The following is a 281304-nucleotide window of genomic DNA, read 5'->3' on the forward strand; positions in this document are numbered from 1 at the left end:
ATTTATTAACTGAATTACTGAATTTACACACGAGCATTTTCTCATTCGAGAGGCTGTGAACAGCCGAATTACTGAGTATGTCTCGAGACAGATCTACCGCTCGGCGCCTCGCTATGGCCGACACTGAATATGTACCTGGATCACAGGAGTCTCGAAGACTTCAAGCGCCAGAGACGTCCGGCAGAACTTCTCGTGGTCGGGTGGAGGTCAGGGACGAAATGCTGGAGTCGATCAAATCACAAGTTAGTGAGCTTCAGCTGATGTCACAAAATACGGTGGCTGAGAACGCCAAGCTCAAATCTGATGTGAGCGAGCTTCAGTTGGAGTTAAACGATATGAAGAAGGAAGAGAAGATTCTGCGCAGGCAGGTGGAAATACTCACTGCTGAGGAGGCTCGATACGAGAGTCTGAGTAAGAAAAACCAAGCGGAGATTAAACAGCTGAACAGGACGGCCCAGACTGAGACCCAGAACCATCTGGCAGCAGTGCGGGAACTTGAATCTCTGACGGACAAGAAACAAGAAGAGATTCACGAGCTGAGGGCGGCTCTGCAGAGCCTTCAGAACAAAGAGAAGTTTCTGAACGAGGGGGTCAACGATCTCACTGCTGAGCGGGTCCAACTTAAAGGTCTGAATGAGACAAACCAGGCAGAGATTAAACAGCTGACGGCCACAGTGCGTGCTCTTAAGAGAAGTGAAGACGCTCTTAAGCAGCAGCATGTCAGCATGGCCAAGGAGTTTCACACTGAAAGATCTGATATGAAACAATCAATCTGTGAACTTAAGGAGCAGCTAGAGACGAGGCAGGAGGAGGAGGTGTTGGCTGGTGTTGAGAATTTCCGTCAGCAATGTAAACTTCTGGCTGAAAAGTGCGACAAGCTCACTGCTGAAAGGGACCAACTGAGATCTCTCAGGGAGGAGCTCCACACAGAGGTCGAACAGCTGAGGGTGTCTCTGCAGAGTCTTCAGAACAAAGAGAAGTTTCTGAATGAGGAGGTGGAAATACTCACTGCTGAGGAGGCCCGATATGAGAGTCTGAATAAGGAAAACCAGGCAGAGATTAAACAGCTGACGGCCACAGTGCGTGCTCTTAAGAAAAGTGAAGACTCTCTTAAGCAGCAGCATGTCAGCATGGCCAAGGAGCTGTCTCAACATGAGTCTCTGACAGAGAGACAGAAAGAAAAGAACAAAAACCTGAAAACAGCTCTGCAGAATCTTCAGTGCCGACTGAATGTGGCTGAGCAACAAATCTTTGATCAAGATGAGTTCATAACAAAGCAAGACTGTGAAATTGAGTACAATCATCAACTGCTAGAGGAGCTTCACACTGAAAGATCTGATATGAAACAATCAATCTGTGAACTTAAGGACCAGCTAGAGACGAGGCAGGAGGAGGAGGTGTTGGCTGGCGTTGAAAATTTCCGTCAGCAATGTTCACTTCTGGCTGAAAAGTGTGACAACCTCACTGCTGAAAGGGACCAACTGAGATCTCTCAGGGAGGAGCTCCACACAGAGGTTGAACAGCTGAGGGTGTCTCTGCAGAGTCTTCAGAACAAAGAGAAGTTTCTGAACAAGCAGGTGGAAATACTCACTGCTGAGGAGGCCCGATATGAGAGTCTGAATAAGAAAAACCAGGTGGAGATTAAACAGCTGAAAAGGACGGCCCAGACTGAGACCCAGAAACATCTGGCAGAAGTGCAGGAACTTGAATCTCTGACGGACAAGAAACAAGAAGAGATTCACGAGCTGAGGGTGGCTCTGCAGAGCCTTCAGAACAAAGAGAAGTTTCTGAATGAGGAGGTCAACGATCTCACTGCTGAGCGGGTCCAACTTAAAGGTCTGAATGAGACAAACCAGGCAGAGATTAAACAGCTGACGGCCACAGTGCGTGCTCTTAAGAAAAGTGAAGACTGTCTTAAGCAGCAGCATGTCAGCATGGCCAAGGAGCTTCACACTGAAAGATCTGATATGAAACAATCAATCTGTGAACTTAAAGACCAGCTAGAGACGAGGCAGGAGGAGGAGGTGTTGGCTGGCGTTGACAATTTCCGTCAGCAATGTTCACTTCTGGCTGAAAAGTGTGACAACCTCACGGCTGAAAGGGACCAACTGAGATCTCTCAGGGAGGATCTCCACACAGAGGTCGAACAGCTGAGGGTGTCTCTGCAGAGTCTTCAGAACAAAGAGAAGTTTCTGAACAAGGAGGTGGAAATACTCACTGCTGAGGAGGCCCGATATGAGAGTCTGAATAAGAAAAACCAGGCAGAGATTATACAGCTGAAAAGGACGGCTCAGACTGAGACACAGAACCATCTGGCAGAAGTGCGGGAACTGCAGCACCGTGAGAACTCTCTGAACGTGCAGAATGAGTACGTCACTGAGAAGATGACGTTGCTTGAATCTACCGTGGACGAAAAAGAGACAGAGAATGAAAATCTGAGGGCAGAAGTTCATCATCTGCAGGTACATCAGAAAATAACACGTGAGCTGAACCAGAGTCTGACTGATGAGGTGACCGACCTTAATTCTCTGACGGACAAAAAACAAGAAGAGATTCACGAGCTGAGGGCGGCTCTGCAGAGTCTTCAGAACAAAGAGAAGCTTCTGAATGAGGGGGTCAACGATCTCACTGCTGAGCGGGTCCAACTTAAAGGTCTGAATGAGACAAACCAGGCGGAGATTAAACAGCTGACGGCCACAGTGCGTGCTCTTAAGAAAAGTGAAGACTCTCTTAAGCAGCAGCATGTCAGCATGGCCAAGGAGCTGTCTCAACATGAGTCTCTGACAGAGAAACAGAAAGAAAAGAACAAAAACCTGAAAACAGCTCTGCAGGATCTTCAGTGCCGACTGAATGTGGCTGAGCAACACATCTTTGACAAAGATGAGCTCATAAAAAAGCAAGACTATGAAATTAAGTACAATCATCAACTGGTAGAGGAGCTTCACACCGAAAGATCTGATATGAAACAATCAATCTGTGAACTTAAGGACCAGCTAGAGACGAGGCAGGAGGAGGAGGTGTTGGCTGGCGTTGAGAATTTCCACCAGCAACGTTCACTTCTGGCTGAAAAGTGTGACAACCTCACGGCTGAAAGGGACCAACTGAGATCTCTCAGGGAGGAGCTCCACACAGAGGTTGAACAGCTGAGGGTGCTCATAAAAAAGCGAGACCGTGAAATTGAGTACAATCAGCAACTGGTGGAGAAGCTTCACACCGAAAGAACCGATATGAGACAATCGATCTGTGATCTTAAATACCAGCTAGAGACGAGGCGGGAGGAGGAGGTGTTGGCTGGTGTTGGGAATTTCCGTCAGCAACGTACACAAATGGCTGAAAGTACAGAAAAACCAGCTGCAGAGCCCCGAGCTGCTGAGGTCCAGACCAGGAGTTTGTGGCGCCGCTGTGCTAAAGGTCTACTGGACGTAGGTTTGGCTGTCGGCCTCAGCACTGCAGGAACACTTGCTTCTGTGGGTATCATGGCCCCCTCACTGGCCGACACCTTCAACATGTTCATGGACCCTCATCACCCGTACTGCAGCCTGGAGCCTGGAGCACCTTGTCCCACTTAAACAGGACCAACCAGCCAACCTGAACCAGGTCTGACTGGGTCTGCTGAGTGGAGTGACCATGTTCTCTGGGTTTTCTTACGGGTTTTCTCCGGGTGCTCCGGTTCACCCACTAGTATTCACTTTAAAAAAACAAACATCTGGAACAACTAAATAATCTCTCTTTGTTTTCATGACTGAATAAACAAACTTACCTGAAAAATACATATTTCTGAGTTTGTATTTCTCCTCCAAAACTACATAGTGCCCCTTTAACTTCGGGGCCCGATTTGTTAATATTCAGAGTTAAATGTCTTGTTGTCTACTACAGAAAGTATAATCTTATTTTAGAATGAATAGTCCGAGCATTATTTGATAATAATTACTGTGTCTCGTGGCAAACTACATTCTCAGCTAGGATTCCTCCAGTTTCTACCAAATATAACTGCTTTCTGCTGAACTTTAACAGACAACACAATCCCACACTGTTTTACTTTGTTTATATGTGGCGGACCCTGCCACCTTTCTAGCTTCAAACAGTATTCTGGGGACCTTATTTTCTTTATTCAGTTATGGAAAACAATAACTACATAGATATGGCTACAAGTGAGCTCTCCGAACTGCTCATGCAAATCCCAACGTCACTGTTGTGTCACACCCAGAGCACATCCTGTTTGATTGCAGACGAAAGTCAATAAAACAGAGCATGAAGGTGAAACGAAAGTGAATGCACATTTAAGGAAATTCCGCCCAAATCCTGAGCGCCTTTTTATAAAGCAGCGTGAACTCACAACTGCACTCCTGGAGGAACTGTCAGAGAGGTACGTGGACACACACTCTGTCTTCTCACGACAAAAAAGAAATTATCAGTGCTCGAGTATGAGGAGATGATGTTAGTCTGCTCTTAATGAAACCTTCAGTACAATATGTTGATGTGGCTCAACAGGGAGCTTCTTGTCAGATATAAAAGCAGATGTATTTTAATGTAAAGTGAACGCACATGTTGAGCTGTGTTTAATCAAAGAGAGGAACGGTACATTTCTCAGTACATTTACTCAAATACTGTACTTAAGTGCAATTTTGAGGTACTTCATTTTTTTTTTACTACTTCATTCTTCCACTCCAACACATTTTGGAGGCAAATATTGCACTTTGTACTCATTTATTTTGATAACTTTGAATATTTTAATTTTACTTTAGTTACTTTACAGGTAACATGCTGCATCAGAGCCGAAGTAATGCATTTTTAAATGTATTTATTTTATCGAGAATCTTATAAAATAAAGACTGATTAAAATTAATAATCTGTCAACCCCTAGTTTATAATTACTCTTACTTGTACTTTTGACACTTAAGTAGAGTAAATATTAGATACATAAAGACTTTTACTCAAGTACTTTTCATATAAGTGACTTTAGTCATATTTTAACATGATATCTTTACTTTTACTCAAGTACGACTTTTGGGTTTTTTATGATCTGACTGGAATCTGAACAGTAATAAACTTCTCTCCTGCAGCGATACTGACACCAACATGCAGTACCAGTGGGCTGAAGATGACTTTGACGTGCCCCCTGGCGTCGGTCGACTGGGCCTCTCTGCACCAATAGATGGTAAAAAGTACGTCATGTACCATGGCACCACCAGGCAGAACGCTCAAGCCATCCTGAAAACAGGTTTTCAGCAGTCTGCAGGTGGGATGCTCGGCCCCGGCGTCTACCTCAGCAGAGACCTGCAGAAAGCGAGCCGCTATCCCATTGATCACCCTGAGTCTGACAAGGCCGTCATTAAGGTTCTGGTCAGCGTGGGGAGAGTGATCGCCATCAATCGTCAATACCACCCTTATCAGAAGACCTGGCATGACTACGGCTACGACACCGCCTGGGTGCCACCCAACTGTGGGATGGTGAGGAGCGGTTTGGAGGAGGATTGTGTCTGGGATCCAAACCGAATCAAGATCACTAAAATCATCAACCCACTCCCAGTCCAACGGTTCTCTGGATTTGGAGCATATGGCTACAAGTGAGCTCTCCGAGCTGCTACCAATTTATTTTTGTATTTTCAAATGTATTTTTGTATATTTGGATTAAAGTAAATGACATTTAATTCAGTAACTGTGTCATTTTCAGAATAAATTGGTTGAATCTGAGCTTCGGTCTGGTTTTGTTGAAAGCATTAAATAGTAACACGTTAGTTGAGAGCAGCACTTGAAGAGGCAGCAATGCAGAGAACAGAGAAGCTACGTCACTGACGACTCATCATCTGTCACATTTTACCTTTTTGTAAATTTGCAGCAGAGAATCCGAGCAGAAACAACGAGGTTTATGTGTCATCGGTTAATGCAGTGGAGCTCGCAGAGGGAGAACTGTGTGTGATCAGCCATCTTGATTTTACATTTCTACTGTCGTCAAACAAATGTGTTCATTCATCCTCGATGTAAAGGTGTGGGAGGTAGAGGACATCCAAAAGCTTTCCTCACAGAGTTCACTGCAAGCTTAATGTACAGAGTCAGTGCTGACGACATCGTTTCATTAACCGTCTGTGTGGCTGTTGGAGTAAAGCTGGAGTTTGTAAGATTGAAGGGACCAGGAGGAGAAAGCTAAATGTTGAGTGTATCCCACTCGCTCCCCTTCAGAGCCACTCCTCCACAACATCAGCACATGAACTCGCAGCGACTGACTTCATCGACACCTGCTGCCCGTCGCTGTCGATCTCCAGCAGGAAGATGTGTTAGAGGCGACTTCTCTCTCTCTTAGCTTTTTAAAATCTACTAAATATATAATGAACACCTCTGTTAAATGCCACAATCATGTCAACACAAGCAAAATAGCAAATGTACCTCAGTCCAAAAAGGCTCAGTTACTCCTTTCTGCTGTAGGTGTGTGCTTCGAGCTAACGTTAGCCGCTAAAGGAATGTAGCCTATTGCTGCTGCCACGTCACGTCACCAAGTCGGAGCAAACATCAGGGATACATGTACTGATTTACTGGTAAAGTTTGTCAAATATAGCACAACGTATAAACTCAAGAAGACTGGTCAAAGCAAGGCGGTTTATTTAAGATCAGTCTTTCCCTGAGACCAAAATGTTCAGCTGCTGTTTAACACTTTTATCATTCAAGTGAAAGTATGAACGACATCTTTCTTCAGAGCAGAACAACTTGGAGTGGAGGTACGATCGTCATGTGTCCAATCTGTCCTCAGAGGGCTTGTTTGAGTGATGAGATGATTAAACTTGATTTATACTTGAGCAAAGATCAAGGCTGCTGGGGATGTCAGGTTTCTGCCTGAGGCAACTCAAGTCCAGCTTGAAACAAACTAGTTTCACAACATTTTGTCTGACTGTGTGAAAGCGAAAGTGTAGCTGTGGTAGAGATTAATCGTATGAAGGAATGTCTGTCCGGAGGTGCAGATGAGATGGGCCTTGAAGAAATTCAAGACTCCCCTGATTACACCGACTGAGAAACAGCCTTGACTGAGAGTTTCCCATATTGTGTCCCATCCTGCCAGGTGGTGTGATTCATGAGGACTTTCGGTGCCTTAAAGGAACAGGGAATTTTTCTGCTTCCTCACAGGCACCCAGCTGTACAAACAAACATCTGTGCCCTATTAAAGTAGGAGGGTCATACAGAAATCATACCCAAATAAGTACATCCTGTCTGAGTGTAACCGAAACTTATGAAACAGTGCAAGAAGTAAAACGAAACTGAACTCAGAGCTCATATTTATGGGATCTCTGCACAAAGCCCGAACGTCCCTCTAAAAAAGCAAAGTGAACTCACAGCCTGCACCATTAGAGGAGCCTGGAGAAAAGGTACGTGAACACACAGTTTCCCCTCAAAAGTCTGCACTTTTACACTTAACTTTGTCAATACTGCATGAATGAGAGGATGAAGTTAGATGCTTAAACAATCTCCCCTTTAAAGTTTTTGATTGTGTTAAATCACAGTGACGAGCTGCAGCAGGCCAGGACCTTATAGCTATTAGTTATACATGTTTATGAATGAAAGCAAACTCCACTACAATAAGAAAAACTATACATTTAATAGAAATAGAGCTGTAGACCAGCGTCTCACTACAGTTATAATGTCTTCATCTGTAGATTATGTCACAGACTTGAAGAGAAAAACACACAACAGGTGAAGAGCTGAACTTCTCCTGTGCACTCTCTTTTTTATTTCTCCCCCTTACAGCGACATTAAAGGTGCCATTTGTAGGAAACATCCTCGAATAATCACGTTTTGGGATTGTTAATGGCGTTAATGCCTCCTCGTTTAGATTTCCATTACAAAACACACCTGATTCATCTTTGGAGTCTTTCCTGTCTCCGTAAACAGAGTGAGTGATTTACACAAAAACAATGTTTCTTCATGCGGACTTGATGATATTAGTGAATTATGAATTATGATCAAAAGCTAAACTGATTTCACGTAGCACACTTATTTTGATTGATGATGTGTTATGTATTTATTTTGCAAAAATATTTTTAAAGACAATGGCTTTTTTTTCAATGCCGAACTGTCTTCCTGTACTGGTTGAATGAGACGCACCTCTTTTTATTACATTTCAGTGCTTTTTGTGTGGTTTATTAATTTTTTTTAATGAAAAATCAGCATTTTTGTCATTAGGTTCGATGTATACTCAGCAGTTTCTTCAATTGTGAGGACACTCAATCTTGCTCTGAGAGTGGTGAGGGAATCAACTCACTACAATCAGGTGTGTGTGTGGCACTGATTGCCGGCGATTAAGCCCAGGTGTGGGGAGCCTTCATATACCCTCAGTCTCCAGTGCCCTGTGCTGACTCATTGTCTCACCCTCAGAGGCAGTGAGAGGTTCTCCCTGTGGTCAGTGTGTTTTTCCTAGTGAATAAGTTGGTGCTTTAGAGGTTGCTGTGACTCCAGCCTTTGCCTTTCATTTAGAGTATTTCTGGGCCTCCTGGACAATTTTAGTTTTAGTCAGCTGCTTGGCAGTGGTGGTTTTGTTAATCATTTGTGGTGCATTGTTTTCTTAAGGAAGCCTGTAGTGGCTCTAGACAATTTCGTTGTTTTGTTTTTTCCCCCATTTCCAGCCTATCGCTACGGCGATTTTTGTGGTTATCCCCCTGGGATAGCTTAGAGACACCCCTGGGTCTGCACCTGTGTGCATTTTAGTGCTTTTTCTCATTTATATTAATTTTTTTTATGAAAAATTAGCATTTTTGTCATTAGGTTCCATGTTTAGTTAGCAGTTTTCTTCAATAGCTTCCAGGTCATGTAACACATCGACTCAAAATCAATGCCAAATTGTCCTCCTGTGCTGGTTGAATGAGACACACCTCTTTTTATTAGATTTCAGTGTTTTTTGTATGTTTTATTTATATTTTTTATGAAAAATTTGTATTTTTGTCATTAGGTTACATGTAGAGTCTCCATCTACACATCTGTGTGCATAGCTAGGCTAAACACATCAAGAACTTGAAATGGACCTTTGATACTGTAGCGTGTTGTCGAATCACTTCTGTATATTCTGGTTTCATTCCTGTATTGTCCATTTGCAATGATGTTTAGTGTCTTTGCATGTCATCCCTCTGAAGTCTTTCCACTAATAAACCTCTCTCCAACAGGGAAACCAACATGCCGTACCAGTGGGCTGAAGATGACTTTGATGTACCCTATGGAGTAGGTCAGCTGGGCCTCTCTGAGCCCGTCAGTGGTAGAAGGTACATCATGTACCATGGCACCACCAAGAAGGCTGCCCAGTCCATCATGTGGTCAGGTTTTCAGCAGTCTGCAGTCGGGATGCTCGGCCCCGGCGTCTACCTCAGCAGAGACCTGCAGAAAGCGAGCCGCTATCCCATTGATCACCCTGAGTCTGACAGGGCCGTCATCAAGGTTCTGGTCGACGTGGGGAAAGTGATCGCCATCAATCGTCAATACCACCCTTATCAGAAGACCTGGCATGACTACGGCTACGACACCGCCTGGGTGCCACCCAACTGTGGGATGGTGAAGAGCGGTTTGGAGGAGGATTGTGTCTGGGATCCAAACCGAATTGAGATCATCAGCATCATCAACCCACTCCCAGTCCAACCGTCCTCTGGATTTGGGTCATGGTTCTATGCACTTTTGTGCTTTATTGTATTCTTTTTTATTTTGATAAATTTGGGGAAAAACTAAATGACATTGCATTTTGTTTGAAGTGTCATTGTAACCTACAAAATAAATTGGTTATATTAAAGTTGCTCTCTGGTGATTTTTATTTGTTAACGCTAAAACTGTTTTCCGAGCTGCTTCCAATTTATTTTTTCCATAAGTGAATAAACAAGCTGTTCTCAGAGGAAAATAAGGGTTAAACTAAAACATATTAAGAATAAATGATAATACAAGCGATAAAAATAACCATTAAATGAGATTATCAAATATGACAACTGGAAATTTCCTTGAAAAAAATGTTAATAAAATAAAATAAATACATGATAATTATATAAATTATAAAGTTCAATGTTGATTAAACAGGATAAATAGTTATAATTTAAAAAACAAGCACATAAATATATCTTTATATTTTTGTTGTTGTTTTTTCGAATCTTTACAACGTCGGTGTGGAAAGTGAAGAAGACACAACGGCCACATTTACATTTACGGGAAATGCTGCAGGTTTCATCAAACCGCGGTTAAAGTCAGAGGAATTAAAACTGGTGCATGAGCCAAATGAAAACAAAAGAAAATATGGCAGGAATGTGGTTCTGGAGGGTGCTGCCAGGTACCACACCTGTTCCCTCTTTTATAAATGGTTTTGATTGTTTGCCCATTCGCTGTTACGCAACTCTTCTGTCACTTTACATCATGTGCAAAATTATAACTTATAATTTCTTGCAAGCACAAAGTGGTACTGTGCCCATAAAAGTGAAGATCTGGAAAGTCCCATTCTCACGTCTGCCTATAGGACGAACATCGCTGTGCTGCTGAGTGGCAGGATATATGTCAAATATATAAATCCGTCTGACTGTAAACGAAAGTGAAATGAAAGTCAAAGATGGATACACCTTTACTGAAAGGTCCTCCCAAATCCTGACGGTCCTTATAAAAAGCCAAGTGAACTCACTGCCTGCACTCTCAGAGGAACCTGGAGGAAGGTACGTGAACACACTTTATTCCCTAAAACACTTTATTACAAAAAAATACGATGAATATGAAGAGATGAGGCTACTTAGTCTGTCAGAGAGACAGGGGTTTATTTCAGAACATCTTAGCTATAGTAGGAACTTACATGTTTTGTTGATACTGGAAGTAAACTTTGTTTTAGTGCCGCACCAGCAGACTACAGAGCAGCTTCTGTCCTCAGGCTGAGACTCCTCAGTTCATCCGCAGCACTAAAATACAGTTTTATGACTTATCTAACCGGGATATGACAGCAGTTAAATAACACATCAGTGGAGGTCGTTAACAATCATTACTGTAATCACAAATCTTTTTAATGTAATGAGATATATATAAATAATGGTTTATTGATATTGATGATACAAATATCATCAATAATCCAAAAGATCCAAACCTGACCACCACACACTTCAGAGGAGGATGTTATGGAAATCTATGTCTACCAGTTAAAGACAAAAAGTTGACGTAGATTTAGCCTTTGTTTAAAAAATATTTATGTTTTCACAGGAAGGCAGAATTATGAGATAAAAAGCTGAAATTATGAGAAAATAATTTGACTTTTTACCCCAAAAATCTACTGTTTATCTCATGATTTTTACCTTTCACCTCATAATTATGACTTTTTAGCTGAATTTTTTTTTTATCTCATAATTTGACTTTTCAGAGAGGTACGTGGACACAAACTTTGTCTTCTCATGACAAAAAAGAAATTATCAATACTCGTGTATGAGGAGATGATGTTAGTCTGCTCTTAATTAAACCTTCAGTACAATATGTTCATGTGGCTCAACAGGGAGCTTCTTGTCTGATATAAAAGCAGACGTATTCTAATGTCCTAAATAAATGCACATGTTGAACCGTGTTTAATCAAAGAGAGAAACAGCACATTTCTCAGTACATTTACCCAAATACTGTACTTAACTTCAACTTCAACTTTATTTTTTTATGTAGCACCTTTCATGCATTAATGCAGCCCAAAGTGCTTCACGGAGCAAAATTAAAAATGATAAATTAAAACAGATAGACAACAATAATTCAATCAGTCAATGGGGTCTGTCGATAAAAAGCAGACAGATAAATAAATACAAGGGCATAGAAATAACAATAACTATGAAAGTGAAAAAAAAAAAGGGTAGTGTACAAATAAAAACAAATTTAAAAATAAATTAAGCATCAAGTACAAGCATGGAGCAAGAAATAAATATATATAAAGCTAAGAGTCAGGACATAAGAACTGAGTGACATTAAAAAAGATAACATAAAGAAAAACTGAATGACGAGGCACCCTAAGTAAAAGCCAGGCTAAAAAGATATGTCTTTAGATGTCGTCTAAAAATCTCCACAGAGGTGGAGTCCCTCAGATCCAGAGGCAGACTGTTCCAGAGACGAGGGCCATAGTGTCTGAAAGCTGACTCTCCATGTGTTTTCCCAGAAGTCTTTGGGACAACCAGGAGGCCAGCTGCTGAGGATCTGAGGAACCTGCTGGGTGCATGTCTATGACCATGTCTGAAAGATAAGATGGTGCCAGGCCATTTAGTGATTTAAAAACTAGTAAAATGATCTTAAAATCAATTCTAAGACTAATGGGCAACCAGTGCAGCGACTTTAAAATAGGCATTATGAGCTCTCTGTCTGGTCTTCGTCAGAACTCGGGCTGCCGCGTTGTGAACTAATTGTAGGCGGCCGATGGCTTTTTTAGGAAGAACAGACAAGAGAGCGTTACAATAGTCCAGCCTAGAGGTTATAAAAGCATGCATCAGTGTTTCTGTGTCAGCCTGCAAGAGAAATGCTCTGACCTTGGCAATGTTTCTCAAATGATAAAAAGATATTTTGGTGACATTTCTAATGTGTGTGTCAAATCTGAGATCAGAGTCTAGGACGATACCAAGGTTTTTCACCTGGTTCTTGGTGTGAAGGCCTAGTGACTTAAGGTGCACAGAAATTTGCTCTCTCTGGGCTTTTGTTCCAAATATTATGCACTTAAGTGCAATTTTGAGGAACTTAGTATTTCTATTTCTGCTAATTTATTCTTCCACTCCAACACATTTTGGAGGCAAATATTGTACTTTGTACTCCACTACATTTATTTTGATAACTTTAATTATTTCACTTGTACTTTAGTTACTTTACAGATAACATGCTGCATCAGACCCAAAGTAATGCATTTTTAAATTGTATTTATTTCATCGACTGATTCAAATAATCAGAAAAATGCTTAATATCTGACCTAATAATCGATAATCTGTCAACCCCTAGTTTACAGTGTATAATTACTCTTACTTGTACTTTTGACACTTAAGTAGAGTAAATATTAGATACATATAGACTTTTACTCAAGTACTTTTCATTTGGGTGACTTTAGTCGTATTTTAACATGAAATCTTTACTTTTACTCAAGTACGACTTTTGGGTTTATCATGTTTGACTGGAATCTGAACAGTAATAAACTTCTCTCCTGCAGCGATACTGACACCAACATGCAGTGCGAGTGGGCTGAAGATGACTTTGATGTGCCCCCTGGTGTTGGTCGACTGGGCCTCTCTGTGCCAAAAGATGGTAACAGGTACGTCATGTACCATGGCACCACCAGGCAGAACGCTCAATCCATCGAGGAAACAGGTTTTCAGCAGTCTGCAGACGGGATGCTCGGCCGCGGCGTCTACCTCAGCAGAGACCTGCAGAAAGCGAGCCGCTATCCCATTAAGCACCCTGAGTCTGACAGGGCCGTCCTTAAGGTTCTGGTCAACGTGGGGAAAGTGATCGCCATCAATCGTCAAAACCACCCTCAACGGACGACCTGGCATGACTACGGCTACGACACCGCCTGGGTGCCACCCAACTGTGGGATGGTGAGGAGCGGTTTGGAGGAGGATTGTGTCTGGGATCCAAAACGAATCAAGATCACTAAAATCATCAACCCAGTTCCAGTCCCAGTCCAACGGTCCTCTGGATGTGGAGCACATGGCTACAAGTGAGCTCTCCGAGCTGCTACCAATTTGTTTTTGTATTTTCAAATGTATTTTTGTATATTTGGATTAAAGTAAATGACATTTTATTTAGTAACTGTGTCATTATCAGAATAAATTGGTCATGTTGAATCTGAGCTTCTGTCCGGTTTTGTTGAAAGCATTAAATAGTAACACGTTAGTTAAAGGTGGGGTGTGTAAGTTATTTTAGGCGTCATTTGGTCAAAAATCAATAATAACCTTTCAGCATATTGTAATTCATAGTGTTATGACAGAACACTGGACCTCTGTGTCTCCTCTTTGCTCTGTTTTCAGGCTTTAAAAAATCAGTGCCGTGACGGCAGTGTTCAGCCAATCACAGTTCATTTTACAGAGCAAGCTGTTTTGGGCGTTCCTATTGGTTGCTCGACCAAAGTCGATGCGTGTTCACCTTCCATCGGTGGTGAAGGTGCAACGGCGGACGTCCCGGCAGGAAAAGCCGCTATCCCGGCATTACCAACAAAAGCGTACACGGCTCAGCAGCCAAAAAAAGGATGACCGATGTAGAGAAACGAGAGTCTAAGCAGGAGAGTGACAATAGACGGAATAAATCGCGTGTCAACATTGGACGAGCATATCCTATATATCCATATATAGTGATAGCATCGGGCTGAAGTTGGATTCTGAGCTTGCTGTTCTTCTCCTGGACAGTTGAGCCTCCAATGCAAGTTTTACGTAGCTGATAATCTAAATGTGTGGTAGTAATTGGCTGTGTAGTTGAAATGACCATGAATCTAATAAAGCAGGCGGTTTGTGGTCACAATTGACAAGTAATGTTGTGAGTTGATTAGCTGTAGCCAAAGGCTCACGACAGCTACAAGCAAGTCAGAGCCAAAGTCAACGTCAAATGTATTGTCAGTAGCGTTATATAAACACGACATACAGAGGACGTGTGCCGTGTAAATATGGATGTGACAGTTATTATTTATTTTCAGGTTGCGGTGAAAAGCAGGAAGTGTCTGAATAAAGTGGTTGTCTCCGATAGTCCGTGCATGTGGGGGTAATTGTTTACTTTAGCGTTAGGCGTTGTTTTATTATTCTTAGCATTCACACCTCTTTCCAGTGGTATACCAGTGTTGCTGTTGTCATTAGATTATGCTGTATTATGCAATCGCCAAAACCACCCTTATCAGAAGACCTGGCATGACCACGGCTACGACACCGCCTGGGTGCCACCCAACTGTGGGATGGTGAAGAGCGGTTTGGAGGAGGATTGTGTCTGGGATCCAAACCGAATCGAGATCATCAGCATCATCAACCCACTCCCAGTCCAACCGTCCTCTGGATTTGGGTCACGGTTCTGTGCATTTTTGTGCTTTATCGTACTCTTTTTTATTTTGATAAATTTGGGGAGAAACTAAATGACATTGCATTTTGTTTGAAGTGTCATTGTAACCTACAAAATAAATTGGAGGAATGTTAATATTTACCACATTAATGAGGTAATAACACAAACTCAGAAATATTTATTTTTTCCATAAGTGAATAAACAAGCTGTTCTCAGAGGAAAATAAGGGTTAAACTATAAAATATTAAGAATAAACCATAATACAAGCAATAAAAATAACCATTAAATGGGATTATCAAATATGACAACTGGAAATTTCCTTGAAAAAAATGTTAATAAAATAAAATAAATACATGATAATTATAGAAATTATAAAGTTCAATGTTGATTAAACAGGATAAATAGTTATAATTTAAAAAACAAGCACATAAATATATCTTTATATTTTTGTCGTTTTTTTTTATCTTTACAACGTCGGTGTTGAAAGTGAAGAAGACACAACGGCCACATTTACATTTACGGGAAATGCGGCAGGTTTCATCAAACCGCGGTTTAAGTCAGAGGAATGAAAACTGGTGCATGAGCCAAATGAAAACAAAAGAAAATATGGCAGGAATGTGGTTCTGGAGGGTGCTGCCAGGTACCACACCTGTTCCCTCTTTTATAAATGGTTTTGATTGTTTGCCCATTCGCTGTTACGCAACTCTTCTGTCACTTTACATCATGTGCAAAATTATAACTTACACTTACACTTACACTTACTTAGTGTGTCACATCCTATACCATCTTAGTTTAGTCTGTTAGCGAATTAACTCTAAATTGCAATGCATCTACACTCTTATCCTGAATTAGTTGACTTTAGTAGAAACCTGCGTGGAAACCCGACCACTTAAGTTTTTACACAAAGTGAAACTAAACAGGTCTCGTTGTACAAACTTAGACACGTAATTAAATGTAGTCATATGTAGTTTACCTGAGTAGGTTTTACTCAAAATCATTAGTTCACATAAATTATTTCTTTTTAGGAGTCTAAGTTGTATTAATTAACTATCTTAAGTTACATAAACACTACATAAAATACATTTGATATGAAAAAAAACTTTAATTTACATATTTTAACCATCAAGTTCCTATGAAAGTCTTTTGAAGAGTCAAAACAATCCTACAACATGAAACCAATTTTTCCATGTATTCACCGAATAGCAAGAATGTGATTGGGTCAATAATGACCTTTATCATGGTTAGCGATGTCTTTGTTATTGTACCAAAAAAGAGAGAACATGACTTATATTGAAATATATTAAAGACACACACCAAGTTTTAATCATATACGTTTTCTTCAAGCTATGAAAAAGAAAGGGCTCGGGAGAGTTTTTACTCTCATTTAACGATGCATCCAGGGAAGTCTGCTAATTTGCTTGTCATAGTTTCTTTGCATTGAATCCTTCTGAAGTCTGAACCTCTTTTCACACAGTGGCTCCTGCATCGACATGAACCAGCAGGTCCAGTGGTTGGAAGATGACTCTGATGTGCTCTCTGAGGCCTTCGACCGGATCCTCACTCCTAAAAAGACCGTCAAGACCCGGGCCACCACCAGTAAGAAGAAGAAGAAGTAAAAGTTGTGTACTTTAAAAATACTCCACTACAAGTGAAAGCTTGTCTAGCTGTGCTAAGCTAAGCTTGCCAGGTGTAAGGTTGAAATCAGTTATGTCACATTATCTTTGTCAATATATTTAATTTGAATGTTAGCAATCTTGTACCAAGAACCAAAGCATGCAAATAAAATCTATTGTTCCTCATCCGTCTCTTCTCATACTTCAGCCTCCTCACTAACAGTTCAGATCCTGCAGGGGCCAAAAACACGTGATTCACACAGCTTTTAAACTGCCTGAACACAACACAGAGCCTTAAGGGGGTTTACACTAATGTAAGCCTACTAATCAATTACATATGATCATTTCTGAATTGTCACATTATTGTGAAAAGAGCATGAAAGTGTAAATAGTGAATTATGTGTTGATTAAAGGAACAGTTCACCCGAATATGTAAAATCAGTCATTATCTCCTTCCACCATGCTGATGAAGTCAGGTGAAGTCTCGTATTTCTGGAGCTTCACAGCAAAACAGAGTTGCAGCATTCATCTAAACAACCGAAGCAGCTGGAGACAAAAAAACATCAAATAGCTCGTCCACTGTAATCCAAGTCTCAAGAAACCCTGAGATCCCAAACTGATCTGAAAATATGTTATTTACAACCTTTTTTTAAGCTGAAATCTTCAAGACTACAGATCAGGTGAAATGTAAAGAAACTTCCAGGTTCTCCAAAAAACAGGTAGCACCTGAGCCACATGACATCTTCACCATGGAGACCAGAAACAGGACAGAAGAACAGACACGTCCACACAATGAGACAAAACACAATTAACACAGACGGAGACAACGAGACAAAAGTCGAGTCTTCTGGAGGACAAAGATCCGGACCTGAGACGTCTGGAATGAGGCCTCTGAAAGAAGATGGAGAGAACAAAACCAGATATAAAGAGTGGAGGGAGAAGAGATCAGGTCTATTTTTAGATGTTCATTCAATTAGATTTCTGGCACTTCTCTGCAATATGCATGAAATCAGACTAATCTGGTGGAAAGTGTATTAACAGACGAGCAGAGCGAGATTCATAGGACTGCTGGAGCGTGCGTGTGTGTGTGTGTGTGTGTGTGTGTGTGTGTGTGTGTGTTTACTGCATGGATGAAGACGTCTAAGACCTCGTTATTTTCATCATCTTTCATTGTTGGCCTGTACCGTTGGTTTCACTGTTATTTGCTTTGTTTTACTTCCTGATAAACGTTTGTGTCTCTTACAAGGAATAATGTGGAGCCGTGGGCGAAGGACGTCCAGCGAGTAATAAATTGTCCCCAGCAATAATTTTGGTCGACAATTACAATCAGAAAATTATTTAAAAAATGCAATATAGCTTCACACAGTGCTGTGGGGCCTTATTTTCCTCTGAGAACAGCTTGTTTATTCACTTATGAGAAACAAATATTTCTGAGTTTGTATTATTACCTCATTAATGTCGTGAATATTAAAATTAAGAGTTTGAATTTCTTCTCCAAAAACTACAAAGTGTCTGAGTTTATTTTCAGAAACAGAACAAAACAGATTTAGAGACGAATGCACAAAAAGATGGACATAAAATATGGGTGAAAATAATAATAAAAAAAGAATAAACAATAATAAAAGTGATAAAAAATAAGGACTAAAATAAGATTATTGAATATGACAATTAAAAATGTCTTTAAAAAATGTCAATAAAATAGAATATAATAAAGTTTAATGTTGATAAAACAGGATAAACAGTTATGATAAACAAACAAGCACATAAATACATTTATGTGCTTGTTTATCGTTTAACGTCGGTGTTAAAAGTGAAAGTTTTTATGAGACACATTTACAGGAAACACTGCAGGTTTAATCATAAAACAGCTGAAGTCATTGGGATGAAACAAAGATGAAGATAAAGTAGGAATGTGGCTCTGCAGAGCGGTGCCAGGTACCAAACCTGTTACCTCAACTCACCTGCAGCTGGACATGATGTGCAAAATTATAACTACCACAGCGATGCATCTGTGTCCAACAGGTTAATTAAAAATGTATTTTAAAAATGTGAATAAGATAAACTAGAATATATCTTCAAACAGTGTTGTGGGGCCTCGTTTTCCTCTGAGAACATGGAAAAGATAAACATTTTGTATTATCACCTCATTAATACTGTGAGTTAAAATGTCTTCTCCAAAACAACATAGAAACATTTTTATTGTATAATTATATGTAAAGTACTTCAATCTGCATCTTCAGACAGATTGTATATAAGGTGCAGGTATATTACAGGTGATAACTGGTGCCCGGGGCCGTAGAGGTGCTGGCTCCTGGCTCCTGACTCTGACTCCTAATAACTCCTGGCTCCTGGCTCCTGACTCCTGGCTCCTGGCTCCTGGCTCCTGACTCCCGGCTCCTGACTCCTGGCTCCTGGCTCCTGGCTCCTGACTCCTCCCGGCTCCTGGCTCCTGACTCCTGGCTCCTGGCTCCTGGTTCCTGCTTCACAGCGACGTCATTTGCTCTAAAAGTCCAGATAAAACCTTCCTCTAAACTGTTGAGTCGTTGGCGGCCACATGAGGGCCTCTGTGTCCTCTCTGCTGCCTCCAAACCTCCAAACCTCCAAACCTCTCTCCTCATTTCAAGCCTTTGCCAAATTCCCTCCTCCCTCCCTCCTCCCTCCTCCTCCCTCCTCCCTCCTCCTCCTCCTCTCTGCCTGCCAGTAGCCCCTCTCAGGCCGTGTAGGGGAGCATTCATACCCCGCTGTCGGCGTTTAGCGGATGGGGCTCGCAGCTTGAGCCGGAGGGAGGAGGAGGAGAAAGATGAACCCGTGCGCCCGCAGGCTGGCCCGGCGCTCCAAGTCCGCCCTGCTGGTCGCCGCGCTGGCGGTTCTGCTGGTCCAGACTCTCATCGTGTGGAACTTCAGCAGCCTGGACTCCGCCGGCGGGGACGGAGGCGCCCGGAGCCGGGAGAAGAGAGAGGACCGAGCCGGGGGGCTCGACAAAGCCGACAGGGAGCACCCGAGGAGGGGGCTGCAGAAGAGGGGCGACCCGCCGCCGCCGCTCGGGAAGGCGGCGGTTCGGCACAAGCTGCAGGCGGTAGGTGTGCGTGATCTCAGCGATGCGTGAGTTTAGGGACATTTCCACACCTGTGCTTCCTCTGACGGCTGCAAAATGCGGGTTTGTGTCCGAGGAGAAGCCGCATGGTGGCCGCAGGGAAGATGCTGCTGAGTGGCCGCAGCTGCTCGCCTGTTGTTTTGGCATTTGCATCAACACAGTTGGCCGCTTTCGTCGCCTTGTGTGCAGAACTGGGTCGGTAGGCCAAACTTCATACCGAAATCTGCCAATTTAAGGTCTCGCCAATGGGCAATGTTGCGGATAAAACGATAATTGTCAGCTACTGTTCAGGTGACTATAAGCAAATCCAGTGTAGGAGCAGCATTTGAACTCAAAGCCAGAATAAATGTGTTTGTTTCACAGTTTTTCCTTAAAGCTATCAATCAGTGTGAACAGAGGAAAATACCCATGTGTGCTGAAGTAAGGGCCTATTTATTGATAATATCAATGCCGAATGTAAGGACGGCGCAGATATCGTCTAAAAATACCTTCATACTTGTTATTTCGTTTATGTCCGTTTGTGGGAAATCAAAAACATATATAATTGTGTGTTTTGTTAACGGAATTTGGTGACACGTTTCTCCACTCGATTGCCAACAGAGCGTTTCGCTTGCAGAGCGTCATTTTCGTTACTTTTAACATAAAAAGGTCAACATGTTTTTTATGAATCCCTCAGTCCTGCACCTTAACAGCCATTTCAGCTTTTCATATTAAGAAACATGAATAAGTAACTGTAAGAGATAAAGCTGATGAATGTGGCCCCGCTCCTGGATTTGTGATTTAGGGGTTTAATTAAATCTCTCACTGAAGCCTTAGGAAAATGATTAAAGCATTTTTTATTAGTGAAAGTCGCTCCCTTCTGATATGTGCTTGTAGAAAGATGGTGGGTATTTATATTTACAAGAAATAACCTGAAGTTGTTGGCCAACGCACAGCTGAAACTCTCTCTTCCATTCACTTCATTTGATTTCCAACCTCAGCTCAGTATGCGTCCACTATATCACCTGTCACAGTCTTTCACAGTCTGTGTGTGTGTGTGTGTGTGTGTGTGTGTGTGTGTGTGTGTGTGTGTGTGTGTGTGTGGCCCACAGTTTTGTCAATATAACATGTAATTGCTGTGATCCAGAGGAAATTCCAGTTTTTTTAAGCTCAAAAACAATGTTACGTGTGTGTGTTTGTGTGTTTCTTTACCTGGTGGGATCCAGGTGTTCTCATGTTGTTAAGACATGAATGTACTGTACATGATTCTCACTGTGTGTGTGTGTGTGTGTGTGTGTGTGTGTGTGTGTGTGTGTGTGTGTGTGTGTGAAAGAGAGAGAGAGAGAGAGAGAGAGAGAGACGTGGACTGTAGTGCAGGCATCCATTTTTACGTCCTTTCATTACAGTTAACCGGATACCCTGTGATCTTCCCTCTGTGTGTGTGTGTGTGTGTGTGTGTGAGTGTGTGTGTGTGTGTGTGTGTGAGTGGTGATAAGTCCTGACAGTTATTGGCTTTTAAAACAGTAGAGATACATGCCAGCACTTTTTATAGAAAAGGGAGTTGGTGGGTGAGGAGAGACGGAAGGAGAGAGATAAACTGAAACAAAGGCGGCGGTGGAGAAGGTCGATGTTGGAGCTGAACGAGTAATTAGAAAGATCTGAGGACGTGGCTGAGCGGGGAAATAACTAAAGTGTGTTAATTAGTGGAGCGAGGGTGTGTGAGGATTGTTCAAGAACAGATCGGATGTTGAATCAAACTGAGCCAATGTTTTGCTCCTGTAATCATCTTTTAGTTTGACTGTTTTTAAAGCATCCGGCCAGCAGCTCAGAGGCAGTTTTGGATTTTCTAGGAACTCTTTGTTTTTTGTTTTTTTTCCACTTTCTCTCCTTTTTCCTGCTCAGGCCTTTCATAAAGTGTCCAAAAGCTTTGGGAAAAGTGGTTTTATTTTTAGTCTGTGCTGAAACATTTTAATCTCAGCAAATGTTTTGAATCCGCTCACATCTTTCTGTCGGCTAATTACAGATAACTACTGGCCCTTTTCCACTGCTCAAAAATCCCACGAAAACCTGCTAAGATCTGCGTTTTATGTGCAATGGGAATGTGTACACTCGGCATTTACACCCGGGTCAGTTGACTCTGCAGGAGACACACGTTTTTATCACCTACACATTAAATTCTGACGTACTTCCTGCCGCGCAAAGTGATGACGTGAAATGTGACATCAGTGATGTACAACGTAACACTTCAGATAAAAATCACAGACGGGCTGCCTGCCTGCAGGAAGTGGGAATGGGGTCAATAGGTGATTTAAAAAGCCTGTATAGACCCCCTTCAATCAGATATTCTTTCCATATGAAACATCGGAAAATAGGACAAAATGTCAATCACAGCCCAACATCTTGACATCTTCAGCCCGGTTTGGACTGACCAACAAACCAAATCCCCAAAATATTCAATGTATGATTATTGAAGACAAAGTAAAGCAGCACATGAGAACCAGATTTTGTTTTCAAGGGTTGCAGATCAGGTAAAATATATGTACAGTATGTAATATATATTTTTCAACAGCTGTATACTAGTGGTGTGCATCTCTTCCCATCCGATGGGTTTCGATACACGTCCAGATACACCGGCTTCGATACGATTCAGGGACGATATATTTTTAATACGGGATGATTCGCTGCGATTTGCTGCTTCAGTGTTAATGCAAACCTTTTGTGAATATCTGTGAAGGTACCCTGTGTGTGTGTGTGTGTGTGTGTGTGTGTGTGTGTGTGTGTGTGTGTGTGTGTGTGGAGGGTGTGTGTGTGTGTGTGTGTGGAGGGTGTGTTTATTGACAGGAAGCAGCATCCTATTTCCAATAAAAGACTGGACATCATTGGAAGGAGCTCCATTAAACCTGCAACAGCCCCCACATACACATTGTGTGTGTGTGAGAGAGAGTAAGTGAGTGTGTGTGTGTGTGTGTGTGTGTGTGTGTGTGTGTGTGTGTGTGTGTGTGTGTGTGTGTGTGTGTGTGTGTGTGTGTGTTTAACTTCCTCAGCTTCCACAGTACATCAGATACATTAAAATACCAGCAGTGTTCAGCTCACCAGCAACCAGACTGCAGGAAGGGAGTGTTTACGTGTGTGTGTGTGTGTGTGTGTGTGTGTGTGTGCGCGCGTGTGTCTCTGTGTGTGTGTCTGTGTGTGCTTGTACGTGTGTGTCCATCATACCGTAGCACCATGTGTGCAGACTGTTGATGTCCAGTTGAGCGTGTTTACAGCAGTCGTGGATGGCGCCACAGTTGCACAACTCTCACATTCATCACACTTTCGAAGGGACACACACACACACAAACACACACACACACACAGTGCTGACCACATGTGTATCACAGCTGATTCACAGCCAGGTCAGATCAGATTAAAGGATTGGTTTGGATCGAGTTTCTCTGATGGGATTTATACTTTCTAATCTAGTTTAGATTGTTCAATAATCCCTAAATACTGTGTGTGTGTGTGTGTGTGTGTGTGTGTGTGTGTGTGTGTGTGTTTGTGTGTGTGTGTGTGTACTCTTGTACTTCTGTATCTGTGAGGACCAAATGTAGACACTGACAGTGAGAACAGTTGGTAAGGGTCGGGATTAATAATGGAGCTCAGAGTCTGAAAAATTCCTTTGAAAAACTCGACAGCGTCGCTCTCTCCAGGAATATTTCCTTATTTGTTCATTATCTCAGTATGTATGGATTTTTTTTTACTTCTTTACATTACTCACTTGTACAAACACTGCACAGGTTAAAAGCTGAGCCGCCACAGAGTCATCAGATCCTGATTGCTTCTGTGGCACTCGCTGTCTCTCAATAAGCTTTTAACGAGGAAGTAAAGTACATTGAATCACAGCTGAGCTGACAACTGTGCTCTCAGTCACCCGTGAAGGGCCGCTTAAAAGCCGCTGATTCCTTCTCTGACATTTCAGTGTACAGATTTGTTCGTATGTGAACTGAACAACTTGAGATGTGGGAGACTTTTACGCCCTAACAAGTGTAATTTACATTTTTTATGAGGTGCACTTGAACGCACAATGACGTCCCTGTTATTCCACAAGTATTGTCAATATGACAATACTCAGAATTTGATCCAGCTGTAAAGTATCATGAGCGTCGCAGTGCCTTCAGTCAGAGCTGCAGGGTGTAATGTCCCACGTCAGCACACATCATGCTGCCATGTTACCGTCTCTACTGGCGATTAGGCACAAAACACAAATGTTAAAACCAGAAAGCTGCTTTATGTGTTTCCTCCATTTTCTTTGAGATAATTCTCACTAAATCTGGCATAGATAGACTTAAATCCCTGCTGTAATCCCGGGTCATCCTGCAGGTCCGAGGTCCGACTGTAAAACCAGGTTCCTCAGCACCATTATAGTCCATTTAGCTTAGTTTCTGTCCATCTGGCTCTGTTTTTTCTTTGTCTCACCAGCTCTATTTTCAGCATTTTGTTTAGACACATAACTTCCATTCATTTCCTTCGGGAGATGACTGTTTTCTTCTGTGGCCCTTGTGATCCTCATTAGCTTCTCAGTTTGTGTTTTCTCACTTCGTCTTTGGATGAAAAAAAGAGAGAAAGGAGATAATGATCATCACAACAAGTCACGATTTTAAGGAAATGTCACTGAGCCTCACACCATGATTTTCCTCACGTCTGCCTTGACGTCAGCGTCTCTAAAAATCTATCTATATATCTATCTATATATATATATAGATAGATAGATATATAGATAGATATATATATTATATATATATGATTCACAGTTTCATAAACACAGGTATCATACGTAATATAAAGCAGCCTTTATCTCAAAGTCATTTTGAGTATATACTGTACTGTAATAAGGTTATTAACGGGCAACAGCAGTAAATTCCAGGCTGTGTGCTCCCACAGGTACACTGAGCACAACACACACACATACACTTGTGTTTGATAAATGCACAACTGGGGCCTCTCGATGCTGCACACAGCCTGCTGAAAGAGCTCTTTATTGCTTGATTCGAAGGCGTTTTCTCTCCCTTACACACACGTATATAAACACACGCTTATAACTGTTAATTATAAAGCACTTTGTAAGATTAAAAACCTTCTTGTTAATTCCTGAGAGTACACCCAATCCCAATTTGAAGCTGCTGTTTTGCAATATTTGTTTTTAAATGGATTATTTTCATCCAGGAAGACGACGAACATCTTACAAACACGTTTAAATGTTTCTACAAAGTTATATTAAGTTTATAGATCTACTCTGGGTCCTTTAAAGCCTTGTCATAGTGTTGTCACGATACTGGAGTTTCTGATACAATATCTTGAAAAATCTTGATATTCGATACTGTGTTTCGATATCATGTGGAAAAATTGAACATTGGGGGAATAACACTTCAGCTTTTTATTAAAAGATGAATATGACAAGGCTTGTTTACTGTGTGTTAAGAACAACAGCATCTAATGCCTTCTTCCATTAGCACTTTTGGCCGCTTCGACTCAAACCGAGCCGTGCTGATTTCCTTTTCCAGCATCGGTTTTGCTGCGCCGAGTTGAGCCGGGCCACGCCGGCGATGGTCCGCCCCCAACTTGTCAAAAGCAAACGCTTCGGGATTGTAGGACGGGTTGGCCGCTGTCCCAAAGTGTTTGACGAGTTGCGACTCAAAAAACATTTTTTCTTACGAATAGGTCCTTTAAATCTGATAATCTGCTGTAATCTCTATCTACTGTCAACCATTATGAGGCTTCAGAGAAACAAACCTGCAGTTAACTCTACAGGATGAGTGCAAATGAATTACTGTCATTACCCACAATCCCTCTGTCATTTACATTTTAGGCCGAAGCCTTCCAGCCGTCTCTCCCTCACCTCTCTGAAGACGTTGTGTTTAGTGTCGTCTTCTCTGCTGGAACTTCAGTTACTTTGAAATTAACCACAAACAGACTCAGAAGAGGAAATGTTGTTTAAAATGTTAAGATAAAGAATCCAACAGTATTATTCTCAGTCTCTTGTCTACTGCATTTTAATATCAAAAAACAAGTTTCAGTTCACCTCTCAACTAAACTTTCTACTATTTGTTGAAATGCCAAAAAAATAGTGTCTTCAATTCTTCAGATGTCTGTAACTTAAGATGCGTCATCACTGTCCATGTCAGGGCACATGAACAACATCATACAGAAACACGTAAACACATAACAAGAACATTACCGTGTGCCTCCAGGACCACATGTAGAATATTGTCACTCTGGAGTCGCATGTTACTCGTCCGCAGGCTTGTTGTTCTGACCCGTAATGCCACCGACATGACCTCACCACATGACATCACATTTCCCACAATGCCCTCAGCTAGACACTGGTCCTGTTACATTGTGCAGTAAAGACCTTACATAAAGGGCAAAACATTTTTTAACCAACATCTTCAAGTAACTTGGACACATTTCTTATCAACCTTTTACACCCATTATTTATTACATTTTGATTCACCTTTTAACGACTTTATGAACTTTAATGATTATGCACTCATGACTGAAACATAGACAATAAACACATCAGTGAAACTGTTATAAATATAAATATGATTAAAAAAACTAATTTGTCATGTAATTAATTCACTAAAACAACATAATTGTCACTCCCCTCTGAAGAAATAAGCTGTTCTCAGAGATCACTGTATACATATGGTAATTGTATAATAATAAGATTGCATGTTGGACTCCTCACGTTTCACAGTGGCCAGCAAACGTTAATGAAATCATCTTAAAACTGCCAAGATCCTCAGATTTACCCTCATCAGTGTGTGAACGTGGGCTCTGATCAACAGATGTCAGACCAACAGGTCTCTCTCTCTCTCTCTTTCTCTCTACTCTTTTAATGTCTCTCGCCCCGAGCGCCTGAGGGAACAGCCTCTCTTGTCTCTTTTCTGTCGCCTTTATCATGAAGCAGCAGGAGGTCTGAAGGCAGCGAACACGACTTCAATAAGAACCTGCTGAGGAGGAGAGAGGCTGAGAGCAAACCCAGTGTGTGTGTGTGTGTGTGTGTGTGTCTGTGTGTGTGTGTGTGTGTGTGTGTGTGTGTGTGAGTATAAAGAATGATGTCTTTGTAGGTAAGCGGTGGTATTTTAGCTGTGGTCGGTCTCCATGGAATGCACAGGCTTCTGGGAAAAAACGCAGGAGGATGTGTAAAGCAGAGCAACAGAAGAGCTCGAGGACGGTTTTACACTCGGGGTATTCTGAGGCGCTTTATTCAGCAGGAGAAGTGAATTACTAAGATGCTGTGTGTCAATAAGAGGCTGATAACTAACGATCGTTTGTCACTGTCAATCAGCATGTTGGTCTAGATTAATTGTGCGCTCTCGTTTTGTTAATGAGCAGAGAAAGATCTTCATTAACTGATTTTTTTTCTGCCTAAACAAACCAAATAAACAAACTCTTTGTTTTCATGACTGAATAAACAAACTGACCTTTAAAGGACAACACAGTTTCATACTGTTACTTCAAACTGTGTTCTGGGACGAGAACAGCTCGTTTATTCACTTATGGAGAAAATAAATATTTCTAAGTGTATTATTACCTCATTAATATTGTAAATATCAAAATTCTGAGTTTGAATTTCGTCTCCAAAACTACATTGTGTTCCTTTTAATGAATTAGTTGTTCGGCTCCAACCAACAGTCCAAAACAAAACAACAAAAGATCTTCAGTTTACTCTCATACAAGACTGAGAAAACTTAGTAAAACGTAGTGATAATTTGATTTGTTTGATTGTTAAATTGATACAATTTTTCCATCTTTACTTTTGGGGGCGGCTGTAGCTCAGGAGGTAGAGCGGGTCGTCCGGCAATCGGAAGGTTGCTGGCTCAAATCCCCGGCTCCCCCCAGCTGCATGTCGAAGTACAGTGTGGCTCATCAACATTGTCAGGAAAGGACTCCAAGTCACACTGACTCGAGTCCACATGTCTGGTTGATGAACAAAAAATGTATATGCAACAAGTTTTGATGCAGAAATGTGAAGAAGATCAGCTGGTTTTGTTGAAGTTGTATGATCGTAAAATGAATATTTTGGGTTTCAGTCTCAATGTTCAGATATCAGCCTGGGGGAGATGTGACGGGCATTTCTCACTAGTGTCTGGCACTTGCAGACAAATGATTTATTGATTAATAGAGAAAATTGGGTTAGGGTTAGATTTTACAGGAAACAAGCGGAGTGTGTGTGTGCAGGTTGTATTCTTGGTTTTCTCTGTACTTATATTCATTCTGACTCTACACACACTCAAACACACACATTCCTCCAAGCTGATATTACAGATGAGATAATGAAAGGTTGTCTGAGGAGCAGGTGGTAAGACCAGATATTACTGCCTTCCCACAGGCACTTTGATAGTGTGTGTGTGCGTGTGTGTGTGTGTGTGTCAGAAACACACTCTTTATCCCAGGAAAAGACAGATATAGGGCGATCTGTGGGATTAAAATACCCATTGAGGTCATGTGGCTTTGCAACCCAAACCCAAACACACACTCACACATTCTTATATATCACCACCTGACTCTGGGAGGTCAAGGCCAAGGCTACAGCTGCCTGTGTCTCAGGGGTCAGAGGTCACCTGAGCTCAGGAAGTCATTTCCTTTCACCCTTCAGTCTCTTCACCTCTCTGAGTTTTTCTTCCTAAAAAGAGAAAGTGAATTTACCTGCATGAGGACGTCAGGGACTGTGACACAAATGGTGCATTTCACAAATTAATATGAATATACAGAATAAAATAAGATGATTTTTTATGATGATAAATATCTCTTGTTTAATTTCATTGTAATTTTGAGGTACTTTACTCAAGTATTTACATTTTCTGCTACTTAATACTTCCTCTCCACTACATTTATCTGATAAATTTGATACTAGTTACTTTGCAGATTCAGATTACTTGGTGTTTATAGGCTATTAATTGCAACATGTTTCCAATCAGATATTGTTGTGGGCGGGACATTGTGTGAGACGATGCTGCATCAGAGCCAAAGTAACACATTTTTAAATTAGTTTACTTAATCAGGAATCTGACACAAAAATCACAGATACTGATAATCACTGTTGTGTAATCACTTGGAATGACCCCTTTCAAATTACATTTCATCATTTTCTTTTATGTAAAAGTGCTGATTCGGGGCACCGGTTAGCTCAGTTGGTAGATCATGCGTCCCATGTGCAGAGGTCTTGTCCTCGCTGCAGCAGCCGTGGGTTTGAGTCTGACCTGTGGCCCTTTGCTGCGTGTTTTCCCCCCTCTCTCTCATCCCGTTTCCTGTCACCTCTCTGAGCTGTCCTGGCAATAAATGCCAAAAAAATACTTCGACATTCGAACTCCTGTCCTGTTGTTTTCCTCTGCGAGCAGGTGGAGCTGCATTCCAAACTTTCAGCCTCAGCTCTTATTGTGAAAAACAGGGACAACACTATCATTCAGTCATAAAAAAAATAAAAGAGCTCTCATACACGTGCAGATATTATGCATGTTCTTACATGTAGGCAGTTTTCTTCAGGCTGGAGCTTAATCGTTTTCTCTGGAAGTGGTTAAAGAAAAATCAACATTTGATCTGTAATCTATTTCCATCCACCCGCCTCGCGGCTGCTGCTTCTCTCACTGTTCCACCCTTTTCCAATTAGGCTTGGGCAACAATCAAGATTTTACATAACAATATTTTCCCGCCCCAACTATCACGATACACACAGAATTAGTTGTATGAACAGCACGTGTAAAGAAAGGACTGAGAGGTTGATGTGCTGTTCACTTCTTTACTTCTCCCTCTGCAGCAACACATCCAACACTTTTAAATGACAAAATTAAATCAGAACTTCAGTAACAAGCATGAATTGCAAACATAACAGAAAAACCCACAATGTTAGCTGCAGCTAGTCTGTCACTGGTGCCCTTTCCTCTAAACTTTAAAGGGCCAGCCAGGTGAGAAATAACACTGTGGTAAATTAAATTAAAATACTGTCAGAGCAGATCCTCTCCAGTGAAGAATCAGACTATTTGATGCGGCAAAGCATGAGGTGCGTTGACATTCCCGCCCCTGTTGTCCTCTCTGTGTGAAGAGTTTAAGAAGTACTTTCAGGATTACAGGATGTCATGTCATTTGATTTTTTTCCTCTCCCTCTCAGGACGTGTACCACTCCCACCGGCCTAAAGAGAAACTTCGCCTGGACAGCAACAACAATGAGAACTCTGTCCCTAAAGACTTTGACACCATCGACAGCAACAGCAACCTGGGAGCTCGATCTCAACGCCAGCGGGTGCCAGTCGCAAACGCCAAACGCAAGCTGGATAAGGCCCAAGCACAGAGCATGCTGGGAAAATCTGCTAATGAGGTCCTCAAGTACCCTCCCGTCCAACCCAGACTGATGGGCCACAATCACAACCGCACCCACATCCGTAAACCTCACCCCCAGGTGCCGACCGTCTCAGCACCTGTCCAGGGGTCCAATCAGGATCCACCGTTCTACCAGGAGAGGAATGTGGCCACTCGGCTACCACCCGGTTTGGAGCCAAGGAAGGAGCAGCCGCAATGTGAGATCAGCGGGAAGGAAGCCATCTCTGCTCTGTCCAGAGCCAAGAGCCGCGAGTGTCGTCAGCAGATAGTGGAGGTCTACTGCAAACACAAAGAGAGAGCGCTGATGCCCGAGAAAGTGCCTCGTTACTGCCCCATAGAAGGTGAGCTCAACACACTCTGAGACTAAACTATACCGAGAAAATGAATGATAGGTTAGTGATGAATTCATGATAATGGATGGATTTGTTAGAGCGAAACTTAGAAATATTCGGTTTACTGTGATTTAAAGAGAAATGCAGCAGCTCCTCACATCAGAGAAACTAAAACCATTCTCTGAGGTTTTTTGCCAAAATTGTTGCAACATTGAAACATTGAAATTGAAAATGTCAAAGATGTCAGTTATGTCAGACAAAGTCACACTGACAAAAAAACGACAGTTTTAAGAATGCGCTAGAATGAATTTGGCGTTGCATATTTCCAAGTTAAAGTAACCTGTGGTTATGGGTGTAATCTGGGGTATGTGCACACATAATTATTGTACAGTTAGTTTAGAAGTATTAACCTATGATTTAAGGACTGATTCGTCCCTTCAAGTGAACATAGCCGGTGATTGAGCCAGTCAACAAATGAAAGGGTGACACTGAATGACAGAAAGCGAAGGAATCCGACAAATGGGCAGCTGCTTTGAAGTGGCAGGTTTGAGAAAGTCGAAAGTTCCACATTTACCCTCTGAGGAACATTTTTAACCCGGCACGTGCCAGAGCCACGACGAGACATCCAGTTTGATGCCAGGTCTATTTTCAGGGAGATGAAGCATGAATGGACACTGCGAGGCTGCTCGCCACGAGGATGATACTCACCCAGTGTAATTACACCCCAATTAAACAAGCAGTTTGTAGTCTTATTTTTGGAACGGCTGACTAATGATTTACTTGTAGTTGTGCTCTCGGATCCTCCCTGGGCCGTTTGAGGTTTAATTTATATGATTATAGGTTGCTTTGATGATACACTAGTCATTATATCTACAGACTGAAGCCGGGCTGAGCAGCACCAATGGATGATCTGGTCTGAGTTTGACTGACATGTGCTCAGTCTTCTGAAAAGAATAAGAGGGTGTTTCTGTGCTCATGCAGCCATAAGTGCACATCCCTCGTCGTGCACGACATCACTCCCCCCGCCTTCTTCCGTCTGCACAGCCGCATTCGACCAAGCCACCTGATTACAGTCATTTCTCCTCAAACTCTGATCCCAGCATGCCCCACAGCTGAGGAAGGGCACTAATTAGGCAAAGCAGGCCTCAACCCGCGCCATCTTTAGAGTGCGCGTGATGATGGAGAAGCATTAGGCTGTCAGAGGGTTTGTACATTCAAGAGGCAGATTCAGCTCAGCCAAACACAGATGCAGAAGATTTCCAGCAGAGACGGAAGTGAAGATCGGGGACCAGACTGGATTTGTCTTTCCAGACAAAATGAAGAACATTGTGTGCTGAGAGTTGTTTAATAGATCACAAACTGCAGCAGAGCCCGACCGATATATCCGCTGGCTGATGTATATGAATATTCATGTGATTTGCGTTTTGAGGTGTGATGTATGGATGCAGGTTATTTCTGAAACGTTGCTAAAACGCTCAGTTTCCAAAAATACCCATGTACATGTGGACTAGGATTTAAATACAGTTGGGAGGGAAGGCTAATAGGTGCCAGGTCAACAATCAAAATGGTGGGAAAAACACAAAGACAAGCGGAGAGGTGAGTATTTCAAAATATAACAGGAAATAGATGAGAAAAACTCAGACCATGACCAAAATACTACATTTTCAGTCATATAAAATGAAGAAAAGCAGCAAGCCCTCACACTTGAGATGCTGAAGAAGAGAATGTTGTCGAAAATGATTAGATTTTTAAATGGTTGCCGCTTAATTTTCTGTTCATCCACTAATCGGTAAATCGTTTCATCCCTTGTGCAGAAACAAATGAGTGCTATGACTAAATTCACCACCTGACAAGAACTTTATTTCCAGCAGGACGTGAAAGCAAAAGCACCTTCTGTATGTTTCATGAGTCCCTCTCTGCTCTGTCCAGGTAAGGCTAATGTGAACGTACAGTGGGAAGAGGACCCCTCAGAGGTTGCCCAGCTCGTGCCTGTACGGATCGCCTTCGTCTTGGTCGTCCACGGCCGAGCCTCGCGTCAGTTCCATCGTCTCTTCAAGGCCATTTACCACACCTCGCACTACTACTACATCCACGTAGACCAGGTGAGACCACTGACTCATTCTGCGTCAGTTATTATCTGGATTCATTGTTTAGGTGTTTCATTGTTTTTCTTGATTTAATTGCTGGTCTATAAAATATCAGAAAATTATAGAAAATGTCGACTAGTGTTTCTCAAAGACCAAGACGACGTCCTCAAATGTCTCGTTTTGTCCACAAACCAAAGATATTCAGTTTACTGTCATAGAGGAGGAAAGAAAGCAGAAAATACTGACATTTAACAAGCTGGAATCAGAGAAATTACACAAACAGAGTAATCGATCATCAAAATAGTTGGTGACTAATCTGATAGTTGACAACTGATTGATTAAGATAAGATTAATTGAACCCTCACCGGAGAAATTCACTAACCAATTAACAGATTGATAGTTGCAGCTCTAATTCAGACGTTTTTTAAGTGAGATTACAAATTAGGACGTCATCTTCCAGTGCCAGAGAAAAATAGTGACAGAAAATGAGTCAGAAAAATGGCAACAAACCGACACAGCTGTGCAGGTTACTTAACTCTAAAATGAGAAATGTCTTCTGCTTTGGCTAAGAGCTCCCGGGTCGACTGAAAATGACCTTCCTTCTTGTTGTCTTCCCCCCTCAGAGGTCCAACTACCTCCACAGAGAGGTCCTGTCTCTGGCTGGCCGGTATCCAAACATCCGGGTGACTCCCTGGCGGATGTCAACCATCTGGGGCGGGGCCAGCCTGCTGACTATGTACCTGCGCAGCATGGAGGACCTTCTCAAAATGGCCGACTGGTCCTGGGACTTCTTCATCAACCTCAGCGCTGCAGACTACCCCATCAGGTGAGGGACTGGGTCAGTTGCAGGAAACAGGAAGCAGAGGGGTCACCTCTTAGTCGTTAATTTTTAAGTTTTTTAAAGCTGGCGGTTTTGCAGTGTACTTGAAATAAACATTTTATTATGTCAGGACAATCTGAGGATGAGTTTTCACTCTATTTCAAGCTAACGAGGCCCAAAGATTAGATAGAAATGATCTCACTGAAACAGACTCTGGTTTGCTTGTAAATCCCTCCATTGTCCACTGTTTTGTCTCCCTGTAGAGAACAGTAGGAGATTTAACCATCATGTCAGGCTGCTGCCAAACACACAGCACATTGATCTGTTAAAGCACTGTGTCAGCTAACGACCACTAACCAGTGGCCTCGCAGACCTGCAGGCCGTGTTTGGTTTGTTTAAGGTCTTATGGATCAGGTTACATGGCCAGTAGACCTGAATAACATCGACTCTGAATGGATCGGGAGTCTGTAGCTTTGAAGCCCGTTAACGGCTGTCCTGCTGCTCGGGGATTTGAGGGGATCTGTGTTGTTAAAGAAAGAGCTTGGCTGTGATCGCTGGAGATATTGTGTGGTGATTTAGCTGCAGCAGTGAAGAAAGGAGGTAGCATGAAGAGATTTATGGACAATATAGTCACTCGTGTTTGGCTCAACCGGTGCAGAGCTGGTCGAGATGGTTGTGTCTTTTCCTGAAAGCCTGAGTGTTGGTGAACTCTTTGTTTCTAGAGTTCAGCAGCTTTATATGTGTGTTTTTGCCAAGAATCAGCCCCAGTGCCTGTATTTGGTCTATTTAAAACATTGCCTCCTTCCTCAGCCTCTTGTATTACTTCAGACGTATCTTAATTTTTCATGAGATTCATGAAATAAATACCTTTAACAATAAATGTTATTTTCTCCATTAAGAGGCAGAAAGACATCTCCAGTACTTCTGGATTTCCACCAGTGTTGAGCCCAGGTGTGTTAGTTAACTTGGTTGACACTTTGAGGAAAAGTCACTTTTTTTAGAATAAGAATTATTATTAATTTGAGCCGCGGATTATTTTCTCGATCATTCTGTCTGTAAAATTTCAGAAAAAAGTGTGAAATGCCCAGAATGCAAGTTGACCAACAATGCAAAACTTACTGATACTCAATTTACTGATAACAAGAGTGAAAGTGAAAACCAGAGAAAATATATGAGTTTCTTTTTTAATAAACAATGACTTAATAACACAGTTAATTATCAAAATAGTTCCAGTGAGAATGAACCACAGATATCCTATATACATACTTTGCTGTTTCTGTTGAGAGACGAGTGACAGACGAGAACAGGAGAGTCGACTCGGCTGCTGTCTCGGCCTCCAGAGTCTCACAAGTCAATTCGGCGACATTTGACTTTGTAGAGCGTGGAGCAACGAGCTCGTACTCTGACGTTAGGGTTAGCAGAAATGTTCTGGGGGGGTTTGCGACTACTTAAACAGATGAGCTCCATTTTTCACTCTCTATACCAGTTTTTTGCCTCTTCTTGGGTGCAGCCTACACAACGTCTCCTTCCTTCGAGTACTGATTTGGACATCTAATATCCACAGCAACGGGAGAAGCTTTGAAGCATTTGGTGCAGCCCTGGTGGTTTAAACAAATCCTCAGTTTAACCAAATGATCTAAACTAAATCACTCAACCAAACTCTCGGTTGTAAATGTCCATGTTTTACAGCTTCATCATGGTTTACCTTTGACCTTTTATACTTAATGTAAGTAGTTATGTACGGCACGGACATTTTAGGTGAGCTTCAGGTTTGCTTCCAATTAAGTAGTAAGTAAGTAATTGGGTTGAACTGGAATTTGTTTACAGAAGTCACAATTAAGGTGAATGCTAAAATGTTACTACGGTTTAATCTTGATTCCATCATTAACCCCAAAACACCTGAAAGCCAGAACTGATCAATTTCCCCAAAGTGAACAAAACACAAATCTTACAAGTGCTAACATTAAGAGGCTGACAGAAGTGTGCAGATATCAATGCATGAGAACACACACACACACACACACACACACACACACAGTCTCCTCTGTCCTCCATCGAAGTGACTGTCTGAACACCCTTCCAGCTAAAATCCATAGCACAGCTACAACATTAGCACAGCCATCAATAGCTGCTGTGACGTCATCAAGGCACATGGAGTGTGAGTCAATGGAACTGTGTGTGTGTGTGTGTGTGTGTGTGTGTGTGTGTGTGTGTGTGTGTGTGTGTGTGTGTGTGTGTGTGTGTGTGGCAGCAAGTGACTGTGTCTCTCTGAACTGTTAAAGGAAGGTCACATAAACTTTTGGGTACACGCTCCCTCTCATTCTAAGGTAGCAAAAACACAACAATTCTCGGTTTCAGGTGATTATACACTAATGAAAATATAATCGTGTATGTTATGATCCATTCCTGCCAATAAATCCTCCTAAATCCTTCACACTGCACCTTTAAGAGGTCCACTCTCAACCTCATGTTGTGTTCATGTTTCCTTTTCTGCTGTGTTTTTAAACTCCTCTGGAAATATCTAAATGTGTCGTCATCTGTGTTTGTCCGAACGGGGAAGAAAAACACATAAAACAGACTCACGCAATTCAAATTCCACGTAGTTGTTTTTGTTTTGTTTTTCAATCGCTGTTAGAGGGATTTCATTCCTTTAATGGATCCATGTCGAAGCAGGATGCAATCTAACATTTGAATGATGCGTCTAGTTCTTTTAAACAATGCATGACATTTTTCCATTTAAGGTAATTAAAGTGACTCCATGTAGCTGTTTGGGACAGCTGGACCGGTTTATTTGTCTTCCTCTTCCAGCTGAGAGAGAGCAGCTCAGCTCCAGTGTGTGGCCTGAAGCAGAGCACAGCGCGTTCACGCAGCCACGCCCTGCACATAGTGTGAGCTGCGAGCACACGGCTCGAGCCCGGTGTCGTCCTAATGAGTAGACAGGACAGACGGCAGACGGATCGCTTTGATTACATTTGATTACAGTTGTTAAGACGAGCCGCAGACGTGCATGTGTGTGTTTGTGGGCATGTTTGTGTTCAGTCACTCACACATGTTTAAATCTGACAGAGGCTGCTGTGCTTTCTACAGCTGGTCATATATCACACAAGATGTTTTCATCCAGGATTTCTTTTTGCAAGTTAGGATCTTTCCAAGTGTCACAGGTGCATTTAGACTTCGGATAACTAAAAGAATAGTTTGACAGTTTGAGACATCAGCTTTTTCCTGTTTTTGTTTTTGTTTTTTTGCAGAAAGTTAGATAAGAACATTGACACCATATGAAGACTTAAACAGCTGGCCTGGCTCCATTTAAAGGCAAAAATACCTCCTACCAGCACCTCTAATTAACATATTTTATCTCATTTGTTTAATCTGTGCAAAAACCAAAGTGTGCTGGGAGTCCTGTCATCACAGTAACTGCATCCAGCCGAGGAATAGTCCGGCCAATAACCATTTTAAGACTTCAGCATGTCTTACACACAGTGTTGTTAAAAAGACCCTAAAAGTCACAGTCGAGTCAAAGTAAAGATATGGTGTAAAAATATTACTTTGATAAAACTGAAAGTCACTAATAGGAATAGTATTTGAGTTAGTCTTAAAGTAAAGTATCTGATATTAAATGTATTTAAGTATCAAAAGTACAAATAAAGAAATATTATGCATATTTCCCTGTATGTTTATACTGTGTATTACGGGTCGACTGAGTATCGCCCTGGTCGATTATCAGATCAGATATTCAGCTTTTTTCTGATTATCAGAATCAGCGATTTTATCTACTGCCAATAACATAAATTCATTTTAAAATGTGAAACTACAGTTATTAAATAAAAATAGTGGACAAAGTACAATATTTGTGAAGTGAAGTGGAAATACAAAGTAGCAGAAATGGAAATACTCAGGTAGATTCACTTAATTACATCCCATCACTGGAACAGATGAACCAGACACTGGCTCTAGAGAGGCCAGTCACGTTTTTGGAGGTCTCAGCTGCCATCGCAGAGGAGAGTAAAGCGAGAGGCTATTTCATTGGTTGCACATTCACTGGACCTTTAAATTACATGCGTGTGTTGTCAACCAAAAGTATTAGATAAACTTAAATTCTGGCACGATGATGGTGCAAGATTAAAAGTTAAAGGATCGTCTGAATGTCTGCACAGAATTTAATTACAATCCAGGCTTTGGTTGCAGTTCAAATGTTGCAAAATGTAGCTTTTTATTCATATCCATATGTCCTGATCGTGGATGTCCATGATCAGAGACTGAGATATTTGAGTCTATTTTTACCACTCAGTCAGCGTGGTTAAAACAACAATATGACTTCCTATAGATCAGTAAAGTGACATATGAGTCTAATCAGAGTTTACAGTGTGATGTGAGGTGAGTTTCTGTGATGTCAGATCTGCAGCTGATTGATGAGGTGATGATTGACAGCTGCTGTCACTCCCTTCAGGACCAATGAACAGCTGGTGGCTTTCCTGTCCAAGTACCGCAGCATGAACTTCATCAAATCTCACGGCAGAGACAACGCACGGTAAGAGAGAGTCTCTTTATCTTCCTTTCATGTGATCATTTTTCCACTCCCATAAGTTTGAGTTTTAAGTTTTTAGTAGTAGTTTGCTGTTATTGCAGTATTGAAGTCTACAGGATTAGACCGCTTCAGTAACTGATCCGTGGCTGGATAGTGATCTTATAGAAATACAGTCCACCTGTCTCTCTCTCTACACCATGACAGTAAATTTGTCTCCAGATGGACATATTAAACTGATTCGTGTGCTGTGTGTCCTCTCAGTTTCATCCGTAAGCAGGGTCTGGATCGTCTCTTCTACGAGTGTGACACCCACATGTGGCGTCTCGGGGACCGCAAGATCCCAGAGGGCATTGCGGTGGACGGAGGCTCTGATTGGTTCCTGGTCAACCGGCCCTTTGTTGACTATGTGGTCAACTCCAAAGACGAGCTGGTCACCAGCATGAAGCGCTTCTACGCCTACACACTGCTGCCTGCTGAGGTAACACACACACACACACACTCAAGTAGCCCTTTAGACTGTCCAGCGTATTTCAGGAGTAATCTGTCAGTGTCGTCTGTCTCTGGACCGGCAATTATCTAGACTTTTGCAAGTCGACCAAACATGAGTTTCTCTGTTCACTTTCAAAAATCCGTATTTGGAATTCCTAACATGAAACTGATTTCTCAACTCAAGTGATTACCTCAGCTCAGAGGATGGTGGTGATGCATATGAAGCCAAATAACTTGTGCACTTGAGCAGTTTAGTTACAATAATCTACTGTTAGCATTTAGGTCATTCAATGCCACCTCACCCAGAAATCAGAGCTTTTTCCAGGTCATATCATGGATTTTCTAAAAATTTTCAAAATATGTTAAAAGGTAGGTTTTTCAGCTCTGGTGATAAATTAAGCAAGATCTGTGGCACTCAAGTTTTAATTCTGGACCAAATAGAGAGCCAAAGTCACGTCCCTGCCGGTGGACCTCATGGGACCTTTATTTCATAAAAGAAATTGTACATGAATTGTGCCATAAATTACACATATGATATTTATCGAATTAAAAGACTATTCTAACTACATTATATTTTACTTTATTTACGACAAAGTGAGAATTTATTGACTTGGAATAATATCCTTTAAGTAGACGAACATCATATGAGTGATTCACGACACAATTCAAGCGGGATCAATAAATTATTTGTCTCTCTTAATTCACTATCATAAAGTTTTATCTGAAATGGTCCCATGAGGGGAACCTGAACGTGGCGCAAATCCCTGGTGGACAGGGGGTCCGAACCCACCCTTCCTGTGAAAAACAGAGATTTGTCCCCCTCAATAACCTATATCAGTGAAAACATACAATTTGAAATGTTGTATCAACACGCATTAAAAACGCTTGTGCTAATTAAAGACACAGAACAAAGTGTTTTTAAGTTTTTAAACTTTAAACACTGTGAGGCACCCCCTCCATGTGCCTCACAGTGGTTTGGTCCACTGCCAATCAACCTGTAGCCCACACACCTTAGCTCTCAGTAGAAAGCTTGTGGAGCAGTTTCTGGGTGTCTGTGGTGCTGGCTGACCGTCGTAAGTAGCTACTTTAACTTAAAACAAAAGATGTTTTTTCTGTCTTGTCACAAAGTTTTAGGTTTAAGCACGGAAACCACTTGGTTTGGGTTAGAATAACAGTGTTCTGGTTTAAAATGGCTCCCTGTTTTGGTCCCTACAAACACTTCCGTTGACTGAGGTCTTGTCAAAAACAGCCATGTTTGTCGCCACCAACACGGCTGCAAATGGACCGACCCATCAACAATATCCATCCGATTATCCAGTGGGGTCAAGTTTACAAATGTTGAAAAGTATGTTAATGAATATGAATTGTGAACTCGTATGGCACGTTTTGTGGTAATGTAAAGACAGTACCTTGCTCATGACGTGTACGTGTTCTACCTTTGAATAAAACACATTTACAGCTATTACAGAATTCAAAACCTGATGTTGAGATTAGAAGATTAACGTGAATAAACTTCTGTCTTTCAGTCATTTTTCCACACTGTGCTGGAGAACAGCGCCCACTGTGAGACCATGGTGGACAACAACCTGAGGCTCACCAACTGGAACCGCAAACTGGGATGTAAATGCCAGTACAAGCACATCGTGGACTGGTGCGGCTGCTCACCCAACGACTTCAAGCCCTCTGATCTGCCACGCTTCCAGGTGAGAAACACTTTCCTCGGTGACTAGCAACGTCATGTTTGTCATATACTTCCACTTGGATGACTACATCACTTGGTTTACCAGCTTCAAAATTGCATCAAGTTGTGGGAAATTCTACCACCTGCCCTACTGACCCAGATAAAAAGCTGTGTTTTTAGTATGGTCTTTTCTTAGACCGTTATGTTCACCCAAAAATGTAAATCCAGTCATTATCTGCTGATGGAAAGCCAGAGGAAGTTTCATAGTCCACAAAACATTTCTGGAGCTTCACAGCAGCACAGTGTTGCAGCATTCTCCTAAACAGCTGAAGGAGCTGATGACTTGTTTTAAAATGTAAAAAAACAACTGAAAAAAGACCTGAAATGGCTCCATACAGCTCATCCAGTGTAATCCAAGTCTCCAGAAGCCCCAAATCCCAAATTGATTTCAAAAGATGATATTAACACCCTTGATGTGTGGTCAAGCTCGTGCACCCGCTTCAAATGGGACTGCACGCTAGCACTTTCAGCTTAGCAGCTACAGTAAAGATTTCAGCTTAAAAAGGGTGAATTGTTCCTTTTAATGTTCCTGGTAGCCATGATGAAGTCTGTCTTCTTGCAGCTAGCTCCTGGTTTCATCATCATATCATGTGTATAATTATTTCGTAGAAAGACGAAGATAACCTGCGCTGTATTTTTGACTTTTCCACCAAGACTGATGACACTGAATTTGTTCTCATTTTAACTTCTCAGTAGTCAGAAAGCGTTCTGCAGGTGATCATCTTTGTATATGTAATGGTATAAAATAGTAGAGCCCAGCTTTAGCCTTAAGATGCCAGTCATCATGTTAGTAATTCAGTCGCTCCATTCTGTCCACCCTTCCCGCTCAGAGCCTCGGTGGCCGGCGACCAGAATAGCTCCGTATTCACAAATTAGCAGTGCTGCTTTAACTTAGAACGGGCGGCGCTTGGCTCCCTGTAACGACAGACCTAAGGACAGCGTCTGTGGTCGAGCTACTGATGGTTTCTATAAGAAGAGCTGATCCTGGAAACAGCTGTACAGTCGAGGCAGTTGGTATTTTTAGAGCTTTGTAGCTGGTTGCCGCTGAGCTTTTTAAGGTTGTCATTATCATAATGCCAGGGTTTGCCAGTGAGAAAGAGGCTCCTGAATGTAAGGGTCAGGAACACACATGTACAGTACACACTTTATTTCTGTTCGTAAATTGGTTGAAACTCGTTGGTATCTTTTCACAAATTGGAGACCTGATTATAAGATTTATGTTTTTTTTCTCCACACAATGTTTGTTGATATTTTCCAAATGAAATTAACAGCTTGGGTATCAAAGCCTAGAATAATAATCAGTCGCTGCGCTCTGAGTCATGTCAAAATTTAATGCAGGAAAAGGGGAAAAACAACCTGATCAGTCACTCGATGCTCTTGTACATTACTTGAAGAAAGGGTCCCACATTTTTCAGCGAGTCCTTGATTATGCACCTAAATCTTCCAGTTTGCCAGAATTAAGTACTTCTATTATCTATAGCGTGTGCAAGGGGGGAGTTGGAGATTTCCAATTGAACAATATCAAGCGACATAGGCTGCACAATCTGCCTCCAGGGAGGAGAGGTTTACACTAACTAATGCAATCATAGGCTTTAGGTTCGCTCAATTTTCGGACATTTCATTGACCAAACATAAAATCTCATAATCGAAACAATTGAAGGATTAATCAATAATGAAAATGGGTATCAGTTAAAGCTCTATTGTAAGATTATAGCCAATACCCAAAAGAGACAAGTTAAAAAGCATCATGTACTAAATAAAGTCGCTCCAACAAGAAAGCAGCAGCTTTAATCATATATAGCTGACCTCCTTTAGAAAGAGCAGAGAGACATAAAGAACATACAGTAAAGGCTCTTTTATATAATTTCCTTGTGATCTGATGATGAGGGAAACAAAAATGGTTCCTGGCCCTGTAACTAGTGGTTTCTGCTGTTGTCTTTAGTCGTGTACAGACCCGGAATAACCCCGCAGATAAAACTGTCCTGCTGAGTAAAGAGCTCCGCTGCAGCCTGGGCAGTCCTCGTGGTTTTCATTATGTTGGAGGTTTCCCGGCTCACTGGTGCTGCCAATGCCCACCAAGACCTGGTTTGGTGAGGTCCCACCCTCCTGGTGACATCATAAACCACGCCTTTCCTTTCCATCAGACTGTGTGTGTGTTTGCAATTTGACTAACCCTTACTATGGTTTTCCAGAAGATGTAGGACAGAAGGTTCTCAGATATTATTTTTCATTATGTAAAGTGTCTGAGTTTTTTTTATGTAGATCTAGTGACAGTACAGTTTTGTTTATCCTCAGAAAAGAATAATGACGTTATATCATCATTCTTCACAAGAGCATTAAGTCACCGCAGTCATTACTCTAAGGGCTTTTTCACACCGGTGACGTGACGAATAAATGACACGAAAATACAAAATTCTTGCCTGTGAATATTTTGCATCAAAACTATTCACACTGGTACATTTATACCATAGATTTGTTGCTCTACTATGTTTTTATCACTTTAAAATGATAATTACCACAAACCAATCACGAGGGACTGACAGAAAATTTGCAGAGCTGGCGCCGTTTTCTTTGCGGTCACACCGATCGTCTCACCGACGGGTAGAGAGAAGTCACATTCACCGAGTTCATCTCAGCTGCCTGTCGGGGCCTACGATCCAGTCCATTAAGATATATTAATACATTAAAACACCAAAGTTATAAACAGACTAACCACCTGAGGCATACAAACAATTAACAGGTCTGCCATTCTCACACTTGATTGGTTGATGCCTTCATTCATGATATGAAAGCTCAGAAAAATCGACTTCATTCCTCGTTATATTTGCTGTGTGAAACTACTCATGACAAAAACATTTCCAAAAAATATATTGACATGCAAATGAATAAATAAATAAAACTGAAACAATACATTTGTTAAGAAAGCAAAACTATGCAACAAATTTGATTCAAATAATCATTTTATTCACTTTCTAATTAAAATTCCAAAGATTCTTTGGCTCCAGCTTTTGGCTAATTGGTCTCTTTCTCTAAGACTTTACATGACCTTTTGATAATTCTAGAAATATTTGCCTATATTAATGGCATTAGATATTTGTTGATACTATACTTAATGTTCAGGGGTTGTAATGATACACAACCCATGCTTTTGTTGACAACATCATTGGCCTCAGTCTGAATTGCACAGTTGGAAGTCGTACTATGACACAAACTGGTAGAACTGGCTAGACTAAAATCAAGACTTTAAAGTGTCATAACTGGATTCTGGAGATTTATTTCGTCTTGCATAAACTGTGACTCTGTGGTTTCACATCTGGACAAACAGAAATGAGTTCCACTACTGTCTGAATCAATGCTACCAGTGTTCCCACTCATGTCAATGTGTTGCAGGAGTTTATTTCAAAATCATAGGCCTTCTTGCTTGTATTTTGAACCAGTTAATCTTATTTTCTATTGTTTTTGTTGGTTTTATAACTTCATGGGTTACTCACTTATTGATTAGTTCTATATTTTGTTGTCTCGTCTCTTAACTTACTTTTTATTGAAGGTCAAAGTTAATCTCACTGTAATGAACCCTCCTCGTCTCCCTCTGTCTTTTCTGACCACAGCAAGCGTCCAGGCCCACCTTCTTTGCCAGGAAGTTTGAGGCCAGTGTCAGTCAGGAGATCATCAACCAGCTGGACTCCTACCTGTTTGGGACGTACGCCTCAGGCACCCCGGGCCTCCAGGCCTACTGGGAAAACATTTACGAGCAGGAGACAGACGGCCCCGCCAGCCTATCAGACTCCACGCTCACCCACTACCACGCCTTCACCCGTATGGGACTGTCCCGCGCTGCGAGCTCGCTGCAGGGACACCCCAATGACAACAGCTGCAGGTATGAACATCAGTACCAGATGTGGATTTATTGACAGCTGGATGTGGCATGATTTTTTTTCTTTAATATAGTTCCAGGGGCTTGTTAAGGAGCTCTTGTGGTTTTTAAAGGGCACCAGGAGTTAATACATAGGCTGTGACGGTTCTTGATGATGATCTTAGAGGTTCTTAAATGTTATAAAGGATTGCTTGGGTGTATTACAGGGGTTCTCGATAGGTTTCTGTAGGACCAAAAGGGCCCACTAACCCTTAAAATGATGTAGTGGGAGGGCCTTTGGGGATCATTTTGTCCTGGGCATGTGCAAGATTATCAGTTACCCTGGTTCCAGCAGTTTGTGTACGGCGTCCACAGGTGTGGAAGTTGCTTCCCAGTTAAGGCTGATTTATGCTCAACGTTGGATATGGATACAGACAGAGCCTCCTGTCCAAACTGTGTTCATTACCTCCGGTAGTCGTGGGGGGCAGTGTAGCCGATGGTTCCTTCGAGACTTGACCACAGGACAAGAGGAAGAAGTTTTAAAAGGGCAGAACTTTTATTGAGGAGAGGTTATGCGAGCTGGTGAGAAGCTTTAAACATCTGTATGTTACTTAACCTGGGCACAGAGACAAACAGTTACTACGTGACGTCATGGAGGTGATTGTGGTTGTATTGCTTAACATCCATGCCAACATGAAGGACGCAGTGATGGTCATATCGTTTAAAATGGACAAATCAATTTTCATATGCAAAGGGGGCATAAATGAGCCTATATAGTGCGTAAGACCTACATCTGATCGTTGGTTCATATATCACCACCTCTTCCCATGTGGCCCTTGTGACAGACCGGTGGTCTGAGATGTTATTCCTTATTGCAGAACCTGTTTGGTTCATTTCAAACAGACACTAGTGTGTTTGCCTGTTTAGTGTGGGTTGTTTAGTTTGGTTAAGAAGCTGCCAATCGAACTCTGGTGCGGACCAAACAACTAAACCAACACTGCAGAAAAGTGGGTCGTTGGTCTGGTTCCAGTGATTTGTTGTGCAGTTTGTTTGATGTGTGAAAGCAAAAGATTTAGTTATTGTAGATTTTAAAAGACAAGTCAGAAAGTGAGCGTTAGAAGTGCAGTGTTAGCTTGTGCCCTACTTTGTAAAACAGCAACATCAGCAAAATCAGATAAGATTCAGTAAAGTGCAGCTTATTTTTCTTACAGTTAGCAAAAAATTCCCACGTGGGTGCATGTAGTGTTGATGGTAACAGTCACCAAAACAATCAGTGAGTTACCTGATAGTCTTGACGTCATGTTTACAGCTTCTGGTTTAGTTGGTGTGAACAGGAAATTATGCAGCCCAAATTAAATGAACTGCGGGTGTGAGGACAAAAGTCTGTGCTAGATTTGGTTCTGGCTTTGTCAAAGGCGAATATACACGGGTATCAGTCACTCGTCCCGAGTGTATTTAGGTGATTTATATTTGGGTCAGTAAATTTGGGCCTTCTGCTCTTTGCTGGGAGAGAAACTGTGTGAGAGCAGTGAGGACGACTGGCAGATGAAATGTGTCTTTCCACTAAACTCACCACCAGTGTGTGTTTGTGAGTCCGAATTAAATATGAAGATAACGTTAGCTTGTCCTGGGGTACAATCGGGCTACAGTGTCTGCACAGACTGGGTTTTTCCAGCAGTGTGTGTGTGTGTGTGGGGTGGAGACCCACAGTAGGTACAAGGAGGTACTTGTTGGAGTTCGGGTGGGGATTGGTGGCTTGAATGGGTGGGGGCAGCTTTATGGGAAGTGTGTGTGCATGAAGGGGGGCTGACGGGGGAGTTAAAACAGGACTAGTCTGTTCCCTTCAACCTGTGATTTCAGTTAAGTAACATCTCAGACCACGTCCACCACGTCCACGCTAATCTGTTTACGTTTGAAAACACTGGCTGCATGTCAAACGTTGGTTTCTCCACACTTAAATCAAAGACGAGAAAACAATGAACTCTCTGACACTTTTTACAAAGAAACAAACAACTTCATGTTTTGATTTATTGCTGAATTCACAAGATGGCACCATGGAGGAAGAAGAATTAGTTTCTCCTTAACCCAGGCTCAGGGTAATTACTGGACTTTCAAACCTTCTATTAAACCAATTTACAATATAAGAAACCTCTACGTGTCTCTCTCAGGTACATGGCAATGGGCCACCCAGTGTCCGTCCACCTCTACTTCCTGTCAGACCAGTTCCAAGGCTACCTGGTGCGTCATGCAGCCACTAACCGAGCCTCCACCCAGCTGGAGAGCCTGGAGACATGGGTGACACCCAAAGACCACTTCACCCTGGTCAGCCCTCCCCACCCCACCAACAGGCTGCAGCACATCCAGGTCAGACACACGCACTCATAATAACTTGGCCAACATGGAGTTTACAGCGACATGTGTTTTGACCAGTAGCTCATATTATTTGTTCTGCATGTTTTAACTGTGAGACATTTCTTAATTCTGCACATTGTTTGCTTGCTTGTTCTACCAAGGCCTGTAATAACCAGAAACCTGATTATTCTATGAAAATGTTTTTTCAGACAAGACCAGAGTCGCATGAAATATTAAAAAAATATATATTTAACAGCTGTTCAAATATTCTTATACACTAGGCAGCCCATAGTGTAAAACCATACATCTCAGAATGGGGAGAAGTTTCACAACTACAACATTTTGGGCTAAAACAACTGTTAAACTTGTGATATAAAGAAATGTCATCAAGCTTATAAAAAGGCTTTATCATTAATGTCTATTAAAGCTATTAACTGTTGAATGAGGCCTAAAAATGGTACATAATCATCAGCATTTAAAAAGTGAAATTGTCCCAAATTGAGAAAATAAATTGCTGCTATACTGATAATTGTCTGCATATTAAATTAGTGCAAGGTTTGAGTCATGGTTATTGTGATGATGATCTTTATTTGTACAGCTCTTTGGGAGAATGCAAGTCACGACATCCTTCACAGAAAATCAAACAAAAATCCATTGAAATAAAGACACATGCCAATGTGATAAAATGACAGAAATGATAATGATCATACAAAGAAGTGGCAGAGCACAGAAAGACTGAAGACTGAGTGTAGAGATGAAAGTTTTTAGAAGGGATTCAGATGAAGTCATAACGAGGTACAGTTTTGAGCAGGACTGTTAGATTTGTTACTGGAGCCAGTCTGAAGTAAAAATGTAACTTTAGTAAAACCTTAAAATCATCCTCCATTCCTGTTCTTTCAGGTCGGGTCAGACTGGGATCCGAAGGAGCGTCTCTTCAGGAACTGGGGGGCTCTCGTGGGGCCCGAGGACGAGCCGGTGGCTGTGCAGCGCTGGAGCCGAGGCCAGAGCAACCTGACGGCCACCGTGGTGTGGGTCGACCCCACCAACGTCATCGCCGCCACTTACGACATCCTGGTGGACGCTTCCGCCGAGGTCACCCACTACCGACCGCCGCTCACCCTGCCGCTGAGGCCCGGCGTGTGGACGCTGAAGGTGCTGCACCACTGGAACCCGCTGGGTCAGACCAGCTTCATCGTGGCTCCGCTGGACTTCCACCGACAACAGCCTCTACAGCAAGGTGAGCGATACCAACACTGACACCACGTTTACAAACGCACAAGAAAAGTGATTATTGCAAGAAGGTACAGAAAAAAATTAAGCTGAGCGTTTTAATATTTCACGTAGAAGCTGAGATATGATCTGTTATTGCTGCTGTGGCTGCTGTACCCCAACTCTCTACCTACCTCTGTCTGTCTCGCTACCTCTCTGTCTCTCTCCACCTCCCTCTGTCTGTCTCGCTACCTCTCTGTCTCTCTCCACCTCCCTCTATCTCTCTCCCTACCTCTCTGTCTCTCTACCTACCTGTCTCTCTCGCTACCTGTCTCTCTCTACCTACCTACCTACCTACCTCCCTCTGTCTGTCTCGCTACCTCTCTGTCTCTCTCCACCTCCCTCTATCTCTCTCCCTACCTCTCTGTCTCTCTACCTACCTGTCTCTCTCTACCTACCTACCTACCTCTCTGTCTCCACCTCCCTCTGTCTCTCTCCCTACCTCTCTGTCTCTCTACCTACCTGTCTCTCTCTACCTACCTACCTACCTCTCTGTCTCCACCTCCCTCTATCTCTCTCCCTACCTCTCTCTGTCTCTCTCCCTACCTTTCTGTCTCTCTCCCTATCTGTCTCTCTCTACCTACCTCCCTCTGTCTCTCTCCACCTCTCTCTGTCTCTCTCCCTACCTTTCTCTCTCTACCTACCTACCTTTCTGTCTCTCTCCACCTCCCCCTGTCTCTCTCCCTACCTGTCTCTCTCCCTACCTGTCTCTCTCTCTCCCTACCTGTCTCTCTCTACCTACCTATCTGTCTCTCTCTACCTACCTACCTACCTACCTACCTATCTGTCTCTCTCTACCTACCTCCCTCTGTCTCTCTACCTACCTCTCTGTCTCTCTCCCTCCCTCCCTCCCTCTGTCTCTCTCCCTCCCTCCCCCTGTCTCTCTACCTACCTGTCTCTCTTTACCTACCTCTCTGTCTCTCTCCCTCCCCCCTCTCTGTCTCTCTCCACCTCCCTCTCTGTCTCTCTACCTACCTGTCTCTCTTTACCTACCTCTCTGTCTCTCTACCTCCCTCCCTCCATCTCTCTCCCTCCCCCCTTTCTGTCTCTCTCCACCTACCTGTCTCTCTCCCTACCTCCCTCTGTCTCTCTCCCTCCCTCCCTCTCTGTCTCTCTACCTACCTGTCTCTCTTTACCTACCTCTCTGTCTCTCTACCTCCCTCCCTCCATCTCTCTCCCTCCCCCCTCTCTGTCTCTCTCCACCTCCCTCTCTGTCTCTCTACCTACCTGTCTCTCTTTACCTACCTCTCTGTCTCTCTACCTCCCTCCCTCCATCTCTCTCCCTCCCCCCTTTCTGTCTCTCTCCACCTACCTGTCTCTCTCCCTACCTCCCTCTGTCTCTCTCCCTCCCTCCCTCTGTCTCCCTCCCTCTGTCTCTCTCCCTCCCTCCCTCTGTCTCTCTCCCTCCCTCCCTCTGTCTCTCTCCCTCCCTCCCTCCCTCTCTCCCTCCCTCCCTCCCTCTCTACCTACCTCCCTCTGTCTCTCTCCCTACCTCCCTCTGTCTCTCTCCCTCCCTCTCTCTGTCTCTCTACCTACCCCTCCATCCCTCCCTCAAAATTGTAATTTTGAGTTTGGACCTTCAGTATTTGGGATCAAGTAGCTCTTGAAAAATAAGGTGGACTGAATTGAGTCATTTCATTCATCTTTCAACATCTTTAAACCAACATTTAAGTGAATACACATCAGATCAGACGCTATTAAAGACATCAGGATCACTTATCTGACGGTCTGATTTACTCGAAGCATTGTTTGTGTAGTGACACGTGTAAAGTACTGCTTCCATGTTACTGCAGTTTTGGGCAAAGACTTGGTAAAATATCACATAATTGAGTGACTATGAAGCTTTAGAGACTCATGGAAACACCTGTTGAAATGATATTCAAGAGCTTTAGTTACTGTAGTGTCTGTGTCAATGGCAGATCCAATACTTAAATTACACACACACACACACACACACACACACACACACACACACACACACACACACACACACACACACACACACACACACACACACACACACACACACACACACACACACACACACACACACACAGGCCTCCTGCCACAGCTGTCAACACCATGCACACATATTTATAGTGTCAGTATCCAGCCACTCGCTCACGCACACACACAGGGTCACCTCTATCTGAATTAGCCTCCTCTGGGTTACCGTTTGATTTGTTTGACCTCCACAGGCCTGTGTGTGTGTGTGTGTGTGTGTGTGTGCACGTACGTACAGGGGATCTGCAGACCTCTAAGTAAAGCCTGGTTCATTAATAGACAGTGAGGTTTTATTGGCCAGACTCATAAAGTGAAGATGGCATGTGACGTGATGTGAAGGGAGTGTGTTTGTTGTTTTATCCGCTCTTGTCTCCATGCCTCTGACTGGGCCTGTATGCTAAAATACAACACGTTCACCTCTTTGAACAACCCAGAAGGTCGTTTAACAAAAGCATTGCTGATATTTGGAAGAACCTGAATATTGAATATTTTTTCAATTAGAGCCGAGAACGATGTTGGGAAATAATAAATTCACACATTTTTTATAATGAGCCCTCTTAAGTGGTTATCAAACATTTGTGACAAAGAGATGTAAAACGGGCAGGATATTTAAGTTTAATAATAAATGTATTGTCAAATGACACCAGTGCACTGAAATTTACTGAACATACTGAGAATTTAATAATTAAGTATCACATGCACCTTTTTCTGCATTTTGACATATGGCATATATTTTCTTTTTTTTAATTAACATAATCTGACCACAGCATGCAGAGTCACTTTGCACAGGAAGTTGGTCAATTAAGGGAACGTGGGATCTTACTCCTGAGTAGATAATGACTGAATTTTCATTTTTTTGGTGGACTGTTCCTTTAACAATACAATAGGTGTTTGCTTTTGATCCACAAGGTTTCATTTTGCTCCTCTATCTAGTATTCAAGTTTTTGTTAGAAGACCTTCTGTGTTTATTCTGTGTGCCCTCTGCACTGCGTTACTCCACGACTGAGTAATCTTAAAAGGCGCGATGTGTAAGAATTACCTGTCAGAAGTCACTCCAAACAAATGGTGGGCAGCCACTAATTGCTGTAAACTGTAGCTGCTGTTAGCTAGTTAGCTCAGTTAGCCACGCAGCTAGTAATCCAGAGAGATCTGGAAGCTTGGAGTTGTATTATGAGGCAGAACAGGCTGGGGCTAGCATGTTAACATCAGTTGACATTACTGCAACACAATACATATTCACATTGTGAATGTTTTAAACCAAAATTCTTGCATATTACACATTTTCAAGAAAGGAACTACAAATGTTATGTTTTTTTAATCAATTATCCTGCAGCTGTTTGCATCTTCAACAGTATGAGATGTCTGTCAGCCTGGGATGAGAACATCTTTAATGTTTCAGTCCAGTATTTCCTCAGACTGCACCACAAACATGGCCCTGCTGCCCCCTCCTCGCTGTGCAGTGGGCACAGTCTGTGGAAATATTGGATTTAAACTTTGGTTTCGCCTGGGGCAAAGATGTTCTCATGCTGGGCAGACAGTAAACTCTTGTGAGGTCATGAAAATACCATTGAAGAAGGTATTTGTTATCTTTGCCAGAGTGCAAGCTAAGAAAATAACATTTGTATTCCCCCCTCAGGTTTGTGTTGAGAAGTCTGTAACGTACGTGCCGAGGTCACAAATGAGGATAGATAACTGGATGCTTAACGTGAATTTTTTTATTGACTAATGTTGTCTAAAGGTGGCTTTCTAAATCTGTCCTTTCGGGCTTTTAAATTTGATCTTAAATTCTCCTTCTCTCCCACCCATCTTCCAGAGGACGCCCTGCGGCTGCACGGCGGCCCGGCCAGAAACTCCTACATGGAGCAGAGTTTCCACGGCCTGAACCCGGTGCTGCGGCTGCCGGTGAGCCTGGGCGCGGTGGAGGAGGCGGAGGCCAACGCTGGCCTGACGGGGGCACCGCTGCGTCGCTGGCTGGACCGGCTGCTGGAGGGCCACTGGTCAGCCGCAGACGTCTGCTCGATGGGACCCAGCGCCTGTCCCGTCATGCAGCGCTGCGGTCTCACCGTGTGGAGCTCAGCCAGCCCTGACCCCAAGTCTGAACTGACCCCGCCCAGAGAGGACGGGCGGATCAGGTAGCAGACGGCCGGACTGAGGGAGGACGAGTGGATGGAGATAAAGGAGAGGAGTAAATGAAGGAAGACAACGGGCTGATGTCCTGTTTGTTCTGATATTTATTTATTTTAATTTGTGCAACGTCAGAGTGAAAGGAAACGAATGGATCGAACTTCATAGGCAGCGACAGGAAGACGAGAAACGGACTTAAACGCTCAGTCCTCATTCAGTCTGCTGCTCTCACCGTTTTTCAGACTACAGAGGTGTGTGTGTGTGTGTTTGTGTGTGTGAGAAGAAATCTATACCTCTTGTTGTGAGTTTTCCCCTGAGTTTAAATATACAAGTGTTCTTTACCATGTTCAGATGGTTTAAACGGACATGGTTGCTCAATTTTAGGCTCATTATTGCAAAAAACTTTGTGATCAAAGAGCAGTTGGGACTCAAAAAACAAATATTTTTATTTTATTTCAGACCAATACCCCAATTTTTAAATTCAAGGTCTCTAATGATCCCAAAATCTTTTAATGCACATCTGCGTTGACATAGAAAATGAACACAGATTAAAAGTATCCTGCAAAATATTTAGTTACTTGGAAAAGATTTGTTTTCACTCTTTTATTAACTATCTCTTTATCTTATGATAAATCGAGGTTAGGATCGTGTTTCAGCCTACTTTTGTTTTTTTTCCTCGGATGCTTCATTGGCTGAAGGCTGAGAGGAACAACATAAAACTTGAACACAAAAGCCAATAAATAAAGTCATTATCACCACAATGCAATTTTGATTTCTTGAGGGTATACCATAAATAAATCTTGGGACAACAGGCCTGAAACTCTACAAAAAAGCACTAATTGTTTTGATTCTTCAGCGGTGATCCAGAGATAATGAGCCTCAAAAAACTCATGAGCAACCATTGACGTTCTCATACAGAGCCAGCTGCATGTCAAGGGGGAAATTCTGATCAACTGTTCCTTAAAAAACTAATTTTTGCACAAAATATATTTATTTAATTCCTTTAATTTAGATTCCACAATTTAAGTTAGTAAAAATGTACGTCGCATTCAGTCTGAGCGCCTTTCTGGTGTTCGTTCAGTCTGTTGGATGTTGTAACTAGATCAGAAAACACTGACAAACAGTGGTGGAGTACGTACGAAGATCCTTTACTTAAGTAGTAATACAACTAGCGCTGCAAAGATTAATTGATCACTCGTGAACTATTAAAATATTCACCTATTGTCAACTATTTTGATGGTCAATTAATGGTTTCAAGTCATTTTTAAGTCTGAATTCTGTGATGTCAGCTTGTTAAATGTGAATATTTTCTGGTTTCTTTCCTCCTCTCTGACAGTAAACTGAATATCTTTGGGTTGTGGATGAAACTAGACATTTGAGGATGTAATCACAGGCTTTGGAGAACACTAATCAACATTTTTCACAATTTTCTGACCTTGAAAGATCAAACAACTTATTGATTCATCTGAAATAAAATTAACTGTAAGTTGCAGCTCCTACACCACAAAAAAATACACCGAAATGTTAAAGAACAGAAATATTACAAAGCAAAAGTTAAAGTACTCATTTTGTAGAATTGCACTTTTCGGTGTGTAATATTTTACATATTATAATGAGTTATTATTGGATAGTTTAATGTATAGTTGGTTGAAGTGGAGCAAATATTTGTTATATCTTTAAAAATCCATCATATTTTAAAGTGCTACTGTATTTTATGTGAATTATGAATCTACAAACTAACTTTAGCTGTCAGAAGTAAAACGTGCAATATTTGTCGAACAAGTACTTTTAGATTTGTACTCGAGTAAAAGTATTCAGTTACTTTCCACCACCGACATTATTTTTATTATAAAATAACTTAGTGATTTCCCTCCTGACACTGACAGCTCTGTATTCTGAGTCTTTGTTTTCTTGCCGTGCCATGTCTGAATCCTTCAGACCGCCTGAGACTTGAAGTGTGAGATGTCCGCTATGCTGGAACTCAGAAGAGATTCACCTCCTCTGCTTTCATTTTATTTTTATTTTACACACATTTTTTATCTGATGTGACTGTGTCAAAGCGTACAACTGCGACGTACGCAAGTTATTTATTCAGAAGTTTATAGAAACATTTTTCTTTTTTTAGTCAGTGACTAATATTTGATATGCTGATATTTGGTGCAGTGGGTGACTTTTGTTTTTTGACAAAAACGTCTGCCTTTGTTTCTAAAAGGCCTTCAAGTGTTTGTCAGGACTGATGGTAAATGTTAGTCAGTTTTGGGGGGCTCTCAGCAGCATCCTCGCCCATTTGAAACTACTTCACAGATACGAGTTTGATCTGACCACAGTGCTAAAGTACAGCTACTGACTTTAAACTGGTGTTTAAAAGGAACAGTTCAATCAAAAACTGAAAATCATCAGTCATTATTTCCCCCCCCCACGCTGATGGAAAGTCAGGTGAAGTTTCATAGTCCACAAAACATTTCTGGAGCTTCACAGCAAAAACAGCGTCGCAGCATTCTGCTAAACAGCTGACGTAGTTGGGGACAGATTGATACCACTCTTTTTACTACAATTCATACATATTGATTAAACTGGATAAAAACATTAATAAGAGCCAGATAAGCCGCTTCCAGTCTTTATGCTAAGCTAACCATAGAGACATAAGAGGGGTGTAGATCCTATTATCTAACTCTCAGCAAGAAAGCAAATCAGCGTACTTCTCAAAATGTTGAAATATTACTTTTTAAGTAACTCCAGCCTACACAGATGTTGGACATATTTCTAAAATTGAATATTCAATTTTAGAATATGGATTTATTTCTACATCTTTGTAAAATTTAATTTAAAATCCAAATTGTGCGAGGTAATCTTAAATTAAAAGTCCTAATGGTGGTGCAGTCAGTTATATTATTCATTACTAGAAAATAATATTTAAATAAAACCGAGTGTGTTGTTACCATATGATGATATTATTGGGACCAAAACTGGAGACCGGTGGCGTTTTAACCATGAGGGTGAAGCTCAAGATGAACTGTCAGCACTTAAAGTAAAAACATGAACTGCACATCATATTTATTTGTGAAAAGATTGTAACTATTATATATAATTTGTTGTTTGGGACGGAGGCATGGGGCAGATGTTACCAGATGTTTGGGTTGTGGATCAGCACAGTTGGCAACTTATGGTCTCGTGGGGTTTAACTAATAACAACAGTGCACAGGACCAGAACATGCAGAGAGCATGAATATAACTGCGTTTAGATTTAGGATTAGGCATTAAGGATTATTCCCGTGCTGACCTGTCGTTTTATGCAACTTCACCTGACTTCCTCCTTTGCTGCTGTAATAAATATTATGGCCACTCCCACTTCCACCAGTTGACAAAAAAAAAAATTGATGGAAAAAAAAGGAATAATTATGCGGTAAAAATTATGAATTGATGTGACTAAATGTCGAAATTATGGGATAAAGTTGAAATTGAGCCAAAAAGTCAAAATTAAACAAATTCTTCGTCATAAAGTTTAAACATTGATTGTTACAGCTGCGGTCGCCCGAAGCTGTCGTAATTTGATCCATAATTATAGTAATTTTTATTTTTTATATGTCTGAGGTCATTTCAGTCTCAAAGGAAGTCCTGAACATTTAAAATCTTTAGGAAAATATTTTTTAAAAAGACGATAAATCCATTTTTTTTATTTTCTGTTTGTGCTCAATGTTGATTTGAAAATTACGAGCCATTTCATGTCCGATAGGTATTTTTCATATGACCATGAGTCGATGTAAATCAGTATTTTGTAAAATACTCAGATGATGTACAGTTTTTAAGTTAATGACATAGAAAGGTCCGATTCTTTGGACGCTGTGATGTGGCGGTACCACAGAAGTCGTGACCATTTTTAAGAGATTTTGATGGTGTGAAAATGTTTAGATGTTGATGATAGTCTTCAGATTCTGGAGGAAAATCCCAGCTGAGAGGTTTGTTCTTTTCATACTTTTTATTTTTGCCTGCTCGGTTTCTTTTATGTCCAACCTATTTCTTGTTTGGTTTGTTTTTCCAGTGCCATTTCTGTCTTTTTGGCTGTTTGTTTTGTTTTGTTTGTTGTTCTCTCTCTCTCTGGGAGTCGTGCTGTGCCTTAGCTGTACTCCTGTTGTAGGAAATCCTCTCTGAAAGCATCTAAAACTGTCTCAAATGTCCAAAAACCAAAAAAGAGAGAATTGTTGTGAATGCCTTATAAATGACCTTAGTGGTTTTGAAGTACAACTTTTGAAAATAAAAACAGAATTTCCCTTTACATTGTGCCTGTGTGATTTATTTCACCCTCATGTATTCGTGTACTCTTACAGTGTTTTTGTCACTTTTACTTAAGTAAAGGATCTGAGAACACAAATACTCACTAGAGCACCAAATGTGGATTAGTGCCTCTGAAAATAGTCCAACAAATGCACGTGAAAGACGCACAAACAGATTGTTGTTTATCTTTTCAGGCATTTGTTAAAAATAATAGTATATCAGATATAGATCGTCAGCAGCCTCGAAGTGCTCATGCTTTGTTAAATCTCGACTCGGGTCTTCCCTGCCTTATTAGAACTGAAAAGATCCAAAAATCTAATTTATTGTACTTTCACAAACGCTTCATATCAGCAGTGAAGAGCACCCACAGCCAGCGGTGATGGAATCATCAATACAGCTGATCGATGGCGCGCGGCTAAAAGGACACAGCTAATTATTATTTGTGTGGCAGCAGAGTTGCTGCTGTCAGCCAGCATGTGACAGCGACCTCAAATATCAACTTATCAAGTCTAACTGAGTCAAAATGTGTTGTGAGTTGTACCTAAAATATGTGCTGGTGCAGCAGTGCAACTAGCAAAAATGTCGTCAATTTGTGCCAAAATGCCTCGAGTTATTGAGTATTTCTATTTTCTGCTACTTTATACATTTTGGGGGAAACTATTGTACTTTTTACTCCACTTAGTTACTAGTTCCTTTGCAGATTACATGTTGCATCAGAGCCAAAGTTGCACATTTTTAAATTAATTTATCTTTTTTATTTTGTATTATTTGCACACAAGCCTGAAGAAAACTTTTTTTAATTTTTTTTTTTAGAGATAATGCAGGAAAGGATGTTTGCAGTAGTTTATAATTATAAAATTTGATGTTTCAGTGCACTGATGTCGTTTTAGACTAAGTTTATTGTGAAATATCGCTATTTCATTACATATCTTTGTTACAAGTGTTTGATAACCACATTTGAGAACTGTTTATTTACATTCAGCCAATATATCAATATCAGAATGTTTTTACATCCTAACATCGGCATTGGCTCCTGAAATCCAGCATCGGTCGGCTCTAGTAAATACTTTAGATCAGATCTCCGAGCTCTGACAGAGTACATCAAAAACATAATCTAACAATATTATTACTTCGCAATAACACATATTTTATAATCCTAACATAAGATTTATTGAAGGATGACTCAGAGTTCTGACTCTGAGGTCATAATCAGATGTTACTAATTATCCTCTATAAATGTTTGAAATACCTCAAGTTGTTTGTGTTTTTTTTACTGCACTGCAACATAATGGATTGTTACGGTGAAACTGCTAATTGTTAGAACATGAAGGTTTTGGTTGATTCATCTAGAAGTGAAGAAGACGTTTATCTATTGTCAAACTATTGTCTTAACACAAATAGAGGAACAAACCTTACCTGCTCCTGTTTTCATTCAGGATTTGGTGTTGAGGCTCTTCAGTCTCCTTCCAGCTGCTCCAACAACAAACTCTGAAAAAATTATGAGATTCATGTGATCAGTTAATCTTCATAAAAGTAATTTAAAAAGTCTTTAAAGCACAGTCCAGTCTAAGAATGAGATATTCACACTGTCTGAAACAAATATATTTGATATTGTTCCACTACACAAATACAGTACTTTTTACTCCACTACATTAATTTGATAAATTTGGTTACTAGTTACTTTGCAGATACATGTCACACATTTATTTTTAAACACATTTTTATAATCAGAAAACAAACACACTGATTTTAATAATCAGAAAAATGCTGAATATCAGATCTGATAATCGTCCAGGCCAATAATCCTTCGACTGTTACTATTACTTGTACTGTTTGATAATTAGGTACATTTATTGCCATCAATTTACTTTTGATACTTAAGTACATTCAATATCAAATACTTGTAGACCTTTTACTCAAATACTATTTATATGAGTTTCTTTTCTTTTTACCAAAGTAATATTCTAACAAACACAACACAACTTTTGAGTACTTAATGCAACACTGTGTCAAATATCAGTTCATCTCTTTGTTGCTGTATACTTTCACTCCACTACATTTTGGAGGCAAATATTGTAGTTTTTACTCCACTTAGTTACAAGTTACTTTGCAGACTACATGTTACATCAGAGCCAAAGTTTCACATTTTTATTTTTTTTATTTTAAGGATAAATAAAAACTAACAGATGTGTCAGGATGCAAGTCATTCAGAGATAAGCTCATTAAAGAGAAATCTGATGTTCTCATTGGGTTTATATTCACCTGTTAACAGTCAGAGCACTGCTGCCCCCTTGTGTTTATCATTATAGTTACATCACAACATTTAAAATGAGTTTTACTGGCTGGCAGTAACATTTACTTTGCTTGGGAGCTTAAAATCATAATAAAATTTATATTTCGGATAAATGGTGACTTGATTTAAAATAAAATATTATTTACTTTGCTGTAACTGAGACTCACCTGGTGCTGAACTCAGCTGAACTCCAGCATGGATGTGTGGCATCCTGCAGCACGTGTTGTTGAGCTGAGAATAAATGTCTCCTTTTCTTCATGTGGAATAAATTGCCTTGAATTTCTGTGGAGAAAACTTCAACCACGCGAGGTTTCTCTGTGGTACACCTTCCTCACAGCAAACATTCAGACTGGTGATTACAGGAGCAGAATCAGGTGTTTTCAAAATGGCTCCGTTCCATTTAGCTTAATAAGTCAGCTCAGTGCGCTCAGCATCAGAGCCCCGGAACACAAACAACTGAATGGAATGCAGCCTTCATTAGTGACAACTGTGAGACAAGTTTGTAGTTTTTCTATGTTCAGCTGACAGAGGTCACAAAACAGTTAAGTACTGTACTTAAATACAGTTCTGAGGTACTTTATTATTTCCATTCTCTGCTACTTTATACTTCCACTCCACTGCACTTTGGAGGCAAATACTGCACTTTTTACTCCTACGCGTAGTTACTACTTCGTTACTTTGCAGATTTCACGTTGCATCATAGCAAAATTTGCACATTTTCAAATCAACTTTTTTGTTATTATTTGGTATTATTGTTGTTTAATTTCCACACACATTAGATAAATTCAGTTAAATTAAAGAATATCAGATGTGTTAAGCATAAACAACGGGCCCACCCTCGATTACACAACCAAAAAACAGAAAAACTATAAAAAATAAACAGAACAACCAAATCAATGTTATCAGCAAACTGATAAAAATAAAATAAAAGATTCCGATGATCTGAAGAATCCTAATGTTGGATCTGATGATCAGTCAACCCACAGTATACAGTATATACATACATACATACATGTAAACACATGTAAAAATGTTATTTTACCAAATTTTAGCACTGTACTATACAATACTGTACAGACAAAATGACATTAAAAATCAATATATATGGCTTCATTATTATATAAAGTATTTATCGATTTAACTCGTTTAACCGTAAATTAAATAACAGTCAAAACTCTTATTGGTATAAATATTGTGTCTATGAAAAGCTTTTTACATTATTCTGTTTTTAATTATTCTGTAGCCTAAAAAACATTAAAAAGAAAAACTTTGCGGCCTTTAATAGTTGATAGAAGTAAACCAAGAAGAAAACAGACAACATGTGTAGGATTTTTTAAAATATTTATTTTAAGAAAATACTGACAGATGCTACGAACAGCTATGTACATGGAGTTTTCATCAGAGCGGGAGAAAAGTGGAGCCTGGCAGGTGATAAACTGACTGATGGACAGATGTGACATCACCGGCTCCTCCTCTCACTTCTTGGATAACTTCGCTTGTTTGTTTTTTGGTGGCGCCCACTTCAAACACATCGTGTCCACTGTGAAAGAGACGAGACAAACCGTGAGTGACAGAAGACAAACAGGAGTTTTTCAGGACGCCATCATGTTGCCTTGTTGCTAGGAGACAAGTCAAAATACACCGATTCCAGCTTGTTAAACGTGAATATTTTCTGGTTTCTTTCCTCCTGTATGACAGCAAAAAATGATATCTTTGGGTTGAGGACAAAACAAGACATTTAAAGATGTCATCTCTGGCTCTTGGAAACACTGATCACCTTTTTTTTTTATCATCTTCTGACATTTTATAAAACAATAATTGTTAGTTCCTCGAGCTACAGGAACATTTTTACAAGTCTGAGATTGAAACTGTTTAAAAAAAGAGTGAAACCTGAGTTCACTCCGTCATGTCTGTGTTGTGCAACAATAGTGTTGCTTTTGATGCGTTCACGGCATATTATTCAGACCGTATTCACGAGCAACTGATGGAAAAATTGTTTCTGTCAGCCTCCTCGTCATAATTTAGATTCCAAGATATTGTCATTTCTGCCAGTGATGACACTTGTTTCATAGAACTACATAATATTTAATAAAGCAGCTGCAAACAACCATTGCTGAAATCTAAATAAAATTAGAAAATGAAAACTAAAACAATCAATTGAACTTATTTAAAAAGGACATACATATAGTTTGTATCTGCCTTCACTTGTTAACAAACTGCTACAAATATCACAATAACAGAGCAAAAGAAGCTAAAATGGACTAATTAAATGGTGTGACTGCAAAGCTTGCAGTGGAGAGGGTGTGAACATTTTGGAATAAAGTGTGTACACTCAAACGTTTGAATAAGGGGAGGTTTTTCTGTTCTTCTCATTCTGCTGATATTGTGTGGATGCAGCGTTTTGCTACAAAAACATCCATCCTGTTCTAACAATAGTGACCCAAAAAGCTCCTGTGTGGAAGTGAGTGTGGGCGTCATGAATCTGTGAAACATGTTATGATTAGGGCTTCAAGTGAGGAATATTCTGCTTTTCAATTAAAATCTGCATTATTATCTTTTCCAAATAATCTAGTTGTTGTAGAATGTCATTTTTTTTTATTTATTTTTTTTTTTAAATGGCACTAACCCAATCTCACTACAATAATTGTTCACGCTATAAATAAGTCGATGTTTCCTGATTCAACCTCCTAAAAAAGTTAAATTCTTCCAAGTTAGACATAAAAACACAACAAAAGAATGTAATGAATGAAAGTTTGTGTGTAATAAAATGTCTAGACTTACCTGTGATTGGTGGTTTCTTGTACTGGGCGCTCTTCAGGTGCTCCTCCACCAGTTTCGGCGTCACACATATAACGTGCTGACCTTTCCAATATTTCACCATATTGAGCGACTGCAGCGTGCTGATGATGTCACTCTGCGTGATGCTGGTCATCTGGCTGGAGGTAAAAAGATGGAGGAGGGTCATGTGTGAGCATGGGAATCTTGATAAAAAAGATAAGATGGCTGGGCATCTGATGATGTCTCTTGTGTTTGTGTATCTACCTGAGATCTTTGATGGACAGCGTTCCTCTGAAGTCCCTCAGGATCTCCAGAAGAACCCAGGACCAGTAACTTCTGTAGCTCAGCTTCCCCAGATCAGATAGAGGTTTCTCTGGAGACCCGACTGCACTCTCTAGCTTGGACAGCTCATAACCTGCACACACAGCAACAAAAATAAATGTTATTACACATGTGATAATTAAATAAGGACTTGATTTGCTGACTTATTTACTGACTTGACAAACATTTGATGGTATCAGTTTTAGAAAGTAATCATCAGCTGTAGCACCGATACAAACACATTATAGCTTCTGTCATGGTGTCTCACTTACTGAAAGCTATGAGGAACTTTCCGTAGCCTCTGCGTTGGTACGGTGGCAGTGTGAGAATACATGCCACATTATTCCCATCCGGAGACTCTTTTTCCTGAAAAACAAAACCAAAGTTAAGACAAACAGTTGTTAGTGGTTCCAGATTCTCTCCACCTGCTGTGTGACTCTACTGAATTCAAATATTTCTGCATGTCTACATTTAATACTACAGCATCATTTGTGAAGTGCTGACAAATGTTGTGTAAGTGTGGTGATTTAGATCTAACATCAGTGAGTCCAAAATATTTTTTAGTCGACTTTACTCAATAACATCAGAAGCAAGCCTTACTTTGGAGAAGTAGCCGACGATGTGGGCTCCCTGTTTGTTGACTTCAGTGAGGATGTAGAAGATAAAAGGCTCCACATCAAAATAAAGTGTCTTGTGGTCGAGAAATAGTTTTGCTAGTAGACAAAGATTCTGACAGTAGATCTGCAAACAGAGACCAACAATGAATCACAACGATGAACATCATCACAAAAAGTCTCTTTCAGAGACAACTTATTTGCTTTCTTTTTTGAAGAGAAACACCGAGTGGAACACCGATGTCAGACGCAGATGAATCCATAGTCTTTAACACTTTCCAGGTGTACTCACCTTGTGGTCCCGCCCATCTACTTCATACACGGATATGTTGCTTCTTCTGTAGATTTCTTTGCCTGGAGGCTGCTTCCACTGACAGTGAGACTGAGAAGACAAGTCAAAAGGTCAAATGAACATTAATCGCTGTCGATTGTTCACCTTGGTACAAAACTTTATAGGACTCTGGTTTCACGGGTGGAAAAAATGCTTCAATGTTACATGTGAGTCAGAGAGAAAAGACAGTTTTCTTCAAAAATGTACAAGAAAACATGCAAGATATTCTGCCAGACATTTAACAAAACTGTCTGGCATAAGAAAAGATAAAAGAAAACGCTTCCATTCTTAGATTCAAACAAATATGACAAAAAATCTATGATTGCAAAAAACTCAACATTTCAAATTTAAGAAAGATGATTTTATGAGAGGCACAAATCTCCCTACATCCTAAACTAAAGTGAAAACTGCACTGACCAAGTGATGTCTGAAGGTCTTCTCGTACTTCATGTATTTGAGGCAGTACTCGCAGATCCACAGCTTGGGTTGCTTGCCATAGTCCTCAGGAAACGGCGAGAAATACCAGGCATCGATCTCAAAGTTTCCTATCTGAATCTTATCCACGTATTTCACTTTGGTTATCTGGAGGAGGCAGCAGAATGAGGGAAATTGTTTTTACTGCACAGTGATGGCAAAACATTAAAAAAGTTCAACTGTTAATACAAAAACCGGTTCAACAAAATGATTTAGAGAACAGAGCCACCTTACCGCCTCATGCTCTTTCTCCAGGGCGGCTGTAGTTGGGTCCATCTCTGCGTATGTCTGCAAAGGAAAACCCATTCGATAAATATCGACCATTCAATACTTAAGAGTGTCACCAGAAACAGCACGAAATCAGTAGGTAACATACAATGCCTCTACCTTCTGTACGTGGTTGATCTCATCATGCTTGCGCTTCTGGTTGCGAGTGATCTTCCTTTCAGGCTGTTCACCCAAATCACCAACACCTCCGATCTCCGTGCTCTTCCTCACTGCATCCTTCACTGTCTTGGTGAGTGCCAGACGGGCCTTTCCTACCCACTCATCAAGGCGTCTGTTGACTGCAAGCCAAAGAAAAACAGATGAAGATCATGTAGTAAAGCAGTAGATGAGAAGATGGAGAGCGGGTGGGCACATTAAGACCAGATAAAAAAGGAAGCAAAATGACAGTGGAGCAGGGATAACTGAGAAGAAATGAACTTCAATTATGTAAATGTAAAGGTTTGATTATTGCACTGATGAGCATCTCAGTATTTCGTGATATACTCACATCCTACATAGTGAACGTAGAACTCCTCTCTGCCCTCCTGTTCATTCAGCCGGGACTGAATCACCTCTGCTGTGTCTGAAAAGAGAGCAAGATCCATCAGTTAAACAGGTATTTATGTCCTACACCTGCAGGCTATATCTTAATGGGACGTCTCGCCAAACTCCATTCAGACTTCTACACCTCGGATACATCTTTGTCTTTCTAGCAAAAACACTTGCTGTTATTTCGCCTAAGAAAACGTGGCGTGATGTATGCTGAGTCATTGTACAATTCGGCAATCACATAATGCACCATACTATGTATTTTACTGGGTGATGTCAACTTTTACAACTGGCTCGCCTGTTGTTTGCACTGTTATGGTTTTACTATCCATGCCGAATTTTCTAGAAAACCCCAATGAGCATTCGTGATTCCCTAACCGTTGACTTACGTCTTGCCGCCACGATTCAAGACACTCAATATAACAAAAACTAACAATATTTGATGGAGTTTGGTGTGAATTTCTCTCGACCAACTAACATTAGCCTGCTAGCATTAACTGAGGTGGTGGTGCTGGAATAAGCAGAACCGAATCAACACTCACGCCATGACTTGTCGGCTCGCTGACATAAATACGTCTCTCCAATTTCGACCGACACCTCCTGTTCCCTGCCGCCGCAAAATACCCCACCTCCGTCCGGCATGTGCTGACTACTTGAGCCCCCGGCTTCTCTCAAACGGCCAACGGCCTCCGCCTCGTCCTCTTCCCCGCCACTGCCGTTAGAGGAGCACGCAGCCGGGATACTACTGTCCAGATCACCGCGCTCACTCTCCATATGACTCGAGTCCATGTCTACGTCCATCCTAGGATCAGAGTCCTTGTTGTTGTTGTAGCCTTTGTGAAAATCGCTCCCGCCAGTCATCACCTCGGCCGTTTTGAAAACAACAACACGCCTCTGCGACCCTGCGCAGATAATTCACAGGGGCTGGTCTTCCAGCAAGAAACTGCCAAGATGGCGCCGGTAGGACGTAGGCTCCGCCCTCCTTGGCCCCGCCTCTCTTCCTCCTGGGATGCAACGTTCGAAAACTACAACTCCCATGAGTCTTTGCACTATTTTGATTAAATTTCAACTTTCAATATAAAAAGTAGTAGATCATACTTCCATGTCATATTGGCTTCATCTTTTAGGGTTTAAGATGAGAAAAATTAGCTGTGGCTTCTTTCTGCGCGTTGCTTTGGTTAGAAATGTATTATTATTATTATTATTATTATTATTAGTTTTAGTTCTCAATTGAACACAAATTTAGGAATATGAGCTCACACAGACACAATGTTAACTGAATTATTAAAGAATAAAAACTATTTGCATCTGCTTTTATACCGTTTATTATAACTCTACATCGCTCTCCAACACTGTTTATATTGTGATTCAGATAGAACATTCAGTATTAAACAACATGTAATTTATCAAATTACAAACACCAGACCATAAATGTGTCGTCTTCAGGACCCCTGAGTGTCTAGGGCCCACAAGTTAGTTACAATATTGATAGAAAACCACCATTTTAGTGTCCCAGCCTTACAGTACTCAGGACATGATTCTTATCAGAACCAGAACCAAACTCTTAGGCTGTGAGGTTTGGCAAATTAAGCCTCTTCTGGCCCTATATTGTACAACCTGATTATTATTAGTCAACACATTTTGGCATTTTTGTAGATCACCATGATGGAGCCATTTTATTTACTGTTGGGTGGTTTAAATTACGGTATAACAATGCAATCTATTGTATAATCTCATTAAAGGTTTTTATTAAATGTTAACCTGCAAAGTCACAAGTAATTAAAGAGGTCAGGTAAATGTAATGTAGTGAAAAGAACATTTCATCTTTGTTAAATCGAGTGGATTAGAGGAGTAAACTTTGTCCCACAGGGCCACTCTGGCCTCAGTTTTCTGTCTGGTGAATCAAAATTTCAGCATCATTCTCAACGTATTTCCAAACTTCAACACATAATTCAAAGGAGATATATTAAAGCTGCAACAGTCAGTGGAACTGAACAGAACCTTATTACAAACTAACAGGAAATACAGACACACTGACATCCAAAGAATTTTTAATTTGTAGTTCTTTCAAGTCATATTGCACCACAACACAAAGCAACAACCATCTGTATCTGATTTTAGTGTGCATGATGCAGACCGGAGACCAGGAGAACGGCGATGTAGAGGAGTAAAGGATACTACAGTGAAGGTCGTTTCTGGCGCAGGGCTTTAATCTATGCAAACTGATGATGGAGGCACACATACATTTGTTCATTGGCCCTCCTGTCGCCCTTTGTCATAGCACCTCCTCTCTTCCCCTCTCCCTCTCCACCACCTTGTGTTGGAAGCCCCTGCTGTGCCCCCTGCGGTGCCCCCCTCCTCTGCTGTACAGGTTATTGGGCCCTCCCCTGCTTCTTGAACCCCGCCCGTCCCAGTGGTAGTGTGCAGGACCAGGGGCCCCGGTGTGGTGGACAGGTCGGTGAGGACCCCTTCTTCTTCCATGGTGGACACGGCCGCCTGCAGAGTCTGCAGCACCTTCTGGGCATTCAGTTTCTGAGGCTGCCTGGCACACTGGCTGATCGTCTGGAGACACCGTGGTGTCTTGTTGCTCTGCGCAGACGTCCCTGCCTGTCTTAGACTCGCATACTTCTGCATTAACTTGCATCTGATGGCCACGGTTACCCTGAGCTTTGGCTTTGATTGGTCCTTCAGTGCAGTCTGAGGACAGAGACAGTTTGTCCAGATGCTCTGTGACGGGGGCGGCTCTCCTGTGCTGTGGTCTGGACCGGCCTCCTCTCCTCTGCCCTCTCACCTGGTTCTGACGCCTCTGGCCCTGCCCGCCTCTGCAGTGAGTCAGTCCAGGAGCAAACCGGTCCGCTCTGACACCGGGTTCATCAGAGGAAACGTTAGAGACTGAGGGAAGCGGGGGACCAGAGGAGACATCTACATCCAGGTTTCCATTTTCAGCAACAGATGGAGCCTGTGGGAGGTGACATGCATCAGTGTAAATGTTCAACATTATATAGAAACTAACGATGTCTCAGGACTCTCTGTGCTGGAAATCCATCCTCTTATCTGATTCACAGTTTGACAGCAAAGAACAGATTTCCCAAAATAACCGAGTTTGCCTTCATGTCAAGCAGCTTGAAGTCTTTATGGTTAAACTGCAGCTCAATGCAAAGCAAATCAACAGAATATTTTGTGGACAAACAGGGTTCATTTTTTCCCGTTTACTCTAATGCTCAAGATGTTTGTTTATTTCACACAGACCTCAGGAAAGGCGCCTCTTTTATTCTTTTAATAGAATAAAATAGACACTTTTATTTCAACTATATGCAGTCACTTAGCTGGAAGCTTATTTGCAGCAATAATACTGCTCAAAACTTTGGTCTCATATATCTTCTGGCCGTGAGTGTCGGCCCTCGATGCTCGTCAGCTGTCCTCAGACATCTTTGGCACTTTGACCACTACAAGCTGAGTGCCACTGAGTCCCATAACATTCAAAAGAAGGCAGTCATCTCCAAAACTCTGCAAGTCACACCAAAACAATCTAGATGGATAAAAAGCACTACAGGTAAGAGGAAAAGGGTGTAGTTTTGATTTAATTTAAATTTTTCTCTCTAAACTTGTTTTTCTACCTAAGAAGTGACCAAGAATATATTCTTTCATATAATTCTTCCTGTAACAAATCTTAGAAAGTAACTAAAATGTCCAGGTTGTATCGGAGAGCTATTGAACTCAGTGATATGTGAGTATGACAGAGAGAGTTAGACAATGATTATGCTAAAATGCTAAAACAAGCCTATGCTAAAATGGTGGAAAAATAAGAAACTAATACATGACCCTGGAGTCACGTATGTTAACACTCCAGACTGAATCTGTGTCAGGTTACAAGAAAGAAACATAAATAACCTAAACTTTAGTTGGACAGACGCTCTGTGACTCACACAGATATCAGTACGGTTTGCAGCTTGCCTAAACGCAGCCATGTAATGTCTGATTCGTTTCTTACCTCGTTGATGTGGATGAGAAATCGATTTGATTCTGCCTCCGGGTCGATGATCCCACCTTTAGACCTCTGTCTTTCCAAAAGCTTCTGCAGTTCACACCACTTCTGCTGAAAACTTGAACCGATCGCCGCTTCGTCCAGCTGAGTGACGAACACAAACATTTTAATTTCTTAATTCTTCCAATGAAAACATCTAAACTTGAACTGGTTTTACCTCGGGCAGCTGGGGTGCAGGGGAGGACAGAAGCTGATCGACATCGTACGTTAGAGGCTCTCTGCACACCGGACACACCACAGTCAGCTCCTGTGAGAGGAGTCGGTGATTAAACAGCTGATAAAGAAAGACATCAGACGATTTCTTTGAGCAGAACTCTTGGGACCTGATAGTCTGTCCGGTCTCTGGTCTTGTCCTCCTCCAACTCCTTCTCCCTCTGCCGGAGCTCGCTCTCAGAGTGGCTGGCGTAGCGGCCGAGGCAGTGGCAGTGGAAGTAGTGATAGCAGCTGGTCTTAGTGAACGTCTCTCCCTCCTGAAGACAAACAGAAAACACAGAAGCAGCAGAACGAGCTGTAAACACATCATTGATGTAACAATATCCTATAAATGGATGTTTTTTCTTCTGTGTCTGCCACCATCCCAACCAAAGTTGGTTAAAAGAATAAAAAAATGGGAAAAAAAGGAAAACTCCTGAGAGAAAAACAGTGATCTTAAGCTTTCAGAGAGCCCGACATCAGCTGACGATAAGAGGAGTAAAAAAAGCTGATGAGAAAAATAACTTGGGGGACTGATGTTGAACTGCGTACCTTGAAGCCATAGAGGCAGATGACACAGTTTCCATGGGGAATATTGCTCTCAGTCAGGATTTCTTTAGCTTTCTGGAGGAGGAAAAACAGGAGAACAGTTAGAAATCTTTGAGCTAAATAAGATATTAGATATCACAGAAACCACTGACTCTTAAATATTATACGGAAAGAAAACACTGCATATAGTGACCTCGATGAGCTGGTACAACACCGGTGAACCCAGACAGGACTGAGCCTCCAGCTGAAGACACTTTAAGACACTAAGAGAAACACAAGATTATAGGATTATATACAATTAATATACAAACGTAAAATGAAAGTAGTTACTAAGTGAGTCTCATCAGTCCACAGCTTCAGTTGGTTACCTGCTGAGCTTGTCATCAGAGAGACCCCGCGGGTTATGAATGGAGATGGCTGGAGAAGACGAGGGATACTGAGCAGACAAAACAGCAGAGAGTCAAACGATACTCAGGTTCAAGTCTGATGACAAACATTATTGTTACCATTGTGAACGAAAAGACCAAAACCAACAGTGAATGTGTCTCAGGAGGAGATAACGGACAGATTACCTGCTGATCGAGGGTCAAAGTCAGGGTGAGTCGGACAAACTGGGAGACGGAGTCCTCGGCTGTGGACGGGTACAGGACCAGACTCACCTCCCAGCCCCTGAGGACGCAACACGTAAAGTCATGTGTAATCAGATATCAACAAAACAGCATCACAAAGCCCGACAGCTGCCCTGTGCCGACACTCTGTGCCAAACTCCATTTAAAAATATGTTGATTTAACGTCCACATGCTCGTGTGCAGAAGACAACAGTACAGAAAAGGTTTTAAGATCTTTAATAAGTTAGAAAGATTTGTCCAAATTATCTGAATGAAATATAACAATCATCTGCTGATCAATTTCAAAAGTTACACTATTTCACAATAAAATGACCTTAGTAGATGTCTATGATGAATTGTCTAAAGTCTCTTCCTGATTATATGTGGATCTGATGACCGTCCACTGTCACAGTGAGATGATCTAATAACGACCTGTATGACGAGATAACAAAGCCTTTGTTTGTGTCAGTTTTGGTTTCATGGATTATTTTATTTAATCTGACAGCTGGTCAGCTGGAGAAGCAGAGCAGAGCTGCAGAGAGCTCCCGAGGAGGTGTTACACCAAATCCTGTGACCTGATTCGGATTTTCAGCCATTCTGCCAGTGCTAATGTTTTATGAATCATTTCAGTCATTTTTCAAGGTAAAAATGTCAAACATCGTCTGGTTTCAGCTTCTTAAGTGTGAAGATTTTCTGCTTTTCTTGTAAATGAAGAGTTTTTGGGTTTTAGACTGTCGGTTGGACAAAAGAAGCAACTTGAAGACGTCACTTTGGATTCTGAGAAATTGTGATGAACATTTTTCACATTTTTTTCTATAAACAAAACGATTAACTGATCATGAATCATGAAACTAATCGTTTGTTGCAGTCCCATTTCAAAATACTGTATATTTTATTAGTTTAATTTAATCACTGATGCATTCATGTGTTCATCACTTTAATGTTGTAGCTGGTAACAGTGGAGCTGCTTTCATCGACCTTATATAGACTCAAAATGAGTTAGTGATGCTTAAGTGTTTCAGTCGTTTACTTGGTGACACATCTGAATTCTTATTTCGTGTTTTGTGAATATTTTTAGTCACCAAAAATAATGCCACACATTTCATTTGACTTTTATTGCATATCCATGCACATACATATATGCAGCCAACTCCCAATATCTCCAACTCGCTGTGAGCAGCGTACTTCATCTGTATGGTAGCTTGTGAATTCTCCTTATGATCAATAAAGTCTCAATCTTGATCGATAATAACGCAGCCTAATCTATGTATTGATTGTATTTTGTAGTATTAATCTGAATCTGCACATTAATTGAATGCATCGGATTATAAAGGTGCAATATTTCCCTCTGAATTGCAGTAGAGTATTAAAGATCAGCACAAAATATAAAGTACTAGTAGCTCAAAACTGTACTTAAGTATAATACTTGAGTACATTGGATGTGGTTAACTTTGAGGGGTGTGATGAGGCTGTGTCAGGGTGAGCTAATCCTACAAAAATCCCCCAAATCTGGGGCATCTTTAAAGGTCCAAACGCTGGTTTAATGTCTTTATTTCAGCCCTTTCTCAGCTGTGTGAGTCCTGCAGTCAAACACTGAATAATCAGGACTGAGTCAAAGCTAATGAGGCAAAGTGATGTCATGATACTTTGAGCTAACTGTTGTCTCACCCGTCCTCCGTCCTGCTCACCAGCAGCTCATCCAGATAGATCGACTGCAGCACCTCGATTTCAGACAGCACACTGCGGAGAAAACCACATTTTACAACACACACATCTGCTTTATTGTGCTATTATCTAACCGGGTAACGTCCACACACACACCAAGCTAACGTTAGCGTGTTAGCTCACTCCCTGTGCGGCTAATTAACGTTAGCTGCTGCATTTCCCTCAGATTTTTACCCGGAACACCGTGACGATCGCTACATTAATAAGCGGTACACCAAATAATCTGGCTGTCATGAAATGGGTTTGAGGTTTCGGGAGGAAATTTGGGAAAAGCTGTCAACAAACTCACTCGCACTCCGCTGCCATGATGATGTTTCTGTCCGCCGCCGTCAAGCTGCCGAACTCATGCAGACGCGGTACTTTCAAAACAAAAGTGTCAGGGAAAGAAGTGTCGCTAGCTCGATTCAACGCGCTAAAAATCAGGTAACAACACCACAATTGAGCCTTGTTACGTGTAATACCCGCGTATTACCCCTATTCCTGTAATCAAATGATGTGTCCATGTTGTATACCCATTTAAAATTGTTGTTTTTTAAGACCGTTTATATCATTCTCTTTTATTTTGAATGCCACTAGCGGAAGTGAATGCATGCTATTATGTTTGACTTGACGGTTATCGCTAGTGAGGAGTCATGAGTGTTCATCGCCCTCTGGCGGCCGCAGAGCGTCACTGCACCTCCGCTTTAAAAGTGTTTTTAAATGGATGTTTTAACTTTATGCATTTTGAAAAATGGCCTTAATCTGCATATATTGTTTTTCTTAAGTTCATTAAATTAAATTAAATTAAATTAAATTAAACTTTAACTTAACTTTATTGAAAAACATTCAAATATACAAACATGTACTCCACATGATGATGCAGATTAAAAAGAATATAAAATTAGATTTAAAAACAATTTAATATGGGAACAGTTTTTTTAAATGAAATAAAATAATTATGAAGGTTAAAAAAATAAATAAAACATAAAACAGCTTGATGGCTTTGTTGAATTTTTTGGCATCTATAAGTATGAGAGTTCTGATTATATAATTTATTTAAAAACAAGACAAATTCTAGATATAAATTGTCACTAGACTGATAATATCTGTGAATTGTAATTTCGTATCACAGTGCTCACTGTGATACGATCCGGAGCGTTCACTGCCCTCTGGTGGACAAAAAGCGTAACTACAGTTACTGGAAAGGTTTTATTCTGAAGGGTATAACCGGAAGTGAGTATATACTTAATATATCTAGCTTGCCGCTTGTACAATTGTAGTTAGTCAACGTGGCCACTAGAGGGCAGGTGTCCATATAACATTAACATTTACATAGTAGTTACCGTGTCTGCTTCACGGTGCTAATAATGGTCATTAAATTACATGAAACTGCATCAAAATAAGTCGTTATTAACGCGATTATTACAAATATTGATTCTGCCGTTGTTGTTCGCGTTGTTGACTGAAGAGGGCAGCACCGAGCGTCCTTGCGTACAGTTTGCCGGAAGCTCATTGGTAGAAGGAGACGAAGAAGAAGAAGTAAACCCGCGATACCAAAGCAGAGACATGTAGCGATATTTCAAAACTCACAACAGAACAGTTTCACTTTTAAAAAGATATTTTTGTTTTTAGACTTTAAACAAAACACATGAAAGAAAACGCGCACCCGTGCGTAGACGTGCGCGACGTTACAACACGACAAAACAACCCGAAGTTTAAATGTTTTACTCGCCTTAGCTAGTTCGTCGTTCGTGAAGAAAGTCTCAAAAAATGGAGGAAATTGTGATGGAATCGGAATCAGCCGAAACTTCGGGACCCGCAACACAACAGGGGGTTTCTGCCGCCTGGGAGACCGTCACTGCAGCGCTGGTGAGAGGCTTTATCACTGGACTCAAGCAGCGACGTGACACTAAGCCAATATGGAGTGAACCGTGGCCGCTGAACTCCGTTCAAATATTACAAGATTTAATGTTTTCTTGTTTTTAGCAGTGGCTCACACCCGGTGGAAATTACTTGAGATGATTTACTAATTAGTCTTGGTATTCTGTTCAATTCGGCATACATGAAACTCTTTATTTGCCTTTCTTTGGTTTCCTGATTCTCTTTTGGCATCTCTGTCTGTGCTACATTTTGCTAGCTAGCTGTTTGCCTGCAGATCTCTGCACAACCCAAAGACAGCTGCTTAATGTAAATTATGATACTTTAAGAAGTAGTCTCCTCCTCCTCCTCCTTTACTGATTCACAGTTAAAGTCAACCCCTCTGAGGTGTCCAGTGAATGAAATGTCTTTGGCCTGGTGTCATTTTAGATCAGATATACTGACACCATTAATAAAAACTGTTGAACAGTTATCGCTCTAGGTGAAGCCATTGGCCAAAATTAAGAGTATAAACCAAAACACAAGCCTGACATCAGTTTGTGAAAGTGCATGTGTGTGTCTGCTCCATGTTTCAGACGTCTCCTGGCTCCTCGGTGACGGAGCAGAACCTCTCGGACTCGTTGGCCCTGCTGTGCAGTCAGGGTCTGGGCCGGCTGCTGGGCGGCTGGCTCCTGGAGATGTTACAGATGCGTCTGTCCTCCTCGGTGGTTCCTGAGTTCTGGTCCGGACTCAAACAGCCGGAAAACGAGCTGGAGGAAAGAGGCAGGGCCTGGGTTCTCCTCACTGCCTTTCGGACTCTGTTAGGCCGACTGGAACCTTTCCTGTGTAAGTAGAAAAGATAATGAGTTCAACACTTTTGTTATATCAGCAGCAATATTCAAACATCGACCGCTTCCTCCTCACAGGTGGTTTGGAGAGGCTGGGGTCGTGGCAGGACGAGGGCAGAGGGAGTCTCTGTGGTCCGGGGCCCCGAGGCCTCCAGGAGCGGGCCTTCACCATCATCAGAGCACTCCTCCTCTTCTCCCCATCCCCTGTCCTCCAGGAGCGAGTGCTGGAGTTCTACAGCAGGACCTTCTCTGTCTATATGAACCAGGAGGGGGAGGCCGAGGACGGGGCTGAGGTTCCTGACGGCCCCGAGGGGGGAGTCTGTCGGGGCTGCGGGGTCCCGACGCAACAGTGCTGGTGTCAGGAGGCCCTGGAGCAACTGCAGGAGCTCAGCCACATACTGTGAGTGGACTCAGGAACAAATAACACGCTGCTGACTTTCTGAATCACACAGCTTTTAGTAATAAAGTTTTCTTCTAATCAGTACTTCATCAAAACAGCAGACAGACACAGTTAGAGATTGACTGGTGAAGACAATCAGTAGTAAAACATCTAGCGGCTTAATAGACAGATATTTTTCAGATATTTCCAAATAGAGCTTTTAATTTCAGTTGAACAAGCTTCAAAATGAAAATGACCACCAGGTTCCATAAAACCAAAAACAGAGCATTAAAGTACAGATTAAAAACAATAAGACAAGAAGGAGACGGGCTTAAAACCCTCTGTAATTAACATTGCAGCCAAATTAACTAAAATCAGGTTTAACAATGCTGTAAACAATAGAAGTGTGATTTAAGAACTGATGTGATTAAGAGAAAGGCGCTGACTCTCCGCACCTCGCACTGAAACGTTTAAAAATATTTAAAAACAAAACGCTAGAAAAACACTTGACCTGCTGCAGGAGAGCAACGCACGCCAGGCGGACTGTATCAATCGGATTTACAAAGTACGACAGTGCATGTCATGAATTTGTTGTGTGCTTCAAGTGAGGATTTATTTTAAATTTTATTTATGTGTGCGTAGATCCAAACTCCAGCTGCTGGAGTGGGTCAGCTCCGAGGCCGTCACCTCCATCCTCCACAAGCTCATCGAGCAGCGGATGGAGCAGCACTGCAGGGGAGAATACGAGCGCTCTTTCCTGCTGGAGTTCCAGGAGGTAAAACATCCGTCTGTCTGTCCTGATCAGAGCAGCTGAAGGTCTGGATGAGTCCATCATCAGCTTCATTTGAAATGTTTTCTGTGTGAGCAGTGGCTGGAGCTGGTGCTGGGCTGGCTCAGCAAAGTGTTTGCAAGCGAGGCGGACAGAGACGTAGCTGCTCCCGGCGTTCCCAGTGTTCCCAGTGTTCCCAATATCCAGGCCGGCCAGCCTGCCAGCTCCGTCCTGAAGCAGTGGAGGTGCCACATGCACCAGTTCTTCTGCAGGATCTACGTCAACATGAGGATCGAGGAGCTCTTCAGTATCATCAGAGGTGAGACACAAAACAGCTTGTGGTTATTTCATTTTTTTGCATAATCAGAATTTAACTGCAGTTGTTTCGCTATGCTAGCAGTTTCCCTTTGCTTCCAGTTTTTGTGCTAAGCTAGGCTAAATACATCCTGGAGTTCTCTCTGTACTGGACATGGAGAGATGAGTCTGGGTTGGTGGCTGTTGCAACAGCAGTTGCGTTGGAAGCAGAAACGTTTGGGTAACATTAACATGCATGCGTTTCCTGACTTTTCTTGTTTTTATTTCCATGTTTCAGATTTCCCAGAATCCAAAGCGGCAATTGAAGATCTTAAGTTCTGTCTGGAAAGAACCAATCAGAGACAGCAGCTCCTCACTTCACTCAAATCTGCTTTCGAGAGCCGACTGCTGCACCCAGGTCAGTCGGCCGCACACGGAAACACAGTTCCGTTTTTTGTTTGGTAAACACAGCTAGTTTAAATTGAGTTTAAAGGAACAGTTCACCCAAAAATAACTGACTTTCCATCAGCATGGGGGGAGGAGATAATGACTGAATTTTCATTTTTGGGTGAACTGTGACTTTAAATGATCCGGTCTTTGTTGCACTCAGGAGTTCACACGTCGGACATCCTCACAGTTTACATCTCGGCCATCAAGGCCCTCAGAGAGCTGGACCCATCCATGGTCATCCTGCAGGTCGCCTGCCAACCGATCCGCAAGTACCTCAGGTGAGTCAGTTTATACTCAGACATTATTTTTAATGTAGTTTAACGTTTGTAGTTTAATTGCGCTGTAGTTTGGCATCAATTGGTATCAAACTTCATTTATCCACAGCGAGTCAAACAAAAAGAGTCGATAAAAACAAACTAATAACGTGAGGAAGCTTCTACTTTAAAATCACTGTAACAGTCGAGTTCTGTTAAAGCGTCTGTGGTGTGTTTAAGGACTCGGGAGGACACTGTGAGGCAGATCGTAGCCGGTCTGACTGGAGACGCAGAGGGCTGCACAGACTTGGCCTCGGAGCTGTCCAGAGGAGACCCGGTGACTCTGGAGATGCAGGACAGTGACGAAGAAGGCAACGACCCAGAAGACTGGACCCCAGACCCGACGGACGCCGTCCCCGGTCAGTAAACACAGGAAGGGTTATTTCTACTCCCTGTTGGATTTTAGTGGTTCAATTTTAGTCTAACGTTTTCTTTTTTTTAGATAAAATGGGCTCCAAACGTCGTTCGTCGGACATCATCAGCCTGCTGGTCAGCATCTACGGCAGCAAAGACATCTTCATCGATGAGTACAGAGCCGTGCTGGCTGACAGACTGCTGCACCAACTCAACTACAACACTGCCAGGTACAACTGAGCACACTCTGACCGAAGGTTCACTTTTTCTGGTTGTTTTGACAAAGGTTGTGTCCAAAATGTCCTCGTCTTTTGTTCCTCATGCAGTTCTGTCCTCTGTTGTGTGTTTGCAGGGAAATTCGTAACGTGGAGCTGCTGAAGCTCCGGTTCGGAGAGTCTCACATGCATTACTGCGAGGTCATGCTGAAGGTAAACACTGTTTGAGTCACTGTAGTTCCCGTTAACTTCACCACAATGATCATCTCTGAATCATCCACTGATCTTATCACACGAGGTGACTGTCCTGACATGATTTCTTCATTGCAGGTAGGGACGGTTTTATACATGTCTGAGTTTCTGGATGACGTGTTTATAAATCATAAATGTAGTTTAATAACTGAATCAGAAATGTTTCAACTAAGTAAAAAAACAGCTGAAATGATTAATGGATCAACAGTAAATTAATTGATTAAGTGATCATACTTAAATACAATAACCAAGCACATGTTCTCTGGTTTCAGTGTCTTAAATGTTCTGCTTTTTGTCTTTGTGGTATTTTTAAGAACTTGAGCTTTTAGACTGTTGGTCGGACAAAACTTCATCTCAGGCTCTGACAGGCAACTGTCAGACATATTATAAACCCAACAATTAATTGTCTAATCTATTCTTATACTACTACTAATTAAAAATTTGTATGGTACTTCATCTAAACAAGTGCTTCACAACAAACACAAGAATAAAATACATAGTAATGTTGGAATAAACTGGCCGGTATAAGGAAGAAAAGAGAAATAAAACTTTACAGTGGATGATTAAAGTATTAATAAAACACAGAGAATAAAATGTGAAGTCAAACCGAGCAGCACAAGATTATAAGTTTAACTAAAAAGTTAGGTATAAAAATAAACCTTTCAATAAAAATAAGTGACTTAATAGACGATGCTGATAGCAGCAGCTAGATTAATTATTAATAATCAGAATAATCATTACGCCCTCTCTGTCTGTCAGGACATGGCCGACTCTCGGAGGATCAACAGTAACATCCGTGAGGAGGAGTCGAGGCTGAGCGAGGAGGAGCAGCCGCCGCTGTCCCTGTCCTCCATCATCCTGTCCTCGGAGTTCTGGCCTCCGCTGAAGGAGGAGAAGCTGGAGCTGCCTCCGCTCGTCCTGCAGGCCATGGAGGCCTACACACACCGCTACGAGAAACTCAAGGTGGAGTTCACCTGCTGCTTTACACAGACTCACTGGGTGTCTCTCACCACTCAAAAAATATCACTTTTTAACTATTTTTCTTTCTTTTGTTTTGCTGATGAAACTTCCTGCAACTAATTAATCCGTCAACATGCCATCATCTTTATATTTCAGAGGCTCTTTTGCTGTTGGTGCATTCAAAGACAGTACGAAAGCTGACGGTTCAGAGTTGGCTTCTTAAGACACAACTGGTAGAACATCGTTTTCAGTATTAATGTTTGTTAATTGCACTTCGTCATGGTTAGATATTCAAACGACCACTCAACAACAACCACTCGCAACTATCGATTATTTTCATTACTGATTAATCTGTCAGTCATTTTCTTGATTAATCGATTAGTTGTTTCGTCTACAAAATGTCAGAAAATGATGATCAGTGTTTCCCAAAGCCCAAGATGATGTCTTGGGCTTGTTTTGTCCACAACACAAAAATATTCAGTTACGTCTCTAAAAGCCAGATCCTGATGTCGGAGTTGCTCTCACAGTCATGCTTTAACTTTTCTTCCTCGTTGTTTTAGATGCCCGTCGCAGAAATGCAACATGCAGCTGCAGTTGTGTAAATTTGTCTGCGTAAATTTACCTTTGTGTGTGAACAGATGCTAACGGCAGTTTGTCTTGTGTGCTTCAGGCCATGAGGACGCTGAGCTGGAAGCCTCACCTGGGCTCAGTCACTCTGGATTTGGAGCTGGAGGACCGCACCCTCACCAACCTCACCGTCTCCCCGATCCACGCTGCCATCATCCTGCACTTCCAGGAAAAAAGTACGACCTCGCAGTTCAAACTGATTTCATGTCTTAGCTTGTTTTCTTCTGTGTATTATGGGATTATAAAATAATTGTGAGATGTTGTAGCTTAACAGTTCTTGTTTGCTGTCTTAATGAGAGACAGCAGGTATTAACCTGTATCATCTAAGTGGGTATTTTTTATGCTCGTGGTTGTGCACAACAAGTGACGAGAATATTTGCTCCAAACTATGTTGAAATGCAAAGTACAGTGACTTTCACTTCACTTCTTCCCTCACATTGTTCTATGATTTCACAATATTCAGTAAAACTACACAGATTAGTCGTTCACACAAAAATGTATCGTTTAATAACACAGAAGTGCCTGAAAACCAAACAAACACGGATGTCTTGTGTCAGATAAAAGATCATTCAAGTTAATTAAACCCAATTTTATTTAATACGGTGCTGTATTTTAAAGCACAGCATTTTGAACCTTTGAACCAACTCTACAGTCATACAACCAGTTAGAGCTGCATGATTTGTTATATTTTATCTGCACCAGAACTTTGGTCAGTTTTGATCTGGCCAGATGTTGTTCATGTTGTCAGCTACTCTTCCAGATTAATTACAAGGTACTAGGTTTTTATGCATTTACAAACATTTCACTCCACCACCATGTGTGTTGCCGCTAATAAATGAGGTCTTGAAAATGTAAGTGGAGGTAAAATTAGCAGTGACCTGACTGTCTGTCGTCCATCAGGTTCTTGGACTCTGGAGGAGCTCAGTGTGAAGCTGGGCGCCCCGAAGGAGCTGGTGCACAGGAAGCTGGCTCTGTGGCAGCAGCACGGCGTGCTGAGGGAGGAGGCGGGAGGACGCTACTACGTGGTGGAGACAGGCTCGTCCAAAGAGAAGATGGAGAGAGGCGTGATGCTGATCGACAGTGACGAGGAGAGAGACTCCAACACTACCACCCAGTCTGAGCAGAGAGAGGAGAAGCTGCAGGTACGTACACACACACACACACACACACAGTCAAACACACAACACAGTATTCCAGATGAGCAGTGACTGAAGAAGAATAATCTCAACCGGCATGTTCTGTCTCTGCAGCTGTTCTGGGCCTACATCCAGGCCATGCTGACAAACCTGGACAGCATGACGCTGGACCGCATCCACTCTATGCTGCGGATGTTCGTCGCCACGGGACCTGTCGTGACGGAGATGGACATCAACGAGCTGGAAGCCTTCCTGCAGAGGAAGGTCAGGGAGCATCAGCTGATGGTGTCTGCAGGCGTCTACAGACTCCCCAAATCCAACTGATGATGGACAAACTGCTCTAGTATGATGCTGCATTCACATGCTGTGGGAAAATCCTGTTCTCCTCAGCTGTTGGGAAGAAGTTCTTCAGTTTCACGGTGATCCAGCAGAATTTCCACCAGCTTGTCAAAATGGACTTTCCTTTTATGTGAATGCAGCATAATTTATGAAGACCATTCCTCTGAAGGGTTTGGTTTTCAAAATAAAAGCACCGCCACCACCCCCCTAATGCCAGTGCACACAGTGATGATGCTGAAACTGGAAATTAAGTTGTTGTGAAGGTTATTGGTGTCAAACACTGATGTATAAAACTGATGTACTATTATTATAAAAGCTCTTTAATGTCTCATGTGTGTTTGAGCTGAATCAACCAGGGACACATTTTTATTTCCATTTAAAATTAAAAATTTTCCAAGTTTCCTGTTTTACAGCACTAATCAGTGACTGCACATTTTCTAACCTTTATCTGCAGTCTGAAACACTTCTCCCGAATTTCCCAGTTTTTTCATTGTTGCATCCTTTCAGAATCTTTTAAAACTTGTGATACGAATGGCTGAACAGTCACTTCCTGATTGTAACAGAAGTAACGAGGACCTCCTGAGAGGTTAGGTCAGCACTATTAGTTTTAGTCTCTTTATGGGACAAAAGTCATTGTTTCGCAAGTCAACTAAGTACTCAAACCCTCTTCTGGTCTGTACAGCCAAACACATTTCCCTCCTAGTTGCACAACATGATTGGCTGCAGTCACGTTGATTTTAAGTAAATGCAGTGTCAGGAAAACAGAGTTGATTGCTGCAGGGTGTTTTTGTAACATAATTACTTTGGAGAGAAAATCAAAAGTCCAAGTGAAGTCGTGAGTTACTGGTGTTTCAGTTGAAAATCTTTCTGAAAGGTTTTGTTGAGTCTAAAGTCATCAGATTCATGACTCGAGTTCACACCACAGGCAGAAATTAGCGACAATGACAGTGGAAGTAACAGAAAAAGTTTTAAGCTCACTAAAGCCGTTTTTTCACCCAATAAGTGCCGGTTCTTCAACTGGTTCTGTTCAAGATTCTTGAAACACGTGTCATTTAGTGAAGCAGCCCCCGTTTTTTCAATTTAAGACGACCTGTCGGAGAATCTAAATGTGAAATCAAGGTAGGAGGTGTTTAATTAGTTTAGAGGCAGCTTCAACTGCTTCTTGGTGCCTTTATTTTTTTGTAAACCTTTGAATTACATATTGATTACTGTTCCACTTAAAGCACTGGACTGTATGAGGAAATATTTAGAGATACAAACAATAACTCTGGATTTATTGCTTTATTTTGATTTTGACACGTTTGCTAGGCAACAGAGATTTACATAAAAAAAAACAACAACATACTATTAAGGAACATTTTGGGCTTGTACACACACTGTAGTCTTGGATTACTGGCCTCATTAAACTGAAATAAGGCAGACAGACTTTAAACTGCACTCATCACACCTGTTAATGTGTCTGTTACAGTTTAGTAACGAATGCAACCAGTTCCCTTTCAGTAACATACTTTAACTGTATTAAGACGAAACAAATAAATGAGAACATCAGCACATAACAGTGAGTCACTCAGTTAAAAAGGTCCATTCCAGTGTTTTTGTATCATTCATCTAACCGCCAGATTTCAAAGCAGATTGTTGTGTTTTTCATTTATGAATGCATTTTTTCCAATCTGACATGCAGCAGCTGTTTCCTTGCAGAGACTTTTCATCTTTGCATGATGTTCTGTGATGGATTGTCTCAAGCCAGATGTCAGTAACGCTCAAAACTGGTGTTGGAATAATACATTTCAACAAGACAGCGAGTCCTAAAGGCTGCAGTGTTCGTCCCACGCCTCGATTAAAAACTGGTGGAACAAAAACATACGGATGACTTTAGCCATCCTTACAGCCCAACAGAAGTTGGCATAAAAGAAAATGTGATGAGGTTCATCCTCTGAGGATGAAAAGGCTCAGCTGTTTAATGGCCCCTGTCCAATACATTTAAGATTTCTTGTGTTAAAGTGGAAAATTTAATTTGATGCAGTAAACGGAAAGGCTCGAGGTCGCTACAACTACACGGAGTGCATGAATAACACCAGGACTGGGCAATATATTGATATTACATCATTATGGTGATATGAGACTATCTGGATATTATGATATTACTTAGGTGGGTTTTTTTCCCGTGGCTTTAAAGGTTACACTCATTACAGCTTCTGTTTTACTTCTCTAATACTTGTCTTTACCCAATCAGTCATTATATCCACATTACTGATAATTATTGATCAAAAATTTAGGTAAATATCAAAGTGTTTGGTAAAAAAACACCTCAACATTTGATTTGGTCGCCCAGTCTAAACATTTATGAAGTGCTTTTGAGAAGATTTCAAAATATCTGCATCACATTTACGGCAATCTGTGCAGCAACTCGTGGAAACTGTGGTTAAACCTTCATGACCCAAATTATTTGGTTTTGGACTGACAGAACACGACACCCATGACACCACCTCGGCCTCTTTGAAAGGGTGGTTTTTCACTGTTTTCTGATGTTTTTATAGACGGAATGATTGAAAGAGAAAATACTCAGCAGGTTAATAGATTATGAAAAGAATTGTTAATTGCAGTTCAACAAACACTAATAATTTAGCCATTTTTAGAGCCTTAGAGATGGTAACTGGGATAAAGGGTCACAGATTAATTAAAATCAAAAGTTTATGTTCCAGTTTCACGGCCGCCTTCTCAATAGACGTCTTGTGTTTCAGTGGAAATATTAACCGTTGGCACTAATGTAAATATTAGGATTCAACCTCCTGGAAGCATGAATCAACAGAAAATTGTATTTTAAAGCGGGCAGGTGGTTGCAGAGATGTCTCGGAAGGATCATCATCTCCATTTTTAGGCGCCACTGCCCACCGAGGAACAATCTGAAGCACCACAGCACGCTTTAAATGTGATCTGTAGTAAAAGGACTAAAAACTCAAAAACACCAGAATGATCCTTTAACCTCCAGGCTGTTATGTGCAGTCAGTGCTGACAGACTGTTAATCCCTCTGCCTGCGTTACATTCAGTAGAGCAGACTGACCTGTAGTTGTGTCGTAACTTGGCGCAGTAAATATTCAAACATTCATGTCTGAAACAGAACACTGATGTCCTAAGGCACCGTTTTCCCAATCTTGTTTGAATGTTTGAGCTGTGTGCTGAGCGATGAGCGGTGCCGTCGTCTGTCGGGTCTCAGCAGCACTTCTTCCCTCTCTTCCTGCGGTCTCGGTCTCGCTGGGCGTTGATGTTGACTGTGTCCTTCTCACGCTCTCGTTCCCGCTCGGCTCGGTTCTGGCTCTGCTTCTTGGCCCGGAGCACCATGTGTGTGAAGGCCATGAACATCTGAGGAACGCAACAAAGCGAGTCAAGACTGAGCCTGCAGAGTTACTGGAAAATGTTACAGAGTTAAAACAATTAGTTGATTTATTGATTAGCTGATTTACAGAAATCTGCAACTATTTGGACAATTGATGAATTGTTTTGACACTATACTGATGAAAGGACTCTTTCTATAGGAGAGATATATATTTTGGACTTAAGTGGACGACATCTGTGGAAAAATGACTGCAGTGGGGACACTGGGCATGAATTGGGTTCATGAATTAAATAATCATCATTTAATTTCCCCACATCGTGCTTTTATTATCATTACTGTATTTATTGTTTTACAGACTCGTTCTGTAACAGAACTCCCTAAAAACTTGGTCCTTCGCCCGGATTTTCAATCATTTGTGTATTTAACCTCATCTTTGTGTATGGAAGGTGTTATTCTGTCTTGCAAGACTGTTTGGGTTGTTTTATGAGAGGTTTTCTGCTGGAAAAAACTTTTGGAAAGGTCGGGCTTTAGGAGATAAAGTATATAAATGCTCAATTAGACTCAGTGAATTTATTGTTTTTAGGTTTTTAAAAGAATATTCCCACTTTTCAGTCACAGCTTGGTTAGGTTTTGGCGAAATAAGTACTCGTTCAGTTTTGATTTCACACAGGACAGGAGCAGCCATCATCATCAACAATAAAAATAATCTTGAGGTTACAAGTGACGCATCAAGCACACAACACTGACGCAGGACATAAGGTGCTGCTCCCGGGGCGAACTACGAAGTAAACGAAATGACGTATACGAGCTCAAGGGAATTTTGTATAAAATAATATAACTTACCTCTTCTACATTTATGTTCTCTTTGGCGCTGGTCTCGAACACCCGAACTCCCATCGACTCCCCAAAACGCACAGCATCCTGGGTATCCACCTGCTTCCTGGCAGGGTCGTCATTTTTGTTTCCCACTGAGAGAGTGAAAAAGATCATTTACTTTTATTTCTACTCTTGCAGGGCGACTGCAGGCTGGTACCATTTCAACGTTTTATTATTTTTTATCACTCTGCATGAAAAAAAAGACTAAAACTAACTGAGTTTATCCCACTAATAAGTGTTTTAGTCTCTCATTTTAGACTTACAGAACAGACAGGAAGCTTTATTCACTCAAGAACTTTAGTCTTATTTGTCGAGCTGCAACAAAAAGCTGGTTGAAAGGAAAGTAATTGCCAGCTGTATTGATAATCAATTTGTCATTTTTCAAGCAAACATTTGCAGGTTCCAGCTTCTTAAATTGCTGCTTTTATTTGTCATTATGAGTCTTTGAGTGTTTTGTGAATTTGTGATGAGCTTTTTTTTTACCATTTTTTTTGTTTTTACATTTAGTTAGACAAAACAATTAATTGATTTATTGTAAAAAACATCATCAGTTGCTGCCCTACTGTTTGAAACCGAGACTGTCCAACCAATAAATGTGCCAGCCCGAACGTTAAACACTCAGATAACATGATATTACCCAAAGTGTGTGAAGGAGCGATATCACAGCTTCTTCCTTCCTGCTGCTGTCAGACTGGACAACCAGCGCCGCTCCCAGTAGATCACACACATCAGAACTGACTGACTGTAATACTAACGTATACCAACTGTGCAATATTGATATTCCACTAAGTGTAATATCAAGTTCATTTCACTAGTAACCCAGTCACAATTGTACTGTGAAAAGACAGTGTTTTGATGTAAAATGCATCTGGAGTTATTGTAAATGTACAAATTTACAGAAAATTTACATTAATATTACAGCAATGTAGTGTTTTCACGTTAATCCAACTATATTGCTGGTTGGCCTGTTAGTATGTTCACGTAGTAATACTACCGTATTTTATTGCTAAATGACTGTATGATGATGTACCTTAATTACAGTATTTCCTTGTAATGTACCATTTTTAATTTTTTTTACGGTTGCTTCAGAATGACGCTCACATTATTTATACTGATGATTATCTCTATTTTTCTGTCCCCTTCGCTGCTGTGACAATGCATATTTCCCTGTTTTCAGACTTATAAAAGGATTATCTTATCTTATTACGATTCATAAACTCACATGAATGCAGCTGACTCACCCAGGATCTTGCAGACGTTGTCACAGTTCTGGGAGATCTCATTTAACCACCTCTTAACATTTACAAACGACTCTGGATTCGTCACGTCATAAACAATAATGACACCGTGTGTGTTTCTGTAGTACCTGGAGAGAGACAGATGAAACAGAATGAACTGAATACAACGCCAGACTATAATCCAAGTGACCATGAAAGCAGTTTTGGTCTGGAGGTTTTTACGTTGATGTGATGGTTCTGAATCTCTCCTGCCCCGCTGTGTCCCAGATCTGCAGCTTCACTCGCTCTCCGTCGATGTCCACTGTTCGGATCTTAAAGTCGACGCCGATGGTGGTGATGTAACTGCCTACAGGAGATCAGGGGACCGTCAGAAAATCTGAATGGCAGATAATCTTTACAAATCAGGTTGTATTTTTGCGATTTGACCGTCATTTCTACCAGCAACATGAACAGATAGCAAACAACCCCCGACATCAAATAAGATTATCATCCAAACCATCTGTTGCATACGTTATTTCCATTTTGCAGAGCGACGTGTTGTTTAAACTTTGACCTACATTCTTACGCTGGTTGAGCATGAACACAGTTTCTCTATACAGTCCCGCTGGCTGGAGCTGCTACGATTAGTAGATTCATTCATAAATCGATCGAAAGGAAATTATTTGCTGAATATTTTGTTAATAAATTAATTGTTTAAGTCATTTTTAAAGCAACAATGTGAATGAAGAGTCTTTTCTGTTGGTTGGACAATAGAAGCAATCTGAAGCCGTTACTTTGGGCTCTGGGAAATTGTGGTGAACATTTTTCAGAGTTTTTCGACATTTGATTAATCACTTAATTGTAAAAATAACTTAAATGCAGCCCTTCGTTTAATTTCCATCTGTGTGGTGTGAGGGGACTTGGAAATGGCAAGAAATGTATTTTCTTCCAGATGGGCACAGCTTTGTGGATGAAGCGGTTACATGTTTGACATTTAACTCAGTCAATATGTTAGAGGAAGATTTCTGTCACTTTTTATTGTCCACCTTTTCCCCAAAATGTCTGTAAAATGTTGCCTCCTTCTCGAGCTCCTGACAGGTTAGGACAGATCTGCTTAACACAGAAGATAAGATGACTTTACTTGATAAAATGCTTCTAATTTTCTGTCTATGGACTGACTTCCTACTCTTGGATGCTTGATTAATATAAGCCCTGGCATTGAGGCGTTTACTGACATCTGACCTGCAGCAAACTTTATTAACTCACCAGAGAAGGAGTTGTCTGCAAAGCGGAGCAGAAGGCTGCTTTTCCCCACATCTGAGAGACAGAAAGAGGGACAAGATTAGCAGGTAACTCACTTTGAGGAAATGAATGTGACCAATCAGGAAAAGACACACCAGTTATGGCTGAGTTTACTGTCAGAGAGACAAGACCGTCCCATCCTGAGTGACAGCCTCCTTACATAAATACACATCACACCAAAAGTGAAACAACGCAGGAAATCAGGGCAAAGGTTGAACTAGTACTGGAAATACATGAAACTGAACTGTGTGATCAGAATGAAACTAAAATCTAAATAATGATGAGGTATTAATGATCTGAATCTGCACAGCAACTGATGTAGTGGAGAAGAATAAAGTAGCAGAAAACTGAAATACTCAAATTAAGTACAAGTACCTCAAAGTTGTACTTAATTAATTGCTATATTCCATCACTTGTTATTTTAAATTTTCACAATAACTATTTAATTTTTACTGCAGATATATATCAGTTCAAAATATCAGTCATCGATCTCCCTGATTACTAATAATCGGGCAATCCCTAACTCCAAGATATTCATTGTAATCCAATACAATATCTGTATGACCAAAGAGGTCTAAAACTGCCTCCTGGTGTAACTGAGTATAAACGGTATAAGGTAAAGTATAAAGGTACCTGACTATTAAAATCATATTGCAGGAAAATATCATGATTTTTCACAATATTGATCATTTGTTCTGCATTAATCTGGACTGCCAGAAGTGACAACATCGCCTGACAAGTCAAAGCCTCTTCGAGTACATCAGTAAGTCACACATTAGTAAATGTAAATGGTTTGTTAAAACAAGACCAGGCACAGCCAGTTAAACCAGATCATAGACAAAGCTTGTGGAGATCAGAAAGTGAAACGTACAACCTTCAACTACCTGCACACTGAAGAAAGAATTCCTCCCTCCAGGAAACCAGGAATTATGGCTACGGATATCTCTCTAATCTGCTTCACTGAAAGGAACGTAAAACTCTGATAACATCACAAGGAATTCACCTTCTGTGTGAATAAATCCTCACAGTCAAGTCAAAAGTAAAACAAAGCTGCATGCAGGGCTGAGAAATGATAAAAAGTTATGAATTGGAGCGATTTCCAAATGTATGACAACTGTAAATGTGTAGGGAAAAAAAGAACAAAGCATCCTGAAACCATCTCTTCAGGGGTGAATGTTGGGCCTACTGAGCTTCCATCCACACAGCTGGTTACTGGTTGTTAAAACCATAATTCGGTGGCCTGCAGCAAGTGCTCAGAAGTGTATCCAGGCTGCACAATGGACAGTGGTGTTACGATGAAATCTAATCACTGCACAAAAATAATTTGCTGCAGAGAGGAAGGTGAGCTAAAATGACTCAGCATTTTCTGCAGGAGGTCTAGAGACAGATGTTTGTATGTCTCCAATCTGTCACAGAATCAGCTAACGCTACAACATCAGACTCGTGTAAGAACACGAGGAAAACGGCCATCGTCGAGAAGAAGCTGAGCCAGAATTCAATAAGAATCTGTATCAGTGAGTGAGTCACGAATGATTAAATCTAAAAAGTTTCCAACCTGAGACGGCTCACGTCCAGAGAAGACAGGGTGAGATCGTCTGATACCAAAGCTCAGAGGCTTGGATGTTTGAACCACTTTGAATCAGCTTTAAAAGCTTTTCTTTTCTCTGGTTTGAAACCAGCTTAAAAGGTTACATTTGTAAGAAATGGACTGAATTCGAGGTGGCTGCCAAACTATATGGCTCATGATACTCTCTGCTGTAGCAACTAGCTGCCATTAGCTTATTAGCTCAGACTGGGACAGAAAGCCTCCAAGATCGACGGAGGTCAGTTTGAAGACAGAGGATACAGTACAGAGGTGATTTACAGCAGCTCTGACGGCTAGACAAGAAGACACGGCAGGCGGGGACAGGAGTGGCATGAAGTGGCAGCAGAAAGAGAGTCGGACATCAGCAGCAGGTGAAAACGGCGTGTAGAGCCGGATATATTTTCACATCTTACTCTGTGAACTGAGGATTTATTTGGACCAAACCAAAGGTGATTGTGGGGACAAACCAACACTGTTCAAACGATTATGATTCAGTTTGTGTCCAGTTTGAATGAAGTGTGTTTTACGATGAGTTAGCGAGGAGATTAAGCTCGTCTGAGTTCAGTCAAAGAGAGAAACTGGAATTCAGACAGTGTTCGGATGTATTTTTCTGTTTAGTAAAGAAAATAGGTGTCAAAGTATTTCCTTTCTTCACATTTTGTGAGTTTATTTTGTTTAATTATTAGACTAAGCAGTGAGCTGGCTGTTCTTACGTCTCCCAGCTGACGTCAGACTATCACCTCTTGAGCTACAAAGTGGTGTTAGGAGACAGGACGGGCTGGGGCTAGCTGGTTAGCATGCTAACTTCGGTAGACATCTCTGTAACACAGTACAGAGACATCTTTGACATAATGTAAACACTGTAGTTTCTTCACACTCTGCTGATATTTTTTTGAATTTTGTAAACTTAAAATTCTGACCACATGTTACAGATTGCCCCTTTAAAATGAACATGTGACTGAAGAAATCTGAAGCAGTGGACAGTTTCGTTCTGACAGTGAACTTCTCTTGTTTCAGCTTTCATTATTCTGTTTTCGTGTTTTGTATGTGTTGTGTCAGCATCTGGCATCTTTTCTCGTGGGATCAATAAAGTATCCGTCTATAAAAATCTGTGTTGCCTCTTCTGTTACTGGTTTCCTCAGAAGTGTCAGGAGCTGAAAAAAGACATTCAGTTTTGTGTTTTGACAGAAAAGCTTTGACTTCAGCTCTGGCAGGTCACACATTAATGCGGGACTCCAGGAATGAACCTTAAATTAATGAAAGTGTACTAACTGGAGTCTCCAATGATGAGCAGCTTAAAGAGATGATTGTAGTCCTTCCCCGCCATCTTGATGACCTCTTACTGAATGTCCAAGTAAAATCAGTCTCATAGGAGGAGATGATATTCCCAGTCTCCCCAGTGTTTGTTTTTATTTCCACCTCCCGATGCTACGAGCTCAGAGTTGCGCAAGAGTTTGTCCAGAAATCACAGGCAGTCCCACGCCAACACGAGGACATTTCCAGTTGAATTTCCGCACTTTTTAGTTTGGGTTTATGCTTGAGTTTCAGTTCAAACGATCACATCACTTTCTTTGGTTTCAAAGTGAAACCACAGCAGGCAGCAGAAGGAGCTTTATGATTCATGCTTGACGGCTAAGCGTGATCGCATGGTTCCACCTTAGTTCCAGTTCAACCCAGTGACACTCCTGCGGGGGATTTCCAACTCCAACGACTCAGATTCTTACATTCAGTCGTTGATTTTTAAATTCACAGTTGTGTCAGTGCAGCGCGGACACTCCCTCCTTTCTCCTTTGGACGCAGTCCCGCATTGAATGCAACGTCTTCACAGGGGTCTAAGCACTGACAGTCACACATCTAAAGCTCCAAAATTGAGGGATTCGGCATTTTGTGGTCGTCGCTCTGACAGCAAAATGGACGGTGGGCTGACAGCTTATTATAAATCCAGTTGTTGCCAGTTATTGCCCTGAAGTTGTCCACCGCTCACTCATTAACTCCATCCCTTTCTAAGAAGAAGCGAGAAACCGAGGCGTTCCTCTTTCTCAGTCGTGGGTACATCTGCTGAGGTTCCTTTACGCTGATCCCGTCATTTCTCTTCAGTTCCTCTGGCGGCTGGGTGAAAAGTCAACCGTTCCCTGTTTCATTACATGAGGAGGGCTCTCTCGCTTCTTGCTTCTTTAGCCCAGGTTTAAAAGGTGCTAAACAAAGAAAAAGAAGGGGGACATAATGAGAGGTTAGAAAGAAATCACATCAATCAGGCAAGTCACCATTTTGATTGTTAGTTAATTTAATTGCCGTGTGCAGTGTGTGTGCCCCTCCTTACCTCCCTCCCTGCTCCTCAAACAACAGCTGAGTCACTAAATATAACTTCCTCATCCTGCTTTATCCACCCCCATCCTATAACTTAGCAGACTTAGCTTGGTAGCAGCAGCAGCAGCAACAGTATGTGGAGCTGTCACTGGTTTTTCCTCACTGCCACCAGGACCAACAGGGAAGTGAAGCAGTGGATAACGTTGGCACGGTTTTCCACGAAAACAGGAAAGGTTGCCACTGCCTTTGAAAGTCATTAGTGAGACCTTTGCTAATGCGAGCTAATCTAGCCCCAACAGTTCATCATGTGTGTGTGTGTCAAGACCAGAACACGAATCCCCGCTTGAAAATCTCGAAATTTAATGTTTATTTGTATACCAGCAAAGGTAAAACACCTTTCAGGACATAACTGTAAATCTTGTTAAGTCTTATGATTAGTCATCATTCATTCGGCTGTGTTTATGTCACCCAAAATGTACCTGCTTTAATAAAAAATACAACAAATTCGAGTATTACTTTTTGCCGTTTGCGCAAGACTACAGCTGTGCGTTAAATGTAAGTCTTTAGTTGTGTTAGGATGTAACAGACGCACGCTGCGACACAAATCTGATGTTTTTTAAACGCAGTTCGGCGTAGGATTCCCGAGACATCGTCAGTTGCTACAGGTCAACGGAAGGTCGACATTAAACTGACGTCCACCTACATGTTGTGGAGAACCAGCTGCACTGAAACTAAACTTGATTCACCTGGTTGTGGTCGAGCTGTTACAGCCCGGTGGTTTGTGCCCAGAAACTCACCTTGCCCGACATGTTCTACGTTCAAGAGGACGATACGCCAAACTCCCCCCGAAAACCTCACATTTTTTGGGAAATCCGAGTTAACGACGCCACCCTTAGCCATGAAGTCACTTGTATGTATATGTAAATAACGATTTGCAACTGCTCTTTAATTCGGCACACAGGTGTAGACGTGTCTGGACGCTGAACTGTAGTTTATTTCCATTGTCACCTTAAGTTTTGGCCGTACGGTGCTATATGAGCGGTACGAAACAGCGAGTTAAATCAACGTTTCTTCAAGCTAAGCGACTGACTACTTCAACCGGAGAACCGGGGAGGACACAAGGCTTCAGACCATTTTAAATCCGTGTCTGATAAGATGCGTCCTGTTTCCAAGAGGCGAGAAAACTTTAAAACTTCCAGATTTCTTTACCGAGTCTGGAGCGACGGTGTGCGGGCCTGACCCCGGCCTGCCGCCGACTCGCTCTCTGCGCCGAGACGTCAGAAAAACTTCCCACTTCTTGGAGAAACTTTGACTCGGCCATTTTTAAAAAAAACACTCACTCTGTTCGCTGTGGTGGACTTGGCGCTCCGTCGGTGGGTCATGGTTACAGGTCCGCGCCCTGCAGACGTTGTTCGTGTCCCGGTGGAAGCCTCTGGATCACCGCTCCGGTCGGACTGTCTCCCCGCCGACCACACCTGACCCGCTCTCATCATCTGATGCTGCCTTCACGTCATGTGGGAAAAACCACGACAACCGCCGAGTGCCAAAATTCTCTCTGACCAATATGTTTAAAGAAGCGAACACAAAAGATTTTAGCATTTAGCAAAATATACATCCCACAAATCTGTCTTTAATGCGCTTATTCTACCACTGTCTACCACTTGCTTTTTGGACACGGATGGAAAATTACATGAAATTAATCATGATATCAAACTTGAGTGTAAATTTGTCATTTTATATTGTGAGCATATTGATAAACATGACACTGACTTCATTGTAAATTTATTAATTTTATATGATAATTTCACATACGAATATATTACACACACAGTCACTAAAAAAGGTAAAAAAAAAAAAAAAAAAACTAAAAAAAAACAGAACTATACAGTAAGAAATAATGTGTTTTTTGTGTCTCATCAATTATATTTAATTTATATCATTTGTATTACTTTTACAAATCATTATTTGTTATTTAGTTAAGCTCATATTCTTGTTTATCTGTGCCATAATGCGGAGTACATGCAGTGATAGAATGTAAGTACATTTACTCAAGTACTGTAAATAAGTACAATTTTGAGGCACAAGTACTTGAGTATTTCCATTTTCTGCTACTTTATTCTTCCACTCCACTACATTTTGGATCCAATTATTGCCTTTCTACTCCACTACATGTATGAGATAACTTAAGTAAGTTACTAGTTACATTGCAGATTACAGGCTGTATCAGAGCCAAAGTACCAGCTGTCCATTTTTAAATCTATTTTATTCGCAATGGAATAAGAAAAAACACACAAGTCAAGTCAATAATCGGTTGTATACATACATGTATAATTTACTTTGATACTTAAGTAAATTTTTTGACCAAAACATACTTTTGATACTTGGGTGCAGTTAATATCAGGTACTTTAAGACATTTACTCAAGCACTATTCATTTGGGTGACACAATGAGCTGTGTACCAACTCAGCACCTGCTTCTAGATCTTTTATTTCTTTTAAACTCAACATAAAACACAATAAGACACAACAATTGTTTATCAAGAAATTCTGAATGTGCACCATTTTGATGGATTTTGTTTTGTTCCTGTTGTACTTGAAAGTTATACCTCATCTCAGTCTTTAATGAAATACTATTGTCATCATTGTAAAACCAGGATAATTCAAAAAGGGCTGCAATGAAACTGTCAATGAAGACACACTAACACTGATGTCGCCATCCCAGTTTCAACATTGCAACAGCAGCCAAAACCAGTGTCCAGTCACCGGTTAGCACTGAGTCATCTTTCCGTCCACAGAACTGTTTCACCATCACACAAACGGCTTGGACAAGTTGTAAAAATGTCAGAAATACATTAGAGGGGCTACATGAGAATGAATCCCAAGTAATCGATTCCTCTTTTTAAAGGATTTAAAGCAGCACAGGAACTAAAATCTTCCCTACACATATGACATTTCTTTAATGTTCAGTCGACATGGAGGAAAGAAGAACGAACTCAGCCTTTTTAAGATTATTACAGCCTCATGTAACTCTGCTATCAGTATCAGATATCCAGATTTAGATGCAACCTAAAGAGATGATCTCTAGTTTATGCTGATTACCTCTAGATGTTCAAAAGTCTCTTTATTTTTCTTCTGCTCCCTTTTTAATTATGGAGACAGTATTTACAAGGCTTTGTTGGAGCCAAAACTGCTTTTAACAGGATTTTCACCATTTTTTAGTCACCTCAAGATGAAAGTAAAAAAAAAATCCCCTTCAGACAGCATCACTGTATATCTGCCTGTTTCAACATTTAATGTAAGCTATATATTGTTTACACCCAGAAATATCACACCTAAGAGCCCTTGTGATATTCTACAATTTTGTTATAGTAAATAAATCCCACTGAAACCAAAACCAACATGTTAGTGAGTCTTTCAACACTCTGACCTCCTGCCTATGGCTCTTTACTAATTTACTATATCAGTACTTTGTAAGCATTCATATTCCCAACAAAGAGGCGTCTATACTCTAAAATACCCTCTAAAAACCCTCGTGGGAACCCCTGTGTATCACTGAATATCACAGCAGGAATGAAGTGTCTGGTTTAAGTGTTTGTTTTGCTTTTATGTAATTTTACAAAGTTGAATCATTTTGGTAATACATATTTCTAGGTAGTTTTAAGTCAAACAGGGAGACATTTTACGTGGTGGATCCACAACTGGTGCTCTGATGATTATTTGTGGCAGCAGGATGGTGTCAAACTAAACTACAGTTCATTGTTGATGTTAATGAAGGAACACGTCACTCAGTACAACAGTGAGCCTCCACAGAGGAATAACATGTATAAGGCTTTGATTAAACACACAATACTTGTTACCAGGATATATTCATTGCTGGTTCAGTCTGCATATGTGATTTGTTGACAAGACTGAAAAATTATGAAATATCACCAAAACTTATCCTTTAAGTTTGACATCTAACAATAACCAAAAGGACAAACTCAACACAAATAAAATGTACAATTGCATTTTATTATTATTAACCATTTTCAACAAAGAAATTATCCACGTTTCAGTTTCTGCTCACATTAAATGGAAATCGAATCTGTTACATGAAAATAACCAAAATACAGACAGCTCATATCTACAGGTAGAACGCAACAAACAGTACAAGTACAGAGGGACATTGTTAGAGTTACGTTTTACTTTGCTGTGTTTGTGTGTGTGAATGTCTACGTTTCTCATTCAGCTCATAAAAAAATGTACAAGCCAGCCTCTGGTCGTCACTGCTTAAAAAACAAACATTGTTGATAAGTGTGTGGTGGCTCAGGACCAGAGAAAAAAACACAGAAGAAGAAGTGAAGCGTCTCAAGTTGTCAGCTCATTTCCTTCGTCTGCTGCTTGATGAGCGGCTCGGTGACTGCCTGCTGCCACTCCTGCCAGGACGGAAAAAGAAGACAATACATCATTGTTTATGAAAACTCGGTGCATGAGCATCATCACCATCTCAGCATCATCGTCATAGCCCCAATGCACTTAAGGGTCACATTATTGATCGACACTCCATCACTTTAATATCTGAGGTTTCTAGTTAAAACATCATCGTGCAGAGCTACAGACCTGCGGCTGGGCGAGGGCAGCGCTGCTCTCATGTGTCTTGGAGGAGAATAACTGAGCGAGCGAGAATCTCTCAGTGAATCAGCAGGCACCCTTCCAGACCTGGCAGGGCTGAGAGGAAAACAAAATCAAGTCTTAAAAACTGCTTTCATGAAAGTCTTGATGGCTGAAATGAGTAGGCATGTTTTTACTGATGTTATGATTCAACACAATATTACCTTCTTGAGTGCCTCAGACTTTTTCAACGATTTTGAACGAGCAAGATCTCTAAACTGAAGAGCACCAGAGGGACACCATTTTCCACACCTGAGCAGCACTCCTCGTGTTTGCTTTTTGACTATGTTCAAATAAAGTACACAGACTCACAATATCCTCCACAGGACGGATCTTTAAAACGCAGCATGAAAGGTAGAAGCTGCTGACATCAGACACTCCCTCAGAGCTTAGTCCTATTAGAGCTGCTGATTCATAGCCAATCAATAGAAGATGACCCAGTGATACCGCAGTGCACTGGGGCTGTGCTCCAGTTCAAAATGTAAAAAAAAAAAAATATTAAGCATCTTAAATCTACAGTATGCTTCCATCCAGCCATATGTAGTTTGATTTTAAGTGTACTTCTAGGTACAGCAGCTCTTAATAAACCAGAAATGAAGTTCAATCAAGTCCAGTTTTTCTCTTCTTACCTCTTTTTCTTTGATTCCTTTTCATTCTCTGATGAGGAGGATGAGGAGGGAGAGCTCTGAGCTTTGACTGTCTTCCTGTTAAAAAGAAAACAGTAACAAGTGTAATTATCAAACTATTGAATAGTTTAAGATTAGTCAGAACACATTTTTATTGTTTAATAATTATCTGATCATAAATATTTGTTTCCTGTATCTAATATATGTCAACTTTCTCCTGCTTACCCCTTTTCTCCTTGCTCCACTTCAGAGTCAGAACTGTCTGAAGAGGAGGATGAAGATGAGGAAGAGGAGGAGGATGACGACGAGGAAGAGGAGCTGGAGCTGCTGCTCCTGCTGACTTTCTTGTTGGTATTCGCCTCCTTCCCGTTGACGGCGCTCTCACGTCTGACTGTTTGGTCTGACGGTTGAGGGGCCGTCACCGGTGATTCCTTCCTGCTTGGATCTTGTGATGACCGTTTGGTTTCTGATTGGCTGCCAGCCGGAGACCTTCTGGAGGTGACATCAGAGCGCCTGGACTCCGACTGGGAGCCTCGTCTACCTGAGGTTGGAGCGTGTGACGAGTCTCTGGAGGGGCCCTGTGAAGAAGAGGAACGACTTTTCTGCTCTCTGTCCTCTCTCTTCTCATCCCTTTGCTCTGTTCTTCTGTCTCTCTCTGGTGCTGTCTTTGTGTCTTTCCTCTCTGGTGGCGGTGAAGGTGAGGAAGAAGAGGAAGAGGAGGAGCTAGAGGAAGATGAGGAAGAGGAAGAGGACCTGCGGGGTTGGGGAACAACCTTTGGTTGCAGACGCTCCTTTTCCCTTTGTCTCTCTTGTTCTACCTCCCTCTGCCTGATCCTCTCTTGTTCCCTTTCTCTCGCTCTCTCTCTGGAGAGGGAGCGGCTGCTCCTCCTTCGCCGCTGAGGAGAAGGAGAGCGACGGGACCTGGAGACATAAAGGACAAACTCATTTTCATTTCAGCCTCTTAAAATTTGCTCCCTTATGGTATCTCCTTACATATTAATCTTAAAAAAATCTAAGCTTGCCAAATGTTATTCTTTTATAAATAAATATCTTATGCTGGACAGATCTGAGAAACTGAACTTACAACAAACTTGTAACAAACTGAATTTGAATATGTAAAGGACAGATTTCCAGGTTTAAAAGCAGTGAGCTGTTGACCTTGTGAGTCGAACATTTTTTTTAAAAATCAGACCAAAACATAAAAGGTAGAGAGCATCATATATAGTAATAGTGAGAGTCTCGTGTTTGTGACAGCACGAGATAATAAAATGAATGGCTTCCTCCTCGGCTTAGCTGTACTGTGTGATGCACGCTTCTCTCTGTGCGGTGATACACGTGGTGTGTTGTTGTTGTTAGCAGTTTCATGTAGGAACTATTTTCTTTGTACCAAACAAGTTCTGTAGATCACCTTGAGGAATGAAATCATGATTTCTGGAAAATGTTTTTTTTTTGTCGTTGTTGCTTTGAGCACCACAAGATAATCTCAATAGCTGATAGCTCCAAAAGTCTCACACCAAAACAATCAGGATGGATAAACAGAACTACAGGTAAATATGCTTTTTCGATTTTTTCTTTTTTAAGACCCAGCAAATGCAGGTTTCTCATCCTACCTGCTGGGGGGGCTTCGCCTCCTCGGGCTTCTGGACCTGCTCCTCCTGGCAACACGCTCACGTTCTCGGCCCTTCTCTCTCTCCCTCTCCCTCTCTCTGTTCTTTTGCCTCTCCCTCTCTCTCTCCCGCTCTGACCAGGCTGGAGGAGGAGAAGCTCTCCTGAATCGGCCCGGGGACTCCTGATACTGCCTCGGTGGAGTGCGACGGGCTGGGGAGGCGGTTGAGGTTTTCTGGGCCGGAGAGTGTGACCTCGCAGGCCTCCTGGCTGCGCCCCTATCCCTCTCCCTCTCTCTCTCTCTTTCCCTGACTCTCGTCTCCCCCCTTGGTTTCTCTGCCTCGGCCTCAAAGGGAGAGTACCTGTTGCTGCCTCTGCTGGTGTCAGCTCTGTTGGACGGGGAAGGAGGCGGAGAGGGACTGTCCACCTGTGTGGGGCTGTACCGTTCCTGACCTTTTGTGCGGGACGGGTAACTCTCTGGAGGAGCTCTGTGGGGAGGTCTTTCCCTCTCATGTCTGTCTCCTCCCCCCTCTCTCTCCTTCTGGACTCGTCTCGGTCCGTCGCCCTCAGGAGCAGAAGCAGGGCTTTCCTTTCTACCATTGGCTATATATCTTTGGACTGCAGCCCCGATGGCAGCTTGTGAAATTTTGGGGGGGCTACCTTTTTCCCTCCCTACTGGCACGGCCGCCTTTGCCTTGCCCTCATCTTCAGAGGATGAGGATGAAGAGGAAGATGAAGATGAAGAGGAGGATGAGGAGCTATCACTGTCACTATCGCTGCTGCTACCACTGCTGCTGCTTCCACTGCTACTACTGCTGCTGCTGCTCTCCTTCTTTTTCTCAGCCTGTTTTGCTTTGTCATCACGTTTCTCCTTCCTCGGAGGGCTGCTCCTCTTCTCCTGGCTCTCCTTCATCTCTGGTCTCCTGTCTCTCTCTGCAGGCCGAGATCCATCTCGCCTACTTTCTGCAGACGTTCGGAGAGCCTCGTCTCTCCTCCTGCCTCCGTCCTGACCTCGCTCTCCGTCTGGTTCCCTGTTCAGATGCCTCTCCTTCTCCTTTGTGCTCTCCCTCTCTTTTTCTCTTCTCCTCTCCTCCTCCCTTTCTCTCTGGCGCCCATTAGCAACAGGTGAGCGAGGGGCAGGGGACAGGGAATCCCTCCTCCTATCATTTTTATGTTGGAAAGGAGACACGTCTCTCTCCTGTCTCTTCCCAGTGTCTCTCCTGTTGTCATTTGGCACCCGTGAGTCTCTCTCAGTCCTGCGCTCCCTCTCTCCACTCCTTTCCCTCCTTCCCCTCTCCTTCTCAGGGGGAGGGGAGGGGGACAAGGAGATGTGTCTCTTGTTTTTGTCCTGTTTATTACCGTCTTTTTCCCGGTCAATGTCTCTGCTCCTTTCCCTCCTAGTCTCCTGTTTAGGTGGAGGAGAAGGAGATGAGGAGGAGTCATGTCTGGTCCTCTGAGGAACACTCTCCTTTCCTTTGTCCCTCTTTTCTCTGCTTCTTGACCGCCTCCCTCTCTCCATGTCTCTGCTCCTTGAACACCTCCTTTTCTCCACATCTCTGCTCCTTGAACGCCTCCCTCTCTCGTTTTCTCTGCTCCTCGATCGCCTCCCTTTCTCCATCTCTCTGCTTCTGGAGCGCCTCCCCCTCTCCCTCTCAATGTCTCTGCTCCTTGAACGCCTCCCTCTCTCAATGTCTCTGCTCCTTGATCGCCTCCCTCTCTCAATGTCTCTGCTCCTGGAGCACCTTCCTTTCTCCACCTCTCTGCTCCTGGAGCGTCTCCCTTTCTCCACCTCTCTGCTCCTGGAGCGCCTCCCTTTCTCCACCTCTCTGCTCCTGGAGCGCCTCACTCTCTCTTTCTCCTTTTCTTTGCTTCTTGAACGCCTCCCTTTCTCCCTCTCGATTTCTATGCTCCTGGAACGCCTCCTCCTCTCCATCTCTCTGCTTCTGGATCGCCTCCCTTTCTCACTTTCCTTTTGTTTGCTCCTGGATCTCCTCCCTTTCTCCCTCTCCCTGCTTTTCTCTGTCTGTGGTGGAGGTGAAGGAGATGAAGAGTCATGTCTCCTCTTGGCCAAGGTCTTCTCCATCTCACTCGGTCGCTCTTTTTCTCTCTCGAGATTGGGCCTCTTCTAGATCACAGAGGAAACATTTGTTGGTGTCAATTTACACAGAATTTTATGTTTGAGAAAGGCAACAGTAATATACTTATACATGATAAAACAAATCAGTTCGAATTTAGTTTAAGATACTGTGAGATAAGGAAACTTTAACTGTAAAGTTTCAAAGTGTAATCAGTCCTACTGACAGCCTCAGCCTTACCCCTTCTCCTCCCTGAAGATGTGGGCTGTGCTCCTTGTAGTCTCGTCTCCTCCTGTCCGGTGACCTCCCCTTTCTACCTTCCTCAGCTTTTCTTGCACTTTGGTCCTGTTGACGTGATCTCGGTGGAGCCGGAGACGGGCTGTTGATACCATAAAAAAATATCATACAGTGAGATGCCTTTGTCTGGCAGTTGGATTTTGATCAGGTTCAGTGCAATAAAATCTGTTTATCCATCTAGATTGTTCTGGTGCGAGGCTTTTCGAGCCATCGGCTATTGAGATTATCTTGTGGTGCTCAAAGCAACAAGAATTTTTTTTTTTTCCCAGAAATCATGATTTCATTACTCAAGGTGATTTTAAAAAAACTAGTAGTTAACAGCTGATCCAAATGACGAGACTTGAAGGTGGGGCAAAACGCCTGCTTTCACAGCTGGTGATTGGCAGCCACATCTAACAATAGTCTCTGGGTGATGGCGTATGAAGTATTAACAAAATTATTTTTTCTTTTTTTGTTTATTATCGCTCATTATCCAGTTATCAAATTTAAAATGTACCCCATACTGATGCCTTAAGGCAGTCCATAGATTGAGGAACCCTGGATGCAGTCACAGTTTACATTTCTGGTCAAAATTTGCAAATAAAAATGTAAAAATCTGTTCCAATTTCATAATAAAATATATCTGTCTTCTAAAGATTTCATTTCAACTTTGCTCTATTTTTTAAAAATTCAAGACAAACTTTACTGATTAATTTGTTTTTTTATCCCAACTATCTCTGGCTGGTTTGAGAAAGCTGCTATAGTTTTCATACAGCTCTGTCGGGACCATATATCACAGTCAATGAACACACATTATTTCATAAAACAGATTTTACTGCACCGAGGTACGAGTACTTCCAAATCTGGACTAATCCAATAAAACAGACAGAGATCCGTTCACCTCTAAGTAGCTCATTAAATTCGATAAGACTTCTACCAGGACACAAAAACAGATTTTTATTATATGATTAATGTTATTATCACGTCGTACCTGTGAGCAGAGCTAGAGGAGACACTCCTGGCCTGCACTGCTTTTGCTTTAGGAGGAGGACTCGAACTTTCACTCTTCTTTCTTTTCTTCTTTGACACCTTCTGCTTCTCATCTGAGGAACTTTGAGTGGTCAAGGAAAGGAGAAAATTACACATCACACTAGTACTAATAATTCTCACCATTTGTTATGTCACTGCGTAACAAAAGCAGGTTTGGTTGTCCTGAATAGGTACCAATGTTCAAGAGAAGAGAGTTGGAGCTACAGGTGTCAGACCAAGAGAAAAAAATCTCAGACTCTTTCCAATAACACTTTCTGTGGATTTAAAGTATGAATTGTGCCAAGACAAGAACCAAGCAACAATGCTCTGCTGATTTCTTATGAGACAGGACAGATATTCAAAAAACACCTACCTGTCTTCTTCCTCTTCTTCTGATGCATCACTGAAACACAAATGTTTCAGTCAATAATCAATATTGAAGTGAAAAAATTATGAGTAGAAAGGTTTTAAGTAAGAATAATGTAATAGAATACCGTTTCTTTTTCTTCTTCTTTGATTTCTTCTTCTCTCGTCGAGGAGATGAGGAGGGACTCTCTGAGCTGCTGACAGGAGGAACAAAAAACTGTCAGTCTGTCTGTTCTTGGTTGTCAGGACCTTTTTCTGCTCTCATGCTCATTTTCTCACCTGTCTCTGTTCTTGTTTTTCTTCTTCTTCTTTCGACTGCGCTTCTTGGGTGGAGCATCTGAATTGTCTGAATCTTCCACCAACCTGAGAGAGCAAAGGCAACAGACCTTGAGTCAGGGGCAGAAAAAAATGCTGAGCAATGAGTGACAATTCACTGTAGTAAATGACTACAAAATGTTGGTTTTAGCTCATTAACTACAAACTTCTGAGCTTTACACTGCTTCCAACTGAACTGACCAAGAACACATCAAGTGTTACAGTTTCTTAAAAAGTTTTCTACTTTTGTCTGAAATGAAAAAGAGCCGTTAATCAGATATGCCCTCCAGCACTGTGGGTGTGTTTTGTGCTCATCATACTCACGTATATTTCTGCTGCTGCAGCCTCTCCCTCTCCATGCGCTCCTGCTCTCTCTTCTCCTTCTCTTTCTCCTTGCGGTCAGCTTGGAAGGATGATCCGTCCACATAGTCGCTGGAGATGCCGAAAGCAGCACGAAGACGGTCGTTCTTCTGCTGGTTGGCTGCAGCCAGAGCATGAGTCTCTGTCACCCTGAGAGAGAACAAACCACACAGCGTTGTTTTACTGACACTGTGCAATATGAACTGAAGAGATGCACCAGATTCTAAATGTGGCACAGCACAACATTTGATATTGACTGTGTTGCAGTTTCAGCCCAGAGACTTCGACAATCACATTTCATGTTTTCTAAATTTATTCCGTTTTGAAATCAAGAACTTTTCAAGCACAATTACAAACAGGCTAGGGCAGTATACTATGAGGGAGCAATGCATAATGAAAGAGTAATATTTTTCATTATTTTAATTTATATCAGCAAACGGCTTTAACATCTTTGCGGGCTGCACAATTATTCAAAATGTAATCGAAATCGCAATGTGGCCAGGTGCAATATCTAAATTGAATAAGCCGCAATTTTTGTGACAAGGGTCAAACGGCATTATAATGAAGTACTGTAGAGCTGCAGAGATGTCCAGGACTACAAACCTTGCTCTCCAGACGTAAGAATACATGTTTGTTTTGTACAAACTCCAACACATGTCACATCATCATGATGCTCATTTTTTTCAGTGAAAATGAAAACTGTGATGCAGAAATGATCATTCCCACTAATTGTGAATAAGATTTTTTTGACCATATCGTGCAGCCCTGACATCTTCATATTCATATGTCTCAGATTTACACCAGAGTATGTAACAAAGCACTATGATGCCGCTATAGTGATCCATACATTTTGAGACACTTTCCAAGTATATTGTAGTCTCGACTATTTTTTATTCCAACAGAACTGTCCTTTTTAAAAATAATTCAAGCCATGTGGATTCTTGTTGTGCTTACGTTGGTCTGTCATTGGTGGTGGGAGCCGGCTCCTGCTTCTCCTGCAGCATCATGCGGAAACTGTTCACCTTCTCCTCGATTTCCTCAGCTGAATACCTGACCATCAAACAGAGCAGAGTATTAAATATTGTACAAATTAAAAGCAACAATCTGGCTACTGTTCTTATTTGTGTCTTCTGGTAGAAAGCTTCTGTCCCCTGCACGTTCCTGTTATACAGTAGACCTATTCTAGTAAATCATTAAAGAAACTCATATCTCCGTGATGATCGTTAAATCATGATGAAAAGAAACCTGTCATCACATAGTTAAAAAGAAAAGGTCAAAACAAATTCAGTAGTTCTGTGACAATTAGATGACGCTTTAACAAGCTGAATTGATCTCTATTTTGAGAACTGAGGAATCCATCAAATAATAATTAAAAAATCCAAATACTTGAAATTAGAGCTTTAAAAATGAGGATAAAATACATAAAATAATTCCCTTTGACTTTGTAACTGTTGGTTGTTGAAAAAATTGAACCATTTAAAAATCCAAGAACATGAAGTCAGAGCATTCAAAATGAGAGGATATGCAGCTTGGCAAAGTTTTACATACACATACATTAATTTTTTAGGTTTGTCACTGTTGTTGATCACAAAATAAGCAATCTGAAGATACTACTTTCAGCTCTGGTACTTGTAGTACACATATTATATGTACACTTGAGAGACCAAATAATTATTGAAAACCAACGAAGCAATCAATAATGAAAATATCTCAGTAGCTGTGGATCAGGGTCGTTATACAGCCGTTTACAGCCTGGACTGCAATAATTGTGTTGGACTCTACGTCAGACCCTACACAACTTTTGGGCAGCAGCAATGGTTCATTTATCTTAAGGGTGATTACAACTCCATTCGTGGCAGCAAAACCCTGTGTAGTCTTGTTAGTACAGCATTTGTCTTACCCTTGCTCCTCCATCATGTCCTGCAGCTCGGCACACTTGACCTCCAGCTGCCTCTTCCGTTGGTGCTCCAGGATGTCGGCGTTGGGCTGCCTGTTGAGCTGACTCTCCAGCCTCTCCCGGTCCTTCTCATCCCGGTCACCACCACGCTCATCACGCGGCCTTTTGACCCGCAGGCTCGACAGGTTGCGTTGCACATAGCCATTGGTGCCGCTGCCCCGCGGAGTGGTCAGACCGATCCCATTGTACATGGCTCTGCAAAAAGAAGAAAACTGGTGAGAGGTGCAGTAAGTGGGTAGACCCACAAAACATCTATTTAGTATTTATTACAAAACCCAGAAATAAGAGATAATGAAAAACTATCACGAGCATTAATCAGCATCTGTTTTCTGTAAGGACATTTTTGATTAATTTGATTTGAAGTATATCCCTCCGTATCTTTCTGTAGTGGATGAGGGTGGTGGTCATCTTTTACATGAATCTTAGTTAAATGGCTGACAGTGACTATGAACAGGCCTCCAGTGGGAGGATTCATCTGAGGACAGCATTTGGTGATCATCTTTCTTGCTTGAAGCCATAATTATCTCCAGGATCCTACTTTAAACAAATCATCACATAGTCAGAGCTCCAAAATACAGAGAAAAAAGCGGATCAAGACTTAAACCCAACATCCTAAAAATTAAATGTATATTACGTATTTTAACTTTTTTTTTAAAAAAAGCCATCAGCCCAAGCCTCTGAAGTTTATCACTTTGCCATTTTACTATATTGAGGGACTCGGTATTCTAAAATGGCTGACATAAATAACAACGACCGTTGACCTGACCGCATTTTAAACTATATGAGGTTAATTGACAACATTATATAAACGGGAATGTCAACGCAGCGTCTTGAAATCACTGAAACATCGACAGAAACACCTTTAATTCAGGCGGCATTATGTTGCCAGTTTGTGTGAGGTGTGTGGCCCGCGTATCGTACAAAGTACCGTATATGCTGAAAGCCTTGTGAAACACTGAGGTTAATCCAGGTCTAAATATACATCCTTGCTCACATTTTGTGAATTAATACAGGATGAAATGTATTTTGTCGCGCATTAGCACGTGCAACAGAATGGGCCTGTTGCTACCTGTGAATCTAAAGCAGCAGATTTCTGATGACTAACGTTAAATACTAACTTACATTAGCTAACACTGGATAAACCGAACCGTGGCTTAACTCACAGCTCTATTATTCAGTTTAATACGCAACAGGATGGATTCACTGCTATAACGCGACATTTGTAAAGGCCCCAGCCGCACTTGTGCGTAGCGAACAATTCCAAACTAAGCTAGCTAGCTACAGTTAGCTAACGTATTTGTAACGTACCACTGTTTTCTCCGGGAGCGGAGAGAAAACGCTGTCGGAGGGAATCTGGCGATAAGTAATGTCCCGTAGAATCAGACACCGAAACAGACCTTACAATAACTGCGTCTTTAGAAATGTGAAAAAATGAAGTTGCGTGGCTAGTTAGCTACCAGCTAACTGGTGTGATCTCCAACTAAAGGAGGAACGAGATGAAAACCCAATGACGTCAGACGCACAGGACGTCTGCGCTGCGTTGCGTTGCGTTCACGTGTTGGGGGCGAAGTTGTACAATTACCGGAGAATGGATTTGATCAGAATTTAGGTCTTTTTATCCATAAATTATGCTCCAGAAGTCCAGCTTCTCCCCAGATGAAATGGACACAATTAATTTCATTATTATTTAAAGCAAAAAATTACGCTCACAAAATGAAGTGGCTTGACAGATTGACCTCCTGGCGTATTTTTAAAGATACAGATTTTAAATCATATTTGATTTCTACTGAAAAACAGCAGATACTATTAAAGTATTTAGACATTTAAAATTGACTTCTTTCATTTAGCTTTCGTAGTGTTGATCAAGGGTCTGCTTACGTTGTCAAACACTGCCCCTCCGTGGCAAAGAAATAACACACTTTCCAGCTTCTTGTTTTTTCTATAGTACTTCTGGTATTTATCGCTCATTTTTGGAGATTCATATCATTGTATTTGAGTGAAAAGGCGAACCAAAAATAAAAAGATTAGTGTGATCCTTCCATGTGACTCGTCCTTGACATGACATAACGAATACAGAACTACATTTCCCAGAATGCCGCGGGCTAATTTTGACGCAAATTTTGAGATAAAGGCACCCTGTCAAAATTCGACCGTTAGTGACGCCGAAGCCAGTGAAGAAGGCGTGTGTGTGTGTGTGCGGCTGCTCTGCGGGTCGTTTTCCTCCAAATATACAAAGAAATTCACTATACGAGCCCAACCGACGCTCGATCAGTAACGATGGCTGAAGGCGACAACAAAAGCGCAAATATGCTCGTGAGTATTAACCAAACGATGCCTGCGAATTTAAAGGGGTCTGTGTTAAAGGGTGTGTTTGTGACAGTGAAGTTAGCTTCAGCTGTTGTCGCTAACATGACGGCGTTCACGCAGCCAAGGATGGCCCGTATTTGTACATTTGTTCAATTAGCGTGAACTTTGTACCGCCAACCTAACTAGCGAGTTAGCTTTAATCGCTTATCCGACCATCCGTCAAGGTGCTACCGCTAGGCTGTGACGGTGACAGCGGCTAACATCAGCTAACGCTAGCTGCCAGCTAAGCTAGCTACTCAGCTAGCTTCAGCGGGGACGTTTACCCTTTGTAAGCTTGCTACTGGCCTCTAACGCTAACTTATCAGCCCCTGCACCTAAGATGGAAAGCATGACATCGGTTAATGATGTTTCCACAGGATGAAAGATATGTGTGGTTGGCGCTGGTCATTTCCTTTCCCTGCGTGGAGGCATAAACTGCACAGTCATATCAATAACGCGAAATACCGTTATCGATAACTGGCTTATCGCTAAAGGCACACACCCATCGTAGACTTGTGACTTTGCGTTAGTACATTGATATTCTTTAAATTCAGAATACACAGCCAACGTTAGCTAGCTGTCACACGCACTTACGACGACGAATTACAAATATGTCTGCAACAAGACAAACGGATATTACCTAAATTCAGTTTTTTTAATTGAAGAGGTTACAGAAACTTTACTGTCCAATAATGTGAGAATTGGCTTCGGTTCCACCATGAGATACGCCTTAAAATATAGATTATAAACATGCATTCATAATATAATATGGCATTCAAACACACATTAAATAATGCTCATATAAAAGAGGAAATGTAAGACAGACATCTCAGCATTCGTCTCCTTTTCAGGGGAGTGTATTGCAGTTATCTAGACTGAATTTGGGAGAATGCGTTCTTGAGAGAAATCCCACCTCACTCCCAAACTGTGCTGATATTATAGAAACGTTGAGTTTGAGGAACAGTTGGTAATGTGTGTAATTTTGTGTTGAGGCTCAGGAAACGGCCCAGCTGGAGGAGCAGCTGCAGGGCTGGGGTGAGGTGATCCTGGCTGGGGATCGCGTCGTGCGCTGGGAGAAGCCCTGGTTCCCTGGAGCCCTGATGGGTGGCACCACCGTGCTCTTCCTGTGAGTCCATTTTACTGTGTGCTGCACCGCAGACTCACACACACACACACACACAGGGGCACATAGCTGGCATAGCACACATTTCCTCCCTCTCAGCAGTGAAACATCTGTTACAAGACAAAGGGTATCTACATCGATAAGTTGCTCTACACTGGTTCAAAATCCAAATCACAGATGGATGAAAGTGTCTTAAAACAATTGGGCTGAAATGTTAAGCTTTGCCACACTTCGAAACTCAGAAGAAGGAAACAATGTAGATTATACCAGATTAGATTTTCTAAATTGTTCTTTTGTTTGTCAGAGCAATTCTTGGATCACATTGCAGGACATGACTAGAACACTAACACATTGTTTTCTGTGTGGTTACTGAATACCTTTTTTGCTAACAATCCTTTTATGTAAAAAATGTAAAATATAATTGTGAACCTCTTTATCGCTGGTTCAGTCAGTCTCAGTGCAGGGCTTTTTGTATTGTCTTTGCAGATGGTCTTTTAACATTACAGCATACATATGCAGAGATTTCTGATTCACAACAAGCAGCTATTTTGAAACTACAATAAGATAAGGGAAAGTGAACAAGTCTTAATCCCTGCATGGATTATACAAAATGCTCTTTGTTCCATAGTACTGGTTCATACCCATGACTGCCTGCTTTGTCTTCCTCCTTCCCCAGGCTGATTTACTACTTGGACCCTTCAGTGCTGACTGGGCTCTCCTGCTCCGTCATGCTGCTCTGCCTGGCCGACTACCTGGTGCCCACCCTCGCACCCAGAGTCTTTGGCTCCAATAAGTGGTGAGAGCCTGAGGATAAAAGTCATGTTGGGGATTAAATGGGTTTTCCATCAGACCATAAAGACATTTTTATTTCTCACCTATAAAATATGCCCTTCTGTTTTACCTTTCAAGGTCATTTTTCCAATGTTTTGTGAAGTCTAGCAGCAGCATCCAGTCAAATCTTAGTGGATGTTTCCAGAACAAAACCTTGTTGCAAGCACTGAGCATGCAAGATTTGGGATGGCTTTGCTGGCCTAAGAAATAATGGATTAACATTGACACTTAGATATGTTTCTTCCTAAACACTCTGTGATTTTCATTTTTCTTTTTATGGTGTGTGTGATTAGAAAATGCATTATGATTGGATGTCACACCAGTTGGCTTGAGATGAGGAACAAACTCTACAAAGAGTGTACTGTAAATTAAGCTGCAGCTGGAAATCTGAGCTTCGTTCATTTGCTTTCTCGGTGGCACCAAGAGCGAAATTAAATTAGAACTAAATCATCAGTTTGAGATTAGCACGGTTGTTTGATCTCAGTTCTCTTCTGCTCTGAGCCACTTCAGACTCACTTTGGAAGAAAATGGGAGTTTTTGCCGTCACTAAGGTGACAGTCTAAACGTTGTCACCTAAATCCCGTCTCACAGGGTGTCCAACCGCTTCATGCAGCTTTGACATTACATAGTGCTTACCTAACAGTGCCTTGACTCGGTTGTGTGGATGTGATGTTGAGAATCAGACACCCAGGACAGGATAGAGTAACAGCCTGCGGTTGGCACAGTGACTTGGACGTCCATCTCTCCTCGGACGCCTTTGGCCTCTCAATATATATCCCTTCATCAGCAGAGCGTGACCTGCACCCTTTTGCACTGCTGCACATTCCACAGGCCGAACAGCAGATATTCTGTTCAAGGAGGAGCAGCAGTTAATTATTTAGATAAATAAGTAGATTACATTGTATTTTTACATGCTATACTTGACATGAATTGAATTGGAGTCATTCAAAAGCACTAGCCTTTTGTCAGGTTTAGTCATGGAGGAAGTTACTGCGTAGATGACTACCAACTTGCATGCCTCAGTTTAATAGACGGCGTTGTACTTCTAGATATGTCAGGAAAGTGTAGCTGTCGATCAGTACGGTCTGAAGACTGTTTAAGATTATGCTGTGTAGCTCAAGCTGCTGCTGATTCACTGAGCCTGCAGCGGAGTCAGCCAGATCGCAGGAGTGTGAGTCTGTTTAAATGGAGCTATTAAAGTCTGGTCATGGTCCCCATTTGGCTCCCTGACAACAAGGACAGAAATACGGAACGATGGCTAAGCAGAAAGTGAAGGCCACTTCTCCCAGCTGCTCTCCTTCTGTCCTCCAGTCGAGACCTTCAGTAGAGACATAACTCTTCACTCTCCTTCACTTTAGTCTCACAGCACTGTGACATAGAAACGCAGCATGTTTTCTGTCCCTAGTGGTAGTAAGGAAATAAAGAATTGCCACTGCGCAATCAGATCTTTGTCTAATGAAAAAGTAAAAATGCCCGTTGTCTCCAATTTGTTTTGTCCAATCAACAGGATAAAGCCCCCAAAATAATTGGCTTCTTATTTTAAAGGCAAAGAAAACCAACAAATATTCACATTTAAGAACCAGTGAATTTCTGGCACTGTTGCTTACAATTACTCAAGAGAAATCGATTAACAAAATAACTTTTCTGTAAATTCACTTATGAACTAATCATTTTGGCTCTAATGGAGATGACCTGAACAATCTGATGAAACCAGGGAGTTTTCTTCATTTGGTCATGATGTTAAAAGGTTAATGCAACAACGCTAGCTCTGCAGTCATGAAAGAGGGAACTTGATGGCTATTAACAAGTGAGGAAAGCTGTCTTGATTTGGCAAACCGTACTGAACTCTTCAGTTTCCTCTTGATGACAAGGTTATTAAGAGCTGTTGGTCTGAAAAACATCCATCCGCTCCTGCCAGGATGCAGCAAGTTTTGTTTCTAATCAAGCCCTCAACCTTTCCTCGTTCACAGGACCACTGAGCAGCAGCAGCGTTTCCATGAGATCTGCGGTAATCTGGTGAAGACCCAGCGTCGGATCGTGGGCTGGTGGAAACGTCTCTGTGCCCTCAAGGAGGAGAAGCCCAAAATGGTAAATGAAAATATAAAATTGAAACTGATCAGTTGGCTTTCACACACTGTAGACCCATAGGCCCATGTATCACCCATAGAGCACTGCAGTAAATGGAGCCTTCCTGTTCATTTTACAATAGTGAACTTTCTCTGTGCTCCAGATAAAAATATCCTCAGCTGATTTGGCTTTGCTGCTCCACTTAGAAATCCTCAAACTGGGTTACAGTCTGTGATAACCGGGTTTTTCACAGTGTGCTTTAACACTGTTAGACACAGTCGTGAATTCAATGACAGCTTTGTTGGTTCCTTCAAAATTTTCTGCTAATTGCGTTATGTTGCAGTACATCTGTGGCATGACTCTTTGAAACTCATTTAATGATTATGTGCGTGCAGTCGGGGTGTGATGTAGTTTGACTGTCATGTGACCTCTCTGCTCTCCACAGTACTTTGCCTCAGTGATCAGCAGCTTGCTGGCAGTCGCCTGGATTGGACAGCAGGTGCACAACCTGTTCCTCACCTACCTGATTGGTGAGTTGGTAATCTAATCTGGATTGGCTTTTGTTTTATTGAATTTTTTCCCCCCATTTTTACCTGTTTGGTCTAAATAAATGTCTTCATTCACTTAATAATTATGCCATAGTCTGTCAGTATAATGAGCAAGCATCAAAAATAAAATCTTTCTAACCCTGCTGTTACAAGACCTGATCACCATCATCCAGTCTTTCTTTATATGTTGATTTAGTTTTCTGAATTCTGTCGTTCTTTAACACAAAATGTAAATATGATCATTCAGGAAGTCGGGTTTTGGTTACAAGTGTTCAGTTACGAGAAGGTGTTAACTTTTGAAATCTGCAATGAGATTTTAAAGCAGATACAGTAAAATGACAGTGACGAGCTTGTTGTGTTAAGTGTAAAGCGTTGGTGAGAGCTGTGTGAGACCTGACCTTTTTGATATAAATCAATTTCAACATATCTAGTAAACATTTGAGAAGAAAACGGGGTTCAGGGATTATTTTTTATTCACATTCTGTGTTGAATTTAATGAGACATTTAATCGATTCAAATGAGAGGCCAATTGGGAAACTGAAGCTTTGGTCATCATCTTCTATTGCCTCATTCATTGAATGTGCAGGTTTGCTCTCTGAAAATGTCTGCTGTGGTTTACTACAGATCAGATGCTAGTCACACGTAACTGGCAGAAACAGGAAGTGATAGTTGTTGTTTGTCGGTTGCAAATGTCACTGCTTGTCATGAGTTTTTATGCTTGTTCTCTGCGGGGAAGTGATTATTACCTCTGCCAACGAGGGTTGTTTCCCCCCTGTCTGTTTGTTGGTTGGTTTGTCAGCAGGATCACACAAAAACTACTGAACACATCTCCATGAAATTTGGATGGAGTGTGGATCTTGGCCAAGAATAGACCCCAATAACTTTTGGTCATTTCTCACTTTCTTTAACTATGTGAGATGGCGCATTTTGCAACATTTCCGTTAATTTCTCAGGGAATAATGCATGGATTTTGATAGAAAAAATCAGTCTTAAGTGGCTGATATCTGAGTCCAAAAGGGGACTGTTTCTAGTTGATGTATTCAGAGGCCGCTGTTATCTGTGCATGTTGTAACTCTGGAGTACAAACTGCAGTATTCCTGCCGCTGAGAGGCTTTTTTTCTTTTCTTCCCCTCCCCATGACATCAGTTCTGCCCATGATTACAAAGCTTCCTGTTGCAGTGACTCAGAAGTGCAGCAGTAATTTAGATCAATACCTGCATCCCTGAGACACCAGACAGTAGTATTCAATAAGCGTGGTCATTGTTAACGACATGGTTTCAGGAAACCATTTAACTCATCACACTTTACTGCAAATTGAGATCACGATGGCAACTGCCAGATCAGCTCACAGACCTGTACCTTTTTATTTTGGCTGGCTAGTTAACATCCTGTTAGGTAAATAGTTGCCCACCTCTTGAATAAACATCTGCATGAAAGATTGCATAGGTAGAGGGCACTTACAGTAATCTGGCTCACATTGAGGGTGAGAGACTGTTTCCAAATAATCTGCAGGACACAGAGAAACGAGATCCGATTGAATAAATCAGACTCAGAAAGGGGAGAAATCACAGGGAGTACCACCCGCCTCCCCTGGATGATGGTCAGTTCAAGGATTATGACTCGGGGAGTCTCTTTTCTCCGGAGTTGACATTTTCTTTACTCGAGGCGTTCAGAGCACTCCTGGTAAACGTGAGGCGCTCTGATAGGGCGCTAAATCCGCTATAGGCTCTGCTGTGAATTTTAAAATGACGAGAGGACACCTGTCAGTGTTACCACTGCACAGGTGCCGCAGGGAGAATGACAGTTGGTGAATCAGTAGGTTGGCTGGCTGTATGTATGGGAGCCAGTCATCAGCTACATGAGCTGAGACTTGTTAAGTATTCAAATGAGGGGAAAACCTTGACGAGGTAATGACTTGAGAGAGGGAGCATGACTCTGAGACAACAAAGTGTCCTTTATTTTAATCTCAGATCAAGTTTCTATTGAGGCTCACTTGGTTCACCAGCTGTTTTGTTTTTTTACAGTCTGTATTAAAGAAGCTGTCTGTTCGCCAGCCTGTACTGATTCGATCAGCTGATCATATACAGACAGAAGGCTCTGATCGGGTGTGGTCGGAATCGCATGACTGTTTTTACTTTAAGGACATACTGTTGCATGCAGTATGTATACAATTGGGACATATTACTTTGTGCGCCTTGAGCTTTGACCCTCTTTTTGGGACATACTAAATCTTTTCTGGCATACTGAATGGTGTGGTGGTGTGGGTGAATGCAGGGATAGACTTTACTTGGGTGGGTCCGCCAGGTATGTTCATGGCTGCCAAAGTATATTTGGCAACACATTGTAGCCAATGTGTTTTTTGTTTTGCTTTTTGTTTTGTTTTTTATTTCCAAGTGTTTGTCTAATTACTTTAAAAGTAAAGAAACAAATTCAGCAGCGTTTTAATACAATGTTTAATAAAAAAAAATGAAAGGGTATTAGAGCTGTAACTAAAGTATGATCTATGATCCTTGCTTCATCACCCACTGCTCTGGGATAGTTTTACTAAGATAATTTATTATATTCCTTTTTTATTTTTAATTGCAGTTTTAAGATTTACCTTTAAGGATGACATTAGAAGTCTGTATTAAGTGCTCAATGGGACCATCTGCACTATGCTTGAAAGATGCAGTTTATCAGTCAAACTTAAACAATGTATAATAACGTACCTTTATTATGCTCAGATGTTTATGTAGGATTTATGCAAAATTCAGTTTAATGTCAAGCACTTCTAATTAAAGTATACATTTACAAGAACTGGTCATGACTATATATGATTTAAAAAGCTTAACTCGTGTTTGTGTGTCCCCTGCAGTGAGCTTCCTCCTGCTGCTGCCTGGCCTGAACCAGCACGGCGTTATCACCAAGTACGCATCGATGGCCAAGCGGGAGATCAACAAACTGCTCAAACAGAAGGAGAAGAAGAACGAGTAGATGAAAGTGTGCAGGGGAATCTCTGAAAGATGAGCCACGACACGAAAAGGAAGGTGGAAGGAAGTCATTTGAAGAAAAGAGAGGAGAGTTTCAAGTTAAAAAAGGGCCTCCTGCTCGCTTGGTCTCTGCCACAGAGGAAGACATGCGTCGTTATTTTATTTTCACACATTGGATAAGTTTCATTTCTCCTCCCACTTGTTGACACTTCAGCCTCATCACCCACTTGATTTTTTTTTTTTTAATTATTTCTTTTGAATTTATCTTCATGCATGCAGCAACCACAAGTTTATCTGATGCTGTCACACGTTCATGCACAATGATGAAAAGCTCAAAGCCACACATGCTCCCCTACCACGTACACAAAGGTTAAATCTTCCTTCTGTTTCCTAGTTTAAGTGTGCTTCATTTTAAGATGTCAGTAATGCTTGTAAGCCATTCCCTCTCTTAGACAAAGTGACTACTGAGCAGTTTTTGTAGCATTACTGCATCATTTTAACCTCTCAGATTCCTCACAGTAATGTTTTTTTTGTTTTGTTTTTTTTCAGAATTTGTCACATAAGAACAGGTCATGTAAATCGTACCTACCTTACATTTCTGCTTTGGTTGTTTTTAAAAATAGTGCTGAAAATAAAACTGGATTTAAAGCGGAGCTCGTCAGGAGTGAAACTGTCTAGAAACAAGCCTACTGCTGTACCGCTGCTAGCTGGACTCTGTGGTCTATTAGCTCTTCTATGAAACCCCAGTGTGTTACCGGTGTGGGGTGTCTCTGTGTAAATAGACCTCTCCCTGACTCTGTCCCTGACTCTGTCCCTGTCAGTCATCTTTTCCTCTCTTCTTGTTATTTATCTGTGTTCTTTCCTCCTCCGTCTCCTCGTTTATGGTCTCATCACTGTCTTTAACTCATTTCATTATTTGTCTTTATTGGAGATCTTTACGAAGTGAATAAAGTTTGATTTAAATGAAGTTTTACTCTCCTTTTTTTGGTTGTTTCTTGGTTTAGCAGCTGTATTTTTTATGGCTTTCATTGTTGTTTAAGGTCTAGATAATTTAGATTTTTAAATTTTTTTCACTGGCCTTATAATGTAAATATAGTATATTAACAATGTGACTTGTTGATTAGTTATTAATTTAGGTTTTAGCTCCTCAAATTATATTTATGTTTAATTCTGCTAATCTGAACAGTGGAGATTTTAAAAAAGGTTTGGATTTTATGCATTTTTTGTTGATGTGAAAATATTTATAACATTATAGTGATGAAGGCTCGTTGGACGGGCCCCCTGGGGACTTCTGCCTTGGCTAACTGCCTAAAACAGCTGAGGAATAACCACATTTCCACCTTTTAGCAAATGCAAGAAAATTGTTTTACTCAATAAACGGGACATAAAAATTTTCAAAGTTGGTCATTTCAGACAACGACACATGTCAGCTGATGTTGACGACCAGGTGGCTGAAATGTTCAGCCTGTCTCTTTGATTTGACATTTTTATTGATCCACAAACGTACTGATCAGGGGAATAACGTGTGTCCCAACACTTTATTGGTCAGAGGACGTTAAAAGACAAAACATGTCATGTAAAGTGAAACAAGCTTTAAAACAATACGACATCAGTGGAAACTAAACCAAATACAACATAAAGACCTCACGTCACTCTATAAATATTTAATAATGACACAGATGTCCCAGAGGCAGCAGACCTGACAGACTCGATGGTTGTGTTTCTCGACATGTTACAATACAAGAATAAACCAAACAAATGATATTTTAACGAGGCCTCTCTGGTTGCTGTTATTTCTCTCCCTCAGCCTGATCTCACAACATGACTGAGACTCCATGTTGTTTCCCTCCAGGGCTGTTCCCAGTTTTTACAAGTTCCTAGAGAGAGATGTCTGGTGACATGCCACTGAATATTTACTGTAATCTGCCGCAAGTCTGATGCACTTAACTCAGGCAAAATGTAATCTTTGAATCATTGCATTATCTTTGATGAAAAGAGTTGTGTCACAGAGGGAGAAACAAGATCTTCACTGGGACTTTCCCAATGAGAATTTCTGGCAACACATGAGAAGATGTTTTTCCACTTTTACCTTTACAATGTTCATCCTGGAAGGAGTCAAGAATCATAGGTGGGCATATATTTATTGTGCAGTTGTTTCCTGTCAGTCACCACAGTGTATAAATGTTGCATTGTGTGTCAGTACAGTCTGAGTGAGCAGCAGTCTGTCTCCCAGCGCCTCACCGTCCACAGCAGCCTGTCTCTGGACCGTCTGCTGGGACTCCCTGGACCGGCCGTCTGCCTCTGTTCACCTGCATATAATAACACATTTTATTTACATAGTGCTTTTCATGGTATTAAAAGACACTTTACATATTTTCTTAACAATAGTTTAATATATCTATATATATACAAACTCATACACCAGTCCTACTCAACTGGTGGCCCGTGGCCGACTGCAGCCTTTAACAATCTCATTCTGGCCCTTTGATCCAGACCCTGACTGAGATATTATCAGGATATATCACAGATATATTGTTGTCATGTCAGTGTGTTTTTTTGTTGTTATTTTAGTATTTGTTGTATTTTTCCAAATAATGTTATATACATTTTTATTTTTGGTTTCTGTAATGGAGGGGGGGTCTGTGGTCCGTGGACCTCTCCTGACACATCTGTTATTTTTTTCATCTTCTGATTTTATGTGTGCAAATAAAATAAAATATAAATAAGTAAATAAATAAATTCCCAGTGAAGTTTACAGTTTCAGTGCACTGTTCTCATTTTAGACAATTATTGCCAAACTATAAAATATAGTTACATATAATTTCTATATTTTATATTGCAAAACATTTGTTACGTATATATTCTGTGTTTGTGAGAATATCCGTCGACACATCGATATAATAATTTTTCCATTCCGCAATATTGATATCGGCATCAGCGCCAAAAATACCAGAATCAGTCATTAGTAGTTTCATTAGTTATATCTCTTATTTCATTCACCCAGGCTGTTTAATCAGAGGGAAGTTAGGAGAGGAAATAAGGTGCATTTTTTATTTTTAACTGCACTTTTGTCTACATAATGATTGTTTTTCAGTTGAGGAGAGGAGAAAAAAGAGTAAAGTGAAGACCCTTGATCCAGCCCTGCAGAGTGAGTGCTGTGTGATCCTTTATCACAGTATGTGTTACTTGATTGTGATATAGTACACTTTCTGGAAAATCAATTGATAAATTATGGATCAAATGTCCAGATTAGAAAAAGTAGAAAATGCAACGCTGCTCATTGATTGATAATAACTAATATTCTGTGTGAGGCAGTTCCTCACTGTGGCCACTGGAGGGCAGGATTATAAACACATTCAGGTCAGCGCCCCCAAAACAAACAAGCACTTCCTGTAAATACTTTTTAAATAAAACAATAAAAAGTGACAGCAATGTTTTTAATATTATCAAAGTGAATAAAATATTCATAAATTAATATTTATTCAAGGGCAGTTTGGTGGAATGAATTACACGCAGGGTTTATATTGTTTAATAACAAAGTGTTTATTATAACTACGACTGTTGACACATAATAGGTAAAATTATAATGGTAATAATCATCATCTTATTCCAACTGAAGAGTGAGTTGAAGTGAAACCTTCTTCAACAGACTCATGTTTGAATAATTTAGGTGAAATTTAAGACATCCAGAGTGACTGTGGACTTATTGATCACCCTGGATGTCATGTAAATATTGTCTGAACCAAAATCAATCACAGGTTATAAATGTTTTCTTTTTCCTCACTACTTTTCGAGTGAGACACTACACACCTGTGATCGCACAAGTGTAGATGTTTTGATGCTTAAATCTGTGTATTGATCACACTACCTGTCAGGATGTTGTGATGGTGCCACTGTGTCGGTCTGCCACCTGCCAGCCGTGGTGAGCCGTCAGTGACGGGGAGCGTGTGCTCTGTTCTGTGGGTGGTCCGGTACTCAGGTGGATCCTGTGAGTTGGTGATCTCTCTGACGGCCTGCCCACTGTGATACCGAGCCCAGTTTTCCTTCTTCGGGTCGGTCCTCTGGAGAGAGACGTAGGTACTGAAAGGTTTGACGGACCCGGACGTGACAGGTCACAGGTGTTTTGTTTCTTAAAAAGAGATTTTATTTACAGAATGAACTAACTGTGGTGGATGAAGCTATTTTTTGGAGTTCTGGTGTTTCTGTGAACAGCCAGAAAGCAACATGTCACACCACATCCTGTCAAGAGAAAGACTGATACAGGGCTGACGAGGCTGATCTATTATTGATTAAGGGTGGCCTGTGGAGTTTTTTGTAAACAAACAAAAGTTATAGCTACATTCAGTGTTACTCAACAACACGTATTGTGTGTATCCTTGTGTCAGAAAAAGTGAAAGTAAATGAGTTGAATGATAATTGGCCGGGACGATTGTTGGATCATTTCTCTAATTATCAGAATCTTTTTCTAATTTTTGTTTTTTTTATTTGATTGCCAATGAATTAATTTAAAAATGCTCTAAACTTTGGCTCTGATGCAGTTTGAAAACAAATCCCATACAATCAGAAAAACCAGAAGTGTGACTATAAAATCTACAAGAATCAATTTCAAGATTTCATCACAGAAAGAATCAACAAGCTAAAAGTTGTCTGAAGCCATAAAACACATTAAGGGACACGTGTGGTGACTGTGATGCATTCTGATGTCACATGTTGAGTTTAGCAGCCGTACCGCTGTGATGCGTTTGGGCCCGTGCACTTCTTTACTGTGTGACTGCAGCTGACTCTGAGGCGGGTCCGTGCTGTCACTCAGGTCCAGGTGTGCATGGTGCTGTGAGGGGAAGCTGGGATCCCTCAGATAAAAGATTACAGGACGTCCGTCAGAAGACCTCCCAGAATAACTCTGACCAACACAAAGACACAAAAAGATGGAGACTGAGAACCATCCTCGATGGATCCATCCGACTCCAGGATCAGTTGTTAACAGCGGGCTGACCTGGTTGTGGGTGGTGGTGTAGCAGGGTGCCATGTCACCCAAGTGTATCGTGCTCTGATGCAGATGCCTCGGTCTGGTGATCTTTGCTTTGCTTTGACAGCGACAACTATGGCGGGTCAGCCTCTGGTCCATCAGACTGTTCATGTCGACACCTCAGCCGAAGCTCCTGAGGATTTCTGTTCTTCTCCGGACTGAAGTATGAAACAGATGATACAACAAATGGGTGCACAGAGAAAGAGACGCGTACATACATCGTACATCTTAATAATCTGACACTCGAAACAATCTGCTCCTTGTTGTTCAGCTAAACTTAGAAAAAGTTTCTTGCAGCTCAACCGATTCACTCAGTTCTTGTGCTATTTCTCACAACAATATTTTACAAGTGGAGTCTCAACAGTCCAGTTAAGTGATGCTCACTCTGCTCAGCTTGATTTGTGTCCCGATGATCCACATGAACCAGAACCTCAGTGCAGATTTTTCTCTGACTGAGGTTGCGTATGTAAAGAATAAAGAGAAAGTTAAACCCACATGAAGAAATTAAGTAAATCAGTGACGATACCTCCCTCACCTGCCCGGCTGTCGCTCACCTGAGACCAGTCAGGCTGCTTCTGTGGAAACTGTTGTCACGGTTACGAGAAAACAAAAACGCTGCAGGATGAATTTCAAACATTCACATTATAAATGGATCCAAGTTTCCTTAATACCTTCTTATTGTGGACATTATCACAGAGTCTGGACTGCATTGTTCTGTCCCACTGGATAATCTACATAAATAAAAGCTACTCATATTTAATGGTGAAAGTAACTAAGTACATTTACCTCGGTACAATTTTCTCCTCCTGCTGCTGTACTTGCTGATTATCTGTTATTTTATACTTCTGCTGCACCAAAATCCAGAGGATATTCATAAATATATAGTAAATATTGTTCTCCACTTCACTTATCAGGTACAGAATTTACTGACTTCTGTTTACATGTTAATAATGACTAAATAATATATATTGGTAATACTTTATAATATCTATCATATCGTTAAAATTAACAATTATATACAATAAATGGCAAATTTATAGTTAATTAAACTGTATTTCACTGTTAACAAGCCATGAAATGCTTTTATAAACTATTTGTTCACAATTATTTATTGGAAAGTTGTTGTTTTTACCCTTTACAATTATTTAATAAATGTCTTATGAATCATTTTATTGTTTCTTAACAGTAAAATGACTTAACTAAATCTAATCAACTATAAATTTACCAATTATTAATGGTGGTTATTATAAAGTGTTACTCAGGTCACTAAGGTTTTTTTAGCATAGAAATAAGTTTAAATAAGTTTAATAAATGTATTTCAAAATGTGTCATATTTGTTCAGACTGTAAGCCACTACTGGTCAGTCAGAATGCAGATAAATGCATTTATTCATGCTGCAGTCTTCAGGGTGTTCTGGGCTCAGTTCTGCTGAAGTTCTGGCTCTGGACCTTCATTGATGAGAACACAGGGACGCTGTCGCCCCCGTGTGGTCGCAGGAGGAACTGCAGGCGTGGACCGCTGCATCCATCTTCCTCCTCCTCCTCCTCCTCCTCCTCCTCGGCTCGGTCCATAAACAGCTGCTCGATACATTTCTTCTACAGTTAAAGGCTGTTTCTCGTACGTCGAAATGGCGTCTAACGGTAAGAAAAACAACGAACTTCTCTTTAATGCAATCGGTATTTTTAACAGCGAGCTAGTTAGCTGATATTAGAAAATACTGCACGGAGATGTAGCGTTAGGTAACACCGGTGGCTAGCTAGCGACGAGATGCTAACAGCTCGCTAACAGTTAACGTTGAGGTCGATTAGTGTGAGTTATTCGTTATTTGTTCATCTTCTCCGTGTAAAGATCGGGCGGTTTTTTTTATTTTCAAACTAGCTACTCGGTTATAATACAGAAAGACCGCATAGCGACCCTCCACCGACTGGAGGTGAACCTGCCGGCTAGCTAACACTGACGGACCGTTACCGCTCGGCCGGCTGCCGGCTCAGTTAGCATGTAGCTCCGTGCTAACAGCTAGCTGAGCTCGCCTGTGCCACTGACCCGTTTTCGGGAGGCGGACCCGCCTCTCGGTCCCCTGGCTGCCGCTGCAGGTGACGGGGACAGGATGATGTTTAAAATGTCAGCTTATACTGAACACATGTATGTTTTTATCATGTTAACTCAACGCTACAAGACAGCGTGTTTGTAGACAATCTGGCTCCAGCTGTTGTTTCTGATTTGATTTCTGGTTAATTGCTCGTTAGAAGGTTTTATTTAATAATAAATGACATTATTGCCTCATATAATATCTGTTTGGTTAGACTACAGCACATCCAACTGATTTAATGTCTTCCCCTAACCCTGACCCTATTACTATCTATACTACTACTATACTACTATATATTAATAATATATATATATATTAACGCTCCATTTTGTTTGTACCACAGATTATTCCCAAGCATCCTCTCAGGGGTAAGTACTACAATATCATAAACTAGAGTTTCTTAACCTGGGTGTTTTTACGACTGGGTGACAGCAGACATTCACTCATCATAGCAGGGCGAAGTGTGTTTGAAACGCGTTGGCATGTTTTTATTAGACTAGCCGTGTACTAATAAAGGCGTTTTAATCATTACCCTCCTGAGTGCCTCAGATCTTTCCTTATAATGAGTATGTTTATCCTTGAAAGTTATGGGAAAGTGCTTATTCTCAATGCATAGTGTGTTCATGTTTGTTTGTTTGTTCTTGCAGCTATGGGTCCTACGGTGGTGGAGGAGGTGGAGGTGGTGGTGCTAACCAGGGCTACGGTCAGTCTTCTGGACAGAGTTACAGCCAGCAGGGCTACGGAGGCTACAACCAGAGCTCTGACAGCAGCCCTGGCTCCTACAGCCAGGGAGGATACGGCAGCTATGGTCAGCCCCCGTCAGGTAGAAGAAGACTCAGTAACTGTTCAAAGCCTCCGTCAGCCTGTCAGTCACACGTTGTTGTATAGTTTTATACTTTGACTACATGTCCTATCTCCTGTCTTTTCCCAGGAGGATACGGTTCTCCGTCTTCTAACCAGGGCGGCGGCGGCGGCGGTGGTGGAGGTGGTTATAGTCATTCTGGTCAGTCCTACGGTTCTGGAGGCTACAACAACAACCAGCCCTCCAACATGAGCTACAACCAGCAGTCATCCTTCTCTGGGTACAACCAGCAGCAGCCTCCTCCTTCATCCTCTTCAGGGTGAGCCACCGTCAGCTTCTGCTTTTCTATTTTGTATTTACAAACTCAGCTTTATGATTTGTATTGATTCTTTCCTTCGTCAGCTATGATGGCAGCTCACCGACTTCTGGCTACAACCAGCCACTGAGTGGTGGACAGAGTGGTGGTGGTTACAGCGGCAGTGGAGGTCAGTCTGGTGGCTACGGAGGCAGCGGGAGCCACCAACAACCATCCCAACATGGAGGAGGTCACTACAACCAGCCTCCAAGCTACAACACCCCCCCTCCACAGAGCTACAGTCAGCAGAGCCAGTACGGTCAAGGCGGAGGTCAGGCATAAGTTTATATTTTTAATGTATAGGCTGTGTGTTTGTTTTTGGGAAACAAAGTTGACAACTGACAGAGGACAAAGATGTGTACAACATCATGCAAATTTAGATCTGGGGATAATCACAGACATAACAAGTGTCACAGGAACTGCTTGTTTGTTAGAAAAGCTCTCAGAAGGGTCTGATTGTCTCAACTCTCTCTCAGGATACGGAGACGAAAGCCCACCATTGAGCGGAGGAGGTGGAGGGTACGGTGGTCCTGATGGAGGATATGGTCAGGACAGCCGCGGCGGCAGGGGCCGTGGGGGTGGATTCGGAGGTCGCGGTGGTGGCGGATATGATCGCGGTTTTGACCGAGGTGGCCGAGGTGGACCAAGAGGACGAGGAGGCATGGGGTAAGTGTCATCAAGCGTACTGAATCTGAGTACAGTGATGCATGTAAATGTTTTCCTCACCTCCGGTTACAAAAAATAAGAGCAAGCTACAATCGTAGCTACATGCTAAAGCAAATGAGCGGTGTGTGCTGATGGGACAACATTTCCCTCCCTCTTGCTTTTGAGGAAAATGAATCCTGGGGATTCTTAAATTGCCACAAAGCAATTAAACATCTTCCGTCTGCAGCGACGACTGCACAAATCTGTTTGTTTTCAGAGGCGAGGGCCGTGCATGCACCTTTCCCAGGTGAACACATACATACATATTAGATCAGAGTCTCCAGAGTTGCACTGCGGTCAGATTCTGTGGATATGTGGGTAATAACGCAAAGTTATATCTGATCCATTACAAACCATCCCAGGGCAAGAATCACTCATATCGATACACATACTGGTCACGACAGAGGGAGAAGCTGTGTGTCAGCATTTACACGGTGAATGCTTCATCAGTGAGCTTCTTCTGTGTTTTTATTAAAACTGAGTCATTTACACTCTGTTAATTACTCAATCACATGCAAATTGAAACATAATTAATGATAAATATGTTATTTGTGTGAATTCTCTGAACTAATGAGGTGATCCAACGAGCAAACGTGCTCCTGAGCTGAAACATTTAGAAGAGGATCAAGAATGTAACGGTGCAAAGACAACGTTTTCTTTTTCTGAACAAAGTGTTCAAGGAAATAGTTACAAGCAAAATAATTCAGTTTATTCAAACTGTATTAAATAATTACATGATTATTCTATATACTATACTCTGGTTTGGAAGTAAGTCAATTTAAGCACTTTTCAAGCATTTTCAAGGTGCATTTCCAAGCTTTTCCAGCACCTTACAGCTGTGGCAGATTAAGAATTACATACAGACAAAATTATTATTTGTCTTCCATCACATTCAATCAGATGTTATTGTGCTGTAAACGACCAAGGTTATGTGTTGAGATGGCAGAAGGGTGACAAATTACAGGAAAACAAAAAAGTTTCATGTTTGTAAACGTGTCGCCGGTCTGTCAGTGCACTCGGCATCCTAAATACCCTGACTGAACCCATAAAACCATTACTCAAGCAAGAGATTTGCTATGAAATTAATGAAGTTGCTATTTTAAGCAGTTTCAGCTTCAGCTTTATCCTCAATGCTCACTGAGGTCTTTGTGCCCTGAAGCCGCTCCTCCACCACCTGGTCCCTTCAGCTCCCCTGTTCACTGTTTCATCAGTGAAAACCTTGTGAACATTCAGCAACTCATTTGGGCAGTTTTTACATATGGTTTGCCTGGAATCATTTACTTAAACCATGTAAAGGAGATGAAGCATTAACACGATATTCAAATCAAGATGACATGATACGCTTGTTGCCAGGCCTACTGGACGCAACACATGTAACCTATTCTCACCTCTGATACTTGATCTGAAAGCGTGAGACACCCAGAGCCCACCAAAAGAGACCTGGGCTCTGGTTTCAAAACAAAACATGAGGGCAGTGTTTTAAACGATGAGCTGAGTCTGTAAACGGGGAAAATTTCACGGTTGACATGTAAAATACTGCCGGGGTTTGGAGTCTGCTGTGTAAGGTCCCTGTGGCTGAGTGCTGGTCAGAAATCATATCCCCAAAGACGTCGTTATGATTATTACCACCAAAAGCAAGAGGGCAGTTGTGTGACTAATATAAAGCGTTTAAAATGGATCCTCCAATGAAAGTGCTGCAACATCACCCAGGAGAAATCACAGAAAGCCATAATGTGGGAAAGAATGAAGGAAAAGTGAACATTTCAAAATGTAACTTACAGGCACAGACGGTAAACTTTTATGGTTAAAGCTTTTAATAGCAAACATCTGCACTGCTGAAGTGTCTCATCGTAAACGCTCTGCAGAAAGAGGCAACAACAACCAAAAAAACCCGTTTAAACTGAAGTGGAACATTAACTATATGATGCTGGTATTTCATCAGGGTTTGGTTGTATTATTAATTATTAATCCCTTGGGGGGGAATTGCGTTGTATACGGTGCATGGTGGTGCTGCTGCAGGTACTTCTACAGCCAGGTTATAAACAGAAGCAATGTCACAATACTACAGTGAATTTATTTAAAAAATAAATTAAAATCTTTTTTGCAAAGAAGCTCTGTTGAACATGAAAAAGAACAACTAAACACAACAAACACAGGTAGAGAAGTCATTTGTGCAGCTTAAGAGTTGCTTTTACTTTAGTAAACTTAAACAGACTTAAGAGAGAAACATATATAAATACAGAGAAGTTGATAATTGACAGGTTGGGGCAAACTTAAATAAACCCAATAAATTATTCATGACAGAACCGAGACGAATCCCAGAACAGAAATATTACAGCAGCATTGAATGAGTAAAGCTTGACGCAGACACTGGTAAGTTGATGTTTTTGTTTTTCTTGTAGCGGTTCTTGTAGTTTCTTGTAAGGTCATGATGTTGGTGATGAAGTCACAGACAAACTAGTTTTTCATTTCATTGTATGTTTTTCATTCATTATGGACTATATTAAAATCACCTCCCCCACCATTACGATAATAAGAGCTCAGTCACAGTAGTGTCTGTAGTAGGCGGACGACATGAAGCTTTTATCAGCCGACGCGTTGTTCATCATGAAATGAGCACGTAAAATAATTATGGAGCTGGTGTAAGATTTGATAACGGAGGAACATGTGTGAGTAAAATAGCGGCTGGTGCTTGCGTCCTACCACACCTCCACTGTTACCATGAAGCGCCTGTGCTGTTTATAAAAGGCACAGTATGAGAAGTGTAAGTGTAAACTAAAGGCAGACTTCTGACGGGCCGTCCACACCAAGAACGATAACGATAACTGTTGTTCAGTGGTGAACAACAGCTCTGAGATCACCTTCAGAGTGATCTGATGGATCATAGAAACACTGACAGCCAATCAAAATCCATCTGATGCGACAGGAACATCAGTTAGCTTGATTTAAGGGACACGGTTTTACAAAATAATGTTGCAGGAGTGCTTATAATTATATAATATATATTGATTTTAATATTTATTGATTCTGATTCCTTTTTTGTGTGAATTGTGAGAATTTTTTCAGAATGTCTTTATAAATTTATCGTATTGCTTTTCAGTTTTTTTTTTCTATAAAAACATATGAATCAATCAAAAACTAGTCTTACGTTTTTGTTTTTGTTTTTTTGGTTATTGTTCCTCAGTGTGGATGTTCACATTGTGATGGCAGTAGTTATCATCATGGTGATCGTCCTTGTTGTGGATGGCCCTTAACTCTAAATTCAGCTGGAAAGTTGTGTTAAAAAAAATCCAGCTAACTCGGCTCATAAGCGTCTACACACTGTGAAGTCCAAAGCTAACACGGTGTTTTTCCTCCTCACAAGAGTCGTTTTGTGGCAAGTAGACTGTGGTCCTGGTTCTGCCCACACGCTAACACGCCACGATACATTACCATCGCCTGCTTTTCTCACCTGTTACCACCACCTTCCCAACCAGCCCTGATAGCATCACTGTGTCGTACTCTGCTTTAATCAATCTTTGAATCTTCTCCTAGGCTTTTACCTTTTCTCCAGGCTGGCTTTCTGCTCTTAAGCCATCATTTGGGAAATTGCAAAATTGGGGAAGATTACAGACAGTTAATAGTGCTCTTTTAATTTTGAGAAAATAATTATTTAAAATAATTTGTGATATCATGAGAAAAGTCTCAACAAAGACCTGTTTTTGGATTTGCTGCAATTTGTGTAAAGAATAAAGGTTGTCTGAGACCTGAAAAGCATCCATGAAGGGATCAAAGGCATCGATGCTTGGGTTGGTTAATCGACACCAAATCAAGTTATCTGATGAAATGAAATGGGTGTATACAAGTCACTTAAAGACTTGAAGGGTAAAAATGGCAAATTTCAGCTGCTTGTGACAAAAAAATGACAAGGTCTTTAAACTGGCCTCTTTACCTCGAGGTACATCCAAGAGACTCTGAGCGAGAATAAGTAGGGGTTCAGTTGGACAAGCGCCAAATGATGAAGAGGGGTGGGTTTAATTAAGAGACTGTGAGAGTGAAGGTTACCCACAACCCCCTGAGAGAAATCGCTGTCAGCACCAGCCTTCAATGTGTGTCGTTTCTCTCTTCCTCCTCATCAGAATGGGCGATCGTGGAGGATTCAATAAGTTTGGTGGTAAGTGACAAAAAAAACACAATCATAAAAAAGGTTTGAGTTCGAAGGGTCAGAGTTAAAAGGAGGGGAGATCAGTGTACATGAAGCGTGAAGGGAGTGAAAAGAGCTGTTAAATTAAGAGATGGTTTGAAGTAAAAGTAAAAGTCTGTTTATGCCGCCGCACTGAGGTAGCGTGTGGTTTCCATGATGAAGCCTGGCAGGTGGGAACCCTCAGTGTCGGGCTGGGTGAAGTGGCCTTAAAATAACATCACAAGAGCGTCGACTGCATAAAATAATGGACAGCCGTCACCCACAGGGTTCGGAAGAGCCAAGGTGAAGCCCAATGTTGGATGTACTGGCCGCGCCATTTGGCGGTGCCCCACTCCGCCTTACTCCAAGCTAATCACAAATTGGCAAAGAGGTGGAGCTGAAGCAAGCCTAGTTAGTCAAACAAGCCCACCAAGCTGGAAGCTACCAAGCTAGCTGAGGCTAAGAAGCTATCTCTGTTCCCACACAAAGATTAGATCAAGTTATCTGAGGTGCAGCCGAGCACACAGCTGGTGGCTACCTGTCACTCAAAATGACCACGGCCTAAATTAGGTATAGAGATCGAAACCGTTTTTTGTCTGTAACCATTTAATTATTTATTTATTTATTATTGTGTGTTTCTGTCGTAAAGCATTTTAACATGGGCTTTTATGGGGATTAACTTACTTTCGCACTGGCTTCGTTATGGTTGACAAAAACACAATATTTTTGACCAAATAATATTAGCACAAGTAGTCATCCATATTAAGTTAACACAATGAGATTTTTTATCAATAATCGTCAGTAATGTGGATATAATGATCAGGTGGGTCAGTATTAGAACAAGTAGAACAGGCTGGTAAGCTCACAAAACTACATCACATTACTGTAATGTTGCCTTTTAAACCAGGAAAAGACAACACCTGTCTTATCACAATATGACAATATTAAAAATCATCACAATAATGATAAATTTATATATAATGCCCAGCTATACCTTAGTGTGATCAGATGTTATCTGAATGGATGATATGGGCGTTCAGAGCGTTTGTCTTCTGTGAGTCATTAAACTCGCTGTGTTCGATGGTTTCGCGTGTCAAGTCAACAAAAGAAATGTGATTTTAAAAAAACGAATGGGATGACACATATTGCAAATATGATGCAGGTTGAGTGTCACACATGAGTGGATAACACAACGCTGATGTTTCGGTCGTACTGTTCAAAGATGAGATTGGTAGTAAAACTGGTTTGATTTCTGTAGAATCTGATCAGGTGCCAGCGACCCGATGCTGTAAAGGGAAGGAAAAGGTTTTGGTTTTAAACAATGTGACGAAACAACAATAGACCGGCTTGTATTAAGTTTAATCACATGACTCCCTCTGTGGTCTGAGCGAACCACAAACAAAGGTTGTTAACAACACAACTGCTTTAATTATTATGAGCGTGTGTTAGGCCGGGTTCACACCACAGGAGTACCGGGCTGATTTAACCACCAAATGCTCCTCCCGACAGAAAATAAAATAAAATAAGGATGTTCCTTTTAAGAGGAAAAAGACTCACAGTAACAGTTTTGTAATGGAACAACTTTTTTTTGTTTAATTTGTAGTTGCAGTGTTAGCCGCCGGTTCAGATTATTGGGAAAACTGCTATTATAGACAGTTCAAAGAAAGCAGTTTGAAGTAACTAACTAATGACGGCCAGTGAGAACACAATCTATCAGAAGAGCCTCTCTAGATTTTTTCAAATTTTAAAATGGACGTGAATACCACATAGCTGAGACGTAAACGAGGGAATTCTTCTGTGAGATATTAAGGAGGCAAAGGCAATTACGTTGGATCGAATATTTGTTGTGACGTTACCAACTGATAATCTTCCAAAGACGGCTGCGTGTGGAGACGGTGGCATATGGATCTGTGTTATTTCTGAGAGTACTTTGAAGAAAGAACCTCAATAACGTGGTCACATGGTGAAAATGAGTATCTCCTTCTGTATTTTTAATGTCAGGCGCGTTTGTTGTACATTTATTTAATCTGAAGACGTTCAAATAAGTTCCCTGTTGCCAGTTAGCTGTTCATATCAGTCATGGTAACGTGGCAAAAACACGTGAAATCACTTTCGAAAGACAGTGATACTGGGATAAAAGCTTTCTGGTCAGTTTACTGAGTAACATTCTTCGATGTAAAGAAGAATCATCAGTTAAATAACTTCTGTGTTGCTGTGAAAAAAGGTTCACTGGTTTCAGTCACTTCTCGCCTGATTGGTTGTGGGAGTGATTCAAAAGTTGTGTTGATGCAAGAGGTTGGGCTTCGGTAAATCATGCTGCCAATGACGCAGAATTCAGCCTGTCCACCAAAAGGTGATGGGATGTAACACAACAAAAATTGTCGAAGGTGTTTTACACAGGAAGTTGGTTTTAAGTCTGCGTAACAAAACGCTTTGAAATCTGTCACTTTTACAGAATGACAAACATGGCGGTCACACTCCCAAGATGTGTGTTGGGACAATTTCCAACAATCTTTTGTTAAGCTGTGTGAAACCAAAACTAGACAAAGGAATGATTAATGGACAGGTAATAACAGTTGAAGGTGTACATGCTCTAAAAGGGGATGGTGTTGCAAAGTGTTTGGTTCAGAGAGTTGGTAATGTTTGTGTGAAGGAAATCATTTATAGCGTATAAACTAAAGACATCGAGTTCAGGAGCCTGACCTGTGTGGCTCTGCATGAAGAGTCATCGAGTTAAACATGGCTGTGTTTACGTGTTGGATCAAAAAAACAACCAAACCAAGGAAATGTGATGATGTGAGAATTATGGTGGTTTTCCTGATGCACAAAAATTTCAAGGTAGGATCTCATTGTGGGCGATCTTGTTTTGTACACCTGTTCCTGGGATTTAAAGATAATGTCAGGGATAACGTCACCTCCTGCAAATGAAAGAAGTGATGAAATAATGACACGTTTAAAAGACAGGATGGTAAAATGTACATTTTATTTCTGACAAATACACGGGGTGTTAGATCATATCTGTACACACAGAGTGACTAGAAGCTTAATACATGTCCAGTTGTGTTTGGAAGGAGTAGATAAAACTATATGAAGAATTTTTAGTACGTGTTTGGTGTTTATGTGTTTTATCATTTGTTCTTTTCCACAACTAATTTCTGTTTTCTTGCCCTCTCAAGGACCGAGAGAGCCGGGACATGGAGGGCCTGGCTTCAGTAAGTTCTGTATTGTTTTATTCTTTCCCTGCTAGCAACAACACCCAATACTCTGTGCACACCAGACATTTTTCAGCCATTCAGTACCCAGCAGCAGTGGCTGAGTGTTGGCAGACGCTTGTAAAAATGCGAGGCTATCGTCAACCAAGACCATGAAAAAAGCCCAGTTATCTTCAGCAACAACTTCTCGAACTCGCTTATTCATTACCTGACGTATTTTTTTCAATATGGCAAGTTTTTCCTTACTTGAATTGAGGGTCTAAGGACAGAGGATGGACAGAGGATGTACAGATTGTAAAGCCCACTGAGGCAATGTGATTGTGATTTTGGGCTATATAAATAAAACTGATTTGAAAGAATCAACTTTCTGTCAGTGTCAGTCAGTTACTGTAGGTCAGAAAGTGAACTACACAGAGTGGTAGTTAAACATTGAACGGTTACATGCCCAGTGTTAGCTTCTTGTTGCTGTGTTAACATCTCCTCCTGTTATCCTCCAACAGTGCAGGACCAGGATAACTCTGATAATAACACCATCTTTGTGCAAGGCCTGGGAGACGACTACACTGTTGAATCAGTGGCAGACTTTTTCAAGCAGATCGGGATCATTAAGGTATCTTTATGCATTGTGTTTACAGTCTAATTTTGCATTTCAAAATCAGAAACGTACTACTAAGTTTGAGACAATAGATTTTCTACGACCAGTTCGCTCCATTACCCCCTGACACAAATATCTGCCCATATTTCTGCACCTGGATCACTTATTTTAGTCTCTTAAGTGCTATCATGTGACCTTATTCACTCACTGCATCGTCCCTGTCTCCTTCTGCCCGTCCTCGTAGGTCAACAAGAAGACGGGCCTGCCCATGATCAACCTGTACACAGACAGAGAGACAGGGAAGCTGAAGGGGGAGGCCACAGTTTCCTTCGATGACCCCCCCTCAGCTAAAGCCGCCATCGACTGGTTTGATGGTGAGTTGTTTGTCTTCATCAAACTTTGGCGCGCTCACAACTCTTAATGTTTGATCGCAGACAGGACGACATTATATTTGCAGTGTATTTAGCAATATTTTGGTTAAATATGAGATTGTGGATCGTTCGTTTTAAAACTTTTTTCTTCACAAGAAACTGATTCCTACATACAAGGTGATCACAGCTGCTGTCTCTCTGCTCTTTAAAGGACAGAACTGCAAACTTTTGTAGTTCGTCAGATTTTCATTTTTCTTATATTGCATTAAATTGTATGCTTGTACTTATTTCTCATCTTCGTCCGTTTTGTGATTTAAAGCACATATATTTCTCGTCTGATTCCTTTCTGTCCTCGACAGGTAAGGACTTCAATGGAAATCCCATCAAGGTGTCTTTTGCCACCCGCAGAGCTGACTTTGGAGGCCGAGGTGGCATGAGAGGAGGTCGGGGACGAGGAGGTGAGCCTGTTTTTAAAAAAAAAAAAAGTATCATTTTGTAATAGCTATGTACGATGTTTTTACAATCTCCTGTCTCATTTGAAACACAGAGTGGTGTAGTCTGTAGTCCTTAAACCTGGAAATCAGTTAGCGTTTTAGCACATCTGGTTCCCTCGTCTCAAAGTCTGAGAGTTTGTTGAACTGATGTTCCTCTAAATGTCTGAAATAAGGTGTGTGGTTACCACAGGCTGAAGATATTTACAGCTTTTGTTCTCCAACATAAAATCCATCATTAAATGTCCCACAGTTTAATTTTAAAGCTCTTCCGTGTGTTAAAAACTGTTAGCGGTTGCTAACAAGTGTCTAAATGAGACTACAGAGGTTGTCGGGGACATTAAACGTCCTCACAGCGAACACGGAGACTCATCTACTCACTAGTCCGTCATTGATCAGTTTAGAGAAAACATGTGCGTTTAGTTTTAGCAACATAATTTACGCTTCAAAATCACAAAAGTGGTGTTCATCTGTGAAGTCACAAGTCTGTCTGTCTTATATCATGCAAAGGTTACTGTACAGATAAAAGTCTGAGTGTTCAAGAAGCAGTTACAACAGCTGTAAACGCTTGATAATTAATAATGTGAAGGCATCACCGGTTACACTGACAGAAGATCTGACTGGTTTGGTTCTTTGCTCTAGGGCCGATGGGTCGGGGTGGATTTGGAGGGGGTCGAGGTGGAGGGTTCCCAGGAGGCAATGGAGGCGGTGGAGGAGGTGGAGGAGGTGGAGGAGGAGGAGGAGGAGGAGGAGGCCAACAGAGAGCCGGAGACTGGAAATGTTCAAACCCGTGAGTCAGAACTTCTCACTTGCAGAGGGATCTGGATAGAAACTTGTTTCAAATCATTTTTTCAAAAGAAATGTCCTTTTCATTCAAGGATCTCAACCAAATCTCACTTTTTAATAAATGTTTGTACATTTGCACGCACTGTATTCCTAATACAACTATGCAAACACTGTCAACACATCTTGCTTTGGTAACAGAACACATAACAGATCACAAACAAAATATAATTCGGCATGTGATGACATGAAAGTTTCACGTCTCAATTACCTTGTCTAACATAATCGCAATTCAGAATATCATCCAGATAATCTTCAAAATGTTGCACTTTTAACATACTGGAATCACTTAAACCTCACACTTTGTTAGGAAACAAATATTTGTATTGCATCACAGAGAGGATTCACATCATTTTTTTGTGAAAAACAAAGAATCTCAAATAAGTAATCAGAAATCATAAGGTCTTCCTGCATAAATAATAGGGTGGCAATCTAATTTCCCTGTCGTTCGTTAGTTTAGAGTCTGTACTATTTACACACGTCAGATTTAACCTCTTTTTGTGGAGGATGCAAAATGCGAGCCGAGCCCTCAGCCACGGTGAGGATATTCACGATTATCTCGATTCATGATTATCCCGATAATGAGATTTCAGTGTTTTTTATAGTGATCCGCGACAAACTATTTTATTGTCCCATCCCTAAATATAAATATAAGTTATTTTGGAGCTAATTGTGCAAAAACTTTCTAGAATGTGTTTTGTGTTATTTCTCTTCAGCAACTGTGGCAACCTGAACTTCTCGTGGCGTAACGAGTGTAACCAGTGCAAGGCGCCAAAACCTGAGGATGCTGGTGGGATGCCCCCGATGGACAGAGGTTAGACATGTGCAGCCTTAATTTTATATACCACTCGAGATGGTCAAAAAAAGTGTGTCATTAGAATGGAGTAAAAGTGGCACTTTCTGTCAGCGATTTATAAATCATGACCAAGTTTCTCGTCGCTGTCAGGAGGTTACGGAGGCGAGCGCAGAGGGGGGTTTGAGAGGGGCGGCTTCAGGGGCCGAGGTGGCGACCGCGGGGGCTTCAGAGGGGGGAGAGGAGGCGACCGGGGAGGATACGGCCCTGGGAAGATGGACGCAAGGTGAGATACACTCAAACAAACAGCACAAACAAAAAGGCATCATGGCGACTTTGGTTCAAAACATCAGAGGTTTATAATACTGCGTTCTCCACCTGCTGGCTACATTTAGTCTGTCTGTAAATAATACTTACATGGCTGTTTGTTGAATGAAACAGTTTTGTGTTGTTGTGATTGTTCCTGCTGTTCACACTGGTTTGTAAAGACATCTGTTCTTAACGTGACTTTAATGAAAGTGACGGAGGACAAACGTCCAGCTGAAGCCTGTATGAGGACGGTCACAGCAGCGTTTAAAATGGCCCAAACTTGCAGCGAAATCAATACATTTATATGAAATTGACGCATTAGTGGATTTACACGTCAGTGAATACACTACAGACTGCAAATTTGACTGCTGACAAATACATAAATAAGTTGGTGTTGACAGAGCTGACCCAGGAAGCTGTCGTATCTCATTAGCTGTGTGACACCATCCAGTTTTATTAAAGCTCCTCTGTCAGAACATAATCTGCTCCACAACAGAGACAACACAGTTCAGAGACAATGGTACAAATATGTCTTTTAATACATTTTGTGATCTCTTTGTTTTGTTAGCTAACACGTCTGTTAATTGTAAGTTAGCTTCAAATATAAACCTTTATTGATTCTCCAGCAGGGAATCAGCCAGTCACAGTACACATACAGCACTAAAGAATAAAGAGGATCAGTTGTGACATGTTTCCACCGTGTTTGTTTTGTCTGAAATAATTTTGTCATGAAAACTGAGTATGTTGAAATGATGATACAGTCACATGGATGTGTTTCACTGTTCATCAGCATCTCATTTACTGTCCCAACACACACCTGTTCATCATGTGGACGCTGCTCATTGGCTGGATGATGATTATGTCATCGATGTGTTGTGTTTTTTTCAGGGGTGACCGCAGACAGGAGCGGCGGGGCCGTCCCTACTAACACACCCTTTAAGGACAAACTCTCACCTCATCCCACCTCGGTACAGATACCATGTGTGAACCGTCGTCCACACCGGGCCCGGCCCACACCGGGCCCGGCCCACACCTTCACCTTTTATATAACTGTGTAAACTCTGATCCTCTTTATTCAGTGTGAAGAAAAATGTCTGTCCCTGTTTTGTTTTGTTTTTTTGTGTTTGCTCTCTAGCCACTTCCTTCTTCTGCTCAGTGGGGCCTCATTTAGAAAAACTAGAGTGGATGTTCATAGAGCGTATACCTCCGCCAAAACTTTCCTGGATCTGTTTATTCGTCCGGATCCACTCCAAGAGTTAACGGTGTCTATTCCATCCTCCAACCAAATTTTGTGGAAATCCCTTCAGTAGTTTTCACGGCAGGATTACATGTAAGAGCAGCAACTAACTGTTTTCATCCTTAATAAATCTGCAGCATCACTCTCACAATTCAGTTCACTCTCTGGTTCTTACTATTTTCACTCAAATCTTTAGCATGTTGTGGGAAAAGATCTTTATGATCAAGTAAAATCCACTTTTGTAAATGAGGTCACATGTCTCTGCAGAGGTTCAGACAGAACTGTTGTTAGTGTATTTATTATTTATGAGTTGTTTTGTATTGTGCACATGATGGTTTTCAAATGAAAGTGTTGATAAAACCAAATAAAGTGTCTGTGGTTCTTGTTCACTTCATATTTGTACATTGAATGTTTTTCTGCAGAGTTATTTAGTGAGCTCAGATGAAAGGAGACACGGCAGCTCCAACACGCTCGTGTTCCTCTTTGTTTCAGCTGTCCATTAAACTGACTGAAGCAGTGGTATTTTAATGCTTGCCTCATACATCAGTTGTGTACAAATGTTGTTCCAATAACTGGATGAACAAGTAGTTCATCCACAATAAGTCCTCCTATTCATCTATCAACATGTCAGCGCCTCTGGTTTCCTTTGTACACGGTAGGTTTTGGCTTTTGACACGTTCTGTGAATAGCACTCCTGTTCAGATTTGACATATTGCTTATACAGTCACATTATCCTTGTGTCATCTTAATGCTGTTACTGGAACGTTTTATAGTTTCTATTTACTTTAAAGGTATGTCTGAGAAAATACCTCCTAACAATGCTGCTGGCAGTTGTTACAGTCTACATCATTTCAGTTGTTCCCGCCCAACACTGATGCAAAGATAAATCCATGTCAAAACCATTTCAGGTCTTAAGTACAATAGCTGATTCTCCAGTTCAGGGAAAAGGTTTCTGTGACAAAAATTAATTAATGTGTCGCATCAGTCTTCAATTTGATGAACAGAAAAATAAACTCAAAAGTTTAATACACACAGATCTGTTAACAGAGGAGATCCTGGTACAGGCTCACAAACATACAGTTTCATTAGGTGGAATTTTCTATTGTTATCACAGCTCTGGTTAAGGTTAGGGAAACATCACGGTTTGGCTCGTTATACCTGTTTTGGTCGCCATGATCACGGATGAAACTTTCTTCAGGTTTCCTGAACAAACACAGGAACCAGCTGGAAATCTCCACAGGTGCGACTCAAACTGCGGTCAGCCGTTTGTCAGCCTTGTTGGCTGTAATAACAACAACTGGTTTCTCTAGAAACTTGTTTTAAGGTAAGTTATTTTAACTCTGTACTGTATAATCATCCAACTCAACATTTCGAGTTGAAATTAAAGTTTAATTAAAGTTTTTTACTGCAGACTTCAAAGTTCCCTAAAATGTCATTTCTGCAAATCAACGCGTGCTGATGTTTTAATATCAACTGAATGAAGGAGGACATGACCCGCTGTATCAGACAGTCAGACTCTGCAGGAGGGGAGGAGACAAAGAAACTGCTGTTGGCTGCTAGTTGATGAAATCCTGCCAACCAGCAGGTTCAGGTCACACAGTCAGCTGCCACAGTAACCCAGCCAGAGTTTAAGTTTCCTCCTCAGTCTCCGTCATCTCAGGGTTTCTGGGGGTCTCTCAGATTTTTCAGCAAACCTTCCTTCTGAAGTGGGGTCTTGGATTTACACAGAATAACTAATCTGGATTAAGTTTTCTTCAGGACTGTGCTGGTCTGACTCACAGAGATGCACCTTATGAACACCAAACATGTGACTGTGACCTTGCTGTCAGCTCTGCTGCTGGGGTGAGTTCATGTACAAATACTACCACCACTACTACTACTACTACTTGTTCCCCGTTGTGGGACTAATAAAGGATTATTTTATTTTAGTACCAGGGCTGAACAAGTGTGTGCTTAATGAGAATCTGTATTTTGTCCCATCATTCTTTGGGACAGCTTGTCTCCAGACAGACAAGAAACTAATTATCAGCTGCTTCTGATTTTAAAATCAATTCATCTGACAGTTATTTTCACAGTTAATTGATTAATAATGACTTCCCAGAGCCCAGAGTGACGTCTTCAAGTGTCTTCCTTTGTCCAACAAACCCAAATAATTCTTCTTCTTTCTTTAAAAGAAAAGCAGCAAATCCTCATTTAAAGAAGCTGGAACCAACAAATCTTTAACATTTGTGCTTGAAAAATGAGTGAAAACGATCATCAGAGTCGTTGATGAATAATCTCTCACTGCAAATTAATCGCTTAACTTTTTTGTTCTTTCGTCAAATCGTTGCAGCTCTAGTTCAAACAAATTGCTCAGTTATCAGCTCATTCTGGGGTCGACTCAACAATGATTTATTTAAATAAAATGAATAAATAAATAAAGGCATGTTTCTGTATAACGCAGCTCACCTGTCCTCAGGTGTAACCTGTGATCTGAAACACTGAGGCTGTTGGTTATAAAGAAAGTTCTCAGTTAAAAAATTTTTGACGTTAAGACGACTTTAGACGAGGATTCAGTAACAAATATCACCTACTGCTCTGTTAACTGTTAATAAGTAGGTGCATCACCAAATATTTATATCAGATTGGATGGCATTACACACTGGGATTGTTTTACATTAAACAAAACATGCGTACAGGGCTTATGTCCTGATTTGAATGCTAAACAAAAGACTTCTGACCTTTTACATTTCTGTCAAAACAGGTAGAACAGGTGATATTGCCCAGGTGTGTTTGCAGTGTGACCCACGGTGGAGGACGGTCTGATTACAGTTAACAGCCATGTTGAAAAGAAGTCTATCGCAGGATTATGAGCGTAGGAAGCCTTTTTACCAGAGGTTTCAGGGTTTGCCCTAGAATAGTCTATTTGTATAAAGTGTATTTGTCATATATATTACACACATACACACCCATACATATATATTAAAAAGCTTAATGTATGTAAACATGTAAACAATGACTAATTTATTGTAGCTTAAATAGCTTCCTAAATAAAAATGCCGGTGAATTGAACTGCAAGGCACTAAAATAAAAGCTCCTCCCAATATAAATGTCCACAGAATGAAGTTACGATTGCTATATATCAACTTAAAAGATACAATACTTGTATTAACCTGCATCAAATTATATTTTGATTTAAAAGTAAATGTATTTAATTGATCACTAGTTGTTTTCAATTATTTTTTATTTCATCCACCCCTCATAAAACACAATGTCAGCCTATTAATACCACACTGAACATACAGTTAGGAAATCTGTAATTCAAATATCTGTCAGTGTAACTGGCACGTTAGTAATTTAATTGTATGTTTAGCGGCTGTCAGCGCGCTGTGCTTGTGTTTTTCTTGCGGTGGTTTAAAACAAACGGCCGGCGGTGGAGTTGATGCAGCGGACAGTGAGCCGTAGTTGCCCCAGTAAACACACCACCACGGCTGGCTGTCACAGCTGTAGTGTCTCTGGGCTGCCCACCTGTCCGCTCTACAGAGACACAGACGGAAAGAGAGGTCCAAGAGAGTGGTGTGTTAATAAAACTGTCCAAAAGAGACACAACCAGATCTACTGTGTGTGAGTTTGCAGTTTAAGTCAAGGATAGAGAACCCAACCAACAAAACCAGCCAGTCAGAGGCGGAGTAGGGCAGGTCGTGCGAGAAGATCAGTAGGATCCGTAATAAAGTGTCAGTCGGTGTGTCAATCTGCTTTGGTGCAAGGTAGCAGTGATGAGGGCAATCTCTCAGTAAGCGAGCAGAATGGATTTAACAGCTCATGAAGCACAGACGCAGCCTGCTTTCATGCTTTAACAAACAATCTGTCACTGCAATACACAAAAAGAAGGAATAATAAGAACACATTTGATGGATCTAACAAGTATTTTTCAATGTATTCAAACAAAATGTGTAATCATGGACTGAAAATATCAAAATAAAAGTTAAAACATAGAAAATATAATTGACAGCAAGAACATGTAACACACAAAGCGTCCACGGTGATTTATTTAAAGTTCTGTGATGAAAACCTTTCATTTAGCACATTTCACATTCAGGTTTGAGCTTTTTGAGGAGTGACCTTCTACTAGATATATCATATAAGTCTGTTGCATATTAAAATGTGCCTACAGTAATGTGTAGGGCGACCTATATAGTGCCAAGTTATCCTCACCCTCTGCAGGGTCTCCGGTTGTTTGTCTTGATGTCTGGGTCTGCTGCTCCATAAATGATCCACTGTGACTCACAAGAATAAATGTGCAGTTGATAATAAAACAGATAACTTGTCAGTATGTTACAGTTATATGTGAGCCGGTGGACCTCGTGGGACCTTGTTCATGGTCAATGTAGAGAGAAAAATACATTTTCAGTCCTGTTTGAACTGTGCCATGAATCACACATATTCCTCTAAATGATGATGAAGGATTGTTTCTGTTTCAATCCACAGAGCGCTGTTCTTCTTCATCTGTCAGTCCTGCAGGTAACACACACACACACACACACACACACACACACTACACCATATTTTATCTCTGCACATTAAACTTCAGACCTGCAGATAACAACTTCAGGTTTTATATATTTTAGATGCCTTTAAAGGACAAAGTCTACACAGAATATTCAGCTTTTCACACCTTTTACGTTCTCGAAGATCAGAAATGTAAAATGTTGTTTTGATCGAAACACTAAGAGTTAATATTTAATATCACGAAGCCACGAAAAGCTGCTCAGTCTCACGTCTGAGAAGCTGAAATCATCAAATATAAAAACTGAAAAAAATAACTGTTGCTAATTAAATTCTAAGAACTGATCACACAGACAGATTGTGACAGTGTGTGTCTGTGTGTTGCAGAGAGTCCTGTGTGCAGGAGGAGACAACAACTAACTTCAGGTCAGTTACACAGACACTCCCTCCTCTCTGTGCAGGTTTGCCTTGGGCGTGGACTGACCTACCTGTTCACCTGAACATCTCCAGCTGTAGTTCTGGTGACTCAGGTTTCAGGTGTGATCGCCTGGTGACACCTAGTGGCAGCTGAGGAGAACTACAACGACACAGACGCACCGAGATGTTACTGAGCTTTACTGATGTCAGAGCGACGGCAGTGAAGTCAGAAACAACAGGATCAAAACATGTTACTGCTGCCTGCCGTCTGATTCATCCAGGACAGTTACACTGAAACTGAAAGAAAAATCTTGAAGAAAAATATTTTTCCTTTATTATTAATGATCAATATTTAAGTGTCACAAAATGATGATGATGATGATTGTGTGTGTGTGTGTGTGTGTGTGTCCTGCAGATATGCTAAGCTAAATATTCATAGCCACAGCTTCCGCCTGGCGGCTCCTGAAAAGTAAGAGCTCTGTTCAGTATCTTTGTTGAGCTGTGTACTTACATTATTCCAGATGTTTCCAACAATGTTTAAACTTGGAGAAATCTAAATCTGGTCGCCCGTCGCTGTAACTTCCAGGAGAGGGTCAGAGAGAGAGGAGGGAAGTCGGCGAACGTAACAAAAACATTTCCTCGTCCACGAACATTTTGGTCTGAGTCATGTCAGATAGATTTAATCAGCAATGGTTGTTGAACAGTGAAGACAAGCACTCCCATGATGCCACGCTGCTTACATCTTTTGTTTTGTTTCGACTGTGAGACCCCTAGTGGCTGAATTGCTTAAATGTCTGAGCTTTCGTATTGACATGAACGCTATTTACACGTTGGAAACTCATAATTACGCTGCATTCATCTGCATAGTCGTTCTTCCGACTTAAGTGTGTTCATGTTGCGTCAGTTCAGAATGTGGGAGCAACGTGGACGATGTTTCACATTTCATCGCTCAGAGCGTTTAAACAACACGTTGACAGCTGTTTTACTGTATCTGAGTGACGAGGAAGAGCAACGGCAAAGGACCATGTCAGCCGTGGAATATATTTTACAAATACGCATGTTAGAATCAACCCAGTGTTTACTTTTGTCTGTCATGTGACGCCAACTCGGCAACTGTCTCTGACTTTATGAGTTGTTGCTCCGATTAGAGAAAAAATTGTTTCGACATCACATGAACGCAGTATAAAGACAACTCTGCATTATCCATCGAAGTAAACCTCTCAGTATAGAGGAATTCTGGGTAATGAAGTCCTCAGCAGTTAAACACAAATATGCTTTTTGGGTCCTGCAACACTTTGCTTCGGTGCAGTAGAGTTAGGGCTAATAGAGCTAACAATGCTAACAGAGCTAACAGTGCTAACAGAGCTAACAGTGCTAACAGAGCTAACAATGCTAACAGAGCTAACAGTGCTAACAGAGCTAACAGTGCTAACAGAGCTAACAGTGCTAACAGAGCTAACAGTGCTAACAGCGCTTCAGACTCGTGTTCTGTTTGTGTTTCAGGCAGCGGTATGAAAAGCCCAGTGTCGTGAAGGGGTGAGCATCACTGACTGTTGTTGTCTGAGAGTCTCCATGTTGTTGACATTTGTTTGTTAGTGATGTCGGTCTGTGTCTTTGATCGTAGTCGTACCGACGTGATAACGGTGACGCCCTGGTTGGCTCCTGTCATCTGGGAGGGAACCTTTAACCCGGCTCTACTCGACAGCATCTACAAGCCACAGAACGTCAGCATCGCAGCCACCGTGTTCTCTGTTGGAAAGTAGGTATAAAATCATAACACTGTTGTTTCCACGCCACCCTAAACGCAGCATTCTGGTGAACCCTGTGCCCTTCTGGACAGGTACACCAAGTTCCTGAAAGACTTCCTAGAGACGGCAGAGCAGCACTTCTTCGTTGGTTTCAACGTGCGCATGTATGTGTTCACCGACCGGCCAGAGGAGGTGCCCCAAGTCAAAATGGCCGCCGGCAGAGAGGTAAACAAACTTTTAAAGAAAAGACACGGTTACTAAACAAAGCCACTGCAGGTTCAACAGATTCATTACCAGTAAAAGCAACTTCACACTGATCTCAGCCCTTTAACTCTTCTACCTTTTGGAGTTTTGGTTTATTTTCAGAGATGAGTTATCACAAAAAGAGCAGCAGCTTTTCTGGACATTCATTTCTTCCTCTTCCTCGTTCAGCTGATTGTGCGTTTGGTGCCCAGCTCAAACCGTTGGCAGGAGATCTCTGCTCGAAGGATGGAGATCATCCAGAAGCTGATAGAGGAGGAGCTTGTTGACCAAATCGACTACATCTTCTGTCTGGACGTTGACTCTCTGTTCCACGCCCGCTGGGGGACCGAGTCGCTGGGTGAACTGGTCGCTGTGATACATCCCGGTCAGTAAACAGTACTGCCCCTCCAGCACTAAATCACATTTGTAAGCGTGAAGCCAAGTGTGCAGTGTGTTCCCTCCTACCTGTGTGTCTGCAGGTTACTTCAAATCTGAGCGCAGGGGGTTAGACTACGAGCGGAGGCCTGCATCCAGAGCCTGCATGGCTGCTGACGAAGGGGACTTCTACTACTGTGGGGGGGCGTTTGGAGGCGCCGTGAAGGATGTGCACCTGCTCGCCAAAACCTGCCGCGAGAACTTCGAGGCTGACGCCAAGGAAAACATTGAGGCTATCTGGCAGGAGGAGAGTCACCTGAACAGGTAGGCAGGAGAGAGTCATGTGAACAGGTGTTGACCCTGACTGTGTTTTCTGATGACTTCCTGAACACTTCCTGTTCCTGTGTGTTCAGGTACATGTGGCTGAACAAACCCAGTAAGCTGTTGTCACCTGAGTACCTGTGGCAGGACATGGTGCCCAGAGAACCTGAGATTCGGGTCGTCAGATTCTCTGGAATTATCAAGAACTATCAAGATATACGACCCAACTTCTCAGAGTAAATGGATGTCGAATTGCTTTACACATCCTCTTTATAATAATAGGTATGCAGATTGAGCAGGACCCAAAAATATGGATATTGGAGGACATGAGTTCTGAAAAAGTGAACCACTACAAGAAATACTTTATTTTACTTGCCAGCACTGCAGTGAGAAAATGCATCCTAGTCAACTGGAAATCAGAAGATGCTTCATCCTCAAGACTTTGGACCAACGAGCTTGTTTCTGCAAACCTGACAAGAAAAACCCTCAACCTTTCAGAAAATCCCTCTTCAACCGACCACACTCATTTTATTGTCTCCACTGACATGTGTTTATGTTTATAAAGTGTTTTTTTTGTTAGGTTTTTTGTTTAATATTATTATTTAGTATGTGTATTTTGTATTTTCATAATATTTTAAATGCACAAATGGAAACTTGATATATTTTTGGTATCTCAGTTGACCTGTAATGTGAGAATCTGTTAATTAAAAGAAATTATTTTTAAAAAACATCCTTTTGTGTGTCTCCCACTCATCAGACCAAGAAGGACAGAAACTAAGACGCAGTTGAAAATATATAATAATAAAGTTGAGAGATTTATATACAGCATCTATGATGGGACCGCTAGCTGCATGGCCAACTGAGCTAACTAAGCTAACAACAGCTACAGTTGACGGCAGTTAAAATATTTGTCTGTAATCAGGTTTACAAACAGGAAAACATGATGTTGCTATAGGGAAATATGTAATATGATTTACAATATCGTCTCCTGCATCAGGCTCCTAATAACAAGTTGGCTGGTGATTTGCTGCCCCCTGTCTGTCTGGAGGATGAATTTAACAGGTGGCCCATTTTTTACATATTGCACCTTTAAACTAAATGATTTGAGTTTAACCTGATGAACAACTGGAGACAACAGCTCACATTTAAGTTGATTCAAACTATAAAATATACAGCTGAAATAAAAAAACATATAGAAGAAACATTTCCTCTGGACCAGAGTATAAAAACCTCAGAGAAGACTTAAAACATCAGGACTCAACCGCTGCTGCTTCAACTAACTGTGCGACGCTGGTGATATTTTCCAGGAAAGTCGCCATCAACGCTGAAATTGTCAGAGGCTCAGTCATCATTGTGTTTCCTCAGCGATAGATAGTGACTTCACACATTTTATTTACATGAAAATCTTCAAAAGTAAAATTCTGTTGTATGCTACTGCACTAATTAACGAGTGCAGAGAGAAATATGATTTGACAGACGAGGTCAAACTTATGTAAAGTCCCAATATGCTACGAAATGTTGAGTGTGGTGTATATTGTTTCCCAGGTAACAAACCTGCAGGATGCTAAAGTGTCTGATCGGATAATATTCTCAGGTGGTGCAGGTGTGATCAGTGGCTGAAAGTCCAGCAGAGGGAGATAAATGACACATCATGGCTCCACATCTTCTCTATCTTGGATCTGTGGACGGCGTTCAGTCTCCTATGAGTCATAACTTGCCATGTTTGTGTGTCACATCAATAAAAGAAATGAGATTAAATTAAAAAAGGTCTCTTGTCACATGAGAGGATGAGATTCATGTTCATAAAGTGTAAGAAAGTGGAAACTTGCTCGTCGCCAGGCTGTAAAACTTGTTGCTCAGCGATCCGATCGGTAAAAACTGGTTTGATTGCAGTGCTGTGGGTTTTTTATTACCTGTAACTTCATACGGGACGTCCTGTGCTGGTAAACTGTACTCAACAATGTGGTGAAACAAATAATGGCCCAGCTGGGCTGAAGCTCAATGGCACGACTCCCTTTATTGTCAGAGGAAACCACAGGCAGAGGCTGTTAACCACACGATCAGTACGATCACACGTTATCAGCTACCAGAGGTCACAGAGGTCACTGTTCCTAAACAAACTCAATCTAATTAAGATGTTTCCCGCGTTAATAAATCTTTTTAGCGTAGAAATAAGTTTAAATAAGTTTAATAAATTTGTTCTTTTCTTCTTCTTCTGTCAGAATTTGAGTCCAGTTTTCGTCACTGTGCGTCATTAGTGATTATCGGTCCTGTCAAAATGCAAAGATTCATACTACAGTCTTCAAAATGTTCTGGATGGATGGGTCGGGCTCGGGCCGTGACCTTATTTATGGACCTGCATGTTATCAGTTTACTGACAAAGGTTTTAATCTGTGGACACAGAGAGATAATCTGCATTAATGATTGAAGAGCTGATATTTCAAATACATTGAATATGTCACATGACACAGCAGTCACCTTCGATAAAGCTGAGTCATCCACCTGTTGTACCAAGATCACTGCTCTGTAATCAGTTTACTTCGTTCCTTTGAAAACGGTTCGTCTGGTTTCACAGTCAGATTCATTGCTTAAACTGTTTGTTTTAAAGAAGGGGAGTTAATCCAGTTCCAGAAACTCAGGTAGATCAAGCTGCCAGCGTCACATGGACGTCTGCACAGGTTTAACACAGGTATTACCATGTAATCCCATGGGTTTCACATGTAATCCCATGGGTTTCACATGTAATCCCATTGGTTTCACATGTAATCCCATGGGTTTCACATGTAATCCTTTAGGTTTCACATGTAATCCTTTAGGTTTCACATGTAATCCAATGGGTTTCACATGTAATCCTTTAGGTTTCACATGTAATCCTATGGGTTTCACATGTAATCTCATGGGTTTCACATGTAATCCTATGGGTTTCACATGTAATCCTATAGGTTTTGAATGTATTCTCATAGATTTCACATGGGTTTTTACACGGGCTGCCCGTATCACACTGTGGACATGTTCCAGAACCACGGTTCTGATGTGCAAATCACGTTTCTTCAGTGTTAAAGTCACCACTCACCATCTCTGGGTGGATGTGAGCTGAAGGTCTCGTGTTTCTCTGTTCCTCAGCACATCATCCACTTCAAACACACACACACCTGTTCATCCTGTGGACGCTGCTCATTGGCTGGATGATTATTATGTAATCAATGTGTTGATTTTTACAGGGGCGACCGCAGACAGGAGCGGCCGGGCCTCAAGGACAAAGTCTCCCCGTCTCACCTCAGTACAGATACCATGGTGAAGCGTTGCCACACGAGAAAAAATGTGACTATCCCTGTTTTTAGTGTTTGCTCTTTTTTCTGTCGTTCAACATGTTGACATCCATCCACTCCTTCTTCTGCTCAGCCAATCATGTGGCCATTGATCTTAGAGATTGTAATATTTTATTCTCCAGAACCATCACAGCTCTGTAACATGAAACCTTTCAAACAGGTCCATCAACATCAAAACCAGAGAGATAAGCTTTCTCATTTCCATCAAACACTGTTCAAACACACTGTTGCATCAGCTGTCCGGGTCAGAGCATCGTGCACGATGAAGCTGGATGTGGACATGGACCTGCTGTCAACATGTCGACTGCACTGCTCCTTCTGAAGCTGTAACATCTGTGTCACTGTGTTGTGTGGTAACACTGCAGTGTCACATTCATGCTGTTTAATGAGCATCATGATTGAAACATGAAAGCAAAAAGTGTCGCGTCCATATTTTGTTGAGTGTATTTTTAGCCGAACACTCAAATAAAAAGCAGCTCGACAGCGAACAGTAGCTGAACGGGTTTCACCTGCAGGTGAGCTGGAAGAAAACCTCCCCGATCCAAACGGCTGAATCCAGAACAACAGCGCTGATGACTGAGCCGTCGCATCGCTGCACTGAAGAGCCAGCTTTGCCCCTCGGAGATGATTTTAGCATCAGAGCTGACAACTTGATTTACAGTAAATATTAATGAGCAGATATTTGAACAACTGATAACTCAGCTTATGTTAAACAGTTAATTTGTAAATGTCCCCTCAGGCTTTAAAAGATCAAATGATTTACAGGAAATTAATTACCTGTTAAACCGAGGTGTTCAACCTGTTTAATGAGCCATTGCTGTAAAATGTTAAACTGTTAACCACGTGGGTGTTTTGCAGATTTCCTGGAAAATATCAGCCTCTCAGCGTGGGCGTGCCGACAACACATACCTGTGTCAGTCAGCCTACCTGTCGCACATCAAGGACGTCTGTCTGTTGGTCGCTCCATCGCTTTATCAGGGCTCACATCTCAACAAGTATTTGGTGATCACTATGATTCATGGTCCTCAGAGGATGAATCTTGACTCTTGTGACACTCTGACTTTTCCTTTATCGTCATCAAAAACAGACACGACAGTACCCGAGGTAAAAACAATAAAGACATTATCAAGCCCAACTAAGGTCACATAGAAAAGGTAAAGTCATATGCAACAATAAAACAACACAATAGCAGAAAAAGAGCAGAAAGAAGAATATTGTATGTTAGTTGTGCTTTTATTTCTTAATAAAAGACATTTTCTGTGTCTCTGGTAACACTGAGCTCCAGTCCTCTGCTGTTTGATGTCATCTTTGTTCTTAAACAATCATTTATTATTACTCATCTCGCTGGTTTGTTTGTCCAGATCTCGATCTGTTCTTTCTTCCATGAAGTCATTTTTTCCGGTGCTGTGGGATTTTCCCTGCATGACTTTGCACTTCTACATTTTTACCTCAGACTGTTTGCAGTCTTTAACTGGCTCATCCAGTTTGCTCTAATGGTTCAATGCCGTGTGAGCTCCTGGAATAAAAACACACATCCTTGACGACACTAATCCTTCTTAAACTCTCCTGTCAGCATAATGTCCTGTGCAGCTCAGTCACAGTTTGTTTATGTGCTTCCAAATAAATCACAGTTGTGCTGCGTTTACCACAAATCAATAAAAATGTAGGAACTTGTGAAAAGTGTTGCCTACGTTGGCAGTTTTTCATATTTCACTGTCACTGAATCAAAACAGATTTATTGTGGATTTTTTCGTCAGGGATCAACAGAACTTTCATTTATTCTACAAAGTGATTGCAAATAATAACAAATATAAAACACAAAATTTGTGTTTGCAGAATATTTTCTCCTTCTCTTATAAACCTGAATCCTCAGTGGTGCAGCCAGTCTGCTTCAGAAGTCAGAGTTAAAGATCAGCTGCGTATGATTGTAGTATCAATACACTAAATATCAAACGTTTGGTGAGTCAGTAAACAACGAGGACAGAGGAACGAGGATGTGCCTCCTCACTTTTTTATTCCTTATGTACCATTTAAAACAGGATGTTTCAAAGGTTTATCTGTTACTTTAGCTAATTATTTAACCGCTGTTTGCTTTCCAGTTTCCCCACACTCCCTCAGTTCAACTGATGCTACAGTGGATTCAATATGTGGATATATATTATTTATCTTAAATGTGGTTAAAACCGTTTCAGTTTAATGCTGACGAAATGAGACCAGAGACAAGACTGGCTATTTCTGTAAGGCTATGATAGTCATTCTTAAAGCCTTTCACCGGCTCCTCTTCTGTACATTAAAACATTTTTGTTGGCAGATTGATGAAGATGAATCGAGGAACGAAGCCGCTCTGTCGCCTGGAACAACGGCAGCAGATCAACTGGCTTATATGGTTTCATGTTGAGCTTATCTATCTTGATAACTTAAAAATAAAATAATAGGCCTCAGAAGTTAAACAATAAAATAAATACATTCAAATGTTAATAAATGAATAAATTAAATGGAAAGGTAAATAAAAAGGAGAACAAATCAAAACAACATTTACTCAATGTTATTCTTAATGGCATATTAATTTATGTATTCAGTCATTTATTTCTTTATTTGTTTTTGATTTTGGTGATTTCAGTCCTTCATATCACCTCTAACTGCAAACAAGCTCAATGACTCTTTCATGAATCTTTGATCCAACCAGGTTTCTTTTTGAAAAAGTTTCCTCAAACCACGAAAAGTTATTTTCAAATCTCTGAATTCATCAAAGTCTGAAGTTATCAGAGAAATTAATGATTTTGAAGAGAGAATTTTGACTTTCTTAACTTAAGAAAAGTGTCTGAACTTCCTCCACCACTGAAAGGTTTAATCTGGTGACACTAACCAAACTCTCCTCAGTCACTGTCTTGTCTGTTACGACACAAACATCCAAGTTATTTGCTATTTTTGGAGACATCATTCTTGTTGAAACTGCGGTTTAGTTAACCACGACGTTTGGCCTCGGTGCTGTTGAAAGCTTTTCCTGGTTGGTGTTGTTTTTCAATCAATATCTGATGAAACTCGAGGAGTTCATGTGTTGGTGGGACGTCAGATGCTGTTTGACCATTTCACCGCTATTGTGTACGTCTCCTTCAGTACGTCATGATGAGTCACACGGAAGAAACATTATCTTAAACTTTCATGTGAAGGGTTGAAAGTCAGGCTGTGGCGTCAGACTAAAAGTACTCAAAAGTCAAACTTGAGTCAAAGTATAAAATATTACAAAGTGAAAAACAGGATGCAAGGAGAGCTGCTCGGTGTGGAAAGTGACGTCTCTGGTGCTCTTCAGTTTACAGATCTTGTTCTTTCAGAATCATAGAAACAGTCTGAGGCACTCGAGAGGGTTATGAGTGATTATTGCCCTTTTCCACTGGTCAAAAGTCGCACTTAAACACACTAAGATCAGGCTTTTGTGTGCAATGGGAATGTGTAAACTCTGCATTTAAAACACTGACTGCTGACCTTTGATTCACTTCAGACATGTTTCATCTTTATTATTTTATGTTTCCTTTTTTCTTCTTTGACCTGCTTTTGTTTGTCCTGTTTGCTCGGTCTCGTGGTTCGATGTTCATGATTCCTTCTTCTGCACGTTTCCATATTAGTAACTGAAAAAACGAATTACTCTATGAGCATAGTTCAGTACATAATAAAATAATACTGCCATGTCTGTTGTTATGTATTCATTTGACAATAACCGTGTCGTGTTTTTAGGTCAGAGAATTTAGGTCAGTTTCCTTTGTTTGGTTTCAGTTAATCAGGTCTGACTCACTGATTTAAAATGAATCACTGCGTTATCAGATAATTATAATGTACATACAGAGGCAGACAGCAACACTTGTACTGTACTTCAATACATACTTGATGCTCTTATAGTGTACTCGAATATTTCCATTGTTTGTTACTTTACACTTCTTAACTACTTTTTATTTACATCTTCAGTCAATGTGCCAGGTACGATTTTATCTTAAATCAAATGTTACGCTTCCCCAGAAAACAAAACCTGAAGGACAGATACACGGATCACAACAGGCTCAAACCAAACTGGTCCCTTGTTGTCTAAAAGGTGGCGGTGGGAATAAAACACACTCATTAACAACACAACTAACACACTAATTCTATCAAAATGATAGACGAACAAAAAAGCATTGGACCCAAAAAACAAAGGTGAAGTGGGTCCAATGTCCAATCAAACACTCAACCCAGATTTTCACCCAAACAGAAAGATGCAGAGAGCGAACTGATGGTGTCGACGCCCTGAAAACACACAACCAGCTGAGCAGGGGAACTGCAACTCCATTATATAAAACATCACAGGTGAAGCCAACAGCTCCTGATTACCTGAGACCTGGATCCTGAGAAATCCTTGTTCACATCAGGACCTCGGGGAATCTCTGATCTGTCCATAACACAAATAATAATAAGAAAACACAAGTTCAACAAATAAAACATGATTTAGATAAAGGTAGTTTGATTTTGCTTACATTTAATAATCAATAATAAACCTCCAATGTACTGTTTATAATAATATTTATTTTTGTGACGTTAAAGTCCGACAGCGAACAGATCAGGTTGATCAGTAAGAGTCATTTTGTTGAGTTGAAGCCAAAGTTATCAACATTTCTTGGTGATGTTTTGTCTCCTGTTCATGAGCCAACAGCAACATATCGCTCAGCAGCAAAGTAAACATACCAGGTTATAATCCAGACAAGACATACAGAAGTATCTGCTGCCGTCAGACGGGGAAACATACACCTGTAAGGTGTAAAAAAGACGTCTGAGTGAAAGACGTCTGACAGATTGTTGGACAGATTGTTGGACAGATTGTGGGACAGATTGTGGGACAGATTGTTGGACAGATTGTTGGACAGATTGTTGGACAGATTGTGGGACAGATTGTGGGACAGATTGTGGGACATAAGTGGCTGAGTGTTTTAAATTCAACAGGAAATCTGTGCAGAGACGCAGGAATGTTGTCAGGTGAGATCTGTCAACAATGTTCACAACGTCCGTGGGGTCAAAGGCGTTTAGGGACACAACCGTCCCTCCTCGTCCTTCACACTGGAAACACTTGATTCCTACTGAACATAAGCACTGACTGAACTGGTTTGAAGACTTGTGGAAGAAGTGTTTGTACTTCTTACTTAAGCAAAAGTACTGATGCAGAAATGTAACTACAAGTAAAAATGATTATGTGACCTTATTACAGACATTACATACTGATGCACCAACTTTAGAGCAGCTTCATCTCAGTGCTTTTCCACCCGAAAATAAAAAAAAGGATCTGATCTGTTTCAGACTTTTCTCTAATCTTTGAGTTTTTGTTCTTCATGTGAGAAGTTTGTCTCTTCGGTGGAACCGACAACAACTCATTAACATCTACACTTGTATGTTTTTATAAACCACAGAGGCAGAATCTGTAATGATATGTTGTATTTTAACTGTTTTATCATGTAAAATCAAGTGTCAAAGAAAATGTAAAAGGTGCATTTTCCACTGAAATGTAGTTAAAGTCGAGTAGAACATAAGAAAGGGAAACACTCAAGAAAAGGACAAATATCTCCAAGAACAGCGCTTGAGTGGATCTCATCTCAGAGACTGACCTATTTGCCGTTAGCGGTTGAATAGGTGGTTTGCGGTGAAGCACGTTGTTTTTTTAACAGGAAGCATTGTTTGTGAGACAGGAATGCTCGAGAGAGAGGGAGGAGGAGGAAGGTTATAAACGCTGCTGCGCGTCTGAGGTTATGGATTTACAGTCATGGCTCTCTACAAAGTGATCTGTGTAGCGGCTCTGCTGACTCTCCTGACACCAGGTAAGGACCCGTCCTACCCGCACACACCTGATCCAATCATGTTTGAGATCTGCTGACGAGGAAACACACTGAGGAGGAAGTAAAAGCTATAAAATCAGAAAGAGAAGCAAATTCTGCTTTCAAAACTCAAAACTTGTGCAACAAAATGCACAAAATCAAAGTGTTCAGCGGAGCTTGGTATGAACATGTTCAAACCTGTAGGAGATATTTGTGCTTTTATTAATATTTACAGACCTTTGGTGTCTAGTAAGGATTGTGTGGATACATTAAGGTGTGAAGGCATTTTAAACGCTTTAGTTTCGTGTAGGCTTGTTCTTCTCCCACTTTTATAACCCATTTAACTGATTTTGAGGTGATTATTGTAAAGAACGTGTGGTTTGAAGAGACCGACATTTAGTAACATTTAGTCAATCCGAGACACAGAATCCGTTCATTTTGACACGACACGCACGGAGATGAGTCACTTTCATCGGTATAATTATTATAATTTTATCCTTGATAGACCGAGTAAAATCTTTTCACACCTGTGGATCGACAGGTGTGTACGAGAAGACCAAGGGCCGACAAAAAGCCGTTATCAGGTCATCTCCTGATGAGTCTGTGCACCGAAACGCTGTCGTTAAAAATCATTCTTTCAATTCATTCTTGATTGCAAGTGAGATGAACAGTGTGTGGGAGTTTTGTCCTGATCCTTGACAGACCAGACCAGAGTGTCTGTCCCGTAGCTCTGCTGGTAGAGCATGTCCTTCGTGTACGAATGTTTATTATCTCTGAGACTTTCCCTCTCTACACCTGAACACAAACATCTGAACTTTCTCCTCCTCACAGCTTCAAAACAGCCTCGTTACTTTAGTTTGATGCATTTGAGGGGAATTCTGGATTATTTTTATTTGGCGTCATCGCACGCCGCCTTCCCAACATCACGAGACTGATGTCGACCTATCAGAGATCATCACGCACGGCAGACGCAGCGAGACGAAACAAAGGCGTAACAAGACGTGAACAGACAGAGAGGGACAAATCCTACTGACTCTACCTTTAACTTTAATAGTCTTTGGATTATATTAATATGACGTGAGCTTCAGTCAGCTTTGACCACAAACGTCCTTCAGAGGGAGACTTTTTACTCTGATACTCTGAGTACATGTCAGAGCCTGTACTCTATTACTTTCACTGGAGTAAACAAGTTGAATCAGTACTTCTACTTTAACCAGAGTCTGTTTTTACACAAGTATCTGAACTTCTCCTGCAGGAGAGGACGTGTTCAGGTTTGACTCCTCTGCTGAGGTTCGATTCTGACCCGCTACGTGTCGTCTCTTCTCTCCCCTCCTTCCTGTCCCATCTGCAGCTGTCTCATCAATAAAAGGGACAAAAAAGCTACAAAACACAGAAAACAGATCACTTTAACTTGTCACACTGTGTAGTACAGCTCAGCAGAATAGTGATACTCATCAACTAGTACCGACTGTTTCAGGTGGCTGATGTCGTGTCACTACAGCAGCTGTGACTTGTGTTTGTTTTGTGCTTTTCAGAGTCTCACTCACAGGCAGATGGTAAGTTACAGTTTATTTTTTACTTCCTCATCGTCCTCTTTTGTTGATATTTTCATATCTGTAGTATTTTCTGTCAATCCCAGACTTAAAGGGTAACTCCGCCAGTTTTACACATGTAAGTGTGTTTTTTTGGAAAGCAGTCCACTGGTCTATTATTGATGAAATCAAAACAGCAGAACCAGAACCAGAGAGATACCTTCTTTATTCCACACGTTCTTTGTCCTTTTCAAAACCTGCTGCCTACATTACCCACAATGCAACTCAGCCACAGAGTGACATCACAAGAGGCAGTTTATCAGATTACATGCAGCTTCCTCTGGACACTTAAACCCCCCAAGACCTGTAGACACGCTTCAATGTGTGATAAATAAAATGTAAATACAAATTAATGTCACACTATTGAGTCATTTATTCTTTTTCTATTTTTTAATTTCAGCAATTTTGGTCTTCCAGATAATCGGCAACTGATTGATTGTTGAATTACTGAGACACTGTAAAACTGCAGGTGGTTCCGGTTCAGGTCGTGAGAATCTTTGCTTGATTCACAGAGGAACACCTGGCAGGTGTGTGGAGAATCGGTGGAGTGACCCTTTAAGACAGTATGTAAAAGCAATGAAACGTCTCGACTAATTGTGAAATGAGATAATTCACCTTTATTACTGAAGAATGATGGATTAGCCTCACCTGAGAACACCGGCACACTCCCAGGATCATACAGCCGCTGTTACAGGTTATAATCCCGCTCGGTGCTGTCGGAGGCCACAGTGTTAATCCAGGCAGGAGACAGGATTTCTCACTCTGTGTTTGTATCATGTCTCTCCTCAGTGTGTGGTCAGCCTCCTCTCAACCCCAGGATTGTAGGAGGGCAGGTGGCCCCTGCAGGCGCCTGGCCCTGGCAGGTCAGTGTGCAAAGTGGATCTCACTTCTGTGGAGGATCCCTCATCAACAACCAGTGGGTGCTGTGTGCAGCTCACTGCTTCTCAGGGTGAGCAACAACATGCTGTGATGTCTCTCTAAGGCAGTGGCTCCCAGTCCCAGGGGTCGGGACCAAGGACATTACATTAAAACCTGGACACAGCCCCGTTCAGTCCTATGAAAGCTGCTCAGTTAACCCAAAATGGCTCGACTTCCGTGCTGTGCGGCCCATAGAGCGAGCGCACTGGAGACGTCTGCTGACAGAGCCGGTTAATTTTCGGTTTAGCGCCGGGCTGACTTGAATGGGGATAAAATAATTTAATCGTGTGGCTCTGCTAGACTTTCCAAATGTTATAAGACCTAATGGCTGAAATTTGAAAGTGAAACGAGTCATTTCTCCAGGTTGTGATGCTCAAAAAAATGTATCCACCATTTTACAGACGCCTCTTTCACAATGTCAGCTAATAGGAAAAAGTATTTTTGGGCCGCAGTGCATCACGTGACCATGTAATTACACAGTTTGGCCAAAACGGAAACTGGCTTCAAAGCCTGGCACCTTTCCTGGGGGCTTGGTCTGGACCCCTTCAGGATAAATCTGGATTAATATTTAAACTGAAATCGACAACAACAAAAAAAAAGACAAGTGATTCAAGTCACCATGTCTCCGGTCGACTCAGTCACAGGTCGTTCACTTCCAAGTCGAGTCTCACGTCGTTTATTTTCTGATGAAAATTTGAAAGTCGTCGACATAATGACTCAAGTTGACACTGTTAGTTTTCTCGGCTTCTCATGTCTCATGTCGCGTTTCTCTTCTGATCACAGCAGTACCAGCACAAGCGGTCTGGTAGTGAGTCTGGGTCGTCAGAGTCAGGAGGGATCAAACCCCAATGCGGTGTCTCGGACACTGTCACAGATCATCATCCATCCCGACTACAACTCCACTACTGAAGACAACGACATCTCCCTCCTGAGACTCTCCTCACCTGTGGAGTTCAACAACTTCATCCGGCCCGTCTGCCTCGCAGCTTCGGACAGCACCTTCTTCAACGGCACCGACTCCTGGGTCACCGGGTGGGGAAGAATTGGATTTGGAGGTGGGTCAGAGAGCAACTACATCAGATTTAATTTCAGAGGCAGTGTGAGTGAACTTGTGTAGGGATACTTTTACCATAATATGTCATCGTTGCTTCAACTGCTTTGTGTCTCTTCAGTGAACCTTCCTTCCCCACAAAACCTGATGGAGGTGGAGGTGCCGGTTGTGGGGAACAGACAGTGTAACTGTGACTATGGAGTGGGTCGAATCACAGAAAACATGATCTGTGCCGGCTTACGTGAAGGCGGGAGGGACTCCTGTCAGGTGATCATTGTCACACCTGTGTTTGTGTCACATTTTACCTGCTGCAAAGATTCCCTCTCCTAAATGTTTGTCTCCTCACAGGGAGACTCCGGCGGTCCGATGGTGAGCAAGCAGAACGGTCGCTGGATCCAGTCTGGAGTCGTCAGTTTTGGAAGAGGTTGTGCTGAGCCGAATTTCCCAGGAGTCTACGCCAGAGTGTCCCGGTATCAGACCTGGATCAACAGCCAGATCTCCACCAACCAGCCCGGATTCTTAACCTTCAGGTCCACTGGGACAGACGGAGACCTCAGCGTCACCTGTACTGGTCTGCCACCACCACCGACCACCGTCACTCCAACAACCACAGCTTCAACCACCACCACAGCTTCAACCACCACCACCACAGCTTCAACAATCACCACAGCTTCAACAACCACCACAGCTCCAACAACCACCACAGCTCCAACAACCACCACAGCTCCAACAACCACCACAGCTCCAACAACCACCACAGCTTCAACCACCACCACAGCTCCAACAACAACCACCACAGCTCCAACAACCACCACAGCTTCAACAACCACCACAGCTCCAACAACCACCACAGCTCCAACAACCACCACAGCTTCAACCACCACCACAGCTCCAACAACAACCACCACAGCTCCAACAACCACCACCGCTTCAACAACCACCACAGCTCCAACCACCACAGCCAAACGTGAGTGTCTTTGAGTTTGTAAGCGCAGACTTTTATAGTCTAGATATTTTTGTACACTTTAACTAGTGATAACACTTTTCATCAGTTTCATAAATAATGTAGTTCAGCTTCTTCCATCTTCTCATCGAAGCTGTAAAATGTCTAAACTGAGAGAAACATTCAAACAAAAGACTCCACTGTTCTTCACTGTTGTTCTGTGGGAACTGAAGGAAATACTGAACCAAAAAATGATCCATTTGTTGTATTTGGAAACTTCTGTTCTGACGGGTCTACAGTATCTGGTCAGAATCATTCAAAGAAAGTTTCATTGCGTACCTTGTGTTTTTCTCTCCAGCTGTGGTCTGTGGCCAAGCCCCGAGGAACACACGCATTTTGGGAGGAAGCTCGGTGGCGACGGCCGGTGTTTGGCCCTGGATGGCGAGTCTCCAGAAGGATGGAAGTCACGTGTGTGGAGGGACTCTGGTGGCCGTGGACTCTGTGCTGAGCAATGCTGACTGCTTCCCCAGGTGAGACACCTGGAGTGACGTCATGGATGGTCTGTTAATATAAAAGAGAGCAGCCACACGTCACAGAATGACCGCGCCGCGCTTTGGGTGAAAACAAACGCTGTAAAAGATTGAAAACAGCTAGTGACATGACTAAAAGCTGTTGCGTTGCATTTTTCGTGTCAAACAATCAAAAATCCCAAAGGTTACGATTTTATTTACTTCCGCAAAGAACGAAGGACAGTATGAGAAGAGATCTGCGGCTTCAGGTCGTCCACAGTCAATACGTGTCCGTCTGTGTCAAACACCTCATCACAGGTTGGTTAATGATGTCACTGAGTAAAGGACGTGAGCCGACTGTGTCTGTAGATCGAAGCAAATTAAAAAAGAGCCTTTGTAAAGTTGTTCCTACAGTTTTTACTGTGAAATAATAAGGCCCGACCTTAAAACAGCTGTTTTTAGAATGGAGTTTGGTTTACCGGTCTGTGCACTCGACAGACCTCCAGGAGCAGAGCTGACCGACCTTCTAATAATGAAGCTTGTAAACAGCATAAAGTAACGCTGCTGCTTCGCCACATTCAAAAGTCACGTTGGACAGATTATAAAACAGCAACATAAAGAGTCTTAATGACAGAAAAGATGATAGATGACCTGGACATTTCATAACGTCACTCATCATCCACTGTTTCTTTAATTATTTCTATAAAACGACGCCGAACGTAGATCAACACCAACATTATATGATCGTTCGCCTTTCTGCACATCAGATTTGGGCTCCCAATAGCTTCAAATCCAAACAGTACTCTTATTTTATGCTATTAAATTGGAAGACACCCCAGAATTTGCATTAACCGCCAGTCAGATTAGAGGCGCTGTTTTCTGGCAAAAGGGGCGTTGACTGGTTATTTTGCTCATGACACGTTATATAAAAATCACCATTTGGAGGTCAACAAACAAACAAAAACGTCTTTAAGACGCTGTGAAGGTCCAGTCCTTGTTGTAATCAGATGTTTTGTGTCCTAATTCAGTTCATTCTGTCTCCCTCAGTTCTCCCGTGGCGTCTGAATGGACCGTCGTTTTGGGTCGTTTGAACCAGATTGGATCCAACCCCTTCCAGGTGACGCTGAATGTGACAAACATCACTCTGAGTAACCTCACAGGGTCGAATGTGGCAGTGCTGCATCTGTCAGCCCAACCCACCCTGTCCGACTACATCCAGCCCATCTGCCTGGACAACGGACAGACCTTCGCTGTGGGCTCGACCTGCTGGGCTGCTGGCTGGAGCTCCGGGCGAGGAGGAGGTGAGTCCGGGACACAGTGTGACACAGTTAAACTAACTCTGCATCAGTTTGCCTCTTTAGATCAAACATGTAGGCGCTGCCATCTGTGTTTGACGGAGCTGTTTCACATCCTCCTCTCGTTTTCTAGAGGAACAAGCTCTGCAGGAGATCCAGACCTCGGTGGTAAATTGTGGGAGCGCGTCATCGAGTGACAGCATCTGTACGGGAACTTTTACACTGGAGCAGGTGAGCAGGTTAAACTTTCATATGTCGATGTTTAATCTGAAACTTTAGTAACTTACCCTGCATTCACGTGCCCACTGGATCGTCCCATTTCTGTCTTTCTGACTTCGGTGTGTTCATGAGCTTTAAGTCGTCACGTGGAAACAACATGGACGCCACAAAGAAGATGTGTTGTATTGCATTTTCATGACATGTTTCGAGCCGTTTTTAGTCCGAAAACTTATATTGCAAAGTGATTTTAGGACTTTTCACACTGTATATTTCAAGTCCTGGGCTAAGAACACCAGGCACATGTCCGAGCCGGAAAATTCTCTGACTGACTGTACAGCCAGGTGAATAAATGCACAAGAAGAGAAAACGAAAGGAAAGCACCTTGAGCCTGTCGCTCCAGATTATTCCGACACCACATGAAAAAAACCACAGGATGAGGATGAGTTCTGTAGTACAATTCATTAACTGTGATATTACAAACATGTTGTTTTTGACTGTATCCGTCTTCCTGTTTGTTCAGGGTGATTCTGGCGGTCCAATCATGTGTAAGCTGGACGGCTCCTGGTTCCAGGCGGCTGTGTTAACGGTTCAGAGCAACTCCACCAGCAGCACCAGCACACGATCAGAAACCAGAGAGGGTGTGATGGTCTTCACCAAAATGAGCTCCTATCAGACCTTCCTGGCCCGGACTTTGGGAGCGTTCTTATCTCCAGCATCCAACAGCACCGGCACCAACAGCACCGGCACCAACAGCACCGATAACAACAGCACCACCACCACTGGGGGCGCACCTGCTCACTCCACCTTCTTCTTATTCTTCCATCTCCTCGTCTTGCTCTTGTGTGTCCACCTCTTATAGGAACTTTACATGATGTCACAGGCACAAATGAATGTAAACCAGCTCGAAGCTGCATTAATGATCTGCGACTTGATTCTTCTCTGTCACAACAATAAAACGTGATTCGTCTTAATTATCTGATCAGTCTCAGGAAATTCAGGACACTAAGTGCTTCCAGTCTAAAATGAAGAATATTTAAGTTGCACTGAAGAAATGTATGAATGTTGTTGAACCTGATGATGTATGTTTATTTAATCAACACTATGTAAATGAGAAATATTTGTCATAGATATATATTTTCATATACTGACGATTATTTTGTCTTTATGGGTCTTATTTCCAATAAAAACTGTAGTTACAACTTTGCAAAGGCTCTTTTTTGATTCGCTTTGATCTACAGACACAATCAGCTCAAGTCATTTACTCAGTGACATCATTAACTAACCTGTGATGAGGTGTTGGACACAGGCGGACACGTATTGACTGGCCAGGTCTCACGATTTAATGTTTTCATCCTCTCTGTGGACGACCTGAAGCCACAGATCTCTTCTCTTACTGTCCTTCGTTCTTTGGGGAAGTCAATAAAATCATAACCTCTGGGATTTTTTATTGTTTGATGTGAAAAATGCAACACAGCAGCTTTTAGTCACGTGGCCGCTCGCTGTTTTCAACATGGCGCGACGTGTGTGATGGTCACGACTTCCACTTCACAGTTCTCCATCACTGTGTCAGTCTGACATGTCTCACATGTTGTTGATTGTCAAAGTTTAATTAATTATTTTAATGAATGAACTAATTAAATGCTACCTTAATGGAGGAAAATCAGGCTCAAACCGAACAGCCAATTATTAACAACAAAGACTGAGTTAAAGACGTCTGACAGATCTGGGGCAGCAGACGCTGAGTGTCAGATTCAACAGGACGTCGTAGGAATGTCGTCACGTCAGATCTGTTAATGACGGTTAAAGTCTGACAACGTTGTCCCAAACGTCCGAGGGCAGAGAGACTCGTGAGACCCCTGACACATCTTCTGTCAGCCCATCTCTGCCCGTTAAAGGAACAATGATGAAAAGAAAACAAATAGTTTCATTATAAGGCATCTTCATGAGATTAAAACTCATAATCATGAGTCATAATACAGGTTGCATTTATGATCTTCATCGTGTTTTTTCATGTAAAATCTTTGAAAAACAAAGATACCACAAGTGTCAAATAAATGTAAAATGTACATCTTGTGAAATGTGGTTAAAGTAGAGAAGAGCTATAAGAAAACATGAGAAATAAACACTCAGGTAAAGTACAAATACCTCCCAATTGTTCTTAAGAACAGTAATTAAGAGCTCAGAGACTGACAGGTCGATGTGAGGTGAAACAGGTGATTAGCAGTGAGGTGTGGGGCGTGTCACTGGACAGGTAAGGCTGTGTGTAAGAGAGGTAGAGAGGTGTGTTTGTGTTGGAGAGGAGGGAGGGAGGTGAGAGGACGGTTATAAACAGCGCTGCACGTCTGAAGTTATGGATTTACAGACATGGCTCTCTACAAAGTGATCTGTGTGGCAGCTCTGCTGACTCTCCTGACGCCAGGTAAGGACCCTCCTCCCCGCACACACCTGAACCAATCATGTTTGAGATCTGCTGACGAGGAAACACACTGAGGAGGAAGTAAAAGGCTATAATCCAGTAAGAGTAGCTGTTGCACGATAAGGCAAATCCTGTGTTCAAAATTCAACTTTTTACAAACTTTTTTATAACAAAGTGCAGAAAGTCAAAGTGTTGACGGAGCCTGTCACACTGGATCAGAACATGCATGATGAAAGTGCATGAAAACTGTCTCATCTTGCAGAGAATTTTAATTTTTTAAAAACATTTCTTTAAAGTCCAAAAGTGTAATGTGTTGAAACTTTTGGGAAATAGATTTCTAGAGGGTAAAAACAACCATATACAATAAATGTTTAACAAAATATCAGCAGCTTCAGTCATCAGATAAATGTAGGAAAGATTAAACGCTGTCGAGAAAAACTTCCTTCAGTCTCAGTTCGTTTATGCTTCTGACTTTGGAGTTACAGGAAACGACACGTTCCAGTTCGAGGAACTCACTTGATTTTGCCTCGAGGCATGAAAATAAAATGATGAATTATTTCCTTCTCTTTAACATCATAATGAATGAGCTCATTGAGAGTCAGTCGCTTTCTGCTTTCACACTGAACAGCTGTCATTCTGTCAGGATTTATTCATGTTGGGTATTTTTTGGAGGTTTCTTTTCACTTGATGACATCTAAAAAGATGAACTGTGACTTATACGTTGATGTTTCTTATCGTCTTCTTCAGAATCAGAGTCAGAAATACTTTATTGATCCCTGTATGTGACAGCGGCTCCTTCGAGAATAGAAAATATCACACTGTAGGTATAAGCAAGATTTAAAGAGAAAGATAATAGGACAGAAGTAAAGAAAATAAATAAAGTACTATATTTGTCATTTGTCTGTATTTATTCTCCTGAACTTCATGCGTCGCCTCTCTGATCTATTCCTGAAGTTTCTGTTTTTATTGCAGTTTTTTGTGTGTAATATTATTAGAATGACATTTTTTTATATGAAGTTAAAATCTACATTTGTCACACATGTGATTTGTTCATTTGACTGACAAACCAACACGAGACAGACACAACATCTTCCTCTTGCAAATAAACTTACAATAAATACTAATTATTTTTTATTTGGTCCAAAACTGAGATTTTTTTTATTTTTCTCCTCAAACCTAGAAACGTTTTTGGGCTCCTCACTCACCTATATTTACTCTGAAGTTTCAGTCCGGCTCGTTTAAAGTCACAATTTTACTTTATTATATATATATATATATATATATATATATATATTTACTTTTATATTTACTTTTATATGAATTATATATGAATTTACCAGAATAATTAAAGCAGAACACCAGTCAAACTTTGGTGTTTTTTTACTGTGGACCTCAGGACGTTTACTTCTCTTATTTAAAATACGTACTTGGATGTTTTTTAAACTTCCACATGAATTTGTATCTACTTCAGACCAAGTTAAAAATGTTTATTATAATATTATCCTCAGTGTTTTCAATAAAAACAGGTGTTATCCTGTATTTAATTTTCTGCAGTGTTGTAAAAAAGTACCCAGAAGTCATACTTGAGTAAAAGTAAAGTTATCGAGTTAAAATATTACTTTGGTATAACTGAATGTCCCCAATACGCTGAGTACTTGAGTAAAAGTGTTCAAATATCTGATATTAAATGTACTTAAGTATCAGAAGTACAAGTAAAAGTAAATAATACGTATATTTTTTACGTGATGATACTGTATGCTTTGGGTCTGGATGATTATTTAATGCTGAAATAATCCTAATGATCAGAATGTGATTTCTTTTGTTTTGTTTGTATTTTTTAATCTGATTGCCGACAAAGTAAAAACATTTATGTAATCTAAAAAGTAACTAGTAGCTAAATTATCAGATGAATGTAGTGGAGTAAAGATATAGAGGAGCAAATGGAAATACTCAAGTAAAGGAACCCAGATAGACTTTATTACTGTACAACAAGTATCTTTTGTTTTAAGTATCATATCTTCACACTGATGTGTGTCGTTGTTCATTTATTACTTATTTAACCACTTTTGAAGATGTTTGGCTTCAACTGAGGAGAGATTAGTGAAACTGTTTGGTCAGTTTAAGGTCTTTCTCTGGTTTGTAGACCAACAGGGTGTGTTGAGGAACAAGTCCATTCATTTTACACCTTTGAACATTTCACATTAACATCAAAGTGAAGTGCAAAGAAAATATGTGTGAATTAATAAACTATTTACAGATCCTTGGGGTCTATTGAGTAGTGTGTGGATGTGATTTCGAGGATGTTGGACGCATTAATTAGTTATTGTAAGGAACATGTGGTTTGTAGAGACTAACATGTCGTACGATTGAGTCAATCCAAGAAACACAGTCAGTTTTTAACTCAAACCCATATTAAATGACATTAACATGACGTGTGCACCGAGATAAGTCACTTTAATCACCATAATAATGTAATTTATTCCTTGAAAAGAGTTTTTGTAAGCGTGCAGATTAAGGAATATCTGTGGCTCTAATTGGAGACATTTACGGGGACTTTAGCTTCTCTTCAGTGGAAAGTTTAGATAGTCTGAGGTGAGCGTCACAACGCCGTGTGACCACAGATTTCTGTTGTCAGGCCTCAGAGGAATGTCAGCGGGAGGTGGGTTTCAGGTGAACATGCAGCCACACCTCATTATGTCCATGATTGCATGTTTACTGAGAAAAGAAAAGAAAACTATTGACTGAACCATCAGGAAGGAGATTTCCTTATCACAAAGAAAGACTTGTGTAACTGAATGTTGGACAAAATGTGGAAAATTACAACTCAAACGTGAAGATTTTCTCTGATTAAAGTATGAAAATCGATTAATTTCACAGGCTGATATTGGGGCGTGCTCCTCATGATGAGTCTCAGTAAAGGCCCCTTTAACTTCTGCCACTGTAATGTTGTTAGGACTTTATCAGCGGCTGGATTGAACAGGATCAGTTATACATTATGTTGTCTGTCAGTCAGTGATCAAATCAAATCAAACTACAACCTCAACTAAACTATAATTATGGCTTCAGTATAAATAATGATATCTCGGTTTCAAAGGAACAGCTCACCCAAAAATGTAAACTCAGTCATCATCTCCTCCCTCCATGTTGATGGAAAGTTTCCGTTGTAAATCATCTCCAGCTGCTTGAGTTGTTCAGCAAAGTGCTGCAACTCTGATTTACTGTGAAGCTCCAGAAATGTTTTGTGAAATGTTCCTTTAATGAACGCACACAGAAAGATTCAAAGGTTCACAAATGTGTTGCTGATGCACACAATTAATTATTGTTTGAAATAACTGAAATGTCAAACAAATATATCTACTGCATTTAAATATTTTTGCATGTTGTTACTTATAAACCGTCATGTGTGAACTTCACTGCACTCACACTTCTCACTAGCTTATCAGATGTGTCAGACTTTAATGTGTTTTTTTTTTTTTTTGCAATGACTCATCAAGATCCATCTTATTACATTTATGTTGCCCGTGTTTCCTGTCGGAGCAGAAAATAAGAAAGTATGTTAACCACCCGGTCAGACGAGACAGTAAACCGGTCTGATGGGACAGTGGACACGCGCAGCTGCAGACAGATCCGTTAAAACAACACGACATTGTGTAAAAGCAGGTTGTCAGGAGAGACATGAAGCTGAATGTCGCTCACTTACCTCATTATAATGTTTGCTTTTTACTGCGTTTAAAGGGAACTATTTTTAAACAAGTCAGTAGTTATGACAGGACATGTTAAACCCTTATTCAGCTGCGTGTGTGCATTCTTTATATGAAGTGTTTCAAATGTTTACACTCAGAACAACCTGCCTATTCATTATGAAACATCATGTTAGACTAAGGGAGGGTGAGGGGTCGCTGCAGGTGGCGCTCTGCTGGCACTCCTGTCTGAACTTTAAGGTTCATTATGTCACAACAGTATAACGTAATGTCATGTATACAGAGGAGAGAGTCCACACACTCTCTCCTCCAGGAGAAGTTCAGATACTTGTGTTAAAAAAGACTGATTCAACTTCTTTACTCCAGTAAAAGTAATCGAGTACAGGCTCTGACATGTACTCAGAGTATCAGAGTAAAAAGTCTCCCTCTGAAGGACATTTTTGGTCAAAGCTAACTGAAGCTCACGTCATATTAATATAATTCAAAGACTATTAGAGTTAAAGGTAGAGTCAGTAGGATTTGTCCCAGCTGTTCCTGAACGCACCACAAAGATAGTTGATAGTTGAGTCTCATTCCCAGGACGTCAAACAGCCACATGTTGGGTTGGTAAAGCGTCCCGAGCAGCAACAAAGAGAGAAAATAAGAAACTCTCTGCAGATACGAGACACTAACACGCCTTTTCTCCCCATTCCAGCCTCCCTCTCTGTCTGTTTACGTCTTTTACGTCTTTTACGTCTTTGTTTCACAGCACAGATGCCTGAAACATACACTGAAGTACAGTAACAAAGTATTTGTACTTCATTACTTCCCAACCCTGCATGTATGTCCCATATCCCACCTGGGAGAGCAGGTTCCCCATGTGAAAGGCTTAGCAATGACCCAGGTTCCCTTCTGACCCTCTTCTCTCCCCTCCTTCCTGTCCCATCTTCAGCTGTGTCATCAATAAAGGCACAAAAAAGCTACAAAAACACACAAAACAGATCACTTTAACTTGTCACACTGTGTAGTACAGCTCAACAGAATAGTGATACTCATCAACTAGTACTCCGTTTGTAAAAACAGTCAAATCTTCTGGGTTTTAGAGGAGTGCTGTCACATCTCAGGTGGCCTGACTCACCAGATGTAAACTGTCGGTATAAACCTCCCGTTTGCTGACTATTTAAGGCGGCTAATGTCATCACATGTCACTGTTATCAGTAAATACTGTATAAAAACAGAAGTGTTGTCTTAAAACTGATTGTTGTTTGTTTTGTGCTTTTCAGAGTCTCACTCACAAGCAGATGGTAAGTTAAAGTTTATTTTTTTACTTCCTGACTGTCCCTCTGTCATTCAGGAAACTTTAAAAATGTTGTCGGGGCGTTTCTTTTGTGTATAATTACATTTTTGTTAGTATTTGCTGTCAATTCCAGACTTTACTCCACCAGTTTTACACATTAAAGTGTGTTTACAGGTCTCTGGGAGGAGCTACTACTGCATGTATGAAATAGTCGTATAAAGCCTTTTTTGGCTCCAGAGGAAGCTGATTGTAGGATGATAAATTACAACCAGTAATCACTCAGATCCACTCGGGTCCTTTGTGGCTTAAACTCTGGGCTTTATGCTACTTTTTCACATGTGCAGTTTTACTCCCCAAGACCTGTAAACACACTCAAATGTGGAAAATCGGTGGAGTGACCCTTTAAGAGAGTAAAAATAAAGCTATGAAACGTCTCGACTAATTATGAAATGAGATAATTCACCTTTATTACTAAAGAATGATGGATTAGCCACACCTGAGAACACCGGCACACTCCCAGGATCATACAGCAGCAGTTAGAGGTTATAATCCCGCTTGGTGCTGTCGGAGGCCACAGTGGTAATCCAGGGAGGAGACAGGATTTCTCACTCTGTGTTTGTATCATGTCTCTCCTCAGTGTGTGGTCAGCCTCCTCTCAACCCCAGGATTGTAGGAGGGCAGGTGGCCCCTGCAGGCGCCTGGCCCTGGCAGGTCAGTCTGCAAAGAGGATCTCACTTCTGTGGAGGATCCCTCATCAACAACCAGTGGGTGCTGTGTGCAGCTCACTGCTTCTCAAGGTGAGTAACAACATGCTGTGATGTCTCTCTAAGGCAGTGGCTCCCAGTCCCAGGGGTCGGGACCCCTACAGGATAAATCTGGATTAGTATTTAAACTGAAACATAAAATAAAGACGAGTCATTCAAGACATCGTGTCTCAAGTCAAGTCAGTCACAGGTCTTTCACTTCCAAGTCGAGTCTCATGTCGTTTATTTTCTGGCAAGTTGAAAGTCGTCGAAATTGACAGTCAAGACGACTTGAGTCCGAGACACAATGACTTCGAGTTCATCTTTTCAACCTCAGTCACAGACGTCTAAAGAACTTCTCGTGGTTCAAAATTAAAGTTTTAATGATGGCCAAATTTTACTTCACGCAACAAAAGCTACAGAGTGGATTCAAACCCCGAGCCTCGATCTCAGTAGGCTGCATGAGGCATGCATTTTACCAGGAATGCTACAGGAGAGCAAGAACCATGTTTTGGTCATCCAACGTTCATCAAGTCGGCTAATATTCCAAGGTCGAATGATGTCTCTTGGGGATCAATAGTTAACATTGAAAAGACGTCAAAAAACCTTTGATTCTGGCTCTCCACTGGACGTCTTACTTTTCAACGTCGTCAAAGTAGTTGATTTCACGTCTCTTGGACATTTTGTGCTCAGTGGGTTCAGGCTGTTTAATATCAGGGTTCATTTCTGCCCTAACTAGCACTCAAGCTAACAAGAAAGGTGAAAGGCCCAAGAGCCCTTCTGTGTGAAAGAGACACTGTTAGTTTTCTCGGCTTCTCATGTCTCATCGCATTTCTCTTCTGATCACCTCAGTACCAGCACAAGCGGTCTGATAGTGAGTCTGGGTCGTCAGACTCAGGAGGGATCAAACCCCAATGCGGTGTCTCGGACACTGTCACAGATCATCATCCATCCCGACTACAACCCCACTACTAGTGACAACGACATCTCCCTCCTGAGACTCTCCTCACCTGTGGAGTTCAACAACTTCATCCGGCCCGTCTGCCTCGCAGCTTCGGACAGCACCTTCTTCAACGGCACCGTCTCCTGGGTCACCGGGTGGGGAAGAATTGGATTTGGAGGTGGGTCAGAGAGCAACTACATCAGATTTAATTTCAGAGGCAGTGTGAGTGAACTTGTGTAGGGATACTTTTACCTTAAACTGTCATCGTTGCTTCAACTGCTTTGTGTCTCTTCAGTGGACCTTCCTTCCCCACAAAACCTGATGGAGGTGGAGGTGCCGGTTGTGGGGAACAGACAGTGTAACTGTGACTATGGAGTAGGTTCAATCACAGAAAACATGATCTGCGCCGGCTTACGTGAAGGCGGGAGGGACTCCTGTCAGGTGATCATTGTCACACCTGTGTTTGTGTCACATTTTACCTGCTGCAAAGATTCCCTCTCCTAAATGTTTGTCTCCTCACAGGGAGACTCCGGCGGTCCGATGGTGAGCAAGCAGAACGGTCGCTGGATCCAGTCTGGAGTCGTCAGTTTTGGAAGAGGTTGTGCTGAGCCGAATTTCCCAGGAGTCTACACAAGAGTGTCCCGGTATCAGACCTGGATCAACAGCCAGATCTCCACCAACCAGCCCGGATTCTTAACCTTCAGGTCCACTGGGACAGACGGAGACCTCAGCGTCACCTGTGCTGGTCTGCCACCACCACCGACCACCATCGCTCCAACAACCACAGCCAGACGTGAGTACATGTGACTCATTTTTAGCTTTTGAACTAGATATCTTTGTACACACTATAACAGTTTGATTCATAAAGTGGTTCAGCTGCTTCTTCCACCTCTTCATTGAAGCTGTATGATGTTTACACTTGCGGTATAGTCCACAGCTGTTCCTATAATGCTAAGAAACTGGAGACGTATACAGTGACTGAATGATGTGGAAAAGCAAACCAGTTCTTACAAGGTTTGCAGGTTGAACCAACTTTGAACCAGCACTAGCACCAGTCCAGAACCAGGACTTGGTTCACTTTGATCAAAACAGGGTCACTGAAGGAAATATTGAAACCAAAGCCTGAGGTATTTGTTTTATTTGGAAACTTTGGGTTCTCACTGTTGAGTTTATTCATGGGTGTACAGTAGGTCAGACTCATTGAAAGAACATCAGTGATTGTGTACCTTGTGTTTTTCTCTCCAGCTGTGGTCTGTGGCCAAGCCCCAAGGAACACACGTATTTTGGGAGGAAGCTCGGTGGCGACGGCCGGTATTTGGCCCTGGATGGCGAGTCTCCAGAAGAACGGAAGTCACATGTGTGGAGGGACTCTGGTGGCCGTGGACTCTGTGTTAAGCAATGCTGACTGCTTCCCCAGGTGAGACACCTGGAGTGATGTCATGGATGGTCTGTTTAATGTTTGAGTCTTTGAGAATGAAACATGGTTTACAAAGAGTCTGCAGCCATGCAAGCAGCTTGGTGAGCCTGTACTTAGGTTCAGTCCAAGCCCAGAGGAAGAGCGCCAGGCTCTGGAGCCGACTTTCATAGTGGGCAAACTGTGTCATTACAATATCACTTAATGCACTGCAGCCCAGAAAGACTTTCTCCCATAGGCTTACACTGTGAAAGAAGCAGCTGTAAAACAGTGGATAATTTATTAAGAGCGTCACAACCTCCAGGAAATGACTGGTTTCACTGTAATGATTTGATTTTAAACAAGATGTCTGTGCAGAAATCTGTGCCAGTCCACACTGCAGATGTTGAGATTTTTCACAGAAAAGAAACTTTGATCTGCTGGTGGTGTTGAAAGAAAAGACAAATTTGAATTCATCCTCTGAGAACCATGAATCTACTTCTACATATGAGATCATACAGATGTGTTTGAATATTTAGCCAAATTTCCAAAAATGCTGTATGTCGATGATGTCTGAGTTTCCCTTATGGTCGACCATTCCCTTTCGTTCCTTTTATAATGTATGAAAACACTTTTGGGGACAATAATAATGACAGTGAGCATCATGTCTCCTCTGAATGTTGTTATTTAGATTAGATTATTGTTGTTCCTCTGACTTTTTAAATCAATCTGTACTGCAGATATGAAGCTTTCTATTACAGATTATTGTTGTTGAGCATATTTGAAGTCTGCGTAAATTGATTTTCATGCTGAAGTGAACAGAACCCAGTGGCTGCAGAAGAGGAGTAAAACACTACGGTGTGTTTTGGAAAGTCAGCTGGTGATATATTGACATGTTCTAACACTGGTATTGAAGCTGTGAAGGTCCAGTCCCTGTTGTAATCAGATGTTTTGTGTCCTAATTCAGTTAATTCTGTCTCCCTCAGTTCTCCCGTAGCGTCTGAATGGACCGTCGTTTTGGGTCGTTTGAACCAGATTGGATCCAACCCCTTCGAGGTGACGCTGAATGTGACAAACATCACTCTGAGTAACCTCACAGGGTCGAATGTGGCAGTGCTGCTTCTGTCAGCCCGACCCACCCTGTCCGACTACATCCAGCCCATCTGCGTGGACAACGGACAGACCTTCGCTGTGGGCTCGACCTGCTGGGCTGCTGGCTGGAGCTCCGGGCGAGGAGGAGGTGAGTCCGTGACACACAGCGTGACACAGTTAAACTAACTCTCTGCATCAGTTTGCCTCTTTAGATCAAACATGTAGGCGCTGCCATCTGTGTTTGACGGAGCTGTTTCACATCCTCCTCTCGTTTTCTAGAGGAACAAGCTCTGCAGGAGATCCAGACCTCGGTGGTAAATTGTGGGAACGCGTCATCGAGTGACAGCATCTGTACGGGAACTTTTACACTGGAGCAGGTGAGCAGGTTATACTTTCATATGTCGATGGTATGGTCATGTTAGACCTAAAGACAAACATAATTTTGTCATTTTCCTTGCTCTGTGGCCCGACAAGCAGATAAGCTCTCCAAGCTAACATTAGTGAGTGTTGTTACTAACGAAATATCAAAGCATTTATCGTCTGTGCAGGATGTCAAGGTTTTCTACCTGGGAGTTATTATAAACAAACATTGTGTTTGGTTCTTTAATTTAGCCCTCTTTGTGTTAATATATTTTCAGGGGATATCCCCACAAAGTCGGGCCAGCAAGCGCTGGGCTAAAGTCGGGGTTAGCCCACTTTGGAATGTGCCCGTGTGAACAGCCGAGGACCAAGAAGGGTGTAAGAATGTGTTTAGCCCTGTGTTACGTGTGTTACGTGCAGCATGAAAGGCTTTTTGACTTGTTGCTGCACCAGTTCATTCCATAAAAACACTAAGATATTGTTTGACCTGACCGGTTTTCACAGTTAATGCTAATGCAATGTTGAGCTATTCCTTTAGGGGATAGGAAAGTATTGTCCACAAAGCAAATTTGGTGAAACGTAGTTTCATGATAAGATATGACTGAATGTTGAATTCATTAAACTGTTATAATACAAACATGTTGTTCTTGACTTTGTTCAGGGTGATTCTGGCGGTCCACTCATGTGCAAGCTGGACGGCTCCTGGTTCCAGGCGGCTGTGTTAACGGTTCAGAGCAACTCCACCAGCAGCACCAACAGCAGCACACGATCAGAAACCAGAGAGGATGTGATGGTCTTCACCAAATTGAGCACCTATCAGACCTTCCTGGCTCGGACTTTGGGAGCGTTCTTATCTCCAGCCTCCAACAGCACCGCCACCAACAGCACCGCCACCACTGGGGGCGCACCTGCTCACTCCACCTTCTTCTTATTCTTCCATCTCCTCGTCTTGCTCTTGTGTGTCCACCTCTTCTTATAGGAACTTTACATGATGTCACAGGCACAAATGAATGTAAACCAGCTCAAATGTGGCTCGAAGCTGCATTAACTGATCTGCGACTTGATTCTTCTTCTGTTGGAAACCGACAGGCACAGAGGAGGGTTTTCTGAAACACTACGGGGTCGTACAGTAACACTTCTGTTCACCTGTAGTGTCTCAACCTCCAGCCTACTTCTCTACTCTGTCACAACAATAAAACGTGATTCATCTTAATTATCTGATCAGTCTCAGGAAATTCAGGACACTAAGTGCTTCCAGTCTAAAATGAAGGGTGTAAAATGAAGAATATTTAAGCTGTGCTGAACAAGTGTATAAATGTTGTTCGTGGTTTTTGAACTGATGATATCTGTTTTTATTACGATTTATTGAATCAATACTATGTTAATGTGAGAAATCTTTGTCATATATGTTGATGTAGGTTGTCAGTCATCCAGGTCATGGTAATTCTAAGTGCTGTATCGTAGAAATCTGGACGTGTTTCACTTTCTTGAAGACGTTTCACCTCTGATTCACGAGGCTTCTTCAGTTCTAACTAACTGAAGGGGAGTTACAGGCTTTTAAAGTCTGTCGGAGTTAAAAGCCTAAAAGAGGTGAAACTTTGTCATATATATATTTTTTATCTACTGACGATTATTTCATCCTTTTTCAGAGCAGGACTGGATTGAAGAACACTTAAAGAAGACATGTTATGCTCATTTTCAGGTTTGGGTTACTACGAGAACAGGTTTACATGCTACATGTCCAGCACTACAGCTCTGTATCCCCCCGTGTCTGAGACGCTCCTGTCTCTTTAAGAACCCCCCCTCCGAATACCCAGTCTCCTCTGATTGGTCAGCTTACACATGCCTGACCCTCAGAACAGAGCAACTGTGCTAAATTAATTTTTACGTGCCAAAGTAGCCACTAGGCATAAATCATGCAAATGTGTGACATGGTGATTTGGTGTGATGTCACAAAGTCACAGAGTTAAAGGCGTAACTACTGTTGAGGCGTTCAGAAGCAGTGATTTCTGTGGGAGAGAGGAGCTTCTGTTTTACACGCACAATAACAAATATAACACACTGGAGGAAGAGCATAATAGGTCTCCTTTAAAGAAGCATGTTATAGAGGTCTGAGGAGCACAGTGCCACGATCAGCCTGTCCATCATCTACCTCACATTATCAGACAGCTACTGTACCTTAACGTTTATCTGAAGCGACACAGCACTTAATGTGATCAGTGTTTGCTCTGCAAATACTTTATTTAGACTTTTACTAGTTTTTACACATATGCAGTGGTACTCCCAACTTTTTGAGTGTTTTCCTTTAAGCTGCACTTTACATTGATAGATATTTGGTTTGAAGGATAAATGTCAGCTGTAAGTCTCGCCATGCTTTGCTAAAGAATAAAACAGTCAGGAAAAAGTGAAAATACTGAATAATTTCCCTCTTTGTCTTTTTGTCATGAAGTAAAAATCCTGTTTTCTTGATTCAGTCACATTTTCCATGGTGCTGTGAGCGTGCATTCAGTGTGTTGTTTTAGTTTATATCTACAAAATTAAAGACGTGCACAGAAAATGTATGAGTGTGTTGTTTCCCCGAGTACATACAGCACCTATATACACCGCTGCCGTTCTTTTAAATTAGTGCATGGTAATTTCAGAGGTTGTAGTTTGTGGTACTGTTGAACTGTACAGAGGCGTCCCTGCAGCCTATCCTCACTGATGAGGTGGACAAAATAACAGAAACACCTGTCAGTATAACACAAAGCTGACAGCTGTTTCTGTGAGGTGCTTGGAGCTAAATGCTAACGAACATCAGCAAGCTTATATACTCACACTAATACAGCTAAAATGCTGTTTCCACATGTGGGAATTTTAATCCATTGTCTTTTCACAATATTCAACTGACGGGAATTTTTGATTTTCACGTGAGACGGCAAATTTCACAGGTCTAATGTAAAGATGATTAAATTATCTTCTATGTTTACCATCGGAACCATCTTAGATTAGTTTCTAAGCAATGCTAACATTTGCTGATTAGCAGTTAAAGGACATACTCATTGGTCATAAGCCAAAGCTTTATTGGACACATTAAAATGTTGACCTGATGAGATGAAAAGTTATATAATCCAGCCTCAGGGGGTCTTTAAGTTAACGTTATCGCAGCAGGGGACATGAGTCGACCACGAGTATGACAAGAAGACATAAAATGGAATCAATCATGGTAATCCCAATCTACAGAGAGTCTCTGTGTGACTGATGAATTCAAACTGTTGGAACAATTTTTAAAACATTTTAGAATTTAATAAAAATGTCGAAAAACAGAATGTATAAAACAAGAACGCAAAGTTACTTAAACCAAGTATCTTTAACCAACAACGTAGTTTACACCGAATGTAGATTAATCCGCTGCTAAAAGTAGTCCCAAACAAATGCACTTCCTCCTGTCAGACACTGACCAGTGTTTAAGGCAATCACTGAACCTTTTATATATAAATAAAAAATATCTTACAACACATTATTGATTTGTGAGATGTATTATCAATGACAACAATATTGATTAACTCCAGCTTTAACTTAATGAAACGTCCTTAAATTTTACAATAGAAAAGGCAACATATAAAATAAAGAACACTTTACAGTCACTGTCATCAAAAATAAAAGATATACGAGATATGATCTCATATTCAAAACTGAGTAATAAACAACAGGTTGGTGTTGGTCGCCCTCATGAACCTATAATTGTCCTGTTTTAGTGTTGTATGAGACCAACTGTGGGGTTAAAGGTCAATGAGCAGAACTGTTTGATGCTCACACTGAATGTTCATATCATTTTTGTAATCAGTGTAATAAAGTATCTTCATTAGAAGGTACTTATTTGCCAGATGAACAAAATAAGAGACATTTCCTGTCTGGTTATTTTATCCATTAACTGTTGATGTTTTAGCAAGGAACGTCTAAAACATGCAGGACAGAGGATTGAACAACACTGTCTTAACTAATTTTCAAAAAATGTTTTATCTCACAATATATTGATATTGTGATACAAACTTTCATACAGTGGGGGGTTTCTCTTTGTCACACACTCCTACTGAACACTTTGAGTCATTTGGTTTCAAACAGTCAAATTTAAAGACAGTGAACAACGGCAGCAGTTCTGTGACTTGTTGACCTGAAAATGACAGGGGAGGACGCCACCTGGTGGCAGTCTTCTTCTTCAGCCTTCTTTAAAGGTAAGAGGGCGAAAGAAAAAATCACAGAGGAATAGTCATGAGGCCGTGCTTTAAGGTGCAGACCATCAGGGACATGTGCTGTTACTCTATGTCTCCATTGTAAACACTCTAATAAAGGCATACATGTGCTCTACTTGATCCTGATCTCGAAGCAGAGACAGTTACAGGAGTCACACTCCGGAGGCTGACAGGTGCAGGCACAGTCCCAGTTGGCACACTGTGAGGAAACATAGCACACAACTCACTGAAGAGAAACACATTGTAATGATCAATGATTCAAATATATGATATGATGTGTGGTTAATGTGCTAAATGTATATTTGGACGACACTTACATTAGAAGGAGGGCACGATGATTCCCTCCAACAGGAGTGGACGGTTGGCAGACTGCAGTTACACATTTCTGCCAGTCTGAAGCACTGCTCACATACAGAGATGTTTGGACAGCAGGCACCACAGTCTGAAGAACAGCGGTCCTTTGGGAGACAGAAAACAAACATCAGCATCACTTCTGCACTATTTTACTTCTCTGTGGTGACAAACAGAGGTACAGTGGAGCATTTAGCCACTAAGACACCAGTTTGTATTTTAAAAGCCAAGTTAAAACAATAAAATGATTAAAGCATAGTTAAGATATTACCAGCTGCTGCAAACTGGATGAATAAGATCTAAAAAGAGGACATCAAACACCTAATTCACTCTATATATGTAAACATGGTGAGAGGTAAGTTCCTAAAATCGTACATTTTGCAGACTTTAATAAGGAGAAAGGCCTCTCAGTTTTGTAATTAACAGTGACCGGACCAGCAGCACCAACCTTGAGGCAAGATCTGATCCACAGCCCAATCCCCAGGACAATCATGTAAAGACTCAGAGTGATCATCAGCACTGCTGGGAGAGGGATGGCAAGCCCCCAAACAGGCAACACCTGAGGAACAAGAACAAGGAAATATAATAACGCATCCAACAGAGTCGAGCTGACATATTTCATGAACGGTATCCAGATAAAAGTATTCTTGCTTACTTGCATTGTCCGTTTCTGAGAGGACACCTTTAACTGTCACATCATATCTGGGAATTCTGACAAAAATAACAGAGTTAAAACATGAATTATTTCAGCTTTTCAAAAGCTCCTGTTTATTTTCTTCTTCTGTGAATTTTTGCAGATAAATATGCAAGATTATTTCCATCCAAAGACTTATACGCACCACAATCTATGAGTGCTGTAGGTTCATTTGTCATGTTTAGTATAGTCAGTAGTGGAAAGAAACTAAGTTATTTCATTCAAGTACTGTACTCATTAAGTATTACCTTAAGGTATGTGTATCTTCAATTTGTGTTACTTTATTCTACTATCTAAATGTCTGGGTTGTGGACAAAACAAGACATCAGGGCCTAAAATAATATCACAACCATGTTATATGCTGTATTGAGATACACAACATGTATTTCAACATTTTGAAATCTCCTCAGAAGCTCTTCATAAATGCTCGGACTGGGCAAAAAATAAATAAATAAAATAAATCACAATATCACAATATTGACCAATTACCTTGATACTGAAACTGTGATATTATTGTAGGGATGACCACTGTTGCTTTGACAAAATATTAACACAATGAGATCTTTTTTATCAGTAATCATCAGTAATGAGGATGTAATGACTGTAATGCCAGGAAAAGACAACACTTATGGCATAATCCAACAACCTAAGACGATATATAGTCTCTTACATTGATAATGATATAATATTGATAAAAATCTCACTCCTAGAGGACGTCATCTTGGGCTTTGGGAAACACTGATCAGTAAAACCACCATTTCCTGACATTTTACAGATCAAACAACTCATCAATTAACTGAGCAAAAGATCAACATATTAATCAAAAGTGAAAATAGTCATTAGTTATAATGTGAATTATTGTTATTATATAACACAGACACATAGAGAATAAAAATGTAATGCAGAAGTGTCAAGGAGTGATCTTAGAAAAGATAAATACTCAGTTAAAGTACTTATACTTCATAGTTAAATATTTTTTTTACCACTGAGTATACAAGTACTACAGCTACTGGGAAAAGTTATTACCTTAACCAGCAAAAATTCTTGCAACCAGAGCAAGAAGATAAAAGCTTGACATCTTGTTCCGTTTAATATCTCCGGCTTCAAGTTGTGGAAAAGTACTTAAATCACTTGTTCCAGACATGTGGAAGTAACTGAAGTGACTAAATACTGTTTCCAAAATGCCACTTAAAGCTAACTAAGTCAAAGTACACAAGTGTTAGCAGTAACATGGACTCAAGTATCAGTACTTGTGTTGACGAATCGTTCCTCACAGTATTAAATGCTCATGAACATGTAAAACTTAAGAAAAGAAACATTAAATTTGAGCAAACTCCAGTTTTGTCAAACGGAACAAAGAATACAGCGCGTACCATTTTATTTTTAACGGAAGCTAACCATGCTAACGTCTCACCTCCTTCACGGTCCTGAACCTTCATGAACACGTCTTATTTTATAAATGTAGAAGTTCGTCAATTTGAGGTTAAGTCACATTTTCCCTTTATTCGCGTTAATTGCAGAGAAGAGTCGTTTTGTTTGCCGCCTGCAGCTGCAAACAAACTGGATTAGCAATGGCGCTAGTTGCGTTGCCATGGAGCCAGAAGGGTCCCCAGAAGGGACAAACTAGGTGCACAGTAAGGCGAATGGTAAAATACCCCAAATGATACGAGGTGAATTGAAAAGACATAATTAAGGAAAACCGTTGTCTAAAAAGGGTTTTAGGGCTAAATAAAAGAATATACCTAATAACATGTTCACTGATTGTTTCTATTTCTATTTCATTCATGAACTTTCCAAAGTTGTCAAATATATACAAGAAAACTCTCCTTTTACGTGTAAATGTTCGTTTCCCCCAAACCGACCTCTATTATAGTGAGTTTATTAGTGACAGGAACAAATTGTACTTGTGCTAAAAAATGTTCTTTGCCTGGATCACAATAGTAAATATGTATATAATCTCGATCTCCAAGTGACTAGAAACATATGGGGGAGTTAAACTATTTTATCATACAATTACATGTTAACCAAATAAACTTCTTTATGGTAGGCTACCTCTGTACTGTTCTGAGTGCTAAAGTAAACGTTACCAGATGTTCACACCCAGCACTGTGCCGAGTACAGGCATTGTTAAACCGTGGCAGAGATTGACAAACAATACACAGGACATGCTGATCAACTACAGAATTTTTATTGAACCAAATGTGAACTTTGCAAAACAGGCTCGCTCTCCATCACCGTCAGTCACAGGAGCACAGTATGACCTGGTCATGGCTTTGATCTTTACTGTATACATCTTAACGCATGTTCATAAATTATTGCATTATAGTACTGTAAATTAAATATTCAAGTGTCCATAATCGCAGGCCACATTACAGACCTCAATCTGACCAAAGTTAAGACCACCACTGACCACCCCTTTAGTTTTAATACTTGAATTGGCAGATAAAGAACAAAAAGAAAAAAAAAAGAAAAATAAAATAAAAAAAAAAAAAAAATAGAAAAATGTGCCATTAAATAAGCAAAACCAAATTTGCTGGACGGGATGGTGGAGAAGGTCAGTACTTTACACCCTCACTGCTCAGTAACCTGGGAGCAGGCAGCTGGGAATGTAAACAGACAACGTGGATATCGAAGCAGACTGAAAAGAGGGAAGTCACTAAATGTTGGCAAGCTTCAGAAACTAATTTCTGCAGCAAATGCCTCAACAGAAATCCCCCTTCTCCTCCCAGCTGCAGCCTTTGTTCTTCTACATTTACCCACTTCAGTCACAAACACACACCCAGCCCCCACCCCATTCCCCATGACACCACTCCACTCCAACATATGGACACTCATCGTTTTATTGAAACACCTTGAAGTACAAAACAAAAAGTTACACACGGTAACCACTTATCGTGGCACATGAACCTAAAAAGAAAAAAAATTTAAAAAGGAAATAAACGAGGGGGAAAGGAAGGAGGAAGTGTGTGTGGGAGGGTCATCACCACTCATCCCTGATGTTGTGTGGAGCTGCAGTGGTGCGTCTTTGTGGGAGCGACCCTGCCCCCTGGTGTTGTAGGGGGGCGATGGTGTTACACAGTCCCATGTTTGTCAGAGGTAATTCACGTGTTAGCTAATAGGAGCTGGTGGGGCTGCAAGGGGGTAGAGGAAGAGCAACAGCAGCACATAGGAGGAGGGTAGGAGAGGGTGAGGGGGAGTTTAATTGCCTTCAAGGGGAGAAGGGGGAGAGGGCTGCTAGCAGCTTCTAGAAGCCGTGGACTTTGAGCTGCTCCTCCTTGGCCAGTTTAATCTGCAAAGAAGAAACAAGAGATCAATTAATGAAATTGTCCTTTGACCTCCAGTCTGTGCCTCAACTTCCAAATCAGCATTGATCCCTCAAAACAACAGTGTACAGTCAGTGAAGTGTTTTGGTTTGTGTTTGGACCTACCTCCATGATGAAGTGGCAGATATTCTTACGCTGGTCTCCCTGAAGCTGGATCACTTCACCATACTCTGGGTGCTCAATCACTGTCCCATTGCAAGCGAACTTCTGTTGGGGTCAAAGAGAGCAAAACAATGAGTCAGTATAAGCCGAGCCAGAAACCAAGGACACACACTGCCCCACCCCACAACAGCCAAAGGCTAGCAGCATGCTATTAAACAAAAAGGGCACCACCAACGAAGACTGAAATTGCTCGTTTTGTTGGTGGAGCTCTAAAAGAGCAGTAAAAGCATCTGAAGCCCAACCCCCACCCTACAGTCATACCTTCTTGAAAGCCTTGACCAGCTTCTTCAGATCATAGTCCGCGGCAATGCCCTGGACAGTGGTAAGGGTCTTCCTGCCGTTCCGCTGTTGGATTCTTATGTGGATGTAGTCGTCAGTCCCGGCTGGGAGGCGTTCATCACCCTTAGTTGCATCAGCAAAGGGGTCTAGAGGGAAGACAGCGGCAGAAAACAATATTGTAATAACAGTTTAATAACTTTAAAAACAGATTGGGCTAAGAAAATATATTATACAAAATAAAGGATTGATCACGGATCACCCATGTCAAGCAAATTACTTGTTTATTAAACGAACTGTCTACTTCATAGACTACACAACGCTGCCGAATCAGCTTTCCATCTGCTCTGTGTTGTCATCTGACAAATCTCTTCGGAAGGCTCATATTTCAGATCAGGAACTGCGCAGACGTACGTGCTAAATATACAGCGCAACAGCTTATGGGCAGCGTCCGTCAGCCACTGCTAAGCGGTGCCGTTAAGCCGTCCCCAAAAAAAAGAAACAAAAAACGGCAGACATGACATGGCAACTTTCCTTTTCACTACATAATCAAAAGCCGAAAATAAGGTCGAACTAGGTGAACTGTGTTTTTCCAGCTGTGATACGATTTTCTTTCCAACGCAAACCAGACGTGAAGAATAAGCTAACGAGCCTGTAGCAAAATTTAGGCCAAATGGCGGCCGCTAGCAAAGGCCTGCGACTCGACCAAAATCACGGTCCAGACTGTCAGATTCTGACGCAAGAGATATAAGTACGAGTCACTCGTTTACTTCAAATGGATTATAATCGATAATATTAAGAAACAAGTATTATAACACATAGACAGCAGGTAAAACGTCGAAATAAGTTTCAGCAGCTTGACGTTAGCTTCGTGAACACTCGCCCTTCCCCCACCCCGTCTCAAGGTTCAGTTTGATAAAAAATGACTTACCAAAAGTATGGAGGTTCTGGATACCGGACATACGATAAGATTTGCTTTCCTTTCGTATGATAACTTGGTTAGCGAGCGGTTCGTCGGCTAACTTTGACTTTTTGTGTCGATTATGGGTTTTGCCTTTTCACGGGGACGTCGCTCGACCCTCCTTCAACAGCTCTCACAAAATGGAGTTTGTCGAGCGCTTAGGACTGAAAAACAAGGCTTTATAGCCCCGCCCCGAAAGAAACGTCAGTACGTCGCTGACGCACGAATGAGACGTCGCCGGAAGCCACGCCCTGTTGTTTCTCAACTTTACAGTAAAGGTGATGTCATCATGTAGTCAGGAAAATTACACACACATATTATATTATGTTTTTGTTATATTAATGCACTTCTATCACATTTATTCTTTAAACGTTTTATATTAAAAAAATGTCTTTTGAAGAATGAATCGGTCTCAAATTCAAAAGGCTTTGCTGCTTGAAGACACATCAATATCATGTGAATTTTTCCTAATTTTAACCAATGATACCCGTGATAGGCCTACATTTACTACAGTGCTACACATTTTTATATTATTTAATTTCATATATTTTTAATGAGACTGATTATTGTGCTCACACAAATCCACTATTTGTAAATGTCCATGTTTGGAACATAATGACTTGTTTTGTTATATATTTTAGCTATTTTTGTATTACCTACCATAACTTAATCAACATTTTCAAGTAAGATGCCTACATATAATAGAGGTAGCATTAAGAAACTTAATGAAAAATGTTGGGTCTAAGGCACGGCCAATAAACAACAATAATAATAATTCTTATTCTGGTTTCATGTTAGTTATCCACACTTTAATTTAATTTGCAGCATGCTGTTTGTGAAGGGACAGATTGCAAAGTATCCAACAGTACAAATGTATGTAGAGATTCACTTCGACCTGTGGGTGAGAGAAGTGGGTCATCTGCCTTGACTGACAGGCTTCTGAGTGGAATCTAATCTAGCCGGTGTAACAGGTGTGGAGCTCAGTGCTGTCAGACAGCCAGCGGCCAAAACAACAGTGTTATGACCTGTCTTAGTCTGAGATATTAACATCAGGAGCCAACAGGAGATTAATATGTCTTTGTTCGAACAGACAAAGTCTATTTCTGTGTGATGGCCATTTTAGGTATTAATCACACACAAATGGATATGATTTTAGACAAGACACCAACTCTATCTGCAGTTTCTGGCATAAGATTCAATTTTTGAAGCATGAAGTTGTCATGTACAACTTAAAAGTACCACAGCAGCTGTCCTTTTTTTGTATTTTCATCAACTGAATGTACAGTATGTAACCACAAACAGACATAGCGCCAGAGTAATGAGAAGCCTTTATAGACCAAACACCAAAATCTTTAAGGACGGTCACGTTATGTCAAAGTTGGTAGGTCAGGATATATTGATGGTACCTGTTTTAATAAAAAATGAAATATTGAAATAATGTTAATAATGATATTGTGTGGATAATGCAGCGCAGATGTTAAGTCTTGCAGAGGAGGCAAAAGTCCACACATTCTTTACTCAAGTAGTAGTACAAAAGACTGTTGTAAAAGTAGTACTGATTCAACTTCTTTACTCAAGTAAAAGTAATAAAGTACAGACTCTGAAATGTACTCAGAGTATCAGAGTAAAAAGTCTCCCTCTGAAGGACATTTGTGGTCAAAGCTAACTGAAGCTCACGTCATATTAATATAATTCAAAGACTATTAACGTTAAAGGTAGAATCAGTAGGATTTGTCTCAGCTGTTCCTGAACGCACCACAAAGGTAGTTAATTGTTGAGTCTCATTCCCAGGATGTCAAATAGCCACATGTTGGGTTGATGAAGCGTCCCGAGCAGCAACATGTTTAAACGTGTTCAGACTAAAGTAACAAACCTGTTTTGAAAATATAAGGAGAAAGTTCAATTATTTGTGTTCACATGTAGGGAGTGAAAGTCAGAAGTTTAAGTACAGTAACAAAGTATTCGTACTTCATTACTTCCCACCAGCTCACTTGTTGCCTTTTTGCTCATTTTGTTGTTTATTCACTTTAATTGCCAAGAGACAAAACACACAGTTAAATAAGTTAAAGATAAATCTGACCAATAGCATTTTTTCCTCAAACTATTAGATATCTTGTTTATATTGTTATTGTGACTTTTGGCTATAACCACGTAGTGAAAATCTGATAATGTGACAGTCATACTTGGTGTATGATTGCTGTAGAGACAATTAAACTGAACTCGGGAGTCCTTTCTGTACAAAATACTGAATTTAAAAGTAAAGAAAATGGTTACCAGTTTGACTACATGTGCAATCTTTAGCATCTGTGTTTATTTCTTGTCAGCCCTCCTAAATTTGAAGCAAGTTCTTGTACAACTTGTCTGAAATGTGTTGCTGGCATCAAATTCAGATGTCAAAAAAGGACTAACAAATTATCACCTTCCGTTTTGTTTTACACATCATTGTGTTTGTGGAGTTGGGGTTGTATGTAAATGTGCACAACAAAAACAAAACTGAGACCATTATAGACAAAACACCAAAATCTTTAATCAAAGTCACATTTGTCATCCATGACCATGTGGGGGGGAAAAAACATGGCATTGTACAAAGGATGAGACTGTAGCAACTGCACCACTGGTAGTCACAGGAGCAATCTGGAGAATACTGGAAACATCCAAGCACTCAGCAGAGCAACACGCCACCTTAACAGCTAACCAGCAATATCAACTGCTACACAACTGCGCCTAGTGCACAAAAAAAACAACATACAAGCAGGATTAGGATCAAAAATTAAAAAGAAAAAGCAAAGACTGTGTCTGGAGTCCTGTGAGATTAAATGATCTTTCAATAACCTGAAACATTCCATAACCAATTACTTTTAGACTTTACATCACCAGTAATTTTACTGTAAATGCCATTTACAATTATATTTAACACATTCAATCCCAGGAGTTAAAATGATCTACTGTCCCGTTTAATAAAAGACACCCTGAGCTGCTGAAATCAAAGACAGTAAGGAAGCAGGTAAAGTTTCTGAGGGATTACTACTGTTTGATGAAATGGCTGCACTGATATGAAAACAATAATAAAAGCAAACTTAAGTTGGTGTGGATTATGTCACTTTGGATTTTTGTTTAAATCTCATGCTGAACAAGTAAAAGTAAAAGTAATAAATGGCTTCTTCAGATGTGAGAGAAATGAGCCCTGATGTGTCCGAGTATCCGACTGCAACACCACAGGCCTGTATCACAGAGCCATATGATTGTGTTAGCCATCTAACTCTGGACTTTACCCGAGCCATTAGGTATCAAGAAGCTGAGTCACTCACCAGGATACATCACCATGGCAAATGTGAAAAAAAAATCTACATTTCAACAGGATCTGCACATGGATGAAAGTAGTAAATTTACCATGAAGTGAGCCCTCAGTGAAACATCAATTCAGCTTTCGCCATCTCCAATGAAACTGCAGCCCAAGAAATATTAGAAATGTTGCTTCCCATAATAATCATATCAAAGATAGGCTAAACAAAGCCAAAGAAAGCTTGTCACTTGCTTCTTGATACAGGCCAGGGGGTAGAAGAACTTAAAGCAAAAGGGGCAACTTGAGCCAAAAGTACAAAACTAAACATGAACATCTTTGTATACTATCCTGTGTGATCGGAACAAAAGAACAGAACAGAAACTCCTCTCCACATTGAACTGGATTATTAAAATGTTATGAAGAAATAAAATCACAGCACATTGATGAAATGGAAAAAAAAAAAGCCTGTTTGTGGCAAAATGAATAAAACAAACTAAAGCATGGAAGACACAATAATAACCTTTCACAGCAGGACACGGTTGCTTGCGTCGGATCCAGTCTTGGACTTGGAGTTCGGAAGTCACCTGAAACTGTCAAAACAGGAAGAGTTAGGAAGGTTTTCTTCTTCTTTCAAATCCCACCAGAACACTACATGAACTAGAATTTTTTTTTAAACTGATACAAAAAATCTGAAGTTTGACTCAACCTGGACTGATTTTAATGTTTAGTTCTATAGATTGTGATTATGATAATCATCTACAATCATCTTGACTTTTAATGCAAAGCCACATATATTCATATACATCACCTATCAACTCATATTTAATTTAATCCATTGGTTGCTATAGTACAATATAAATCTTGCATGCTATAAATAATGTATTTGTATAGATCGCATATAATGTACATAATCTACTCACCCCATGTTTGCATTGTATTCATATTCTTTGTAAGACATGTTAAGACACCATTTTGGGCTCTGGGATGATGTGACAGGGTTTTTATTTTGACACTAAAAAGACGAACCAATTAAATCGCAAAAATCAGCAGATAATAGATAATGACCATAATCATTAGTTGCAGCACTCGTCACAATCCCGGGTTTCACTACAATATTTGATTCAAAAAAATGAATAACAGCTCTTCAGCTGGGATAATCGGTGATCTACAGGAAGCAGTTTAGAGGAGTAGTAAGAAAAACACTGGGTGTTGGAAAGTATTTGAGCTCGGCATTAATTTAGTTTCTGAGCTGGTCTGATTCATGGCCTTCACTGCAGTCTAACTCAATACATTTTAATAAAAGTTTTAATTGGAAATCTGTGATAATGAACAAAAATAAATGTTAGAATAGATGAAACTGAACAAACAGAGTGGGACTGACAAACCTCTGTGCCTCTCGAGCAGCAGCACCTGGATGTGGACGTGACCTGGAGGACAGTTTTATGTCCAGTGGTGGACAGACAGACAGACGTACCTCACCACCAAACCCCAACACTGACTGCCTCCACCCTGCTGCTGCACAGACAGCCTCACCAGGATCAGGCGGGCAGCTCACCAAACACCTTCTAACTGCTCATACTGCCTCAGCTCAGCTCAAACTCCGCTTTAGCAAACAGGATGCCGCAGCTTGGGAGGGAGAGAATTCCACATCGGATTTACTGTCAGAACTGTTCTTAAAAAACACGTCGCTAGTGAAAATTATGAGCTTAGGTATGACTGAAAGTTATCTTTACAGGGGGAAAAATGTCTTAAGAGCTAACTGGTCTAGATCTAAATGATGTCAGAGTACCTCCTGAATTGGCTGCTAATGGGGATAAACATAATAAAAGATATCAGCTACAGCCAATTTTTAACTAGCCTGTCACTCACCCCGTTACTGACAACTGTAACAAAGAGACTGGAAACAGAACTTTAACAAAAGAAATCTCTTTTTGTGCAACAGCAACATCTTTTCCAAACTCACCTGCTGAGCTCTAAGGGGATTCGCCTCCATTTTCTGCTGCCGACTTGGGCTGGCTTTTAGATCTCGACCTGGACTCTCTTTTGGAGGCGGGGGTGGGGGTGCGGCTTCTGGACCTGGACTTGGACCGGGACCTGGATCTAGATCTGGAACGAGACTGGGACTTAGCCTTGGCCTTCTTGGTCCTGGGAGAGTGGGACTTGGATCGGGAGTAGGACCGGGACCTGGATTTGCTGTAGCGGGATCGGCTTCTGGATCGAGAGCGGCTCCTGCTGCGGGATCTGCTCCGTCTTCTGTGTCTCGGGCTGGGGGAAGAGCTGCATACATTCAGTGGGTTGAGTTATCATTTTTAATTTGGCAACAGCTGGACCTGAACTGAGGACAACATGATCTTCAATGACGCTACAGTGATACAGAGGAGATATTTATACAGGTCTGTTGAGGGTTTGTTAACTCTCATTAAAAGATTAAACCGATTGGCTGGCATTAGCAGACACTATAACCTAATGAACACGACTGAGGGCTGTTCTAATATATTAGGTCTTAGACTTCAGCTGTTCTATAACAGGAAGAACAAGAACATTACCACATAACTAACAGAGTAGGTCAGATGTACAGCTGCAGAACACTATGTGCTCCTCCTGTTTCTTGCTGAATGATCTGGCTGGTTCACAAAACACTTAAAAAAGGTGCAATATGTAGTTCTGGGGAAGAAATTAATGAGAAGAGAAAGCTCATCATCAAGTAATTTTTTTTTTAAATGCCTGAACGAACAAACAAACTCATGGTTTTCATGACTGAATGAACAAACTGATCTTAAAAAGGACAACACAATTTCATACTGTTTCTTTGTTTATATGTGGCGGACCCTCTCACTTTTCTAGCTTCAAACAGTGTTCTGGGACCTTATTTACATCTGAGAACGGCTTGTTTTTTCACTTATGGAAATGTTTTAATTTCTGAGTTTGTATTTTTACCTCATTAATAATGTAAATATTAAAATTCTGAGTTTGGATTTCTTCTCCAGAATTGCATAGTACCCCTTTAACGTATGTTCTATGGGCAATGTGTATTGAACAGTGACCAAGGCAACCTAAAATACGCCATTTTTTAAATGGGGTCTGGTAACAGAGCGCGTGCAGTCAACTACAAGAAGCTACCAACTAGCCGTTATGTGCTCGTTCTTACCTCCTGCTTCGGCGTCCATGCCCGCTGTATCTCCTGGGCGGCCCTCCTCCACCTCGCCGTCCTCCACCGCCGCCACCGCCACCGCCACCACCGCCGTAGTGGGAATCAGGGGGTCTTCCGTACCGGGCCATCTGGACCCGCAGCTCCCGTCCGTCGAGGAGCGCGCCGTCCATGGCGTCCATCGCGTCTTCGGCGTCCCGCTTGTCGTGGAACCGCACAAACGCGAACCCGCGACTTTCTTTCGTGTAGCGGTCTCGGGGGATGTAGACGTCCCCTACCCGACCGTACTTCTCGAAAACACGCCTGAGGGTTTCGGGGGATGTTCGGTACGTTAAGTTGTCCACTTTGAGGGAAGTCATGCCATCAACGTCTGGCGGTGCCCGACCGTAACTCATGGTGATTAGCTAGCCGTTGAGGCCTTGCAGCCTTCCGCCAAACAGTTTAAATCTCGGCTACGATGGAGCCTACTTGTTTCTGAAAGTACACGCACAGAAACGAGAGTGTGATTTAAATTGAATCTCCTTGCCTGTGGTGTATTCTAGGCTGCACGATCACAAAATAAGCGATTTCTTCCAGCACAACTCCGCTCACGTCGTTTTCAACCGCCCGAAACCAGTGAGGAGAATTTCTTCTTCTTAAGGAACGAGGCGCTCCGCCGTATATTGGCCGCATTAGCGCCCCCTCGCGGATTCACTTTAATTTATTCCAAAACAGAAAATAGCGCCAAATATGTCAAACAATCAAAATAAAACAATTTCTTATCTTTCTGGGAAGCATTCGTTGGCCTCGATTTATTAGATCATTACATGTCAACGTGTTTTATGTTTATTTATTTCTTTTTTAATCAGGCGTTATTTTATTTTTGACCGGAAGTACTTTGCACTAGCTTGCTTGCTAGCTGTTAACACTCCCACAAAAGAAATTATTGTGAGCGTCAAAATAAGCAACGTGTTAGTATTCACATAAACTTTTTTTAAAAATATATCAAATGTGCTATATAAGCACTTACATATACGCCCTTTTGATTGAAGTATAATAAACGCTGCTAAAACAAGTGCCCGGAAGTAGAATCCATTTTCCACAAACAAACTACACAAACCCGGATCGGTTGAAGCGACTCGCTGTTGGTGAAGTTTGTCCGCTCTGAACGTTTGTGCATCAGGGCTGTCGTGCTAAAATGTTAGCTAGTCACAGCGGCACAACAGTCAGCTGACTAATTCACATGACATCTCAGTCTAGTTTCGGGCAAGTCCTGTTTACCGGTGCTGTTAAAGTATTTCAGAGAACCTGTTTTACGCGACGGAAAATTGTCATGTTGAGTTAAACTAAGGAGCCAAACGGAAACGATGAATGGATAAAGATATCGGACCTTCCTCAACGAGCAAACTATGTCACTAATAGCACGCTGAGTCCAGACGAAGAGTTAGCTTAACAGCTCCAGCATTGTTGGTAAGTTGTATTTTTGCTATGTCAACAGTACATTAGGTTTTTTTTAAAGACTGTAGTTACACGTATGAAAAGACACATCTGTCTCTTGCGATCAGTCATCGTCTTGATCCTTTCTGCTGTCTTCAGTTTAAGAAATACACCCCCGTACAGCCCTCCTTTAAGAAAAAGCCGTCAATTAAATTCTCCTTTGATTATAGTCAGGTAAAATGTCTGATAGAAAACACATTTAGGTCTTGTGGTAATCCAAGTGATCCACTTTATAATTCGGCTGATAATTAATTAACCAAACAACACGTCTTTTAAGGCAATTTAACTTTCAGATAGGCCTGCTCCTGTAGGCTGTTAGCCTCCAAAACGCATCTAGGTAAGTGGCAGCGCGTGATGGGAAACTTTTCTAGAAGTTATATTTTATCGAAATAAAATTGTTGATCTGTAGATCTTTTGTATGCCGAAATTATCAGTGTGCCCTGTCAAATCATAAATGTCGCAAATCATTTAGGGCTTATCACAATCTTCAAAGTTCTTATGTGTTTGTGTTAAAACAACCGATTTTTTAATTAAGTTTTGTATGAAGAGAGAGTTTCTTTTAATGAGGTGCAATTAGTGCGTTAATGTTGCTTGAATATCAAACACTCTTCTGATTTCTGCTTCTCTTCCTCTGTTTCCAGATGTGCTGTTCTCTCCAGTCGATTTTTTTTTCTCATCACTTCCTCAAGGAACATCCTGCAAAATGACTCCAGAGGGGAAGAGGCTGCTAAACATCGTTATCCTCGGCTTCGGCTTTATGTTCATGTTTACTGCCTTTCAAACATGTGGCAATATAGAGGTACACACTCCAGATTGATCACACATAACTTCAGATAAGATCTATTGAGTCCTAAACAGTCCTATGTCTTCTTCTTTACAGCAAACAGTTATCAAGAGCTTCAATAGCACTGAGTTCCATGGGAGCGGATACACAAGGTAAATTACCGCTGGTGTCCTTACAGCTACACTTCATTTATTTAGTTTTACATTTAGTAAAAGTATCTGTAGATATTAGGCTGAGCACAACATGCCTTGGACTCATAGAGACACACTGATACAGACCTCATGCCACCTCCCATAATTAAATCTGTCACACACAGAAATCCTTACAGGATAATTCAATCTATTAAGGGAACAGAGTTAGCTCTGAGTCCAGTTTCTGGGAACATCCTTCATGAATGTGATCTTCTTTTAAAAGCACGCAAAAAAAATGAATCAGTCTTTGTCTAAACCACGCAGCATCTTCTCTCCAGAAAGTTCTCCACAGTCTGGATCGTGTACAGTGGTCCATTAAGTGTCCTGCTGTCTGTCTCTTGTAGCATGGCCATCATCTATGGCGTTTTCTCTGCATCCAACCTGATCGCCCCTTCAGTGGTGACTGTCGTCGGACCGCAGCTGTCGATGTTTTTTAGTGGGCTTCTGTACAGGTAAACCTAACACAACTCCTGCTCCGTCCTTTATATGCAAATTCAGGTTTCTGATGTCTCTTTGTGTTGTTTTCTACAGCGGCTACATCGCCATGTTCATTTACCCGTACACTTGGAGCTTCTATACAGCGTCTGTGTTTGTTGGAATAGGAGCAGCAAGTAAAGAAATGTTATTTAATCACCATTTCTTCCTCAGGAACACGTCTTCTCCATGTTTATGTTTCCTCTTATGTTTCAGTCTTGTGGACGGCTCAGGGAAATGTGCTCGCCATCAACTCCACTGATAACACCATCGGAAGAAACAGTGGAATATTTTGGGCGCTGCTGCAGTTCAGGTGAACCTTTTTGAATCCAGATGAGTTTGATGGAGGTGTTTGCTGTTTGCATTCAGTTCTTAATGCAGACCTTTTTCTCTCTGCAGCTTATTCTTTGGAAATCTTTACATTTACTGTGCCTGGCATGGACATGATCACATCACAGGTAGGAAGGAAGCTGTATTCTCTAAAATCTCTGCCTCACATGTATTTACTGCTATTCATAGAGTCCAGCTGCGATGCCGACTTCTCATATGAAGTTTCATTTTAAGCGTGTGACTCATGCTGTGTGTCTCAGACAAGGACCGTCAGACAGTGTTCATCTCTCTCACGGTGATCAGTCTGGTGGGTTGCTTCCTCTTCTTTCTGATCCGGAAGCCCGACCCTGAACCGGCTCCCGCTGAGGCATCAGAGTCGCTGCTGCAGGCGGAGTCCACAGAGAGCTCCACAGCAAGGTGAGCGTCATCAGAAGTCACATGAGTCCTGGTTAACCTGGGATTCTGTTACTGTCGCTCACAAGTCATGAAAAAGTCCTGGAAAGTGACAATTCATCAAACAGTCGTGGAGAAAACAACCAGTTGTCCTTGAAAACTTTTTAATGTGCAGCAGACTTATGATCAGGTGTCTGTCTGAACATTTATTGGGGTAAAAAGCCACAAAAAATAACTTTTGCTGGAGGTCAGGGGTGAAGTAGATATGAAATTGGATCATAACATGAATTTCAGCTGGAAATGACTGTTAAAGGTGAGAACAAGCACGAATCCGAGTCAACTGACCAAAGATCTGAGACTGAAACTGGACAAAATAAAAACAAACTAATCCAGATTTGACAAACCAGATTACTGCAAGTCAGACTTTTAAGTGTGAGCTCCAGAAATGCTGCATTATAGTACGCATGAAAACATATGGGAGCTAGTGAATGCAGGAAAGAGGGAAACTTTAATACAAATTATGAGCACAGATATAGACACCTCAGTGTTTCCTCTGTAGTTGTTTTGCAGCAGTGGTGGCAGGGGGTTATTTTTGGTATTTATTCCACGTCGATCCCTGTTGGTCTCAGTTTTGATTCTAGTTATATAACTGGTTGCAGCACTCATTGAAACATTCATGTTTTCATAGTTTCATAGCTACTTCTATGCTCTCTGCCTTTTAGGCTTGTTGTGTCTTTTTGTTGTCCAGATCATAATGTCCAGTTACCCATTTTAGCTGAGGTAGTGGTGGTGTGAGGAAGGAAACGCTGCACTTGATTAGAACAAATCGAATACAGAAAACAGCTGTGATCAACAATGACTCTGCATTACAACGCATTTGAAATGTGGTGCTCTTCCTCAAACAGCATCAATACGTTTATGCTGATGTGTTTCAAGAAAGAGAGAAAAAAACAGGAAGTGATGTGATAAATTTCACAACTCCAAACCATAACTATAAAACAGTCGTGGGATGCTTACAGTATGTCTGATTCTCAGATATGCCAGTTTACAATGTTCATAAGGATGGACGCTGAAACACATAACAATCAGGAGGTAGTCCTGGTTTGTGACAAAGACCGAGCAGGTATAAACTCAAAGTACACAAATATATAACAACAGGTAATATATGCAGCTCAGATGAAACAAGCTAGATCTAATTCCTCAATGAGCCCATGAAGTGACATCATGCCCAGGCTAAATATCCACCTCCATCCAACTCTGTTTGTAAAAAGAAAGTAAATAGCTTAATTAATGCAGCACCTTTCAGGAGCGGAGACGTCATGCAGAGCTTCACAGAGGCGATAAAGCATTAACATACATGTAGACATCAAACATTATAAAGGAACAGAACAGAAAATTCACAAAGCAGAGCTGCTTTTAAAAGTGTCCACAGATTTTAAGTCAGGATCCAAAGTTTAGGAGCCATAACCTCCAAAGCACGACTGGATCGAGGAACCAGCAAACCCTGATTGTTGGACCTCAAGGACCTACTGGTGACACAGGGCTGCAGTAGATCTCTGGTGTAGGCAGAGATCTATAGGTGATCCTGAGAACTTTGAATTGGATTTGATACTTGATGGACACTGCAATTAGTTTCACTGATGTATCATTTGGGGGAAGGGCTCTCAGTGGCTTCCACATTCCAGGAAACGTTGTCTTCTGAATAATTCCCTGAACAGAGACCCTGCGACTGTCCACTGATCAGAGATATTTATTGTGTAATTGAGCTGTCTTTAGGGGGCCCAAGATGTTTTAGCAGTGCCCCAGCTCTAGGATCGTCCCTTATTCTCATCGTCAGCGTTGAATAACCTGACATTATTAAGATTTAGGACTTCATAGATTGTTGAAAGCACCCTGGAAATGTCCTGGAAAATATCTTTTTTAAAAGACAGATGGTCGCCCCGGCCGTCCCACCCGGAGCAGAACTGATATTTATTTTTTGTAGCGGAGACAAGTGACCTTTAACTGTAAATGCTATCCTTTGTTGTCCACTGTGATACAGTCGCCACGGCAACTGAGTTGAGTTTAGGGACGAGTTTGAAGGTGAAAATGTCCCAGAGGAAATATGAGCCTGTGAAAGGTCAAGGGACAGAGTGTTTTAAGACAAAGAGTCATGAAGTCCGTTATCATCGTGAGTTTATCAGTTTTTGTCTTCCTCTTCTCAGCTCACCTCACTCAGGCCTCTGCACACAAGCTCTGGACGCTTTTGGTACGTTTACTAAAATAACCTCCACCTCATGAGCTTTGAACCTTCGGTGTAACAGTCTGAAAAATTAACTTCTGCTTTTATTTTTTTGCAGTTAAAGCCTGTAAAATGTTTGTCACCAAAGAGATGCTGCTGCTGAGCACCTCCATCGGATACACAGGTGGGTGAGAGTCAGACGTGTTCAGGTGGAAGTCAAACTAAACTGGATGAGTTCATGCACATTGCTCCGTCTGCTCCGTCAGGTTTGGAGCTCACTTTCTACAGCGGGGTGTACGGGACGTGTATCGGAGCCATGACGCAGTTTGGCAAAGATGCAAAGAGTTTGATCGGCATCTCGGGCATTTGCATCGGAATAGGCGAGATCTTAGGTGAGTCCTCTGACGGGTAACTGACCTGAGGACTGTCACCAGGCACAGACTTAATCTTCCCCTTCCTCTCTCTGCTCTGTTCAACCAGGAGGGGGCGTCTTCGGGATGCTGAATAAGTGCAACCGGTTCGGGAGGAACCCGGTGGTGCTGCTGGGGCTCATCACTCACTTTGTTGCTTTTTATCTGATTTTCTTGAACATCGCCAGCGACGCTCCGATCGCTCCGGAGGCAGGAACAGATCTGCAGGCCTACATCACCCCCAGGTACAAAAACACACACTGACTGTCTGGAAAGTGAAGCCTTATACCTCCATTCTAACTAACGGCCAGCAGAGGCGGCAAAAAGAAGCGATTGTATCCTCATTAGTTTATGGTCTCAATCTTTAGTTTCAAGTCTTCTTCAACAGAGCAGGATGTTCATTTAGTAAATTATGGTTTAATTTACAGTGAAATGGATGATAAAGCCAGAGGGGAAAGTAACAAAGTACAAATACCTTATTACTGTACTTAAGGAGATTTTTCAGGTATATTTGAGTATTTATTTTTCTGTCACTTCTGACTTTCCCTCACTACATCTGAACACAAATATCTGAACTTCCTCCTCACATTTTCAACAGGCTCGTTACTTTAGTTTGATGCATTTGAGGGGAATTATGGATTATTTTTATTTTGTGTTATTGACGTCAAATATCAAAACAGATAAAGCATAGAAAGAAATCAGTTCATAACATTGTTATATCTTGGACACTGGTTCAAGGTTTTAATTTCTTGTTTCATTTTTAAATATCAGTTATTGTCAATACCAGTATTTTTATTTTATACATATTTTACATACATTTCTAGCAAACACACAAGAAAACTCACACTGGACTCAAAACCACAGTCACATGATTACAGAAGAGTTTAAAGTGTCAAGTTGATCTGAACAGTCTGAGCTCAGTGCTGATTTGAAAAGTTCTCTTTTGTTTGATTATTGCGGTGGGTTTGTTTGATTTCCTGTAATATGTTTCCCTCCATCTTATAAGTTTAATGTGTGCTGCTGCTGAACATCACAGTTTGATCTCTACGATCTGTGCTTAATGCCTCAGATCTGTTTCAGAGTCAGAAGCACTACTTAATCTGATCCTTTAAACTCTGAGTTGACTTAATGAAACTGTTTATTTTTTATTTTTTTACCTGAATCTGTTTATTCTGACTTGATTTGTAACTGTGATCTCTCTGTGTCGCGGCTCAGTCTCGGGGTGGCGTTGCTCTGCAGCTTCCTGCTCGGTTTGGGCGACAGCTGCTTCAACACTCAGCTCCTCAGCATCATCGGCTTCATATTCCGCGACAACAGCGCTCCGGCCTTCGCTGTCTTCAAGTTCATACAGGTGAGTTTGAGACGAGCTCACAGTGACGGTTACATTAAACGAGCTTCAACATTGATTCAACGGTGTGTAAGAAGATAATTTTATTTATTTTTATTTGAGTTTCATGGTTGTTTTCTCTGCAGTCCATCATGGCCGCTCTGGCCTTCTTCTACAGTAACTACCTGCTGCTGCACTGGCAGCTGCTCATCCTGGTCGTGATGGGTTTTCTGGGCTCCATGACCTTCTTCATGGCCGAGGGGCTGGCCGAGTCCACCAGGCGAGAGTCGGACTACGACAGCATCTGATGTGAGTCTGGTGAGGATGAGGAGGGCACAGCTGGAGGTGCTCCGCTCTCCACAGCTGGATGAACCTCCTGGGGATGATGCTGATGACGATGATGATGAAGGTATCCCAGCCTACAGAACCATCTCTGGCTGCAGGGACCAAACATTAAATCTCAACATTTCTCTTTACTAAATCAAAAGGTTTGAGGAGGCGTACACAAGATATACCTCAGTCTGGTTCGGCCCCAGCCTCGCTCTGATTATTCTCTGCACACCAATTTGAAATGAATCTGAAAATATACTTTAAACAGACTTCACTGAGACATGATGGTTCGAGATCTGTTAATCAAATAAAAAGCACTTTTGATTCAGTGATATAAAGACAGGTGGGTCATGGTCCCACTGTTAGTGCCTGCTTGAAGAGAGCCTGATGAATAATGCTGATTATTGTGAATCAGCTGCAGGTTTCAACACAAAACTCTCCCCAACTGAAGCTGCTGTTTCCAGCTGCATGTATTGACTTACAGAATCAGTCTGGTGATAATCTATATTTTTCCTCTTGTCAACAAAATCCCAATAACCAGCAGTGAACGTATCTCCTGACAGGTATTGTCTTCTTTCTTTGTGCCATAGAGCTCCATTATTGTTAAAAAAAAACTATTAACACATCACTGAGCCACACTGTCCCTTCATCACCATCAACACACACTGTAGTTTATTCACTAGAGCACCAAATGTGGATTTATCCGCTGTTGAAAGTAGTCCCTAAATGCACAATTTCTTCCTTTTTGTTTGATTAAAAACTGCAGTGTGCAGCTGTTTGAGGACATTTATGAACCTTGTTTGAACACTTAAAGTAGGTACTAATGGGCTCAGAGCTGAGAGCCACAGATAGGAAGTCAGAAAGTATCGACAGACGGACTTATCGTTGGTTTTGCTGCTTTCATGGGATTTGTAGACGATAAAAATACAGAATAATGCCAGCCTGATTCTTCAAACTTTGTCCCCTCTCTTGTGACGTCTCTTGTGCTCATAAAATCATGTCAGGCCTCAAATTCATCCTTGATAATAATGAAATGCTGACAAAATGGCCACCTGCGGGCTCCGTACACCTGTTATAATATTCTTCTTTATTCTAATGTGCAAAGAACGCGTTCAAAGACTTTGATTCACACAAAATGAAGCAGCTGTGTTGTCTGACCACTGCTGCACTCAACAATGTGTCTGACATGCTCAGCTGTAGTTCACCCAGACAGTAAAATCCAGTCATCATCTCCTCCCTCCATTCTGAGATTATTTTTCGCAGCCGTGTGGTCGAGCTCGTGCACCCACTTCAGACGAGGTGCGTGCTAACACTTCAGATCAGTTTGTGAACTCGGGGCTTCTGCAGACTTGGATTACAGCAGACGAGCTGTATGGAGACATCTGATGTTTTTTTGGTAGTTTTTTCTGTTTTAAATCAAGTCTCCAGCTACTTCAGTTGTTTAGCAGCAGAATGCTGCAACTCTGTTTTACTGTGAAGCTCCAGAAATGTTTTGTGAACTACGTAACTTCACCTGACTTTACATCATCATGGAGGGAGGAGATGAGGACTGACTTTACATTTTTGGGTGAACTATTCCTTAAAAATGTATCTTTCACAACACCTTCTGTGATCTCAAGTCATTTACCTGCCAAGTCTTCCTCGGCTTTGGACAGTGACTTTCATTTAAAGACATCACAGCATATTTGGAGCAAAGCAGTTAAAAGGGAAACATTATCAAGAAACTGAACTTGTTCTCATTTTTTGCGAAGTGTGAAATCGGTTTCCAGCCTGATGTTGTAGGTGTTCTTTTCTTGTTCCTTCAACATACATTTAGTGCTGTATAATTGGTTTCCTGTAATAAGATCTTGATCATCAGTACGACCCGTGACTCTGCATTCCCGGAAACATTTCATAATGAGAAGCGGGTGACAGCGTTTAGTTCAAATGTCATTAGTGGAGGCTCAGAAGAAAGAAAAAACAGTCCTTTTCTCTCCCTTGCTACTTTTCTACTGTTTCTCACTTCCTAGTATGGATTTGGGTAATGAGACAGTCAATCAAGAAGCACTGGATGTTTTTTCTTTCACATTTTCACCTCAGTGACAACAGACAGTTTTGATCTATGCTAGCAGTTCGGCTCTAAAGATGAGTGCCAGTTAACTGGGTCCACCGCTTTGGTTTGAAATATCTGAGTGAAATATCTCCTCAAATATTAAATGTGTTGCCATGAAATTTGTTTCAGACATTCAAATTCATCACAGGATGAATTATAATCACTTTGATCATATTTTAAGTGGTGTAAGGGGTCAAGAAAGTCACAGTTTGTTGAAACAAAAGTGAAATATCATTTAGTTTTGTGTGAAATACGTCGTTGTGAGGAAGGAAATGCGCTCAGTGTGTTTTTAAAACCTCAAAGAAAAGACATGATGAGTTCAAGTGATGATGAGTAAATGAATCTGTCACTTTAACATATATTCTTCTCTGATGTCTTTCATGCTCCCAACATGATAAACCCTTCTGAATTAAGTTGCCAAAGACCTTTTACTCAGTCACCAAAATCTGTCTTTTATTTCTAAACAAACTGTGGACCTTAACTTTAATCTTTCTCACAGTTTTGTGATGATCATTACAGGCTCACAAAGCTGCTAGCATGGCTGAAAACTCTGTCTACTTCCTGTTTTGTTGGTTTTAATTACCGTGGTCGTGTCACAACACTCATTTTAAACTGATCTGATGCCAAACCAACACAGTGCTAAATATGGGCCTTAAGAGATGTTGTCTTTTCCAGAAAGCCTTATGTAAAGTTGTTGTGGGAAAGGGCAACAAGGACCTTTATCATAGATGCTGTTTATTTTCCTTTTGTTAAAAGTGTCAAATGTGTGAACTATAGTACATTGTTCTAATTAATTTATTGCTAAATGAAACATTACTGGGTGAGTTTGCTGAAGTTTTGTTTCACATTGCAACTGTTAAGGATGCAATCAATCTCAAGGATATTAAGGGAAATGCATGTGTACTATGAAGGTGATTTTATACTTGAATGTAGTAATTCAGAATGGCACCCAAACTTTTGCTTGCTTGTTTTTATTATCAATAAAATATTATTTTGAACACTAGTTGTGTGGTTTACCTGTATAAACCCCAAACTGTCTGATAAATACTGGATAATCTGAAAAGAGCTGTCATTTATAGGAATGTGCTGGAGGTTCAATTAATTTTAAATGAGATTACACAGATTACTCACTTATGGGTGATATGTGATATTGGCTGAAAATTGTGTATGTTGTATGACACAACGGGACAGGAGCAACTGCAGTTGTCAAGGTCACAAATTGTGCTACGATGTGTGAAAACATCCAAGTTTTGAGATGTGAAGTTTCCCCCATCTGATGGTAGTTCTCTTTTTAAACTCTTTACTCATGTTTAACTCACATACAAACACACGTAGCATACATAAACTATAACAAACAATACAAATAATTTTCAGTAAAACAGAAATTGTTTTAAAAAAACAACTGGGAGTCATTGTGTTGGGGTATTGTACAACAAAAATCATATTTTCAATATTTGATTACTGTTTTTGTTTTAGGTTTTTGGCTGTGACAGTTTTAATTTATTCTTAAACTGATATTTGTTTTTATGAATAAAATATCGTTCGAGTAAAATATGAAGATTTATTTTATTGTCTGTAGTTTCATAAAAATTGTAGCGACTGTTGTAGTCTGTAGGAAAATCCGACTGTTTTTCCCAGTCCGTGAACGTCGCATGATCGCCGCTTGTTGCCTAGTAACCGGGAACGCCGCGAGTTGGTTGATTCCAACGTGTGAATCCGCAGAGACAAATCACGTCAAGCTACAACTAACAACGGTTAATACTACATCCGGTATCACGCGTGAAAATAAAAGATGGCGAACCCCAATGTGGCGATTTCACCATGAACTAAGGAAGAAGTGTGGAACCAGCGGGTGAATTCACATCGAGAATTAAAGTGCTGTCTCGTTTTCACGCTAATTAAACACTGTTGTTCTTATAAACGTTCTTCTCCTTTTCGTCAAAGCTTTACTTTGCAGGGTAATTCGTTGTGTTTCCGGTAAATCCGGCTAGCGTGACGCAGCAGACCGCGCTCGCTCTCGTCTCTTGGACATTCAACTACCAACCTCCGAGATTACCGGTGCCGATAACTCACGTTAACAAAGTCATTTTAAAATTCGTCTTTATATTTTATCAAAATAAAAAATCGCCATTGATCAACACAGGGCTCGTCACAAGCGGAATTTGCTAAAATATGGATATAGCGGTTTAATTTGATAAGCTAGCTAGCTTTAGCTTAACTTTAACTTTAGCTAATTAACGGCTGTGGCGTATAAAAACAAAATGTCGGAGCAGAACATCAGCCTGTGTGATTTGTTGAACTTGTCCATCGGGACGCCTCAGAGGGGAGCCGTCAACTTCGCCGCCCTCCACGCCCTGCTCCACGCCGTCCTCCGGCAGCTGGACATCCGGGAGGTCAAGACCCGGTGGAGGGGCGCTGCTCCCGGCGACGGGCAAACCGATGCTGTGGTGGGGGTAACGGCTCCCGAACGGGACCACTACACGGAGGAGGAAGAGGTTCAGAGGGACCCGGTGGAGCGGGAGGTTCGGGAGGTTCGGCCCGGCACCGAGCTGCGGGAGCGGAGAGCCTCCTCTTCATCTCCGGCCCCCTCCTCCGGTCCCGGGGCGGGCGGACAGGAGGGGCTCCGGTCCCGCATCGAGAGCTGCGAGGACGAGGTGTCCAAGGTCAGTTACAGTTTATAATTCATGTGACAACTTCTTTTCTATTATAAGTAGTTTTATTTTGAACATTTACTGAACACAAAGTAATAATTAACTTTATTCCCCAAACTGTAAAGTAAAAACTGGCCTTTCTCTATCAAACCAAATGGCTGATAACTGCAAAACAAACTTTTATATCATATTTCTCATCAGATATTATTAATATTAGGTTTTATGCAGTGGTGGAATGGATTTAGGTGCATTTGCTAAAATAGCCTGCTTGAGTATTTTCTTTTAATGCCTCTGCTCCACTACATTTATCTGACAGCTTTATTTACTATTTACTTTACAGATTAAAACTTTAGCTTATATAATAGATTAAAACACACAATGTTGTATAAAATAGTTAAATTTAGCTCCATCTCGACCAGCTGTAACAGTTAATACTACTTAATGCATCACTAATAGTAATAAACCCTTTCTTTCAGAATTATAAGTACTTTTATTTCTTTGTCAAATCTGTTGATCGTCCTCAGATGTCTTGTTTTGTCCACAACCCAAAGATATTCAGTTTACTGTCATAGAGGAGGAAAGAAACCAGGAAATATTCACATTTAACAAGCTGACATCAGAGAATTGACAGACTGATTAATCAATTATCAAAATAGTTGGCGATTAATTTAATATTCGACAACTAATCGATCAATCATCTGAATCTGAACACTTTTAAGATAGTATTTCATTTTCAGAAAACAGTGAAAAGTGTCACATTATTGTGGTTTCCCATGATGTCAAGATACACAAAAATATATACGACGAGTTACAACATTTAAAAATAACAAAACTATGTCCACTGAGTTTTGAGATCATAAACAAATGTCTCGTTCTGTCGGACCAACGGTCCAAAACCCAAAGATATTTATTATAGCGGCACCTTCTACTGTTTAAGAGGCTGGAAACGTGGAATCTATAATAAAAGATTAATTAAATTGAAATTAATCAAAATAGTAGCTAATTAATTTTCCGTTTTTTCTCCTGGACTAATGAATGAATGAATTGTTGCAGCTCTACACTAGATTATCAGCTGTTAATCAGCATGTTAAGACATATTGATCATCCTCAATAACACACACACACGAGGAACTGGTCATTTTTGTGCAGGAACTGACCACACCCTGTGCGGTGATGTCACAACAGGCGCTTCTCTTCTGTCACATGATGAAAACACCTGGTGACATCACTGATCAGGGTGACACCAGGTGTGCAACATGCTTCACAGTTTTTTTCTGTGTGATTCAGTGTTGATTTGTAACTCGTCCTCTTCCTGATCTCTCTGGTCGTTTGGTTAAACTAGGTTTTCTTTAAAGCAGAAGTCGTCCGAGTCTGAGGCGGCAGGACGCTCTTCTTCTCCTCCTCCATCTCTGGCGGGCTGCAGTGAACTTTTCAGCGTAGTATTAAGCCGTTGCTGACAGAGCGGAGGACAATAGGAGATGGGCACCACCCTGACATCTCAAATGACCTCTGCGTGTCTCTGTTCAGGTTTCTGTCAGGCCGCCTCCAAAAGAGGGAAACAGTAGAGAGAAGTGAGGATGTTCAGAAAACTGTTAGCTTTTATCTGAAAGAGACAAAGCACAGAGTTTGATCAGAGCAGAATGTGTTGGAGGTGTTTTTGTGTCATTGTCTGGAGTTTCCATCATCTTTTCCATCTCGCTCTTGATCCTCCCTTCCTGTATGTGATAGGGGTAATTAGTCCCCTGCAGAGATGACTCTGGTTGTCAGGGGATGAATAACCCTCAGGTGAAAAGCAGGACATCAGGCAGGTGCAGGTGATGCTGCGTCTTTCAGAAGCCTGTCTGAATCATTCATGTCCTCTGTGGGCATCATCAGGGTCAGCTGGTGTATCCGCTGACTTAACTATGATGAGGTGACCCGGCGTGCCCTCGTCCACCAGTGTCTCCTCTCTGAAGGGCCCGGTTCTATTAGAAGCCCTGTCTACAGAATGAGCTACATGTCAGAGGGTTCAGGCAGTGTGCCATGATCCACCTATTACTCTGTCAGAGGAGCTGTTTTAATAAAACGTCTGTTTGGCTGAGGATCCCCCCTCAGAACAGCCGAGTGACGTTTGCTGCTCAAAGTGCGGCAACAGTCAGCTCAGTTAATGACTGACTGTTTGAATTAAAGAGTAACGAAGGTGAAGCTTAAAGCTGTTTCTTTTTCTGTCGCTGAATTATGACTCCTGCCCGGGAGGTCGTTTTTATGGTCCTGTTTGTTTGTTAGTCTTTATATTCATATAGATATAGTCATACCTGAATTGGATAAAAGTGTTGCCATGAACAAAGGAAAAAATGAGTTGTTATTAGTTCAGATCCAGAAGCTTTGTGAAGGGTTTCTTGATGAAGTAAGAGAGGGTATTTTTGAACAGTTTCACTGTTTATTGTAGTTTATTCTAAATTTAGTCAGTTTTCTGACACTTTTTAAAAAATTCCAATTGTTATCACTAAATGTAGTGCATGCTTCAGTAGATTAATCCTTTTACGTTGATCTACAGAAAATAATGAGCTAGATTAAATATAAATGTAATATTTCTGGTTCCAGCTTCTCATATGTAAATGTTTGCTGGTGTCGAAGTCTTCAGTGAGGAAATGAAACACTTTTGAGCTGAGGACTGTTGGATAAACAAAAAAAGCATTTTTGTAGACTTTAAGCTTCTGTACACTCTAACAGTATTTTTTAATCAGTTTTCTGGTATTCATTGTTCTAAAGATTAATCTATTAATCAAGAAAATTATTGGTAGATAAATCAGTAATGAAAATAATTGTTAGTTGCAGCTCTACTGCTGTTCACATCTTAGATTATGTCTTGTTTAAAATTACAATTATTCAATCCAAAGAAAATTAATCTCCAACTATTTTGATAATCAATAAGTTGTTTCTGCCACGTTTCAAGCAAAATCTCAGTAAAATCTTCTTAAATGTGAGGATTTTCTGCTTGTCTTTGTCATTTATGACAGTAAATGAAGAGTCTTTCTGGTTTTGGACTCTTTTGGCTCCGGGAAAATGTGATGAGCATTTTTCACAATTAGACGATAAATCATTAAAAAAATAATAGCTAAATTACTCGATAATGAAAATACTCGTTAGTTGCAGCCCTGCTTGAAGCAGTAGTTGACATAGACGTGTAGGTTACTGAGTAGAAAAGTCAAATAAAATAACTAGTCCCCGTCAATAACGGGTCAAAAGTGCCTTGAAGTGTGAACTTATTAACAAGCTGTTAGTCATTCAGACGCTGCTGAAGCTCTGTGGGGTCGCTACGCATCATCTCATGTCCGGACACATTTGGCACAAGTTAAACACACAGCTCAGGAATGTCCTTTGTTTCAGTTTGTGTCACACACACACACACACACACACACACACACACACAAAGAACAATTTGAATGTAACCGTTGACTCTGCCAACAAACCCTGACAGCCTCACAGGAAATTTAAATAACCTGGTTGAAGGAGGGATTATCAGCCTGAGAGAGCTCATGTGAAAAAGTGTAACAGCTGGATTTGTCTCTTCTGTAACACCTGGATCAATTTTCACCCTGTTTGTCAGCTTCTGTCCGCCGAGGTCAGAGGTCAGAGGTCAGAGGTCAGAGGTCAGATGGATGGAGTCAGATTCCTGAGACATTCCTCAGATCCCTCAGGCAGAACAAATTGAGTAATGTTTTACATAAATCCATGCGGTGATAATCTTTTTATTTTCTACAAGTTGAAGAAAGAAGAAGTCCTTTAAACTGTATATCATCAGTGATTGATTTTAAAGTGTCTGTCTGGTTTCTCTGTAGGTCATGAAGCTCATACAGGAACTCCACGAACAAAAAGACAACGTGAAGGAAGAGATGAAGGAGCTCCGTCAACAACACAAGGTGAGACGATCACTGACAAAACAAGACTCTAATCTTCACAGTGTAACCAACAGTTATAATATTGAAAGTATTTCTGAGATAATACATCTGAAAAAGTAGTTTGTGGGGGATAAGTTTGACACTAACCCTGAGATCTCCTGAGAGATTTAAGAGTTTAAGCTGAAATAAATCAGTTGATTAATCAATTAAATAAATCAACTATTTTGATAATCGATTGATAATTTAAGTCATTTTAAAGCACAAATGACAAACATTCTCCAGCTTTTTTTAATTGTGAAGGTTGTCTGCTTTTCTTTGCTTAATGTGCCAGTAAACGAGGTAAAGACAGTTGAAGACATCTCTGTGGGCATCAGGAGATTTGTAATGAACATTTTTCGACATTTTACAGACCATGTGTCCCTGACGGAGGAGTCGGACAGAGATTCAATAGGGGAGTTGAGGAGTTTGAGGAAACTGCAACCTTTTAAAAGTTGAGATCTTTGAACACATTATGAATTTTATTATCATGCTTCATAAATGAAATGTAGTCTGTTTAAAACTATAAATGAAATGTAAATTGCTGTATTATTAATACACTTAAACCTACATAAGTCACACTTACATGTCGTTGGTAGAGACCTCATGTTTTAGTATTGAATGTGCATCATCACTAAAAAGTTACCTTGTGTTTAATGATTTATGTTCAATTGTAGCATTGACTGAAATTGAAAATATAGTAAATGTAATTTATTTTTCCCAAAAATGTTCAGAGGAGAGAAGTCTTCCTCTTTGAGTGCAGGTTCAACCTCCACCAATCAGAGGGTTGTGCATTGGCCTGTACTCTGCACAGCCTGTGAGGCGTGGCTCAGGGCAAAGACAGCCTGCAAATCACTCACATACTGTAGCTGCTCCTCAAAGTTAGGCTTATGGTCTGAGAACATGGTAAGAGCTGAGTTAGACTCAGGTTTGCAAAAAGGAACCAAATGCAACTCCAGGCAGGCAGGTGAAGGTAACAAAAAGCAAGACAACATGCAGAAGCAATCCAATAACTAAGGAAATACAAAAACACAAAGTAGAAACCAATGAAGCGCTGGGAACACAGACACTGATGAGACATGAGCAGCAAACAGACGTACTGACGGGGAAACACACAGGTGAAACAAATCAGGACAATCACAAAGACAAGGCAAGTTTATTTGTAGAGCACAATTCAGACACAAGGCAACTCAAAGTGCTTTACAGGGGCCATCAAGTCACATTAAAAGGCAAGAGACAGGAAGTGAAACTAAACATGACACATAGGCAGAGACTCTTAATGTCAAACAGGACATCACTAAACCAGAACCACAAACCATCACCATCAGCTCTTCTCTCCTCTGAGAAAAGAGGACACAGTCCAGAGATTTTAATGAATTAACAATATTATTCAAACCTCAGTGGAGATTACAGTGTTGCAGTAATGTATTTCCTCTCCTGTGTCAGATGGTTGGTGTAGAGACGGTCACTGCTGTGGAGAAGTGCTGCCACCGTGTGGACGACCTGGAGGAAACTGTGGTGAGTGAGAGAGATGAAGAACGTTCTCCTCTCTGCAGGAGAGTCTTCCTGCTCTCACAACTAAAAGTTGTTGCAATGACCTTTTGTCTATAAATAATGATTAAAGTTTCATCTCGTGTTCTCGCTGCGTCAGAGATCTTTGAAGGAAACATTTCAGAAGTATCCAGAGCCAGAGGAGCTGATTCAGTGTGTGACCTGGGACGACATGCAGTCGGCTCTGCTCGGTGAGACAGAAAGCATTCAGAAGGTGAGAGATGAAACTGGTTTCAGGAAGAGGGAGGTGCAGTAATCCAGACTGTCATGACTAAATCCTGATGTGCACTGAGTGAACGGATAAAGGGGACTCTAGTGATGCTACTTGTGTAGAAATCAGCATCCAAAATGACTCGCTTAGAAAGAGCAAAGAAGAAAATATTAGGAGAATCTACAATCCTGCTTTAGATTTCAGTGATTGAAACTGAAATCTCACAGTACACAGGTATGTGTCCCTCAATGTTGGTGTTAATCACTGAGTCAGTTAAATCTCTCTTTATGTTTATATGGAAAAGCTGATAGCTGAAGTGATAATACCAGGCTGAGATCAAACTCTATAAAATCACCAGAAACCTAAAATAACCGTCAGCATGTCTCTACTTTTTTACAGGAGCGTGTAAATTCAGGGGTTATTGTGGTCAAACCCACACACACACCTTTCAGCAGCACCTTCACTGTAAACACTGCAGCCTCTCATACCAGCTCGTCCTCCTCCTCCCACCCTGTCGAGGGAACCGACAGGTCAGCAGCTCCTCGTTCTCCATCGATTAGTGGACAAATTTCAACTCTCCAGAAAGCAACTGACACCCGGCCGGACAGAGAGGCTTCTCCACAGCTGACTCGTCCACGAACAGGCCGGCCGTCTGCTGGTGTGTTTCAGTCTCTAAAGGCCGCCGGCTCAGAGCGCTACCCAGAGATGGTGGCGGCTCTGAGGAACATCGGCAAACAGAGGGAGACGTTCAACAAGCTGGAAGCTCGTGTTGCAGCGCTGGAAGAAACAAAGGTGGAGCAGTCAGAGCTGACACACCTCAGAGAGCTCATCACTCACAAAGGTAACTTTACATCACCTGATCTGCCCTTTTAGTTACTGTACAGTGGACAGTGGTATCAGACTTAGCTGCTACTTATTGCAGCAGAATTTATCAGATTAAGTTTGAATCTGTTACTTCACTGACTTGAACTAATTTCTTGATATCATATTCTACATTCAGGTTCACAGGATGTGTCGAGTAACCTGATGGATCAGCTGAACCAGCAGAGAGCTTTAATAAAGAACCTGATGAGTGAGCAGGACAAGGTGGGTGAAGTTAAACACGATCCAGACATCAGCACCAAGATCAACTCCTCAGTATCACATAGTGTGTTTTCTGCTTGTGATCATATGAGGTGATGTCGCTGTTTAAAGCTGGACAGTCTGGAGGACACGTTTATGAACCTAAGAAACTAATGTGACAGAAATCAGTGTTTAGTGTGTGTGTGAATTAAATATGTGTGAATAAAGTTCTGGTGGGTGATCCCTTGTGGAGATTGGACATGTTTTTATCTACTGATCCAACACTTCATTCACTTTCACTAAACTGATGCAGAACTGTATATTTTAACACTAATGTGTGTGTGTAATTGTGTGTGTATCTTGGTGTGTGTGTGCTTCAGAACGTGGAGCTGGTGGACGACGTGCAGAAGGCGATCCTGCAGCTTCAAGCTGAATGTGAAAAACTTCATGAAAGCAGCCGGAGTCTACAAGAGGACAGCAGACAGAGACAGACACACATAGAGGTGGACAGACAGACAGACAGACAGACAACTTTCACCGTCCATGTTGCTCTTCTTACTTTGTCTTTGTATTTTCAAGGACTAGGATCAGTTAGGTGTTTGGTCTACAAAATGTCAGAAAATGGTGAAAAATGTAAAATCAGTATTTCGTCTTCAAATGTTTTGTTTTGTCCACAATGAGAAGATATTCAGTTTACTAACATAGAGGAGGCAAGAAACCAGAAAATATTCAGATTTAACTAACTTTTTTTTGTGTAAAAAAAATACCAAAGAATTGATTATCAAAATAGCTGACAACAATTTAATTTATATATGTATATATCTATATCTATATCTATATATCTATATCTATATCTATATATATATATATATATATATATATATATATATATATACATATTTATTTATATATATACAGTATATATATATATATATACAGTATATATATATATATATATATATATATATATATATATATATATATATATATATATATATATATATATATAACTATGTATTGTTCCATTTTGACTTGCACTTACTGCCAGATGATGTATTAACTTTTCCAAATTTAATAGACGTCCAACAATTTTTTTTACAGTGTAATAATACCTGTTAAGATAATCGATCAGCGCGTACTTTTATTACTTTAAACATGGTGTTTGTTGTAATAACGATATTATGCACAAACTGTAATTATTGCATTATGTATGTCTACTTGTTTGAGTCCTGAAGAAGTCAAATGAACTAATGATTTGTGATGGAAAAAGGAGAAAAGTCTGGAAATATTCTTAACTGTGTTTAGCAGGAATGATTTTCATTATTGCTTACAGTAACTGCTGAACTCTGTTTCCACAGGAACTGTACAAGACAACGGAGGAGCTGGAGGAGAAGAAGGCTGACAAACGGATGGTTGAGAGAGAAATCGTAAGTGGGTTCATTTTAACTTAGTGAAGGATAAATACTGTTGATACGAGAAGAGTCGGACGGGTCTGTACAGATAAATGTGCAAAATACACAAGTTCATATTAACTACAGAGACAGTAACTCATTGTTTCAATGGGCAATTTCTGAGATATGGCTAGAATTTCAGTTTAAAACATTCAGCAGCGTTAACCTTACTTCAGATATGTTTATGTAATGTGCTGCAGAGACGTATTTGTCCATCAATGTTGTAAAATATCACCTGCGGCTCTTAAGGTTCATTTAGCCGGTTACATTATTCCAGCCTCCACAATGTCTCTGACTCTGTGAAATACAGAGACTCATCCTATTTTTGAGGAAGATAATTTATCTTGTTACATGAGCACAATTAGAGGTTAGTTACTCACTGCATATGAAAGAAAAATGGCTAAATGATATTTTGTTAAAACCAAAATTACAGACATATGTTGAAATCAAGCAGAAGTATGACACTGGACCATATGTTATCTCGGAGTCAAAGGTCTTTGGTTGCACAGCTGAGAAGAGGAATCGCTTTAGAGGACAGCAGGTTGTGTGTATACATGAATAAGGAAATGTTCTGGTGCTCGGACGATACAGAATGATATGGTTGTTTATTTTTAATGCTTATAACTTTGTTTCTAAAGCTCTAAAAACATCAAGATGGTTGATTTGTTTAGTGATATTTGCAGTTTATATGTTGCTAACCCTTTTTTATATTGGTGTCTTGTAAGCCCGTTCGGGTAATAAAATCAGTCAGTCAATTAATATATATTAATAAATAGTCACAGTTCTAAGTATGTGTTATGACTATCATGGAGCTTTCATATTTCTGATGATATTTCATTATCACCAGACTCTGAAGGCCTCTTCCAGTCCTAAGCTTCTTGTTGTCTCTCCACACCTGCAGAAAGCAGATAAATCTGCTCTGGAGAGCAAAGTGAGCCGCCTGCAGTTTGACTCTGTGACGGAGCAGCTCAACGCCACGTTCCACGAGCTGCTGAACAAGGTGACGGGTCAGGAGCAGGACTGGCACAAAGTCATCGACAAACTCTCCACAGAGATGGAGTGTAAGGTGAATACTGTCAGACAGGAGCGTCACATGTGAAGGTTTGATATGTGACATGATATCTGACCTCTGATCTCTGTAGTTGAACAGGATCGAGTTGGACTCTGTGAAGAAGCAGCTGGAAGGTCGCTGGAAGAACATCCACGAGAAGCTGCAGGCTCAGGAAGCTCCAGAGCACGAGGACGCTGCTGCTTTAAGAAAGTACGTGTTCATATGTCCATCTCATGCCTACTCATGGTTACTAATACACACTGTGAAACAAAGAGCTGTGTATCTTCAGCAGTGAGGAGAAGTGACGTCTCTTTGTGTTTATTTCCAGACAACTCGTGGGCAGATTTCACTGCCTCTCCTGTGACCGACCTGTTGTCAAGTACACCTCTGGAACGTGAGTCAAAGCTGATAACACTGACCATTTAGATCCCAGATTATCTGGCATTTTTTTAAATTATCCCTCATATTACAAAATAAAATGACTAATTTGCTCTTGTTTGTTCATGTCTCCCCTTTGGACAATAAAAGACATTTGGTGAAGCTTCCTTCCTCTCCTGGATTCCCGGCACACAAGTCGATCAGGCCGTTTACTGTTTACGCTCTGGAGCGGTTTCGACAGCACTACAGGAGGTGAGATCAGTAGAGTTACCTTCAGTTTAACTGCTCTCGCTTTATCTACTGTTCCCTCTCTTCACCAGCAGGGGGCGCATGAGTCTTAAAAGCTTGAAGTGCTATAGCTTAGCAGTTAAAGGATCAGTTCACCCAAAAATGAAAATCCAGTCATTATCTCCTCCCCCCACATGCTGATATAAAGTCAGGTGAAGTTTCTTAGTCCACAAAACATTTCTGGAGCTTCGCAGCAAAACAGCGTTGCAGCATTCTGCTAAACAACTAAAAAAAACAGCCAGAAAGACATCAAATGTCTCCATACAGCTCGTCTGCTGTAATCCATGTCTACAGAAGCCCTAAGATCACAAACTGATCTGAAAAAACGTTGTTTATACCCTTTTTTAAGATGAAATCCTCACTGTGGCTGCTAAGCTAAAAGTGGGGTGTAAATGTGTAAAACAGAGATGCTGCAGGTACTCTGTCCTCACTTCTGTAAAGCTCTCTCTGACCGAACAGCGAGCGGATCTCTGAGCGGACCGACTACAGTCACCTGACTGTGTCGCGGAGCTGTGGGGGGAGGCACACTGTCACCTCGGCCAGCCAGCGACGCACCGGCCTGCACAAGCACCACACCCAGACTGAGGTGGACGCTATGATTCAGGTACGACAGACAGGAGTTTATACATCTTTTATTATATATAAATTCAGTATAGAGTCATTTAATGTGGGAGAGAACACTGATTCACTCCTCCACCAGCGGGCTTCTTTTTCTTTTGCAGTGTAGAGTTTCCACAGTTATTCTAGTTGTTCCACCGCGACCTGTGGACAGTGACCGGGGAAAACAATGCCTCTTCCTTTTTTGGTTGCACAATGGCAGCCGCCTTCTTTGTGCCAGAATCCGTCCTTCATTTTTACATGAAAAATCCAGCCTGGCGTCAGATTGAATATCGTAGTGAAAGTGATGTTTATAGGGAACTAATCTATATGTGGATGGTGTCATTCTTCTACAGACGGTGCACTGCGACATCAAGATTAACTTCAGAATGAGAAGTTTAGGAAAAAAAAGAATATTTCTCTCATTTTTCAACAAATACACTGGATCGATCAGATGTCAATAACTCTCTCCCTCTGTTTGTGTGTGTGTGTGTGTGTGTGTGTGTGTGTGTGTGTGTGTGTGTGTGTGTGTGTGTGTGTGTGTTAGTCAGAGGAGGTTGATATTATCGGAATGGACGGGCATATTTACAAAGGTCGCCTGAACACACCTGCTGTCAGAAACACAGACAGTAAACTACCTACGATCTCCACCAAAGACGGTAAATTTTTATTTAAACGTCCGTAAATGTGACCAAACCACACTATTTAACATATTTATAAACTCTGGTTAAGTCACAGCATTGTACAAGTAAAGGCAGCAAACTTACCTTTTTTAAATCCTTCTCTTTATTTGACTCTCAGGTGTCTGCAGGTAGCACTGTTTGTATATTATTATTATTATTATATTATTTTATGAGCTGTCAGGAATTTTAGTCCAGGGTCTTCGTTGGTTCTTTCAGCCTTGAACCTGAAGCTTCATGTGAAATATAATAAGAAGTGATTTGACACCTGCTGAAGTCCGTCCCTGCTGTCTGCTGTCCAACATGATTTGTGAGAACAAATGTCATTGAATGTATTTTGGCTGAGAGGCAACAGACGCTCTGTTTGCTCTGTGCTGCCGGTTGTTGTTGAACGTCGTCGTCTCTGTGCTCTGATGGCTGCAGGTTTGTGTAAAGACAAAAAGTCCTCTCTGTCCCACAAACCTGCTGCGTCTCCAGAGGTCGGTCACGCTGCTCAGCTTCATCACACCCACAGTGCCAAGAGCGCCCAGTGCAGCCGCTCAGGTGAGTCACACACACACAGGTGAAGGTGTGACAGTTCTCCTCATCCCATCCGTGGTTTCCTCTCTCAGTCTAAAGATGTCCATGTTGTGCTCATATTAATATAATATGTGAAAGCTGTCTGAACAAGTTTTCCCCCTGAACTGAAACCAAAGATCATCAAGCTGATTATCAGCTGTCTCTGTTCATCATCACAACCCTGAGCAGAGAGTTTTATATAAGATTAAATGTAAAAATTAGGTTGTTGTGGCAGAAAAAGTGATATTCAACAAAGTCAAATATATAATATACACACACAACTAGAGAAGAGTACACACCAACTTTTCTAGATCCACGCAGCCAACATGATATAGAAATATAAAGGGGGAGAAAATGTAACTGATAGATACCACCTTTAAATTTCCAATTTCAAAGGTTGTTACAGAGGATTTCTCTTTTTATCACTCCATAAATCTGAAAATACTGTTAAAGGCCGATAAAAAACATCAACACAGCATATGTTTAGGAATGAAATGTTCTATAAATCAGGCTGTGAATGATATATGTGCTAAGCCCTCTGTAAAACCTTCAGAATATAGATTTCTGCTTTAAAGATATGTATTGTAAGATTTCAGACGTTTATAGACAGAAAATGATGAATAAGATAAACATTTTTACTAACAGATATCAGCATAAAACTTCCACAGTTGATTCCCTACATTATGTTAAGTTTTCTGACATTTTGTTTAAATATAAAAATAAGGGTTTTTGAATAAAAATGCACTACTTTGAAGAAATGTCCAGAACAGAAAAAAACTTGAAACACCTAAATGTGTCTTCTGGATGTTTTCTATCCACTCGTCTGAAAGAGGTCATGTGATGGAAGCAATATATCCGACCATCATCCTCCACCAGGTGACCCCTGTATGTCTCCTCTAACCCCCCTCCTCTCCTCCTGTGTGTCCAGCCTCCAGCAGCTCGGGTCGGGACTGGCCCGTGTCGGCTCTGGGCTGCACGTCTCAGAGCTCCTTCACTCAGGCTTCAGCTGCAGCAGACAGCAACGCAGGGCGACAGGCTGACGAGCCGCTCGACCTATAGGGGGCGACAGAACGCTCTGTACTGTTTTATATGTGATTCTGCAGAGAGAAGGTAACCTGCTGCACTACATGTCCCATAATGCACCTGTCAAACACCACTACAGTCCACTACTTGCTCATTTTTTTTACTTTACTTTGATTTTTTGTGATCAGACACTTTAAATGTTGTTCTTATGAATGATAATGTCAATAATAATCAATAAACTTGAGTGTAAATTTGATCACTTCCTGTTGCTTCAGAGGATTTTTCCACTCAGTGGGACACAAGATATTGAATCAGTACCAGCAGTGGTGGAATGTAACTAAGTACATTTACTCAGCTGCAATTTCAAGGTACTTTGAGTTTTATTAATTACCTTTAAATTGTAAGTAGTAAGAAGTAAAAAGTACAATATTTGCCTGGTGTGGAAGTATAAAGTAACAGAAAAAAGAAATACTCAAGTAAAGTACCTCTGAGTACTTGAGCAGATGTACTTATTCTTGCTTCAGTCACAATAAAATAGATTAAAAAATTGAAAGTGTCTTGAATCAAAGCGAGTTCTTCAAACAGGACAGGAAGATGAACAGTTCAGAGTGAGTTCAGTCCTCCTCCTCGTCTGTTTCATCTTTACTCATCAGCGAGTCCTTCCTGCTCTCAGCCTCGTGTTTCTGTGAACAGGAAGTACACTTCAGTTCGTAGTAGTGATGTGTTTCCCCTCATGATGCAACTCCCCAGGGTCCTGGCGTCCTGCCACACAGTCTGACAGTTGAAGGGAACAACATATGGAGGCTTGTATCACTGACTCTCGCTATGTATATATATTTATACTGCATGTTGTTTGGAGCAGCCAAGTGTGTCTCCTCTGCTGCATGTGGCATAAATGTAGTGGAGTAAAAAGTGCAATATTTGTCTCCAAAATGTAGTGGAGTGGTAGTGTAAAGTAGCAGAAAAGTACCTCAAAATTGTACTTAATTACAGTACTTGAGTAAATGTACTTAGTTACATTCCATCACTGGAATCAGATGTCAGACTCAGGAGACATCTTACTGCACAACCAGTACTTTTACTGCTGATATTCTCAGTGTATTTCAAAGTAATGACACTTCTGTAAATTTACTGAAGAAGAATTTTAAATGCAGGACTTTATAACTTATAATGTTACTTTGACATTGTTGTAATTGGCAGTGTCTGATATTCAGCATTTTTCTGATTATTACAATTAGTGTTTTTTCAATAAAATTACTGATAAAATAAATTGATTTAAAAATGCACTACTACCAACAGGTACTTTAACTTCTGTTTAAATACATTTTGCTGATAATATTTCTGGACTTTTACTTGTAATAGGGTATTTTTCCGTGACTGTATTTGTACTTTAACTTCAGTAATTAATCTGAATACTTCACCACTGAGTATTGTCTTCAGTCATGTCTGTGGCTCTTTAAAGCTCCGTGACTCACACTGTTATTGAATCTGTATTATCAGCAGTTGATTAATTGTGTCATTGAACGTAACTCTTCCTTTCTCTTCTTCGAATACGCTCTCATTATCACGCATCATCTGATGAGAATCAGCAGCTCAGTTTGACACTTCCACCACTTCCTTCCTCAATGTTCAGTCACTTCAGAGGAACGTTTTTGTGCTTTCTCAACCGACCGTCAGCTCTTACAGTAAAAACAAAGTGATGTAACACCGTCAGCAGTGAGGGAAAAACACACAGGACGTAGCAGATCATACCTTGTTTTATTAAACATATAAATACAAATTTCAACAGAGGAAATGAACACAAAGTACTTGAGAGAAATCTCTAGAAAAGAGCCATGGATTAGAACAGAGTGAATATCTGACAAAAAATACCATCATCCACTTGGTGAGAGCAAAATAAGAGTTGACTGGGAGGTAAAGTGTCTTAAAGAGGACGTCAGCCAGTTGACTTCAGGGTGGCTGGGACACATCAGCTGTCAGAGCTCCAGAGTCACCAGTTATCCGCTCTGCAGGAAGCTCGAACACAAACCTCCCAAACCTGCAGCTCGTTCATCAAAGACACATCCGTCACCAAACTAACCAGGCAGTTCAACACATTTCAGACGTTTGTCTCAACTTGTCCACAAACAGCTGCAGCATTTGATTTAAAGGAAAAATCCGCCCTCAGGTCAAAATGTCTGCTTTTAAACCATGCTGCTTATTAGAAATAATAACGTATGACGCCACCTTTCCACCGCAGGGACGAGGAACCTTTGGAGGAACTCGACCTTCCACCACCGAAACAAGGGTCTAAATTAAGTTCCTGGGACATTTTTTTTATTCGTCAAAAAATCCCTGCTCGGAGGATTGTACTTTCCCAAAGTACAGGAAGCCCTGAACGTTTCTGATTGGTCGAGTACTGGCAGCATTTTATTTCAGCATCCATTTTTAAAATCTGCTGCAGCAAACCAGTTTGTTTTTAGCTCATGGTGCTTCGACACAGAACAAAGCAAACGACAGACGGAACAAAGATAAAGTTGTTGTGCAGTCGAGCGTAAAAACACGTAAAAACAGCCGGCGCTTTTTCATACGTCAGCGGAGTAATTCATCAAATCTTCACGGGTCTTTAGGCTGCAGTGGAAACACAGATAACGAGCTTTTAGTTCCTTGAAAAGTTTGTCCTGGGACTTCGTGTCCGTTGACCTACATTCACTTCAGCCAGCGATAAAAATCAATTTGCAGACTGTTAACAGTGTGATCCATCACAAGTTTGCTGTTGGGACATTTTCCAGGTGGGTTTACAGCCACAAAACCCTGAATTTAAGCCCAAAACATGATGATTTCCTGACAATAACCACGTGGTTTTAGCGCCAAAACCTAACCAGACGATTAGCACAATATAAAACTGAAAATTCTCAATCTCAACATATCTGTCGTTTGCAGTAACATACTGAGCCAACATTTATTCTGCTGAACTTTTAAATAAATTATAATTTATCAGATTTTGAAAGCAGCTCATAGTTTTTGCATGAAAAGTAAAGTATTTCCTCTAAAATGTGGTGCAGTAGAAGTAAATCTAATCAAATGTTATTAATGAAGGGAAAACAGCTGTCAGTGAAGTCTGACCTCCCCGAGACAAACAGACAAACCTGCAGTAAAAGTGAGCAGGCGTGAAAAGAAACAAGAAAATCAGAAACAGTTGATTGTCTGTGTGAAGCTGTGAAGAAAAACCTGTTTTTCTTTTCTGCATCATCGCTCCCTGACGTCGACAATAACAACTTTCTCTCATGAAGTGAAGGTGACTTTTTGTTTTTGACGCTAACCTACGGGTGAATCGTTGTGACCTATACGAGATCCTGTGTGCAGAGTCTCGTCGAGGTTTAATCGTTTAAGACTCTGGACTGAATTCTTTCAGCAGCAGTTTGTACTTGTTCAAACCGTCTGATCCTGTCTGTGTGTGAATACATTCAGAGCACATGAGGGGCCTCTCCCATTCAGACAGACAGAGGTAGGAGTGGTTGAGCGTCTGAAAGGTTGTGTGGAAAATCACTGAGTCGGCCTCTGACCCACACAGACGGACAGAAACATCATCAAAATATTCTCCAATCAGATTCATGTGCTTTCCTGTGAGGCCGTCGTCAGCGTGACTGAAATCATTTGGCTGAGGTTTTATTTACAGAACTGCCGCTCATTATCAAACTAACAGGAAGCCAGGAGCGATCAGGAACATGTAAAAACGACTCTCCTGCTTCTCCGACAGTCGGCCTGAAATGATTCCTAACAAAACTACGATATAAACGTGGCAGCTCTCCGTCTCCCAATGATCAAATTATTGCAAACATTGCCGACATTTCTTTATCGTTCATCTTTCTTCACTCCGTTTCTCTGACACATCGTCCAACTGAACACCAGTTTGTGTCTCTCTTGTATGACCATGTCACTACAGTTCAGAAAACACTTCCTGCGGTTCTGGAGGGGTTCAACAGAACCTTCTGAAAGGCGCTGCTACAAACTGTTTGAAAAGGGAAGGCCCTTTCAAAAATACTTGGCAGGTGATTGGACGAACCATCCGTATATCACAGGCTTACTTCAACCAATCAGATCAGCAGTAGGAGAGCACAGCTGGTGAATCAAACTCTTACTGAAGTCAGTCTGGAGAAGCGTGAAAACAGCACATAGCAGCTACGCTAACCTCTTCAGGATACGCTAACGAACAGACGCTTCTCTCGTGGACTGACACTGATTGGTTTGATGCTGCAGAACGTTTTGTCATCTTGACAGTTGAAGATTCCTGAAACACCTTCAGAACAGCAGGAAGTGTTTTAAACCACAGAGATCACCTGGTGTCTCTGACGTTAACGTCACACACAACCAGCCACAGTTCAGCGTCACTGAAGCGTTCTTCAGGCTGCAAATCAAACTCCACCTCCTCCAAACCACAGAACAGACGTGTGGAAACATTTGGGGATTTGAGCTCCGTTCCTTTTGTTTATCTGCTGGTTATTGCCGACTTCCTGCCTCTGACAGAGGAGTTTCTAAAAAAGAAAAGATCACTTCAACAGATCACATGGCTCCTATCCTCAGTGAGTGCTCTGTCGGGTCCTGGGCTTGTTTGCATTGATGATGAAAAAGAAGTTTCTGCATTTTTCCCCGGACTCTGTGAAGTGTGTCATCAGTGAGCCAGGCGGTTCTTCCTCGGCTCGATGACGAAGATGAAGACGGAGTGAAAAGTGTCTCCTGCAGAGCCGAACTGCTCGTCTTCACTTAGAAAAACAAGAGGAAATCAGCAGTGTCTTTGTCTTTTTCCATTTCCTCTCATTCCACACATGTAACCCCCCCCACCCTCGACAACCCACCCCCACCCCCTCCCCCTCCCAAACAGATTATTTGGCTACACTTGAACCAGCCGCCCTGCCCCCCCGCAGCCCGCCACTCAGTCTCATCTCTGGCCGTGGAGCGCCGATACAACGGGGGGCTGCTGGGAGCCGCTGGGCTGAGAGACGGGGGGCCACATGGGAGTCTGTTGCATGTGGTGGTGGTAGTGGTGGTGGTGCATGTGGTGGCCGGTGGGTGATGATGGGGGCAGCCAGGCCGGCTGGTGGCTGGGTGGCGAGGAGGCCCAGAAGGAGCTGAAGCCTGAAGTAGAGGAAGGGGCCGGCGGGGAGCACGCCATCGACACCTGGGAGGGGCCGCTGCCGGTGCTGGAGCCGCACTCTGACGCTCGCAGCTTAGAGAACATGGTGATGGCGTCCGGGAAGTTGGGTGGCGTGGCGGGCGTGTTTCTGGGAGTGCACATCTGTAGGACGGACACAAGAGGAGGAAGTTAACAGGAAGTCGTTTTAACCAATTCTGTGTTCACTTTTCTAAATGTCTTTAAAATTACATGGACAACAGCGAGAGAGAGTGTTTCTCCTCAACAACTCACTAAATTGAGACATTCTTTAAGGGAGTCTGGGGACTTTCTCCACAGGGACAAAGAAGCTGTTCCACAAAGTTTGTTAAGTTTGTCCTCATGAAACAACTCTTAAAATCACTACACTTGTTAAGGGAGTCTGGTGACGATGTGGTTACTGGTTCAATGGTTGGATCAGTTGAAACAGACGGTGTGTTCACAAACAGCTGCTGCTGATCAAAACATTTTCCTTCTCAACTTCTTAACTACTGATTGTTAATGTTCGATAATAAATAAAGAGAGTTAATTTAACTTTGCATCTGAATCAGAACGTTTGTGAGAATGTTGCAGGCCGCAGGTTTAAGGTTGGAGGTGATGGAGGCCTTTTTAAAGTTGAGCTGCCACCAGAAGGTGTTTCACTCATCAAGATGATTTAAAAACAAACCAATGAGGGCTGAAAGTTCACGTCCAGGCCAGAGCTCACCTCAGGGAGGGAGGGGAGGCGACCGTCAACGAGTAAAAACAGAGCAATCCCTCAGTCTGACGCAGGGATCAGAGTTCACCAGTTCAAGTCCTAACATATACTTTGTTTTCATATTTATTCAGTAAACTATAGATTATTTCTCCAATGATTTAATATATCAGCATCAGTCGAAACAAGACTGGAAAATCAAATATCACAGTTTGTGTTCAACTCTTTATTTTGTTGATTTATTATCTGATCAGATGTTTCCTCTTTTAAATCAGGAATCTTTTGTGCGTGTGTGATGTATGTGTAAACATGTTGTAATGAGCCGTTAAAACAACACTGTGTTTTCCGTACAGTCCTCCGGCTCTGACCGAGGTAACGTGAGCCGAGAGCGACACGCTGCTAAATGCCAAAAGTCCTCAGTGAGAAGAACGTCAATTAAACACACACACATACACACACAGACACACACAGAGACACACACACACACACACACTAGCTGCCAGAAATGGAGGAGGGGTCCTCTCAGCTGTGCAGCAGGAGGCCGGGGGAAGGACTACCGGTATATTTAGAAAAAACACACTCAGGCATGTGCACACACATAAATCACACACACACACATTTGTGAGGATGATTGTGTGACAACCAAAACAACTGAGCTGTTTCCCTCCTGAACTCTGTGTTTGGATGATGAGACACACACTGCGGACTCTGTTCCCTCCACCAGACTCCATTAACAAAACTGCAATTTCTGTAATTCATGTTAATGCAAGACTGTGAACGTTAGAAACAACAACACCTCTCATGATGCCACAGGGGGAGAACGACGACTACCACACACGCACGCACACACGCACACACACACACACCAGTGTATAGCAGACCATTTCTATCATCAAAAAGATCTTATCGAATTGTTACCAGCGAACTCAAACATGTTCTTGAACAACAAGTACTCAGGTAGCCTATCTCTGATCATTTTTAAGTAGTTTTACAACATTTAACATTTTTTAATAATCAAATAAAGACGTGAGATGTGAGAGATGTTAATAAATCGATTTAACGTTATTTTGTTATCGACAGTCGTTCAGGACTCCTGTCCTTAAATAAAAATCAGATGTGGATCAGTGAGTTATACGTTCGAGAATCCTTGCACAGTTTTGTCTTCACACGTCTGTTTATTTTATTGATCTGTGCTCGAGTCTATCAGTTTCTGTCTGAGACAAACTCTTCACAGTAAGAGCTCTTTCTCGGAGCCTCCTCTCTCTGTGAATTTTCCTCTGTGGTTAACTTGTTGTCAGCAGAGAGAGTTAATATTTGATTACGGTCTCATTATTGCTGCAACACTGACTTCTTTCTCCTGCACGCTCCTCAAGGCCATCATGGAGGAGATGGATGGGGGGGGGAGCAAGAGGCCGTCCTGCAGCTGATGCTCACCCTGAGCGTCTACTTGCTTCCCTTTTCCAGTGAACAATCCTGTTCTCCCTACACACCAGAGCCTCGGGTGAGATGATGTCACTGCACTGCACCCAAAATAATAACAAACCATGGCCGCCGCCTCTCACACACTTCCTCGTTCTGTTGAGCTCCAACACGCTCCACCCAGAGAGACGGAGAGGCACGTACACCGACAAGAGAACAGCCGGAGGAAAAAAAACTGCTTCAGACTGAAAACAAAAACACGGCTGCAGATGTTGGCGTGCTGTTTCTGCACGGTCAGGATGGGACAAATCCCAGGATGCACTGTGGTTGGTTAGTGGGAGAAGATTCAGACTGTTAAGAAACATGGTTGCATAAGCAGCAGTGGACCAAGGACACAGACGTCTCTGTTTGCACAGTGACGCAAGTTCTGCACCAACACAGTCATTATTTGATTCATTCAAACGGAGTGAATCCTCCTCATGAGCCGATAATTATTGTGTTACAGATTAAATGTTATTATGACTGAACACACCCTCCTTACAGCACAAAGACTCTTAATGTAACTGTGATCAGAGGCAGACACTCCCTCTGGGATCGGTTTCAGCCCAAATGAAGTGAGTGTCTGGAGTTTCCTGCCGAAAAACTAAATTACCATAAATAATAAAGAACTTCAGTTTTAGAAGCTAAATGTGAATTTGCCATAAGAGAGCAGCAACGTTCAGAAGAGCACCGACTCTCAGCTCAGGCAAATAAACTCGTCCATCACCGTAACAAACAGACCTGATGTTTTTACACAAAGAAAGAAAGAAAAGTTCAAGTAGAACATTTGCTGAATTCACAAGAAGGCCCTAATAATGAAGAATTTGTCAGAGACAGCGTTTCAGAAAGTTTGTTAAGTTCCCCTCACGTGACAACTCTTAAAATCACAACATTTGTTAAGGGAGTCGGGTGATATTGTGGTTACTGGTTCAATAGTTGGATCAGTGTGTTCACAAACATCTGCTGCTAATAATGGCAGGTTAAGAGAGCCTCATCATCATCATCATCATCATCATCATCATCATCTTCTTCTTCTTCTTCAGACTGAGGTGTGATATTCTCCTCACACAACAACTCTTAAAATCATGCAATTTGTTAAGGGAGTCTGGTGATGTTGTTTTATGTTGTTTTTATTGTTTATGTGTTAGCATTGAGCTAATAGAAGAGGCGCTAGTTGTATACAATTGATTCAGGAATGGTAAAAAACAGAATCATGATTCTTTAGTGAATGTATTTATTTTATTCTTTGTTTAAAGGTAATGTGGATCCAGTACAGAACGTGTGCACGGTGGGTAGTTCACAGGGCCTGGGAATTCAGAGCATTCAACAAAAGCAGTGTTTAGGAAGCTTAACACATCAGCAGCTGAGGACAATAAGTTGTACTGTGACCGTTTTATTACACTGCATCACTCCAGTTTATTACTGACTGTAATAAAACTATTCTTTATCCGACTGTTTCACATTTCATTAAAAAAGGTTTTGATTAAAAAACTGGATGTGCTTTAAAAGCATGCTTTTAGTGCTGATCCAGTTCACTGAGCCCTGCTGGTGTGTGTGTGTGTGTGCGTGCGTGTGTGCGGACCAGCTGTGTGTCTCTGCAGGTCAGTGGGTGCATCCATCCCACCATCCTGTACAGAGGAATCAGCCTCCGCTCAGCCACACATGCCTTAAGTCAAGTTTTTTTCCCTTTTTAGAGGCACTAAATGCACTTACCATCTGGTGGTGGTGGCTGGGGATGTTGGCCTCCTGGAAGAAGGAGCTTAAGGCCGTCTGCAGAGAGACAGACAGAGAGGAGGTGGTGTTATGAGCAGTTTGATTTATTCAGATTAGAAACACACAAGATGAAGAAGAGGAGATGTCAAACGTTAGAAGAAGAAAAGCTGACCCCTCCTCCTCCTCCTCCTCCTCCTCCTCCTCCTCCTCTCCACCATCAGTCCACGGGTCGGTTAACACAACAGGTCACGTGAGTTCAGGGTTAAAACTATTATCTCCACGCTGGGATCTAAAACAGGGTTTGTCGACCACACAGAGGCTTTTTCAGATTAGCTACGAGCTAACTGACTGATAGTGTAACAGGAAGGCTTCAGATGAATTTGACTTCCTCTGAACAAAAGCTCATTTTGTTATATTAAAGGGGACTATCAACTATTATACACCAATCATAATCCACATTGCTGATTAAAATCTATGTGACGTGACTCAGGCACAATGTTCACAGACGAGGTGATGTTTTAAAGTTTTCTTCGTATTAACTTTAGTCTCATTCACCAACTTCCGAATCCCAGAAACAGCAACCAAATGAAACGTACCGTGACTTTGAGTAAACTTGTGGATCTCTGGTTTGAACACTGCTGGAATCGTTTGGGAAAATGTGAGTACACAACTCAACAAACTATGTGAGACGGGTACAATGCAAAATTCTGAATGCAGGAAGTTTCTGTCTGAAAAACTACTAACAAATGTTCATTTTGGTTCAAAACTAATCTGAAAAACTGATTTTCAGCTACAACAAACTGGAGCTGAGTTGAGTTGAGTTGGCAACTACTTTAATTAGGAGTCAATTGTTTAGGTAATATTTGCCAAATACGCTCAAATATGAATTCTTCTCTTCTAAACTATAACAGTTGAAATGATTGATTGATCTATGGATTAGATGATTGGCAGAAAATGAATCAGCTTCTATATTAAAACTGGTTCCAGCTGTTAAAACGAGGATTCTTTGGCTCATTGATGTTCAGCTGAATACTTTGGTTCAGACTGTTTCAAGACGTTACCTAAGATGGACATTTTTCACCACTTTCTTCATTTAAAGCCCAAACTATGAATCAATTAACTGGAAGAAGAATCTGCTCAGTTATTATTCATAAAGATAATCATAAGTCGAGTCTCCTTCCTGCTGGAGGACGAGAACCCGACTGACTGGAACACCGAGTCACTATAAAATGTAAACAGCAGGTTTCATGGCCGCCTCCCTGTGTTAACAAGGAAATGAGCTGGCTTCTCGTATTGTTCCTCTTTGTTGTGAACGCAGACGAGGCCGGCGTGAACACAAACACACTGGATGACCTGAGAGAGACAGAAACAACCGTCTGATAAGAGAGCAGAACCAGCCTAAACACGTCAGGGAGGAGAAAACATTCCTCTGGATCTCATTCACGCTCATGACGGGAAGAGCTGCTGTGATGTCATTCGTTAGGTAAACACTCACTCATGTGTGAAGTTAACTACCAAGATGGCCGACTCTATAACACAGTAGAGATCATTCAGCATTAGAAGATTCCTCCTTCTCCAAACGAAGTTTAGTAGTTTTTGATGCCACCCATTCAGAAGTTCATTCACTTTTTAAACGATTTAAGGAAAGATGACGATCGGCCTCTAATGTTGGACACGATTGAAACGGCTTTTTCATCGAGCCTGACCATTTAACACAAACTTTGCAAGGTGTTTGTTGCTCGTGATACGTAATCATTAGTCAGATTATTACTGCTGATGGAACAAGTGAAAATAGTTTAAAAAATAATGTATAATGTGTTTCTGATTTATCTCATTGAAGTGCTTCTGTGTAGATGTTTGTGTCTTAGTGTAATGAGACGTTCTTGAATAGTAATTACACAAATATACTTGGTGAGATTTTGAGTATTTGTCGTGTTTGGAAACAAGTCAAAAATCAGAACGTGTTGTGAAACAATATATTCATTTAAAGACGAATTGAGAGTTAAACTATGTGAACGTGATGGAGACACACGAGGCACCGACAGGACAGAAAGTGTGAGAGCAGGAGGGAGTGTGAGCTTGTTCTACTGCTCAGTGTAGCCTCCATTTCCCCTCCACCGGAGGCCTCTCCTCCTGCCAACACTTCAATGAATGCAGTGGTCCCCCCCCCACAGCCTCCGCCCACCCACCCACTCACCCCCACCCCCACGCTCTGGTTGTTTGACAACAGCAGCGGCGGTGCAGGAATGTCTGCCGTACAACGTGACACACATATCAAAGCGTCAAAGTGCTTTGCTGCTATTGTGTAAAGAGCCAGTGAGTCCACGCTGCTCTTTGTCTCCGCTCAGTTTATTTTTCAGGACCAGGTTCACTGAGCGTCACTCACTAATGTCACACTGTCAGCTCACATTTCCTGCTGCTGCAAACACAAACTGCACAGAGACACTAACCTACAGCTGACTGCCCAGTTTACCAAGGTTTCCTTAAAGGATCCTCAATGAAGAACGTTTCATTTCCTCAGTGGTGACCAAACAAGAAACACAGAAAAGATAGTTTATGTAATAATAACACCAACTGATCCAACGTCAGTTTAGCAGTTAAAGGAACAGTTAATCCAAAAGGTTAAGTCAGTCACGGTTAAGTCTCCTCCCTCCATGCTGATATAAAGTCAGGTGAAGTTTCGTAGTCCACAAAACATTTCTGGAGCTTCACAGCTGCAGCATTCTGCTAAACAACTGAAGTATCTGGAGACTTCTAAAACAGAAACACAGCCAAAAAAACATCGCATGTCTCCAAACGGCTCGTTCAGTGCAATCCAAAAGATGTTATGTACATCCTCAGCAAGCGGCACGCTAACACTTTTAGCTTAGCAGCTACAGAGAAGATTTCCTCACATAAAAGGGTGTAAATAACATCTTTTCAGATCAGTTTGTGATCGAGACTTCTGAGACGAGCTGTGTGGAGACATTTGATGTTTTTTGGTTCAGGGAACTCAAACAACAATGACCCGCTGAAAAAAGGTTTTGTACTATCGTCAAACCAGAAGCTCAACAACCTGCGTCTATAACATCGTCTACATGTGATCTGTAAACGCAGCATTGATGTTGTCTAGAGGCTCCGGACCGACGGGGTGACAGCCGAGGACAGAAGATGCCTTCGGCCTCGCAGCCACGAGCGGAGCGCCGAGGAAATAGTCAGGCCACCGCCGACACAAACAAAGACCTTTTTACTACTTTCTCACACTGACGGAGCAGCCAAACACAACCGCACCGTGTTCTCAGAGCTCAGATACATCAGAGCTGAAACTGTGAGCTCAACATAAAGTCCACTGACAGAAAATGAATTCATCATTCAAAAACAACAAACAAGGTCTGGTTTCAGCTTCTGCAGCGTCAGGATCTGCAGCTCTTTATGTTTTACATCATTTCTGACTGAACATCTTTGAGTTCTTTAGACGTCTCTGTGGACTCTGAGAATCTATGATTGATACTTTTTTCCAAACAATTAACTGATTAATTAAGAATACGGGAAACGGGTTCATTTAACTTTTGTTATATTTAAAATAAACCATCAGTCATAAAGAAAGTTCTGTAGATTAGCACCTTAGAGCTGGTAGGGATCGATTAATCGATCAGTTGTTTGGTTTATAAAAGACCACAACCCAAAAATATATATAATATTTCAGTTTGTTGTCCTTCACGAGGAAAGAAAACAAAGTATCCAGAATTTTTTCTTGAAAAATGTCTCAAAACGATAAATTGATTTTCAAAATACTTCCTGATGAATTCAATAGCTGACAATCGACTATATGTTCCAGAGCCCGAGGTGACGAATCCAAATTGTTTTGTCCGACCAACAGCTCATTATTTCTGCCTCTGAAGCAGCTCTGCCTTTAAACTGCAGTCACAGTGTCAAAGTATGAATTTTAATCACGTGGTTAAATGACTTATGACACGCTCTGTCCTGAAGGAAAGCATCTGTAAAATTAAATGTTTATGTAGAAGGACGCCCTTTTATCCAACCTGAAGTTTCATCAGTCAGATGTTTTCCTGTGTCTGTGGTTCTGCACTGTTTTTGCTGTTCAGGTAACATGAAGGTGAGTGACTCACTGCAGTGACAGGACCGTCTCTGAGAACTTGAGTCAGTTACCAATCACTCTCAGCTTACACTCCTGTTTCACTTCACTGTCATATCAGTCAGACAGCAGCACAAAACTGTCTTACAGAGAAGCTGCAACCAACAAACTGAAACTGTAACCCAGCGCTGCAACTAACAATCATTTTCATCATCCATTATTCTCAAGATTATTGCCACAATTATTACATTTATTGTCTACCAGGGCTGCAAAATATAATAATAATAATACTACAACTTCTTTACTGCCTGATACAAAAGGAAAACGTCCTGTAATCTACAAGAGAATCATTGAATAATTCCATCTGATTTAAGGGAGTTTGTTGCTTCTAGGATGATTCCTTATATCCAAACAGAGCGATTCAAGTTATGTGGTAACAATTCCCATCTATCGCAGAAAACCAAAATATTGCAATGTCAGTTATCCAATGTGCAGCCCAACTGTCTACAATATGTCAAAAAAAGTTCCCAGAGTTCAAAGTGACGTCTTCAAACTGCTTCTTTTGTCCGACCAACAGTCCAAAACCCAAAGACTCTTCATTTACTGTCAGATATGACAAAGAAAAGCAGCAAATCCTCACAGTTAAGAAGCTGGAACCAGACAATGTTTGAAAAGTGACTGAAAGAATGAATCAGTAAGTGGATCGATTATCACAACAGCTGCAGATACTGTCAGGCCAATATCAAACCTAAAATAAACCTCCTCCCGACTCCTTTGCAGCTCCACCTCTGAGCTCCTGAGCGAGTTAAGACGGCGATCACAACACAAGAGAGCAGCTGAGCCGAGCCGCCTCCACCCGCCCCTCTGCTGAACCACCTGGCCCGGCTGTGGCCCAACGCTGGCGGCACAGCCCCGACAGATTGGTCATTAACGCAGGCGGAGGAGCGGTTTGAGGAGAGAGCCATCTGGAAGATCCTTCAGGTGTCTGTCAGCTGTTCTGAGGCCAGAGGGCTCCTCACAGCCACTCATGTTAGGATCACTTTGAGGAGATGTCGGTAATACGGCGGCCATTTTGACCCCCAGTCAGCTGACGTGAGCAGTAGAGTTGAGGGTAATAACTGCAGGGCTGCAGATAAAGTCTATTTTCATTTCCTTTGACAAACTCTCTTTGTTTTCATGACTGAATATACTGAATACACAAACTGACCCTAAAGGACTACACAACTTCATACTGTTTGTACTGTACTTTGTTTATATGTGGCGGACCCTGCCACCTTTCTAGCTTCCCTTCCAGCCCTTTAAGCTGACAATTGTGTTCTTGATTTTACTGAAACATGATGCGTTCAAACGTCTTGCAGGGCTGCAACCAACAATTATTTTCATTGTCGATTATATTCTCGTTGAATCGATTAGTTGTTTGGTCTATAAAATGTCAGAAAATGGTAAAGAAATGTTCAGTGTTTCGTCGACAACCCAAAGTTATTCAGCTTACTGTCACAGAGGAGGAAAGAAACCAGAAAATATCCACATTTAACAAGCCGACATCAGAAGATTTGGACTTTTTCACTCAAACTGATTAATCGATTATCAAAAGAGCAGGCGATTAATCTAACAGCTGAGAGCCAGTCGATTAGTCGTTGCAGCTCTTGTTTTAACTTGTTCTCTCTGCTGCTCGTCGCTGAGATACAAGATTGTTGTACGACGATGAAGAAAGCGTCTCTGATGTCATGTTTTGTTTAAAATCCAAAATTAATTCAATTTCCAGTCGTGTAAAGCAGACAGAGGCACATCAGAGGAGCTGGGAGCTGAGAATAGATTAACAGTCTAATTATTTCAGCTTTAAATAACCGTTCATAGCAGAGCAGGTTTATAAATGAGAACAGCTGGAAGGATAATACATCTTAATCAGTCTATATATAACTGAACAGGATCAATGTCACACCTCTCAGCTGTGAGTACAGTGAGTGCGACCTCTTTATATCCTCCTGTAAAATGACTAAAACCTGAAATGATCCAGTTACCAAAGACATTTTTAAACCCTGTGATTGGCTGATTAACTCCAAACTGTCCATCCACGCAGGAAACGTGATTACAGGATTGTTTTGAAGCGGTCTGTGTGGCAGGGATCCATCTTTCACCCTGAGAGCTGACCGAACCAGAACCAGAACCAGAACCAGAACCAGAACCAGCCCGACCTGTGGTTCTGCTGTGGGAACGTGTCATCGGGCGGGCCTGCGCTCACAAGATGGCATCACTGATCTCCACGTTAACATGCAGCCGTTTGTTTTCTGACAGCCATTAAAGTGCAGCTCGGGGCGCCCGCGCCAGCCTCCATGTTGTTTTACGAGGAGTGTGTTATCGCGACGAGCTGAAGCTAACAACAGTTAGCTCGGCGATGACACGGTGGATTCCTGAGGAGGATGTAAACAAAAACGGCCGTTGATCAAACACCACGTCCTCAGCTGCTAGCTTAGCTCCTGTTAGCTCGCAGCGGCGCGTGGTCGCGAGGACGGACACACAACACTGAAAATAACCGACACAGGAAGTTGCTGTGAGTGCGTGGAAACAGCCCGAAGGTTAAACGGCAGCTCGCCCGCGGGAGGACGCGGAGTACACGCTGAATAAAGCTCGCTCACCTCGAACTGCCAGTGGGCCGCTTGCAGGAGCTGCTTCGCCTGGTCGGCGGCGCAGCCCGCCGTCAAAACAAACTGGTTGATCATGACCTGGTGCCTCAGCTCGTCCATATTCACAGACATGGCCTCTTTCCTCGCCACGCGCAGCCGCTTTAGGGTCGAAAACAAAATAAAAAAGTCGAACAGTTCGCGTCGATGGACTCCTCTGAACCCTCGGACCCGGTCCTGCCTGCCTGCTGCCTGCTGCCTGCTGCCTGTCTCCGCCGCTCAGCCTCCGACCAGCAGCAACAACAATATTTTCATGTCATCACCAACAACAAAGACGAGAGCGCCGCTGATTGGACGGCTCCGCAGCGAGATAGTACTACAGAGGCGCTGATTGGCTACCGCTGGCAAGCGTTTAAATTCATTGGAGCGCTTGTTTTACTCACCCGAGACACTGCCGGTGGGTGGAGTCAGTTAGTAATCACACCTCCGCCCTCTGTGGACATCCGGTAGGTTTGTACACGCGCTTTTATCCGTGTCCGTTACACTGACGTAATGTGTGTTATTGGAGATCAGCTGAATACGGGCAGCTGATTGGCTGCTTCGCTTGGCAGGTAAACACAGGAAATATTCCAATGTTTACAAATATTTTTAGATATTTCTGTTAAATCTAATGAATCCTATCAATAGAGACCTTATGAGACAGAGCTGCAATGTTATTTTATATATTTTATAGAGATGATATATAATTATTATCATTAAATAAAGGACTATATTGAGTATTTTACAAACATGGACACATATTTATTAAATTACTCTTTAGCATGAAAATTACATGTGCTCATATGTAACAAACTACTTTTGCAAGCATAATATCTTTATACTTTATATTTATACTTTTTATTTTTTATATTTCACTATTATTTAATACTCTGTTGTTTTTATTCTCATAAATATGGACCAAGTGTGTGACCCTGATCCTGGGAACCCACTTGTTGTTACTATAATATTTTATCTTTTATTTTTTTATTTGACTTTATTTTATTTTATTTTGAGCAATCTCAGGCACAAGAATTTCCTTTGGGATTATAAAGTTTCTTTCTTATCTTTATCTTATCTTATGTAGCTGTGCATGCATTTCTAAGATATGTTGTTGTGGTTAGAGCTGCTACCAAAGATGATCTTTGTTGTTGAATAATCTGTTGTTTATTTCCTCAATTAATCGATCAGTAGTTTGTTCTATAAAATGTCAGAATAAGGTGAAAAATGTCGAGCAGTGTTTCGTCCTCAAATGTCGATACCAAAGATATTCAGTTTACTTTCACAGAGGAGGAAAGAAACCAGAAAATATTCATATTTAACAAACTGACATCAGAGAATTTAGGCAAAATTCCCAATGTAATAACTACAATAGAAAAGTAAATAAACAGGTGAATTAATACAGTTAATATCAAATCTTCTCACATTATGTTTTTTTTCATCTTATTTTTGATGCATTTATTGGCTTACGCGTTTATTTATCGAGTCATTTACTTATTTACTTCTTTATTTGTTTTTGATTTTGGCAGCTTCAGTCCTCCACAGTCTTCCTCAAATGTCTTGTTTAATCCACGACGCAGAGATATTCAGTTTACTGTCACAGAGGAGGAAAGAATAGAAATGTTGTGGCTGTAATCTGTAAACTCTGATTTTGTTGGTCTGTTCTGTAATGCAACATTATTTGCTGCGTGCTTTGTGATTATGGGCTGTTTAGATAAAACTGCCTTGACTTCCGCGTTGTTTTTACCGTTTTCAGCTTCAGTTTCAACATATTCAAATGATCCTGACTGTTATGTAGGTAAACTAGGACCTGGGTGGAGAACGGTTCTCCTGACAGAACAGCACTAATCTTCTTATCATGAGGCTGCAGCTCTCTTTGTGCCACCGGCCTGAATAATTCAGCTGTGGTGTAGGTGAAAGCACATGTGACAGAGGAGGCCTATTTATTATGTATTGTTGGAGGGTGTTGTTACCTGAAGGGTGTTTGGAGCTGGACCACAGAAAACTCACATCTGAAGAGATCCGGCTGACAGTCCGAGGGGTCAGATTTAATATAAAAAAATTATTCAATCAATAAAAACAAACAAATTCTATTCTTAAAAAAATGTTTTAAATAAAACTTTGTTTTTTTTAAAAACCCGCTGATATAGAAACACTGCATTCAATTATAAAATATTCTACTGACTAATCACTAAATGAGTCATTTGATAAAGACAATACACATGAACATTGTAATGAAAAACTAACACAACAGAGTCAGTGAATCTCAGTGTCTCTTTTTTTAAATGAACTTTTATTGAAAAACATCTTTTTTGACAATACAATATATCAGAAGTCTTCAGGGAGTGTACTGTAGCACAATATACAGAAACAATAGAATTAAAGAAAAACAAAGATATTAAGTTTCATGACAAAAATATATCAAGTTAAAAAAGAAAAGAAAACATAGATGAGAGGTTTTCTTCGTCAGGTATAACACTGAAGCATTTGCATAAATGAATAGTTTAAGTTTTTTTTAATGAAAGGTTTTGAAGTGTTCGACATGTATGTTTGGATATAATATAAGATGATGATGATGATGAATTAATTTTATGAACATAAATTTGGCTGAACCAACGTTTCCCTTTATTTCTGTTTCCTGGAGTTGTTGTTCAGTCATCCTATCACGTGCTGCTGTCTGTGAATCAGCTCTCTGAAGCTGATTGGTTAAAGGGTCACCTCAAGGTCGCTTCTCCACCATAACAACAACATACAGTAAAACTTAAAGCTCTGCGGTGAATGATTAACATGAAAACACCTCCACATGCTGGACTTTGTCACAGAGGGCCTCCTGTAGCGTCCTGTTTGTTTTATGTTGGCTCCATAACGTGACTCCACCTCCGTCCACCCGCGTGTTTATCATATATGACAGAGTCAGTTTACACAGACACAAGTTTCTACATCAGCGTCTGACTGTCAAACACCGCTGGTTAATAATGTTTTCAGTAAAAGTTAAAGTAAACAACTTTATATCACTTTACTGCCCAAAGTTAAAGAGTTCTGTGTCTTTAAATACAGAATATTAACATTTAATATTGTCACAAACATCTAATAGGTTAGTTTACTGTCCAATACGTGCAGTACAACACACTACAACCAGCCAACGATGGAATGTAACTGAGTACAATTACTCAAGTACTGTACTTAAGTACAAATGTGAGTACTGTCACTTTGTGCTTCTACTCTATTACATTTCAGAGGGAACTATTGTACCTTTTACTTCACCACATTTATCTAACAGCTTTAGTTACCAGTCACTTTATAATGAACAAATACATCCTGATCTGTGATTACAGACTCAGCAGTGAGTCATCACACTGAGCTCCTCTCTCACCAGCTGCAACATTAAAGGGACGAACACGTGAAAGCATCAAAAACTGTAACTCAGTAATATAATATATACTTATTATTCAAAGTACTTTACTTCAGTGACAGGTCAGAGTACTTCCTCTACCTCTGTAACTGACTCTCTCCAGTTATTAAATGGTGTGTGGCGCCCTCTTCTGTCCAAGAGTGAGCATTACTTCTAAACACAAACGAAAGCAGCTTGAAACACATTTATAAAATAATTAATAACGTAACAATGTGAAAATTTGATTGTGATGTTAAACTCTGTGTGGCTGTAGGTATTTTAGCCTTTTAACTATTAGGGAAGAAAGAGAAGACTGTGACGTTGTGTGTGTTCACAGGTTTTGGGGAGAACTGCTGCATATGTGGAAACGGTAGCATGAAACATCTCTGTGGCTCCAGAAGAGGCTGCATGTCATCTGATAAACTGCCTCCAGAGATGTCACTCAGTGGCTGTGTTGCATTGTGGGTAATGTAGGCTCCAGGTTTTAAAAAGGAAGAAGATTGCATGGAATAATAACGTTGATATCTCTGGTTCATTTGTTTTTAAACTGTCCATAATGAGTCGGATGCAGTGTTGGACCAGTGACTGCTTTTCAGAACTGGAGCCTATATTACCCACAATGCAACGTAGCCACTGAGTGACATCACTGGAGGCAAGTTATCAGGTTACATTCAGTTTCCTCTGGAGCCATAAAAGGCTTCACACGACTTTATCTGCTCGACATGACTGTTATCTAAATCTGTGTGTGTGTGTGTGTGTGTGTGTGTGTGTGTGTGTGTGTGTCAGTCAAGTCCACCAGCAGACCTCTTCCTCCTCTTCCTCCTCTTCCTCCTCTTCCTCCTCTCTAATCCCTCTCCCTCCTGACCCCCCTCTCTCTCTGTGAGGTCACTGTGGTTGGCTGCTCCGGCTCTGACCTTTGACCTCTGATGGAGCTGATGTGATGGTCCGGTGGGTGGAGGAGGAGGAGGAGGAGGAGGTGGAGGAGGAGGAGGTGGAGGAGTCTGACATGAAGGAGTTTGTCTTGTCAAGATCAATGACCTTTCAGAGTCTGAACAATGAGGTTCCTCAACCTGGTCCTGGTTCCTCCACCTTGTCCTGGTTCCTCCTGGTCCTGGTCCCTCCTCCTTGTCTTGGTTCCTCCACCTTGTCTTGGTTCCTTCTCCTGGTCCTGGTTCCTCCTCCTGGTCCCTCCTCCTGGTCCTGGTTCCTCCACCTGGTCCTGGTTCCTCCTCCTGGCCCTGGTCCTGGTCCCTCCTCCTTGTCTTGGTTCCTCCACCTTGTCTTGGTTCCTTCTCCTGGTCCTGGTTCCTCCACCTGGTCCTGGTCTCTCCTCCTGGTCCTGGTGCCTCCTGGTCCTGGTCCCTCCTCCTGGTGCCTCCTCCTGGTCCTGGTCCTGGTCCCTCCTCCTTGTCTTGGTTCCTCCACCTTGTCTTGGTTCCTTCTCCTGGTCCTGGTTCCTCCTCCTGGTCCCTCCACCTGGTCCTGGTTCCTCCTCCTGGCCCTGGTCCTGGTCCCTCCTCCTTGTCTTGGTTCCTCCACCTTGTCTTGGTTCCTTCTCCTGGTCCTGGTTCCTCCTCCTGGTCCTGGTCCCTCCTCCTGGTCCTGGTGCCTCCTGGTCCTGGTCCTCCTGTCGGCACCTGTTGATCCACAGGTGAAAAACTGAACTCTGTTTAAAACTGCAGATGAAGCGACAGAACTACATTTGCACTGAATGTGAACGCAGTGAAACCTGTAACGTCTTTAAAGTAAAACATCTGAGGACGTTTTCCTCAAAACATACCTGAGAATCTAACCTGTGTGTGTGTGTGTGTGTGTGTGTGTGTGTGTGTGTGTGTGTGTGTGGAGACGTCAGCTCTGTTTATAGCTTTACAGTCGTCTTTGTGAGGCGCTTCAGGAAACCACTCAGCCACACTAACACTACGCTCGCGGGGCCAAACCTTTTTGTTTCCCTTTTCTCCGTCTCTCTGTCGTATGAACAAAAGTACATTCCTTCACACACACACACACACACACACACACACACACACACACCCTCCCCCTCTGCCTGTAAGTCCAAACTCTGGGTCCAGGTTGTTGTTCATTAAATAAATTCAGACATGACAGCAGAACTCTGTTTCCTTCTTCTGCGGTCAGCAGGAACAAATATATTAATTTAAAGAAAAGCACGGATGTATTGTTCTAAAATTAGACCATCAAAAGTAAAAGTACAGCGTCTCCTGTAACTGATATCTGATTCCAGTGATGGAATGTAACTAAGTACATTTACTCAACTACTCAAGTAGTATTTTAAGGTACCTGTACTTTACTCGAGTATATCCATTTTCTGTTATTTTATACTTCCACTTCACTTTGTTGAGGCGAATATTGTTATTTTTACATTTTACTTTAGTTACTAGTTACTTTGCAGATTACATGCTGCATCAGAGCCATAAATTAATAAACCTGATCAGTAATTTACACACATGTCGGCCTAAATGTAAAATGTTTGTACCTTTAATATCAGATACTAAAACTACTTTTACTAAAGTAGGCCTACTGTGACTTTCACTTTTACCAAAGTAATATTTTAACACTACTTACTTACTTCAGCGTTACTCTACAGACACTACATGTAAAGTAATATTCAGGACTCACTCAGAGTGTTTGATGTTCTCAGATTAATCACATTTAGAGTTTAATTACTGCAGAATTAAAGTAATCCCTATTGAAAGTCCTCGGAGGTCCCCTGGTGAGTCCCCGGGCCTCAGTTTGAGCACCTGCAGCCACAGTTGCCTTGAGAGTGATTAAAAATGAAGCGCCATGGAAACGAGCGGGCCAATGGAGGAGCGGGAAGCTGTTTACAAGGGGGAGTCCCGTTTCTATGGCTGCAGGACAAACCTCCTGCTGCAGGTATTAAACTGCCTCCCGACGGCCTGCAGCCGCTGACAGCCGCCGCACAGAGCCGAGCACATCCACAGGAATCCGTCTGCGTCTCTACTCACTGACCGAGTGGACAACAGGTGCACTTCACTCACACTGAGGCTGAACATCCCACAACTGCTGCAGGTTTGGATTTACAAGGTCTCCATTCAACAGAGGAGAAGGAAAAAAAGGTGAGTCTGGAACTTTATCATAAAGAGATTAAATCAGATTATCACACCTGTAACACCACAGCTCTGAACAACATACAACACCTCACATGCAAGCATAATCATTGAGGCTATATAATGGAATTAAAGTATTTTTACTTTGCATGTTTTAGTGAAATTAAACGGAATCCTGGATGCCTGAATTCTGAAAAATGCGCATTTTACGCGTAAATGCGCGCTGCACATCCTCAAATATGAGGATATATATTTTGTAACGAAATAACAAGTCGTTTTTAAAGTTTCTTTAAAAAAAGGAAAGTTGAATGCATTTCTGTGCGTCAAAACGCTTCAGGTGCAGTTATAGTGGTGACGTGCGCTCCTCCCTGCGCTCCGTGCGTAACGGAGTTTTTCGGGAAAGTTCTGTGCCAGAGGAGGCTGCTGCTCATCTCTCTTTTTTTCCTTCTTTTCTTTTTAAGGTTTTACATTTTTTTCTTGTTTTGAGTATTGAGTTTTAGTTTCTACATCTCCTCACCAGACACACACTCTCTCTCTCTCACACACACACTCTCTCTCTCACACACACACACTCACACACACACACACACACACACACACACACACACACAGGTGTCAGGCAGGATTTAAATGTGGATCTGAGCGTCTTTACGCACGCACACACAGAGGCTCTGTTTTCAAATGGGGCCATCATTGTCCGGCCTTTCGCACTTTGTTGAAGTTGGGTGTATATTTTGGGTCCTGGCAGGCGGTGGCTGGAGGAAGAGGAGGAGGAGGGTGACAGAGAGAGAGAGGGAGAGCCATGCTGTCTCTGAGCTGTGCTGACCCCTGGCCTGAAGGCTCGGTGGGGCTGGAGGAGGAGGTGGTGACGGCGGCGGCTCAGGCAGAGGAGCGGGACGGTGACAACAACAACAACAACAACAACAACAACAACAACAACAACAACAACAACAACAACAACAACAACAACAACAGCAGCAGCAGCAGCAGCTGCTCCATCAACCTGGACGACAGCCTGACCAGCCTGCAGTGGCTGCAGGAGTTCTCCATCCTCGGTGCCAACGTGCCGCAGCAGTCCCACCACCAGCCGCACCTGTTCGGCCACCAGCCGCCGGGCTCCGACGCGCCGGCCTCCCCTCTGGCCGGGGACCCCGCCTCCATCGGCATGCCTCTGACTCCTGGGAAGCCCACAGCGGCGGCCTACAGCAGGATGCAGTCCCTCCCGGGCATCGTGGCTCACGGCCACTGTCCCGACGAGGTGGACTACAAGACCAACGCGCACATCAAGCCGCCGTACTCGTACGCGACGCTCATCTGCATGGCCATGCAGGCGAGCAAGAAGAGCAAGATCACTCTGTCCTGCATCTACAAGTGGATCACTGACAACTTCTGCTACTACAGACACGCTGATCCCACCTGGCAGGTAACCGACCACACACACGCACACACACACACACACACACACACACACACACACACACACACACACACACACACACACACACACACACACAATACACTGTTTTAAAGGACGCATCGTTCTCACACACTTCCCTTTGTTTGAGTTTGTGTCAGGGGGTCAGATCACAGCTGGACACAGGCTTTGCTTCTATTTAAAGAACAGAAAAATGTCATTTTAAAGGAACACAACAAGCTGAGCGGCTCAGGCTGACTGAGCTGTGAGCTGATTAATAACTCCAGAAGCCAGAAACTGAGAAACTTCCCTGAACTGCACAGAAAACACGAATTAAACACTCGGCTCACTTCTTATTTTTTATCACTTTGCAGCTCACTGGTAGTTCTGACTGGACAAACACAGGTTGTTGGGGGTTAAAGGAGGAGCAGCAGAATAATTCCCCTCGCAGAAGTGCAGGAATTTTGAAGAAAAGTTTAATTTTGTTGGATAAATGATTGATGAAGTTTGAGCGTCTGGTTCAGAGCGTTCTGTTATTGTAAGGCCGTGCATGGGGCAGATAATATTTAACAAAGGTCAGCGGGTCACTGCTCCATTTAGACTTCAGTGTGTGTGTGTGTGTGTGTGTGTGTGTGTGTGGTGCTCTGCCATGTGTACTTCCTGCCTCACAATCAGTTTAAAGTTTATTAGTTTAAAGGAACAGTTCAACATTTAGGGAAACGCACTAATTTGCTTTCTTGCAGAAAGTTAGACGTTAGATGAAATCTACAGCGAGCAGGACTTTAGCTTAGCTTAGCACAAAGACTGAAAACAGGGGGAAACAGCTAGCCATCTCCATCTCCATCCAAAGGGAACGATATCGACCTACAAGCTCACAGATTAAAGGGGTAGTTCAGGTCTTTTGATGCAGCGTTGTATGAGGTACTTATCTCTGAACTTTGTTCTGCTGGAACTGTACCAGCAGCAAGACGTATGTTTGCCACCAAAAATACATATATATGTTTATTGTACGCTATGTTTTCAACATGTTTGCAGCTTCACGTTGTCGTCAAACAGACTTTTGCTTTGGCACCACATTCTGCCTCTGCGTAGGAATACGGTTGTACGGTTGAGGGAATGTCAAAGTGCCAAAGGAAGAAGCTGCAAGTATGTTAAAAACTTAGCGTTCACTTAAACGGATATTTATTTATATATATTTAGGTGACTTAAATACATCTGCTTCTCCAGAGAGAGCTGACGGTCATCTCCCGACATCAGGAGACCTGAACGATCCCTTTAACATGTGATGTCTGTGTGAAAAAGACACACTGGGGAACCTTCTATAAACTGGACTATATAGTGAGTTCGCCAGGTAGCGTACAACCGATGGTCACTAACCGAGCGTTATTTACCATCATGCAAAGATCCAAACTGCGTCCAAAAGTATTTTTTCTTTTGACCGATGAGCTCACAGTACAGTCCACTATGTAGAGCTCCCTGTGGTGTAATGTAGTGGGTGGTTTCGGACACTTGGGTAATTATCTGTGACTTCCTGGAGTACCGGCTGGTTGCCTGGCTGCAGCTTGGGTCTAATAGGAATCACCATAGCGACCTCCAATCACCCAGACAAGTTTACACTGCTCACGTCACACGAGATGAATTACTTCAGCAAAGTTTGGTTTTCTCTTCAGTGAACCTGCAGTGTGATAAAGATGCAGTATTTCATAATAAAGTAGCGTCATTAAAGCTGCTGTTAGCATTGTTGTTGTTTTTCAGCTAGCTTCCCCTGAAGGCAGCAGTGTGAGGTGACCTCAGAGGAAATAGTGATTTTAAGCTAAACCCTGATATTTTCCAAAAACCGACAGTCGTTTTATTTTAAAAGTGTAACTGGACGTTATTTCTAACTTGACGACGGTGTTGTATTCATGGGTAGGTGACAAACGTGACAGTGAGACCGTCGTCATGAGATAGTTTTGTTTTTTACTTAAAAATGCTTGTTATTGTTTGCGTGCAATGTGCTACTTCTGAAAAAAAACTCCCGCTGCAAAGAAATTCACTGAAGGAGTTCATACTGACCAGAGTGGCTAACTTTGGGTTTCGCCCTCCGCTAACATGACTGAGGATAAAATTACGTAATTGTGCATCTCGTTCCAAATGTTATCAGACTGGAAGCATCAACTTCTGATAGTGAAACGAGTCTTGTCACCGGGTTTGTCTTTCAGAGGCTACAAGTCTGCAAGAAGTGTTGTTGGTGTTTTCTTTATAAATCGACCCACAGTCCAAATATAAATATTTAAAGCTCCAGTGTGCAGGATTTAAGAGGATCTAATGGAATATAATCACCTGAAACGAAGAACTGTTGAATTTTCGTTGGTCGTCTTCCACGGAGTACGCCATGTTTCTACAGTAGCCCAGAGCGGACAAACCAAACACTGCTCCAGCTGAAGGGTCACCCATGCATCACTGCTCCAGGCCAAGAGTTACCATCAGAGTTACCATCACACATACGACCCTGTGAAACCACAACGGTTCATTTGCACAGTTTGGTTTCAGTGAATGAAATGTGAGATGATAGTCAGTGAGCTTTAGAGGTGCTGGGAGGTCGATATTGTTACTGTGGGAGAGAAAGGCTAGCTGTTCCCCCTTGTTTCTAGTCTTTATGCTATGCTAAGCTAAGTAGCTGCTGGCTGCAGACATGAAAGCTCAATCAATCCTCTCATCCATGATTATAATAATCAATATTTCCCCACATATCTTTCAATGTGCCGTCCAGAATAAGTAGATGTTTGATGACTTTATTGCATCTGTACTTTCAGAACTCGATCCGACACAACCTGTCGCTCAACAAGTGTTTCATCAAGGTGCCGCGGCAGAAGGACGAGCCGGGGAAGGGCGGTTTCTGGAAGATCGACCCGCAGTACGCTGAGCGTCTCCTGAGTGGCGCCTATAAGAAGAGGCGAATGCCTCCGGTCCAGATCAACCCGGCCCTGCAGAGCCGGCTCAGGATCAACCTCCAGCCCCAGTCCAGGGGCCCCTGCAGCCCCGCAGGAGGTCAGAGCGGTCTGTGCATCAACCCAGAGTCCCAGCAGCTCCTCCGGGAGTTCGAAGAGGCGACTGGTGCCGACCAGAACTGGGACCCTCACCTGGCTGAGGGGACCATGCTGGGGTCCTGGCCAGTGGTCAGAGGAAGAAGTGGGCAGAAGAGGAAACAGTCGCTGGAATCCAGACTAGGTGCCGCCAAAGCTCCCCGACGCTCCAGCTCCCCGCTGCTCTCCGCAGACGAACAGAAGGAGATCGGACCTCTGAAGGGGGACTTTGACTGGGACGCCCTGCTGGACTCGGCCCTCAGTGGAGAGCTCAGTCTGGAGGGAGGAGAACCTCTGAGCCCCATCATGAAGGAGGAGGACCTGACGGTGCGAGGGACCCACATCTCTCCTGTTGAAGCCCCCGCAGGGACGGCAGACATCCACGTGTTGGTGGAGACTCAGAGGAATAATGACGTGTCAGACTTTGATGAGGAGACCTTCCTCGCCACGGCCTTCCTGGAGAGCCCCTGGCCGGAGGAGGAGGAACAGTGCCGCAGTGACTTCCTCTGTAGCTCCTCCGTCAACCTGGACCAGCTGTTTGACCTCGGAGACTCGTTAGGGGGAGACCCGAACGCCCGGATCGACACCCTCCTTTGAGGAATAGTTGCTCTCCAGTTGCGAAAACTCTTGGCTACCCTACTGAGGAATAACAGACTTTTTTTTTTTTTTTTTTTTACACTTAAACAACTTTTATTGTCCTTTTCAAGATGTTTAAAGTATTTTTAGATTTACCTTTTGAAGCTGATTCATACAGGAAGTACATTCCCAATGCCTACTGAACAATGATGCCACAACGTACAGCAGCAGCTCACATCACCACAGGGAAAATGTCAAATCCTTTTCAGGTGAAGATGTAATGAATGAAAACGAAAACTGAATATGGCCATTTTCAGAATTTAAGGCCTGGTTAATGCAAAATAAATCCGTCTTCAGAAATATTTAGTTCTAAAAGCGCAGTGATGTGGGGACTACTCGCAGGTGAACCGCTAACATGCTAGTAAGCGAGGACATGCAGCGCTGGTTGATCACGTCACATTTCTCCTTAATGGGCTGTTTACTCCCTCCTGATGCTAACTGTCAGTTAGCGACATGCAGAATGAAGTGCATGGATGTATGAAGGTAGAACTGGATACAGCGTCGGAGGCGTCCGTTTGTTCAAGTTGCTCAGTGAAGCCAAAAAACGCGAACAATGAAATAAAACAGAAACAAACTCCTGCTGCAAAGAAATTCATACTGACCCGAGTGGCTAACGTCGGGTTTAGCCCCCCGCTAACGTGACGGGATAAAATTATTCTTGACTTTCCAAATGCGATCAGACTGAAAGCATCAAACTCGGATAGTGAAATGTGTCTTTTGTAATGTTCGGAAAAAATTATCCACCGTTTCACAGCCACTTTTTTACCACGCAAGCTAATGACAGTGTGCGTCACGTGATGACATTTTCGGTCAATGGGCTCGGTGAGCAGTTTTTATTCAGTTGAATAGGAGCCATCTTGGATTCTGGTATCCAGTTCTTGTAATACATCCATGGTTAGCAAGCAGTTAAAGTTAGTTAGTTCATTACTAACAGGAAAATCCTGTCTCGTGTGTGTGAGCATGTCTCTGTTGAAGAGCTAATAAACTACTAGCTTCCTCCATTTTGGATCATCTGTTTTGCTTTTGGCCAACGATGCTAATTTGTGTGTTAAACATGCTACAAGGAACTTTTAGCTGGTTATGAAACAGTTTAAAACTGACGCCTCTAATTCCCATAATCAGAACGATTTTTTATGGCCGAGTGCTGAGGATGAAATTAGGATTGAAGCTGCTCTGTAGTCTGCTGGTACGGCAGCGGATACTCCTGTATCTCCTGTCAAACTGGCTTGAAACATAACATTTTCTGTTGACCTTGCAACAGAGCTACATCTTGCTGTTGGTTTATTATTATGAAGATTATGAAGGTTGCTTCATAATGTAGCTGTAGGACTACATGTAAATGAACCGCACTAAAACAAAGCTAATCATATTACAGTTATTAATCTTACATAACCACAAACAGATTAAAATTAAAAAAACATTACAATCTTCCACGCACCAGCGTGATCAAAACCTTTACCACTTTCGTCCACAGGGGGCGCCAGAATCAACAAAAACAAAGTTCCTTGTCGCTGCTTTAACCAAAATTGAACTCGAAGCAAACAATTCATGTTTTACTTAATGAGCTAATCCACTAATGTAGCAACTCCATTTGATAAAAATGTCTTTTGGCTTTTTAAATGAGAATGTGAACGGGCCTTTAGGATGACACGTCATGGTCACTGTTTACATTAAGTGTGTCTCCATGTTGTTACTGTACATCAGGCTGAATTTATGGGACAAAGAAGATAAAAACAGGCGACCTGAATATTTTCAGAAGACGACCGATCTTCAGTTCTTTCTGTCTTTATAGAAGAAGAGGTAACAGCTGAGGCTGACAGAGAAGTAACTTGTTTCTTGTTTTAATATGAGTGTAAATATTGTGACAGCAGCACTACGATGATGAAAAATGAGATATTTGCCAAATGATGTTTGGTGTAGAAGTAATTTACTGTATTAGTTGTGTTTGTGTGTTTGGGGTTTTTGGTACTAACTGTTCTCTGTCTGCATTTGTCAAAAAATAATTAGGACCATTTTACCTAGAAATGTTAATTATGCAGGTTAACTTTTTTTTTTCAAGAGGAATGAAAACAGAATATTCTCATACAAGACTGAAAACATTTAGATTAACGTGGTAACAGATCTCTGTGACCCTGTGAACAGTAGATTGAAGGCAGTAGAGGAAACGTCCGAGCTTCATGGTGTAAAAGCTAAAATGGACACGAAACGGCTCAAGGCAAAATTCTCCAGCAAAGACCTATTAAGACTTTAAAATGCTGACTTTAGAAAGGACACGGCGCCTGTAAATGAATACCTGACCTTCTATGTGCCAAGAACAACACTTGGGACTCGACAGGGTGGCTGCGTTTTTATTACAGAGAAGAAAATGTCTTTTATTTGTGGCGGTGTTCATGAAGAGACGTTAACAAAAGATCTGCTGCAGCCTGGATTAAACAAATCAGACCATATTAACTCTAAAGATGCAGTTTTTGTTGCTCCTGTTTCCTCTAAAATGTGTGAAAGTGCAATCAATGTACAGTTGTTCTATTTTACATTCAGTCTGTTCATGCAGTTTACGTTGGAGTTTCACAGGTTTGTGTATTAAGAGGTGTGAATAAGGACTCTTTATACGAACAAAGAAACCCTGAAGCGTTTGTGTATTAGCTCTTCTCGATCAAATAACACTTTTAATGTCTCTTACCTCATGATTGCTTCTGTAAAGTCAGACGCACTGTATGCATTCCTTAACTTTCCTCTTTTTATTTTATTTTCCACTTTTCTTTGTCAATAAAAAATACGTTTCACTGCATCTCGTTTGTCTAAATGATATATTCAACTTATCTTTAGTCGTGCTAGCACAGACACGATGGAAGTCGGTCACAGATGAGTTGTCAGCTGAGCAGTCAGTCTGTATGATGATGTCATAGTGAACGGTGCATGGCATTCATGTTTTTTGTATTAACGGTCAGGATTCGTTTTGTACCACAGCAGACAACAAACACAGAACAGGTCAAAGCATCCAGAGCAACTACACAGTACACAAAAGCAAGGAGATGACAGGGGAAGAAAGTCACCAGACTCCTTTAGAAAAATGCTCACTTTTGTGAATTGCTGCATCAGGAGAAACTTTACAAATGTTGTTAAAGGCTATCTATAATGAATTCTTAATTATTTGGGCCTTCTTGTAAATTCGGCAAAAGTTCTACATTTCCATCAACATGGGGGGACGAGATAATGACTCCATGAATCCACTTAGAAATCCTCAAAAAGAAAAACAATCCTTACATGCAGAACTTGCCTTAGAAACATCATGTTTTTAAGTTTTTTCAGTGTCAAAGTAATCCAGTGATAGTTGTCTGTACATCCATGATTACACTGCAAACAGGAAGAGCTAACAGCTAATTCGGCAAAGTTTTAATGGGGTTTTGGAGCATTTCTTCTGGGGTTTTTTTGGTTGTTTTTCCTTTTCCCCAGCTACTTCAAGTGTTTAGCACAATGCTGCAACGCTGTTTTGCTGTGAAGCTCCAGAAATGTTTTGTGGACTACAAAACTTCACCTGACTTTATATCAGCATGTGGGGAAGAGATGATGACCATCCACAAAAAAGACGCTCCTTACATGTGCAGAACTTGCCTTAGAAACATCATGTTTTTAAGTTTTCTCAGTGTCAAAGTAATCTAGTGATAGTTGTCTGAACATCCACAGGTTCACTGCAAACAGGAAGTGCTAACAGCTGATTCAGCATGTGTTGAATGGAGTTTTAGAGTTTTTTCTTTTTTTGGTTGTTTTTCCGTTTTAAATCATCTCCAGCTGCTTCAGTTGTTCAGCAGAAGGCTGCAACTCTGTTTTACTGTGAAGCTCCAGAAATGTTCTGTGGACTACGAGACTTCACCTGACTTTATATCATCAGGAGGAGATGATGACTGAGCCTGACTTTATATCATCATGAAGGTGAGTACATGTGAGTTCAACCACCAACAAGCTTCTTCAAAATGTAGCTAAACTTTAATCACATGTAGTTCATTATACCCCAATGCTACATGTTAGCATTTAGCTCAAAGCAGCACTAAGTCTCGCTGAGCTGCAGACCTTCTTGTTTTCTTGCTGTCCTGCTCCCTCCTCCTCCCCCCGGTGCTTTAGTGTTTCTGTACGTGAGATTTACGTTGGTCTTTTCCTGCTCATCTCTTTGGGGCTCTGGCTGTGAGCAGGCAGTGGATGGTAATAGTAGCAGGGGGTGGCTGGGTTTTCTCTTTCAGGGCTTTGTCTGTGCTCAGTCACACTCTTGTTCCCCATGGCTCTTGGATCTGTGGCCCTTCATTGGGTCGGTGTGGGGTCTAACAGGGACAAGTGTCCCACGGCCCCATATATCACCGGCTGTCTGCGCCGCTGTAGACCACACCGTCTCTCTCTGACCCTGCTGCAGATTAGCTAGGTGGCTCGCGTTCAGAGCGCCACATGAATAGCCACAGTAATCAAATGCAAATACGTAGAATTTAAGAAGGCAGCGTCCCCCCAGGGTCGCGAACAGACGGCCTCTCTGTCAGTGAGCGTGTCTGTCTGTGGTCACTGATGAGGTAATGATGGCTGAGAGATGAAGGGCGCAGATAGTGCGCTGTAATGCTACACCTCTGTATGATGGACACCCAACACTCGGCTGGAAGGCCAGGATCCTGCAGCTTCAGGCCCAGCCTCAGAGCTGTTTTCCTGGAAAGGAGAGCTGACGTTTCCCCTTCCCCCCGGCCTGAGCTCCCTGCAGGCCCCCCTGGACCGCTTTTACCTGCTGGACTGAGCTCTCCAGCTGGATTGCAGGGCTCATAATTATAATGTGGCAGGCCGGTCAGATGAGAGGCCCGCGGTAACCTGATGCAGGTATTATTCACTGGCCCTGCTGACAGCTGCAGGTAAGAGGAGCCTCCAGGTGAAACGCTAACCCTCGCCGCTTGTTCCAACCCAGAAACGCTGCAAACTGAAAGTGCTAAACGCCAACACCCGATGTGGCCGGGACGATGATGCAGCCATTTACAGAAGAGCTCAGCTGCTCTGGAAAGATGAGGCTGAAACCAAGAGTTTGACATTTTGTGCTCAGAGATGATATTTACATTTACTGCCAGTTAATCCAAAGATCTCAGGGTTGAAGGAATCGTATGTTGTCTAGATCTTAAAGCTTTTTGAGGTGATGCGACATGAATAAAATCAACTTGACTTTTAAACCAACATCTGACCACGAACATCTACTAACTAGCAGTTTAGGAGCTTTTGATCGCAGAACTGATGTTCAGATTTAAAATTTTCGGACCATTTTAAAGTCTTCTCGTCCATGTCGGCTAAAACTTCTGCACAGAATCCACTGTTGGCACAAAAAACAATAATTTATGGAAAATAAATGCTAAAACTTAACAGTCAGACATTCAGTAAAGTGACCGAGTAATATACTGCTTTCTAACAGTGGTGAACATAGTCTCAGTTTAAAAGTTGAGGTTGAAAGTCTCGATCTCGTACACAAATAAACAGCACTCGACAAAAAAAGTCTCAACAAAAAGTCCATTTAGTCGGTGTTCTTGAGGAGCTTTTGATCACATCATGTGATTGTCATCAGCAGATGGAAATCAACTGGCCGACACGTTGGACACTGCCACTTCAACTGGGAAAAGAAAAAAGGAATAGATTTATTTTATGAATAAATAAACAGGACATTACAAAATGAGCCAGCTGTTGGGTATGTGATATTTAAAAAGGGTTTGAATCGTCTAATCATGATGTACACTATTCCTCTGCTGAGATGTCAGCTTTACAACTAATCCAGACTTTTTTCCATTTTTTCTTCTTTAGCCTTTACTTTAAGGCCGTTGAGATCACAGATATCTTTTACAGGGGAGACCTCTCCAAGAACGGCAGCAACACAGAGTTAGAACAGTAAATTAACAGAAAAACACACTGAAATGATCAGAAAAAACAGATGTAACACAGAAAAAATGAGTTTGGTGGTGTTAACATGCGAGTAACCAAGTGAAGGAGAGAGATCTACATGTAGTGTTTAAGTTCAGACTGTGTCGGTCTGAATCCGATGAAAACATCAGCCGTTTCTCCGTCCGTTGCCCCACGACTCGTCTGGTATTCCTCTGGAGGAACTCTTACAAAACGGACGCTGGTGAAGGATCTGCTGCGACTGGGACCGAAGCTTATCTCCAGGTCCATCCACAAAAACAAAGATGTGAAAAAGTGGACGGAGGAGAGACGGGGAATACATCTTTTTTATCACACAGCTAATGAAAGGCCTGTTGCCGGGGAAACGGCTGGTACCATTGTCATGTAGGGCCGGGGGGGGGGGGGGGATGGGTGAGGGTCTCTTACTGGTCTGACTGGAGCTGTGGGGATGATTAGGACTGTGGAGGGAGGCTGGATGGAGCCCCAGATTTATTACAGAGCTGCTGTTTGTGAAAGTTCACTTACCTTCGCAAAGAGAGGCTCCACTCCTGTCAGAAAAACAGATCCCAGGGTCTTTGAATCGGAAATACCCCCTGCTGCTGAGTGTGATGCTTCACTCGGCTCAACTTCACACATACAGAACTTTACACCAGATCCCGAACGTTCAGATCCTTTACTTTAAGTAAACGTCTCCACGATATAAATGTTGCCACTTTACGTTCCTGCAAACCTTGAATATGTTAAATTAGTACGTTTCATACGTATCATCAACACTTCTACAAAACATGTAAGATTACATTTATATGAGCTGGTTTACTGTCAGGAGGAGCAGGGGGTGGTGGTGCTGTGACAGTCAAGCCAGAGACCACTGTTCAAGACTGTGTTTCAACATTTGTAACAGTGAAACAACTGGACATTTTTAACGAGACCTTTGGAAATTTTTCAACCATGTTTGTGGCACAGAAACCAGATATTTAAACCAAAACCTGATCTTTTCCTAACCAGGTTGTTTTTTGTGCCTAAACCAAACCAGACTGTCAGCACGGCGTCGTCACAACATAAAACTGACAATTGAACATAAAGAAATGTAAAGTTGCAGCATATCCTTCGTTTTCGATTCTGGTGATTTGGTTGAAAAGTGCTAATGTCACAAACTGATTTGAAAAGGTGTTATTTATGTTGTTTTTTTCGAGCCAAAATCTTCAACGTAGCTGCAAATTAATTTGGGATCTGCAGACTTGGATTACAGCAGACAAGCTGTATGGAGCCATTTTATGTTTTTGGGTTGTTTTTCCGTTTGAAATCATCTCCAGCTGCTTCAGTTGTTCAGCAGAACGCTGCAACTCTGTTTTACTGTGAAGCTCCAGAAATGTTCTGTGGACTACGAGACTTCACCTGACTTTATATCATCAGGAGGAGATGATGACTGAGCCTGACTTTATATCATCAGGAGGAGATGATGGCTGAGCCTGACTTTATATCATCAGGAGGAGATGATGACTGAGCCTGACTTTATATCATCAGGAGGAGATGATGACTGAGCCTGACTTTATATCATCAGGAGGAGATGATGGCTGAGCCTGACTTTATATCATCAGGAGGAGATGATGGCTGAGCCTGACTTTATATCATCAGGAGGAGATGATGACTGAGCCTGACTTTATATCATCAGGAGGAGATGATGGCTGAGCCTGACTTTATATCATCAGGAGGAGATGATGGCTGAGCCTGACTTTATATCAGCATGGAGGGAGGAGATGATGACTGACTGTGAACTGTTCCTTTAAATCCGGCTCTGAAATGACCTCTGATACAAGCAGACACTTTAAGAATGTTTGATGGAGAGTTCAACAGGTTTAAAAACACTTATAAAGATCGTATCAATCAGCTGATGTAAACATTAACTTTGGTTTGTTTTTCTCTCCTGTATTTCCTGATGGGGATTTATGCTTTTATTCAGCACCACCATGTGTTTGAGGACGTCCTATTTTAGCGTATTTGTGTCTTTGTGTTGTGTCAGTATCCATCAAAATGCACTAAAACACACTGTTGACTATAAAATCATAAATATTCTGTCAGAGCCGTACGGACGCTGGTGTCGGGGTCAGGACAAAGACCTGTAGATCATTGTATGCAGGATGTTAAGGATGACGGTGGGTGTATGTTTGGGGAGTGTGTGTGTTTGCATGTTTGCCTCTGTGTGTGTGTTGCAGTGCAGGCTGATGCCCTCTTTGTCAGGAAGACACAGGCAGAGGGGTAATCCGACATCCATCACAGGCTTAGTGAGCAATACACACTCTGCGTAACAACCAGGAAACAATACCCGGGGAAACAGTGGGAGGGCTTCTTTATTCATTACGCAAGGCCGGGGGACGCTCTGAATGAGGCAGCAGAACACCAGCATGACAAAGCCAATTCTAGAGCGACCAGTAAAGCTCCACTGAGAGCTGGGAAAAACACTGGGACCCCGAGAGACACGACACTGAACGCCTCCTGAAGGGCTGATAGTGTATTTCTTGCTTGTTGCAGAGGACAGCTGGTACAGCAGGACTTATTGTGTGTTGATCTTTACAGACCTGTCTCCATCACATCTTTACACAGACCTGTCTCCACCACGTCTTTACACAGACCTGTCTCCACCACGTCTTTACACAGACCTGTCTCCACCACGTCTTTACACAGACCTGTCTCCATCACATCTTTACACAGACCTGTCTCCACCACATCTTTACACAGACCTGTCTCCATCACGTCTTTACACAGACCTGTCTCCTCCACATCTTTACAGAGACCTGTCTCCATCACGTCTTTACACAGACCTGTCTCCACCACATCTTTACACAGACCTGTCTCCATCACGTCTTTACACAGACCTGTCTCCTCCACATCTTTACAGAGACCTGTCTCCATCACGTCTTTACACAGACCTGTCTCCTCCACATCTTTACACAGACCTGTCTCCATCACGTCTTTACACAGACCTGTCTCCTCCACATCTTTACAGAGACCTGTCTCCATCACGTCTTTACACAGACCTGTCTCCTCCACGTCTTTACAGAGACCTGTCTCCATCACATCTTTACACAGACCTGTCTCCACCACGTCTTTACAGAGACCTGTCTCCATCACGTCTTTACAGAGACCTGTCTCCATCACGTCTTTACACAGACCTGTCTCCATCACGTCTTTACACAGACCTGTCTCCATCACGTCTTTACACAGACCTGTCTCCTCCACATCTTTACAGAGACCTGTCTCCATCACATCTTTACAGAGACCTGTCTCCACCACATCTTTACACAGACCTGTCTCCACCACATCTTCACAGAGACCTGTCTCCACCACATCTTTACACAGACCTGTCTCCACCACATCTTTACACAGACCTGTCTCCATCACATCTTTACACAGACCTGTCTCCATCACATCTTTACACAGACCTGTCTCCACCACATCTTTACACAGACCTAAAAAACTTAAGCTAACCTTAAGATATCTGGTTCTGTTGCCACAAAATTTCCTGTCGTCTCATTTAAATTATCCAGTAATTTCCATTTACAAATGTTGAAACACTGTCTTAAAAAAATGTTCTGTGTCTTGGCAGCCGTGTCATCAAACTGTAACGTGACTGCCATCTCCTCTCTACTTCTGACATGAAGGTCAGCTCATAAACATACAATGTGAACCTGATATGACACGTTTTGTCGAAATGTGAATACGACACGTATAAAACATGCAATTTCAACATATCTGTGGTTTGCAGAAACATTTAATGTCAACATTTTATTCTGGCGACTGGGCTGTTGATCCACAAGTTGTAACAGGAGACATGTCAGATTAATATTATGACTTTTAACGTAAAAACCACAAAACTTTAACCTCCAATTCACTGGTCTGGTAGATGAATACTTAACAGTAATGAGTTCCAGAGGACATTTATTTTTGTTCTTTATATTAATTTCGAGACGAACTGAAGGACAAAAACAATTCATGCTTCTGATGAAAGCTGCTGCAGACCGCTGGACTCCGACCCCCACCTGCAGCTGCAGACAGACTCTGGTCCTGACTGTGGTGATAAAACACGTCGCCATGTGAAATCACAAATCAGCCGGCTGCCATTAAACGGTCCGACTGCAGCAGACTGATAGCAGAGAGAGAAAGAGCGAGATGTTACAGAGCGCTGCCAGAAACATCCCGACTGTGAGCCGTTTGGGAATCGTCCTGGAGGGTCGCTCTCTCACTCTGTCCCACGTCCACTCTCATCAAGTCATTCTGTGGACGCTCTAAATGGAAACACAACAGAGACGCTGAGCAGCTCTTTGCTGGGGGTGCGAGGCTGCTCCGGTGAATGGGGTCAGCTTCTGACTGGTGCTGAGCAGCGAGGGGGTCTGAGGCTTGGACCGGGCCCGACCGGGTGTGTGTGCAGGAGGCCTTTGTCACTGTTGTCGCCACGGCAGCTCACCTATTGAGGGTAGAGTCTAAGATATGTAAAGCAGCAGCGTTTCAAAGCGTTCCCTCCGCTGTGGAACAAACAAAGAAATAAAGAAATCAAATTAAAGTTTGGAAAGGAGTGAGTAAAGAGAGGGAATAAGAGAGAAAGTATCCTCTGTGGTAAATGCTTATGCAGCGGGCCAAGCCGTGTGTTGGAATCCGATGAGTGTTGAGAAATGGAAAAAGAAAGGAATGATTAAAAGACGGAGCGAGGTGGAGGGAGGCTGCTATGCTCTTGTTTGCAAGGAGAGGTATTTTCAGTTCTCATTGAGCCGGTCCAAGTCCTGCAGGCGGCTTGGTGAGTCTCCCACCCAGCATTGAGAGGCAGGCCTGGGCATGCCCAGCCAAGGTCAAACCGTGGCCGCCAAGAACGCACACGGCTCAGCCCGCCCCCAGCAGCCACCGCTCGCTCTGTTTATGTTTGTTTTTGTCGGTGAGTTTCCCTCCTCAGGGATCGCCTCGGCGGCTCGGCCTCTCCAGAGGGTTCAGCAGCACGCAGCAGGTGTCAGGTGACTCTTCCTCCAGGACGACGTGTCCGAGGCGAAGAGCCGCCGCAGCACTCCATCACACTGTATATAGGCCATCGGTGTAAAGTCACCTGTTCCTGTTGAGTTATTTCAGGTGAGATGTCGTGTTTTTGCCTCGTCACTGCTCCGGAAGAGAACGAGCAGCTGTATTTGGAGGAAACAATGCTCATAGCTGGTGTGAAATGTCTCAGACAGGAGTGTAAGCTGAGAATCTGTTTGGTAACTGACTCTGGTATTTAGAGACCATTGTTCTGTCACTGCAGTGAGTCACTCACCTTTATGTTACCTGGACAGCAAAACACTGCAGAACCCTGGAAAACAACACAGAGGAAAAACATCTGACGAAAGCACAGACTGGTGAAACTTATAGTTTAATAAAGGTGTTAAAACCACGTGTTAGAAAAGCTAACACCTCCGATGGATCCCTGAACCTAAACAACTGATGAGGTCGACTGCAGGTGACTCCCAACACAACATACAGTCGATGAGCGAGCCTAAAACAACATGACATCTACAGCGGACGGGACCTTTATCATACGGTCGCAGTTGTGGTGACTTAAATCTGCCCGAAACAAGCACATGATGTTTTTTACACAAAGACAGAAAGAAGTTCATGTAGAACATTTGCTGAATTTACAAGAAGGAACAAATAAGTCAGAATCAGTCAGAGACAGAGTTTCACACAGTTTATAAAGTGTCTCCAACTCAACAACTCACTAAACTGACACATTTGTTAAGGGAGTCTGGGGACAAAGAAGTCGCCTATACTGGTTACTGTTTGGTGTATTTGTAAAATGTGACATGTTTAGCATCAATAAAATGTTTCTTCTTTCATAAATTGAGTGTAAATGGTGAAATCAGTGTAAACAGTGTGTTCAAACAGCTGCTAAATGTTGGCAGGTCAGACTTTAGCACTTTAGACACAGAAGCAGACAGGCTGGTGCAGCCATGCTGCCACAAACTGACACTTTTTACAAGGAAACACACAACTTACTGTTTTCATTTAATGCTGAATTTACAAGAAGGAGACAATGATTCAGAATCTGTCAGAGACAGAGTTTCACTACATTATAAAGTTTGTTTTGACTCAACAACTCTGAAAATCACTACATTTGTTAAGGGAGTCTGGTGATGTTGTGGTTACTGGTTCAAAAGTTGGATCAGTTCAAACAGCTGCTGACACTGGAGACCAAACTTCTTCTTCTTCTTCTACTTCTTCTTCTTCTTCTTCTTCTTCTTCTTCTTCTACTTCTTCTTCTTCTTCTTCTTCTTCTTCCTCTTCTTCTTCTTCTTCTTCTTCTTCTTCTTCTTCTTCTTCTTCTTCCTCTTAAGCATGACTGTGGACTCTCGTTCTGTTTTTCTTCTTCTATCTTTCCCCATTTTTCCCAAAATAAGGATGAAAACAGTGCTGGAGTTCCAGGTTTGGGGTTAATAGTTGATCTAATAACTTGTTTAGTCGGGGAATGATTGACTTCACAGGAGGGAAGAAAAACTGACGGTTTGAAACAGTCTCAGCTGCCAGAAAATGTTTCTCCACGACCAACCTGCAGACTTTAATCATCACACAGTCAGTATTATTGATTCACACTGTCCCTTCAGATCAGACCTCAGCTGTTTGTGTTTGTTCTGTTTGGATCGTTACAACCTGCTGCTTATTATAAAAGTTCATGTCTGAGCAGCGTCTCTATGAAATTTATGACACCTCCTCCTCCTCCTCCTCCTCCTCCTCTGTTCCTCGCAGCATCACTCTTGTCGTCTTTACAGCTGGGTGAGTCCGGGGGAGGCGGGACGCTGTGTTTGTGTGTGAGGAGCTCTTTACACCCCCCGCCAGGGATCAGACAAACACTTATTAACTGAGAGGAATGCAAACAGGCCGGAGCTGCTGCTGAGACGCAGGACGGTGGAGGGTGAGGGGTCGGGGTGGGAGGTAGGGGGGAGGATGTGAGGGTGAAGAAAGGGAAAGGAGAAAAAGGAGAAGACACCTCCCTCCTCCTCCTCCTCCTCCTCTCCTCCTTCTCCTAAACTTCTTGTAAACTCCCCACCCAGGAGATCCATCCAGAGTTTTCCAGAACAATGAGGCTCCAGCAGCAGACGAGGTCCAGTACGGAAGAAGATCAGGGCCACTGTGAACAGAACAAAACACTCATTGAGTTCTGACTTCTTTCTGAGAATTTACTCTTTTTTTCTTTGTTCTTTTCCCAGAACTCTGAAAGCGCAGAGAGACATAATCTGAGAATTATGAGAGAAAAGTCAGAATAAGAAAAAGACTGAAACAGAATTCTGACTTTAATCTCTAAATTCTAAAGAGAAAAGTCAGAACTCAGTGAGTGTTTGTTCTGTTTACGGTGGCGCTGATCGTCTTCTGTAGGTCCAGAGACGAGTCGGCTGTCCACCTCCTGACATGTGGACCCTGTTTATTTCAATCTGAGTTATTCTCTGAATAAATGTTTATCTTAAATGTTGATAACCTTGTTTTTCTTCAGATAAATAATAAAGATTAGCCTTTATTGATCAAACGAGACATTTTAAAGACGTCACTCTGAGCTCTCGGAAATGTAACTTCCTGTTTGAGTCTCTTTATCCAATTAGTCCTGATGTGAACGAGCGGAGGACGTGGATCAGTGCAGAGCAGCAGGTTCCTGTAGAGGAGGGAGGGTCTGTGTCAATGAGGACAGACGACAACAGATTGAGCAGATTAGTGAGTGTGAAGCTGCAGCAGTGAGAGGACGGCTGAGGCGTCGCTGCTCTCTCTCTGAGGCTCTGTTTGTTAATGGATTTGACTTTTCCTCAACGCTTCAGATCTGTTTGCAAACGATCCACAGCTCTCAGATGTCAGAGGACGTGAGGCGGCGTTTAGTGGGCCGTGGAGTGGGATGAGGAAGTATTCAGATCCTTTAACTAAAGATAATACGTAAGACTTCTGCATTAAAATGTCCCAGCTGTGTCTCATATTATCCTTAATCTTTCCAACAATGTTTAAACCAGAGAAATACACAAGTTTACTCAAGGTAACGACACTTGTCCCCTTCAAGTGAGGCCTCGAGCTGTTTGTAAAGACTTCGTGGGAGGAACAACATTTTTACAGTTGTAGAAAAACACATGAAAAATGTCGTCAGTGAATGTTTCATTGATACATTAAATTAGAGAGTATGTTCTAGACCTGCTCTAAATGAAAAGTGTCACGAGGAAGCTTTGTTCTGAATTGGCACTATAAATTAAAAATTATTGAGGTAATCAATTTTTAGGCTGCCAAGCCAGAGACCACTGTTCGAGACTGTGTTTCAACATTTCCAAAAGTGAAACCACTGAATAGTTTTGACGAGTTGTCAGGACATTTTGCAGCCGTGTTGAACAGATTATATAATTCAAGCCCCCAGACCCCAAACTGATCTGAAAAGATGTGATTTACACCCTCGATGTGGTGCATGCTAACAAAACCTCAACTGACTTTCCATCAGCGTGGAGGGAGGAGGTGATGACTCCATAAATCTGCTTAGAAATCCCTAAATAGACGCTCCTTACATGTGCAGAACTTGCCTTAGAAACATCATGTTTTTAAGTTTTTTCAGTGTCAAAGTAATCCAGTGATAGTTGTCTGTACACACAGGAATACACTGCAAACAGGAAGTGCTAACAGCTGATTCTGCAAGGTTTTAAAGGAGTTTTGAGGCATTTCTTTTGGGGTTTTTTTGGTTGTTTTTTACATTTTAAATCAAGTCTCCAGCTGCTTCAGTTGTTCAGCAGAACGCTGCGACGCTGTTTTACTGTGAAGCTCCAGAAATGTTCTGTGGACTATGAGACTTCACCTGACTTTGACTGAATTTAGATTTTTGAGTGAACTGTTCCTTTAGATGTGTGATGTTGGGCTGTATGAATAAAAATGTAAACTTTGAACTCTTCACTGTGTTCCTGGGTCGATCTCGTCTCTCTGATTCGTCCACATGTGAGCAGTATACGATGACCTTTCACCGTGACCTTGCTGGCAGTCGTCCCCTCGGTGTCTCAGCCTCTCGTCGTCCTCAGGGCTCGTTTTGCAAGTCAACAGTTCACATAAAGCAGAAGCACCCCGCCGCCCCTGGACCGAGCATACAAACGGCCGCTTTATTCAGTGCAGGATTAAGGAATCAGGGATCCTGAAAGGCCAGCGGACTCAGGAGTTAAGCGGCCGTGAATGAGATGTGGCGACTCCAAAACAAAGATACTGTGTCACTCACGCAGCACTGAGGGGAGCGCTGACGTCACGGCTCACAAAGGAGGCTGTAAAATACTGAACGCCACCAAACACTGCTGCGCTCAACTCAAATATTCACCAGAGCTGCTGCCAGCTCGCTCCTTTCAGTCCAAACAGAAAACCTTTGCAGTGTGACTCTACATTTTGATCCATATTGGGTAAAATATAGGCTCGTCTCCTCATGGGTGGCCCGGTTTGGCCACAGGACTCAGGACTGTGGACCCTCGTAGTGGTCTCCATGGGGATGAGCAGGACTTGGGGAGGTATCCGGCTTTACTGGAAACACGGTTTATTGTTGACTTTCAGGAATGGGGAGGGGGCTGCTGCCTCAGGAGGAGGGGAGGGAGGAGGGAAGGGAGGAGGAGGAGGAGGAGGAGGAGGAGGAGGAGGAGGAGGAGGAGGAGGAGGAGGAGAGGAGGAGTAGAGGGAGGAGGATGAAGAGGAAGAAGACGAGGAGGTGGAGGAGGAGTAGACGGAGTTTCCTTCCTGGTTGTGTGAACATCGTCTCAGCTGGTTCCTGCTCCCCTCACACGTCAGGTGAGACGAACTGAGGTGCTGCACACTAAACTTATAGTACAGATGTATCCGGATACTTTACTGAAATTAAAGTACCAAAATGTCCATTACAAGTAAAAATCCTGCATTCAAAACATCACTCTGTAAAAGTGCAGAAGTATTATCAGATAAATGGATCAAAGGTTAAAGAACCCAACAGCCATACTCGAGTGAAAGTAAAGATATCATGTTAAAGTCCCCCACATGAGTAGTACTTGAGTAAAAGTATTACTAAGTACAAATAAATAATACATACATTAACATGTATGTACAAACTGTGGCCAACCAATTATTAAGTATTTTAAAACAATCTTTGTTTTTATTTTTTTACCCGTCTGCCAAAATGTGCTTCTGATGCAGTAATCTGTAAAGTAACTAGTAACTAAAGTTATCCAATACATGTAGTGGAGTAAAAAGTTCAATATTTGTCTCAGAATTGTAGCAGAGTGGAAGTATAAAGTAGCAGAAAATGGATATACTCAAGTATAAGTACCTCAAAATTGTAAGTGCAGTATTTGAGTAAATGTACTTAGTTACATTCCAGACAATGCTGCTGTACTTCAGAGGAGAAGTCAAGTGATGTTTGTGACAAATGTTGTGTTTTAGCTCCCTCTGCTGGGACACACACACACACACACACACACACTCACACACACACTCTGTCTACAGCTCACTGTGCTGCCTTCAGGGTATCAGAAGTGAATCTGAAAAAAATCATTGTATTCAAAGGTAATCAATTAAATGTATAAAAATGTCAGCTAAAGTAAAGACATGAGCACCAGTCAGTCTGCAGAGCTTCATGTTTCATTTCATTCATTGAAAACTCAAAAATATTCAGTTTACTGTGAAATAAAACTCAAAAATCTACAAATTGAGGAAACTGGAACCAGCGAATATTTTACATTTTTGCTGAATTATTTTCTCTCAGTTAACTAACTGATAATTAACTATTAATACTAATCTAACTAACTAACTACTAATCAGTTGATCATTTTTTTTGGGGGGGGGGGGATACCTCAAATTCAGTCATTTCAGCTCTTAATGTGAATCTTTACTGGTTTTCTTCGTCTCTAATGACAGTGAATGAAACTTTTGGGGGATTTGAAGAAAACAAAACATTTAAATGTTCTTTTACTGAAGGCTGCTTTTAATAAAATCACTAGAAATATTTATTATATATTGTTATAATATTATTTCATGAGTGTATTTGCACGTGACATGTTGAGCCCACCTGAGTCTGTCTCTGTACCAGCTGCTTGTTGTTGTGATCAGCTGATCTGCAGCTCCGCTTCGTCACATGACATCCGTTTCCCCTGTTCCTGTCCGACGGACTCAGCTGAACTGGGGACAGAACCGACACCAGACAAGCACATTAACACTGGAAACACTAGTTTGGTTGTTTTTTTTGCCTGTTTCAAGCGAATTAGCTGAAGGTTAATACGGAATGTTCGCTCGCCGAACTCGGTTGAAAAACTCAGTAGTTTAATGTAGCTTAGCTCCTGTATCTTGTGGAAGAAGAGCGACCTGGTGACGGCTGGACAAGTTTAAACCTCACTTGAATAACGATTGTTTTCTGCTTTTACTGTATGCCGAATTGACAACTGGATTGTACAGATTCTCAGACGTCTGACGGCTTTCTCTCACAAGCTATGTAAATCAGATCAGAGCCGAGGAAGTCTAAAATTGAGTCTTTTCTAGATGGATTTTCGCATTCTGCATTTTCGCGCAGAGAACGAACCAGACCCAGAAAGAATCGTGTCTTAAAGTAAAAGTGAACGTGGACAGGATTTCTAAAAAGCAGATTAATGCCTATGTGTTTCTTGGAACAACAATAAAAACCGCCATTGGAGCATGAAGAAGATCAGAGGTCAAAGTCAGCAGCTGCACCTTCACTGATAACAGATCACAGATCAGGTTTAACACTGCTGCATCGCTCCCTGACACTTCACATCCAGTGAAAGAAGGAAATAAAAAGGAAAGTACACAAAAATTACTTTCATGTTCTTGTCCTGCTGAGCTGCTCAATAAAGAGATTTATTGCACATTTCTTAAGTAACAAGAGATAAAAGTCCTGCAAGTGTGTAAGGATTATCTGCTAAATGTGCTCAAAGTATGAAAGTGTTCCCCGTCAGTGTCCTCATATCTTTTCCTGTTTCTGTAGCACAGAGGAGCGTTTGATTTACTCTGCTGTGTCTCCCAGTCGTCTGAAGCAGAGTGGACTGTCTCCACCCGCCTGCTGAGGGACAAACATGCCGTCCAACAAATCAGTGTCAGACGCTCCCATCACTCAGTTCATCAACTGCAGGATACTGAGAGAGCACCGGCTGCAGAGGTGACACACACCTCACCTGCTCACACACACCTCACCTGCTCACACACACCTCAGGTTAACACAGAGCAGGCAGTGACTGTGTGTGTGTGTGTGTGTGTGTGTGTGTGTGTGTGTGTGTGTGTGCAGAGAGGACCTGTGGGTGCGTGAGGGGAGGATTTTAGATCCAGAGAAGCTGTTCTTTGATGAGCAGGGCTACGCCGACAAACGTGTGGACTGTGAAGGCAGCATCATCGCCCCGGGCTTTATAGACGTTCAGATCAATGGTAACACACACACACACGCACACACGCACACACACACAGTCGGACTCAGCATGTTGATGAGGAGCTTCTCTGCAGTTCATCTGCCACCATCATGTCATGCTGTTTTTCAGGGTTCTGGTTCATTCTCTGTGTGAAAATACACAATGCCAAACTCCATCCAGAAAAGACTCAATTTAGGACTTCATTAGCTCTGATCTGATTTACATGCCTTGTGAGAGAAAAACAAATGATCAGATCACCAAGATTTTATAAAAATGTATAGAGATGATTATCAAATGTACCTAAAGCCAAATACTCAGCAGGTCAAGTCTCACAAATGTGGATATTTGTGACGGTCGTTGAGAGAATAATTGGCAGAGTAATCATCAGCGTGTCGTCTCCCTCCAGGTGGATACGGCATCGACTTCTCTCAGGCCTGCGAGGACGTCTGCAGCGGAGTTTCCTTTGTAGCCAAAAAGATCCTGGAGCACGGCGTGACGTCTTTCTGTCCCACGCTGGTCACGTCTCCTCCGGCTGTTTACCACAAGGTGCCGCCAACACTTCGGCTTCATGATATCCAGCTTTTTCAGAGTATTGCTGACAGAATTATTGACTTGTTTCAGAAGGATGTTCTTGTTTTTGTCTAACTGAGCTGCATCGTAATCAAACTGTGTGTTTCAGGTTCTGCCTCAGGTCAAAGTTCACAATGGAGGATCTCATGGAGCTGGAGTTCTTGGTAAGACGTCGGTGCTGCACCAAAGCTCCTCAATAAAAATCAAGTTTAAATCCAGCTTTTAGAGTATGTCTACATTAAAGGTGTCAATATGCTAAATCCTGTTGCTAAATCCACCAGACTCCATTTACAGAAACAGTAATTTAACATCCTGAAACAGAGTTTTGTCAGTTCTGGTGTTTTTTGTAACGTTTTGTGCTTTTGGGCACAACTTTCGCCAGAGAGGTTATATTGGCGTGACATTTGGTGTGTGAGCGTGACACAAGATTCGTCCACAAGTCCTGCTTAATTAAAAAAATAACTGGTGTTATTTAATATTTTTAAAACTGTCAAAAAAATCCCATGAAAACACCAAAACCAACAACGCGGCTGTCCGTCTCTCAACACTTCCTGTAGCTCTCAGCTCCAAGCCCATTGGTTGCTACTAACGACGTAAACCTTTAAAAACGCCTCACAAATATAAAGTTTCATGTAGATTTCATCACACAGGCAGGAGGAGATTATCATCAGACTAATCTGAGATAATATTCTGCTCTTTGGCCGTCGCTCTGCAGGTTTCCATCTGGAGGGTCCGTTCATCAGTCTGGAGAAGAAAGGCGCTCACCCCGCACAGTTTCTCCGACCCTTTCAGTCTGGAGGCATCGACGACCTCATGGAGGCCTACGGCAGCCTGGACAACGTTGCCATGGTGACGCTGGCTCCTGAGCTGGCCAACAGCCAATCAGTGGTGAGGGAGCTCTCCCAGAGAGGCATCACTGTGTCTTTAGGTGAGCATCGTTTACTCAGTCACATCCACTGTGATACAAACGTGGGACTGATGCGGCTTCTTTTACACCTTAAATGTAATAAAAACACAATGCAGTTTGGTGCGTTTGTGTGACCACCTCTGACTCTGTTAACGGGATCTTCGTGCCCGTTTTCCTCATGTAGGTCACTCTGTGGCCAACCTGTCGCAGGCTGAGGACGCTGTTAAACACGGAGCCTCCTTCATCACTCACCTGTTCAACGCCATGCTGCCTGTGAGTCCTCATCCTCGTTCAAACCCTTTATCTATCTAATGTCACTGCATGATCGGAAAAATGGTCATAAATGTTGTACTGTATGCTCCAAATCATTCAACTATTTCTTATTATGTCCACGCCCAGCAGCTTCATGTTGGGGTCCACCTGACAGTTCACTATACAGCCATATTCACTGTCTTTTTAGCTCTGGTTAATAATAATAATAATAATAATAATAATAATAATAATAATAATAACTATTTACAAAGCACCTTTTGGCAGACAAATAGAAAGCAGGACATTCAGGAAGATAATATAACAGAAACAAGCCAGGACGAAGAAGAAATTAAAACAGACATGACATGAGATCAATTTGACTTGATTTAGATTAAAAAAATGAGAAGAGTGAAAAGAATAAAAGGATTGAAAGACTAGAAAAGATGTCTTCACATAAAAGCGAGTCTATAAAAGAAGTGTGGCCCCGACAGTAACACCTGTCACCTGTAGACTGAAGCCTTTGGGACAGAGGGGGGGGGTCTAAGGCTTTGAACAGGCTCATATGTGATCAACATTTCTGCTATTATTCTTGAGGCCAGACCCAGACGAGCTTTAAAAGTGATCAGTGAAATCTTAATCAGCGAGCGGAGGGAAGGTTTATTTTGTTTTACGTCACAAAGGAGTCAGAGCGGTCGGGTCGAGTGCAGGAACGACCTTTTCCAGGTCAAACTGTGACAGCAGCGGTTTGATTGACTTCAGACTTGTTCGGTCTTCTTGGTAAACTAACAGCTTCTTCTTCTGTCCTCTCCTGTGTTGTGTTGTGGTCCAGTTCCACCATCGGGACCCGGGTATAGTGGGTCTGCTGACCAGCGACCAGGTTCCTGCAGGCAGGACGGTCTACTATGGAATGATCGCTGATGGGATCCACACCAACCCTGCAGCCCTGCGAATCGCTCACAGAGCTCATCCATCAGGTCAGTGAAGGTGGTCTTCACAAATCATTAGTTGTATTGTTATTATTAAGTTTTATTAAAAACCTGTGATGGGTTGAAAGGCTGGGAGTCACTTTTTATTTCAGTCAATCACTTTTTGTTTCTTCTGTGAAAATGTTTCACACAGACGTGGGGTTAAAGTGCCTGATGACACGAGGTCGTCAGGCACTCTGGTCCAATATGTTTGAAATATTCACATCAGTTTTTCCTTCAGCGTGCCCTGCTCGCCCCCGAGCTCTTCACGTCTTAGACTGTGGTGTATTAATGATCCACTCTGGGCTCAAAATCAGCTGACGTGACTGTGTTGTTTGTCGCACTGTGTGTACAGTTGGTGTTCCCAGCTGACGACGAGCTCTTTTTACAGACCAGTACACCCAGTAAGACATTACAGCGAGTGTAACAGCTGGTATTCTCTTTGTTCAGGCTTGGAGTGTTTAGGGAGGCCTGAAAAATAGAACAGGACGTCTTTCACCATCTCTATCTCCCCAAACCCTCCTTCAGTTTGTCTCCACTGAATTGACATGATGACGCACAATGTGAAACAGTCGGATACAGTTTTTCTCTTAAACACCTGCAGAGTCGCTCTGTAGATGAAGAGAAAGATTAAATCTGGTCTTGTATTTGTTTGTCCCTTCAGGTTTGGTGTTGGTGACGGATGCGATCACCGCGATGGGTCTCCCTCCAGGTCGTCACACTCTGGGTCAGCAGGTCATTGAGATCCAGGGACTCCACGCCTACGTAGCAGGTCTCTGATCAGTGTTTACGTCTATCAATACGTCTTTTATTGGCAATCAAACAATTTTGGTTTGAAAGAAGAAACACAAATATAGCTATAGCCATATTTTTATTAGCCCTGCATGTTCTGAACTTTACTTCATCTCACTCTCTCTCTCAGGCACTACGACGCTCTGCGGCAGCATAGCCACCATGGATATGTGTGTACGGCACTTCAAACAGGCCTCAGGTGAGGACAATATAATTTGTTTTTTTATATAAAAACTCTTCTTTTTCTTAATATCCTTTTTCGTGTCTATCCTTGTGTGTTGCATGTGTGTGTTGACAGGCTGCAGTGTGGAGGAAGCTCTGGAAGCAGCGTCACTCCACCCCGCTCAGCTGCTGGGTGTCAGCAACAAGAAGGGAAACCTGGACTACGGCTCAGACGCAGGTCAGGATACGCTCACTTGAAAAAGAGTTACTGTGACTGACTGGAGATTCAAACTTCTACAAATAACATTCAACTCACTTGACTGATCAGCTGATTCCACTGAGGAAGAAGAAGACGAAGAAGAAGAAGATGAGGAAGAGTTTAATTCTGAGTTTAATTGGCGGTTGTCAAAAAGCTGATTCTGCATCCTGGTTTTTGTACTTTTTCTGTTTTGTGACATTTCAAAAGTTCACTGCATGTTTGCTCAACAAAAAACAACGAGTGATATCTGTCAAATACTGATTATGTTTATTGTGTGTGTGGCTGTCTTGCAGACCTCGTGTTGCTCGATGATGCCCTCAACATCAAAGCCACCTATATATCTGGAGAGGAGGTCTGGAGAAAAGGACCATAGAAGAAGAAGCCTGCAGATGGAAACTGACCCGCGGTGCCTTCAGGGGACGCTGTTCACCACAGAACCACAAATCTGTTGAATGTTTTAATTCATCAGAACACACAGTGAACTTTATCTTCATCTAAACAAATTGGATGGATTCATCCTTAAATTCAGTGCAGAAACTCACCCAGAGGATGATATCTGGTGACTTTTCTTCTAGTCCTGCAAAAAAGTCAAAACTTCCATTTGTCAAGACACATCTAAAATCTCCTTAAATACAGTGAATGACTGCAACTCCCATGAGCCTCAGCTGTACCACCAAAAAGAGTCACTTTATGTTCAAAGTGCAACTTCAGCTGATGAAAGCTGACTGAAGTTTGATGTACAGCTGAGTCAGCTCATTCAGACGGATGGGTGATAAAATATTTACCCTCCATCGTCGACATAAATCCTGTCTGAGTGGAGTTCAGATGTCCTAAAAAGGCCACCGTACGGAGGGTTAAAAACGTGTCATGTTTCTGGAGATGATTACAACCAGTGTGGCTACAGGTTTGTAGTCTTGTTTACTTCACTGACGGCGAGTACTTTGATTATCAATAAAAATACCTATTTTTTTAGTTTAAAGTCGCTTTAAATCAAATAACAGCGATCGAGTTCTGAATCGGACTGCTTGCACTCTTATCTAAATTTTGTTGAAGCTGGGAAAATGACAAATTAAGGGTTTTATAAATGCTTAAGCACTTACTACAAACGACAATTTTTTCTAAGCCTGCGTTCAGATGGTTTACTGTGTGTTTTAATCACATTTATATAAGTGGACATGATGAAACATTTTGGTATTAAACGAGATAAATCAACTTTCAGAATGTTTTTATGTAACATGATTGTTCCTCTTCCAAGCAATAATATTCACTTTTGTGACATCATCTGTTGTTTGGCTTTATGTTTTCACGTATCACACAAGTGTTTTTACATGATTTTGCCTGTTTATTACACTTTATTCACCGTACAAGTCATAAATATGGGAAATTCAGTCCTTTTTGGAGAGAAAAAGCCAGAAAGACAATGATTTTAAGAAAGGCGTCACGAGGCAAAGGGCTGCTTAAAAGCATCGCTGTTATTTTTTATGATGACGGCCATTTTACATTTCTGACGTTTAATAGACAAACGCATCTGATTGGCTGAGCTCCTCGCCGCTCTACGTCACATCAGCCTGAAGACGACGATGGCTCGCGCTCCTTCAGACCGTTATCACAATTTCAGAAAATGGCGGCAAAAGAAACAAAGAAACACGACCGTGAATATCCAACAGGACGAATGTAGGTTTAACTGAAGAGGAGGAGCATTATAAGTAAAGTTAGTGTTCGCAACTTATAGAAATGAGCAGCTTTGGTGAATCACGAATTAACACCAAATATCCATAGATTCATCTGATGAACTTAGCTAGGTCAGTGTTTAGCCTGTAAGCTAACTGCTAGATGTTAACTTTAATTCAGCTGTTTTGCTAGGCAAGTTCTGACACACACAGCTAGCCATTTAAACAGCGTTAAACATCTGTGAAACCATTAACCGAGGCAAAACCAATAAATGTAGTCACATGTTCTGGTGATGAAGTGCTACTTGGTGTATTAAAGCAGCAATGATTTATAAGAAAACTTAAATTGATGTTTTACAAGGTGTACACGTGCCCGTGAGCCAGGCAAATTACTGCTGGATTTATAATGGAGTTTGGTGCGGGGAGATGGAGCCGGACAGACATGAGTCATTATCCAGCGTCCATCCTCCTGAGCCCCGATGAGGGAGGAAGATGTGCATCTTGACCGGATAAGAGGTCGATTCGCCCCGGCTGCTGCCCGGTGTCCTGTCCTGTCCTGTCCTGTCCTGTCCTGAAAATGTCCCCGGAGATGAGAGAGCCTCCGCGGCGGCGGGCTGAAGGAGAACAGCGGCAAGTTAGCAACATTAGCATTAGCCCCGGTGAGACGTTAGAGGGAAGTGCCCTTCAAAATAAAAGAGGAACTGATGTGTGAGCATGCAGAGAAGAAGACTGTTCGGTACCAATAGTCTGATACCAGCTTCTATGAGATCAATATTTAAGTGGAATTAAATTGATAATGAGCACATGAGACACATTAATGCCTTCTGAAAAACCTCATTGATGATTTTGCACTGATTGGTTGTTTAATGGGAGTCGTAACCAGTGCTTGAACAAGAAATTGATTAGCCAATTAACAGAACATTAAATCAACAACCGCTTTGCAAATTGATTGTCTCAGTCATATTTTAAACTATAATAAATAAAATTATAGTAATATGCCATTAAATGCACCAATAATAATAATAAAAACAAATGAAGAGGTGATAATTTTATAAAATGTGACATAAGTTGATATTCCTGTTTTAAGTCATTTGCATAATGAATCAGAAATGTATAAAGAACATAAATATGTAAATAAATACATTTTTAAAACAAATTAATTAATGAAAAAATAGAAAATAAAATGTGACAGTGTATAAATAGTTAATTTTAATAAAGAAGTAAAGCAGAATTATCAATTTATGTCATTTTTGAAAATTAAGGCCTTTGTTTATTGTCAATGTTATTTTTGGTGCATTTAATGGCATATTCATTTATTTATTGAACCATTTATTTAGTTTTTGTTTTGGCAGCTTTGCTCCTCCATACATTTCCACTAGTTGAACTTCATTTTTACAATGTCACCACGACCATTTACCTTCATTTTCATTTAATCAATTAAATCAAATACAATTATTCTGTCACATACATTGTAAAAAAAAAAAAATTCAACACTTCTCTAACGCTAACACGGTATCTGGTTATATAAGGTCAGACTGTCTTCTTAGGGCGGATAAATACAAAGCTATAATGTAAAATTAAAATTGTGATTAATATATTAAGTTTTATTTATATGCCATCCATTTTTGGCAATCACCAGAGTAGACCTTTTATTTCATTGTACGTGAGGAAGTTAGCATTACTCAAGGAAAGTTTTATTGTGAACAGTTTGACAGGAAGTGTGATTTATTGCCTGCAGCTTGACAGTGGTGATGAGAGCGTGGTGACGGTGCATCTGAGGCTGAAATGAAAGAGGATGCATGGAGACCTCAGACAGCCGGCAGGAACATTCATCCCCTCCTCGCCCAGCGTGTCCGGTCTGCAGTCGGTGAGTCCGCTTCCTCACAGAGCCGCTGCTGCTTCTCATCCTCACGCTGCTCTGCAGTCTCCCAGTCAGCCACCAGCTGTACTGCAGGTGCACCGGGTTACCTGAAGTCTATGTGAACTTCAGTATCAGCAGGGATGCATCTGCATTGAGGTACAGAGGAATTCACCTGCATGCAAACCACACAGGGAGAATTTACTCAGTTTTTACTCTTGAAATTTGGATTTTTTATGCATTGATTGTTATTTTTGTCATTCAGAGACAAAACAGGCAAAGAAAAGGACAAATTCTCTGTGACGTGATTCTGGTTTTATAAGATACAAGTTGTGGGTTTTCAGTAGAGAGCAGACAGTTTGTCTCTTCGGATCTGTGTGTCGTGTCGGAGACATGTGAAGCCGGAGCTGCTGAGGTTACCACACAGATTTTAAGTCCTTGTTCAAGGACAAAACTGTGTTGTGAGCAGAGAGGGAGCTGAAGCAAGCAGATACCACAATACAATCCATGACATGTGTGTGTCCCCTCTGAGTCAAACCAGCAATGTCACTGTGTAATGCAGCTTTGAATGCTGCTCCTCTGCAGGGCACTGAGGTGGATTTGTCCCTGTCACTGCTGATTACGTGATAATATCATGCAATTTTAAACTAATCAATATCAAACAAGTCATCAGTTTGATGTCTGTGTACGGTTAAAATATCAAAATGAAGATTTAGGATGTAGATTTTCAGTATTGTATGAAATAAGTATTATTATGGTGTGAATGTGACGTTATGATAGATAATAAATCATTTAGCAGTATCACTGAATGGTGGAAGTTATAGTTTGGTTATTTTGTTGTGGCTTTATTTAAAACTATGAACCAGACGTTACAGAGGACTGATTGGTTTTAGGCTGAAAGTTAATTCTTGACCTTGGAAACAGCAGCTGGAAGAACGATCTCACCTCAGGGTCCATTTTATAGCTTTCCACTCCATCAGACGGTATTTCTCAGCAGATAATGTTTTTGTAGATTGTTGAGACTTCTGGTCCACTTTGGCTTAAAAGTTGAGATTGAAAGTTCTCTTGGTTCTCTCAACTAAATGTTGAACATCAAAATGCAGTTTTAGTGATCACACACTGATCTGAAACGACGTTTACACCCTTTATTAAGCTGCTGAGCTAAATGTGTTAGCGTTCACCCCGTCTGAAGTGGGTGCACGAGCTTGACCGCACATCGAGGGTGTACATCACGTCTTTTCAGATCAGTTTGTGATCTCGGGGCTTCTGAAGACTTGGATTACAGCAGACGAGCTGTATGGAGACATCTGATGTTTAAATCATCTCCAGCTGCTTCAGTTGTTTAGCAGAATGCTGCAACTCTATTTATTCTAATGAAACTTGTTCAAACCCTATTTTGTGGTTATTTGCCAAAAATTCTAGCAGCTGTCAAATAAAACAGACCGTCATGTTTCACAGAATATCAAGCTGATGTTCTGGTTACAGAGGAGACGGATGCTCCGCTTGTTGTCTACAGGAAGTTGTTTGTGTGATATGCTTTATGTGCACACTTCTTATATAAATATTACTCATACAAATTGCTTGTTTTATCTGACCAACAGTCTAAAACCCAAAAATATTCAGTTTCATATTATGTGACAACAAAAGCAAAACTTCTTCATAGTTTGAGACGCTGGAGAAAAATATTTTGTTGGAAAAATGATTGAAACAATGAGTCACTCTCCTTCTGCCTCCTCCCTCAGGTCCCCTCCACCTGAGCCAGCAGCACCATGGGAGGGTCCACCTCCTCCCTTGTTGAGGAGGCCGAGGGCGATGCACCCCGGGGTGCAGCTCTGCCCCCCTCCCCCATCATGGGATGTCTGAGGAGCAGCCAAAGCACCTCCATCCCTCGGCAGCTTCCCAGACCTAGCAGGCACAGAGAGCGCAGGTAAGAGACGAGACAGGCTGCAGACATCACAGCAGTGTTTGGGACAGTCGGCAACAACGAAGACGAATACCAGCAGAGCCAGAGGATCTGCAGAGCACGGACCGAATCAGATATTTCAGGGTTTCTCAGAGGAAATCTGTTAGCGGGGGTGGTTGATACTTTTCTTCCAGACACTGCTGTGTGCTGCTCCGATTAATTAATGCAAAGTGATCAATCAATTACTCACCTGCTGAGCTTCATCTGATCTCATTATCAGTGAAGTTACTAGACAGAGGTTTAAACGATCTCCTCACTCATTAAGCATCTGATCTGTTCTGTGTAATGCAGTTTCCCTGAAGCCTGATAAGGAAAACATTTGATTACATAACAGTGTAAATATATGACGCGTCACACTTCTGCATTAAAATGTCTAAAAACCTTTAATGTTATCAACAATGTTTAAAACCAGAGAAATCCGTATTTTTACTCAATGTAATGGTGCGTTTGATTTGGTCGCCTGTTGCTGCAGTGAAACACCAGATGATACGTCAGAGTGAGGAGGGAAGTCTCCAAACGATACTCAACGTAAAGCGAAGAAAACTTTAATACGTTACCTCGTCTGTGCACATTTGTTTAACAATGAAGACAACAACTCCCATGATCCCACGCTACTTACGTCTGTCGTTTTGTTTTGATTGAGAGACCTCTAGTGGCCAAAATGACGTACTGTGCGTTTAAAAATCTCCTCTGATGTCGGTAAAGGTGATTCTTGTTTCAGGCTACAAAAGGATTTGAACATCTTAAACCGGATGTCTGCAGCTCCTTAAACGTCTTAAAATGTCTGACATTCAATTCTATAAATGTTCAGCCCTGAAAGTCATTAAATAGTTTTGAATTAATTAATTGTATATTTTATTTTTTCATTTATCTGTCTTTTGACTTCTTTCTGTAAACTTGAGTGAAGCTCTTCTGCCTGAGATTTCTGAATATTTAAACCTGCCACTGAGCCTAAACTGTCCTTACTTGGACTGACTTGTTGGCAAAATGCAGATTAACCTGAGTCACTCTAATAATCATATTCCTACATGACCCTAACATTCACAGGAGCACATACGTTAAACTTAACTGCAATGCTCGAATAAGATGATTTTTAATGATGATTTTTCCAGAAATCAGTCTTACATTTGGTTTAAATTATCTTGACAGGTTTTCAAAAGCATTAAATGTAAGTCTGGACACATTTGACCTCTGCACTGTTTGTGCTTAATCTACCAACACTACAGTTGTTAGCTGTAAGCTAGCTTGCAGCAGATGCCCTCACCATGTGTGTGCTAGATGGTTTATTGGAGTTATTTCTACAACATCATAATTATTGTTGCTTCAGGACGATTATTGATTATTAAAGTAGAGGACTTTGACCCAGGAGACTGAGGTTTGTTTGTTTTTTTTGTTTTTAACCCTTTCACAATGTTAACCACGTCTTAGAAAGCTTAACTTCTGCCATGTGTGAATTACTTTTTCCCAAATCACAAAAACCTGAGTGTTCAGTTGCAGTGATGCTCCTGAAGCAGCATCAGTTATGATGAACAGCACCAACACGCTGATATACCACTGAGCAAAAGACTTCCAGTGGAGAGCCGGAGTGAAAGTTTACAGACGTCCGAAGTTGAAAAGATGTATAAAATGAGACTGTTAAAACTTCCCTGTCCCTGTCAGGATGTCACTTGGACATCAGTAGTGAATGTTGAAAGACAGCTTTAGCTCTGGCTGTCCTCTGGACGTCTTTCGGATGTGTTTTTGTCAGATGTGTCAGATCAGGTGTGGTGATTTGTCAGTGTGTATATGTTGAGTTCGACCTGCAACTGATCTCAGAAACTCTCCCCTCGTCTCTATACGTTTCTGATTCATAAAGCCGAGGGACACGTGGGAACGTTTTCAACATCAGGATTTCACATGATCAGGGCTCAGCTTCCTGCACTTGAGCTTCGTTCGATGTTTAAATTCAGAGCGTTTGCCTTCAGGCTCAGTTCTGTCTTCACTGCCAACTCTGTACTAATTGGTCTGTTTATCTCACACTGCATCAGCTGATAAAAAACAACCCAGAGATACTTCAGTTCCTTCACTGGGGATAGCAACCTGCTCCCAGCCACCAATCAGTCACTTTTCTGGAGGTTTTCTCGTCCAAACTGCTGCACACTGCACAGCACACACTGAAGGCCACAGTCCAGTTCAGCCTCTGTAGCTACGTTATTGCCAAAGTCAGAGGTCACCAAGCCATGAACTCCCCGACTCAGTCTGTCCATGGAAACAGACACTGGAACTATGGAGAGAAATACGCCTCAGTGTTAGTGACAAATGTAGCTACTGTGCAGAGAAATGACGTCAACCCATCGTACTGATGTGAGTTTTATTTGAGCTTTCTCTCTTGTAAAAATTAAAGGAAAATAAAAGACATGAAAGGTTCAGAACATCACAGCATCTCTGAGTGTCCATTTTGAGAACAGTCCCAGACAGGGGCTGTCTTTCCTCAGCAGCCATGTTGGTTCTGACCCATAATGCCACTGACCCATGACATAATCCCATAAACCTTAACCTTACCAAACCTCCCATAAAGAGGACTACATTTCTCTACCACATCATGTTAAGGTGATCCATTTTAGACATTTTAAAAAAATCATTATAACCCTTTTCAGATGTTGAAGGTGCTCAGTCATCCAGGTCATGGTAGTTCTGTATCGCAGGCAACTGGACTTGTTTCAGTTTCTTGATCAAGTTCAGTTGCCTGTGATACGGCGCTTAGAAAAACCCTTTTAACACCTCGTGTTACATTTTTAATCACTTTTTAATGGTTGTATGAACTCAATCACAAATTTATGACACCAAACGTCTCAATGAAACATCTCTGAGGTGATTCCAGCGTGTTTCTTGGAGCCATCTTGTTTGGTCTTGTTTGTTTGTTATTTCTACATGTAAAAATGTGATAATTATAATTTATTAATGTCATTACGCCACACATTGCACCTTAAATGTGACTGGTGTTGATGCTTCATTTATATTCTGTGCTTCTGTGGACGTCCTAGGCTCCAGTATGTGCTCATGAATTTTTTATGAATCAGTCGATATGAAGTAAACCCCAGCCTTCCCGAGTTTTGTTCAAATCTCCACTTATTAATAATTACTGTATCTGTGTCTAATGCACTGAGTAGATTCAGTCTGCTGCCACATTGTCGCAGCCTCCATCAGAGTCGGTCCCTGCAGGAGTCAAGTTACTCTCTGACAGGAAACGTAACGCTACCAGGGAAATCCCTGGTGATTGGACTGTCGACAGGAGTCTGGAAATGCACGTGCAAAGGGAGTTTGGGTCGGCGGATCTCCTAACATCTCGTTCGATACATAAAGATCAAAATGGACCAGAAGCGACATGAAAGCAGGAGGTTTTAAAGTATCATTTCAAAAGATGTAAAATCAACCATTTTAGTGATTAAGTGATGAGTAACTTCTTCAACTCCTGTGCAGGAAATTCTCTCAATAACAGGACTAACTGTGTTTGTGGGGTTGTTTTCCGGTTGTTGAGTTTGGGTCTTAGGCCTTCCTTCCTCTCTCTCTGTGTCTCTCTGTCTCTCTCTGTAGAGACAGGCCACCAAATGAAACGCACCCTTACCTTGCGTAAACTTGTGGATCTGGTGTGAACATTGTTGGAAACATTTGGGATAATTTAAGAACACAACTCAACAACACGTAGAACAAAGGTCGAGTCGTTTTTAGACACTTTAATGCAGATTACATATCGTATCTCCATTAGAAGCATTACCTTTAAAACAATTGTCAAAAATATGGAAAAGAAACTTGGTGGACACGATTAGTTAAAAACCAGCTTCAGTAAACCAGTTACTGTTTTCAAAATAAAATTAATCGCTAATTGTTTTAGTAAGTAATAAAGGAAGTTTGTGTGTTTGTATTTCTGCATCAATAATTGAGTTCTTGCCGAGCGCTGCGTCACAGAAACACCTGCATCTCACAGACGGTTTGCACTGCAGTAACCCGTCCAGGTTGGCGCTCTGCTGGAAGTTTCAGGAGTGATGCCAAAGCCACTTAGAGCGCAGCTTCAAAAATGTGGGCCAGCTTCCACACAGATGTCCCACCGGCTCCTCCTGTCTAAATTTCCCCCTGGATACCACCACACAGATAATCTGGGTCTGTTTTACAGTCGAGGCCTCTGAGCACAGAGAGGAACACGAGTCTTAGATGTATGACAGCGTTTCTGAAGCAAATTCAGTGGATTACAAAGAAGCCGAACACTGCACGCAGTGTAAACTGATCCGACTGGTGGAGAAACAGCTCCAATAATACACAGGGAAGGTGGAAATCATAAATATTGTATAAAACGACCAGTTGAGGAACAGTTTATTTTGTTGCTGTAGTGCAGCTTTTTACATCATTTCCATATTCATGCATTTTAATTTCCTCCCCGCAGCCACACAGGGTATAGAAACACAAGAACTGCTAATGCACCCGTTTATATTTGGATTTTTCCTTCATCCTCCAGCTTCTTCTTCCCTTTCTCCCCTCAGGACTTTACAGTTTCATAAAACCACAGTTCAGCTGAAGACAGTGGGGATGTTTTTCACATTACACTTTTAATTAGCAGCATAGCAGATATGTGTGGTGGTTATTATCAGAGAATTTTAACACATTCACGCCAACGTCACAGAAAATACCCAAAACTGAAACTAATCATCGCTGAAAGATATTTTTGACACATTCAAGTTTTTGTATTCTCTGAAAAACTATTTCAGAGAACGGCAAAACTCTTCCAAGACCCATCATTATCATAAAAATCATTATTTACTGGAATAAATTGAAATGAAATACTTCATATGAATCAGTTATCAGGGACTCATGTCTTCATCGTTCTTAAATCCAAGTTATAGCAGCACAGACACCGGGCAATAAAATAAAAATAAGTAATTAAATAAAAAAGGCTACATGCAGTGTGTGTGTCACAATACCTTAGGCCTACGACAGCCATGATGTGTCAACTAACTGTAGTCTGTCTGTATGACCCGACCCAAAGTGAATGTAAACCGTCCCAAAACCAAAATGTTGCTTCTTTGCTCAGTCATTATCATCTGTAGTCGTTGTAGTAGCTGTGTTGTGCACCCGTAGAGCGTGCACAGTAGAGACGTCCACTGACTGAGCCGGCTAACTTGAATGGGGATAAAATAATGTATGTATATGTGTATGTATGCATGTAGCTGCAGTTTATGAATTTTACAGGCTATACAGGAATAATACACCACCACAAAATACATCAGAGAAAATCATATATCATACCACATAAGTGTCTTCTGAGGCTCCTGAGTGTCCTGCAGGTCTCATGTTTCACTGTTTACTCCTGTTATTATATTTTCTGTCTGTTCTTCTACTTATTTATCTGCTTTCTGCTTTATTCGCTCTCACCACGTCTCATTATTCTATTCATCTTATTTTATTGTACAGCGCCCTGGTTGTTTTTTAACGCTCTTTATACTGAAATAAACTTGATTTGATGATCATAATAGAGCGTATGATGTTATGTATAATACAGTAAAATATAAAATCTGAACTGTGATTCTGAACTTTGGTGTTTTCTCTCCAGCTTCTCTTCTGGTTCGATGCCCATGCAGAGGAGTCAGTGGGCTTGTGGCTGTTGCACTTTCCTCAACGCAGCCGGCGCCCCCCGCTGCTCCATCTGTGAAGCTCCTCGACGAGGAACCGACCCCCGCTGGATGTGGCCCGGAACCAGCAGGGAGGAGGGTCGCTGGTCCTGCCCGCGGTGCACGCTGTCCAACTCCCCTGACAAACTGTCCTGCTCTCTGTGTAGCTACACCGGAGCACTGGACCGAACCCAGGGCTCGTCTGAGGACCAGCCTCGGCCCCAGCGCTCCAGCAGCTGCTCCGGTCCCCTGAGGCCGCCGTCGACTGAGCTGTTCAAGCAGCAAAATAAAAAACAGCCTGAAGACGCAGATAAAAACAGCCTGATTTGGGAATGTTCGCGCTGCACTCTGCAGAACACTCCTACCTCCATGTCCTGCTCAGCTTGTGGCGGACCACGCAAACTGTCTCTCCCCCAAATCCCTGCAGACGCCCTGCTCCTGCCTGATGTCTGCAATCAGACCGGAGCAAAAGCAGAACCTGCAGCTGGGGCGCTGTCTCTTTCCATAACAACACGAGGGGAATGTTTACCGGTGGAGGCTTCGTACCCACACACGAGCTCCTCGGTGCTCAGCGCGGCGTCCGCAGCTCATAATAATCCTGTCCCCTGCAGCCGCAGAGAGGTGCCCCCTCCAGATGTTTGCCTCAGTCAGGCACATAACTTAAGTCCTTCTCCGTCGACGCTCGCTGTTTCACACCTCTCTGCCCAGCCTGAGCTGCTGCCCAACAGACGGCTCAGCATCCTTAAAGAAGAAACATCACCGCTGTCACCTTCAGCAGCTGTACTGTTTCCAGTCCCCGTCAACAGGACGGAGGAGTGGTCATGTCCGGCATGCACCCTCATCAACAAGGTCAAAGCCAAACACTGCCTGGCCTGCCACACTCCTCAGCAGCATGTCACGCAGCTGAAACCAGCGGCATCCCCGAAGAGGAAGGAGAGCAAGCTGGTGGAGGCGCTGCGACAGAGCGACGAAGGAGAGGCCAAAGAGCTGTGGGAGAACATCGTCAGCTTCTGCAGAGAGGTTTGTGTTCGACTCCGTTAGAGAAGCACATTCAAATCAAAGTCATCTTTGACGGGCAGTTCATCAGAAAATAAAAATAGATTTTGAGATTTCTTGTCCACTTGGCTAAAACGTTGAGATTGAAAGCCAATCTGGACAAAAGCAACGCAAAGATACAGATTATTATTTATGTTAAAATAAATACCGTCTGTCATTATATATGTGAACATCATCTCCTCCCTCCATGCTGATATAAAGTCAGGCGAAGTTTCATAGTCCACAAAACATTTCTGGAGTTCACAGCTGCAGCATTCTGCTAAACAACTGAAGTATCTGGAGACTTAAAACAGAAACACAACCACCATACAGCTCGTCTGCTGTCATCCACGTCTCCAGAAGCCCCGAGACCACAAACTGATCTGAAAAGACGATATTCACACCCTGAAATCTTCCCTGTAGCTGCTAAGATAAAAGTGTTAGCACACCCCCCGTCTGAAGTGGGAAAAGGAAGAAGAAAAGGACAGGACTCAAGACTAGAAATCAGATCAATCATTTTCTGTCATTTTATCATTTGAATCTGAATATTTAGCAGAGCTGAAGCCTGGAAACTCCTACATGGCCTTTTCCTTATATTTTGTCATGAAGTCTGTTACGTTACGTTTGCTACAACATGCTTGAGGTTTTGTTGTTTCTGTTTTTGATTTACTCTTTTAGAAAGCTAAAGGACTCATCCTTTAGCCAATCTGACCTTGTTCTGTCCAGTGAATTCACTGTTACGCCTTCAGGCCGGTGTTATGTTGTCTCCCTCAGGAGAACGAAACATTACTCTTAAGTCCTTCATTTCTGCCACTATTGGCCTTCTGAATACCGACAGAAATCATTTTAGATGACTGTTACATTCTTTTACACTTGGTTATTTTATAAACTACAATAAAATATTGTATTTGATCCACTGCTGCTCGTATGCTCAAAATATGTGGATCTGTTGCCTCTGACATAAACCGAGTCAGGTTAAGCTGCAGATGAATAATAAACTAAGTTCTCTAAGTCTGAATCTGAATCTTTCCCAGAACGCGGTGACGTTTGTGGACGACAGCTTCCCTCCTGGTTCAAAGTCTGTGGGCTTCCCTCTGGACGACAGCGTCCAACATCGGGTCAAAAAGTGGCTCCGTCCTCAAGAAATCAACTGCTGCAACCTGAGAGAGCGGGCGGTGAAGTGGTCTGTTTTCCGCACGCCTCGCCCATCTGACATCCTGCAGGGACTTCTGGGTAACTGCTGGTGAGCCAGCTCAGCCACACACAGTTACTGCTGAATCCAAACATACCAGCCCCAGGTCTGTAACAGGCTTGGGCCGACATAAGATATTACTGAACAATCACAACACGTGCCATCATATGCCATGTGTTTCACATTATTGAATATCGAACAGCTGTTATGGCATCTTTGGGCTTTTATTTTGAAAAGAACGCTGAGCTGTCATGGCATTGATATTTGACAGGGTGGGGAACCAGTGACAGACCGGCTGCACTTGATATTGTAGGCTATTCTGTTTATGTTTGCACATCATTCTTTGCACTAAAGTTCAAATTAAAAGTTCTTATTTATTTTAATTTAAGTCCCCAGAGCGCATATTTGATATTTCACTGTAACACCTGGGAGTGTCTGTCATTTAAAATGATTCCAGATGTATTAAAACACAGAAAATAAAATCCTGAGCTGTAAACAGGAGATTCATCAATGACCAGAACCTGAAATAAACATCAGAACATTGAGATCTCTGATTTCTTTACGCGTTTCCACTTAAAGTTCATCAAAAAATGTCTCTGCTGACTGTTTATAATGTAACAGATGCCGTCACGATATTTGGGCAGGACAATATTGTGATACAAAATTTTGGATATGGGATACCTGCTCTGTATGTCTCTATTTTATAGCCTGTTTTATAGTAAATATATTGTTAATAAAGAAATGTTTGTCACAAGATGACATTAAGATATTGAAGGCTGATAAAAATTCAACTCAACGATTGTTGTTGAAAAAACTGTGGCCTGCAAACAGCATATTATTCTTCTTACTTTAATAATCTACTTCAAAACATTGAAGAAATATTTGAAAACACACTATAAATCTGTATTTCCAGTATCAGACACTGACCCCTGCAGGGCTGGTAGCAGCTGTAAGCTTCAGATGGATCCGGTGCAGTTTCACGGTGTTTCTGCCTGTCTGCATGTTTTGGAGAGCAGGTTCCTGAGTGCCTTGGCTGTCCTGGCTGAACGTCCCGAGCTGGTGGAGAAGGTGATGGTGACTCGCTCGCTGTGTGCAGAAGGAGCCTATCAGGTGCGTCTGTGCAAAGACGGCTCGTGGACCACGGTGCTGGTGGACGACATGCTGCCGTGCGACGAGAACGGACACCTCCTCTTCTCTCAGGTCGAACACTCAGCTCTGAACACGCAAATGTACTGTATGTTTGTGTATATGTGCATGTTCATGTATACTGGGTATTTTAGCTTCTGGTTTCCTCAACACACACACACACACACACAAACTGGGACTTCTTGCTTTAAAACAGCTACTGCGAGTACATGTAGGAACTAAGTAAACAGACTTAATTACCATTGCGATCAATATGTTTGTACAAATGCAGCATTGAGAGTGGAGCGACTGACACAATGATCCAGAGATACTCTGCCTGTAACACCATTAACTCTGTTCTTCAGCACAGATGAATCATGATGATGCTTTCTGCTCCAAACTCCTGTGTATTTATCAAACAGACAAACCAGGCTGGAGTCAGTCTTCACTGCTTTCTGCTTTTTTATTTAAGGGAGGATTGTGCAAATAATTGGAGGAGACGTGGGTTCCCAAAGGTCCTTGAATCCTTGAAAGTGTCTGAATTCTTTGTTTTAATGACTGAATAAACAAACTGACCTTAATGGACAACACAGTTTCGTACTGTTTTACTTTGTTTGTTTATTCGTGGCGGACCCTGCCACCTTTTTAGATTCAGTGTTCTGGGACCTTATTTTCCTCTGAGAACAGCTTGTTTAGTTTGTAATGATACAAAGTTTGTATCATTACCTAATTAATATTGTAAAGATTAAAATTTATTTATAGAGTTTAAATTTCTTCTGAACTACACAGTTCAAAGCTTTAACTGTAATGTGTCGGCTCCAGAATTGAATTTGAAGTTCGTCTTGTCCCGAGCTGTTAAATTAAATAAAATAAACGTGGAGTTATGTTGCTCTTCAACTCATAAATACGTCTCTGTCTCGATCCCTCAACTTATACAATATATTGTTTTGCTGTGCTGTCACAGGAGTCAGAGGACCACACAGTCTGTCGTGACTCCCACAGCAGCTCAGCTGAGACATGTCCACACGTTACAGCCTCTCTCTTTTTATTAGTTGTCTGAGAGCTTCTGTAAAACCTGCTAGTTCTCATTATAAAAAACTCTCAGCATCGTAACAGTAATTAACCTTGATCCATGAGGAAATTAGGCCTGTAAGGTCTTTGAAAAGACTTTGAATTTGATGTTTTAGAAGCTGAGCGTACCTTGATGTTGAGCGATTTGGATTTATATTGTGCTGGATTTACTGAAGCTTTCTGCAACGGTCGGGTCTCTGCGACAAGGAAGACTGGCGTGAAAACATTTTGGTTTTTTTACCTTTATGCTGCAGAAATGTAAAGGACCTGAGATACAGAGCACTCCGTAAAACTAGAAAATAAGTAAACTGTTGAAAATATAGACCTAAAGTTACAGATGTGCGTTTAAAGAAGTTAAAATCTGACTGTATTCTTGCCACAGGCTGGAGCTGGTGTCGGATGAAATACCTGAAAAATAAGTTCTGTTTCCGTTAATCTCTTAATAGCCTGATGTTCCTCTGCTCATCAGGTTTTTAAGCTGTGGTCCAGGAGTTAATTACTCAACTATAAATTCTTCTAATCCTTTTCTCACATCTTCCCTCTGCAGGCCCAGCGGAAGCAGCTCTGGGTGGCTCTGATTGAAAAAGCTCTGGCCAAGCTCCACGGTTCATACTTTGCCTTGCAGGCGGGCCGAGCTATCGAGGGCCTGTCCACGCTGACCGGCGCCCCCTGCGAGTCGCTGGCCCTCCAGGTCAGCTCCACAAACCCCAAGGAAGAGCCCATCGACACGGACCTGATCTGGGCCAGAATGCTGAGCTCCAAAGAAGCGGGGTGAGCGTCAGGAGAGTTTCTAAATTTAATCTGTTCAACAATGAATCTTTAAACTCATTCTGTGCTCGTAGGTTCCTGATGGGGGCTTCCTGCGGAGGAGGTAACATGAAGGTGGACGACTCGGAGTACGAGTCTCTGGGTTTACGTCCGCGACACGCTTACTCTGTCCTGGATGTGAGAGACGTCGACGGTCACAGGTGAGGAGTAAACTCTGGTTTGATGAAGTTTTCTTGGGAAACGTACCGGTAGATTAAGTGATACTACCATCCACAGTAAGACCTGGAAGCAACGTGTTCAGTCGTATTTTTGAAATGAAATCACAGCAGGTTGGGATTTAGGGATTATGCTCCAGGAGGCTCTTCTCTCCATTAAGGAAGAAAACACAAACTATTCAGAGCTGCCCAATCTGACTTTTTCTCTCCTGATGACCAAACTTGAGTATCTGCCGATCCAGAATCTCCCAGAAAGAAAGGATCGATTCTTTCCCTCAGCTCAAACCAGATCACCCTCAACTATAAGTGGAAATATTCACCATTTTCCTTTTAGAGCTTGTACATACTGTGTTTTTAGATTTAATTGTTACAATACAGTATCCAACATCTGCTTCCTGCTTCAGATTACTGCAGCTGAGGAACCCGTGGGGGCGTTTCTCCTGGACTGGACCCTGGGCCGACGACTGGCCGAGCTGGCCTCCACACCTGAAGAGGGAGCTGTGCGCCCAGAGAGCCGAGGACGGCCTGTTCTGGATGGACTTCTGGGATTTCATCAGGTAGATCAGGAGTTAACAAAGCTGCATTTTTTTCCTCTTATAATCTGATTGATTTAAAGTATAAATGCATCAATGAAATAAGGAAATTCATGAAAATCTTTTTATGTACTCAACAAAGATTTAAGCATCAGTCCACGTTGCAGAAGTGTGTTTCTCTGTTCACACATGTCTGTGAGTGTGTGTCTGACCCTGGCAGGTACTTTGACTCAGTGGATATCTGTAAGATTCATTCAGACTGGCAGGAGGTTCGAGTGCCGGGTGTTTTCCCTCGAGGGGCCGACGTCCCGGTGACGGTGGTGTCCATCACGGTTCTGGAGAGAACGGCCATGGAGCTGGCGTTGTTTCAGCAGGGCAGCAGGTACGACGACGCCCGACAAACACGGAGCAATCAACAAGATGTTTTAGTGTTAAGGGACGTTTATAGATGAGCTGCTGAGTTACATCAGAACTCTGTCCAACACACGTGAGATACAACAACTGTGATTCGTCAGTTTGGGCTTCATGTTTTGTTTAGAAATTTAGATTTTAACAAATTTTTGCCTCAAGAACGTTGAAAGATTTTAACATTTGCGATTTTGGACAGATTATATGCACCGTGTGCCACAGGAACTATCTAGCTGGGAACGAGTGCATTTTCTAGCATTGAAAACTAAACAAAAATGTTTGAACGCGAGGTTACTTGTCTGGTTTTTCTCCGTCTTCTGTGGGGTCCCCCAAGGCTTGATACATGGCCTGATCCTTTTCTCCTTTTTTATGCTCCTGTTGGGTCACATTATCTGAAAACACAACCTCTCATCAGCAAACCAATAAATCCCTTTTTGTTGTCACATTTATCTCATGAAGTAACATCCAAACTAAACAGAGTGCAGGTCAGAAAGCCAGAGTGCAAATATGAGGTCAAAATGACTTCAGACTGATTAATGTATAAACTCAACGTATCTCCTCTCCTGTGTCGTCAGGCGATGGGACACAGCAGAGAGCCACCTGTTGGACCTGTGTGTGTTGGTGTTTCGGGTCTCCTTCGACAGCTCAGGTGTTCTGGCGCTCGGTCGCCTGCTGGCTCACAGCCGCCGCTCGGTGAGGAGGTTCGTCGGCTGCGACGTCATGCTGGAGCCCGGCGAGTACGCCGTGCTCTGCTGCGCCTTTAACCACTGGCACACCGCCGCCACGGAGGGGGCAGGTAGGAGCCGCAAAATCAGGCTGTTTGTCAGGATTAATGCTGATTTTTAAACATGTTTATTTCTTATTTAAAACAGACTTCAACACTACGCATTCAGTAATATTCCTCGGCCTATTCTTTAGAGCCCACTTGTGTATACGGTTGAATAAGGTGAAGAAAGACTCATCTGACCGCTTCACTTTCTCCACATCTCTGTAGACCACATAAATCTAATTGTGTTTGTCACTTCAGTCTCTGTTGAGCAGCTCCTGAAACGAACCTCTTTTAAGGATCTTTGCCATCTTGATATAAAAACAGAACCAGCTGACCTGCTCAGCGGTTTGATAAAGAGCATGGTTTCATCTTGCCTGACTGATGAAACAAGAATAAAAGTGCAAACATTCAAACAAAGATGCTTTTGGAAAGCAGCAGCTCCAAATACTAATATTAAGCAGAGCGCTCTCCATCCCGTCCGTTCACTCTTGTTTTACCTCGGTTTCTGTCACTCTTCTCCATCAGCGGGGCTCTTTTTCTTTTGCAGTGTAGTTTCCACAGTTATTCCAGTTGTTCCCCCGATACCTGGAGATAGTGACGCCTCTTCAAGCTTTGTTTGAGGCGTGATTCATCCCTCGTTTCTCCTGGAATAATCCAGCTTGGTGTCAGACTGAACATCACAGTGAGAGCCAGGTTTATAGGGAACCAGCCGTTACGTGGATGGTGTCATTTCTGTGCAGACGTTACACTGTGACATCAGTATTTGGATTTGATTTTTCACCACTGTGTCCTCTCAGCGAGCTGCAGCAGGTCGGAGGTTCCTGGTTACATGCTGGCCGTCTACAGCTCCCGGCTGGTGATGGTGGAGCAGGTAACGGCCTCCAACACCACCATCGCCGACGCCATCATCCAGCTGACAGAAACTAAAGGAGAGAGACACGAGGTAACGCTGCGTTTCATTTAGTATTTACATGTTTGAGTTTGCAACAGTTATTCACAGCTTTCTCTGCTGTTTGATGGCAAAATCCTGCTCCTGTGTTGACGAAGAGCTCCTAAACGCATCACAAGAGCCATTTTGAATTGGTTTACTCTTTGTTTATGTATTAATCATAAATAATGGATGTGTGTCATCAGGATGTTTCTCTGCTCAGAATCAGATAAAAAAATGTTTAATTAATATCTTTTATTACCTTTCATTAGTTCTTGATGTCATTTCATCTTCTGCCTTTTTATTTTCGTTTTATTCTAGTTTACTTATTTTTCTAAATGTTTCTTATTTGTATTGTTCTTCTGTTTGGCACTGATGTTAGTATTTACTCCTGTTACACTTTTTCTGTATTACTTTTATTGTGTTTTTGTTTTTTATTCTTATGTTACTGGGATTTCTCGGCGGTCTCTGGCACAAGAAGGATTGTTGTAGAGAACAAGACGATTAAAGTCTAACAGAGTTTGCATAAAGACGCCTTTTACTTTTGAAACTAAGCTAAGTACTTTTACTTGTAGTGGAGTATTTTCACAGTGTGGTATTAGTCCTTGTACTGCAGTAAAGTATCTGAATCCTTCCTCGTCTTTCTTTCAGGGTCGGGAGGGGATGACGTGTTACTACCTGACCCACGGCTGGGCGGGGCTCATCGTCATGGTGGAGAACAGACACCCCAAACATCACCTCCACGTGTCGTGTGACTGCAGCGACAGCTTCAACGTGGTGTCGACGCGCAGCAGCCTCAAAGCCATCGACAGCATCCCTCCTCTGCACAGGTTCACCGCAACACACACCGCTGCTCATCGATCAGGCTGAGACAAAGTTACTGATGACAAACGATTCATTAAGAATTCATTAACAGTTCACCGCTTTATTTGTCTCTCAGACAGGTGCTTGTGGTTTTGTCTCAGCTGGAGGGAAACGCTGGATTCTCCATCACTCACAGGCTCGCTCATCGCAAAGCCGTCCAGGCTTCTCTGGGAAACTGGAGTCCCTCGAAGGCGACACACAGCCCTGCTCTGAGCCCCGAGACAGCAGGTCTGCATCAGCCTCGACCTCTCTGACCGCTGCCGGACAACAGATCCGTTCATACACTGCACATGAGGTCACAACATGGAGGCAGCTTCCGACACTGTAGGAATTACACGTGTTCGTCTCATTTGACTGTTGCTTCGATGGAAAAACTTCCTGTAAATGTTGGACTGTTTTGCAAAGAGACGATCATATTTAGTGAGCAGGCTGAGCGCTGTTAGAGAGTCGGAGCTCCTCTGAGACACAAATAATCTCACTGCCTCAGTTGAATCTGTGTGGGCTTTTT

At 41.7% G+C, this 281304-nt stretch overlaps 19 protein-coding genes and 1 long non-coding RNA gene across 29 annotated transcripts; 11 read left to right on the plus strand and 9 right to left on the minus strand.

Annotated features, from left to right (window-relative positions):
• The first annotated feature begins 19316 nt into the window (after positions 1–19316).
• On the plus strand, positions 19317–52709 carry LOC141019456 (xylosyltransferase 1-like). The gene is made up of 11 exons (XM_073494382.1): positions 19317–19662; positions 29810–30359; positions 32280–32452; positions 33061–33263; positions 37705–37785; positions 38044–38260; positions 39798–39974; positions 43621–43889; positions 46034–46229; positions 47118–47454; positions 51304–52709. The coding sequence occupies exons 1-11, from the start codon at positions 19387–19389 to the stop codon at positions 51624–51626; spliced, it is 2802 nt and encodes a 933-aa protein (XP_073350483.1). The 5' UTR covers positions 19317–19386; the 3' UTR covers positions 51627–52709.
• On the minus strand, positions 47364–58407 carry LOC141019497 (uncharacterized). Of its 2 annotated transcripts, none has more exons than XR_012180783.1 (3): positions 58347–58407; positions 57303–57374; positions 47364–47444 (listed from the first exon to the last, which is right to left on the minus strand). It is a non-coding gene; the product is annotated as an uncharacterized lncRNA (long non-coding RNA). The 2 variants fall into 2 exon arrangements; XR_012180784.1 differs by having other exon boundaries at positions 47394–47470.
• Positions 58408–59503: 1096 nt separating this feature from the next.
• On the minus strand, positions 59504–64443 carry kat8 (K(lysine) acetyltransferase 8). The gene is made up of 11 exons (XM_073494394.1): positions 64056–64443; positions 63473–63547; positions 63085–63263; positions 62932–62985; positions 62641–62805; positions 62185–62274; positions 61879–62019; positions 61551–61644; positions 61222–61372; positions 60961–61115; positions 59504–59719 (listed from the first exon to the last, which is right to left on the minus strand). The coding sequence occupies exons 1-11, from the start codon at positions 64372–64374 to the stop codon at positions 59655–59657; spliced, it is 1488 nt and encodes a 495-aa protein (XP_073350495.1). The 5' UTR covers positions 64375–64443; the 3' UTR covers positions 59504–59654.
• A 1104-nt stretch (positions 64444–65547) lies between these two features.
• On the minus strand, positions 65548–70990 carry rnf25 (ring finger protein 25). The gene is made up of 10 exons (XM_073494396.1): positions 70922–70990; positions 70576–70647; positions 68872–68968; positions 68668–68735; positions 68493–68562; positions 68303–68374; positions 67882–68028; positions 67716–67805; positions 67505–67642; positions 65548–66472 (listed from the first exon to the last, which is right to left on the minus strand). Exons 1-10 carry the CDS (start codon positions 70936–70938, stop codon positions 65789–65791), a joined length of 1455 nt encoding a protein of 484 aa, XP_073350497.1. The 5' UTR covers positions 70939–70990; the 3' UTR covers positions 65548–65788.
• A 1142-nt stretch (positions 70991–72132) lies between these two features.
• Positions 72133–79734, plus strand: anapc2 (anaphase promoting complex subunit 2). Its single transcript, XM_073494386.1, has 14 exons — positions 72133–72480; positions 73065–73314; positions 73395–73716; positions 74338–74470; positions 74564–74783; positions 75057–75176; positions 75369–75486; positions 75703–75881; positions 75965–76106; positions 76229–76304; positions 77103–77306; positions 77974–78106; positions 78831–79072; positions 79181–79734. Exons 1-14 carry the CDS (start codon positions 72382–72384, stop codon positions 79388–79390), a joined length of 2448 nt encoding a protein of 815 aa, XP_073350487.1. The 5' UTR covers positions 72133–72381; the 3' UTR covers positions 79391–79734.
• Positions 79735–80671: 937 nt separating this feature from the next.
• Positions 80672–91517, minus strand: LOC141019490 (ras-related protein Rab-35). The gene is made up of 7 exons (XM_073494428.1): positions 91368–91517; positions 88993–89915; positions 86100–86150; positions 85077–85200; positions 84858–84982; positions 83584–83708; positions 80672–82766 (listed from the first exon to the last, which is right to left on the minus strand). Exons 2-7 carry the CDS (start codon positions 89045–89047, stop codon positions 82617–82619), a joined length of 630 nt encoding a protein of 209 aa, XP_073350529.1. The 5' UTR covers positions 89048–89915; positions 91368–91517; the 3' UTR covers positions 80672–82616.
• A 2499-nt stretch (positions 91518–94016) lies between these two features.
• Positions 94017–104799, minus strand: srrm2 (serine/arginine repetitive matrix 2). 4 transcript variants are annotated; one of them, XM_073494375.1, is made up of 14 exons: positions 104594–104799; positions 103229–103480; positions 102283–102378; positions 101293–101478; positions 100933–101016; positions 100782–100850; positions 100661–100690; positions 100250–100375; positions 99223–99361; positions 96913–99029; positions 95528–96223; positions 95306–95380; positions 94626–94733; positions 94017–94441 (listed from the first exon to the last, which is right to left on the minus strand). In XM_073494375.1, the coding sequence occupies exons 2-14, from the start codon at positions 103474–103476 to the stop codon at positions 94387–94389; spliced, it is 4029 nt and encodes a 1342-aa protein (XP_073350476.1). In that variant the 5' UTR covers positions 103477–103480; positions 104594–104799; the 3' UTR covers positions 94017–94386. The 4 variants fall into 4 exon arrangements, with proteins under 4 accessions (XP_073350476.1, XP_073350475.1, XP_073350477.1 ...); XM_073494374.1 differs by having other exon boundaries at positions 96913–99032; positions 100782–100847; positions 104594–104798; XM_073494376.1 differs by having other exon boundaries at positions 96913–99032; positions 100250–100369; positions 104594–104798.
• A 646-nt stretch (positions 104800–105445) lies between these two features.
• Positions 105446–114136, plus strand: arl6ip1 (ARL6 interacting reticulophagy regulator 1). The gene is made up of 6 exons (XM_073494430.1): positions 105446–105598; positions 106624–106757; positions 107431–107550; positions 109556–109673; positions 110098–110182; positions 113055–114136. The coding sequence occupies exons 1-6, from the start codon at positions 105563–105565 to the stop codon at positions 113171–113173; spliced, it is 612 nt and encodes a 203-aa protein (XP_073350531.1). The 5' UTR covers positions 105446–105562; the 3' UTR covers positions 113174–114136.
• Positions 114137–114759: 623 nt separating this feature from the next.
• On the minus strand, positions 114760–118990 carry LOC141019491 (uncharacterized). The gene is made up of 6 exons (XM_073494429.1): positions 118750–118990; positions 118580–118647; positions 118163–118353; positions 117899–118069; positions 117038–117230; positions 114760–115478 (listed from the first exon to the last, which is right to left on the minus strand). Exons 3-6 carry the CDS (start codon positions 118304–118306, stop codon positions 115366–115368), a joined length of 621 nt encoding a protein of 206 aa, XP_073350530.1. The 5' UTR covers positions 118307–118353; positions 118580–118647; positions 118750–118990; the 3' UTR covers positions 114760–115365.
• A 624-nt stretch (positions 118991–119614) lies between these two features.
• Positions 119615–134528, plus strand: fus (FUS RNA binding protein). Its single transcript, XM_073494392.1, has 15 exons — positions 119615–119835; positions 120628–120652; positions 120932–121107; positions 121216–121405; positions 121489–121712; positions 121918–122107; positions 126265–126299; positions 129485–129520; positions 130021–130130; positions 130360–130489; positions 130846–130944; positions 131620–131767; positions 132537–132634; positions 132767–132899; positions 133811–134528. The coding sequence occupies exons 1-15, from the start codon at positions 119823–119825 to the stop codon at positions 133848–133850; spliced, it is 1647 nt and encodes a 548-aa protein (XP_073350493.1). The 5' UTR covers positions 119615–119822; the 3' UTR covers positions 133851–134528.
• A 1414-nt stretch (positions 134529–135942) lies between these two features.
• LOC141019998 (globoside alpha-1,3-N-acetylgalactosaminyltransferase 1-like) lies at positions 135943–141988 on the plus strand. Its single transcript, XM_073495033.1, has 7 exons — positions 135943–136001; positions 140565–140597; positions 140686–140820; positions 140902–141034; positions 141242–141437; positions 141532–141751; positions 141841–141988. Exons 1-7 carry the CDS (start codon positions 135943–135945, stop codon positions 141986–141988), a joined length of 924 nt encoding a protein of 307 aa, XP_073351134.1.
• Positions 141989–150853: 8865 nt separating this feature from the next.
• LOC141019999 (transmembrane protease serine 9-like) lies at positions 150854–171848 on the plus strand. The gene is given in 17 exon segments (XM_073495034.1): positions 150854–150908; positions 152441–152461; positions 153227–153446; positions 154202–154470; positions 154588–154733; positions 154815–155118; positions 155765–155939; positions 156966–157219; positions 157347–157444; positions 157953–158289; positions 165463–165622; positions 166421–166689; positions 166807–167304; positions 167757–167928; positions 168891–169144; positions 169276–169373; positions 170018–171848. Coding segments are annotated over 17 exon segments (3648 nt in total). The 3' UTR covers positions 170336–171848.
• A 4957-nt stretch (positions 171849–176805) lies between these two features.
• eif1 (eukaryotic translation initiation factor 1) lies at positions 176806–179502 on the minus strand. Its single transcript, XM_073494432.1, has 4 exons — positions 179326–179502; positions 178380–178543; positions 178062–178163; positions 176806–177922 (listed from the first exon to the last, which is right to left on the minus strand). Exons 1-4 carry the CDS (start codon positions 179354–179356, stop codon positions 177878–177880), a joined length of 342 nt encoding a protein of 113 aa, XP_073350533.1. The 5' UTR covers positions 179357–179502; the 3' UTR covers positions 176806–177877.
• Positions 179503–181857: 2355 nt separating this feature from the next.
• Positions 181858–186926, minus strand: srsf2b (serine and arginine rich splicing factor 2b). Of its 6 annotated transcripts, XR_012180781.1 has the most exons (5): positions 185787–186926; positions 184602–184915; positions 184024–184264; positions 183159–183228; positions 181858–182079 (listed from the first exon to the last, which is right to left on the minus strand). XR_012180781.1 is itself a non-coding variant. In XM_073494422.1 (3 exons), the coding sequence occupies exons 1-2, from the start codon at positions 186179–186181 to the stop codon at positions 184612–184614; spliced, it is 699 nt and encodes a 232-aa protein (XP_073350523.1). In that variant the 5' UTR covers positions 186182–186926; the 3' UTR covers positions 181858–183228; positions 184602–184611. The 6 variants fall into 6 exon arrangements, 2 of the variants coding, with proteins under 2 accessions (XP_073350523.1, XP_073350524.1); XR_012180780.1 differs by lacking the exon at positions 184024–184264; XR_012180779.1 differs by having other exon boundaries at positions 181858–183228.
• A 137-nt stretch (positions 186927–187063) lies between these two features.
• Positions 187064–196817, plus strand: mfsd11 (major facilitator superfamily domain containing 11). Its single transcript, XM_073494399.1, has 14 exons — positions 187064–187235; positions 187904–188061; positions 188143–188198; positions 188582–188689; positions 188769–188848; positions 188928–189024; positions 189111–189169; positions 189302–189458; positions 191639–191682; positions 191774–191839; positions 191922–192047; positions 192136–192310; positions 193281–193416; positions 193539–196817. Exons 2-14 carry the CDS (start codon positions 187966–187968, stop codon positions 193698–193700), a joined length of 1362 nt encoding a protein of 453 aa, XP_073350500.1. The 5' UTR covers positions 187064–187235; positions 187904–187965; the 3' UTR covers positions 193701–196817.
• Positions 196818–203245: 6428 nt separating this feature from the next.
• On the plus strand, positions 203246–211459 carry LOC141019462 (uncharacterized). The gene is made up of 15 exons (XM_073494389.1): positions 203246–203288; positions 203829–203900; positions 204034–204147; positions 204544–204985; positions 205145–205230; positions 205587–205709; positions 206565–206633; positions 207559–207723; positions 207800–207918; positions 208037–208102; positions 208237–208338; positions 208834–208978; positions 209519–209630; positions 210075–210194; positions 211138–211459. Exons 1-15 carry the CDS (start codon positions 203286–203288, stop codon positions 211266–211268), a joined length of 1869 nt encoding a protein of 622 aa, XP_073350490.1. The 5' UTR covers positions 203246–203285; the 3' UTR covers positions 211269–211459.
• Positions 211460–212971: 1512 nt separating this feature from the next.
• On the minus strand, positions 212972–227402 carry ubald2 (UBA-like domain containing 2). The gene is made up of 3 exons (XM_073494431.1): positions 226958–227402; positions 220247–220303; positions 212972–216507 (listed from the first exon to the last, which is right to left on the minus strand). Exons 1-3 carry the CDS (start codon positions 227075–227077, stop codon positions 216151–216153), a joined length of 534 nt encoding a protein of 177 aa, XP_073350532.1. The 5' UTR covers positions 227078–227402; the 3' UTR covers positions 212972–216150.
• Positions 227403–234254: 6852 nt separating this feature from the next.
• Positions 234255–238528, plus strand: foxj1a (forkhead box J1a). The gene is made up of 2 exons (XM_073494395.1): positions 234255–234875; positions 237662–238528. The coding sequence occupies exons 1-2, from the start codon at positions 234255–234257 to the stop codon at positions 238526–238528; spliced, it is 1488 nt and encodes a 495-aa protein (XP_073350496.1).
• Positions 238529–255616: 17088 nt separating this feature from the next.
• Positions 255617–262039, plus strand: amdhd2 (amidohydrolase domain containing 2). Its single transcript, XM_073494403.1, has 12 exons — positions 255617–255920; positions 256474–256607; positions 256734–256870; positions 257258–257397; positions 257531–257585; positions 258137–258349; positions 258513–258601; positions 259410–259554; positions 260210–260317; positions 260468–260536; positions 260636–260737; positions 261052–262039. Exons 2-12 carry the CDS (start codon positions 256525–256527, stop codon positions 261129–261131), a joined length of 1221 nt encoding a protein of 406 aa, XP_073350504.1. The 5' UTR covers positions 255617–255920; positions 256474–256524; the 3' UTR covers positions 261132–262039.
• Positions 262040–266055: 4016 nt separating this feature from the next.
• LOC141020000 (calpain-15-like) lies at positions 266056–281050 on the plus strand. Its single transcript, XM_073495035.1, has 12 exons — positions 266056–266213; positions 271831–272908; positions 273958–274166; positions 275132–275315; positions 276859–277082; positions 277154–277279; positions 277699–277851; positions 278048–278209; positions 278811–279040; positions 279802–279947; positions 280584–280762; positions 280873–281050. The coding sequence occupies exons 1-12, from the start codon at positions 266056–266058 to the stop codon at positions 281048–281050; spliced, it is 3027 nt and encodes a 1008-aa protein (XP_073351136.1).
• Positions 281051–281304: the final 254 nt, after the last annotated feature.

Source organism: Pagrus major, chromosome 23 (genome assembly GCF_040436345.1).
Source record: "Pagrus major chromosome 23, Pma_NU_1.0".
NCBI lineage: Eukaryota > Metazoa > Chordata > Actinopteri > Spariformes > Sparidae > Pagrus > Pagrus major.

Bases quoted from the DNA above. Each gene is read 5' to 3' on its own strand.
- LOC141019998 (XM_073495033.1), top strand. From the start codon at position 135,943: ATGCACCTTATGAACACCAAACATGTGACTGTGACCTTGCTGTCAGCT. The intron at 140,598-140,685 runs GTGAGCATCACT...CTTTGATCGTAG, and splicing joins AAGCCCAGTGTCGTGAAGGG to TCGTACCGACGTGATAACGG. The intron at 141,035-141,241 runs GTAAACAAACTT...TTCCTCGTTCAG, and splicing joins AAATGGCCGCCGGCAGAGAG to CTGATTGTGCGTTTGGTGCC.
- srrm2 (XM_073494373.1), bottom strand. From the start codon at position 103,476: ATGTACAATGGGATCGGTCTGACCACTCCGCGGGGCAGCGGCACCAAT. The intron at 100,691-100,781 runs GTATTCTATTAC...TTTGTGTTTCAG, and splicing joins AAGAAGAAGAAAAAGAAACG to TGATGCATCAGAAGAAGAGG. The intron at 95,381-95,527 runs GTAAGCAGGAGA...TCTTTTTAACAG, and splicing joins GTGGAGCAAGGAGAAAAGGG to GAAGACAGTCAAAGCTCAGA.
- LOC141020000 (XM_073495035.1), top strand. From the start codon at position 266,056: ATGGGAGGGTCCACCTCCTCCCTTGTTGAGGAGGCCGAGGGCGATGCA. The intron at 279,948-280,583 runs GTAACGCTGCGT...TCTTTCTTTCAG, and splicing joins CTAAAGGAGAGAGACACGAG to GGTCGGGAGGGGATGACGTG. The intron at 280,763-280,872 runs GTTCACCGCAAC...TTTGTCTCTCAG, and splicing joins AGCATCCCTCCTCTGCACAG to ACAGGTGCTTGTGGTTTTGT.
- LOC141019462 (XM_073494389.1), top strand. The intron at 207,919-208,036 runs GTACGTGTTCAT...GTTTATTTCCAG, and splicing joins GACGCTGCTGCTTTAAGAAA to ACAACTCGTGGGCAGATTTC. The intron at 209,631-210,074 runs GTAAATTTTTAT...TGATGGCTGCAG, and splicing joins TACGATCTCCACCAAAGACG to GTTTGTGTAAAGACAAAAAG.
- LOC141019490 (XM_073494428.1), bottom strand. From the start codon at position 89,047: ATGGCGGGGAAGGACTACAATCATCTCTTTAAGCTGCTCATCATTGGA. The intron at 84,983-85,076 runs GTAAAAACCTCC...GTCTCTCTCCAG, and splicing joins TTCAGAACCATCACATCAAC to GTACTACAGAAACACACACG. The intron at 83,709-84,857 runs GTGAGTCAGCTG...TCACTCTCTCAG, and splicing joins CAACGTCTGCAAGATCCTGG to TGGGAAACAAAAATGACGAC.
- eif1 (XM_073494432.1), bottom strand. From the start codon at position 179,356: ATGTCCGGTATCCAGAACCTCCATACTTTTG. The intron at 178,164-178,379 runs GTATGACTGTAG...TGACCCCAACAG, and splicing joins TGGTCAAGGCTTTCAAGAAG to AAGTTCGCTTGCAATGGGAC. The intron at 177,923-178,061 runs GTAGGTCCAAAC...TCTTCTTTGCAG, and splicing joins TCTGCCACTTCATCATGGAG to ATTAAACTGGCCAAGGAGGA.
- LOC141019491 (XM_073494429.1), bottom strand. From the start codon at position 118,306: ATGAACAGTCTGATGGACCAGAGGCTGACCCGCCATAGTTGTCGCTGT. The intron at 117,231-117,898 runs GTACGGCTGCTA...GTCTCTCTCCAG, and splicing joins GGCCCAAACGCATCACAGCG to AGGACCGACCCGAAGAAGGA. The intron at 115,479-117,037 runs GTAGTGTGATCA...TATTATATGCAG, and splicing joins CCATCACAACATCCTGACAG to GTGAACAGAGGCAGACGGCC.
- mfsd11 (XM_073494399.1), top strand. From the start codon at position 187,966: ATGACTCCAGAGGGGAAGAGGCTGCTAAACATCGTTATCCTCGGCTTC. The intron at 188,690-188,768 runs GTAAACCTAACA...TGTTTTCTACAG, and splicing joins TTTAGTGGGCTTCTGTACAG to CGGCTACATCGCCATGTTCA. The intron at 189,170-189,301 runs GTAGGAAGGAAG...TGTGTGTCTCAG, and splicing joins TGGACATGATCACATCACAG to ACAAGGACCGTCAGACAGTG.
- ubald2 (XM_073494431.1), bottom strand. From the start codon at position 227,077: ATGTCTGTGAATATGGACGAGCTGAGGCACCAGGTCATGATCAACCAG. The intron at 220,304-226,957 runs GTGAGCGAGCTT...GTCTCTCTGCAG, and splicing joins CGGCCCACTGGCAGTTCGAG to ACGGCCTTAAGCTCCTTCTT. The intron at 216,508-220,246 runs GTAAGTGCATTT...TCCGTCCTACAG, and splicing joins CCAGCCACCACCACCAGATG to ATGTGCACTCCCAGAAACAC.
- srsf2b (XM_073494422.1), bottom strand. From the start codon at position 186,181: ATGAGTTACGGTCGGGCACCGCCAGACGTTGATGGCATGACTTCCCTC. The intron at 184,916-185,786 runs GTAAGAACGAGC...GAATGTATGCAG, and splicing joins CATGGACGCCGAAGCAGGAG to CTCTTCCCCCAGCCCGAGAC.
- LOC141019456 (XM_073494382.1), top strand. From the start codon at position 19,387: ATGAACCCGTGCGCCCGCAGGCTGGCCCGGCGCTCCAAGTCCGCCCTG. The intron at 32,453-33,060 runs GTGAGACCACTG...TTCCCCCCTCAG, and splicing joins ACTACATCCACGTAGACCAG to AGGTCCAACTACCTCCACAG. The intron at 47,455-51,303 runs GTGAGCGATACC...CCCATCTTCCAG, and splicing joins ACAACAGCCTCTACAGCAAG to AGGACGCCCTGCGGCTGCAC.
- foxj1a (XM_073494395.1), top strand. From the start codon at position 234,255: ATGCTGTCTCTGAGCTGTGCTGACCCCTGGCCTGAAGGCTCGGTGGGG. The intron at 234,876-237,661 runs GTAACCGACCAC...CTGTACTTTCAG, and splicing joins ACGCTGATCCCACCTGGCAG to AACTCGATCCGACACAACCT.
- fus (XM_073494392.1), top strand. The intron at 130,131-130,359 runs GTATCTTTATGC...CCGTCCTCGTAG, and splicing joins AGCAGATCGGGATCATTAAG to GTCAACAAGAAGACGGGCCT. The intron at 131,768-132,536 runs GTGAGTCAGAAC...ATTTCTCTTCAG, and splicing joins GACTGGAAATGTTCAAACCC to CAACTGTGGCAACCTGAACT.
- arl6ip1 (XM_073494430.1), top strand. From the start codon at position 105,563: ATGGCTGAAGGCGACAACAAAAGCGCAAATATGCTC. The intron at 106,758-107,430 runs GTGAGTCCATTT...CTCCTTCCCCAG, and splicing joins GGCACCACCGTGCTCTTCCT to GCTGATTTACTACTTGGACC. The intron at 107,551-109,555 runs GTGAGAGCCTGA...CCTCGTTCACAG, and splicing joins GTCTTTGGCTCCAATAAGTG to GACCACTGAGCAGCAGCAGC.
- rnf25 (XM_073494396.1), bottom strand. The intron at 68,736-68,871 runs GTAATCTGTCCG...TTGTCTGCTCAG, and splicing joins CTTTGACCCTCGATCAGCAG to TATCCCTCGTCTTCTCCAGC. The intron at 66,473-67,504 runs GTAAGAAACGAA...CACCTCCCACAG, and splicing joins TTCTCATCCACATCAACGAG to GCTCCATCTGTTGCTGAAAA.
- anapc2 (XM_073494386.1), top strand. From the start codon at position 72,382: ATGGAGGAAATTGTGATGGAATCGGAATCAGCCGAAACTTCGGGACCC. The intron at 73,717-74,337 runs GTGAGTGGACTC...ATGTGTGCGTAG, and splicing joins CAGGAGCTCAGCCACATACT to ATCCAAACTCCAGCTGCTGG. The intron at 76,107-76,228 runs GTACAACTGAGC...GTGTGTTTGCAG, and splicing joins CTCAACTACAACACTGCCAG to GGAAATTCGTAACGTGGAGC.
- amdhd2 (XM_073494403.1), top strand. From the start codon at position 256,525: ATGCCGTCCAACAAATCAGTGTCAGACGCTCCCATCACTCAGTTCATC. The intron at 256,871-257,257 runs GTAACACACACA...GTCTCCCTCCAG, and splicing joins TATAGACGTTCAGATCAATG to GTGGATACGGCATCGACTTC. The intron at 260,537-260,635 runs GTGAGGACAATA...GTGTGTTGACAG, and splicing joins GCACTTCAAACAGGCCTCAG to GCTGCAGTGTGGAGGAAGCT.
- kat8 (XM_073494394.1), bottom strand. From the start codon at position 64,374: ATGACTGGCGGGAGCGATTTTCACAAAGGCTACAACAACAACAAGGAC. The intron at 61,645-61,878 runs GTAAGGCTTGCT...TTTGTTTTTCAG, and splicing joins TCGTCGGCTACTTCTCCAAA to GAAAAAGAGTCTCCGGATGG. The intron at 61,373-61,550 runs GTAAGTGAGACA...CTGTGTGTGCAG, and splicing joins AAAGTTCCTCATAGCTTTCA to GTTATGAGCTGTCCAAGCTA.